The 270,776-nt window shown below is 40.1% G+C and overlaps 2 protein-coding genes across 14 annotated transcripts; one reads left to right on the forward strand and one right to left on the reverse strand.

Moving 5' to 3' along the window:
- Positions 1–889: 889 nt before the first annotated feature.
- On the forward strand, positions 890–180,975 carry NEDD4L (NEDD4 like E3 ubiquitin protein ligase). Of its 13 annotated transcripts, none has more exons than XM_055790365.1 (32): positions 890–1,302; positions 39,080–39,153; positions 77,289–77,370; positions 82,855–82,893; positions 85,705–85,758; positions 125,709–125,759; positions 129,721–129,782; positions 129,878–129,980; positions 130,890–131,056; positions 133,988–134,120; positions 135,257–135,433; positions 139,967–140,041; positions 140,547–140,606; positions 148,191–148,322; positions 148,821–148,940; positions 151,542–151,739; positions 153,082–153,159; positions 154,415–154,469; positions 154,559–154,615; positions 159,104–159,162; positions 163,579–163,644; positions 164,984–165,213; positions 166,840–166,961; positions 167,857–167,927; positions 169,903–169,998; positions 173,533–173,606; positions 176,151–176,211; positions 176,610–176,669; positions 177,198–177,305; positions 178,142–178,238; positions 178,772–178,844; positions 179,509–180,975. In XM_055790365.1, exons 1-32 carry the CDS (start codon positions 1,255–1,257, stop codon positions 179,609–179,611), a joined length of 2,985 nt encoding a protein of 994 aa, XP_055646340.1. In that variant the 5' UTR covers positions 890–1,254; the 3' UTR covers positions 179,612–180,975. The 13 variants fall into 13 exon arrangements, with proteins under 13 accessions (XP_055646340.1, XP_055646342.1, XP_055646343.1 ...); XM_055790366.1 differs by lacking the exon at positions 890–1,302 and adding an exon at positions 31,265–31,330; XM_055790367.1 differs by lacking the exon at positions 154,559–154,615 and having other exon boundaries at positions 891–1,302.
- A 40,599-nt stretch (positions 180,976–221,574) lies between these two features.
- Positions 221,575–257,899, reverse strand: ALPK2 (alpha kinase 2). Its single transcript, XM_005242896.4, has 10 exons — positions 256,517–257,899; positions 243,424–246,280; positions 240,679–240,826; positions 238,620–238,747; positions 238,485–238,520; positions 236,049–236,323; positions 235,837–235,925; positions 232,379–232,596; positions 230,458–230,506; positions 221,575–223,324 (listed from the first exon to the last, which is right to left on the reverse strand). The coding sequence occupies exons 1-10, from the start codon at positions 257,897–257,899 to the stop codon at positions 223,156–223,158; spliced, it is 5,352 nt and encodes a 1,783-aa protein (XP_005242953.3). The 3' UTR covers positions 221,575–223,155.
- Positions 257,900–270,776: the final 12,877 nt, after the last annotated feature.

A 270,776-nucleotide genomic window follows, 5' to 3' on the forward strand; every position in this document is an offset into this window, starting at 1 on the left:
GCTGCTTCTGTGCTGTGACACACACTCCTGTAAGGTGCTGCCGGCTTCCGTCAGTGTCACGGAGCCCACCTGTGCGCCAGGCCCGCTGGAGCAGCCAGGGCTGTGCAGACCCCTCTCCCAGCTGTCAAGGACGGCCTTGTTTTGGGGTGCAGTGACAGACATTTTTCCTGTGTCATTGGCTCCACGTGGCTTATTAATGCATTGTGTACTTACTTAAATGTAGTAGAAATCAATTGTTGGGCTGCAAAAGCATAAGTGGGTCTGGGAACAGCTTTCATGTGAACTACAGCTCATTAGGCTCTGCTTAAGTACAATCCTGCTGCCAAAAGATAACAGACAATAAATGCCATTTCGGGGGGGGGGGCGCGGGGCGGGGCGCTGGCTTCAGTAGCAGAAATGGGATCAGGGAGTCATTCAGAGCCGAGGTGTGACTTGGGTTTGCCCAGAAGTAACCTCGCTCCAAATGCCCAGAATATCTTGTTTCCTTAAACCCCAGGATACCGAGTGACCAAAAGCGACGGTGCATAATGGTCGGTGCTGAGGGGGGCCGCGGGCAGCCCCCGCTCCCCTCCGGCCGGCCCCAGGGGCCGCCCCGAGCCGTGTCCCCCGCCGGGCGGCGCCAGGAGCTACCCCAGCGCCCCTTTCCATTGCCCCCTGCCCCTCTCCAGGGAGCTGCGCGCCGCCGGCTGCGGGCATGGGCATGGAGCGGGGCCCGGGCTCCCGGTGCCGGTACGCCACACAGCGCGACGCCCCCCGGGCTGAGGAACGGCCCCTACGCCGGGCCGGGCCGGGCCCCGGGCCCCGCTCCCGCCGCGGCCGCTCCCGCCCGCCGGGGGGCGCCTGCTGCCGCCGCGCGGAGGGCGGGGCGGGGGAGCTGGGCCCGCCGCGCTTTGTGCAGCTCCGTGCCCTTCCTCCTCCTCCCCCGTCCCTGCGCGGCGGCCGGCGAGGGCAGGGCGGCAGCAGATCGACCTGGCCCAGCGGCCCTTCCCGCCCCCGGCTGCCGCCCCCCCCGTTGGGCCCGCCCGGCCGCTCTCCCTGCCCCGCTGAGCCGCCGCCGGGGCTTCCCGCTGCTGGGAGGCCGCGTTCCTGCGGCCGCCGCAAAGCCTCGGCCGGCGGCAGCGGCAGCGCGGGCGGGTCCCAGCACCGCCCCCGAGCGGCGGCCCGGGGCAGCGCCGCCCCCGGCCCCTTCCCGCCGGCCGCCTTCCGCCGCCCGCGGGCGAGCAGCAGCGGCGGCGGCCCCCGCGCAGCGGCTCCATGGCGACCGCGGCGGTGGAGCCGGTGTACGGGCTCTCCGAGGACGAGGTGGGTCGGGGCGGGTGGGCTCGGCCGCGGCCGGCAGCGTGCGCCCGTGTGCGCCCGCCCGTGCCGGGGTGACGGGCGCCCCTCGCCCCGCCGCCCCATCGCCATTAGCCGGGGCGGGCAGCCCCCGTCGGCCGGGCGAAGGTCGAGGGTCGGTCCGGGAGGGCGCCCGGCGGGCCCGCCCCGCCCCGGCGGCGGCCACGGGCGGCCGGGGAGACGTGGCGGCGGGTCGGGGGTGGCGTCCCGGCCCGGTGAGCGCCGGCAGCCGCCCGGGGCCCCGGCAGGTGCTGCCGCTGCCCGTGAGGGGCCGGGGGCGGCCGGAACTCCCCCGCGGCCTGGCTGCCCGGGGCGCCCGGCCGGGGGCCGGGGCCGGGCTGCGGGGGGCTCCCGGCGGGTGGCCTCCGCCGCTGGAGCCTCGCCCGGGTTGTGCCCGCCACCGGCGGCACCGCTTGCCCCAGCCGGGGGCGGCGGCGAACAAAGGGCCGGGGGGGCGGTGCCCGCGGCCGGGCCGGGGCGCAGGGGCGCGGGGCCGGGCGCCGGTGCCGCGCAGAGCCCGGTGAGCTCGGTCAGCGAGGTGGGGCCGCTGGTACCTTATCACCGGCACTTGCTGGACCCGTGTCCTCTGCGGGACCACGTACAGCGCTGGCGGGTCCAGTACGCGTAAGCGGAACAGCCTGCTTCGTCCGACGCGAATGGGAATAATTGTCGTTTGTACCCGTTTTCTTCCGTGGCCCCGGCGAGGTGCACCTTCCCCTCGGTGGGCGCTGTAACAAAGAGCCGGCAGAGGGACCGGCTGCCGTGCTGTGATTTCAGTGCATCTGGCACGTTGCTTGCCCGGGTTGTGTTTTTGCAGGACTGAATAATAACAACAATATTATGCCTGGGTTTGTGGGACTGAAGACAAGGGGCTGCCTGTCAGTTGTCTTGTGATGTAGAAGAAGCTGGCATAAAGAATCTTGTGACTGTAGATGCTGCCAGACAATTTTATTACCTGATGTGTTTGAATGGCACCAAACCTAAATGACTGTACCGTTTAATCCTAATGGGAAAGGAGGTTCTTTGGCTGCAGTGGCTGTTTTTATCAAGGGGGGGTGGCTGGTTCTGCTTTCGCTGATGTATAAAGCTATGGGAGCAGCCTGATTTCAAGTGCTCAGTGTGCATGTGAAGGCAGGGGAGAAAAGCGTCTTGCAAGAGCCTTGGGCCTTTAAGATAGCGAGTACACTACCGGCAGAGAACCTCCTTCCTGGGTTGTTTTCCTAATGGCAGTGGCCTGGGCTGCAGAAGCCCCTGAGCAGCTTGCTCCCATGCGCAGGAATGCTTCTTTCTTGCCCGACCACCCAACCCTTCAGGTAGTGTGGACCTGTCGGTGGTGGCCCTGCCTGCTGCCAGTGTGCCGCAGGGCCCGTGTGGCCTGAGGGAGCAGCTGGGCTAGTGGGGTTGCTATCCCAGCACCAGCACCCCAAGACTCTCCATTGGCCGCGGTTAACGTGCTTTCATGGATTTGATTGAGTCGGTGTGATCCACGAGGAGAAGGGAGACCTGCGAGCCATCCTTTTGTGTCCCCCATAGGTGGCCAAGAACATGATACTGGAGACTGGCTGCGGCTTTTTTTTTGTTGTGTGTGTACTCGCTGTTATCTTTTGTCCCTGCCTCCTTCCTCGACATATGCTCATACTTGCATAGAATGTTAAAGAGAAGCAAATATGCAGAGAAATCTGCTGGACGGGGAAGTGTAGCTGCTGGCCATGCTGCTCAGTGAGTGTGCCACTCTCTACCTTGGCTCCAAGGTGGAAGTGCTGTCAGGAGAGCAAGGGCAGCTGCTACTGCGGTGCATGCAGCCCCAGCTGGTGCCAGGGACCTAGCCTGCTTGGTGGTGGGCATGGCGATTCGGGTTGAAGAGGTGCCTGCCACTCATCTCCTGAGGTAAAACCAGGCTGTCTGAAAAACAACCACTGGGAAGAGCAAGGGGTTGGTCTCTCTGTGATGACCCACAATGGTCCCCATGGCACGGATGCAGTGATGGCTACTGCCACCCTACCCGTAAGGAACAATAAACCAGTTCTTTGTGTTCTGTATTGCTGTAGGTCGTGACGGTGCACAGCGCTTTGCGGAACAGAGCAGGGATCACCTAAAAATACAACAGGAGACTGCAGAGGGGTGGAAGGAAGAGGAAAGGGGAACAGGGTGAGAAGGGGCACAGCAAAGAATGCAGGCAGTATACACAGCCCAGTGGGCTGTAGTTTCAGTATGCCAGCAGCCTAAATTGCATCTGTGGTAAATGTATGGGCAAAGGAAGGCACTGAAGGAGGAGAATCTCCCTTGGGAAGGCGGCTGTGACTATGCTTCATTGAAGGTAACTCTAAAGAGCTGTTAAGAAAGGCAGGTACATTTACAGTTCTGTTGCATGCTGGCTTTCATGAATGGTACCTTCCATCAGCATCAGCTTGGACTTGAGCTGTCTTTCTGTTTTGAAAAACAAAATCTCTTGCTAGTCTTGAGAAGCCAAATCATGTATGCGGACACATTTAGGCTATTAATTTTTCTTTGTTCCTACCTAGGTTTGAAATACAGTTTGCAGTTCAGTTGTATACTGTTTATGTAGGGTTTTAAGTAGGCCTTACGGAGGACTGCCGATCCTGCTATGTTTGCTGGCTGGAAAAAGTGGTTATTTAAGCTTAAGCTAGGCTTGCTTAATGGCTTCCCATAAAAGTAGCAGTATCTCTCACAAATAATTCAACATAGGCTTAACTTCTACTTGCACAGTAGATGTATGTGTCAGTAGGCCTACTTCATGTCTTAAATTAAGCATATACTTAAGTGTTTGCAGAGTTTGTGCCTACATTAATCTCTGGAAATAGCTGTAATTTTCAGTAGATACCTTCAATATGGGCATCTGTTCTTACTTTGTTCAGATACTCTGATAGGCATTAAGACACTTGGTAGTTTAGGGAGTGACTTACTGAGTCACAGATGACAAGCCAGCCATTGCATTTAGCCACCGTCAGACTACATTTTTCTTCAGAAGTTGTTTTCATTTATGAAAAATTTTAGATTAATCTATTGGTTAAAATTAGCTGTAAATCAAGTTTGCTTCCTACAAATTTCTCACTGTGAGGGCAACTGTAGCACTGGCACAGGCTGCCCAGGGAGGTAGTGGAGTCTCCATCCTTGGAGCCATTCGGAAGCCATCTGGACATGGTCCTGGGCATGAGCTGGAGCTCGGGGTGGGCCAGCCAGCTGACCTCCAGAGCTCCTGCAAACCTCAACCATTCTGTGATTTTGTGAAATATTTACATAGGCTACTGGAAACTTAAGTGCTTTCGTGCAATCTTTAAATACCAGTATATTTAAAAACTTCCACCCTTTAGTAGCTTAACATGTTTTTGTTCCTGCATAGAGCACTCTTCTAACTGAAGCTGCATATCAGCTGTGCGTGCTTGGTTTGTGAGACTGCCTTTTGTGAAAAGCTCCTGCTGCTAAAGGTGACGGATCTGCAGTGCTGGCTGGGGAGCGGAGGGGAAGGCAGCAAAACCAGAAGCACCAGCCCAAGTGGTGTAAGCGATGTCCCCCAGCTTCTAGCATGCATTTGTTTAGGGAGTTCCCAAACCACTCAATGTGTCAGGACTAGCTGTTTTGGGGAATTATTGGATTAATCTCATAAATTCACTTTTTAGTCTTCCCCACCCCCCCCCCCCCCCGTAAGAAGGAAGGAAACAATACGTCTCTTAGAGAAGTACACCTCACATTCATTTCAGTTTGAGTTTCTTGAGAGCTATTGAATCAGTTGTGGCCCAAACAAAATGGAAGTTTCCACAAGTATTCCCTTCCCCTTTCTCAAGTGTACTTGGGTGGAAGAAAAACTTGCAGCTTCTTGTATCTCTTTTGGTTGAATAAGTAACGTGTCTTCAGAAAAAGATCCTTGAAGAAAGAGTCTCTTTTTATGTTCTAAAATACAGGCAAAAAAGAGGCTTGCGTGTGAAACTGCCTTCTCCAATTCCAGCATTCTTCTCTTTTCAAGTTCTGTTCAGCTTCCATGACTTGCAATTGAATAAACCGAAATTGCAAGCTTCCTACTGAGATGGCGTTTTGTCATGCATTAGAAATTGTCACAAAGAGCTTATGTTCATGAAAGTATCTTGATGCATGAGATATAATTCCATATGCCTTAAAATAAATAGTTCTGGATATAGTCACTGTGGCTTAACCTCTTTTTCTTATCTTGGTACCATACTGGGCAAAGCACTGTGTGTGAGAAATGAATCCTGAAGGATTTCAAGATCTCAGGAGAATGAGACATGCTTTTGGTAAATAATAACAAAAACAGTTTTTGGGTATGATGGAAATGGCACCTGCAGGTGAGGTGAATTCCTGTGAAGTGTAGGCTTAGTTATACTTTATCTACTATCAGGGTAAAGAATAAAGATAAGATTTGCCTCAGTGGCATCCTGGTGAAGCAGAGCTTGGGCTGCGAGGTGATAAGGAGTGTGGCCGCAATGCAGCAGGCAAGCTGTCTCTTTTTGTGCAAACTGTTTCAAAGCAAAGCATGTAGGAAGTTGGCTTTTGTGTCTCATGTTTATGTGTTTCCGATGGATTTGTTGCTGTGGAATGGTCTCCATTGAGGATGCCTTGGACCCTGACCTTGGACATCATGTTAATGAGGTTTGTCTGTGTGTGTTTTGGTGCTGTTCATGGGATGGGGCTGCTCAGAAGCGGTATGTTACTGCACTGCTGGATGATTAACTTGATTTATTGTTGAGGAAAAAGGCTTCAATCTTTCCTCCCCCACTTGACTTGATGACAAAGCAATGACATAGTGGAGTTTGGCGTTGGATTTCTTTACTTGGCATTTTAAGCAAACCATACATTTTTGAAATGAGCATTTTGGCGAGTTGTTGGGGGGAAGTGTCTGCATTCTAGATGGCTGGAATCACATTTAAGGTCATGTTTTCTGATATGCTGCCTCGAGAAGTGGCTTATAAGCTGTGTCCCCTCATTGCGCTGGTTCCCAGCTTGGCTCCTGGAGCAGCGAGGATGGGAAGCGTGTTGGATGAATGACCAGGGTGCTGGGCATTGCTGTGGGTGGTGTGCCAGAGAAGCAGCTCGTAGACAGTCATGGTCCTGTGTCAGGCACTGCTGAATCCCAGCTGTAAGACGGGCAGAGCAGTGTGAGGGGTCCAGCCAGCCGTGTGCTCCGGCTCAGTCTGTGGCTCCTGTGAGGCAGGAGGCTTTTAGGTAGGGAAACAACCCCTCGGGTTCCCGAGAAGGTGTGCCTTTTGTGAACAGCGCTGCGAAGGCAGGCTCTCTGAAAAGAGAGATCTGTTGTTTCTGCTCTGAATACTCCAGTTATATAAAAGCATAACTCTTTCAATGGAGTGTGAGCAGGGGCCTCCCTTGGTCGCAGCGGTGATGCAGTGTCTTAGTAATAAGCAATTCAGAATAGTAACTTTTTTATTGACTTTTTAAATGGAGAAAAAAAAACCTGAATTGGTTTTATAGATTCTGAGTGCGTTGGCTTCCCAGGGATAGCATGTAAAACTCTAAATGATGATAAAAAGTCCAGGTAAGGAAGCCTTTCAGAAATGAAAAGGCTTGCGTATCTACTTGTTGTGGCATCATAACAAAATTAATAGGCTATGGTTCTTAGTAGGTCAATAGATTTTTATAAAAGCTTGCATTTTGATTTCTATGCTTTTAATTGAGTTATCAGCTATTTTGGCCACTGTTACTGACATGAAGTAAATTCTAGTTTTAATGTAAAATTAATGTAAAGGCATTTAAGCTGGTTTGTATTAAAATGTGGGCCTGAGGGAGTGAAGAAATTTTAGTTTTATATGCTCCCCGGACAGCTGTGTCTCTCCTCACCCCTGCTCTCTTACAAAGTGAGCTGGTCATTGTGCAGTCGGGTGAGGGATGGTGGCGGGTCGTTTGGCCGCTGCTTTCCTTACTGCCCAAACACTGTCCTTGGGCCAGGACGATGAGCATCTCGTCGGGTTTTAGGATTTTCAAGATCCGTGTTGTGGGCTGGCCATCGGAGGGCACTGTGCAATGGTAAATGCGCACTCAAGGTTCTGTTTGTGCTCGGACACGGCGTTCCTGGACAGCAAACACGGACTGAGTGCCCCGCGCCTGTCGAGCAGAACCTTCCTGCCACCAGAGCAGCCTTCTCGTCTCGGGGAGTTACGTTGAATGAATCTCTGATAGGGGGATTTGTGTTCTGCTTGAAAATGTAAGCAGGCATGATAGGTGAGCTTACCTTTGAGAAGGGAATAAGGTTAATACCCAAGGAAGTTACAGGAAGAAAGAATAGGCCACTGTGGCTTCTAGGTTGGAGTCACATCCTCAGACAATGAGAGGTTCAAAGGGTTACAATATTTATCCTTTCTAAACCAAATACAGCTCATTATGCGAGATGGGCTATCTCCACAGGTGCTGTAGGATCCCAAGGCCACATCAGAGATTGTGGGACTTGGTCCTGTTATCTTTATTCATGTCATACTTGTGGGTAAGGCTGCCTGAAGCCGAAAGAAGGCATCTGCTGTGGGGGGGGCTATGTGGAGCAGCTGTATGCTTGTGTTGCAAGATCTGATGTAAATGCAGCCTGTTTGACAGCTAACTGATTTCAGCTGAATCAGGCTAAACTGAAAACCTCTTAGTCCCTGAGGATTATATGGGGCCAGGACCTCTTGCTTAAACTCTGTGGCATATAAACTGGGACTTCTCTGAGCAAGCTGGAAACCTCTAGGCCTTTTAATAGCAGTGAGGGATGGATTGTCTAACAGTTTCAGTCGATAAGAAGTCATAGATGTAATATCGATGTGCCGAAGTAGCTTGATTTAGTTAGTTTTGTAAATTTTGGTGTTGGTGAACAGAGGAAATCTCTAACTTTCATAAATTTCTTCATCTTTTGCTTTCACTGCCACTTCCTTTTAAATGTTTAATTGTATTGAATAAGAGTTTTACTGTAGCAGTAAAATAAATGCTACTAGGCAGCTCTGTCCCCTGTTAGAAGGAAATGGAGTGTAATCTTGTAAACACTGTTATTTTTGGTAAGCTGGGTAAGAATGCCGCGCAGGTTGGGTGACTTAGCCTTATGCACGCACCGGGAGGAAAGGAATGTGGTCATACTGCTGCCCTGCTCTGCTTGGCTGGGACTTGAGCTGGTGCCATTTCATTATGAAAACCTGCCAGGGGTTTTACATTCAACCGGGACTAGAACTGTAGCTTTGAGAAGTGCTTAACCTGCTGTCAGGCAGCTTTTTCCAGCATGGGGTTTTTAAACCGATGAGTTCCTAATGCTGAAGTGCTGCCTTCCCCTGCTCCCTCTGTCTCTTCCTCTCCCCTCCCATAAAGAAGGAAGAAAACCAAAACTCTAGGAAAGTTTTTTTTTTCTGCAAAGAAGCAGGAATTAGCTAGCAATTCATTTTAAAATAAGAGATATGGTCAAATAGCAGAGGCCCAGAAGCTGACTACAGTTAAAACAGTTTAAAAAAACCTCACAAACAAAACCTCAAACCGAAACAAACACCAAAACCCACCACCAAAACAACCCAGAGCTCCAACAAAACAAATCCAAAAACTTGTTTCTTGAGTATATTATGAAATGCCTGTCTGCCAGATGATGTGTTGACTGGGCAGCAAAGTCAAGGTGCGTATTTGTAATTGTTCTGGATTTCCTCCCTTCATTCTTTTAAACCCTAATGACTGCACACTGGCAGGGTGCAGATATTTGTCAGATATCTGATTTCTAGGAATTAAGAATCTTGCCTGTAATCAAAAATATCTGCAATTCTGAGAACACTTGGTGGGATATGAGGAATAATTCCATGAATGAATTGTGCTTTGCAGTTATGCTACAGTACCTTAATTTTGTGCCTGACTGCATGCATTAGTGTTGTGCCATTGGCGCTGTGCCAACTCAAGGCAGGTTTTCTTTTTTTGATGCAATTTACCTGCTGGAGAAGAGCAGAATTCTTTGGAATGGTGCACAATCATGCCACCCTTTCTCCTTTGACAGATCCTAGTTTTGAATAATCCTGGCTTGAGGATGGAAGTACGTTCATATAATCTGTGCTTTTCTCTGTGTTTTTAATTTAAAGCAGTTCAAAGTCTTACTGTTTTTTTTTTAAGCGTGGCAGGATTTTGGAGAGATGGGAGTGATGAGTGACCCTTGGTAGAATGTGTCCTGGGGTGACTTCCTTGGTGACTGTCAGTCTGGTGACTGGTGTCGTGGGGATGAGACTGGATGTGAGGCCTCGAGGGTGCCGCTCTGTGAGGCTTGGTTGGTGTCCATGTGCACCTAAGGTGGTCGCAGTCGCTCAGGCAGCACTCCGCTCTCCTGGTCCCCCACGCCTGCCGGGCGGCTTGTGGTTGTGTTCAAGGTCTTCGGAGGATGGAGCAGCATTTTATCTTCCAAGAATGAAGTGATCTGGAAGATAAACTAACAGCAAGGAAGAAGTTTTTTGGACACATTGAAGGGAGGAGAGCCAAAGGAATTTTTTGGGGGTTGTGCTTTGCTTGCAGTCATCATCTTCTATTCATCCGGTTTCTCTCTCTTCGAAGGGAGAGAGAGTATATTGCATCTCCTTCACACTGTGGAGTAACTTACATAAACTGTCATCAACTTTTGAAATAAGTCAGCAAAAGTATTTAACTTTTTAATCATTGAGAAATTACAATAGAGATGTTGCTTCACATTTTAAGTATTTTTCTCTGCTGAACACCAGCCAGGCTTCTTTTCTTCCTAGCTTTTGAGTGTGTCTGTATGAAATCTTGCTTTCTTCTGTTAAATGAAAGTGGAGGTATGTCACTCAAACATTTTTGTCTGTTTGAACGGACTTAATAATGACTATTTAAAAAAACCCCACACTTGAGGAGATGGTAAACTTCCCTGCCCTGGCTAGGAAAGCTGATTCAGGAGGACAGGGAGTGGCGAGGTGAGGAGCTGAGTGCCTGAGAAAGTGTGTGCATGGCGCTGGAGCTGCATCACTGCTGATGTTGTGTATCCTCGGGCATAGTTTTGCATCGGTGCCTGTGGGTAGCTGCTGCAGAGCTGTTAGAAAGTGGAAGAGAACTTTGTATCTCTTGGTCAGTGATACTTCTCCTCTGCCTGAGGCTGCTTGAGTGCTGTACAGTGCCATTTGTTGCAGTTTGCAGCGCTCAAAGTGCTAAGTATCTAGAACTTTTGGGGTGGTTTTCCAATTGTTTATACATTTTTTTTATTGGAATGCCAAAACTAAGTATTCTGTTAGTATTTTCAAGAAGTGTATCAGTACTATACATTGCACTGTACTAAATAGGAAACTATACTGTTTTTAGGAATACAGTTACTTACCTAAACTTGTGAAAACTTTATGAATCTCGTCAAGTTAATGAATAGTAGCATTTTCCCTATGGTTAGGAGACATTCACCAGTTGACAAAAAATGGTTGCTCTTAAGATGATATTTATTTTTTGTGTATCAAAGGAGCTAAATATAACGTCAAGTTGCTGCTAAAGTGGGGAGGGTAGATGGCTTTGCTTTTCCCTTACCCTTCCTTAGCTCCAGCTAGCTCCCTGCCATTTGTGCTGGCACTCTTCTGATATCAAGGTAAATTGATACAGGTTAGCAAAAACGGATTAAAAATAAATCACAGTTTAGGACAGGTTAGCTTTCTACTGTTCCAGTGAATTGCATTTGCCTGCTCTGCAGTCACACAGCCCTGCGTGTCTCGAATAAGCACTGAAAGCATGTGGTTTGGTGGGTGGGAGAAAGACCTTTATTTTCAGCCCTGCTATTTGTATTGTATCGGTTCCATCTGGCCGAGTCTTATCACTTAATATTTTATTCCTTGTTTCCAGTGTCCATCAAAAAAAGTTAACTCCTTGAGGTCAGGAGTTCAGTGCTAAAAGTTCATGTGCAAGTTCAGCCAGGACTGTAGGTGAGCAATGTCTGCTCCCACAGCCTTGGCTTGAGTAAGCACTTCTCGTTCCTGTTTGCTGTGCAAAGGAGCTTTGTGGTTTCATTTTCCCTTGCAGGGTAGGGTGGTCTTAATGATACTGTGGCACACCTGTGTCCTGACAGTGTCCTTAATGGTGACTCACCGGCACTAGCTGTATGAGCAGAGGTTGACTGGGTAGCACAGAGAGTAGGATGAGTCTTGTTTACTGTCTTCTCCATCGGTAGTACCTCCCTGCCTCTGAACCTCATGGCCCTCCCAATGGGAGGGCTTTCTTCTTCTATTTTGTCGTCTCCTCGGCTAGGTCTTGTGCTAGTTCTCACCCACAGTTCTGGTACTAATCCTCTTCTAGCAGTAATGTTTGGTAAGATACTGGTAGGAGACAAGTCCAAGAGTATTCTTATGAAAAACTAGATATCCCATGGGTATTAGCAGCCTGGGAGTATCGCAGGCGTTTTCTCTTCCCTCACAAGCTTCTTTCTGGTTGTGACCGTAGCTAGCTGTTAAACCAACAGAAGCCTTTGCTGTGCTGTTTCATTGTTGCTTCACTGAAGTCTTGATGAGTAAGAGCTACAACATACGTTTTATGCAGCAATTTTTTTTCAACTCATCCAAGAAATACACTCTGTTAACTTCATGTGGTGCTACCTTTGGTAAGCCCAGAATATTTTACCTGCCATGAATCTCCTTGTGCATCTGTTCCTCAGTTTGTAGTACTGTTCCACACTGGAGCAGAGAGGTTGAGGGGTCGCTTTTGAAGACCCAACTGGATGGAGTCCTGAGCCAGCTGGTCTGAAGTCAGTGCTGACCCTGTGGAGCAGGAGCTTTGACTAGAGATGTCCCTTCCAATCCAAATTGTTTGATGACACTGAAGTACTGTAATGTGAATAGTTTCTCAGAGCATGATTTTTCCACTTTTCAGAGTTTATTGTGTTCTAGATTCATGTTGTGTGGCTTGGTTTGTCCTACTGATTTGGAGGCAGCTTTGGGCTGACAGACCAATTGGTTATTCTTTTGAGTGCTTTTCTGACAGTAATAGCTGTCAAAGCCGAGCTTTAAAAAGGCACCTCATTTGCCTGGTGACCCTTTGCCCAAAGAAGCAGTGGAGACTTTTGTTTGATTTCCTGGTCTTCCTCATCTGGCTGGCTGTGTTACTTGCACAAGCAAACCACTAGAGCACTAGCAGCGTGTTGGGACTCCTGGTAGTGCTGCGTGGATGCTTGCCGATGCCACAGAAACTTGAGGGCTGGGCAGAAACAAAAGTGGTCATAACCTGGCCACTAGTAAGCTGAGCTAAAGGTCTGAAAACCAGATGTAGATGTGGGGGCCAGCAGTGTTTCAAAACAGCCTTTGGTAGAAATAGTGGGCAGTTAACTTGAATGGCTTTTTATCTTTTTTTAAGGTAACACTATATATATATTTTTGTACGAAGTAGGTTATTCTGACGGTGCTGTCCTGTTGCCTCTTTTATCCAGAAGGTACTTTCTCGTTCAGTGGTCTAATTAGCGTGATAAAGAAGCTCTTGCATTTTTCTTCCTTGATTTGAGGATTTGGTTTCATTTGTACCTGGTTCAGTTTAAGGTCCAGCTGCACCCACAAGGGTGGTGGCTGTGCTTTTCTTGAACCCCATGAAGCTGAGGAGATGGTTGCTGTGAGGACCATCTGGCAGATCTTGCTCTGCACATACTGGGCTTGCCAGCTCTGGCCAGGGCTGGGGGCTGAGGGTAGAGCTGTGCTTTGCAGAGACGTCCTGCAGCTGTACCAGTGGTCCCATGAAGTGCAACTGTGCAGTCAGGTGTTTTATTCGTGTCTGACTAGTTGCTGTTGTAGCTTAAAATGTCAAACATAAATCAGGTTAAGTAGTTACAAGCTGGGCGTGGTTTACCTATGAGGCCCAAGGGTAAGGAAAAAGCCTGTCACTCACAGAAGGGCTTGCGTTGGAAGGGACCTTAAAGACCATCCAGTCCACCCCCCTGCTGCAGGCAGGGACACCTTCTAGTAGACCAAGTTGCTTCAAGCCTCATCCAACCTCTGCCAGTGCCTCACCACCCTCACTGTAAAGGATTTCTCCCTTGCATCTAGCCTAAATCTGCCTTTTCAGTTTAAGCCATTTCCCCTTGTCCTGTCACTATATGCCCTTGTAAAAAGCTCCTCTCCAGCTTTCTTGTTGGCCCCTTTATGTACCTGAAAGGCTGCTCTAAGGTCTCCGCAAAGCCATCTCTTCTCCAGGCTGAACAACCCCAACTCTCTCAGCCAGACTTCACAGGAGAGGAGCTTCAGCCTCTGATCATTCCTGTGGCCTCCTCTGGACCAGCTCCAACAGGTCCATACCCTTCCTGTGCTGAGGACCCCCGAGCTGGACGCGTGCTGCAGCGGGGGTCTCAACAGCGTGGAGCAGAGGGGGAGAATTGCCTCCCTCACCCTGCCGGCCACACTGCTGGTGATGCAGCCCAGGACATGGTTGGGCAGCCCAGGACATGGTTGGTTTTCTGGGCTGCGAGTGGACATTGCCAGTGTTGAACTTTTCATCCACCAGCACCCCCAAGTTCTCCTCAGCCTCAGTTACCATATGCCTGCATGCTCTTACTGCAGCATGCTGGGAGAGCCCCTTTTGGAAGCTGTCAAAGCCATGGGTCCTTCATAAGCGCTAATGAGCAGCCTCGAAGTCCTCAGAGTTCAGGTGGTAAAGTTGGTAGCTAATGTGTTGTCAAGTCTTGTGGAGATGTTCTGATATTGCATGCTTACCTGAGTCACTTTTGTCCATAGAATATTGTCCAAAATTTGGGTTGGAACTGTGCATGTTTTAAAGCATTTCAGTCATGACTTCAGTCACTGTGTTTTGATGGATGATGTTGTGAAAGAAATGCCTCTGATACTTGCTTGAATTGATTTAGCAAAAATTTGCATTGTTTGCTCATCCTGCTGACACAATGAAATTTACCATTAATCCATTGTGCTATTGACATGGAGTCTGATTTTAAGTCCAGTCAGTTCAGTTCTGAACTACTCATAACTGCGTTTGTTTTTCTTCATTTCACTCCAGTGAGACAATGAGGTGTAATTTGGCGCAGGTAACTGTAACCTGTGCAAGTGTGCTCTGTGCCGTGGAGCGACCAGCGAGCTGGCTCTGCTGCTGTGGGCTGCCTGCCCTCGCTTGTCTGTGCCCAGCAGGGGTGGAGGTTTTGTTTCAAATTCCTCACACTTGCACAAGAAGCAAAGCCGTTAACCTGCGCAGCAAAGCCATGCGAGAGCACGTTTGAAGGCGAGTGGTGAAATGACTGTTGCAGACGGTAACTGGTGAGGGTTGTCACTAAGCACTGTAACCACCTTTGGTTTCTTTGCAGCTTAGGCTCTATACTTCAAATGCCAGGACTGCAGTGTTTGGAAAATGAAATTAGGGTCCTCAAACTGGTGTAACTCCGCAAGCTGGAATACAGATGCCGATAGTGTTTGATAACATGAGAGTGTACTACAGAAGCACTGTGTGTCATTGGTAGCATTGCTGTGGAAACCTGAATTTTAGCAGTGGCTTGTTTCAGTGCGTTTAACGCTCAGTATCCTGATGTTTATCGGAGAGGTGAGGCAGTGCTGCAGCTGATGTCCATCAGCCTGGAATCGCACGCCAGGGCTGGTGGATGCTGGGGCTGCCACACTGGTTCTGCTGGATGTCTGACCCGAAGTAGTTCCTATCAGGAGGTCAGATGGTCTTCAGATGTGTCCTGCAGCTGGCTTGGCTTTCCGAGGCAGCTTCTGCTAGGTTACCTCTCTGGGCTGTTGGGGAGCTGGGGTGGGCTGGAGCTGCCATGGGGACGCTGTCCCCCGAGGGCTGGGACTCTTGCCGTGTCCCTGTGGGCAGCCCAGGGCTGCGATGGAGCCAGAGCTCGCCAGAGTGCTGTGGCAGCAGCGGGGCTGCCGCTGGTAAGAACAGGCCATGGGGGGAAGAGCCAACTGTGAGGAACACACGTGTTTTTGCTGTGTTCCCTGCAAGCATGGTATCTCTGAAAATCCAGGACCTCTGTGTGAAAAAAGTCACCTGCAGCTCTTACCTGGACTTCCTGACTTTTTCTTGCTCTGGCATTCACACAACTCATGTGTTTGCCTAGCAACAGCTTTTTTCATTTTGAAACACTTTCTGGGTTTTCTTTCCTGCTGGGTATCGTGATCTTGTTTCTGCTACCTGTGAGACCAGATGGTTACACTCTTCTGCTCCAGTCACTGGGGACTGCTGTTAAATCCAGTTGTGAACAAAGGATTGAAGAATAAGTGTACCTGCTCCTTGCTGTTAAGGACTGGTGCGTGAAGATGGGTGCAGTTCTTGACCTTTGGATTTCATGTCTGATCTCTGATTGTAATCTGTGCTTTTTATGTCGTCTTAGATAAAGGTGGTATTCAGAAGGGGTTTAAGCCTTTCTCCACTGTTAAACTGGCTGTTAATATCGCGTAAGTCCTTAGTCTTATGTAGCTTAGATTGAAATAGACTTGTGGTTTTACTGACAGTAAAGAGATTTTTCTTTTTGAATAATCAAGAGTCTTCCAGTCAAAGGGACAGACATGGTTGTTGGTAAATGGAAGCAGAGAATGACCCGCACTATGCAATCACCTTAGAGTAAGTGATTTTTCATGGAGAGGTTCCACTCCCCCATATTCCATAAATGCTTTCAATACCTGAAAGGTGCATTAAAGGCAGGAGGTGTATGAGAGCACAGGGCTGGGGATATGTTGATTTATTATTATCTTTTACCATTTCCTGACCTCACTTGAATGATAACACTGTTTCCAGCACAAATCCAAACCATAGCCCATGCTAGCTACTATGAAGAAAATTAACTGTACCCCAGCCAAAATCAGCACAAGGTTTTATGGAAGACTGGATGAGGAAAGAATAGGATGGCCATATTGCTATTTGAAAGCTGAAGTGTGAGGAGATACCCCTTTACTGCTGATGGATGCAGAAATATTTAGGTATTCCCATCAGAAGATACTAGCGAATTGAGTAGTAGGCTTTGCATGTCAGTGAAGCAGTCTGCTGGGTTGGCCAGCACTCTTGAAGAATATTAAATAAAAATTACCCTTTTGCATTCAAGCAGTGACTTGGGAAAGACTACTTGTGAGATTGTTCCATTTATTTCAGCTGACTTACAATTTCATGGTAGTTCTGGCCATGCTGCTGCTCGGATGGAGTATGGTCTAGTTGGAAAATCACTGAGCTAAGAAGTTTCTTCCTCTGAGATGATAAAGATCAGACAAGACAAAGTTGTTGCAAAAGGTTGAAGGCTTAGTGATTATTCTCGCTGTCATTACTGCCTTACATCTTTGGCAACCCACCTATTGTGCTGTGACTTTTTTCTGTTTTAGTCATCTTCCCATCCCTTGGCAGTTACTCCTTGCATGGGAGGAACTTGTACTTTTCCTCCTCTTTCTGTTTTCTCCAGCCTGCTTGTTCTGTCATTCCCTGTGGCATCACTCTGTGTTCGCCAGTTTGCCTACGTATCGAAGTTTTGTGCCTTGTTGTTTTTTTTGAGGTTTTTTTTTTCCTTGCTATGAAGATGCTTAGGAATAGAGAATATACCTGCTCCATAGAGCTGTTACGTGGCAATCTGTTTCTGTAGGCCAGTGATTTTCAGATTTCCCCTGGTAGCAAAACTTCACTTGATGAAAAGGGCTATGATTTGTGCCACACAAGCTGCTATAATTTTTTTGCCCAGGGCTGGGACTGCTCCTGTTACCTCTGCAGCCTGTGCTGGAAAGCATGCCCAGATTCAGCACATATTAGGTAGTCCTGGGTGCCAGGTTGATGCCTTGAGGTAGGAATTCCTGCTGTGGACTTGCAGACCACCTCTGGAGAAAATGGCTCTGCTGTAGTTGTGATCCCTTCTTTCCCTGGATGCAACACTGGATTGAGAGTTGCAGAATTTTGAGCAAGCTCCCCTGTTCACCAAACCTTGTTTATTTTGTATTTAGCAAACCTTTCAAGCTATTTTCTTCCCCTTCTGTGTACAGTAAGAATGTGTATACTACAGCTTCCTACCAGGGAGGCCAAATGCCAGGAAGGTATTGAGCGTGAATGGTGGTGGAGAGGCCGAATGTCCTTGAGGGCAATTGCAATCAGGCTTAATTCAATATGCACAGATTGGGTCTTTCACAGAGTCCACTGCCTGAGTTTTTTTGGTTTTGCTCCTTTTTTATTTTTTCTGGTTTTGGTGTGTTAAAGCTTCCTTTTCTTGCTTATAAATTGTTGATACCTGTACAGGTTAGCTTAGGGGTCTGAAAGTCTGTTTGTTCTCTTGGGAATAGTATATTGTGCTTAAGTCACTTTCAATTTAGAAGGCGGTTCTTCCCTGGTCCCTCTGTATTGCTGTAGCATTCATCTGGGGGACTCCTGCATGAGTGAACACACAGGGTAAAACGCTGGGGTTTCTCTTGTTTCCAGTGCTCAAAGTTAATTTGTCTTCTAAAATGTTTCCTGCAAAACACAACTTCAGTTGTGTTTCTTCATGCACTTTGTAGGGGTTTGGTGAAAAAGCCAGAAGTTTGACAAAATGTTCAGGTACTTTCCCTAACTGAACTTCTTTGGCGATTGCTTGCGGGTTGTACCTGTTGTTTCCTGGAGATCTTGCAGGCAGAGAGGATGTGTTTTTACGTGAGTGCTCACCGCTCCCTGTGGAACCTGGGAGGAGAGGATAGCCCCGAAGAGTTTGTAAACAGACTCTGACTTAGCCGTGCAGTTTGTGTATGCTGGGCTGGTTCTGCCCCCTCAGTCCTCTGTCTGAACCTGTGACAATGCTGCCGCTTTGGAGATGATGCTAGTTGTCTAGGTGGTGTTCCGCTGGGTGCAGGAAGGTACCTGGATTGTATAGCACTTCTGGGAAGCTTGATGCAAAAAGGTAAAACCCCAAGCTTCGTGCTGGCCAAAGAAATCTCAGCACAGCCACCCTCATTGTTATATCGTGGTTGGTGATTTAAAGCAGTCTGGCTGAAGTCTTAGGAAACAAAATAGCTTGCCTTGGTATTGTGCACTAGCACTGCCTGGGTTTTGGAGTTCCTTTGGGCAGTGACTTAGAGCTCCTTTTAGTTAGCTTTGGACAAGTGTGGCTGAGCGGAGAGGAGAGAGAGGGATGGTTTTGTTTTGCCTTGCAGCACTGCTGGTGCCTGTCAGCTTTACTTTTATTCCTTTGCTGATCGATTTGGCACTTTTCAGTGTCATGAGTTCCTTACCAGCAGCTGTGTTTTCTGGAGATGTTACCTGATCTTCTGGGCAGATATTGCTATATTCAACATAAGCAACTGCAAATATGAAATTATGTAGAGGCCAAATAACATCACATAAAATGTCAAAGGCTGTATATTGTTTTGAAACTCCCAACATATCCAAAAGCAGTAGCCTGTTGAATAATGCAGTTCTGTGTGCATTTGGATGTTGGTGTCTCTGCAGCAGCTCCTAGCTGTTCCCCTTCCACTTTGTGCAGCCACAGTAATTGTTTAGAAGCAGAACTGGACTTTCTGTAGGTAGTCTTGTTATTTCTGGAACGGGACATTCATTTAAACCTGCCTGGAGGAAACAAAGTGTGTTCTTCAGGCTTCTGTTAATTTGTGTTACTCCAATTTCATTTCACCACTGTACTTCATTTGCTGTAATACTCATTTGTTGTCTTGGAAAAAAAAATCCAATCCTTGAGTCTCAGTGTTCCTGACTGAGGTCTCTAAAACTGAAAGACTTAATGGTGTTAAAGCACATCCTTCGCAAACAGCTCTGTTAGATCCCCATGCTGCCTCATAGGCAGGCTTCTGCTCTTCCAGGGAAAGATGTTGGTTTATGCTGCAAGACAAGGCTCAAATGATGAGCTAAGATGTTAGTGGTTGTGAAAATAGCTCGTATTTGTAATCCCAGGCTGCTGAGTTAGATACAGCTAGGAAATTAATATGAAACTCTGAATCTTGAAAACTTATACTAGTTGTTTAATTTTGGAACCACAGCCAGTTGTGGTGAAGAGATTATTGCTTCTACCTGCTTGTTACGGGCCCTGTGTCACATTGCGAACACCACAGAATATTGAGGTAGAAGCTGTTCAATTGCCTTGTAACTTGGCTAAGGAGTTTCTGTGCCCTCTGCTCCCTTCTTTTTCTGCTTCTTCCAAGAACAGGCATCTGTGTTTCTCTGGGACAAGGTCCTGCTCAGAGATGATGAATGACTGACCTTATTGCAGATCTTCTGCAATACATTGATTCTGAATGTGGCTTTTGTTCAGTGCATTGAGCCACATTCTGTATCCAGAATGCCTGGCAGAACACAAAGTCCATCCTTTGTTTTGGATAATGAGTGTTGAATATTTTAATGAGTATTTCTTAGTTCGTCAGTGTCAAGTACCATTTTGGGAACAAGTGACTGAGCTAACCTCTGAGCTTTGTCCGGCAACAATCCATTTATTTATAGGATTTCACAAATTCTTAAGTTCCCTATAAGCAGTTAATGAAAATAAAAAACCACTCAAACAAAACCCACCCAAAACCAAACAACACTTCAAACCCTCCAAAGCAAAACCCCCACCACCAACTCTGAGCTTTCTACCATCAGTATGTGTGCAGAAATAGTTAATTAATGTAAACCAAAAAAGCTCTCAGTATTTTTTTACCTTTTCTTTATTTGAGTTTCTTTTACAACATGGAAAAAAAAAAAAAGAACTTATTTCATCAAAGGGGGGAAAAAAAAAGCCTTGGGTATTAACAGCATTTCCATGGTACAGATACAGCTACCAGTGCATTCTGGCTGCCTCCAAACTGAGTGCATTGCTCACTGCTCTGCACATTGAAAATAACAGGCAATGTAAATGCTGCAAGAAGATTAGAAGACTTTGACTACTGTATAAGTGTAAAGTACAGGCTGAGCTCTTTTCAGATGTCAGGTTTTCAGTGTCTCCGAAGGTCTGGGGTCTGTCTTTGGCCTCTGGGTCTGTATCTCCATGTTTCACACTGTCCACTGGCTTGCCCCCCTGGCCAGGTAGACTGATGATCCATGCACCTCCCCTGCATCTCGCCGCATTGCCAGGGGAACCGAGGTGCAAAGCAAGGAGGGTACCCTGCCAGCATTGCCTGGCTGCACAGGGGATGGAGCTGGGGCTGTATTGCTGTTCTCCTGGATCTGTTGGGTTCTTCTCTCTCCTGCGGACAGATAGATGCTGATCAGTGGTTGGACTTAGCTGAGGGGCCCTGCAGCGTGCAGCATTGTTGTGCAGCGGCTTCTGGCTCTCCAAGGCACCTTGCAGAGAGCAGAAACATCTATCCTGGTCCGCTTTGTCTGCGTGCGTGCATTTAGTAGGAAGTAAGAGTTTGTGCTGCTACATGCAATCTGTTAGGACATCTCGTCTCAGGTGCTGCGGGCTATGCCACAGACCCTCTGCTGGAGTTGCTGCCAGATGTGGTGGGCCAAGGGGACTGAGCCCCGTGCCAGCTCTGGAAGGGATACCTGGGGACCATGTGCTCTGGCCCTGGCTCTGAGCTGGGCAGCGTCAGAGCAGGTGGAATGGGGCTGTCAGCAGCACCCACTGGGCCCTGTCCCAGTCCTTCACCACCTGATGATGTGGAAGATGTGTCCTTTCACTTAAATGGGTTTCTCTGGTTCCAGCTTGCACTGGTTACTTCTTGGCCTTCTGCCGCAGGCCTTCGGGGGTGGCGGCTGGTCCCTGCAGAGGGCTCTGGTGGGCAGCAGTTGCAGCCCCTCTGCCTTCTTTTCTCTAGGCTGAAGAAGCCCACCCACCTCCACCTCGCCTGCTGCTTTCACCCTCTCAGTACCCTCTGCCCACCAAGGTAGCTTTGACAGCAGTAAATATGTTTATTCCCCAATCCTAAAGCTGTAAGAAAAGCCCTGGCTTGCATCAGACACTCGGTGGGCTGTTAAGACAGGTGACATATGGTTTCTGCTATCCCAAAGTAACTGTAATGTAGCCTGCTTCTCTCTCTGGCAAGCGCTGATCCCTGCCACGTGTCATTGTGCCATGCAATGTGTTGCAGGACCTGGCTTGGAACAGCTGGGACTACTGGCTGCTGGCTGAGCAAGGTCCCCAGACCCAGGCATGCCCTGCTCTCTACGAATGTCAAGTGCCTTCAGAGCGATCAAGACCCATGCAGTGCATTTCCAGAACACTGCTAGACAGACGTTCTGGTTGCTCTGACTCTTCTTCTGCCACAGCTGATGCTCTGGGTTTCATGCAATGTGTGTGAGTCCTGCTTGTGGTGCAGGTGGCATGTGGTTGCTGGGTGCCTTCCCGACCTCCTGTGTTGCAACACAGACCTCTTCTGTGCAAGCTTCTCATTCTTGTTAACAGTTTTTGTAGGATTCTGTGTTTAGGAATGTTTTGTTTGACTGTGCTAATCATGGGCTTCTGCAGACTTTCTTCCTTCTCCACACTACAAAATGCATAATTTCCTTTCTATTTTGGTAAAATATGCAGTAATTAAAATAATTTTCTTTCAGGCAACACATGTATATTTATATATATATCTGAAAATACAGGTGTTTTGCATTCACCTGGTTTAGTATGATGTTTTAATTTAACTCAGTAAATCTGGAGAATACCTGATATACTCCAGTCACAGAGCACCAAAGAAATTGGTGAAGGTCTCCAAAATGCATGAATCCAGCTCCCAGTCAAATTCTGGGATTACAGCCTAAATTTCAACCTTTTTACCTTTATGAAGGCTTGCTATGAATCAGGATTCAAACAAGGTCTTTTTGTAGTAAATTATTACACCGAGCACTGAAATTGTAGAATAAGGTTTAGTGCCAGCAATGTTTGCTAGTCTTTCTAAAATTGCTTTCAGATAGGCATTTTGTATTCGTTAGCACTGCATATTGCTTTTTAACATCCTTGGTTATTTTTCTGCCACAGCTCAAACCAAGATGAATAGGAGTACATCACATTATGCCTAACAATTTACCATATTGTTAATTGAGCAGTAATTTCTATGGCACTGTTTTCTTGGTATGTTTAAAGTTACAACTGCTGAATGCATTGGGATGGATTACAGTAGATATAAGTATCCATCAGTAATTCATGATGGGAAAGCATAATTATTGATGTTGCGATCACACTTTATCTCTGGTTTGAGCAGAAGAAAAAAATGAAACTTTGTAAAAAAAACTTGGATATTTCTTTATGTTTTGCTCTTTTCCAGATTTTCAGTTTTCAAGAGCTTTTTCCCTCTTCTTGATGTAAAGTGTGTGTGGAATCAGTCAGACTTGAATATAGTGTCTGCAGTATTTTGCTTGTGCATCTCTACAAAGCCTTTTGAAAACAAGAACTTTAATTTATGCATTTCAGTGAACCAAGGTAAAGCTCACCCTGCCCTCTGCTAAAGCAGTGTTAGATCATCAGAGCAACAGATCCTAAAGGGGCAGGTATCTGTTTGCATTCTGAAAATGTGCCTGATACAGTATTTTCTGAAACTGAAGTGGTGCAGTAAGGGGCTCTCCTTTTAGAGGTATTTAATGTTTTAAGAGCCTTACTGATATTTCTAGTCCGTTAGGGTAGTTTTCCTGCTATCAAAGTTTTTTCTGGCAAAAGCTATTTAAGGAATTCCTTGTCCTGTTCCCCACATGCCCTCCAGATCGTTCTCCTTCTCCAGGTGATACCACCAGTGCTGCAGCTGTGGAACAGGGCACTGCCATTGTCTGGGTGAGAAATGAGCCTCCAGGCACAGTTTGTTGTTGGATTATCTTTTTATTGAATCTCTATTCAGTCATTAAACAGTGCAGCTGTGATAAAGCTGGCTGTTAATGGTCTAAAATCATTAAATATCTAACAAGAGTATAGACTGTGGTTACATAAACATGCTTGTGTGATCAGTTGGCAACTAATTGGGCTACTGGAATGAATACAGCCAATCCTCCCCCGTTTGATGTGGGATCTTTTGTGCATTTTGTATGCATAATCAGCCTTTCAAAATGGCAATAAGTTCAGTAGGTATTTGAGATTTACATGTCTTAAAAAAAAATAAAGCTGATGACCACCATAGTTGTGAATGTAAATCTTCTATGCATAAAACTGTAAGATACCAGTTGTTTTAGTTATCTGCAGCCACTTCCTAGGCTTTTCACTGAGGGAGTGTGAACATTAACCTGTGGCATGATAATAATCAACACTGACTTTTTTTAATCTCGGTTGTCAGTGAGAGTTTAAAGTAGGTAACTTTTGTAAAACATGCTTTAAACAAAAGATGTCTAGAATATCCTATGTGCATAGGAAGCAGTTGCTTCTCTGAAACTTAAGTATCTTGAGGTTTGGTCTATCAGAATATGTGTATAAGAAAATAGCATCTTGCATGGAATGGGAGTAGCTCTTCCTCAGAGAGTGGTAAGTGAGGGGGAAATCCTGATGACTTGCAGCAAACCACCAGTGTGGTTTAACAGCCTGTCACGTGTGCAGTGTCAGGAAAGGTGTTATCTCAGACTGTTTTCAAGGTATCATATGAAATGGTAGAAGCTTTCAAGTTGAATTTGAAAGCGTGAAGTGGCAGAGATAAAACACATGTCGATAATGAGCATAACATGAGTCAAAAAGGTGTCATTTTCTTACGATGTTTATTTTTTTTCTGCTTAGCTGCTGAATAGTCCATTCTTAACTTCTAAAATTAACTGTTGACCATCGCAGAGGCTCTTAAGGAAGGTATTTGAATATGTTGATCTGAGCTGTAGTCCCACTTTTCGAGAAACATCTGGATCTCCAGCACTGGTTATTACTCACAAATGAGTTTCTGAGGAAATGTTCTCATGTTGTGGTGTAGAGGAAGGCATTTCATCCGTTTCTGCCAGGAAATGCACACTTCTCACCAGCCGATACCCACAGCACATCTGCCTGCCACTCAGTTCTGCTGTGTGCAAAGGTTCCTTGGGGCGAGTCTGTGTGTGATCCAAGTGCCCAAGCCTGGGTAGTGTCACATGTGCAGCTGAGGACAGGGCTCCTCTGTTAGTTCGGCAGTGCTAATAGCTGGTCAGGATGAGCAGCACCAAGCAGCTGGAGGTACCTGCTCCCCTCTGCCGTGTGTCTCACCTGTCTTGTGTGTGCTTGGACACACTGCTGGCAAACTCAGATGCTGCTCTGTTTGGCAGTGCTAAGGGGGAAATGAGGCCTGTGCCCCAGCGAGGTCTCTGGGTGCTGCAGAAATACAGCAGCTCTGCTCGGTGTGCTTCTAGTAATGTTTTGGTCTACTTCAACAGGTGTGGGCTGGGTCTTGGGCTGTAGGTACCACTCCAGTTCTGGTCAAAGCTCTCCTGCTCCTGCAGTGTTTCAGATCATCAGTTAATTAAACTGACAGTGCTGTTGAATTTGGGGTGGGGTGTGTGTGCATCAGTTGTATTAGGATTGTGTGGCCTTCACAGAAATGTAGGTGAGTTCAAGTTTTATTCTGCTCATGAACATCTTCCTCCTTTCCTAGGAAATGAACAAATGCTCATCAGAAAGTGGATTTGTTTCCTCTGTGGGGGAGGAGCATCTTCTAGAGATATTCTCATACTGCTGTTCCACTGTGAAAAACTAATTCTATAAGTAATAATTATATATAAGAAAAAACCAAACAAACCCAGACAAATAAACAACAAGAAACCAAACCCCACAAACCAAACCCTACCTCTAAGCATCTAACAAAATTGTAAATGTTTCATAAGCACATCAATGATCTTCTTTTGACTGGTAAAACTACATTCCCACTTCTGAACTGTTTTTTTTTTTTTTGTTACAGTCATGTTTGTATTGCAAACAAAGTGCGTAAGTCTTAAGTCTGGTCAAATGCCAAAAAGAATTAAAATTTTGGTCATGGAAAGCAAGATAACACACACTTTGATATGGTAATTCCTTGGATTTTTGTATATATAATGATTTATTCTTGTATGCATAGGAAACTCCCGCCTCTTTACAGCTGATTATTGTTGTATACATACATGATTGCACGTAGGAGTCATTGCCTGTGTGTGTGCTGGCAGATTTGAGGCCATGCTGTTACACTGGGGCCCGTGGGCATGGAAGGGTCTGTGTGTGTGTGCTGTTGAAGTTGCTGCTGTCCAAGGAGGCTGCCACGTGCAGACTGTGCTGGGCATCGTTCCCGTCCCGTGCTGCCTCCTGAGCTATGCTCAGACACCGTTTGGGAGCATGCGTAGTGCCAGGGCAGGTGGCAGAGCCCCACTGCCTGGGAGCATCTCCTGGTGCTGTGTGGTCTGCAGGTACAGGCACGGCATTGTGTGTCTGGAGAGACGTATATGCAGACACAGATACGTATAGGTGTACCTATATATATACATATTAGACATAAAGACTTACCACCCACTGTCAGACAGTTAGTGGATGAACGTGTGCCGAACCTGGAGCAGCAGCATTGAAATCATACTTGTTCTAGTTAATCTTAGGGTCCGATGCCTTGCGGTCATGCAGTGCTACTTGGGGCATCCCCTGGCTCTGCGAGCAGAGGGTCCGTAACACTCGCTCCATCTGGCCTTATCTGAAATAGTCCTAAAATGCAGGAGGAGTTTCTGTTGCTGAGGTACATCCTGAGACAGTCGTTCTCTTGTGTAATAGCTACTTACAGAAGAAACCTGCTGAGAATTTTCTTTTTTTTTTTTCCTTGGACGTAAACACAGTGATACTTGTGAATGCTCAGACAGACCTTATTCTTACTGTGTGCTTTTCCTGGGATGGTTTGCAATACATAAATCTTCCTAAATTCATCAATCTGGTGAACTTCAGTGTGGTTTTGACTCTTGCAACAGTAGCAATAGTAGTGATGTGAGGATACTGTGTGTATTAAAATTCAGTTTAAACACTTAACAGTAGTGTTACGAGGGAGCACTGGTGCCATTCTGGGTGATGTGGAAAGCTTTTGCAAACCATGAGGAGTAACAAAGCACAGCAACAGCTACCCGGGTAAGTGTTCCTAGCAGCAGCAAGAGCTGTCCTTTTCTAGAATGGCTCTCGGTTGCCTGCAGGTACAAGTTGCCCTTTGTCCAGCAGGTTAGCTTGTATCTCCTTCAAGCCCTGCACGTCATTGCCTACAAATAAAATCTGAGCTTAATGTTTTCCTACCTGCCTGATTCTTAACCACAGCGGTTTTAAACCTGCTCTCCTACCTGCCTGATTCCTGACTACAGTTTTGAAGCTGTTTTTCTGGGAATTCTGTTTTTATCTGTTTCCTAATGATCTCCAACTTGTCATTTGTAGTATTATTGTTATTCTTTAAATTTAAAAGCACTGCCCCAGTCTAATTTGTTCTTTGTCTGCAAACTTTGAGTTGAAGGTGATACAAACTGGGAGGAGAGGTTGGTGCACTGGAGGGTTGTGCTGCTGTTCAGAGGGACCCAGACAAGCTGGAGAAACAGCTGTGCCAGCAGGAATATCGTGAAGTTCTGCAAATGAAATGCACGTGCTGCAGCTGGGCAGGAATAGCCCCATGCTGCAGGAGAGGATGGCTCCTGGCGAGCTGCAGAGCAGCTCTGTGGAGAAGGCCCTTGAGGTCCTGGAGGATGGCACATTGAGTAGGAGCCAGCAGCATGCCCGCCCGGGCTGTGTGGGGTAGTGTGTTGCCGACAAGGTGGTGGAGTCCCATCCCTGGAGATGTGCACGTGCACAGGGTATGGTGTGCAGCAGCTGTTGGGGCTGCCTGGCTGTGAGCTGTGGGGTCGGAGAAATCAGCTCGAGGTCAGTCCAGCTGCATCCCTTCTGTGATTCTCTTTGAGGTCTTACACACTGCTTACTCGTGGAGGCTTTCTGACAAATCAGTGGATTTTTATGAGAAGTGGTAGTCTGAAATACAGTTAAACCTGGATTTGTGTGGTGCTTTGCACAGGAAAGATTAAGAGGATTACGCTAAGTGTAATTCACAGGGTTTCACTTCAAAAAAGTATGAATTTTAAAGGCCTGGTGGATTTCATTATATCAAAACCTGCAACTTTAAGATATTTAATTTTGGATTTTTTTTAATAAAAGTTTAATTCTTTCAGAGGTTGGCTTAGTGAAAGATAAAAACCTAATTGTCACGCTAGAAAAGATGCTTTGAAAACAAGTCTGTTGTATCCTCCTGTGGCTTCTTACCGCAGGCCCTTAATTGGGAATTTAGATGGTTCTTCATTACTAGCCAAAATTGTTAGGCATACACTGGGGAAATTGTTTTTTTGTGTGTTTCTCTTTTGACTTGTAAGTCTTGAAGTACTGCTTTCTTCTGTGTGCTGGAAAGTAATAGATCTGTCTGCCCATTGAATGAATATCTGAAATTAAACCAGCTGGTCTTGTTCCACTCTGATTGGCAAAGCTTTTAGGAGCAGCGGGGCCAGCGTAGTGTAGTCATGCCACATGTAAAAACATTATTTCTTTATTTTATGGTAGTTCATACTGGAAGAGCTATTTTTGAATGCTAGGAAGTTAGATGTTTGTTTAAATAAAAGCTTGAGGTTTTAATGAATCGACTGAATTTCTGTATCTCCTAAGGGAAGGAAAAGAGGTTACTTCAGGTTTTCATTTATGCATTTTGTGTTTAAACTTGCAATAAACGTTCAGTTTGGATGCAGAAGATCTTGATGCTGATCTCTGGTGCAAGATCAAGGTTGGGTGTTGATTTTGTTACTATTTTCCTTTTAAAACTTAAGTCCATGTAAGAGGGTCACTTTCAGGTCACAGACTTCTGCAAATGCACCAGTAACTCCTAGTGAAAGCTTTATCTTCCTAACAGCAACGTGTAACAAATGCTTTTCCTGTTTCTTTGCTACCACCCAAGATTACATACTTCTCTTGGCTTGCCCAGAGAAAAGCAGATTGAAGTTTCCTTCATTAAGATAATTTCTTATACCATAAATCTGTGACGCATACAGGTGATTCAGCAAATGTACTGTCTTTTCTCATGCTACATTATTTTTTTCTTTCCTTTGAGATACTTGCCACAAAATGGTGCTAAGTTAAGCAGACCCGAGTGATTGTTGTGCTTCTTATGGCAAACTTGTTATGTTGCAAGCTTCTCAGGGGTAGTTCTTTGGGTAGTATTTGTAGGAGGAGTAGGTATTCAGGCCAGTGGCTGCCTATTTAGGTGGAAGAGCCAAGAAGATGGAAATCCAAGTAATCACCGAGTCTGAGCGCAGAGCAGGAGCAAGTGAAGGGGAAAGTCACTTTGGCAGAGGTCGCGACTCCTTCCCAGCCACCGTTCCGAGTGCGTGTGAGCTTGAGGCTGTCCAAGGCAGTGAGGCCAGTGGAACTAACCTGACTTCCTTCAGTTCTTGTGGTCTCTGCTGTCAGCGGGAAGGGAGGAGATGGGAACCTCTGGCAGTGTTAAAGACCAGAAAGCAAGCTGCTGGGTAAGAATATTTTTCTTGACTGGCACAGCTGGGTCTAGAAGACATCTGCATAAGACTACTGGAGAGTTTAATGAATTAGGTTATGCAGCAAACTACGTGCCAATTAGATGAATTCCTTCAGTGAGTGATATAAATAGGTCTAAGTGTTAAATAAGGAGAATAGAGTCTTGTGTAGTACAAGAAGTCCATTAATTGAAAGTTCTTTTGCATTCTCTTAGGTATTTCTAAAGACCACAGGTGGTGACCTGGTTCAACATGCTTGCTCACATTGCTCAAGTATACCTAGCTGCATGGAGTTCAACGTATTTTTATAAAAATAGGTCACAATTCACCTGGAACACGTTTTTTTTTTTAAACATGCAGTAAAAATACCTTGCAGACGCATTTTCTTGAGGTCAGTACTGTGATTTGAGCCTGTTTCTTCATAATGTGCTTTCAACGTAGGGCTGGGAGTTTTGAGTCCTGGTTGCTAACCCTGTTGCTGATATGCATGGACCTTTGAACTCTGTGTACTACTCCTGATGTGCATGTTTTTAACTCGCTCACTTCAGTTTTGTGTGCTGTTTTGTCCCCGTGTAAGAGCAGCATGGCGGTACTGTTCCTCTAAGGCAAACATGTGCCTTTCTGAAATTTTGCCTGCTGTTTTTCCTCCCAAGCTGTGTTAGTCTGGCCAAGGAAAACAGGAATATGGTACCTATTCCTAGAGGTCTGAAGTCCTAGAAGTGGGACTTGAATCATTATTGTAAAACATTTAGTATTTTTCTGTCATGTGAGATTGATTCCCACAGCTCTCCAAACTCTTCAGTTCTTCGAATGCTTACTAGTTGTTTGCTTGGTCTGTTGATGTGAATGCTCTGGTGTGCATTAGTAAGATAGCCAGTAAAATGCAATTCCATAGATTTTGTAGCATTGTGGGATAATCAGAGCCTTTTAAGCTTAGCCTAATGTGGCCTGGAGGAGCTTGGCTTCGTGTGACCACCCTGTGAGGTTAAAGCCCTTGTCTTTCCTGCCAGCCCCTCAGACTCACTGCAGAAGGAGCATGCTTGGAGCTGCTGCTGCTCCAGCTGCAGCGCAGCGAGCTGATGGATACACGCTTGCTCTAGCATTAAGGCAAGCTGGTCCTCCTGTGCTCGGGGCATCATCATGTGAGTATGAGAAGCTAGGTTTTGCTCAGCTGCAGAGCCGATTTCCTCAGAACTTGGGTTCATCTTGGATTTCACCACTGTGCTGCACAGGCAGCCCTCGCCTTGGCCTGGAGGCGTGTGCTTGGGGCAGCTGGCTGGCTCTGTGTAGCCAGGGAGATCTCTGTTGTCCAAATTACATGGTAGTCTTGCCTCCAGGAGCTTCTAGGTTTACTTGCTATGAGATCGGCTTTAGACAAAGTAATGTGTTTTGTTTTGTGGGTTTTTTGAAATACATTGCATCATGCAGCAGGGGTTGAGAATTCCGCGGAAAAGGCACAATTTGTTGTAGTGTGGGAGTTCATGAGGAGGACTGGGATCAACACTTGGAGGGAGGAAGATCTGAGCAACGTTACCAGGTTGCTTGTGTTGAAGCTACCTGAAAGGAGATTTTGATGTCCGTGCTTGAGCCAGGTAAGTAGGTGGCTGTAACCCAGCGACCTTTACTCTGACTGTTTTCCTGTGCTGAACTTCACAGAGGAGACTGGAGATGCAGTTCATACCCTTAGCACATGTTTTTGTTTTCATTGCAGAGCTGAGATTTTATCAAAGACTGTTTGCAAAATTGCCACTGACAAATTTCAAGATTATTAAGATATCACAAGAATTATACTGAGACTCAGCAGGTACTTTTGCTGTGGCCTTCAGAAGGTCACTGTGATGTCCCCAGAGGTTGAGCTGTTGGATACCCCTCCTCTCCCTGTATCTCCAGAAAGAGAACTGAGTTCTTCCTGTTCCAGCTGCCTGTGCCGTTGGGAGGTGGCACGGGTAGTGGCGTTAGTATGGTGACTGACTTCTCACTTCCGAGTAGCAGCGTGATGGCAGTGCAGGAGTGCAAGCTTTCCTCGGCTCGGTCGGTGCACGGGTGGCCAGTTTCACTCTGGGGTGATGGCAGCAGGCTGCTGGCCATGCATCCTGCTTTGGGCCTCCCTTGGAGGCTGCGTCATGTTGTTTAGTGTTGGGTAGGTGCCTGTATGTCAGAACGGGATAATCTGATCTGGTAGCACTCTGTGTAAGAGGTTGATGTGGAATAGCTTCCTAGAGTATGAGTTTTTTTCCACTCAGCCGTAATGTGGGTTGGTTTAATCCAGCAACAAATCAAAGTAAGAATCAGCATGACTCTTCTGCAATCTAACTTGGTCATCCATGTTTTCAGTTGCTAAAAGATTTAGTAGCCTAATGTTAGTCGTCTTGTCAAAAACCTTTTGCCCTTCTTTTTTTAAGTAGATGACAAATACTCTGTTTTGAAAGTGCAAAACCACACAAATGAAAGTGTGATTGATTTTTCACAGTAATAGGGAGAATGGAAGAGCAGCTTGTTTGGGTGACCATATGTTTTCACATGTCCAGCACACCAGGGGCTCTGCATGTTGTGTGTTCTTTTTAAATTCAGGATAACAAAAGTGCCAACAGTTAAAACCTTGGGTTAAAGATTTGTTGTCTTTTCCATTCTGACATGTTTTGCAAGCAGAATATTGAGTTAAAGATATGTTGTCTTTTCTATTTTGTTATGTTTTGCAAACTTTCAGGTACAATAAAAACAGAGATGAGGTACACAGCGGGTGAAACTGGATTCACAGAGTCTCTGCATGCAGGTAACTTTCCTGTATAATCTGGTTTCTCTCCTTAGAATCAGTGGAAATTTACCTTGCCGATGCCTATCTTGGTTTGAAATCAAAAATGTCTCTACACATAGAGAAAAAAAACAGCCCCACAAACCAAAACCAAACCAACACTCCCCCGCTGCTGTTCATGTTAAGCTTTCTTCAGGTGAAATCCTAGATTGCTGTCCTTTCACCTCGTTGCCTTGGTGATGGACATTTATTGCCTCCGTCAGCCAGACTTCCGCCGGGGCAGTGGCGGCCAGTGTCCCTGAACCACAGCGGTGCCCCCGAACCGTAGTGGTGCCCCCGAGCCACAGTGGTGCCTGTGGCACGCTCCTGGGGACGCGGCCCTGCCTGGGCTCTGCTGCTGAAGCAGCTGGGCAGCGCTCGGTAAGTTCGGCACTCGGTGCCGGTGCTGGGACCGTGGCGTGATGCCTGGGCGACAGCCAGGTTCGGGTGTCCCGACGTGGGGTGACAAAGGCTGGCTGGGGTTCGGTGCGACTTGGAAAATGTGAAAGGAAATTTGTCCATCTTGAGGGATTTGACTTAGAGATGGTTTTATATAGCTTTTATAAGGTAGCTGTGGAAGAACATGTTAAATGTTTAATCTTCTCTGGTTTGCATGGCATCTGTTCAAGTATTGGTTTTGCATTGATCCAAATGTTGTGCCTTTCACACTTGTCTGTTCATTTTAAAAAGCCAAGCTTCTAATTTTATACACATATTGATTGTTATTTCAGTGCTGTTCTCTTAATGCATACTCTAAACATATCATGGGATTTTCTGCCCTATAGGAAGTTGAAGTCTACAGCTCTCCTTCTTACTCCAGACCGCATATTGCTGATTTCTTTTTATGTGTATTTAGAACATAGAGATGTGCATTCCAAAACTTGTTTGGGTTGGGTTTTAGAGCATATCCATTTTGGTTTGGCTTGTGTGGACTAAGCTACCTCTCCTGTATTATTCTCTTCAGGGGCGAAGCTGAGGGATGGTGTTACATCCTCGTCAGTGGGGAAGAAGCACACAGCTCAGGGCACTGTGTGTCCACATTCTCTCCCTGTTGTTGCTGTAACTCTTCCCTAAACGTCCCAGCTCCAGGGTATTTTGTTAATCCCAGGGCAGGAGGACTTTTTAATAAGTTTTCTTTATGTGAATGCTTTAATAGGTGTTAGAAATGACTGTGCTCTTCAGAGCACCTGAAGGAAGTGCATGTGGTATTCGTTTAAAAATGATGTGAGTGATACATATAAATACACATACAAAAGTCTTGTAAGTCTGTAAATGCATCTGCATTCTCTTGCCTGTTTCCTGAGGTGACCTGGCATTTGTTCATTGTTGGTGAAGTTTATTTTTTGCTGCACAATGGGCTTTCAGCTTCATAGCTTGCTTCCACCTAAACCGGCTAAGTCTTCTAAAATGGCAGAGTGAATTACAGATGAGAAGACACAATCATTGTAAAGGTTATCCTTCAGCAAAGAAGAAAACTATGTAACCTCTGACACTTTTCAGGGAGGCAAGAATACATAAACTTGATGTTAATCATTGGACAAAGCAGAAATAAGTATGAACGTGATTAGCAGTAGAACTCAATGTTAATGCCTAACTGAGCACTTTATGGCACCCCTCCTGCAGTGGGCGAGGTAGGCTGAGGTTAGAGGGGTGAGGGCAGAAGAAGTATAGGCATAAATAATTTTGACAAGTGAGGCTTCATAAATGTTAGCATTTTACTGGTTAACTGCTAAGAGCCAGCAAAGACAGCCATCCCGATGTGCATGCACAACTTTGGATTCCTAGCAGAGCATTGCAAAATTTTTTAGTCAGAGTACTGTGAGCAGCATAGTTTTAAATTCCGAGACATGTTCTGCATTGTAGTTGAAAGAAACCGAGCGAGGGAGGAATGCAGTTTCAGGGTCATACCTCAGGCTGTGCCGGAGCTGGTGTCAGTGCTGTGGAGGAGCGTGCCCTGGCCTCTGGAGTCAGGAGCTGTCGAGTTGCTCAACTGCAGCTCTCGAGCAGACTGGGGAGTGGCAGCACATGGCATTTTAAGGAGACCCTTCCAGGCTTAGTATGCTACAGGCAAGGTTTTAAAACGACATAAAAATTCCTCTGTGGGGCAAGGTTGACTTCCTTTTCAAACAGTGTATTTCAAAAAGAAGTTTAGGCTATCTGCTTTTCAAAACAAACGGAATTCAGTGCAATACAAAAATTGCAGTTAATGTCCATCTCGTCTGGTTTGCTGTTTGTCAGTGGCTAATACCAGTTGTTTCAGGCAGTCCAGGAGTTACACAGAAGGTAGATACAGTTTAGTCTTGCCACCAGATGAGTATTTCTTTTTGATGTATTTCAACTGTGAACAGAACCAGAAGAGCACCTTTTATATATCCATGCAGCAAGATTACAAAAAGTGATTTAAAGATGGATGCAGATGATAATTTGCTGCTATTAACCACTGTCAGTGTCATAGCATTTAAATCATCTAAACACCAGTTCTCTGTGATTACTAAATAAAATTAAGAGGAAGGAATCCAGGTCAAAAGCTCCCATCCATGATGTTGGGAAAGTGGGTAGAGGAAAACAGATACTGTTGATTTCAAATATTCCCATATTCCCTTTTGCATTTTAGTGCAGATGCTGTTGGAAATGGTATGGCTATGCAGCCAGTGTAAAGGTTGCATCCTGTTGACATGGAGTGAAGCTGTGAAAATGTTCAGCGTTGAACAGTGACCTTGGAACACCAAGTATTAACTCATTTTGGGTAGGTTAGGGTGGGCCAGTGTGGACTGCGGACCATGAACTGTTTCTAGAGTGGTCTTGTGTGCTGCTGCCTCTTTCTTAGACTGTGCTGGGAACGGTGCCTCAAGCAGCAAGGGGCTTCTAAACAGCTGAAGTCTTCCAGTGAGGGTAGTGTTTCTGCCAGGTGGTTTCAGCTTTCCTGGCCTGGTCTTCCCCTTACCAAACCCCACTTGCACATTGTTGCTTCCTGATGCCTGTGATGTTGCAAGAAGGAAGATGTGGCTGCCATTGGAAAGATGGGGTGGGGTGTTGAGTGAGTGAGGGTGGGTTCTGGCTTCTTGGGTGTGCGGGGAGGGAGGCAGGGAGGGAGGAGTAGCCCAAGATTGTGTCCTGAAGCCTGGCCACCTTGCGGGGTGGTAAGCGGTTGCCCCTTCCCACTTTTTACTGACTCAAAGGGGTGTTAGGTACAGTTGCCAGAAAATGGAAGTTTGTTTGTATTGGGAAAACCACTCTATGGGGATGTGTTAGATAAGATTGATTACTCATGAAAGTCTTTCAGTCAAGATACTTAACTGCCAATAAACTCTGTTCTATTGGATTTGTGTGTATCAGGTTGTTGTCTAGACAGGTTAAGGTTGTCTTTCTGCTCAGTGGCATGTCAGTTCACATGGCGCCTAAAGCTATTTATCGGTAAAGAACTCATGATTACAGTATTGCCTTATGTCATGTTTCTTTTTTTAAGATATGCACAGGCTAGTTAAGCAAGTGCCTTTTTTAAGTCCAACAAAAAAAATAATTTTGCTGTGGTCAGGGACCTGTCTAGGATCCCTTTTCACTCTGTGTCTGATGCTCAAGGGAGAATATGTATGATGGTTCAGCTGTGCTGGTGTTGGAGGCCTTGTTGGAGGTCAGTCTGTGATCAGCACACCAAGCGAGCATGAACACTTGTGTCCCTCGCTGGGGAGCTCTGCTTCTGTGGTTTGTATGTCTAGTTTCCTGATACAAGTCTGATACAGAGCTGTGCTCATGAATGTCTCTCTTCTGACCAGCCTTGTTACCCTGCTCTGCATGTTCTTGTTCATTTACTCATTTTGCGAATTAGGACTCCCACCTTATGTCTCTCCAGGTATCCTTCAACCTCACTGTGGACCCTGTCTCACATGCATGGGACCCCAGCAGGAACCATCGTTTTGCATCACATCACTTCTTAATCCTCCCACTTTCTTTCCTTACTCCATTCTCTGCTTGTCTCTGGGGTTTTCCCTGCCTACTAAATGCAGCCAGCTCAGACTGTGCACTGGGTGCTGGTGGACATACATGTAGGTACTTAAGGTGGCACTGGGCTTGGCTCTGCTGGATTACTGTCTCAGGTCAGTAATTACTTTTCAGAGGCATCAGTCGCCCTGTGCAAAGGGTGAGTAATGAGCCCAAGCTTTATAAGAGGACTAGCTTTACTAGCAAGTAGTTTTGGTTTATAGTTAGCTATTTCTGGAGTGGTTAAGTCTTTGCCTTTCTTTATTTTTATTTAATCCAGAGGATGTGTCCAGGTGACACAGAACTCAGTGGAGACATTCTCCTGCACCCTGGAAATCTTTGTATTTGGAGTAAAAATAAAAGCCATGTCAGCATTTTCTAAGCCTAGCAGAATATTCGTGGGTGTTGTAGACTGAAGCCTTGAATTTCTGGTCTTGGTGCCACATACATCTTCGCACAGCAGTGCTGGCTTTTAAGCAACTGCGTCCATCTTCGCGTCATCTCTGGCTGTCCATTTCTTCCTCCTCCCATCTTCAGTTTCATTGGCATGTTGTTTGTGGGCTCCACTGGCTCAAGGTGCCTGGGTGCCTGGGTGCAGAAAAACCTGTGTGGGAATGGAATAAACTGGAGGGAGAGGTGTTAAAATTGGCACTTTCTACTGAAAGAAATAAACACGTCCTTAATCTCAACAAGCGTAAATGCTACTTAACTAAAGATTACCTTGCACTCAAAGCTAGAAAGGGATCCCTTTATTTGGGGTTTGGATCCTGGGTCTTCTCACTCAGAATTTTTCCATGTTGAGTGATCTTGTCTTGGCTACCCTTTGTCGTGCTTTGGGTTTAGAAGAAAAAACCAACCAAAATCCTATTTTTCTCTTCTTATACAGTCTTTTCAGAAGAGGGTGGGTGGAAACCGGTGTCAGGTAACTGATGCTCTGTTTCAGGTCTCTGGCTGTGGCTAGGCAAGCAATCCTTTACCTGATTTTTTGGTGGACGGTGAAGTGAGATTACCTCCCTATTGCTGTGAAAACTTTAACTCCTTTCTTTACCTAGACACAGCATACTTGGAGATAAATGAGGAAAGTGGGACATAAGGAGAAAGCATAAAAATATGAAATTCTTAAGTTTTTCTGCCCTTCAGTCGTGCTGTTTGCCCCCGGCACCATTCCCGGCTAAGGAGGTGGAGATTAGGCAGTACAAAATCAAGGTGTCAGCCAGGAGAGCTGGGAGCTGCTGCTGGTACCCGCTGCTACCTGTGGTGATGCTTAAACATGCTTAATTTGGGAACCCTTCATCTATATAATTTGAGGCTTTGTGTAGTCGCATGAGCTGGAATATGCTTTTATTATGCTTTTTATGCGTCTGTGTGCACATGAATGTAGCTGTGTTGTTACGCTGCTTTTGTGAGTGCTTTTAGAAAAAACGGTACAGATAAGAAAAGCTCAGTTCATTACAAGAGAATTATTTTACAGACAAGCTGCCTGAACAGCTACTCGTATGGCTCAGAGTACTATATATAAAGTATCATCTTCTGCCAAAGATTTTTCCATCATCCAAAATCACCTTGCTCCTTGTATACAATTGATGTTATCAAAGTAAGTGTCTTACTAACTGAAGGGAAAACATTGAGGGTAGGTGGGTAAGGCCTTGTTACTAATTGAGGTTCTTTTAATTATTTTTTAAAATATTATGTATGTTTCATGCATAGGAAAATTTGAACAAACATTTGCGAAAGCACTGTTTCTGTTTGGTAAAACTGAGTATTTGGCAGAGGCTGGGGGCCTACATGCAGGGAGGGAACAGCATCATATCTTCTGGTGTACTTAAAGTCTGAAGTGAAACTTCAAATATGAGACTCTTATCTATTTAGGTAGTCTGGAGCATCATCTTTTGTGTCATACAAAACCTGAATTAGGGATCCTTCCTCCTGCTCTGTGATATTTTTTTTTTCTTATTTTTTTTTTATTCAGTTCCTATGCAGAGGTAATTTTAGTGCAGAAATAAGATGCTGCTATAGCAAAATTGATGTGGGCCTTTGTAGGAGGAAATCTGAGTAGCATTGATAATACAGTAACTGTCAGAAATCCCTCCTTCTGCCCCTCTGTACTTAGTATTACAACTTCTTAACCTCCGGTTCTCCTTCAGTAAGGTCAGAATAGTCTGCGTTTCTGACTTTCCGCCCCCCCCCCCCCCCTTGCTATCCTATTTTCTCTTAATGAAAGTGTTTTCATGATCAGAATTTGCAAGTTCGTTGCCTTTTGTCTATTAAAACTGCTCTAGAGGACCAGACATGTTATATTGACATTAACAGATAGAAAAAAGTTGACACATTAAAAAAAAAAAACAAACAGAAGTACTCAATATCCACTAAGATAAGTCCATTGAATTGTTCTTTTTCATATACTGTTTTGTTCACCTTTCTGGTAAGCTTTAGGCTCCTTTTGGAAGGAGTTCTGTTTTCTTAATTAGAAACTGCTTTGGACAGTGTTAAGTGCTGCTGGAAAGAATACCAACAAACAGATTTTCTGAAAGGATTTAAATCCTCAAGCTTTTGTTTTAATGTAGCACAGTTACTATGGCAAGATGTGTGTCAGGGTGAAACTCATCCTGCAGGCAGGTTCAATGAAACTTTTGTTTTTCATTCTCTGAAGTAATCTGTTTCAGATGCCTTCTAGGGGAATGGTATTAGGCTAGTCAGGTACGGCTTTGCTTCTGGGGGGTTTCTGGCCTTCCTAGTAATCTCAAAAATCTCAGATCCAGCTAATGAATCTGTGTCTTGCTTCTAGCTATCTAAAGCAGATAGACCAGGCATAGTGCAGTCATGCCAGCATAAACCTGTGGGAAAATGTTATTGTTTTCTGAACAAGCTTCAAGGAATGGAGTCTCAAATTACCGTAATTGAATCTTCGATCTTGCAGTTGTGGAAGGCTTATCTGAGGAGAAAAAGGTGTAACTGATACAGGTGACTGCAAAACCTGTTTCTGTAGAATCCTTTCCAGATATAATTTTGGTGGCTTCTTTGTGTAGCAAAAATAAACTGGTCAAACAGGGTGGGGGAAAAAAAAAGTAAAAAATAACATTTATACCAGTGTTCCTCAGGAGCTTAACATAATGAAGTGATAAACTGAGCATTAGATTGAGTCCTAGTAATACACATCTTCAGAAATTGGAATGAGTCATTGGAAGTTGTATATACCAAGGTGGTGAGAAAGGTTTAAAGAATGTGACTTCACAGATTTATTTTTAACCTTGCATCCTTTTTTTTTAAACTGCAGACATCTCTCTGACCAAGATGCACTGGTATTTCGGGGCAGAAGTGTTATGAGTGTTTTCCCTTGTGTTTGAAGAGACAGCTTTAGAGTCTAAGCAGAATGAATTTCTGTGGAATATGGATCATTTAGGATGCAAAATGGACCTGTTCAGCAAATTGTCTTCTACTTTTATTACTATTATTGTTACATTACTATTACTATGATGTTATTACTGTTACCAGCTCTTACTCTGCTTTTATTTAACTCTTAACCACTCTGACTGGAGTTGGATGCTCTTCATGTTTGGACTTGAACTGTTCTGTAACAGAGTATAAAACGTGTATACCTCCTTCCAAGAGGTTTTTATTTTCAAAATCCTACCTAAGGAAGGCTCCTGCTGTCTAAAGCCTGAGAGTTTTTTTATTGCTTAACCTTTTGCAAACTGTTGATCTTCAAAATAATTACAGAATAAACATTAAACCTGTTTTCTTTTTTATTAACAGGAGGAGTCTCGTATCCTCAGGGTAAAGGTGGTTTCTGGCATTGATCTAGCGAAAAAAGACATCTTCGGAGCCAGGTAGGTGTTCTGCATTGACTGTTTTATGTGTTTAAACAGAATAAACTTAGCAGAGCAAAGAAACTTCATAATTGATTGTTCATAAATGTGAGAGATTCTGTTACCTGATTACAAGCAATGCAAATTATGGACTATGTGTTGGCAAGAAAGCCATTAATCACAGCGGTGGCTGTTCACACCCTCTCCCACCACTGGCAGCCGTTCCTGAGTTCACTGTCTGCCTTCGCTCTGCAAGCATGCAAGGAGCAGCTCAAAGCTCAGCAGGGTTTGGCAGTACATAAAATGACTCCCAGTTGTCTCCCTGTACGCCCTGCGTAATGCAGGAAAGACCAGGAGCCAGCAGTACACTCTCTCCTGTTTTGAGGAAGCTCTGTTTTCCCTGCTGGCTTTCAGTACTGGTCTCTCAGGTGCCAGGCATCAAAGTCTGACTTGGTAGCCAGACTGTGAATTGTCTTGGTCTCACACATATCCAGGTGCCGCTGTTGCAGTTCCTAAAGATAGGGCCTTTTTAGAGAGAAAGGCAATAAAAGCATTTTCTCCTATTCAGCCTACGCCACGGGAAGGCTAGCAGCAAGTGCTAATGTAGGAAAGAGTTCAGAGTGAACTGCACTGACTTGGTGCTCTTCTGTTAGGCTCTGGCAAGCCTAGGTTTTCTACTCCAGTTGAGCCCTGAACCACCTGAATTTTAAAGTGGGGACCTGAGAGGGAAAAGAGAAGTTTTTCTAGCACATGAGGCAGTCTTCATATGATTGCTTTCGTGTTCACCTGTGTATCAAAAGATGAGGTGTGCAGACCATAGTTTGCACTGTTCTTTGCCAAAACAGCACTTGTCAAACAAGAAAAATGGTTTTAAATGGTCTAAGGGAAAGATACAACTACAGTCACTTCGTACATTCTCAAGCCTTTGTTCTGGAAGAATAGCTTTTCTCCAAGTCTAGGCTTGCTGTGGAATGGCTTAAAGAACCAAATCGGGTAGCAACTAGGTAGAAGCTGGTCTTGAAGCCAAAATGAACTGGAAAGCATTTCCTAGCCTCCCTTTAAAGCTTAATTCAAGTTTGACGTTCTTGGTGTCTCAAGCCTAAGTGTGAGGAAATTCTTTACTTCGACTGCTCCAGTCTACTTAGAAGTTTTTTATCAGTTTGAAATTAGTGGTATCCAATTTAGTTTTTATCGAAATGACTGATTTCTTAGTGTATAAATGAGCCTCCTTGTGAATTTTCCTGTATTTCTTTAATGTTGCTTACATATTATTTATTAGCTTGCATATCTAGCTTGAAACTACATGAAAGCAGCAACAGCTTTAATTTTTTTTTGTGAAATTTGCAACAAACGTTCCTTTGGTAGCTGTGTGCAGTATACGGTAAGAAGAACCTTTTGGGTTTTCTTTCTGCAAACTTGCTGTTTTGAAGAACAGCTTTGATGCTGACCACAAGCAACAAAAGCAGCAGCCGGTACATCAGTGTAGCTGGACACGATGCTTGCTGAGGTAGATCCAGGGTGGTACTGTAACTGGTGTTGCTGGGTCGCACTATGGAATGCTGCTGCTTGCTCACAATGTTAGCATCTACCTCATAGACTCCTGCAGCTGGCATTGAGTTGCTGCAGTACTAAGGTAAGAGAGGAGCAGCAAATTCTAGAGAAGAGGTGGGACTAAAGCACGGAGAAAACAAGATTTCTGCTGCAAACACTAATGCTCGAATTGACATTTTTATGTGCAAACTTTGCTTTTTCTAGATCTTGTTTAGTTTGGCCTTCTCATACAATTACAGATTTTTGGTTTACTTGATAGATTTCATTGGCTGGATTTTATTTCTGCATTATTTCCAGAGCTTTAAACGATACAACTTCTTTTTAAAAAATCAAAGCTAGTGGCTTGAATATTGAATCTGCTCATTTAGAGGAACTTTACTATATAAATATTGAAGTGCTGTCGCAAATTCACAGTAGTAATCGGAGAGAAGTGGGAATCTTTTTAAGTGTTCACTTGATTCATTAAATAATATGTTGGAAACATCACAGCTGAATCCCCAGCACTGTAGTTATCTCCTTTGGCCGTACTTCTTATAGAACTTTTGTAAATATTTAAGATGTTGTGTTCAAAAGAACTCCTAGAAGTTGCTTAGGAATTGTTAAATTGTAAAAATACCTTTTATCTTCAAAATGCATGAAGTTAAAACTGAGTGAATTTTGAACTGACTTCTGTTGATGTGGCCCTTAAATAGTTAAGTAAATTGGTCTCAAGTCAACAGGATTTCCATAAAACCAGAGAGAGAAAAACATATTCCAAATTTATGTTTCTAACCTTGTTTTAAACAGTTCTTTAGTAAAAGTTGAGACTAACAGCATCATATATTATAAGCTTGCATTGGCAAGCTCTCAGGAAGTTTTCTTTTTTTGGCTGAAGTGCCAGTGTAATTTTTCTGTTTGTTTTAGGGACCTGGCATACCTTGCTGAGATACTAACATTTCATGCTGCTTGAATCTTAAGTATGATTTAAGTTGCTACAGATGGTGGCATTCTAATGTAGCTGTCGAGAGTGTGTTGTATGTTAACTATCCTGTTAACAGCTCTGTTGAGGATCAGTATGGAGTAGATGATTAAATTCTTATTTGGGGCAGCTGAGGAGAAACATTGAATGTTTGACCTAAGCAAGAGGATAAGGAAAATGTACAGGTGTTAGAACTGTACACAGTTCTTTACTGTGTAGTGTATGTTCAGGATCCCTAAAAAATAGTGATAACTAATCCTGTCCGTGTGTGTGTGCTTCTCTTGGCATGGATGCGGACCCCAACACTCCATTGTTTCCCTCTCCCATAAATAATTTCCATGAGATCACAAATCTCTTTCAAGTTTGTTTTTGTGATGGTGTACCTGTTAGCACGCAGCAATGGGCTGATGTCCCATGTGAAAGTAAATCATTTGAGTCTGTAAAGAAGGCGGGTGCTGGCTGCTAGGTGGTCCGTGGTAAGCAAGACCAATGTCAGCAGAAGTGGCAAAGGATGAAATAACTCAGCGGGCCATGCTGAGGACCTCCTTGATAGGTGCAGGATACCCCTTGGTGCACCCAGTAGTGCGGCTGGGGAAGGAGGGGAGGCTGACTTCTGCACTTAGCACTTCTATTGCCCTCCCTGTACTGTGAGAGGGCGTCTCACAGCAGCTGGTCTCCTCTTAAATCTTCCTCCTGCTTCCCTCATCCTGTTCTTACCTGCGGTAGTTGGAGACTCTCTTCCCCAAAACTCCCTTACCTGCTCTTGAGAGGTGGTGACACCTGAGTGTCCGCCCGGAGCCTTATGAGCCCACGGGGAGGTGGCTGGAGGCTGCAGCAGCAGGGTGGGGGCTGGATTTCCCGAGGTGCCCGTGCTGGCTGCAACGGGGACAATCTCTTCCTGTCAGCCCAGGGGACGCACGCATGGAGCAGCAGCCCAGCACTCTGCTGTGGTGGGTGTCTGCCCCTTGAACATGGAGGGTGCCAAGATGGCAGGGGAACGCCACTGTGGCTGTGCATCAGCAAGGGTGACATGAAGGAGGCACAGGAGCGAAGCTCTGGGGCAGATGAGTGGGCTCTTCTGTCTTTGGAAGTGTGCGGATTAGTATGCCCTGCTTTGAAAAATAAACTTGTGAGAACAGCAGAAAATACATCGTGATTCATGCCGGTGTAGATTTGGACAGGATTGACTTACAGGGTTGTGTGTGTGTTTACTGCTTCACAGTGAAAAGAATTTGTCTGTGCCCAGAGACACAACAGCACGGCCTGAGGTTTTTAACACACTCATGCTATCCCACAGGCAATGAAGCGTTAAGATTTCTGCGTGTTGTTCCTAGCCAGCACTTCTGGATTATGGGAAAACACGTGGGTTTTTGTCTCTTTTCAGAAATTAAATCAACTGTTGAAGAGGACAAATTCCTGATCTTTGTAACATCCTTTTTGGGAGAAAGAAGGTCAAGTGACTGCCAAATATTTTAGATAGTTACACACTTTAGAGTGAGTTAATCTAAAGTAATTTGAAAACATGTTAGAATTGCAAAGTTACAGCCCCAGCAGCTGATCTGCCTCTTCATGGGAAGAGTCATGCAGGGCTTAATACTGTGGTGGAATAGTAAGTTACCTTGGAACTGTGAAAGATTAACTACAAGGCATACATTGTGTTTTGCATCTTGTTTTTAATCAACTTCACTATTATAAAACACTGCCTGTAGGCTTGTAGAGTCTGAAAGCCATTTCGTGCCTGATTAAATTGAAGGAAGGTCTCTTACCAGTGTAGAGCACTGGAGAAACTGGTATTTTTCTACTGAAGCCTGTAACAATGAAGAAGACTCCATGCTTTTGATTTCACTTTTTTGAAGTGTTTTGGCTTATGAAATAATTTTGATAGTAGCTAATTATAGATAAGGAGAGGTGCTTGCTCTCTGTTTTCTTGCTCTCTACAACTACCTGAAAGAAGGTTGTAGCCGGAGGGTCAGTCTCTTCTCCCAAGTAACAAGCACTAGGACAAGAGGAAACAGCCCCAAATTGTACAGGGGGAGGTTTAGGCTGGGTATTAGGAAGAATCTCTTCGCTGAAAGGGCTGTCAGGCTCTGGCACAGGCTGCCCAGGGAGGCAGTGGAGTCACCAGACCTGGAGGGATTTAGAAGACATATAGATGTGCGGCTTAGGGCCATGGGTTAGTGGTGGGCTTGGCAGTGCTGGGTTAACAGCTGGACTCGATGATCTTAAAAGTCTTTTCCAACCTAAATGATTCTATATTGCTGTAAGAGTCCAGAAATTCATAGAATTCATCAATTTAGCTAGTGTTTGTATTCTTGTATGTGATTAAGTAATGCACATTATAATGTAATCAATCCTAGTTATGCAACATACTGAACAATTACTATTAGTTACTACTATTTTGTTTTTACTTATACATTAGGAATGATGCTATGACTGTCATCAGTGCTGAGGCTGCACTGTGCAAAGTCAGTGCATGCCTATGTAGTTAGTGGCTAGAGAACCTTGGAATACAACATGAAATTTCCTCTCCTGACCATCTTTACATATTAATGAAAACTAAGTAGAAGTACTTCTCCAGTGACTTGTTCTATGTGCTGAATGCAGCCTGACTCAGTGGTCAAGTTTCCGTCTTTCCCTGAAGGTATGTCCAGTGTGGACTTGGGTTTTGGATTGCTTTTTAAAAACATAAATAAAATACAGCACTTGGTATTAACCAAGTTTGGTTGATTTGGCATACTGGCGACACTTCCTATAAATACAGTTTCTGCATATACACGCAAATGCACTCACAAGTAATAAGGGTGAATGCATAAAAATGAGAAGAAATGTCTTCTGGTTATTATTGGTTGTGTGAAATAAGACACTGTGGTGTGGATGTTCTTATTTAACAGTTTGGAAAGGAAGAAAGGATTGTGTGTATCCTGTAAATGGGTGTATTTGACAGAATTAGTTGCTGCTTTTGCCTTCTAAATCATCAGGTATGTGGAGATTGTGGCTGTCTGGAGGTTGCTTTTCTGTTAAAATTAAGGATATTTTTCATTAATAGGAAGCTGTGCTTCTAATGACATGATAGCTTATTATGGGTTGTGGTTGCCTCTGGGCTTATTGCTTTTACCTGCTCTTTTCTGAAAAGCCTGCAGCCTGAAAGGTACAGCTGAAATGGGAGCCTCTTTTCTGTTTGGATTTCCTGGTCTAAGATCAGTGATTCAGCAGTAGTGTTAGTGCTAGGTCATGCAGGCTCCAGGCTCCTACAGTGTACTCCTCTTGAGAACAAGGCTGCTTGAAATGTGGCTGAATTTTTTAATTCATGTATATTCTGTTATTTTTAATAACAGAATTAATTAATTACTGTGGATTGGCAATGGAAGGAGAGCCCATGTGACTATGAATGTGTCTTGTAGGCAACAAAGATAGCAAGTGTTTACCTTTTAGCTGTTCTTTTAAGACCACTGTCACTATTTCCAGTCCACTTTGAGTTATGGTATGTCTTTGTTTAACAAATAGAAAAATTCTGGTGACAGCTATACTCCTGGAACTATCCCCCCTAGCGAGTGTGCTACCTTGGGACTGGGTTTTAGAAACAGCAAAATCAGCCCGTTCTCCTTCTCATACTGGTGTCTCTCCTTTTTCAAGTTATTAATAAGTTAGTTGAAGTGAAATGCCTCAAAAATTAACCAAACGTTTTTAAAAAATAATCTGGCTCGTGATGAACTGCCTCTTCCATGCCTCACGAGTGCGCTGTCGGAGGGAGCGGGAGCAGTCACTGCTCTGGCTGTTTCATACGGAGTCCAGCAGGGAGGGGGTTTTATCCTTGACTTATGTTTTCTTTAAAATTCACTGTATGTAAAGACAGGCAAAACTCAAACTCTCAAATTATATTTTGTGGTGGGCCCAACGAAATGGGTTGTGACATCAGACATTAGTAAAAAATTTTACCCACTGAAATGTTGCATTAGCTAGATTCATAGAAGTAATTTTTGAAGAAATGTTTCAGTAGTGCAAAATGGCATATATGCGAGAGTGAAAATACTGCCTGTCTCCTTTCTCAGTGAGTTCCTGGAGGTGGAGCAAAGCTAGAGAGCTTTGTATTGCAAACCTCTCAAATGACCAAATTCAACAAAGCCGCTTGACTAGATGACAGTTGCTCAGGTAGGATAGAGTTCGTACTGTGTTTCCTTTTCCTTTTTCTGGTTTGGGGGGGAAGTACAGAAAACAACTTTTCTGCTTCTTTACGGCTTTGAGAAATGGAATATTCAAAGCAGTACAAACCTTCCACTCTTTTAGTTTTGTGCAATGCCATTGATTAATGAAAGAGTTTAGTCTTAGTCATGCTTGCTGCCTATTTTTGCTTTGTGTGCACTGTAGCTACTTAATTGCTCATTTGCCATGCACTTCCTATGCTTCAAGTGAGCACTGGGCAGTCCAAGTTGAATTTCACTAGAACATCTTGATCTTGATGTTGCTCTTCAAAAAAAAACCAACCAACCAAAAAACCAGTCAAATAAGACTATTCTTGAGGAACTTGTCTGGGTGCTCTCAGTCAAGTCAGGCATTGGGATGAAACCATGATGAGTTCTTGTCACAACTGTCTTTACTTTTTTTAAAATGCTGAATGATTCAACACATGGTTGTTAGTTATAGTATTGCTTTGAAGGGGGGAAGTTCCCTGGCAATATGTTCTAAATGACAGCTTGATTTGCAATGAAAAAAAGAAAGTTTTTTCTACTATAGTAGAAATTAACATGTAATTTACAGAATAGGCAGAAGGGAAAGAAACCAGTTGAGAGCTTCATTAAATCTAAACCAAGCTGTACTTCGGAAAGCAAAGGAGTGGGGAAAAAAAAAAAGAGTTCAGAGACGTGACAGTAAAATACTAGATGATGAGGATGTCCTGAGGAAAGCAGCCTCTTTGACAAGGTAGCATCTGCACTTCTTTAGCAAGTGCACACAGCTTGTGCTTTACCTATTAAATTAGTATGCTTAAATAAAACCCACAAGGCAGTCAGAGCTGCCTTGGGCAGATGTTGAAATTAATTCATTCACTGTTGTATCTAAAGCATATGTGCATGCCTGCCTGGAAGGGAGGAGAAATGGACCTAGTGTAAGCAGAGGTGGCTGTTTTCCAAAAGTAATTGTTGTCAGTGGTGGTACATCCCAGTACATGCAATACATGACCTCAGTAATTGCAAGAAGCCCAGAGCTGTTTGCTTCCTTCTCCCTACTACTGTTCCGTAAGTTGCCTTGTAATTTCTTGTCTTGTTGAGCTTCTCCTGGGAGACCTGCAAGATACATGCTCAAATAATTGTATCAGGTAGTCCTGGGGCAGACCCTTCGCTGTTGTTTAGCAGTTTTCCTCAAGACAATACCAACAGTGTTGTTTAAGAAAGGTGAAGATGCTGCAGCCTGTGTATTTGCGAGCAACAAAAAGCCCAAGTTCCTGTCTGTCTGCTCCAGCGGCTTGTTCCATCCCTACACCATAGTTTGATTCTGTTGAGTTGGCATAGTTTACTCTGTTGCTTCATGTGTAGCTGCTCCTGTAGTGATTGGGTTTACACTCTGGTCTCACTGGCTTGACAGAAGGGGACAGTGGCCCACAACCTGCTTGGAGGAGCAGTGGGCGATGGCGGAGCAAGCCAGGAGCTCCTGGCATGTAACCTCAGACTAAGGTCACAGAAAGTGTTTTGGGCTCTGCTTCAAGAAAGCACTTGAAGGGACAGCAAAACAAAGGCTTGACTGAGATGTAGGGCCAGCGGATAGTAGAGGGTGATGTTATCAGAAGAGAATAAAGTCTGCTCAGAAGAAATATGTTGGATAATAGATATTTTTATTTATGAAACCTTAATGTTGATTTTGCCTCATAGAGGTGAGTGAAATGAAGGAGTATTAGGCTTCCAAGTGTGGGCGTAAAGTATATCAGTATATTCATTAAATTGGTACAATGTCTTTTAATTTTATGCTGGAGGCTTCCATGTGTCAGGTCCAGATCACTTTTGGTGGCTGGCAGCAGAGGGCACCAGAGAATTTCCTCAGCTTTCACTACAAGCTGGTACTTTGGCGGCTTTCGAGGAAATTAGGCTTTCCTGTTTTTCACCAAAATCAGAAGGGTTTTATCCGTGTATGTATACTGTGTTCTTCAGGATGCACTGGGTATATATTTCAGTGGCTGTAAATGGAGAAATACTGCTTATTTGAGTATACAGTCTTGCTATTGAGTAAGAGGACTTAGTAATAATTCCTGAGTTTTATGTCACAGTGAAAAATATTTTTTATTAGATAATTACTCAGTAGAAATGTTTCTGTGTACAGATACAAAAAACTGTAGAAGTTTCTCATTGTTTGAAATAGCAAGCACCTGTATTCAGCCACTCAGTTATTTCCACCTGCCCGCTGACTGCTATAATCTTATTAGTTCACCTGAATCTGATATTCTTAAAAGAAAAAGGGGCAAAAGGGCAAAAATCTTTGAAGGAAAACCTTTTGGTTTATATATTTGAGGCAGAACTTCTGTCTTTTCTTCTTTAACATTTTGTTTTAAAAAAATCCACTTGTCTCATAATCATATGCTACTCTGTGCGGCTGTGTAGGAGGGCAGAAACTACTGCCTTAAAAGAAGAAATGAAGGCACCTTTTGAGGGAAAACCTTGCATCATGTTACAAAATAAAACGGCTGCTCAGTCATAAACTTTCAAAGATTTGCTGAAGCCTTTCCATTAACCACTGCAGCTTACTGAGGCCAAATGTTATTTGTGACAGCACATTATCCTTAAGGTACTCAGTACCTCTCCCTGCATAGTTCAGAATGTCGTGAACAGAACTGGTAAGGTGAAATGCTGTGTGAATGTGAAGGTTCCACAGCTCTTGACACCAAACAGGATGGTAGTGCTGCTCATATGGAGGTATGGTTGGACCTTTCAGACCGTGAGCTAGTTGGGGATTCCCTCCTTCCATGCTGTTCTCCTTGATCCTGCTAACTGACCTCCCTGGGCATTTCTCTCTGAAGCATGACTGACTTGCTGAGGGCTCTGTGACTTTATTTCCCATCCTGTCCTTTTCCAAGTAAGTCTTCCCTCCGCTTTCCTGAGGTATGGAGGAGGCCCTGAGAAGCAGAGAACTGGATGCGGTTTCAACGGGAAGGCAGTGAGCAGGCCACAAGACTAGCATCATGGCTAGGAAGTGATATTGCTGCCAAACAGCTTATTTTTTGTGCATAGAGCTATGAATTCAGTATATTTCTTACAGGTGGTGAAACACAAGAATCTGTTTCTGGGCCTGTCAGTTCCCTGGCCTCGTCCCTGTCTGCGTACTCGTTTTCCCATATGCAATTAAAAATTTAGCCATGTCTGTACTGGTTACATGTGAGTCTAAATGTTGGTGTGGGTCACACCTCTCTTGTCCAATATACATGCCATGATTTTGGTTTGGTTCTTTCATGGAAGAACCTTCTGCTCAAACGCTTGGACATGAGCCCTACGCTGCCTCACATTTCTCTGTTGACAGCAGCATTACTGCCTGTGGTGCATGCCTGCATCAGTTGTGACTGTGTGTCCAGTCTGTGAAGTTTGCAGATTTCTTCAGCATAAATTAATAAATTGGAGCCCTTAATTACTTCCACATCCTGCTTTTCTTGCTTGGGTTGGTGTACATTGAATTGTTTGCTGCAGAAGGACCAGTTTTCCTACCTTGCTGCTTTGACCATGTCACGCTGCTTTCTTTGAAACTGCTGCTCTCAGTCATCTGAGGTTGTTAGCTACCATCAGCGATTGCTTCGTGAGGTCTGGCTCTCAACAACCATTAAATTTTTAAACAAGGTTTTTTGCTTACTGTACTTCAGCTGTGTTGGTCATCGTAAAACACTGTTTTGGTGGTGAATCTTGCAAATGCCTAGCTAACAGCCAAAGGGACCAGTGAATCTTGCAAATGCCTAGCTAAAAGCCAAAGGGACCAGTGCTGATATATATCCTGTCATGCTGCCTGGTGGTGTTTGCTCTTTCCTTGTATTCACCCATCTGTTTCTGTTGTATCTGATCTCATGCTTGGGCTGTGTCCCCTCTTAGGGCCATGGGCCATCTTTCTGTTCTGTATTTGTCCAGTACATGGGAGTTCTTGCACATTTAAAGAAACCACAGCGATTTTTTTTCTGCTTTTACAGAGATTACAATTGAACCAATAATGTATGTAAGTGAAAAACAAAACCAGTTTTGAGGTTTGAGCATCTCCTTGAGTGACAACAAGGTGTGGTAACTTCTCATGAATTGACAGAGACTAATCAGAGTGCTGGGAGCCCTGGGCAAACTTGTGGCAGGTGTGAGGTGGCCCAGGGTGGTTAGCTTGAGCCATGCTGGTATGCTGGCCTGGATTTCTCCAGGAGGGGACAGTGGGGGCAGCAGCAAACCCCAAATGGTGGCAAAGGTGGTGTGTGGGCCTTTGTGTTGCCCCAGACAGTACTCTGTTCCTGCAGCTTTACCTTTTGTCCCAGCTGTTTCCTTGCCCCTCTGAAGTTGTCCAAATCTTCACCTAGTTGGTAATAATAAATAGGTAAATAAAATAATAATTTGTGATTAAGAACGTGCTCCAAGTTTTATGGAAGGCAAGACCAGTGAAATAGGGAATACCAGGGCTGTGAACAGTGCTTTTTGCCCTGAGAAAACTTGGAGGAACATCTTGCACATCTTGGTAGCACAACGGTTTGGGGTTTTTTTTATTGATACAAGATGTGTGGAGATTCTGATGCTACATAACCATCTCAAACCTAATGAAGCTGCTAGAAACATTTTTCATAAACCCTAGTCCTTTCTGCAGCAGTTCAGTGGGGTGCTGAATTGGAGCAGCCAGGTGTGCATGTGTGGTCAGTACTAATGATAAGGGGCTGAGAACAGTTAATTGCTGATGAGCAGCACATGTTGGTGCATATAAGTAGCAGCTGCTGTGGTCCTGTTTGCCACTTGCTATGCCCTAATGGCGTGGGTCTGTTTTCTTGCAGAAGGGCGAGCAGGACTGCACGTTGGTTCAGGGGGGTGGTTTGGCTGAAAATGAATGTATGGTTAAAGCCGTTTGGTAGCTCCAGGAGGTGGCATATCACTTGGTTGCAGTAGGAAGGATGGGAGGACCACAGCTGCCTGACGTCAGGGACCCTCTCCATCGGCTGTGTGCGGTGACTAGTGTAGCTGTAGCTGTGGGTGAAAAGGTGAGCTGTTCCTGGTTAGTGGGAGCTGGTGTCCCTTGAGGTGTTTACTTCAAAGGGTCAATTCAAGACAGCCTGCAATGCAGGACAAATTGGTGTGTCCCCATTTGTGTGGATGCCCCTCTGTGAAGCAGCTGCCCCTGTCCTGTGCCTGCTCTGTGGTGAGGGGGAAAATACCTTCTCCCCAGCTCTGGAGGCAGGAGAGCCGGACTGAGGGGACAGCCAGCCCCCAGGCGGTGGTTTGGCTGGAGGCTGTGGCTGCAGTAAAGGCATGGATGCTGCTGAGGTGGAGATCTGTAGAAAGCTTTGGGCAGCATGAGCCATTGCAGTGTAGGCAAATGTGGAGAGAAGAAAGTAGAGGGAAATGCAGATACTTCCAAAAATAACTGCTGTAGCACTGGTGTTTTTCCCCCTGACTTCTCTGTGAGTAACTGGAGCAGGTATAACTTGGTGGTTAGTTTTTGTTCTGGTGCTTTTAATTTTTCTGCTGGCCAATATAGTTTCTGTTGCTCTAAGTGCTTCTGATGTGCATTAAAAGACAACAGATTCTACATGCATTTGTCATTGCTGGTGAACTAAAGAACTGAGTTGTTTCCCTCCTTGCTTTCCTCAGTGGAAATCCTGATGCAGGCTTAGTATTTAGAGGGGATATATTTCAGTCAAGATGAGTTTATCCAGGAAGTTCCATGTATCCCAGTTACTCTTTGTGGGCATAAAAAGCAGGATATAAATGCATCTCAGCCTGTCCTAACTTGTGAGCTCCATTTTTGAAATAATTTTAAAAATAATATCTCAAAGAGCTTGAATATGGTGGGATGCAATTCATTGTTTGATGCCTGTTTTTGCTACCCAAGAGAAAGGCAGGCATCCACCCAGCTACCTCTGCCCATGTTTTAGGAGGTAATAAATTCTGGGTCATCCTTCCAAATTAGGTCTTTTGATGCAAAGTTAACCAAGTTGCTGTAACTACTTGTTTCTCTGTTTCTGCCTTGGAAGATTCCTGGGCTGGCACCTGTGGTGTTGGGGTACAGAAGCTGGATTTAACATGCCTTCCACACAGAGGGGGATTAGGGGTGTTGAGGGTAGAGCATGTTGGATGCGGATCGGCAGGTGTACTAGAGGTGACCGTAGCAGCCCTCTTTCACAAAGACAAGAGCCCTGCTGAGGAACAGGTTCACTGCTTCAGGGGCCTGGTAGCGCCAGACTTGGTGCAGGGTCCACAAAGTGCTGTCCTGAATGAGCTTATGGACCCAGACTTCCGTTAGCCCAAGTGCATATGTTCCATTTCGTGATGTTGGTGAGCCTGCATGGTTGTTGACTGTGTGACTGTGCAGCTGCCACTCCATCTTGGTTTAAAGCCTGGTTTGTTTTTTCCCTTCCCTGGGGCAATCATGTATTATTACTCCATAAATAATGTTCCACTACTGTGGGGAGGAAGGTGATGTGCACTCTCAGCCTGAAGCTTTGTTTTGGACACTGGCTGCCAAGAAACAGCCAGTCCCTCTGTATTCTTACGGCTTTGCTATGAAATCATCATCGGGTGAGTTGGGTACAGGGTGACAGACATAACTTTTGGTTCCCTTTTTTAGTAGACTTATTAGGACTGCAAAGAGTCTGCAAGTGTACGCCTGCATGTAGCCCTTGTGACAGGGTGTAACAGTTTTACCTAAGGATGGGTGAGGCAAAATTATGAGAAAAATCCACTCTGTCTCCTTTTTTTCTTTTCCCTACTCTAGCAAAAGTAAAGCTGTGCTGGGTTTCATGTTGATTATGTTTCTACAAAGCAGCAGTTTTATCAGATTAATGCTTTTGGGGCTATAGAAAACCAAGATGCTGGTGTTCTTGTTCTGGGAAGAAAATAAAATAATGTCCTTGAACTGTTTTATGAATAGAAGGTAAATTAGAAGATATTTCAATAATACCTATCAGGAAATGTTGTGCTAAATTTTCAGCTGTGTAGCAAAAGTAAAAGACCACGGGTAGGTGACCAAGGTTTAGGTCTCCTTTTCTGTTCCTTACTCTTCCAAACAGTGAAGAGGATTGCAGGTTTGGGCTCCTTTGTAAAGAGCTTTGGAGTAGATACATGGAAGTGCTGCTCTAGAACTATTATTTTGTGAATAAATATATAAGACTCAGTTGAAAATGAACGTGAATAAATTGATGGAGAAATAGATCAATAAATATTATAATGCATTTAAACAACATTTTCTTATGTGATGGTATTGAAGTGTTGCTCTATTGTTTACAGGGTGTCAGAAGATAAAAATGTTATTCTGGTAACATTTAATATTTTTTACCTGTACTTGTATACTTTACCATAGAAAAGACTTCAATGCATAACTTCAAGCATATCTGGATTTTAATGATTTTCTTACAGTTTGAAAAATTTTAGATTTCATTTAAAAGTTTGTTTTCCCTAAGTTGTATTTTGAAGTAGAAACCCAAGACCAAGGTTGGTTTTCAGGGGCTAATTGTAGTTTGATAGTACAGAGTAATCCCAGGGTTAATGGCTGTGTCATTGAATAGGGTCCCTGAAAACAGAGGGTGCATTTCTCTTAAAGTTTCTAACAGTGAAGCTGTTTCTCAACTCTGAGGTGGAAAATTGAGCTCTCTTGACGTGAGAAGCCACTAAAGCAGGATGCGTATAGTTTGAGGTTGAATATTGACACAGACCGAGACCCCACAGTCTCTGGGCAGCCTCTTCCAGAAATGTAAAAAAAGGTATTTTTTGTTTCAGATGGAATTTCATGTGTTTTAGTTTGTGCTCATTGTGTCTTGTGCTGGCCGAGGGCACCACTGAGAAGAGTCAGGCTCCCTTCCCATCCAAGTATTTTTATACAGATGGATAATGTCCCCCTGAGACTTCTCCAGGTGAACAGTCCCAGATCTCTCTCTGTCCTTGTACGAGAGTCCCTTAATTATCTTTGTTGCCCTTTGCTGGACTTTGTCCAGTATGTTCACGTCTCTTGTGCCCTGAGGAGCCCAGCACTGGACCCCAGTACTCTAGATGTGGCCTCAGCAGCACTGAGCTGAGGAGGATTGCCTCCCTCGGCCTGATGGCAATGCGCTGCCTAATGCACCCCAGGATACCATTAGTCTTCTGTGTGGCAAAGGCACATTGCTGACTCGTGGTCAGCTTGGTATCCACCAGCACCCCCAGGTCCTTTCTGCAAGAGTTCATCAAGCATGTAGAGGCATTTCTGTAGAGACTATAAGTCTGACTGTGCTACAGCTGGCTTAGAGTGCCAAGGCTTTGTTCTCCTTTTTCTGCCTCATACTTTAGATGTTCACTTGTACCTTTTGTTGGTGCAATTGAAATGCTGTTCAGTCAGTTATTTCTTTACCCAATGCTCATTACTAACACAGCAAACTGCGACTTTTAACATGGCGTGCTGCATGTGAATGTTTTAGAAATTGATACAGATTTTATAAATTTCTACAGAGAGTAAAGATAAAATTAAGAATGGGGCTTATTCAGGATAGATATTTGAGAGATAATGTTGAGCTATGTGACTGGAGTTGGAAGACTAACCGTTTTAAAAGATCACTTTTTAATTTTAGCAGTTAGTTCTGTATCAAAGATGATGTGTAAATATTTACTGAGTAGCACACTGTAGACTGATGTGAAACTGTCCTGTGGGGAAATTGCTTATCTTAGCCCTGCCACTGTCTTCCCTGGCACCCTCCTTGCCAGAAGGAGCAGTTAGATAAGGTGGAAGGTGTGCTGGTCCATCTCATCAAAACCTCACTGCGTCGAGTAATAGCACACAAGAACAAAACTGAACTCCTCCTCTCAGTTGATTGGTGGTGTTCCTGAAGTTGTTCCATTTGGTAATCCATGTCTGCAGCCTCCCTTTGCCTTATTGGAAAGCAGCTGCCTTCTGTTTTACTGATGTAGCTGCAGAGCTTTGACAGGCAACCGCTAACCTTTGTACACACGAACTTTTCTTAAATCCATCTTAATAAATACATTCTTATGACAAATAACCGTCTTTGTAACTAAGAACTTAATCTTAGGTGATGACTCATGGCAAATTTCCTATTGTCTCTAAAACAAGGAAGAATTTTTTGGCTTGATTTATTTTTTCTTCCCGTTCTGGCATACAAAGTGTTGCTGTTGAGTATGCTTCTGTTACTAAAGGTGGCATTTCTGTTGCTAATGGTGCCTTGTGAATTCAAGATGTCACTTAGTTCATCCTGGAACTGTCGCCTTAATGCAGTTGTAGAGAACATGTGTTTTGAGTGTCATTAGTGTGATGCCAGCTGAAGAGGTTTACCTTTGCTGGCATTGCTTCTCCTTCCCCTGGTAAAGGTTATTACTCCTGCAGACCTGCCAGCCAGACTGCCACACAACCTGTTGCAGTCGGAGGGCTGGCTTTGGTGAAGCCTGCCTGCTTCTCTCAGGGTAGCTCAGGCTGCTGTTTTGGGCAGGAGCAGGCTCGTGACTGGGGACGGGAGTGGGACTGTGAGCGGGACAGGAGGTGGTGCTGCTCCAGCTGGGACATGATGGTGACTGATGCTGGGTGGGATCTCTTCAAGTCCCTGCTGGAGGGAGATGTGGTGAAAGCCATGCCTTCCCTTAGCATCCTAAAGCATAGTCCTGTTGGCTCCTCTAATGGCACAAGTTCGCTTAACTCTGTACATTTATACATGTTTTTTGGATGTGATTGCGATAGGGGTGAATACTTGGTACCTAAAATCCTGTTGTGAGATGGACAGGAAATGCATTTTTATGTCTACATTCGTGTCTTTAAGTGCTGTCTTTAGGAGGTGGATCTAAAGGGCCTGCTCCAGTCTTCTGGAATCTGATGGTTCCAGGCAACACCATGGTGAGACATGAAAATGTACCTCCAGCATTCATCTCTCCATCTGGGGAACAGCTGAGGTCTGCTGGCTCACCGCGGGCCCCTGACTGAGCTTGTGCCAGTTCATAAACTCACAGCAGGGCTCGGGCTGGGAGGGACCCTAAAGCCACCCCGGGCCATCCTCTGCCCCAGGCAGGGCCACCTCCCCCCAGCCCAGGTGGCTCCAAGCCCCAGCCTGGCCTTGGGCACTGCCGGGGACGGGGCACCCACAGCTGCCCCGGGCAGCCGGTGCCAATGTGTCATCACCCTCACAGGGAACAATTTCTTCCTAAGATCCATCTAAACCTGCCCTCTGGTTCCTGTTGGGCCATGTGCTGAGCCAGTGTTGTTCACTAACCCAGCAGAAAGTGGTCTGCCTTCTTTTTGGGTGGAAAACAGGGGAGTAGACCATTTTTATTGAGTTCAGTTGATTGAGCCACCTCATGATGTTGTCTGACAGTATCAGAGCTGATGCAAACTATAGTTCACATCCATGTGGTGTGGGGTACAGGAGCAGCTTACTGTCTGGCAGAGCGACATTAATATAGACATAGGATTGTATGGAATAACTTAAGTTCTCTTCATAAACTGCAGTTTAAGTGTGTGGGCATGCTGGGTGCTGGTGCCCCAGCACTGGCAGCAGTGCTGCGGACCCCTGCGAGGGCAGCCTGGGGCAGCCAGGGCCAGTTCTAGCCAGTTTGGCAGCTGCCCAGCGCAGGGCACAGCATCGCTGAGGGAGGTGTGTGAAAGAGAAGGCAGAACCGCTGGACCCACAGAGGAGTGAGGGGGAAAAGTGAGAGGAACAGCCCTGTGAACATCCAGGTCAGAGAAGCAGCACAGAAAATGGGGTTTTCTTTTTGGTTTGGGTTTTTTTTCCCCTTTTCAGTGTCTTGGATAGCTAATTGTAGAATGTGGAAAAATGGCCCTGTGTTTCCATGGGCATTGTGGAGACTGGATTAATACCTGTGAAACAGTCCAATACCCTGGGAATTGGAGACTGAGAAAAGTCTATGAGAAAATGAACCATTCAGTCTCTAGAATAAGGTTAAACACTGAATAAAATAAACTGGGATGAAATAAAAATTGTGGGCTCGTGTTACACACAAAGGTGCCAATGTTGCAGCTGTGGAGGCAAAAGCATGTGTGACTGTGCATTTGCAGAATCACCGTGCTGCTGCTCAAAGGTTCCGCAGGCAGTTTGGCCCTATTTTTAACTGCTTTGTAAATGTAATAACACATTTGATATAGTTTTTGTTGCATTTTCATAATAAAAGGCAGAGAGCTGTTAGAACAGAAGGTATCGGGAGCTGCAGTTTGCCGGGGTGTGTGTGGCGAGGTGCGGTAGGAGCAGCAGTGGTCTGGGGTGTCCCGCCTAGCCCAGCCCCTGGCCACCAGGCCTGGCAGCATGACTGTCACGCTTTAACACAGGGTGTTCCACTGGGGTATGAGGAAGAACTTTACTGTGAGGGTGACGGAGCACTGGGACAGTCTGCCCAGAGAGGCTGTGGAGTCTCTTTCTGTGGAGACGTTCAAAACCTGCCTGGATGCGACTGAGCAACCTGCTTTAGCAGAGGGGGTTTGGACTGGATGGTCTCCAGAGAACCCTTCCCACCCTGACAGTGCTGTGATGCTGTCAGGTGTAATGCAAGAGCAGCTAGAGACAGAATCACCTGCTTGTTTGCATAAGGAATTTCTCATTTATATTGATGGCATCGGTTACCAAATGCCCGATGCCATCAGAGCTTGTACAGCGTTCAGTTTAGGCCCTGCACCATGCTGGAAACGCAGCTTCATGCAGAGGATTGGAGTTTGCTGTCTGCTGAGGCTGAGGAGGCTGGAAAGCAATGCAAGTCTGACCTGTGGGTCTGAGAAAAGAACAATCCTAATCAAGGTGTTTCTCGGCAAGGTTATGCATATTTCCACTGGTGTGGTATTGAGTGTTGTACTCTCACTTGTTTAATAGCAATTTCTTTTTAATTAAGTAGACTTCCTGTGGCACTCACAAATGTTGGTTTCTGGGAACTTTTGGCAACTTAACAGTTGCTGTCCACCCTAGATGTAGAAGGAAAATTTAATTAGACTGCAGACTCAGAAACTATCTTGTAGACAGTAAATGCATGCTGTCTTGAAGCTGTAGCTACGTCTGCACCAGGACATTAAAAAGTATCTTTCTTAAGATCGGGGATAAGTTCTGTTCAAAAGTATAAGTCTCCTGCATTTCTGGGAGAAAGCCCTTAGGAAGGGCAGCTCAGACAGAAGTTCAGACTTACCTTGTACAATTGGGTGAAGAGTAATGTAGCATTTCTTAGAAGTAATAAATGAAATTTTGTTTCTGGGCAATAAGCACATGATACGCATCTCCTTTTCTGGTGGGTGCAGACTTTTACATAGCTGTATTGCTGCATGCTTCAGTAGCGTTAGAGTAGCTTGCCAAGGGTAGTGAGTAAGAGAGCACACTGACTCTGGAGATCACAACCTTTTTAATTTTCATGTAGCAAAGACAATAACATAATCAGATATTTCAAGGAGAAAAAATGGAATTATAGACATTTACGTAGCAGCTTGGGGTGGTGGGGGGGAAGGCTGATTGAATAGTGTTTGTGTAGGGTAACAGGTTTGGCCTTCTACCTATTAATGACTTTAAAGGTTTGTGGCCTTTAATAGTGCATGTGCCATTTAGATGTTTATGCGGCTGATGAGGATGGGGCTGGCCAGCACCCATGAAGCATACAGCTGCTTCTCATTGCCTAACCTCTAGGATGTCCTTGACTGCTACTCATTGGAAACAGTAAGAGGCCAGTTGCCTTCTATGATGTGTTTGCATAACTTGCATTTTTCATTGAATTGTTGACACAGTAGTCACTGGGGAATTTAATTCACTAAACCCAACCCTTGTTGCCAAGTTCCCCTCCTGTTGTAGAGGTCAGTGGTTCAAGTCTCTTAATGGTCGGCCTTTTGTACAGTACTTGCTCTCTTTTTTATTTGCGATAAATAGCAAGAAACTTTTCCTTCTGCTGCTTTCCTTAAAATTTAAACACAATAGAAATGTAATTTATTTCATACATTTTTAGTTTATGTCTCCATCTATGTCCTCTGTGGTTGTTGAGATTCATGATTTAAAAGATGTTATATGTTGTCAGGACATGAGCTCAAGCACAGCATGTTGCTTGTCCCTTAGGTACGTCCTAGCAATGTAGATTGTGGTGGCTGAGCTGCCTGTGCATCTTTGGACCTTGTGATTACAGATGCTGTTAGGAAGGCAGCTGGCAAATGCATCTATCCAACAGTAACCACATGACAATATATTGCACTGTGAGACATTATAGGATATGTGGTGATCTGTATCTTTTTTTCTGGTCTGGTTACTGTTTCACATTCCCACTAACACTAATGCTTTGGGGCATTTGGAAAGTGGCTTTATTCAGTAGCAAACTTCATGTTGGTTCTACCTGCAGAGAAGATGTTCTCTCTGAAAGACACAAATGAGGCTTGCCAGCAGCAGCTGTGTACTGCACTGAAGTCAGACTGGTAGAAGAGGCATCCCAGGAATAAGTGATTTTCAGTGTTAATGTTTTCTTCTTTCTTGGTGCTCTTTAACCTATGGTACTGTCTCCCAGACTGTGGGATGAGTTTGAATGGTGCTGAAAGTGGAGGGGTCACTGTGAAACCTGTTTGCTCTTGGTAAACGCTTCATATGGGAAGGGGATGAAATAGCTAGAAAAATAACCTTCCTCTCTGTCTGTGAGGGTATTATTTCTTTCCTAGTGGCACGTTACAGAGCGGGGATGACTGGATATATTTAGATGAAAGATGGTCAGCTTCTCATTTTGCACTGGAAACCTTATACTTGGCAGGCTGTCCTGAGCTAACTTTCCTTTTAAGTCTGAATTCAGGTTAATCTGAGGAGGTTGAAAGTCTGGCCCTTCACAGTGATCTCTACCAGCTAATTCAACCTGTATTAGCAAGAAAATAACGTGCTTCTCTAAGTTTCAGGTTTACCTCAGTAACTAAAGATTAACATCAGACTTCAGGCAAGAGGATTCCAAAGTTTTTGATGTAATTAGCAGATTATTCTTATTATGCACATGACCGACTCGGTCCCTTTGGAACCTGGCTAATTCCCTACACACAGTGAATTCCATGGGCTAATTGCAAGTTTCCTTAGCTTTCTGCCTTTTTTTTTTTTTTTTTTTCTTTTGTCTTTACAATCAAATATTCTGCTCCTGTCTCAGGATACGCATGGCTGCCTGCAGCAGCTGAGCACACAGGGCTCCTGTGGCCTGTGGATGGGCTAGCAGCCTTGGTGCTGAGCCAGGCTTTCTGAGGATGAGATGACAATTTACACCTGCTAAATCTGTTTGGCCAGAGTCTTGCTCATACCACTCTTTCCTTTGCTGAGCAGAAAACCTAGCAAAAATAGCTAACAGTTGTCTTCAGTTTGGTCCTGTGAAATAGCTCACTTTGTCCCATCTGACACAAAAGGGGGTGGCAACAGTGGGACTCTTTAGGGCAGAAGGTGAGACCAAAGCAGTTCTGTCTCAAAGCCTCACCAGGCCCACACATTGCATGGTGAGGACAAGTCCTGTCATCCTCTGACTTAGCTGCTCATTCCATCTTCCACCAACCAGCACAAGCATTTGTGAGGCTTTGCGGTGAGCTGGATGAAGGATCTAGTCTGGGTTTATGACAGCCTGGACTGAAGGAAGAGGAAAGCTTTGTAACCCAAGTTGATTTCCCCATCTGTTCCATCTCTGTGTTGTGAAGTGTGTGTTTGTTGACAGGAGAGAGGATAGCATAGGAACTGGGAGCGAGTGATGGGGTGGGCCAGCTTCTAGCAGCAGTGCTCAGTTAGGTCCTTTAATATGTTTCTGATGTCGTGGCCTCTCTTGTCTGTTTGTGTCAAGCTGGATAAGCCCGTTCCTGAACGAGGCCAGTGTGTGTGGTATTTGTTGGTAGGGATGCTGCCTGGAATTCCTGAATTGAACTTTTCTGATTCAAAAGTCAGGTGTCATTGAATTCCCGCTTCCCCCACGGATTTTAGAACTTGTCAAGATACTTTGGGTGTGTGAAACAGCACAAGAAGAATTCAGATCTAGGGGCTGATGTACGCAGATTCTCTGGTGGAGCATTCTTTACCTTAGCCATACAATCACAAGAAATGGCCTCAAGGAAGATGGGGGGAAAAAAGCATATGTTTACACTTCCATCTCTTTTACAAGATCAAAAGATACTTTTTTTTTTTTGAGACTTACTCAGAAAACTAAGCTTTTCTTTGTGCTCTGGGAGTTTTCCAGTACAGGAAAAATGCAAAAGGAATCTGGTTTTATTACTCCTTATTAGAACATAGCATTTTAAAGGAACAACCTAGCAAGGTGGAGACACTGTAGGTGGAGTTTAATACATAATTTTTAACTCCCTTTTTTACCCTCAGGCACTACTTTGCAGCTGTCTGTGATGTGAGTAATTATTTCTAGCAGCGCTTTGAATAAAGCCTTGCTAAATTTCTTGTGCCAGATGAGGTGTGAGCCTTTGTTTGGAAAAATAAAAAAACTAAAAGGAGAATGTGAGGCCTGTAAAAATTTCTCTGGGATTTAGTACGGAGAGGTGAGATTTTAGGATGCTTAGACACAATGGATTTTAAGTTTGGCTTTTCAATGAAGGATAAGGTAAGGTTTTCTTTTCTTCTTGAAAGCAGATATTCCTTTATTTAGCACGGTTGGTCACTTCATGCTTTGCTTTAGTCACAGTACATGAGACTTGCATGACAGTGAGAGCAAAATCTTATTTCTCTTTTAGAAAAACTCGTAATGGATTTTATATGGTACAGACATGAAGGTGAACCCCAGAAGGCTCATGCTAAAGTAAAATCCAGTGAGCAAATGCAAACTATATACTCTGAAGCATTTTTTGTAGTCAATTTCAGTATATTTCCATTGTATTTCTCCCTTCTTACAGTGGCAGGAATGGGAAATTCACCAGGGAAAATTATTATTGGGATAAAAATTATAGTGACTGTGAGAGATATTCTGCCTTATAACATTGTTTTTACTACTCTTCATAAAACTTTGTTAGAAGGGCTCATTATTACTCTAACTTTATTTAATGATGTGTATTTTGGACTTTGTTTCTGTCCTGTCTTTGAATCTAAAAATCACCAAGCAAAACATTGGGATTTTTGAAAATTATTGATCACTTTTTAAGCTCTAAGTGCATGCACACACAGAGTTGTCTCTAAGTATGTTTAAATGATTCTGTAAAACATTTTCAAGGAACTTGAACTTCAAGGAACTTCCTCTTGCCAAGTATGATCTGCTTCAGCCCTGAAGTTAATTACTGTTTGTGGGGCTCCTGTAATTTTATGGAGACTCATTGAGATGAATATTTTTGAAGACAGTATATTTTACTGATTTGAATTTAAATTTTTAAATTATGTTTTTGAAGGCATGTTGGCTGTAAAAGCATATCTGTAATAGTACATGTAGACCACGGTCTGTACCTGAGTGTCTGGTCAGAGTAAATTAGTTCATACGAAGTGCTAAGCTGCCGTGGGTAGAGCTAATTCAGACGCCTTTACACATCTAATGCTCTAACTATAGCATAGGTGCTTCTCTAGGTGCTTGTACCAAATGACATTCATGGTTGTTCACATGAAAAAGTTTTTTATAGCAAAAGTTTTGAAATACTGAGCCCTTTCTCGAGAAAGCTGTTTCAGGTAGTACCGCCGTGCCATTTTAAAAGAGCATGTCTGGAGACACATGCAGCGGCCTTCAGCCACATCCTAGCTTGGCTCTTGACTTCCCCAGCAGGTGTCTTACAGTTTGGGAGATTCTGCTTGTAAGGCACAAATCCTAGTGTGAAATGAAGGCTAAAGTTTACTTTGTTTTGAGTAGCTGGGAGGACTTTTGTGTGCGTCTTAATGGATTGTGCTAGTGCTGGAATTTTCTAATCTTAAAATATCCTGGTAAGAATAAATATTACTCGTTTTAAGGCTGGGGTAGCATAAATATGTTATTTTAAAAAAAACTAGACAAAACTGGTGAGTGAGTTCTGGCAGGTCTGTTTGTGCTGATGTCCCTTTCCCTGTACCTGTACTTTTGAATTCTCTTGTATTAATTCTGTCATGCCTGGGAGGTGGCAGGATGGTGTGTTTCTGTTGTTCCAATCAAGGAAGGGATAAGCACTGGCAAACTGCGCAGAGGTTCCCCAAATTTCAGCTCAGTAATGTAGGACAGTAGGAATTTCGAATGCATTCTGCTTATTCTCCTTCCTTCAGATTTCACAGAGGTTAAGCTGAAATACTGGAATTCTGTCTGTCCTGGTCTGTCTCAGTTCTGGCTAAGCGTGACTGGTGAAAGCCAGCGGTTGCAGTGGCTGCTCTCAGCAACAGCTGAGAGAGGCTGGCTTAGGGCCGCAGGTAGGTAGAGTGAGTGATGCTTGCTTCCTTCTTTCTGCGAAGTGATGTGAATGAATCTTGACAAGTCTCAGACTTCAGAGCTAAATAGCAGAAACAGATCAGTCTTCTGCATGTAGGTTGTTAGAACTGGACATGGAGGATTCACAGCAATGGAATAGAATATTTCAGCTGGAAGGGACCTACAATGGTCATCTAGCCCAACTGTCTGGCCCCTCCAGGGCTGACCAAAAGTTAAAGCACATTGTCAAGGGAATTGTCCAAATGCCTCTTAAACGCTGACAGGCATGGGGCATGGACCACCTCTCCGGGAAGCCTGTCCCAGGGTTTGAGCACCCTCTTGGTAAAGAAATGCTTCCTCACATCCAGTCTGAACCTCCCCATGCGCAGCTTTGAGCCATTCCCAGGCACCCTGTCCCTGGATCCCAGGGAGAAGAGCTCAGCACCTCCCTCTCCACATCCCCTCCTTGGGAAGCTGCAGAGAGCAACGAGGTTGCCCCTCAGCCTCCCTCTCTCCAAACTAGACAAGCCCAGAGTCCTCAGCCTTCCCAGTTCCATGGGAAGAAGATGACCTGAGGTCTACAAATGTACTTGACATAAATCTGAAGTTAGTAATTTTGGGGAGTGTTAAAACACATAACTCTGTATTGCTCAGGATTAGAGGGAGGCATCTGCCTCAAGGGGCTCAAGAAGGATTTTATTATATCCCCCATCACTGGTCACTAAAGAGAGGGCAGGTAGTTTTGATGGGGTGAGCAAGTGGGAAAAGCTGTTGAATGAAAATTGACCAACAGCCAAATAGACATCCCCTCAAGACCATGGAGAGAATTGAATTTGGATGTCTCTTCAAGAAGAAGCTTTCTCTGCCTTCATGTTTGAGGCTGTTAGGATTTCTTGATGCAGAATTATATGAGCTGTTGATGAGTTCCTTTCACGTATGTGGGACAGAAGTGGGAAATGGGTAACATGGAGGCAGTTTGCCTGCATTTCTTACAGAGGCAAAATTATAGTCTCACACAAGACTTACTTCCATTGAAACAGTAAGGCTATTTTGAAGTAAGAAGTTTGCCTTCGTGTGTCAGGCTTGGCATGCATGCACTTGCGTAACAAGTGATACTAAATTTTATACTTGGGGAGGTGGTTTCAGCTTTTAAAATAAAAACAGAGCAGTGTAGGGCTTAGTAGTTTCATTGTTCTTGCACATATGCCTGCACTGTCCATCCCCTTATTTTGTAGCTTAAAATAAATAAATAATACATTAGGTCATTGGCAAAAGATGTTTTGAGACTTGCTTTCAAAGCTGTTTCAAGAACATATGGCAAACAAAATTCCAGAATCAAGTGAACAAATAGGAAACTGTTCATGGGCCCCAGTTTCACAGTACCCTGAAATAGCATGATTTTCAAAGGATGCAGATCTTTTTGGTTGTTTTTTTTTTTTAATTTATTTTATTTTATTTCTTCCCCCCTCCCCCTGCCCAGGGTTTTTAAGTCATCAGTGCTTTCTGTTGTCCTCTACAAGAAGAAGAGCTGGAAGCTTGCTTTTTCAAGCTGAGGTTCAAATGAAAGATGATAATTATATATCTGCAATTGCTTGAGCTTTAAAAAAATAGGAGATACTGAGAGTTAGCAAAACCATGGCAAATGGATGGTTCTGAATGTCAGAGGGATTTCAGAAGGCCAAGAGAAGGATTTCTTAAGACCTCAGATTATTGGGTTTTTTTAATGGCTGTTGCTCTGCCAAACTCTTTGCACTAATTTGTGATTATGATGAATAACTGTTCTTATTAACATCATTTTCTTAGGATTCCAATTTATTCTGGAAAGAACTGTTAGCAGCTTCAAAGTTCTGCTAATCTGAGCAGGCATTGACATTCTTTTTAGGTTCAGGCTGATCATGTCGGGATAATGAGACTATTGTTTTTTATTATTTTGGGATTTTGTAAAGAGGAATATTTTAGATATGTGTTCAAGAAATCAACTCCCATTCATCTCCCGTCACTGGTATGATAGTGACTGGGCTCATTTTTCTCTACAAAAACCTGATTTTAAAACCCTGCTTAGTCCTTTGAATGCCTAATGATACATACTGAATATATCCGCTGACTTCTGATATTAGTGGGTCATGACATTGTCAAGTGTAAGAAATTTAAAGCATTAAAAATTGTAACCTTTTAGACTGTGAGTATAGCTGTGCCTATCTCTTTCACTGCAAATGGACTTTTTGTTCTCCTTTTTATTATGTTGCATTTTACTATGAATACACCTTAGGCTGGCTCTTTTAGTATAATTTCTGCAGCGCCCTCTGGAAAGAAGGGGCCCTATAGTGGGTAAAAGAAACTTCTGTGTACCTCACTCCCCCTCCCCACTAAATTTACATGATAAAAATGGCTTCTCTTTCATCAAGAAATACCTCCATAGATAAAGAAGGTATTATGAAATTACTCTTTGTTCTGCGAAATGTAGGTTTATTATGTTCTACTGTTATAGTTGGGTCTTCTGTCAGTGGACAGCCTCTTGGTCATGGTGACCTGGCTTGCACTGTCTATCTTTGTCAATCTGTCATCTCTCTTTGTTGGCATCCCTGGTGGTGTAATTCTTTTGTCTGAAAGCCTGCTAGTGTAAAATTGGGTACAGGGCTGGCTTTAAAGAACTGCCATCTGTACTGTCCCCAGGCTGCAGACTTACCTTTCATTTTCTGTATCCACTTTCTGTTATGACAGTAGTTCTGCTAGAACACCTGTGTAAATTTTCACGTGGATATTAACTATATAAAAAGCTTTAAATAGCTTTCTAGAATTCCATGACTTTGTGAATTTGTCATGTTGCAGGTTTCATTAAGATTGGTTTTTAACACTGGTGCTGGTGTAAAAATTCTTACAGATTAAGTTTTCTACTTTATTATTTTGCTCCATTTCTTCATTTAATTTTTTACTCTCTTCCCAAGACAAAACCAGTACTTTTTCTTAAAGGTACCTTTACAGCAAGTTTTCCAAGCCAATTGCGGAACTCACTTCAAACGTGTTATATCTATGAAATCATCTACATTAACTAAAAGGTTTGATTCTGCTCCTCCAGTGTCATGCTCTTAAACTTATCTAGTATTCAGTTTTAAAACCCGTTGCAAATCAGCAGGGATTCAAGTCAGACGGATGTTCAGAAGGAACTGTGGAATGCGTTGCTTTATTTTCAATTTATTTTTAGAGAACAATGGAAGTATTCATACATCACATGTAATTGTGGTTAGCAGGAGTGCCATATGGGGATTTTTATAATGCTTTCTTCAAGAATGAATCCGTCTGAATTATAAAAGTCAAGAAGACAATTGTTCATTTTAATCACCTGCATACGCCCCGCTGCCTTTAATCCATCAGTTTCAGGGTGAAGATACCTGGCAAGCACAACTTCAAAACTGATCTGAATCTGCTTTCTGTGGTTAAAAGTTCCCTCTAACCTACTTGGTTTGTTGTTTTTTCAAAGTACTCTCAGCAAGTGTCTCATTTATTATTGTGTCTTTTGTGATCTGGGTCATCAGCATTTCCCCTTCTTTAACACCTCTGCAAATAACTGCCTTTAGACAGGAATCTGGTACTTCCTCTTGTCTGCATGTGTATTTCATTCCAATTTGCTGGTAATTTTTCCATGATTTTTGAACAGATCAGATGCTGTATTCTGTTCTGCAAATTTTCCTCGATGTCGCTTCATGTTGTTGCCTAATAAATCTTCCTTGTCAGTACAAGTTTTACCTTTCAAAGATGCCATGTTCATCTAGAATACTTCTTTTAGGTGGGGCTTCCGAGTGCAGGTAGCCATTGCTTCCGTGCTTCTGCTGCTACTTTGATGTTTCATGTCTGTTCTCTGGGATAACTTCTATATGTTTTGTTTTGCTACTGTAGTTATAGTCTTAATTATGCACCTGTGTCTTTCATTCTTTTCCCATTCTTGGATTTCATAAGAGTCAGAAGTCAGAGCTAGTCTGTGTTATTTTGCTTTGTAACTTGTTTAGTTTTTTCCTTGTAGATGTATGATCTCTGGAACTTCTGTTGTGTTACTTAACAGGGCAGATAACATACATGTGTGGGATGAGATTTCTTAATAATCAGAGGTTAGAGACCAGCATCATTCTGCAGGTATTAACCTGTATCTCAGTATTAGGCACACGTTATTTTAACTTACTAAGACCTGGTGTGGCTGTATGTATTCATGGTATTTAAAAAAACTATTGGGATTGCAGGATATCTGGTATACTTGGCAGATGTACGGATTGGGAACAAGAGACTGTGTGTTTTACTAGTAGTAACAGTTGATTTGGTTTTGCTCGACACCCTGCTGAATTCCATCTAGTTGCATACGTGTGTGTAATCAAGCACTACCAATGCTGAGAAGTGCAGGGAGAAGAGTTTATGAAAGTTCATGCAATAACTCTGACGTAGTGCAGCCTTGAAGGATGAGTTACAAAATCCTGCCTTGGCGCCCTCTTAACTGGGCTACTACTGATGCGGTCAGTGTGGTTTTTTTCCATATTGCTGTTTTTGTTAGACACTGGGTGCAGAAAGGTGGCCGTAGTTTAAGTATCAGCTGTAACGGAGAGAGAAGCTGACCAGAACCTGTGGTTGTAGTGTTGGGGCACTGCAAGCTCCGTGGCAGTTGATGTGTTGGCTGCAGCAAGATGGTAGGGCAGGCCTTCTCTAAGGCTGTTGGCATGCAGTTTGTGATGGTTCAGTTGAAGGGGTTGCTGACCACAGCTCTCTGGCCTATCTGCCTTGCAGCAGTTGTTTCCCTGGTGTTGGTGACAGCTGAGCAGCTTGTGGTGCACCAGCTGAGCTGCTGTTTTGCAGCCGGATGTATTAGCTGAACCGAACTGCTGGTTTACCTGAATATGTTAAGAAGTAAACTTGAACTGTTTGGGAGCTGAGGTGGGAGCAGCTTAGCCAACACTGCACCAGGAGCATGCTGGGCTTCTGGAGGAGTTACGAGTTTCAGTCACTCCACCTTAATTCCCTGCAGAAGATCTCAGCAGGCTGGGCCTGGACTGGTGTGTGTAGCACAGGTGGGCTCCCCAGCAGCTGGGTGCCTGTAGCTGTGCACCCGCACAGGCAGGAGCCGCTGCCTCTGCCAAGCAGCACTATACCCAGCGGCGGTTTGACAGCAAGGTCTGACCTGGAAATGCCAACATGCATGGAATGCATGTGGTATGATGGTGAATTCTGTTCAGTGTGTCCTTACTCAGCTGCAGAAGCATCTGCTTTGTGAATATAGATGATCTTAGCAAAGATAAATCTGGGGGTTTATTGTATTAAGGATTCATTATGCAACAAAAGCTTGTGGTGGGTGTTTTGTGGTTTGTTTGGGGTTTTTTATTGTGTTGTAGTTTTGGGGGTTTTTAGGGTATATGTGTTTGTTTTCTTAAATGGAAGGCTTATTTTAATGTTCATTAAGAATCTGAGTCAGTTCTGACTTTTTCTGGTTCAACATATTCTAATGACAGGAAGAGATTTTCAAATTATTAATTACTTGGCAAGGAGTAGATTTAAAAGTTTTATGCATCAAAACATGGGGTGGGATAGTTAAAGGTAGTGGAAGGAATGCTTTCATCCTTTCCCATTTTAACTGGATACAGTAAGTACATGCTGTTAATGATTTTGTTATATAACAAGTGCAGAATTTAGAAACTTAACAAGATACATTGCTGAATATTTTCTTCCACAAGAATAGAAAAGTATTGTTTTCTAAATATTTAAAATCTTGTCCATTTTTGCCTTAATTTAATTTTTAAAAAAGGAATTAGGTGAGTCAGGATGAAAGGGCAGATTATAATTAAACTACTTTTGATCGTCTCTCATTTTCTGCAGCCTTTTGGGAAGATAAATGTTGATCCTGTAAGACTGTCTTAATGACCGTGCTCTACAAACAGAGCTCTAATTCTGCAGTCATTTCAGACAAGCGAGCTTTTCTTTCTGTGGACATACAAACCCATGCGTTTCATCTGGAGCTGCTAAATTACTGACACTTAAAAATTAGATGGTTTATATAGTTGTTGCAATCTGAACCTGATTCTAAGTAATAAGTTTCTTAAAAGCTTTACTCTGTGTTTTGTTTTATAGAATTCCAACCATAAGAAGTTTAATATTAGTCAGATATATTATAATCACTAAGAGTTTATGTAACTGCAATATAAAGAATTGCCAAACTATATTTGACTGTTGGAAACTGTCACGTTACTTCAGAAATTCGTTGAAGAACAATCAGAATGTTGCATGGTTGGCTTGCTGAAACATAGCACGGAGGAGCCAAACGTAATCAGAAGTCTGGACACTAGGGAGTAGCACCAAAAATGGAAGAAAAAGGGAGAGAAAAAAGGGTTAATGTGTGCTGGATTAAGGACTAAGTTGCAGTATGATTACTTAGACCATTCAACAGTATTTTTGTCTGATTTATTAATTAAAAAAAACAACATAGCCAATTCCTTGACTGTAGTTACACTGATAAATACTCATTTTTTAAGGTGTTCTAACTGTTCTGTATAGAACATAATCTAAATTAATGAGCTGCATACAATATGATTTGAAACTTCACATTTGGAACAAGAAGTTGTTAATTTCAACTTCAGATGAAATACAGTGGGTACTGAGATCTGTAAACTATGATCATAGGGACCAACTATGAAGTTGTTTGGATGTGTGTTTTTAAAAACTGTGGGATCGAGTGCTATTATTTTTACTTGAATTTAATGATAGGACCATCGGAAAATTCAGTCTGGACTGTGTTTATGTATTTCAGAGGCATTCTGATGTCCTGAATCTTTCATCTTAATTTCTTGTGTGTCTCTTGGTTTTTTTTTCTGGGAGTCTAGAAACGCAGGTTAGATGTGGTGGGTTGTGTTTGGTTGTGTTTGGTTTGGTTGTGTTTGTTTTTTGGCTAAATCAATGTGTGAGAGCAGGTGTTATAGTGATGGATCCATATTCTTCTGTTTTCATGACTAGAGTAGTTGAATGTTTCACTTAGATTCACTTAGGCTAAAAGAGGGACATGACATTTGCCATTACAGGCCTTCGAACATACAGTGAGCTCACTTTGTTAAAAGGCTCCTCATCTCTCATGTATGTTTTCATTATGGAGATATTTCACTATCCTTACTCTCCTGTGTCTCTGCCCAGAGATAAGTTTGAATTTCCTGAAGAAGTTTTGCAGGTAGTGCTGGAGTTCAAGAGCATGAGCCTTCATTTGTGATCAACAGAAGTTTAAAGATGGCATGGCACCAGGGTATAAGAGGAATGTTACAAAGAAACTGTAAAAACCAAAGCAAACAAAGGAACAAAATCCAGCCTTAATTATTGTAAACTGGACCATTTCTTTAACAATACTTGCCAGGAAAAGGCCTTTGAGATTACGAAGTCTAAAGTTAAAAGTGTCCGAGTGTTCCTAGCATTAAAAAAGTGATGATTTATTGTACAGTAATTGTACAGTAATGCCCCTACAGCGGCAGATCTTTAATGGCTCCTCTTCAGAAGGAGTATGCTCTTTAACATTGACACATTCTGGCTATGAGGTGTCTCATTGTTCAAGCACAATTTTGTAGTTTTTGGAAGTTTTGTTTAGCAATCTTGCTGTAAGAATCAGTCAGGAGTTTTATGGGGGGAAGTGAAATCCTTGTGGAAATGTAACATACAATTTTAGCAGTATTTTGAAAAGAGACATGGTTAGAGAAAAGTTGCAGTAAATATTTACTTTACCTTGATGCTATTTACCAACTTTGTCCAGGATAATAATGCGAAATAATGGAGAGGCTTGCTCTCTGCAGATTGCTTCTGTTACCTGGAGCTGTGGGAAAGGACGTCGGTAGTGTCTTGAGTTTTCCACTGCCTGAGTAGCCCGGGTGCTGGGATGCTATGGAGATCAGGGGGTGTAGGCACCAGGCTGCAGTGCCAGTTCTGGATCCAGTGAATTCTGCATCGTCCCTGCTGGCCAGGGCCAGTCTTTGCATAGCGGGCTTGGAGCACCTGCTTTCTTCTTCTTGGCATTTTCTCTTTTGGTGGCTTTATCAGCTGAGTTGCAACCCCATTCAAATGGTTGGAAATAGTTAGCTTTGTGCTGAAACTGATGAGTCGTCTTAAACTCTGGAGGGCTAGATACTGCAGTAGAAAGACACCTGAATCATCCAATTTTTAATTTATTTTTTTTTAAGATCCGCAGATTCAGCAACAATGTATTTTGCTATATTTCAATTTAATTTAGACACTAACTTCACTGAAATTACATGTGGTAGAACGCTATCCCCAGTGGAATTGGCTGAAACCTGTGCGCTATAACAAACTGTCTTGTTTTCCCTAAGACGTTCCTTTGAATTGATTACATTAATGTGAAAACACAGCTTTTTCCAAACAAAGATGTAGCTTGAGGATTTGACTGAAGTGGTTCCTTGAGCATTAGGCTTCTGTAATATCTCTTGAACTAAGAACTAATGTGTGTGGTGCTTGAAAATAAGTTTCAATCTATGTTTTATCTGGACATAAAACGTACCCAGATTCATGATTTTGGAAGTATGTCTTGTTTTAGCCCTTGCCATGACTTGGTGTGATTACTGTGATACTGCATCCTAATGAAGAAAAATTAAGATGATGCCCTGTAAGCTTTTGCTGGGTTGGTTTGACCTGTGTGGTGAGAGAAGCAACGCAATAGATTTGAACGATATTTCTTATTTACTGCTAATTCCAAGTGGAGAAGAAAGCTGTTAGAAATTCAGTGTTTTGTCCTGTGGCATCTGGTAGTCACGTCCTCTTATTTTCTGATGGCATGAACAGAAGTTGTGTGTGTGATGATTATTCTTGAGATAACTAAATTCTTTTAGGAAGCTTTAGCCTGGAAGCTACAATCTGTGAAGGAGATGCTCTTTGCAAATTAGTTTGGCACTCTGATCCTCAGTTCCTAGAGCCTTTCACATGAAGTTTCACAGCTGTTTGGGAAAGATCATGAGTTCAAAGCACAGGGAAAAAAAAATCTGCCGACTGTCAGATTTGTTTAGGCAGCTGCAGCTTCCAGAGTTGTGAATGAAATGCTGAATTTAGCAGTATGTAAAGCAGATAATGTGACTTAACCTTTTCTATAAGCTATCGTCAAATCACATCAGTCACAGCATCTGGATAAGAAACGTAAGTCTCAGGTCTTGTTTCTTTTCCTCTTTACTGTTTACTTATTTTCTGTTTAAGGCTTCTTTTTTAACTGCTTATTGCTATTCAAAAACCTAAAACCAAACCAACCAAACAAAAAAAACCAAACAAAAACCAAGTTGGCAGTGCATTTCACATGGCTTAAAGATGTCCTTAACGAGTGTTATTTTCTACTTATTTGCAAGGTTTAGTTTGTTGACACAGTAAGTCAGATGATAGACTTTAGAAAACATTAAGATGACATTGTGACTTAAAAAGAAATGCTTCTGTCCTTTCCCTTGATACACCTTCCCGCCTCTGCTGTGTATCCTCTCTTTCCCAGAACAGCAGATGTTAGTGCATTTGCACACTGAATGAGCCAGGATAGTGATGGGGCTGGAACGTGACCTCTCCTTTCGCCACTGCCTGCTTCCTTCAAGCTGAATGCTTGCTCTGATCTGTTCCTATGCCCAGCTCTGGGCAGAGGTGTCCTGCCACACAGAAAGGGGCAGTGCAAAGGCCAGAACCAAGTGGCCAGGGTAGAGGGGGTGTGAGACGGCTTTACTCAGAGCAGTGTCATCTTATGTTGGTTTATAGTATATGTCCAACTACGTGTTCATTTTAAGTAAATGAATGCACGTAAGTAAGCAGTGTTAAAATATCTAACCCAGTTCAAATTCAGGAGTGAGATCTTTGCTGGTACAGTTCAGTCTGTTCCATTTTTAGAGTAGGCAGAGATGTCAGTAGCCTGTTCAGTGAAGGCAAAATTTTCTTTACTGAAATCTATAATAAATTCTTCTCTTGTTTAAAAAGAAGTCTATTAAAAAGAAAATCTGTTGCCACCTTCAAGTTCTTCAATTTCTGTGGGCAGAAGATTCGTTCAGGATATTTTTAGGATTAAAAAAATCTAGTATTTCTAAGGGTTCGTGAAAACAGCATTGCCCAAGAATGGATTGATAAGTTAAAACTAGGAGGGTGTTATTCCCACCTCTTTAGCATTAAAGAGTCTTTTCTTTTAAGAACCTTCACATTTTTCAAGCGTGCATAGCTAGTAGTGTTCTGTTTAGAGGTAGGTCCACCTGTACCCTTGTGGTCTTTTTGTTACAGTTTTACATGTTACTGTCAATGTCTTGTGCGCTAAAATTGTCATCAGAATAATACTTTCTAGGCTTCAATTCCAGAAGTAACTAAGAGCGAGGTTTTACAATTAGTTTAAGCTAAGCTGAGTCCATGCTTCCACTGGAAGTGAGGTCCTGCCCTCCCCTTATCCCAGCTGTGTGTTTCTTTTCCTCCCTGTCTTCTGGAAACTTTTATATGTGAAAACTCTCACTTTGTAATTACTGTTAGTATTTTTGTAGGGTTTTTTCAGTCACATCAGCTGTCTGATCTGATTGACTAGCACTGATGCAGCAATATGTGGCCAAAGGTGGAGGAGAGGATGGGTTAACTTCAGCAGCAGCTTAGACTAGCTAAGACCAAAGGCAAAACTACATTCCTAGACATGAACTTAAGTGTCCAAGCACTGAATTAAGACTAAGGGCCAGGCCTGCAGAAAAGCTTGCACGTGAGATCCACAAACATGCCTAAATGCTTCTGTGGATTCAAATGTTAACTACCTTAGTTTCTCAGGGTTGAGCAGTGTTGGGTTTGGGTTTAAGACTTTCAGAGCCCAGTAAAGTCCTTCACCTCACGTTTTAATCCTTCTTCCATACAAACTTCTTCCTTCACATAGGTTTATGTCAGAAGGGCTCTGATTCCTCCCACACACAGCAAGCTGCAGGTTTCAATGAATATCTAGTTTCTATTGGTTCTTGTAATAGGCTTTTTTGCCAGTAAATATTAGGCAGCACAGTATGTTAAGCAATTCAAAGCAGTATCAGCATTTCTTCTTAATCACAATGATTCTTTGTTTTTTTTAAAATCTTGGTGCTTAAAGCTGAATTTAATTGCAGTTTAAGTAGATGCATTTATGTGCATCTGCTGATATAAATAATCAATCCAACATGATTTCTTCTTTATTCTTACTTAATTTTCACTTTACTGTGGTATTTTATTTTCCAAGTAAATTAAGTATCTAGTATAGTGAACACTTGACTTCTGGTTATTCTGTAGTGATAATGCCACAAAATTGTTTTTTAAATCTAAAAAGTATCAGAGAAAGGTATTTGAGAGTGTCTGAATCTCTGAACGAGTGTCTGTTATTTATCCTTCCTTCAAGAAATCATAGCCTGGAATCCAATTGACAGTGCTGCAGTCTCAAAAGAGACGCATTAGAGCAGTTTGGTGTCCTGGTTTTACTCTTCTACCCATTTCTTCTTTTCAAGCAGAGGCACTGCTCCAGTTCCACTTTCTGTTGTTATACTTGTATGAAGTTAGTCTGTTTCTGCAGAATGTTTTCCTACCAGTTGGGTCCTTTCAACACAGAATCACAGAAGGGTTTGGGTTGAAAGGGACCTCAAAGATCATCCAGTCTAACCCCTTGCCATGAGCAGGGACACCTTCCACCAGACCAGTTGCTCCAAGCCTTGTTCAGCCTGGCCTTGGACTCTGCCAGGGATGGGGCATCCACAGTTGCTCTGGGCAACCTCTGTCAGCACCTCATCAGTCTCACAGGGAACCATTTCTTCCTTATGTATAATCTAAATCTCTCCTCTTTCAGTTCAAAACCATTGTTGCCCCTTGTCCTGCCACTACAGGCCCTAGTAAAAAGTCTCTCTCTGTCTTTTTTTATAAGCCTCTGTCCTGGTTTCAGCTGGGATAGAGTTAATTTTCTTCTTGGTAGCTGGTGCAGTGCTGTGTTTTGGATTTGGTGTGAGAACAATGTTGAAGTTTTGGTTGTTGCTGGATAATGTTTATACTAGGTCAAGAACCTTTCAGTCTCTCAGACCCTGCCAGCGGAAAGGCTGGAGGGGCACAAGAAATTGGGAGGGGACACAGCCAGGACAGCTGACCCGAACCAGCCAAAGGGATATTCCGTACCATAGGATGCCGTGCTGGGTATATAAACTGGAGGGAGTGGGCCTGGGCCTGTTGATCACTGCTGAGGGACTGGCTGGGCATTGGTCAGCAGGTGGTGAGCAATTGTGGTGTGGATCACTTGTTCTCTTCTCTCCCTTCTCTCTCCTTTCCATTATTATATCTCAACCCTTGAGTGTTGCCTTCTCATCCCCCCTCCCTGATTCTCCTCCCCATCCTGCTGCGGGATGGTGGGAAGTGAGTGAGAACTGCATGGTATTTAGTTGCCAGCTATGATTAAACCATGACAGCCCTCTTTATATATTGAAAGGCCACAAGAAGGTCTGCCTGGAACCATTTCTTCTCCAGGCTGAACAACCCCAGCTGTCCCAGCGTTTCTTCACTGGAGATCTGTTGCAGCCCTTGGATCATTTTCATGGCCATGTTAGTCTATTCCATAAAAGAAGGGTTACATTTGAATGTATTACTTGCGAATACTGTGGAAACTGCACTAGCATACTTAAGGTTGCTGTAGCATACAAGGTTCCCTTCTTCAGATCTTGTGGAGTCCTTTAATATTTAGACCTCCCAACAGATGTAGCATTCTTTGACTGGTACTGGGAAGGATCTAGCAGACTGTCTCGTACTGGTGTCATGGAGCTTTCCTCCACACCACCCCTTACTGGTAGCGACTGTCTTCCTGCTGAAAGGAATTAGCACAGATTTGGACGGTAGAAATCCACAGCACAGTAACAGTGATAAGCAGCTGGAGTTAGGGTGAAAGCAGTGACCTCCTTTAGCGGAACGTGTTACATCTGAAAGGTGTCTGATGTAGAGAGCTGTATGGTCTTTGGACTATCTCTACTTCCTTCTCCCTCTGAAGAGAGGACATGGGGTTGGTAGTGGGGGGTGCGTGGGGTGTGGATCTGAGGCCAGATTTGCCTATGCTGGCGGGTTCTGGCATGGTGGGCAAGACTTTCCCTAAGTGCTGATAAACTAATGGAAAATAGCTTTAGTGGTACTCTGTAGAGCTCAAGGTAGTGGTTATAACACCCCATAGCTGCAAATTTAATGTTTGTTCTTCTTCATTGACCTTGGAAGTTGGATTTGAATGGAGGCTGAAGCATTTGTGCAAACCTTTGTGACAGTGTTTCATCTTCAGTGCCCTGGTAAATAGAAGGGCCTGGAAATGCTGAAGCAGGGTCAGTGTGCTGTATTTGGAATGGAAGGAAATGAGGAAGGAGGGAGCATCTTCTTCATTAAGATTATCAATGATGCAGGTGAGGGGCTCAGTGCCAGTGGCTGGAGTGGGGCTCTGGGTCACAGTCTGGGTGATGGCTCTTGGGGGACAGAGTATCTCCCCCCGAGTCTGTATCTCCCCCCGAGCTGATATGCGTGGGAGGGTAGATGTGGTGCTCACTAGCATACCCCAGGCTGGACCAGCCAGTGAGTAGGAGGCCCTGGGTCCAGGCAAGCGTACTAGATGGGGAGAGGGTCCATGACAGCTTTCAGGGGGCACTCAGGAGATGGATTGCCTGTGTGATGCGTGTACAAGCATCTGTTCGCAGTGAGCACCACAGTGGACCAGAGGAGGAGACCCATGGCGTGGGTAGGAAAGCCCAGGATCTAGGCAGGGGTGATGGACAGAAGGGGCACACTGGTGTCGCCGATGATAGCCATGCAGCTGGGTTTTATGGTTCAATAAAATTAGAACCACTTCTTCAAGGTAATTCCTGTTCCCTTTCTTCTCAGCCTCTAATGGTTACTTACAGTGAGCATCTTCTAAAACTCATGGCTCAGAATTTTACTTTACTCATTTTAATGGACTGCTGCTCATCTTGATGAGCTACCAAGTGGTTCTTGTCCATAGCAATGGGACAAGCTGCAAGTTAAATTATCTTTAATGCTGTGGTCAGTATTTAACTGAGCATATTCAAACACATATTTTAAAAGTTTCAGTAGTTTACTACAGTTACTAGGTTTCACTGAAAACACTTTCACTAGAGGTGTTTAGAGCTGCCATTGTTATCCAATTAAATGACACATTGATACTGAAATGATATTTGGCTGTAAAATTATATTCTCATTAATTATGACAACTTCTTTTGCAGTGACCCGTATGTGAAACTTTCCTTGTATGTAGCGGATGAGAACAGAGAACTTGCTCTTGTGCAGACCAAAACTATTAAAAAGGTATGTATATACTGGTTTTCTTTTATTACATTGTTTAGAAGTATTAAGAATACTGGAATGCAATTCTATGACAACACAACACTGAAATTGTTGCATACATGTATAGCAACTGAATAATAGGGTTTTTTGCTTGGCTTGTCAAATCTCATTACATCATTCACTGTTTCTTTTATCAAGGTCATATTTTAATGAAAGACATAGCTGAAATAAAGAACTAAGAAACTGAACTTAAATTATGGTTTATTGACTTTAAGCAAAAATGATCACTTTTTAATGTTCCCTTTCAAAATTTCCTTTTTCTTAATATTGGAATTTAAAGTAGCCAAATGACAGAAGATATGCTCTAAGAAAAGCCTGGAAATACACTGAAAATTTTTAATTTTTAAATAAAACAAAAATCAATTTTTATTTGGTTTCTAAATTTCATTCCACAAAACAAAAATTCCACCAGGGGATATTTATCATTATCAGCGCCTTAAAAATTTTAAAGGGTTTATTTTGGTTTTATCTTTTTTTTTTTTTTTTTTTTTTAACTGGTAGTGATGGCAGAGAGAAGAAAGTGATAATCCATATGAAAATAAAGGGAAAAATAACAACTTGTCACTTTTATGAAGGTATTTAGAATCAACAATGATTCAATTGAAATCAATATTGCAAAACAGAATAATGAGGAGAATTTTTTTGTTGAAAATACAAAATAGAATGATGCTGTTCTAAAATCAGAACATTAGGTGTCATGAGAAAACTGATTATGAAATCTTGGTAGTGTGGAAGATGAAAGCAGAACTTTTCACAGGACCCAGGGCATGTCTGATATTGGAAAGTAAAGTAATTTGTAAAGCATTTTCTGATTAGCCATTGGCACTTGTTTGGTAATAGCATTTTTACATTTATTGTATCATTTTAAGTGTGTTCTTGATAGCCCATCCAGCTTAGTTGTTTTTTTTCTCACATAAAATTTGTGAGAAAAAGGTTAACTTTTCAAAAAAATGAGTACCTAGTTTGTTACTATAGTAAAACTATGGACTGTCATTTTTTTGTTTCCTTAAATAATTTCAAGATTTATTGCCAATTCCATACAAGTATGTGGGAGACTTTCTTACGATATGTGTGTCTTGTTTTTGTAGTGTGCTTGTTGTTATGCTGTTTCCTGGGACATAGTTGCATAGAATCAAGTCCTGTTCTTGAAATCAAATGAATGGAAAATGCTTAGGCTTGAGAGGTCGTTTTCAGGCTGTCTATTATAATTCTGGTATAATTTTGACTAAGGTGTTCTTGCTGAAGTGTGAGACTGATTACTTTGTCTCATGGAATGGTAACATTAATGAGAAACTATTAAATCAGTACACCTGTGTCTGTGTAGTGATAAATGTTTATTTTCATCTACTCCTTATAATATAAGAATGATTGTATGTGAAGGTTTATTTTCTTGTTTAAAAACCAATTTGGACCACTGTAGTAATTTTGGATCAATAGCAGTGCGGGAGTAGACTTTACCAGCTACAAAATGGCAACTCATTTCATCTGCAGAGGACTCAGTGGCAGGCAGAGGCACTTCAACAGTTGCACCCTATGAACAACCTATTCCTTTGCTTTCGTGGGCATGTTTGCAAAATGTATGCTTCAGGATTACTGAAAAATAATGTCTTACTGGAAAATGACTGTCTAGAAAAGTCTAGTTCTTGTACTGCTTATTTATTGTCTCAAAAATAGTATGGTAGCTTCTGTTAATGGACAGATGCCTGAAGATGGGAAGGAGGTTTTCGTCTTTCACCTTTCACTTCAATGAAATGGAAGAATTTCAGTGTGAGGTAGTGTAAGTCTAGATGTTGGAAAGGACCTTTGGAGATCCTCAACTGTTCTGTAACTTTGTGACTAAAACTGAGGACAGTTGTGATAGCAGAGAGGATATGAGGCACGTCATGAAGGTGCAAGGACCCTTTGGCTTTCAGGAGAAATCCTTTGTAGCAAATCCATGGGGAGTGGAAGAGGAGACAGGAAGAGTGGCATGGATATAGGACTTTATCTCCCCCCACCCCCACCTTGCTTCTTAGGAAATAATGGTGATCACACCCAGAGTTTCAGTCAATTTCTGATTCCTCTTTTAATTATATATATTTTTTTACTTATTAAGAATAGCGTCATCCTTATTTGAAAAGGTGTTGCTGGTATAAAGGCATGAAAGTCATGGCATATTCGGCTCCTACACATTCAAAATGTAATGGCTGTAGTGCAAGAAGTTAGGAGAGATTGAAATGAGAGCATTAGGTTGAAAATAATGTCGTAATGTCAGTGCTGATCTGAAGCAATACTTACCAGCTTTGGATCCATGTGAAAGGAGAATAACAAAGCTTCTGAGGAGACCACCATGAATTATTAAAAAATAAAAGTAGTAAAGAGGTAAAATATTGTATTGAATGTATCAAGGGAGAGATGAACTCATGGATGTTAGGGCTGCCCTAGGAAGGGAGAGAAAAAGGATGATGTTTGCACAGCCACCCAACTGTAGACAGAGGGCTGAGGATGAGATGATGACAATGGATTCCTGTGATTGCATCTGCCTTTTTTCACTGTTTCTTGTAACTGTTATTTAAAGCCTGGGCTTTCTCAGTAATTTCCATAATAGTAATAACAACTCATTTATTGGAAAGTTCTGGTTAGTGATTTCTGGTTTGAATTGTTAAATTTCATCTCAAGACTTCTGCCCTCAAAGCAGTATTCTTCCTATGCAATTTGCAATCTGTTTATTTCATAAACGGCAAACATCATTAGTATATCTTCTTTTTTGAATTAAAATTATTAATGAAAAAATACCGAGCAAAATCAGTCTCAGGTGATTCTGAAAGACTGCCAGTTGACTCTTTCAGCTCTGTAACTTTTCTTTTTATATGATGGCGTCTAGCCTTTCACTAGCTTATTTTTACTTGGTTTTGTCTTCGTCAGATTAAATGGGTAACTTATGTCCTGCAGGAGTGCCTTCAAGAAGGCAGAAGGGACTGCATTTCCCCTTTTTATTTTCCTTTACATTACCTGTGCAGTTGTCTTGATACGTGTCCTACTGTACAGTGGGACCTAGCCGTATTGAAGTGCTTAGCTACAGCCAAAAGGATTAAATGCAGTTTCCTTACTCTGAAAAAATAAAGTTATCAGAAAAAAATTCAGATTCATCTGGCATGATGTAGCTGTGTTGAATTTCTGAGGCCTTTTGTTTTGATTTACTTCTCTCCACACGTTTAGTTATTCCAACTGTAAGATTTGATTAATGCCTTGTGTTTCCTTTTGGAACTGTGTTTTGAATAGCCTGCTAGAAATGCTTTCTTCTTCCTGTAGCAGAAAAAGCTGTATTTGCTGTTTGCCATCTTATGATCTTGTAAGATGCCAAGTATGTTCTTCAAATTCCTGCTGATAGGCTTCTGATTTCATATGTCAATTCTTCCAAAATTCTGGATGAATATTAACCAGTTTCCTCAATTTTACTGCGCTGAGCTCTGAAGACTTCACTTCTACATCAGTTGGGACAACTTCTATCTTCGTACCAAACCCTCTTAGTTATTCTGCCTTTCCCATATGTAATGTTAAATATAATTTCCCATATCTAAATATGCTTAGTCTCCCCATTGAGCTTCATTGCTTAGTAGCATCATTTCTTTCCATGTTCTCGTTTTATTTGGATGGTTGAAAAACCTTTGTGTTTGTTCTCATATCCTGTGGAAGATCTAACTCAGCTTGACTCTTGGCAGTTCTTTATCTGTACGATACTTGCCCTTTTTAGGATGTAGCTCTTCTTGCTGATGAGTCTTTTTGTTGTTGTTTCCCTGCTAATATCCTTTATTAATTTATTCATGTACTTATGTCTGGAGCCTTTCTTTACCAGTGTTTTTCTCCTTTGCTAGGATTCCAGTGTTAGTACTTTCTGACTTGACCTACTAATTGCCTGACTTGCAAGGTGGAGGAAATTTCTGCCAATTACCAAGGCATTTACCAAAAATGGTGCTTCCTAATACATCAAATATTTCCTGAAATTTGTATTTGTGGTTAAGCTGCATTCAAAATAAATGTGTTATTGATGGATAGTAGTGCCCTCAAATTTAGTATGAGACCATGCTTCATTTGTTAAATTACATGGAACCTCTCTTGCCAATAACAGCCACATTTGATGAATACAAGTATTTAAATTTTTTTATTACTTTTTTTTTTTCTTCTGAATATGTTTGTGTCTCTTAAGGCAAAAAAGCTGAAAGTTTCTCTGCCCTCAACCTCTATCCCTGCCCTTCACCTATACTCATTTTATTCTTTTTCTCTACCCTTTACAATAGTGTTTTATGACCTGTTTTCCTACTTTCTCATAAGATTGTTTAGGATAAGCAGGTAAAACCTTTCTGAGAGTACGACTGTTAACACCTGCATAGCTGCCTGTATAGGTTTAGAGTTTGATCTTTCTTTATGCTTTTATTTCCTTTTGTCGTCTTTTTTCCCCCTAAATTTCCTAGAACAAGGTTTTCAAATTCCATTGATAATTAGTCACATACATCTTGGCTTGAGGTTCAGCCCTAATTTGAAGCAGAAGGGAGGATGTACAGCTGTCAGCATGATGTGATCCTAGGAGTGCATGCAGACCTACAGTATGACTCCTATATTTCCATTTTGTAGAGGAATGCAGTATAGAAGGCCACTGCATCCTGGACATGATAAATCTATTGTATCTATATCAAGGAGTTAAGATTCTCCTCTGCTATAACAAAATTCTGGTGGGTGTAGAGCCAACTCATATTGTCAGCTCTTCTGGTGAATCTCTGGTATGTGAGAGAATGAGGGAATGATTTGGCGTGAAAATAAACCATTGGACATAACATACTTGCTTTTAAACCTACCCAAATTTGAATTGCCCAGATTATTGTTTGTGGTTCTGATGTCTTTTAATCAATTTATTATTTCATGCTTGATCTCCCTTCAGGTTGCAGTCTATAAACGTATCTTATTCAGACTATTAAAAAAAAGAATTAAAATCCTCTACAGGCTGAGGGAGATTAGGAAGAGTATCACCTATTCAAAGGAAATAATCTTTTCTTTTGTCTTTTTTTTTTTTCCTATTTACAGTATAATTCTGTCCTTATTTTTGTAGCCCTAAAGTTGCCCTGTGTTTAAGAAATAATTTTTTTTTAATCGGGGTTTAAATGCATCTTGAGAATTAAACGTCTTCGGGTTTTATTTCTGTAGGTTCTCAGCATTTGCCTTTTACTCATAGAACCCTATTTATACTTAACATCTATTATAGGATAATCTGACTCAAATATCCTCCCACATTTGGTTTGCTCAGTAGGGAATTTCTAAATAATTTGATGGCAGTATTTTTTTTCAAGTTTTTATGACATACTTTTTTCTTTTTTTTTCTAGAAAATTGTCACTTGCATGCACATTTTGATGATTGCAAAATGGAAAACCTAAAGAAATTTTAGTATGTAAATATGTTTATTTCTTTTACAGACACTGAATCCAAAATGGAATGAAGAATTTTATTTTAGAGTAAGTTTCCCTTTACTTGCAATATTTATTATAACATATACCGTTAATTACAGGGTATTTTATAAGGTTGGGAAGAAACTTATTTTTTATTTGTTGTTTATATATTTACATTAAAAAGACTTAGCCTGATGTTAGTGCTCTTCTGTTCCTGTAGTGATGGAATGATCAGCAGAAATTGGCATAAGATTAATTAGAAATGGACAATTTCACAATTTGAGATTTTTATTTAGAGTAAGTTATGAGCTAATTCATCTGACCAATAAGAAAAATTATTCTTACTTGAAAACATATTTTTAGCAGAGCATGTTTGCTGTGGTTTTAAAATGTTAATGCAGTAGGAAATAATCAGTTATTTCCAAGAGTTGTATGAAGTTTAAGTTATCATGGCAAAAAATAATGAAATAGAAAAGTAGAGAAGGAAGATATAAAAAAGTAATTTCTCTTGGCCTTTATGTTACTTGCCACAAGGGCAAAATATGCTTTTTTTCCCCCCATCATTCCATTTTAATCTTTCCAGTTCTTGCTTAACATTAAAGCCAAGTTATCCCTAAAACTGAGTGATTTGTATCAGAAAAAATATTTTTAAATATTCGAAAGTGGTAAAGGAGGTGTTAAAATAGTGATTATCAAAACAAACATAATATAAATGAGAAGGGTGATAACTTTATTTAGTTGCTGAAAATGTTTCCAAAGAAAAATGGCTTAGTTTTAACCCAGCTGTAGCTTTCACAAGAGAAGGGTATGTGGAATTTCAGTGTTTTTTAAAATTTAATCTTAAACAAGTGCTTGAGAAAAGATGTCATTTTAGAGTGTTAAAAACTGGTACCGTATTGAACATTTTTTACAGAGTATTAGCAATTGACTGTTTTGCTAATAGGATCTTTAGATAGATAGTTCACACCAACAGAATTGTTAATACACAGGTTTTTGAGGTTTAAGTGGAATTTACATGTTTAAACATGTACCAGATAACTTTTCTAGGTTTTTCAGCTGGGTAATACGCATCTAAAGTAATTTTATCTAGTGAAATATTTTGATTTTTATAATGTACTCAGACTTACACTTTAAGAAGTGTAAATACAGACTTACACTGAAATACAGTCTGAAAATACAGACTTACACTTTAAGAAGTTACATGGAGTTCATAGGAACTGTCTTGACACTAAATTACAACTGGACCGAAGGTTTTCTATTTTCATCACAATGGTTTTTGATGTTTGCACACCCTGTTACAGAAGTTACCATGAGATAAATTAAGCTACATGCCTGTAAAAATACAGAGGAGTCTTAAGACTGTAATTTTACTAGAAAGTCATTCCCTACTACAGGAGAATTTTCTGGTGAAGTGTTCAAATGCCTTGCCTTCAGCATAGAGCACAAACTATCCAGGGAGCTCACGATCGTGACTGTTCCACAGGAAAGGGAAGTGAAAGTAAGTTTTAGACTGTTGATCTATTTGAAGATACTTCAGGCTCTGCCAAATTTGATCCCGACTGCATAAGTGATTCTGAAATGGATGACCGCAGCACCATGAGCCCATCTTTATGAATATATTTATCTATATAAATAGATAGATATAGATATGAATACTGGTCTCATAAACATGCAGAATAGTAAGAAGGCTGTAAGGAGCAAATTCATGTATTTTAAAGTGAAATACATTTGCTCAGGATTAAGTAAGCTTGTTAGGTATATTTATGCTTACAATTTTAACTGATATTATTTGAGGTAGCCTTTTTAATAATTTACTTTTTCCAGTAAAAGAGAATACACAGAACTGCCACAATTTGTGTTGCTTAGATGACATGTATAGCCCATAGAAGATCTGTTAAAACACCTTGAAAATCCATTATTGTGGAATACTATTACTAAATTTTCTTAATTAAACAAGTTGGAAATACTAACCTGGCTTACAAAACTTTTCTGAAAAAAACTATCAAGTGGATCAAGTAACATACAATTTTTTTCTTGTTTAATAGTCACTGTTTTTGTCTTCCTGCTAGAGTTCTTTGTTTTTTCCTTTTAAATGTTGGTGGTCTTTCTGCTTAAATTTACTGCAATGTGAATAATTTTCTGGAGGTATATTTGCTGCTTTCAAGTGTCAGAGAGCCTTCTGTTGGGTTTTCCACAGGCATGTGTGATAGATAAATGATGAATGACGGACATATAGATGACTGTGAAATCCTGAAATAAATAGAGTAAAACTCTTGCTCCCTACAGTTTAGTTGAGCTTTGCTGCTGTAAAACAAAAAGAATCTGGGAGTCCTGATAGTCTTTCCAGCCTGGGACTGGTTCCCAAAACACAGAGCTTGTCACTTCAGTCAGGCCACCTTTCCTGAGACCAAGTTAGCTTTGTGGTGTGCCCAGGGCAGCTGAAGCTGCCCCATTAGCCCTTCCTGGCTGCAGCATGTGGGGCTGTGTGGGGTGTGTGGTGCATGAGGGAGAAGCAGCCTGGTTTGCCTGGGGATGTCCTCTCCAGATTCTTCTCTACGGTATGACAGCATGCTGCTCAGTGGTGTGCCACAGCCATGCCCTTTCATCTTCGGAGCTTTCTGTAGAAAGAGAAATGCAGTAACTGTCTTGCATTGAACACAGTAAATAAGAGCTTTTAATGTTAACTGCTAGGCTATTTCTAGTTGTACTGCGGTTTAGAAAGAGTGTTCTAGTGCTCCAGTTTAAATTTAAGAGTTTCATAAAACATGTTAGTCCTGTTCTGTTTGCCTTGGTTTAATCGCTGTATTAACTAGTACACATATGTTGTTATCATCAAGCTAATGAACCTAAAGTGACATTATTTTAACTTTCTTACAGGTAAACCCAACCAATCATCGTCTCCTGTTTGAAGTGTTTGATGAAAACAGATTGGTGAGTGCTTGTCTTGATTGTCTTTTACTAATCACAAGGCTCTGCATTAACACAGCTGATGAAATGTAGCACATCTGAAAGGTGTATTTCTGTCTGTTGTTTAAGTAAGTGTTCTAAGAAATGCAGATAGAAGCATAAAAAGCATCTGGGTTTGGGACTAATAGAGCATTAAACACAAAAGTAGTACTCTGTTGGGTCAGACCAAAATGTTCCTCCTTAACCCAGTATTCTGACAGTGAAATCCTCATCATATTCTTCCTTAGGCTTCTCCACTGCAAACCAATGCAGTCCCAACCTTTTTAGTCACTTACAAAGCAGCTGCTTCATCCCCTGATCATTTTAGCGTCTCTTTCCTGTACCTTTTAATACTTTGGCATCCTTTTTTGGGATGTGGTTACCAGAGCTGCACTGAACTGAGCACCCAAGGTGCAGGTGTATGAAGGTCTAAGGTAACAGCAAAATAATCCTCTCTGTTTTCAGTTCTCTGCCTCATAATGCCCAGCATACTGTCAGTGGTTTTGGTCTTGAACTTAATTTGTCTGATGCAGTAGCTCTTCTAGAGAAGTATTCCAGTATCTTACTGGTTCTTGCTTTTGTTATGATGTAGTTAAGATTTCCACGCAGACATACGTGATATAAGTGATACTGTCATTCTGAACATACTAGGTTAAATAGGCCAGTGCAGTGGCAGACTGGGTGACTGACTTGTTGGGTTCTTATCTTTCAAAAACTTAACGCCATCTCTTTGTTTATGAGATCAGGTATTAGCATTTTCTTGGCTGGGTGCAGTACAACCTCTAGTAAACTTGTTTCTTTTGTGAAGATTAGGATCAGTGTTGTGAAGATCTTTTTATTCAAAAAAACCCTCAGTATGGAAACATCTGTCTTTAAAAACAGTATATGCTTTTCCTCTGTCTTCCTATTAAATGTAGACCAAAGGAAAACATAAAAGCTGTAATCTTCCAGGGAAAAAGAGGACATAGAGCAAAATGATTATGTCCTCCTTCAGGTGGAAGTCAATCAGTAAATCTGTGGTGCTGTTTATTTAGAGTGGGCTGACTGTGAGCATATTTATTGACATAATGATTGTAACAACCACTTGCACTATTAAAACTGTCCTATACCTTTTGAACTTCAAGGAGATCATCTGTCAGTTCTTCCAAGCTTTAAGGCCCTCTTCCCCCACTAGCTGATACAAACAACACTGAAGCAGAAATACTGTAACTGTGAGGCAGAGTATGTAAGCCCAGGCTCAGGACTGCACTGATGTTACTGTGTGGCTTGCATGTGTCTTGGGGGTTTGTGTCAGCATGAAGGGCAAAGTGGAGCTCATGGAAGAGGCTTCACTGGTCCACAGAAGTGGTGGCATGCATGGGGATGGCTGTGGGTGATGGGGAAACAGAGTGGCGGTTCAGAAGAAATATCTTATGTGCAGTGACAGCTGAGAAGAGTCTTGGTATACTCATTTCAGATATATTGCTTAAGAATTTCCAAGTGACTGTATGCAGTTCTGGCCTTATATTGACACTTTTGGTACTACTTTATTGTTGAACCGTTTTCTGTTTCTTCTTGTGGTCCTGCTCCTGTAGACAGTCTGCCCTTGAGCTCATAACCTCCCTGCAAAGGTAGCTTAGGAGTTGTTGCTTTCCTTTCAGAAGGTGTTCTGATCTATTAACAAAGCAAGTACTTCGGGGGTTTTAGAGCAGTAGGTTTCCATCAAGTGATGTTAACAGAATGAGAAGACATTGAGCTGATTATTTTGGCTTTCCTGTGAAATACTTATTGTCAATACTTGCATGGTTTTATCAAAATAACTTTGTTTCTTATTCATATTCCCAATTAGCAAAGCACTTACTATCTTTGCAGTACATCCTTTCCTTCCTGTCCCCCAATCAAAATAAAGAATATACAATGCAAGCTTCATCTTTGGTGCAAAGAGAGACTGTGTCCTTGGATAGTATGTTTTCTCTGAAAAATAATATAAAATAATATTAATAACTGTGCTTCCACAAGGCAATCTACAGTACTATTGCTGTGTTGAAGCTATTCCTGTTTTTCTTTTTGGCTTATAGCCCACTTAAAACAATGGGGGATTGTGCTGGCTGCTGGCACTTCTATCGTTTAAAGCTTCCATTTGTCTTGTCATTGGTCTTTTTCTGTCTTTTGAAAACAAGCTGCTTGCAAACAGAGGTTTAAATGTCTAGACGGAGTATTGACCCTCCACGTACAAATTTTCAGAGCTGTTGACAAAATCTACACTGTTAGGTTCTCCTAGGGAACAAATGTCCATGTATTGCAACGAAGCCACACTTCATGGTAAACAGTTTCTTTTCTAGTACATGCTAGCTAACAAGTGTGAACACACTTCAAGTGTGAGTATCCTCAGACCACTGGATTTCTGCAATCTAATAGAGCTGATTTAGGATCTTTGCTTTACATTTTGGTGTATCCTGTCTGTGTGTTCTTTTTCTGAGGTGTTTGACTCTTGGAGAGCGTAACTGTATTCCATGCTGGCAATTGCACTCGTAATATTGCTAACTTTCTCACTGGAGGCTGGCCAGCAAAGGGCAGAGTTTCTGTACAGTGTTTGAGACAAATCAGTACAAAACGACATGCAACCCCGTCTCCGGTTTTCCCTTGTCTTTACTGCCTGGTAAAACTGAAAAAGAAACTTTCTTTCCTGCAATCTTGCATATTTCTGCTGTTTTTATTGTGTGAGAAATCTTTGCCATGTGTATGATTGCTTTGTTGTGATTTTTAATTATTAAAAGGGACTGTGCAGGGTAGTGCAGGTTATATTGTGTTTGTAGAGACAGTGTAAAAGTTGTGGCTTTTTAAAGGCAAGAAATTTCTTGCTTAATCATGTTATGAGCACAGTTAAAATTGAAAGCATAAGCGTGCTATATTTATTCATGTTCTGCCATGACAGCCTAATGCTGTAACAGACCAAAATGTTAAGCTTGAAGTAATTTTTCTAATTTGCATGTGGAGTTGACTTAAACTTTTAACACTAAATTTAAGTGGTTTTGTGGTAGTTAAGTTTGTGTGTGTGCTTTATATGAATGTGCCTTGTGAATATGATGTGGTTTAGATTTATAGCAGTGCCGAGTGTGTTCGCTGCCTTAGTCAGCTGTGAGAGCTCTCTCGCTGGGGCCGCTCCTCTCTGATGGAAAAGGAGCAGCTGTGAAGGTGCTGTTTCAGGCTCTTGCTGGCATAAAAAAAAAAATAAAAAAAAAGAAAACCCCCACTAGCTTACATTGGAGAGAGGGAACCAGGCCACGTGACTCCCACCATCCTACCCTATGTCACAGTGTGTAGGAGCACTGAGTGCTCTTACCCAATCATGCCTGGAATGCTGCTTGCCACTTGGGCTATTTCTGCTATCTGTCGCTATCAGGGCTGCAGTGCTAACAGTTTGGCAGATGGGACACTTTTTCTTGGAGTTTCTGTCTTTGGTTTTTAACTTCTGGCAGTGCCTGAATTGTTGCTGTTCTCCCTCTCCTTTTCTTCTCTCTGTAAAACCATGGCCCATCGGCTGCGGTTTCATTTTGGCTCTGGGAGAAGCAACACAGCCCCCGAATCAGAGATCCTCGACCGGGAGAGAGAAGATGACTTTTTCATGACATTCCACACTTTGCCAAGAAGAAACAGTCCTCACACTTTCTCCCGACACGGAGCAGATTATGGTGGTGGCAGCGATTTGCAAGAAGTGGGCTCCTTAAAAAGGAGTACATCCATGTTTATTCCCCAGCTGCTGAACAGTATTGATGCGCGTCCAATGAGAAGCTCGTCAATGCAGATCTCTCTTCAGCGCAAAGCTGCGAACGGCTGCGCAGATGAGTACGCAACCCTGGAATCTCCTGAGAAGGCACTTCCTTGTAAATTCTCAGACTTCAGGGAACTTTATGCATCCCCTGTTGAAAACCGTTCTTCTCCAAGCTGTCCAGAGGTGACTCCTGAAAATTCTCCACCCAGGCTGACGGAAGAGTTAGGGCAACAGATTAATGGGACTGTTTGCTGTCATCGTAGAATATTTTGTACTATTCCTTCCAATAACCAGAGTGAGGATGCTTCATCAGCTACCCAAGAAGGTGAGGCAAATGAAGCAGCTTCAGGTTTAAACGTAAGTGGTCTGAGGATTCAGCATCGGGCTTCAAGTGCAGACGTGCCTCAGGTTACTCTACTACCCTTTGGTACTGATGCTCAAAATAATGCTCCCACCCCTGAACCCCGGCGTTGGTCTTTGCAACATGTGCCAGATATGTCAGCAAATTCAGGGAAAAAGTTATTTGTTCTCCAGTTACAGCAACCACAGACAAGTGGTACAGGTGCAGGAGGTGAATATAACTTTGGTTTTACTGGAACCAAAGGGGACAGATTAGTCAGGTATCCTCGAATACGGCTAGAAAGGAGTACTTCCTACCCTGTCCAGCCACCAACAGAAGAAATTAGCCCCACAGCTGATGGATTGAATTCAGAACTGCATGGAAATGGCAGGAACGGGTCAGAAATGTCTAGAAGCGATTCAGTAGAGCGGATTCCTCAAGGGCAGGGATGCTTGTTTAAAATCAGACCAGATCAAAACACAAGGCAGCAGCACTTCAGAATTCTTGTCACCCGTGGTCCTGAAGAACAAAATCAGGTTGTTGGTAAAGAGGGTCACGGCACCCCTGGTCCTATAGCAGCCAGTACCGCAGTAAGTATGATGCTGAGTATGCTATGCTACTAAAGTACAGAATTGCCATGCAAAGGCTTCTAGGCTTGAGGCAACTGAAGCACTTCCATTGTTAATGCTAGAATGTTCTGCATTTCTCTGGAGCAAATCACAAATCATCTCTATTTCTAATCTAACGTAACTTTGCTCTCCATTGTGATTACATCCAGTGTAATATTTTGAGATCGTAATGTCACATGTTTCTTAAGTCATTGTTACATCAGCTGGAAAGATTTTGAAAAATCAGAACATTCAAATGACAAATTAAGTGTTCATGTTAATATAGTTGCCTGAGACCTTGCTGCATGAAGAATTCTTCATGCACACTTTTTAAAACCAAATACTTTTACACCTTCTAAGTATAATGTACACATGTGTATGTGTACCTCTGCATGATTTTAAAGTATGTATTGTAATGCAATATTAGCTAAGACTGTAGAAATCTTACAGTAATTCCAATCAAGATATTGACTTAGATTAGGTACCAAGAAGTTAGGAAAAAACCACTGCCTTTCACAGTAATTTGTGTGGTTTTGGGTTTGGGTTTTGGGTTTTTTTTTGGGGGGGGGGGGGGGTGGGCAGGGGGGGACACATTGCTGGTAATGAAAAATGTGTCCTCTGTTTTTGTGTGCCAGAAGTCCTGATCAAAGAATGCACAGGTGGCTTGGCTGAACTTAGTAAACTGTTCTGTTGTTTGTATTTGCCTTGATTTTGCTTTAAGATGACAAAATTAATCTTCTGGGTTTTCTATGTTATAATGGGAAGGTACTGATGCTTTATGTTGTAAAGCTGCTTTTTAAAAGACCAAAGTAGGAATAAAACTTAAGGGTTTAGATTAGTCATTTGCTTAAATTGCATTACTGTGCAATTTAACACTGCCCACTTGAGTTCCTAAGCTCAGTGATGCTGTATATAGAATAGTAAGCACTCTGTCTCCAGCTGTGAAAATGGATTCACTACAAGAGGTTTTGTTCTTCGTTATTTGTGTGTTCTCGTTCTCCTGCACCTTCCTTCAGTGAAAGGTAGCATAAAAGACAGCTGCTCACTGCAGCAAGGCTGTATGATGACTCTGCAGCTTTCCTATGAAAAAGCTAAGAGTCCCCCAAGTTACTCCAGCGTAACCTTCATTTTAGCTTTTCTGTAGGCATTGTGAGTAGAAAATCAGAAAGTATCCCTAAGCTTTTATTTTTAAAAAGTTTTTTTAAAAAAAATATTCCTTGACAGCACAGATTTCATTTCAGTCTTTGCAAGCTAGCAATTTTGTTAAGTAGTGTATGCTATCTTTTCTGCCAGCCTGCGAACATTTCCGCAGGAAAATTTGGAATGCAGAAACTTCACTGATTTTCTTCTTCATTTGACTTTCATTTATGCAGTACAGTGTGTTAAGTGTTTTCATACTAGAAATGGGGAAAAAACCCAGTATGTCTAATTTTCCCTTGCCTATTTGCTATCCCTTGTTCCTTTCCAGTAATAGCTGTTCATGGGGAGCCACCATAACCAATTACATAAGTAGCTATAGTATGTCCAACCTAGTACGAAAGCATCAGAGGTTTACAGATCAGTGCAGCTTGCAGAAAGATGTCTCCCAGTGTCTCTGCAGTAGTACACATTTTTTTCTGAAGGATTTACCCCCTGAAGTCACTTCTTTGAAGTTCACTGTAGTAATGATTCACATACCAAGGACATATTTCAGTGTTTCCAGAGAAGAATTATGAAATTTGTTCCTACGTGCTGTTAGTTATAGTTACCATGGGAAATCAATTTAGCCAGCCGTGAAGTATGGCAGTCAGAGATACTCAGTCCAAATGGTACTTGCATTCTTCAGTGCAAAAACTTTGAAAAAACAAAGAATTAATTGAAACTTAAAACTTCTGGGTGGTGTTTTCTCATGTTTGTAGTAAGCCCAGAAACATTGTGGGTAGAGATAATTGGCTAGGCAAGATGCCATAGGAAGTGTGGAGATTGAAATCATTTTGGTGAAAATCTTGCTTTATTTTGTCAACATATAAAACATTCTTTAGCAAGGTGTCAATTTTAATCTATCCCACAGAACTTTCTTTGGAGGACCTATGATGCTAATTAAGGATGTACCTGAAATATTTGTTCTGTTAAGCTGATGGGAAAAGTCGCTGTGTTTTATAGCTGTTAGCATTTTAAAAAAAAAATTCTAGACTCTTCCAGTTAAACAAGTTTGTGTGTATTTGATTTATATAGGGCATGGGCCTGGGGCTGTAAGCAGCAGCTGCTACAGCCTTATTTATCTTGAGTGAAAACATTCAAGCGGGCGTCTGCAGTCCTACTGCTACCAAGTGTTTATGACCTTTCAAATATCTTCAGTTTTATACTGAAGTGTTTTTCAGCAAGCAGGATGTATTTCATTACAAGTCATTATAAAATATTAAGTAAAGTATGAGCTTATGTCCAATTGTGAAAAATTTTTTTGAGAGCCTTGTTACAAATTCTTTTGACTACTATGTTATTTTATATTTAATGCAATAGCTACTGCTAAATGTGTATATATACCATGGCATATAACAAATACATTGTTTATAATTTGGGATCTGTGAGTGCATAGCTGTATTGCTGGGAAACACTTCAAAAATCTTGTGTATTGGACAACTGTTTTAGAGACTAGACAAAGGCATCTTTGTTGTGATAAAAATACAAAGTGTCATAACAAAATGTTGTAGTAGTAGTAGTACTGAGTTATGTTAAGAAACAGAAATGGCAACTCTCGACTCCATTTCTCACAAGTCAGCTTTATTTTCCTGTCTTGGAAATAATTTTAGAATAAATATTGTTGTGAAAGTACAGAGACTCTACTTAGGCTCCTAAGATATCTAATGGGTTTGGAGCACGTAAACCAAAAAGAGCAAGCTAGGATAAATGCAACTCGGCCAAAATTCTGCATTTTGCACTGCCTAGGAGACTTGAATGTGGGCACTGAGGTCCCATGCCTTGTTTGGGCTGTTGCCCTGTGGCAAACCAGCAACTGATTGCCTGAACTCTAGCTGAGACATGCTGGTAAAACTTGGTTTATCTGAAAGTGGGTGACCATGTGCAATGCACGTGATGGCTTTCGTGTGGAATCTATGGGAAGTGGTTAAAAACCTAATCCACAGAATGTGTAACTCGATGACTCGATGAAATTAAGGAACTAGAACTGCTACTTCTCTGCTGCTGCCTCTCCCAAAGGCTGTAACATCCCCTTCCCTGTCTTACTCTGCCCTTTGTTATAGGTCATTCAAAACTGCATTCTTAAGTTGATGCCCTGAATTTTGGTGGGAAAGGGATCCAGTTCCATTGTTTTAATGGGAACGCTTTCGTGGGAGACCTCTGCCTGTCATTGAGGCAGTGAACTTCAGATGGTGTCAATGGTGAGCTTTGCCTTTGATCAGGAATAATTTTCATCACCTAGAGCAGAGCCAACTACTGTTAATAAAGCTGTTTAGGGGAAAGGCAGAGTTGTTTGCTAGAACCTTTCTAGAAAACTAGTAATTAGCAACTGACAATTACATGACTGCAATGCAGATGAGGATTAATTTTATTCAGAAAACTTCTTCAGAATCATATAATAATGTATTTTAATGTATCGTTGTATTATATAGCACAAGGATGTTGACTGTTTTCTAGAGGGGATGAATGCTCCTCTTAGTTATTTTGTTCCAGTTTCAGTGATGCCTCCTCAGTGTAAAAAGGCTGCTAGTAACCCCTTCATACCTTAGTGACTTCCTCTGATTTGGAATAGATTTCTTTGAGGGCAAAACTTTGCAAAGACTAGATAGTAATCCACTCAGAAAATTACTACTGCTAGGCAAATTTATAACCTTGAACCATCTGTGAGTCAAACCTGTTTAATCATATTGGGGATTATTTATTCATGTGTTTGACCTAAGAGAAAGCAGGTCAGTGAGATTGCTGATTGATTTATAGGAACTGCTGGTGAAAATTTTCTAGTGTTTAACAGTGTTACTAAAATAGTACCTAATGTTAAATCGTATATATAGAAGATGCTCATTTCTGTTCTATCTAGGATTAGAAATGTAATCTAAAGAATTCAACACTTCCATAGACCTTCCTTACACAGTGCAGCCCTGCTACAATATTTTGACCTTAGTTGGACTGTGAATTAATGTCAGATATATAGGAGCCTATGTTCAGAAATGCACAAAAATTCTCTGTGCAGAAAAGTATATATAGTTGATCCATCAGCTGTATATATTATCAACAGTTTGTCAGAAAAGGGATGTTATTGTGACATACTATATTATATATTACCAAATAAAAGAGAAAAATGCCAATTGCCTTACAGATTGGTGTTTACTGTTACTCCATTTTTGGTCAAAAGCTCTTGACACATCATGCTTTAAGATATTCATAGTCTGTGATATGGAAGTCTTGGGATAGTTTGGGGTTTTTTTTATGGCTCAGGGAAAAAATAATCAAATGATGGAAATACAGTTTTATTCAATTTTACATTTTTGAAAAAATGTAATACATGTGAATAAAAAATAAAGATTAGTTAAGGGATGACAAGGTTGTGCTTTTTGTAGCTTGAATATTTACTTTGTAGACAGTCTCACAAATTATGTAGTTTTCAATAGCAAGTGTCCACTTCAGTGCTACTGTGCTATCTCCTTTGTATTTTTATATATCATTGCCTCATGAGTTACCACTCTCGGTATTGTGGATCACTGTTTTCTTAACTGGAGATAGTTTTCTGTGCACAGTGATATTCAATGAAGAAGCATTTCAATCCCCATTAGCTGACTAAGCCTTTCCTGTGAGAAGCAAAAGAAAGTGAAATAAATTTGATTGTTTGCAAGCCTTTGAAGATGATGTATTTATAGAGGAGCCTCCGCTGGCCACATCTTCAGGCCATGTTTTGCCATAGTGTTTACTTTCCATATCTTTTTATTTCACATTTCTAGCCTGTCTTTGATCCAGTGGGTTGAAAAAGAAGAATTTCTTAATTAGCAGTTCCATCCTGTGACCTGACTTAGCTGTAATGAACAAGTAGCAGTTGTCTATATTGCCCTGTGCTAAGCCTTAATTTGTAACATACTGCTGTATGACATACATGTTCCACTGTATGACAACTGAAAAGGGTCATGGAGGAATAACATTGTTCTGTATTTTTACCAGTGTTGTTTGCATAATGGGACATATTTTGGTTAGTATGAAATTCAGTTCTGGATTGAGTGTTCTGGTGTTTTTACTTTTGTACATAAACTGATCTGTTTGATTAAAAAAAAACCAAACAGTCCTCCAGTGTTTTTGTGCCATAGTAAACTATGTCAAAGTCTGAAAGTCTCTTTCCTGAGATGGTACTGAGACCCCAAATGGTTTAGGTATTGCTGATTGGTACAAGAAAGCTTGGTGGAAAGCTTAAAAGATGAAATGAAAAGGGCTTCCCCCCCATCCCATTCAAATAACCATTGCCAGAGTTCATTTGTTTGTTTGGTTAGTGCAGTCCACAGGGAGAGATCTTAATTTTCTCTTTCAGTGTTTCTCTTCTTACCCACTCCTGTGGTCATTCACCAGCCTGTCATTGATGCAGTATTCAGCACTTAATATAATGTCATTCATCATCTTTAACTAGCCCCCCACACTGATACTTTTTTAGGACTTGAGTTGGTATGGGAAATGGTAATGCTTTTGAACTGGAAAAGAGGTTTAATTGGTTCTCTTATAATTTTTGAACCAAGTCTAAATGTCTGAGAACTCCAAAGAATAAATAGACAAAAATGGAACAAATCCTTTTCCTAACGATCTCACTGTTTATCTCCTATCCTGTTTTCATGTGGATGACAAACGTATATTAAAACCAGCAGTGACTCTTATTAAGATCTAACACGCAGAGTGAAATGTACTTGGCATGAGAGACTTTGTCCGTCTATTCATCCATCCATGCAGGTATAGTGAGAATTACCTGTGCAAAAAGTTACAACTGGCTGCATCCACACCTGTGGTGCTGGGAGTGTGGTGTTCATGGCTGAGCTGTGCTGAACTGCTACTGCATCTTCATTTCAGAAGCATCTACTGAGTGCAGTACAGCACTCTAAATGGTACAAACCAAGAAAAGTCAAATTGTTAATAGTTTATTTGCTAACCTTCGTTATACCAGGAGCATATTCTGGAAAAATGTAGACAACATCTAAACCAAGCAAAATCTGTGTCAGAAGCAAGTATTTCTTCCCAGGTCTCTTTAAGGATCGCTGAATCAGTGCTGGAACCGAATCAGCTCACCAGAACACCGGGGCATTGCTAGGCAAACCATGTGGGGCTGTTTAAAAGGTGTGTAGATATGGCACTTAGGGACATGGTTTAGCAGTGGACTTGGCTGTGTCAGATTAATGGTCTGGAGTCTATGATCTTAAAAGGTCTTTTCTTACCTAAATGATTCTAGGGAAGTGTTCTGCCCTTTTAAAGGCTGCGTTCTCTTCCAGTGGTACCCAGGACTCATGCTGCCCACCAACTTTAATTTGTATATTTCAGTTGTCTTAAGTTTGGAGACCTACTTCAGGGATTGCTGTCTTGACTCTTGGTAGGCATTTCTAGAACATAATTTGTGTTGCCCTTAGCCAGATGTTTAAAATAGCTCAAATGAATGGTGCTATGAATTTCCTGTCTCTCTGCTTGCTATACAAGGAGTGCAGATGACTATCTGGAAAAACCTCTGTTCTGTGCAGATAAGGACTTTGTTGACATTTGCAGGTAGAGGTGATTAATTCCATCCCTCAAGTCTTTTTAGGTTTTCTGTTAAGGGCAAAATTGGTTCTCTTCCCCTCCTCTCAACAAACCTCCCTCTAGATTGCAGTGAAAGAAAGGTGTCTCCCAGACCGCGACAGACTGAGCCTAGAAACTGCCATCTTCCCATCCTTTTCTGTTCAGGGATCTGCCACACTTGGGCCCTTCCTTCATGTGTAATCTCCCCCTCCCTTTTTTGTTCTCCCCCTCCAGAAATCACCTGCCTCCCTTCTTAATTAGCCTTTCCATCAGTTTGCACATCTGTTCTTAAAAGATCTTCCCATCCTGGAAGGGGCAGACTATCGTGTTCAAACATGTGCAGAGCAGAAGCTAGTTTTACAATAAGGAAGGTACCAATGAGCAGACTGATTTTGGGTTTTTTTTCTTTTCTTTTTTTCATGTCACTGGAGAGCAAATATCACACTGTAAGTAGTTTGAATCAGGTTGCAGAATCAAGAAATCAATACGTAATTTTTAGTCAAGCTTTCAGAGTCAAGAATTGGCAGTACTATCTATACCCTGTCCTTTCACATTCTTAAAATGCCCTGGGAAACTTCTGAAGTTTATTAGAGTTCATTGTCAGGCATTTTTCTTTTTCTCCCTGAAAGCTGTATCTTTTGGTATTTCCCCGTAGAGAAAACAGAGTAAAACTTTGAGCAGAAGAGCTGGAAATGACATCTTTTTTTTTTTTTCCTTTTGTTTTTTTTTAATAGCAGTAATAAACTTTTTGATCCTGCATGGAAAAAATCTGTGCTGAGTTTCAGTACAGAGTTGTTTTTTTAAAGCTGAGTTTATAAGGCCTTCACTTCATAATGGAAATGCTGATAGTCTTAACATTGAAGGTGCCAGCCAGAACAGCTTTGGTATAGATCTAGCCACAGGAAAATTACAGAAAATAAACCAGATACAGTCTTGATCACTTTTTGTACTGTTCACCTGTTTTCCTATTTGAGCTAAGCTCTCAAGTAATGAAGAATTTAGGAATGTGCATGTTTTATGACTGTTCTTGTTCAAAAAGCTATTCCAAATCCAAATCTATCCTGTTTACTTAGTTTCCAGATTAAATCTCATTGTAAAATTTATTACTGCATACATTCATCTAAAATCTGGTGCTTTTATGTTTGGGTTTTTTTCCACCTGATAGAATGGCATTGGTAGCTTCCAGAAGTCAGCAATAATGTACAAAAAAATATATTAAAAAAATCAGCAGTCTGACCATGCAGGTTTCTGTCTCCAAAAAGAATGAATAACTAAAACCGAAAAATCTCACCTTCACTCTGTTTAAATTCTCTGGTATTATAAACCTAGCAAAATGCTGGGCCATGTCTTGCATCTGTGGGAAAAGCTGAAGGCCCAGGCACTATCATTACCAAAATACCATTGCATTTTCCAGGTCTGTCATGTTCTAACTCCTCAAGCTTTGCGGGTGGGGGGGGGTGGGGCACAAGGTGTTGGCCGTGAAAGTACAAAGAAGATTTTGCTTTTGGTTAGATGAAGTGTGCAAATAGCAGGTATACTGCACCCTATACTGTGGTGTAAACCCAGAGTTGTTTTGTCGCTTTGGTAGAAAGCTTAAATCTTCCCTTTCAGCCGAGGTTGAAAGCATAACCTCCCAGGTGACTAGCATTTCCAGGCAGTATATGTATTCTAGAAAAGAATAAGATAATATAAAATCTAAGGTGAGATTTTTATCTTCAGTAAAAAAGAGATTCAGCTATAATTTTTTATGATCTGACTGGCCTTCTTTTTGGTTATTTGTTGAAATCTTACATTCCTGATCCTACTACGTAAAGAGGTTTTTTTTTTTAATTGACAAAAAATAATATATAATCACTGTTCATAATAAATAAGGCAACAGGATGCTGCTTTCTCCGCATTAACTTTAGTATTTGACAGATTGCTGGATACACACAGAAGCAGAAAACTGGACTATGGTATTTTAAATGCTTATATTATCAAAAGCAAGCTACTTTACAGCTAAAAAGGAAGGTATTCATCAAACAGTGAATAACCTTTCAAACAAGACGTTAGGGGCTGATAATAATCTTCCTGGAGTAAGCTATAACTTTTTACCTGGAGTGAGTGTTTAAAACTGTTTACGTAATTAAAAAAAAAAAGGTTGTTTGCTTTTAAAATTATTTCTACTCCACATCCTTTAAATAAAATCCACAGCTTATCAGTATGTGGGAATAGCAATATTATTTAAGGGATTATGTTAAATCACAATTTTTTAAAGTATTTATGTTGCAAATAAAATTTAAAGCTTTATTATGAAAGCTAAAAGTTATATCCAATATATTTTGCACATATCATCCAGGATAGTAAAAAACTGCTCTTATTTAAATTTTGTGCATTTTAGCAGTAATATGTTTCTCTTTTAGTACTTGGTGTTGTAAAGACTTTAAATTACAAATATGGTAACCATTAAGTTACTTGAAATCTGCATCAGGCATGGTTTTATATTCACAGAAACATATTACCATGAGACACATATTTGCTTCAAATTCCATGAAAGTGGAACTAAACTTCATTGTTGAAAAGTTGAGCAGAATCTCTTTCAACGTACACGTACACAGTCTTGTGCTTTCTCTTCAAAGATTTGGAAGTGGAGGCTGCTGTAGTTGCTGTATTACTAACACTTAATTATTTTTAGAAATTCTATCACAGAGCACTTGCCAGCACGCTGAATTATTATGAACACAAGTGAACTATGCTTGTTGGGAAATAAGCGTGGTATATTTGGTGATACATCTTGCAGTTATGTAGCAGTGTGTTTACTCACATTCAGCTTTTAATAATTCAGTAGTCTGTAATGTGGGGTTTTAGCCCTAGACAGATTCGTAAAGTTTTTTTTTTAGTATTTGACGTTTTAAGGTATAGGTTTGCAAGAAATATTTTATAAGGCAAACTAATCAAACTACAAAGTAACTCCGAAGGATTTTGTTTATTTATTTATATAGTTTACAGTACTTGTGACATTATCATCTTTCCTGATTCACTTCCCATCTTGGGAAACAGGCTTTTGGATGTCAGGAGTGCTTTGCACTGCCGTGTGACTCAGTCTTGGCTGTGCTGTGGAGTGAGTCAGAGGAGCAGGCTTCTGTTCCCTGCAGGCTGAGATAAAACCTACCACATACAAATGAGAAACTAGCTGGGTGAAAAAGGGGTAGGAATTGCTTCCTGTAAAGAACTGATCATAACCACTGTGAACTAAAATGTTTATTGAAGATAGCAAAGGTGTCTGTGCCTGATCTTCTGGGAGGTCCAACTCACTTGTGTTTCACACACGTTGAAGATTCAGGCAACATTGTAAGATTTTGGCAGGTGGCTAAATGAATCCTGACCGGTCTGAAGTTGTTGGGAATTCCGCCATTGACTTCAGTATGATGGATGCTGCAGTCACGAACCTCCTTTTACTACTCTGTTCTTGTATTTAGCTATAGTAATTCCAAAGCTTTCAGTTTAATAGCTCCTTTAAGGTAAATGGAAGCTGCTCGGACTGGCTACGTAGTCACCACTACTTTTCACCATAGGTACAGTCCATACTTAAATGCTATGCTGCATGTTAACACATATCTGCTAGGGCGTGGGACAAAATCCCAAACTAATCAGAGTGCAGTGATTCCAGCTGAAGTCCTGGTCAAGACAGAGCAGCAAACAATTCTTTCAAACAGGATGAGGGGAGGCAGAGAGGGGAGACATGCAATTTAGGACAGATACAAGCTTTGATGAAACAATATACCTTCAAAGCATAGTATTACCTGTTTGCCACTGGGAAAGCTTGCCATCCAGCAGAGCTACCCTGTGGAATTTATTTGCTCAGTGATAAGTCTATAGGTCCTAATTTACTGCATATTTTAGTCTATTCTCTATTGAGAGTTGACTGTGCAGAAATATCTAATATCTTCAAAAGTGGTAGCAGGGTTTTCAGTTCTCAAGATTACACTTGTCAACTTCGGCAATTTTTAGCCTGAGTCACTGGAAGAATTTTAACTTTTGCATATTTTAAAGTAAAAAAATATTTGGTTTGTTCATATATTGGCAACATACTGCAGATTGTCTGCTTTGTCTCCTACTCTAGATAAAGTGTTATATCGTTCAGCTCTGTGAGGAAAAAAAGCAAATTGAGCTTCCTCTGAACATACTTCTCTGTGGGAAAGATTCAGTAATGAATGCTACCAAATGAAGGATATATGCTGAAGATGGTTGTTCATCTCAAAGGACAATCTGTACTCTTAGTAAAGGGTTTCTCCTATTTGCATAGCAACCATAAGGGAAGAAAAACTGTTTTGAGGGAGATACGCAAATCGGTCTGCATTTTCCTAGTGTAACTCAGGCTGATAACACGTTTGAAAAGGTAGGCTTGGCTGTTTCTTTGACAGTGAGGTATTTATGTACTTAATATTTGCTTGTTTTATTGATTTACATTCATAAATATGTTGAATGTTTTCTGTTCCAGAACAAATGGTATTGTGGCATTATGATTCAGTAAGCATCTCAAAGACAGACATTTTATTTTAAGACTAGTCTTCTGATTCTGAATTTTAGAGAACAAACCTGATGCCACCTCTGTGATTACTTTCACCTCTTACCTTACGTCTGCTGAATAGTCAGTCTCTATCCTTGTTTCTGACATTGTTGCCCTTTTTGCTATCCAGTCAGTTGTGTGCAGTCACATGTACAGCAGTAATAAAAAAGAACAAGTAAAACAAGGAATATTTGGAATTACAATAGAAGTAGTTTAAAGCATAATTAATTACCAGTTTGGATGTGATCCAGGGCCTAAATACACTTTTGTGAGTTGATTCTGAGCCGAAAAAAATCATCATGTATTTTATAATTCCATTCGTAATGAAAATTGTATTTCCACTTTCAAACAATTATTATTTCTTTGAAACGAGGCTGTATACTAGCAACTTCTGAAAGTTTTTAGTAATACAGGAAGTATGAAATGCAAAAAAAGTAGCTACAATTTGGTGCTTAAAGCCAAAACCAAAGGGGTTTTCAGCAATCAGTTAATCTGTGGTGACTTTATTTGAGATCTGTTACATTATTTTTATTTACTGTAGTAAAATATCGAATCTTAACTGAGCAAGTGAAATACAATTTATTTTTTTTTCTTTGCAGATGTGGGGTTTGTGGGTAATGATGTACTAGCTGAGTACGGGGAAATGTTAAAGCAGCAGTTTAGATGTGGGCAGCTGGTATTAATAGATTTGGTTTTGTCTGATGTCACTGCTTTTTAACATATTTTTGGCCTTGCAATGTCTGCTCTAATGCAAACATCTTAATGCAAACATTACTTGCTTTGCATTTAATGAGAGAACTGAAAATAAAACTCTTACAGTGGCAGTCCCCACAGTAAGCCTTGTGGTGGTTTTTATCTCGGGGAGTTAACATTATGTTGTATTGGGTTTTTGATATTTAGTTTTCTGCTAACTTAGGAGAAATAAAAAAAGGGGCATTGAGAAGGGTTTCTGTAGAGAATTTGGTTGCTCTCCCTGTATAGATTTGTAAATACTGTGGATTTGGTGCAATTAACTAACTGCTTAACTTTGCAGAGTGTATCTGTACATAAAAATGTAAAATATTTTAATTTTCCAATAAGTAGGTGTGTCTTTATCCCACAGTAGGACCGGCTATCTTTGAAATTTTTCAATCCTGCCTAGTTTTTCCTGATATTTAAAATTGGGTGTTGTTCCAATGCACATCCAATTTATTACTTTTGGGGTGTTGTGGAGTGTGATCTTACCTTAAATAGTTCCTCTCAAAGCTAAGAGCACATGGAAACAGAGAAGCCAGTTAAACTTTCTAACGGTGGGGTATACAACACGGTATGTCACAAAGTGCCATGCAGGAGAGCAATACCTTCCTTTCCTGTAGAAAACCCCAGTCTGAGAGACCTATTTGCAAAACATACTTTGTCTCTGGGAGCTTGCATATGACCTGTTCCCTGCATGTGACTTCTGAATACTTGATTCTTTTTACATCTGTTACAGTCCGCATTTGTTACCAATTTATTTGTTCTGTGACCCACTACATGCTGCCCTGACAGTTTGCTGTCAGGCAGAAGCTGGGGATCTGGGAGGTGACAAAGCGGCAGTTGCGGATGGAGAGAAGGTTCGCCGGTGAGTTTATGCTGCTCTGTTTCAGGATGCAGTTCCATGTAAATGGCCTCTCCCGTCCCCAAACTGCTGAGCTGTCTGCCTGCTTTTCAGGTTTGTTTTTGTCTTGAACAGTGAGTTACAGCAGTACTGGATTGGGCAGGTGACATCAGTTGGATTTCTTGTGTCAGATGCCAGCCAAAACAGATGCGGGAAGAAGGGAGAGAAAAGAATTTGGAGTCGTTGGTTTGCAGTGCCAGCTCCATTCTCCATGGAGCTGATGTGTGTGTTTTACTTGTTTTGTGTTCCCTTCCACAGCAAATGCAGTCTCCTTCAAGTGAGTTTCTGTGAGCTTGGAGTTGGAGAGAACTCTTTTTTGTCTTTTGTTATGTTCCTGAATGTTATGGGGATTAGCATTTCTGACCAAACATTTGCAGCAAATAATTCTGGAGTTCTGGTCTTCCTTCTTTTTTGTTAAAATCAAATTTTAAATATATAAACATCAACTCATTGTGCAGAATCTCAGGATACAAACAAAATAGATTGGTAGCCGATATTAAACAGTGTGCACAACACGAAACAAACTTTGCAAGATTTTTTCCCCATGTTCTTTATTTTTCATCTTGAGAGATTATATTGCTGGTTGCCTTACTGTGTTGCATTTTTTAACTGACTGAAATTTAAATGAACAACTACCCACCATAAAGACCTTGGAATAAATATTATTGACTGACAAGAACTAGTAACTTTCCTTTTCTTAAGTAATTAAACAAAAGTTTACATTATCCTAAGTCAAATTTTCATAACTTCTTAAACTGCATTAAAACCAAGTTATATTAGAGGGAAAAAAATCATTGACCAAATGAAACAGTTAAAATTGTTATGGTTTTGATTTCCTGTCATAAGGTGTGAGCAAGGGCAAGAATATAGATTGTTTAGAGGGATATTTTTTGTGTCAGCTTGTGAACTCTCCATGTCACTTCGGAGGAATCATCTAGTAATAGCGTAATTCATCAAACAATCCGAAGCATAAATATAACACATTCTTCCTCCGTGCAAAATGTAATCCCAGTTGAAAAGGGGCACCTCAGCTAGTTCTTGTGGGGAAGCACGGGCATGTCTGTTTCAGAACTGGAAATGTGAAGGACCAGTAAATCAATATAATCTTGGGTGTCCTTTCTGTTAGGAACAGATGTGTTATTTCTAACTTAAAATGTAGCAGGTCTCCAGGTTCTTTGTCTCAGCAGGAAAAAAAAGTGGTGTAAATGATCATTCTATTAAAGAAATTAAGACAACTAGTTAACTGTCTGCTAATCGGCATTTCAGTGGCCTCAATGTAAAAGTAGCTTTCTGTTTCTCTCTGGTCAGTGCATAATGATGTTTCCCCTCAGGGTCCTAATAAATGATAGGTATAATGCTTCCTTGTGTCAGATAAACTTGGCATTTAGAATTCTTACACTGTATTCTGTGGTTTTTTTCTTAACATTAGGAAAATCATTAAAGCAAAAATGTTATGTCAAATATTGCCAAGTCTAATGCCTTCTTGAACAGAAGTGCTACTTGGATCAGACAGTTGAAAGGACATACTTAGTACCTTTGGAAAATTTTGTCTGAATAAATGTCAGCGTGCTTTCTTTGATTCCATTACTGCTATCTCTTTACTTTGCCTCCTGATTCTTTCACAACTTTTTTTGTCAGTGTTGTCTTTTGTTTAACCTCAGTCGATGACTCTTCCATCAGCCACATACCTTAAAGTACTGCATCGTGGTCTAAGATAAACATGTTGATGGGTCCTAATGTAATAGAGTGGCATAGTTGGAGAAGGTGCTTAATGTAAGTTCTGCTCCCTTTCATCCCTGGCAGTTTATAGGCCACTCACATCATTTAGGAAGAACAGAATTTTCAAAGTACTGCTGGAGCTCTAGCATGTAATTTTAAACAAAAGCCTGATCTTGCTTGTATACTGAGGCTGACTTAAATTGCAGTTTTCTTGAATGTTGCTAATAAAGATGCACCTTCAGGTTCTCCAGACCAAGAGAATTCAGCTCTGAGGTGAAGGAGCTGTGATTCTGGTAGCTGGCTATAACCAATGCACTCTCAGTGGGAATTGTAGCTTGTATAAATGTTAGTTGTTGTTTGTCTGACCGTAGAGCCAAGTATTTTACTAAGAGTTCATAAGGGGTCAGATAAACATTTAGTGGCTTTCAAAAACTGTCTCTGGTCGTTTGAGTATGTTGTGTTATGTGGTCAAGTTACAGGGAATTTCAAAGCACTGTGGGGATTGCTGGTCTGGGATTGCTGGTCTTTCAGACTGTCTTGAACTGTTTATAGTGGCTTATGCCCAAGGGTATGGCAAGTTTAAGGAAAGTACGAAATAGTACAGATTAGTGTGTCTACTGAATGGAAAATTGGCGACTTTTATTTTGCCTTGATTCATGTTTTGTTATATTTTACTGCTACTTTGAAATTATTAGGGTAGTGCACACATTTAGGAAAACATTCAGGAAAAGTACAGTAATAAAGGAGTATTGCATCAGTGTAATGATGTGTGTGATGGATGACTAAAAATACGATCCTTTTTTTAGAGGTTTTTTGCACCATTGAAACAGTTCTTTGCTGCAAATTATTCTAATTTATATGGAGAAAGTAAATCTGACCAGAAATTGTGGAGGAAGAACTGTAGAGAGAATCAGTAGTTAGAAAACTTATGAAGTACACTGTTTTGATTGCTCACACGTGTATGCAGAATATTTATCTATCATGCCTTATGGAGTGATGCACCATTAATCCCTTTATTTTCTGACTTTTATTAAAATAGCAATTATCCTTTTGACTGATTTTAAGAGAAATTATGACTACTGGAGTTTTTTCAGCTTTGTCCATGTTCAGTTCACTAGAACTCACAATCTTAACGTTTTTCAAAGGCAACTGCATTCCAACCAGCCCTGAACCTATCATTGATTTCCCCCTGTCAAATCTTAGTATTATGGTCAAGACAACACAGGAGAAGATTGCCATCATGCTTGTCAGCTGCCGCCTTCAATAAGCAGGTGGAGGCAAAAGTTAATGTTTTAAGAGAATGTGATGTCCATTTTTAACTACTTTTGCTATCCTGTTGCTAATCTTTCAGCATGGTGGCAAGAGCTGCGTACATTTCCGCACCTTGAGCTCTTGCATCTTTTGGTTCTCAGTTGCCGCAGCTCCCCAGTATGTATTATAAGCATTGGAATAGCTTTAGAGGGTATATAAATCCCCCTGCAGTACACGAGAGCATTTATACTTTCACAATACTTGGCTTTTCTGAGGGTTATATTTCTTAATTGCTTTCTGCCAAGAAAACATGTACATAGAAAAATTGGTCATGACAGATGTATAGTGAAATCCAAAAGTCTTAAAAAAGGCTGAACTGCTGTTGATGGGGGGAAAAAACTCAAAAAAAGTAGGATGTCTCTGTGAGCAAAAGAAAAAGGTAGGATAAGTAGATTAGTGAAGAGGAAAAAAGAAGAAATGACAGTAGAGATAGTAAAAGGTAAAGGTCTGTGTCATTTGAATGGTTCATAGTGTCTGCAACACAAGGCAATATTAATGAGCTGTTTGCCATCTAATTACACTCTTTTTGATGTGCTTAATATTGTGTACCATAGCAGAGTTTCCCAAGCCTACCTCACTTGCTTACCATTATTGGCAGAAATAGTTCCTAGCTACAGTTATACTTGACTTTAGAAATCCATTTGTTAGTTTTGTGAATTACTGGTTTCTGAAGGTGAGCTGTGTGAACAGCAGTACTTCATACTGAATAATTCTGAAAGGAAGTAAAATACGTGCTTGCCAATACACAAGGAGCGTTTAAATAAAATGGGCATTTCAGTGCAGTTATTGGAGGCTTTGGTCCATCACTGTTAGAGGTCTGAGCAGATCTGAAAATCCGTTAATCCAGCTGAACCTGCATCTCTTCACTGACAGAGGGAGCTGAAGGCAGCTGCCCCTCTATGTTGAGGGTCCAAGTTAGCTAGAACAAAACTTGACCTAGGGTCTCAGTCTTTTTAGATCTTTGCCAGTCTGCACATCTGAAAGAAAAAATGCATTTCTCTGACCCTTACTTGGGCCACACTGGATCCCACAACGATGGGATCCGATACGTTCCATTTAACTGTATTTTGCAATTTTTGTGAAATTTCCTGACTGTTTAGTCATTTTCTTCACACAGTCACAGAAAAGGTTGTTGGTGTTTCCTGTGTCCCACACTGCGTTATTTATCATCATTTTTCTACAGTATAAAATTGGAATTCCAAGATCATACCCCACCTACATTACTAGTTACATGATACAAGTAGCTGTGGGTAGGTTGTGTGTCAGTTTGCAAATAGTGTGCTGTAGTTTGCCCCTGTGCATCCTCCCCAGGGTCTTCGCTCTCCCAGGGAAGAAGCAATGCTAAATATGAGTCTGAGCAAATGAAGAATTTTTGAGCCTCTGTGAAAGTTCCAAGTAATGAAGTGCAGCTGTTTGTACTTTGGAGAGCCATCAGCCTCTCTTCCTGGGAACAATCCTCCTCCTGTTGTAAACCTGGCTTTGTTTTGCTGACTTTACCAAGTTAGCCTCTCATCTAAAATTTTTCAACTTTGAAGTCATTGTTTTCTAAATTCTGTATCTTTTTATACACAAAACTACAGAATTTTAATGAAGTTTACTGTTAGATATGATGGATAGTGATTCCTTAGTGAATGCCTTCTGTGCAGTCTCAAACATACTAAAAGTATGAAAAATACTTTTGCCCCTATTCCCTGTACCAGTGGCAATACTTATTTAATTTCATAAAGACAGCAGACTTTACAGTTTTGAGGGTGAAAAGTATTGGGGCACTCGGTAAGAATTTTTAGAGCCACTAAAGTATTAATGGAAAGACTAATGGTAGGGTAATTGTATATTGCTAAGATATTTCCCCCATGTTTGATTCTTGGAACACCCAAGAATTTCAGGCACAGTTTAGTAAGCTTAGTGAGTTTAGTAAGTTCTTGGAGAGGCCTCTGAAGTCTGACTGGTATGCTCTTTGAAATTTAGTAATTTCTCAGATATTAGAAGATGCATGTGTGTTTGTGTTATATACCATTTGCTGGAGCACTGCATGTACTCTGTGTACCTCTGCTTTGTAAAACAAACATTTCTCTGCTGTTCTGAAGAGCAGCATTTTTGAAATCTGACATCAAGCAAGAGCGTTACTTTTTTCCATTATTTTCTGACTCTCTAACTCAGGTAAGGAGGCTTTCAGGACTTTGAACAGAGGGAAAGGTTTGCTGCCCTGGACCCACTGGCCAAGTTCTTCTGTATGGCAGCACAACCACCTGGTTGGTCAGCTGCAAACTTACTGAGGGTGCATTCTCTCCTATCGTCCAGGTCACTAATCAAGACGTTAAACGCTGCAAGACCCAGTACTGATGCCTGGTGTACCACTATTGACTGGCCTTCGGCGGGTAGATGGCTCAGAAATTTTGACTGCTTGCAATGCTTTCATGTCCCAGTGAAATTAAAAAGATTTGACTTCGAAAAGCAAGTTATAGCATCATGTCCTAATGCTGCTAAATATATAGATATACCTTGATTTAAAATAAAGTCATCAATCAAGCTGGGTAGACGTGCAATTACATAACTTGAATTTACTTCATGTAACTCTGTCAAGAAAAATGGGCTTCAGCAAGAGTTCTTTGAAAAACTGTCCTTATAGTGCTGTCCCTTTCCTAAATGTGACAAAACCAGTGTGAAGTAAACAGGTTAAGATTGGCTTACACTGTTACACAGGTTTTCAAATTAACTGTCAAAATGCAATACCTTTAATGCAGTCTGGTGATTGTGAACTGGTGAACTGGTCCAGACAAGGTTCTCTCTGGAAATAGATCTCCTTTGATCCGTGCTGCTCCCCTTACTGCAGCTAACTATGGGAATGCTCTTTTAGCATGATGTGCTGAAATTACCGGATACAGATTGGAGAGGTCAGGTTTTTCTATTACATCACAGAGCAGATTGTTGTGCAGAATTGTCCCACCAGCTTACAGTTCTTACTGTTCCTTCTGCATTAGTGGCTGCTTCTAATGCTGAAAGGTGGAGATACATTTGTCCTATCTATTTTCAACCATGGAAACTTAGGTTAAAAGAAAAATTATAGCTAAATGTTACTAGCAGGTTAAGCATATTCCGTAATACAGCTGTGGTTGTCCAGCAGAACCCTTTTTGGTGAATACTTTGGGTTCTGCTGTGAGAAACTTACACAGGCATTTCCTTCAGGAACAGAGAAATGTATAAACAAAACAAAAGCTGGTAGGAGTGGCTTCAAATCAATACATAAATAAGGCTGTAGGAACTTACTCTGGTAAGGATTTCAATTTTTGCCATATCTTTGTCTTCCATTTTGTAATTACAGCTGAGTTTCTGTCATCAGGAACATACAACTCTCTCAGCGTTTGGACTCCAGTGATGGCTCCTTCTGTGTGGTGATTCCCCATGCTAATTTTAATGAGGGGCCATAAACTTAGGGGTTCGCTTGTTCATTTTAATTTGTCACCAGTGTGATTTCAGCTCCTGGGATGCAAATGAAATCAGCTCTTGCACAGTATTTTGAATGTTTTGGAACTTAGTGGTGCTTGCTTGATTATCACAGTGTGAATCTGTAGTCCCATTTCATTGTCATCTTCTTGCTGTGCTTCACTCTTTTCTTGAAGAGCTTTAATGAAACTTCATAAGAAGATTATTTCATTTTTGTTCTGACATTTTTTTTCCCTGCCAAGAATTCCTTCATTTCTTATGGAACAATGGACAGAATCTGCCCTAATATATTTAATTTGTTCTAGACTTTCTACCTGTTCTTTCACTTATGCAAAACTCTGCTCCTATTTTGCGAATCCTGTCACAACTCAGGCCTCTTTTAAGGATCTCTTGGGCATCAGTTCTTTCCTGCTGAGGCTACTCCTTTACTAATTCCCCATTTGGTCTATTCAATCTCTAAGGAATAATGGATTATCATCTTGTCAGAGGCTGTTCGTAATGCAGTAATACTAATAATAGCAGGTATTCATTCCTGTTGTACGTCACAGATATACCCTTTTTAACTGTTACCCAGGAAATAGAAGTCTGTTTCCAGCACTCCTGTGTGTCATACATTTAATTATAATAGGGATCTAAATGGGAAGCCATTTTATTATAATGAATGGAATAAATCTTCAACTTGCTGTCTTCTCCCTGGCATTGTCCAGAGATTTTTTTGGATCTTACTCACCTTTCAGGAATGCATCAGATCTTGGCATAGGTGCCCAGTGTTTTTTAGTATGTTTAAATAAGCAGTGGCAACACAAGAGAAATGCTTTAGAATTTAAATCATTTATGCTCATGTACCGCAGCTTGCTTAATCCGTTTAAGTAAGGATTGAGTTGTCATGGTTGTCCTTGCTTGCTAGGAAATACTCTTTTTTCACTCGGCTCTGACAGTTTTCAAGCACTATTGCCTCATCTCTGAAATTGCAACTTGAACATGATGTCTTTTATTTCTAGTTTGAATCATGAAGGACCTCTGTCTGCATGTTACATGTTTCTGTCTTGTCAAAGACCATTCATCTTGTGCAGGCATGCAGAAGTGTATGCACTATCCTGGGAACCAGTTGTGTAGTGTCTCATCTCAATAAACTGTCCTTAATAGATTGAAATGATACCAGAGGGTTTACAGTAATTAAGTCTTAAAGGAAAATTCTTAACATGTGATTGATCTGGTTGAATGAGAATAAATTAATTCTGGTGTGCAGCGGAATTCTAGGGGGTATCATTAATACATACAGAATGATACATACGAATCTATGGGAGTCTATTAATATACCTGATGTACCCTGTTTTTTTCTTTACTGTTTCAAAGTTGTTACAAAGTATTGGAGATTGACAAACTTAAAAGAGCCAGGGTGTAGTTGGCAGGCATTGCTCACATTAATGTGTCCCCACCATGGACTTGACTTTGTGTTGAGAGAGAAAGCAGTATGGAAACTAAAATGTAACTGACACTGTTCTTGTAGAGGAGCAATAGCTAATTGTTTATTTTTATACAAAAGAATAACAGAAGATAATTGTTTAGGAAATAAACTGGTCTTCGTAGTTTGCTCTACCTTCACTTGGAGATTTGGAATAGGAAAACTTGCTACCACCAGAATTTCTTCTGGTTTATTCTGTGGTTAAATTGTATGCCTTATAGTTGAACACAAACATTGAGTAACTTTAGATTACTGTTAGGTAGTAAATTCTTTCCCCAAATCAAAATTTAATGTAAAGCCTCTATCAGCAAGAGCTATTTGTAAAAATGAATTGAAAATAGAAAATGCCAAGTAAAAAAAAAATTATACATTCAACAACAAAACTTGTTTGCAATATAAAATATTTTTTCTAAAATATTTCACTTTCTAGAAAGACTTATTGAAACATCTTTATTTTTTATAACAATCCTGAATGTTTTATGTCAGAAAAAGAAACAGTGAAAAAAACAGATCAAAAATTAAAAATCTAGCATTCAGGTATATTATTGGCTGAAATATGCTAGCTATTATTTACACTTAAAGAATCTCACAGAAGCAAGTCCATAAATCGTATATGCTATCAAGTCACCTGTTATTAGTTAGGAAGCAGACTTATTAAGTACTGTTATCCTGAATGTGATGAACAACCTGTTGAATTAGACATTAAAATAAGGAATTAGAAATTTAGGATTAAAGAATTTTACGAAACTTCAGCTACCTAGAGATTAGGCATTTTGTGATCCTTGTGATCAAGGATCCAGTTTTGTTCAGTAGAAAGACATCCCCTATTTGTTTTGGGCACCTGCCGTAGTATAGGGGTGATCCCAAGTCTTTGGGATCATAAGCTGCTTCTACAGAAACACAAAATTTGCAGTATTTATTTAGGAGTTAAATTTTCTAGCTGCATTCTTACTATACCAGGGAAATTAGTAACTTTTTGTGTGTGTATTAGACATAGCCCATTTGCAACCTGCATATGAGAAATTAGTATCCCTTAGTTTTGATCACCGTATGTGAGAGGAGTGAAAGCCACTTTTTTGTGCACTTTGTGTATCAACTTCCATACCATCATTTTTAGTCGCTCACTGCAGTTTCCATTGTCATGCCTTACGCTGCACAGCAGAGAGCCTACCTCTCATTTCTGCTTTATTCTGAGAAGAGCATGTAGTAATTTGAAGGAAGAGGAAGTGTGTGAAGCACTGGGGATGTCGGGGGATGTGATGGGCTGGCTGGCATCACCAGACATTGGTATCTGGTATGTTTTGTGCCATAGGGCAAACAATGCTTAGCATTTCCTTCAAAGTGCAGCAAGGGGGAAGGAAGCCTTTTTGTGTGTGTTCTAAGAAAGATGCAATCAAATTGTACGTACTCATGGTACTACCTAAAAAAGTTTTTAGTCAATTAAACATTTGACACTTCTGCCTTTTCTCCATCTGGCATGAAGTCAAACGATGGTGTGTTTGAAGCTTACAGGAAAGAGGAGTGCTAATAGTACCTTCATTGTGATTTGTATCTGACACAGATAAGGTAGTCAGATTTGTGAAATCTGGGCAGGATAGTAATAAGGAATCTTGGTATTTGTAGAGACTGGAAACAGACAGGGTATCTGATTTTCTGTTGAAAGAGCTCCCTCGTGAAGGCAGCATTGGTAATGAGCAAAACATTTTACAGTGCAATGCCTTTCCAAATACGAAAGCAGTTAGTAAGGACTGATGTAACTACTGCTTCATGGTGGTTGTGCTTTTAGGAACGCTAAGTTTAGATTTATAAATACTTACCTATTTTGTTGGTATTTGGAATACAATTAAAAATGCCACCTTTTACATACATACTAATAACTAATTCCAGTAGTAATAAACTATATTTAGTTCTAATGTAATGATTTCTCATCTGATAATTTTAGTGCTGACAATTCCTCCTGTTGCATTTAGTTCCCTACTTTGTCACGTCTCAAGTGCAGAAATAAGGCATGAGTCCTGTATGTGAAAAGCTTAGCCTTTACTTTAGTAACAATGCAATTTTAGTAAAGCGTGGTACAGGAATAATTTTACAAGGAAGGAAGTGTTTTTGTTACGAGTGTGGAAGGAGGGAGAGACTGCAAGTACAATTAGACAAATTAGTTAATTAGACTGGTGTATCAGACTTCCTCCTTGATTGAAACTGAAGTTTAAGGTTCTGTCATACAAATTCATGTGACTGTGTTTGAAATACACTGGAATAATGATTATTTCAATTACTGCCATAGAATTAATCTTTGAATTCATATCTCATTAAATGAGAATTTTCAGTTAAACTTTTGCGAATTCTGGGAGAATGTCTTTGTTTTCTTATATATTACTCTAAAGTGATAACCATGTTTAATTTCAGCTCAGATTTTAAGATATGACCATTCAAACCTTAATTGGTTAGAACTTTTTTGATAAATAATAGATTAGTAAAAATCTTCATGGCCAGGTTTCATAGATACATTGAAAGAGTATAATAAGTTGCCATTATTATCAAATGGAAAAATGCAATTTTAGTTATGCTCGGGAACCAGGAAGTGTTGTTGAAAATACTTTGCTTAAGAAAGGAGAGGTTATAGTGGCAACTGACAGAATTCATTTAAGTTTATATACATGAAGAGAGTTTAAGAGAGAAAAAATATTCTGAAACTTGCCAACTAAGAATTTGATTTTGGTATTCCTTTTATCAAATGATAAATGAGTATAACAGTATTATTGATGTAGCTTTTTCATGTAAATGAGTTCAAGGAGTTGATAATGCCTTAAGTGTAGAAAGACATCTTGTGATGGCTAGTTAATATGTTAAGATTTTTGTTAAGATTTTAGTAAAAAGCAGTTAAAGATAAATGTGCTTTGCTTCAGTTAATAAAATCATGTTTTGCTGATAGTCTAAAAATATATTAAAAAGTACTTTTTGAACACAAATCTTTTGGTTTTTTGGGGTCTCTTTGATTTTTAAAGCCTGCAGTAGAAAGTACAGTTCAGTGTTTTCCCTATTCAGCTGCATTACCATAAATCTAAAAGCTCTGGGAGTTAAGAGACAAATTAAGGATACTGGAGATCTAATTGTATTGGTGAGGAGAAGGGAATGTATATGTCTTAGTTTGGAATTTCTTCTGTTGTTTTCTTTAAACACATTCCCCTCCTGAGGAGGCCAAAATTATTTATTTTTACTGTGCTATCTGTAAAAGTGCTTCTAATGTGATAATGGCTTTCTGTACTGGAATAATTGCTCTTACAAAGTCAATTCTGGTCTTGTTCTTAAAGTAACAAAACCAGGACTTTGCTTCATTGTTACATCACTGTAATGTGTTTCTGTGTTTTCTAATTAATGGGGAAAGAGCTTTCTCTGTCAATGTGAAATGTGGGATTTCATGTAGTTTTATGTAAAAGCAGCAGGTATTCTCTGCTATTGGGTTGGTATTTTTCTTTCTGGTATGTGCACTCTGTTGTATTTATGTTGTGAAAATTTAGTGAGATATGTAAGTTAAAGCTTTTGGAATGTTTCCTTGGCATTTAGCAGTGATGGTACATCATATCAAGTGCAGGGCTTAAGTAATACATAAGTAAAATTTGCTTAATTCTTGCTTAATTTTGCACTTTGTATTCTAACAGTTTGGCTGCTGAATTTGCTCAGTGGGGGTAATTGCCTCTTTACAGTCTCATGTTTTTCTTTGCCAGGTTGCTTTATTTTGCCAGTTTCTTCCAGCTTGAATTGTGTCATTTGCTTTTGGCTTTTAGAAAACATCAGCTTAAAGCTTAGTTGTACTTCCCCAAAGCAGAGTGTACTTCTGCACTTTGAGGGGATGATTTACACTGACATACTGATCATTCTTTGCAACCAAGGCTGCCAGTGTTAAAATTGTCCTATAATGATAATAGCTGCTCAGCCTTGTTTGGTGATGTGACAGGGCACTTCACTGCAGTGGATTGCACTGTGTGCTTTGCTCTCTCCCCCAGCGCCAGGAGCTCCTGGTGTTAGGCTGAAAGAAAAATGAGGAGCTAAACAACAGAAAATAAAGACTTAACCCTTAAGCACCCACTGGACATGAGATCTGAGTTTATAATACAAAACATTTTATTATGTAGCTCTACAGCTTGAAGGTCTAGCATTTGCAGGCCTCCAGTACAACCCAGTCAGAGTTGATGAGTACAATGCAGAAGTGTGCACATGCATGGTTCTGCAGTCTTTTCCATGCATCTACCTCTCCATCCAGTATGTTTGTGGTGAAGTGCTGCAGGGAGAGGATGATCTCAGAATAGTTTAATATTGCATGCCCTTTGTCATCACCTGTCCCTGAAAGTGCACCCATCAGACCACTGCCTGCACAGGTGCCTATGTTGTGATCCAGGGCCACCAAATTATGTTTGTGTGAATGTCCTTCATGCAACCATTCTTGTCATGTTAGGTATTATCCACTGGTATTTCAGTGATTTGAAAAGTTTGTAAAGAGCATAGCTTTAATTTATTGAGAAAAAAATTAAATATAAGGTGTGTTCTGAACCTCATCAGACTGTTTCTGCTATGAGCCCTGCATAGTCCAGACCCTAATAATTTAGGCACATAGTTGTGTGCTGAGAGATGGTGCAGGGCATTTGTGGTCTGAGAAGAGTGTGGACTTCTGAGTATTTTACTTTCATCAGAAGCTGCAGGGATTGAAAAAATAGTAAAATTTACTATAGGGATTGTGTCAGGCAGCTCTGAATTCAAGCAGTATCTGGATTGGAATGTGGCATCTGTTTAAACAGTGCACAGTAAGAGGATGCAACAATTTGTAGGTCAGGAAGCTGAGAACATCATGATCAACTGAAAATGCCAAGGGAAGGTGGGTGGAGTGTTATTACCCAATCTGGTATTTAGCCAGGGAATCAAAACATCTCTGAAAACTGCAGTGGGGTTGTTGATTGATGATTGGTCAGGACTCACATGCACATCACAGGGAGGTGTTAACATACAGCAATACAGATTCTGTTGTATCTTCTAATTATTTTTTTTTCTTGCATCTTCCCTGTCTCTCTGTTCAGTACTTCAATTTCACCTACAAATGCTGATGAGACGTCACTCCAGTGGTTTGCAGGTTCTCAGGACGAGGTGACCAGAGTACATTTGCACACAACAAGAGAACATTCAGTGGGAACCCATTTGTGATTGTTCCCAACACACATCTGTCCTACCCCACCTACTCTGGCTTATGCCTCTGTGTTGCACTGTCCACGCTCTGCAGTTATGCCAGTGAAATTATTAGTAGGGTCACTTAGCAAACTAGATCAGGCAATTAATGTTCTGTTTTTAAAGCCAGCTTAATTTCTTGATCTAGTTCATGCAAGCACAATGGGAGGTACAAGATACTACAGTACCAAGGAGGGAACAAGCAGAAAGCATGGCATCAGGAATTACTTGATCTGCTTTTGTCACTATATGCTAATTGTAATGTAAATGGAAATTTCATTGCATGGATTGGAACTCTTACATCAGTCAATCCTTTATCTAAATTATTTCCTTATGTTTACTTAGTGAATGACTGGATGCAGCTGTTGATATATTACTTACAGTATCTTGTGAATGCCTGAGTCACACTGTTTCACAGTCATACGTCTTCATTGATACCATAACAGCACACAGGTGTTTGAGGTACTACATCTCAGGTGGTAGCTTGTAAACCACTCTTTTAGATTCATGTCACTGACATGAATTTATTGACACAGAAATAGTCTGAGTTGTGTATTTGGCATAATTACATACATATTTATGAAGCTTTGCTGCATAGCCAAAATATTTTTTTACTGCTGTTTGGACACTGTAAAATTTTCAGACACTTTCAGAAGTTTGTGCTGTGTTACTTGTGATCAGTTTTAACAACGTGGTATATTGGTCTGTTTTTAGCAACAGGAAGGTTTACAAAAGTACAAGACCCAAGGGCTATGGAGACAGTTGTTGATGGTGGAGGTGCATCTTAGGGGTCAGAAGGTGCAACAGGATTTCACGAATTTGACCTGTTGTTAAATTGCAACATTAAAGTCTTTGCTGGGAGGAGAATTGTGTATATCAGGAGTGTTTGTGTACACATATGTGGGGTTTTTTATAGTATTTTTCTGTTGATTAGGATTGTTTTGCTTTTCAAGTTCCTCTAAGACATACCAGTTGAATGATAATGTGTTAACTTGCCATCTGGCTGCTCCCATACCTTACATGGAAATATGTATGAATAATCATTATGAAAATGCAAGATGAAAATAAAAAGATAAACCAGAAAAGTATGTGTGAAAATTCAGCAGGGAAATACGTTAAAAAAAAAAACCACTAACTGGGGAATTATCTGCTAGAGATAACTGCTGAACTAGAGTATGTCAGGCAAAGTTTGAAGTAGTTCTTGAGTGTCTGGAGCTGGAAGCCTCTGCCTGAGCACAGGTCCTAGGAGAGAACTGCAGTTGCTCTTTTGCAAATGCTGGGTCTTTTGTCGATGTAATATGCCTACAGCTGGTCAGGCATGACCATACCTTCTTGCACAAACTACAGTAATTGAAAAAGAGGATTTTTTTTTCTACTTAGTAGTCACAGAATCATTGGGTGGGTGATGCTGTAAGGGACCTCTGGAGATTGTCTAGTCTACCCCCTGCTGAAATCCAAGTCAGAGTTGGTTGCTCAGGACCTTGTCCAACTGAGTTTTGTATCTGCTTGTGTCCACAGAGTATCTGCTAGAGGTAGAAAATCCACAGGGGTTTTAGGCAGCCTGTTCCCAGTATTTGATAAGTCTGACAGTAGTAAAGATTTGTCTGATGTTTAAATGGAATTTCCTGTGTTTCAGTTTCTGCCTGTTGCTGCTTGTCCTGTTGCTGGGCACTGCCAAGCCTGGCTGGATCCTCTTTACTGCCCCCAGTCAGATATTTATATTCATCGCTAAGAAGCTTAGTCCCTGTTGTCAATACCAACTGTGGCAACCAGTTGTTGACCTGCAAGATCTGCCCACTCCTGTTGCTGATCCTTTACATCATTCGTGCAACCTTTTGATGAAAGTCCACCCTGACCTGTTGTGCTTTGTTATTTTTGAACTTTTGATTTCTATTTTGGCTGGAATAAAGCTAAGCAGATTTAGGCTGCCTGTAGTAGTTACTCATGTGCACTCAGCTATTACTCAGATCTTGTCTTAGTTTGCAATGGTTACTGTAATGTCCTGGTTTATCTTATAGTGAATACTATATTTAGGCATACTTAAAGGCTAAGATTAAATAACAGGTGTACATCTGAGGTAATATTTATCTCTTACTCCAAAACTGAAATAAGCAGGTACTCCTGCAAGAACATGTCTTACAAGAAAATATAAGGGAGGAAGACTTTGATTGATGCATGCTTATCTAGAATCTCTTACTGAGTTGTGTTCCAGTCTTACTTGGAATTTTGTTTAAGAGGTACTTTATCTGTGTGACCCTCTTTCAGACAAATTAGTATGTGGGTCATTCTTTGAAGCTTATTAGAACCCTTCTTGAAGCATTGTCTTTCTGAATTTGAGATTATTTTGTAGTTTTGTTAAAACAACTAGTTGTCAATTATTAAGGGTCAATAACAGCTTAATTGTTAACTACAGACACTTTTCCTTCTGGAAAACAACAAACTTAAATGTTTGAAATTAAGATTAATAAAATGCTTTTGTCATACTTTTTCATTTTGAATATGACTCCCGCTTTGTGTCAGTACCAAGTAAAATTGAGCTGCATGTATGCCATCCTTAGTTTCAACTGTTTGTTTTGCACCTAGATGTTGATGAATGCTTTCCTTTCTATACTTTTTACTAGACTAAGGGCTTTTTAGGGTGGTGTAACTTTATCCCAGGCTTTTCTTACTGGCTTTGCAGCTTGGATATATATCAAGTTGCAGACTAATTTTTATAAGCATTTGGCTTGCAAGTGTCACCTTGTCATCTAAATCTCACATGCTGAACAGTTGTTTCACATTGTAAGTTTTTTGGCACAAGTTAGAATTTTAAAGTAGTTCTGTTGTTTTTTAAAACTTTTTAAGTCATTACCTACTTAAAACACTTAATAGTAATGAAGTGTTTTCTGGTGCCGTTGCCCTTAATGATAGCTATCTTCTAATCTTGATCTTTAATGATACCATAGGTAAAAGAGAAACTCTACTGCATAGTAGAATTATACATACATTTACTCTGTTCTAAATATGTTTTAAACTAGTATCTTTTTTTCTTCCAGCACTTATTCCTTATACTCCTTATCTTCAATTGCACATCTCTCCTCTTTTATATTACCTTGCTAAAAGGGAAAATCAGTTGCCTGAACCTTGGCTCCCAACAACAGTACCTAATTCTGAGACTTACTTCCTTTTGAAAGTGAAAAATAATTACAAGTATGCAAGTATAAAGTCCAGTGTAATGGTTCCTTAACACAAAGTCTGTGTGTGCTGTGCCTAAGAGGAAGCAATTAGTTGACTTTGAAGTTTCCTGGTGGTGTTTGGGAGATGGGATGGGAGGGAATAGAAGATGGAAGGAGAGAATGAATTATTCCATCACTTCTGGGTTTTCTGAGCTTCTGCTACTGCCTGTACTGGCTGGCTTGAGATATGCACAAGGGTTGAGTGGTTGATAGCAAAATACTTCCTCCTGTTGGCTCTCACCATGCAACTTTAGTTCTTTTTGCAATGGGTTGGCATATCTGTATGCAAACTTTTGGGGTTTGCAGTTCGATTTGTGTAAGTTTTGGGGTAGAATGGGTGGTTAGTTTTTCTGTGTTTGGGACTTCTGGGAACTTTAAGGGCCTGTGTGGAGTGATTCTTGTACTGCATTTTATTAAATTTGCTCCTGACCAACAGTTGCTCAACTTACTGAATTTTTGGTATTGTTTTTTGAGGTGAGTAATATTAGGTGATAAATTTAACTAGCAGTTTGAGTGAAACATTTAACGTTAGATTTTATTTTAATGTAGAATTGACTCATTTGAGTATTGAAGCAGGATTGTCTCCCTTTATTTTCTTTACATTGGACATTGCTTAAAACAAATGTATTGCGCTGGATGGGTGCCATGAACCTCACCAGATTAGGCATCCTTTTTCCCATTATAATTTGCTGGCTGTCAGAGGTTTTGTCTGTACTTGGGATTCAGTGATAGTGACCAGGTTTCATTGTAACCTGTGTCTGTGTTGATGTAACAGATGGGCAGAGCGACTCCAGGCATCCCGCAGCTGTGGGTGCTGCTGGGGCATTCTAAAGAGGAAGCCATATGTTGAGAGTGACTATTTCTGACAACTCCAGCTGGTCATTAAGATTTTCTCATAAACCTGAAACAATAAAACTGGCAGTAAAGTTTTTGCTGGCAGCTGCAAGCTCTCTCCAGTGAACTAACTTTTTCTTCTGTTTACTGCTTAAAAAAATTCAGTAACAGCTTATCTTCATATAAGGTTATATAATGACCTATATAAAATATAGCTTAAAAGGACACATATAAGCACCATTGCCTAGCTGACAGCTCTAAAAAATTGTTCAGCAATTTTGATTGGTAAAATCTGTTTCAGGTTGTAGGTTGACAAGCATCTGCATCCTGTGTCTTTCACGTTAGGTGTGGATTAGTCACTATCTTGAAGGGGGGAAAAAAGATCAGATCTGAGCAGGAATTAGTGTAATATGCAACTAAACAGGCAAGCTTGTGGATTGGATAGCCCTTTTTTATTTTAGTGAGAAGGAGGTTCTTGAAACAGACATTGTGTAATGAGAAATGTGAAAAATAAGGTACTGGAAATTCAATACATAATAGAGTAGGAAAAGGGTTCATGTGGCTTGTGACATGCCTTTTCTGGAAGCAGGAAGCCCCATGATGAGAATGCCTAAATGTTAGAAACGTGGAGGCCTGCAATAAATTTTTTTCATAGAAAAAAATGTCCTAAAATGCTAAGTATGAGTATACTAACTTCCCTTAAATATTTTTTCTTATAAATGTACTTGCATAGTCAAGGGTTGTCATAAAGATTCAGTTTTACAGGAACCTTAGTACTGATGAAGGATGACCATATTCATGCTAGGAGTAGCTGAGGAAGTCTTGGGTTTTTAACTGTCACTGCTGCTTACTGGCAGAGCCAGGCTAGAACTAAGGATTTTCCAGTTCTACTCTAAACTACAGACAGACAGATTTTGTTGGTTCTTTACAGCTGCTTTAAAGGCTGTAAAAAATTTACTTTTTACTCCTGAAATTCGGTCTGGGTAGAAGGGAAGACTTTTAACGTCAGTCTGGACTTTGTACAGTTCTGACAGCCCAGGTTACCATTGCCAGACTGCAAAGTATCTGGATGTACCAGATAAAATCAGTTATTCAATGGGGATGCAGCAGTTCTCATGATTTCTAGGTATGTTAAAATCAGATAAATATGTGGTATACTTACAACATGTCTACTTACAGAATCTATCAGATACCTCAGGCTTGCATGTAAGTCGCCTGTGTGTATGTCTGTTTAGAAATACCCTGAGGAAACTTTATTGTCTTGTTTCCTTATATGCCCACCATCTGCACCAGCCTACGGTGTGGTTTCCTCCCCGTCTTGGGTGCAGAGAAAGGACCCTCTTCCCCACATATATAGTGAAACTCCATCCGTTTCTGGTCACAGTTCTGCTTCTAACCAACCTGAAAATTTTCATGAGTTTGGTTTCTTTGAACTAAAAGCTGCGTGAACAGATCTAAAAACAGGTATATCTTTTCTTTCAAGTAGCCAATATTTGATTAACTGTATTGAAGCAAGAGGTGGAAGGTACTTGGTATTTGCCAATATTGAGGGAGAAATATGTTAATTCTCTTAAGAGCTACGCTTGCTGCCAGGTTTTTCCAGTAATTGCTAGGAAGAAGATTAATTGTCAAAATTCAGTAGTGAAATTCTATTAGCTATTTTTACTTAAACTTGGAAAAAATAGAGGCTCCTTGGTGCAGATATTCTTCCTGTGTTGTTCCATGGGCATATAATGCAGCAGTATGTGTCCACGCTTTGGGGATCATGGGACTTTATGCTATCTTTGAGGCAGAAACAGAATTGTTACGATGTTATAATATAAAATATGAATTTTAATATTAAACTTAATGCTCTGCTATGAGAAATGTGTGAACTTTGGCTTTGGAGCAGCAGTATGCACTTCCTGGAATTCCGTGCATAGCGTGGTTATAAATAAGCAGCAGGTTATTTGGGAATCACTAGGGCTGATATCTGGTATCATAAACAGTATCTGGGAGAAACTTTTCCCTGACAGTTGATTTTTGAAGAATGCAATTTGCTTTATTTTGAAAATTCCTATCTTATTAATGAATGCCAAGTATACATCAAGCACAGTGACCAGCTCACAAAGCAAACACATATATGCTATTTAATTACTTTAAACCTCATCTGTTGCCAAGATTTCATTCCTTTGATTATTGAATATAACATCTCCAATCAAGATTAGAATTCTTCACGTTTAGCTAAGATACTAAAATGGTAAGTGTATGATTGCCAATGTATGATTTAAGTCTGGCTTTAAGATAAAATAATTTTAAAGGGAGCTATCTTGTTATTTGTGCATGTGTCTATAGCATTGGAAACATATTTGTATTCAAATAAATAGGCTTTTAAAAGTCTTCAGAAAAGTATTCCCTTTGTTGTTGAAGCTCTTGAGAAGCTACAAGAATTAGTGTTTTCTGCTTCATTGTTATGTTTTATTAACTTATTCTTATCTGATGTAGAACATCATGGTTATAGGAGAATTTGGGGGGTGGAGTAGCTGCAAGAACAGAACCACTCCATTCATTGGCATAAATTTTAGATTTCATGTATTAAAAAGGTCTGGGTGTTACGAGCAGGTGATTTCTCATCAGAGATTTCTGTTTGATGCCCCGCACTCAGCAGAACGGGCTGGGGAAGCCTGGCTCTGTACCGGCCTGGCAGTGCCCAGTGCCCTGGGCTCAGGGACACAGCCCATGTACCCCCAGCAGCCTGCCTTTGCCATGGCAGTTCCGCTTGGGTGCAGCAGCTGGCACTGCCTGGGACGCATGTATGCACCCCCACCATGGCCTGTTCACGTTCTTCACTTCTTCCCAGGTCCCCCGGTGGGGCTCTGGCTGACCTCTGTGGCTTTGTCCCCATGACGCAGGTTATTGGCAGTTTCCTGGGTCACTGTCCTCTCTAGTCTTCCTGCACCAGTGGTAGGGCCGTGCAGCTGCTTGCAGTGCATGCCTGTTCCTCTCCTGCCTGTGCCACAGCCCTGGAGCCAGGCAGGCGCCGTTCCACTTGGCCTCCCCATGGTGAGGATCTCTGATCCCACTCTAGCCCATACCAGCCTTATCTGGTCAGTGAGAGAGGAGCAAATGCAGCCCAGGCCTCGTTTTGTCTGTGTGGTGCTTTTGGGTAGGTCTTCTCATTGACAGCTGTCCATATGGCCATGTCACTGGGTTACCTTGTGTTTGGAACAGCCTGTGCATTTTTGATTTACAAAAACATATCTGCATTTCAGGCTATTTGTTTCAGTTGGGCACATTTCAGGTCAGAATTATTGTAAGATAAAAGATTTCCTCGGTCGTGGGTGGATTGTGAAAGAAAGAATTAAGCACTGGTGGGAATTGAGAGTGTACAGCAGCATGACATGGCTGGTATCCCTCTTGTGTTCCCATCTGTGAGGACCCTGTATTCACCTCAGGAGAGCTTTTACAGCCCTGAGTGTAGGTGTTTGGTTAAGCTCCGAGGAGAGAAGAGTGGGAGATGGCTTCTCCTGGGAAGGGGCCAGAGGAACAAGCTCCCAGTGCCCCATGATGCAGCTGTCACTTCCATTGGGGTGCAGAAGCTGCCCATATCCTCTGGGGACCTGGTTGCATGAAGAAAGGCTTGGAATTACCTTCCACAGTGGCTCCCCTCAACAGAAGGTGATGCTATTAATCATAGAAATTATTAAATGCTCAAGTAGTTTTGAGGTGTCTGTAAGTGATAAGATTAACACTCAAGCGGTGCTTTAAAGTTGTAATTTACTTAAAGAAATCACAGTCCATTCAGTACGCAGATATTTCCAGCTAGATATGTTGATTGAATATGTAGAGACAATATTGTTTTGTGAGAAAATTGATGAGAGTACACATTTTCCCTCTCAAAATTTATCGTTGATTTGTCCACCTCTGCTACTATTTCATGTTTCTTTTGTTCTGCCTGTCCTTGTAAGTGGATTGTTGGAAGTGCACTGAGATACCTTGTGTGAATTTTTATGCTCTTTAAAGTGGGTAGGTATGTATGGGTGGTTAAGCCTGAGCATCTTCAGGAATCACTTGGGTATTGTAAAGATCAGTTAGGTCTTTGAACTTCCTGAAGAACTCTCTTTATCCTGTCATCTTCATAGCCGTCAAATGGATATGGAATATAGTTGGCAGAGTTATGAATAGCGGTTTAAATACCCAATAATAAAGGTATTGTTAGATGGAGACTAGGTCCTGCTGTGGCTTATCAGTGATTACCTCCGTAGGAGAAGGTGCCTTTGGCTTTTTCGCTCTGAGAGAAGGTGGTGATCAGATAGTGAAGAACACACAGGAAAGTGGTGTTTATCCCTTCTATATGGACATAACTGTGCATAAGTGAATTTCTGATGGTGCTGTGTGGCTTGAATGTTGGTATAACTGCATCCACATGCTTAACTTGAAGTGGCGTATGAATGGTTAAGTCTTCAAGTGGGAAATGCAGGATTGCTCAGAAGGCTGGTTATAAGGGTTTGTAACTGTTCCTCAGGAACTAAGCATATCGAATTAATGGAACAGCGTTCTTTAAAAAACCCAAAAAAGTTCTGAGACTTTGCTTTCTGTTTGGTAAAGTGATAAAACAAGTGTTTATTTTGGAGAAAAATGTTTGTAATTAATTCAGTTCTGTCTTCACTGTTTCGATGTTAGGTTACCCTCCCTTCCCTGTCAGAGTTTTTCCTTTAAAAAAAAAGAACAAAGGAAAAAGTCCCTGAGGTTTGACACAAACATTTCAATGACATGGTGAACTGTAATATCACTCTGCTTTTTGATGCATGACTGAATCATGGAAAGAGTAGATTATTACTTTGTGCTTTGAATTATGCATAGGTTGTCAGAGGAAACAGAATTTCATCAGTACATAACATACATACTGTGGACTAAGAAGCCATTTTGAACTGTCACAGAAAGTGCTCTGCTGAGATAGATAAATTACAACAACAAATAAGGTGCAACAATGAAGGGTTGGAAACCAGTAACTGCTAAGATAATGGTACTTGACCATCTTTATTTTTGCTTCATTGTGACTGGATTAGTGTTTATAATTTTTTTTGCTTTTCTGATGTAAAATTACTCCTTATGCTGTCTTTTTTTTTTGTATTTGACAGACTAGAGACGACTTCCTGGGTCAAGTGGATGTGCCACTTAGTCACCTTCCGGTAAGCAGTGCTTTGGTCTCATCATGCTCCTTTTTTTCATCACCAGATATGAAAAACCCTGATGTTACGTAGATTTTATTTCCATAAGTAGTCCAGTTAAATTTTCTTAAAGCAAACATTCCTAGCATAGCATTAGAGGCTTAAAAAAAAATGTTATGGACAACAAAGCCCCACTGTGCACAGGAATTGGGAGAAACAGTTCCCTTTGCAGAGACAAGGAATACAGTTGTGGTCTGTCTGTTACCTGTTAAATTCCTCAACATCCAGGAATCACTTCTTACTGGATTATTAAAATCCTGGTCTTGTCTGAGGCAGTTAATGATGACACGTGGCCAATAGGCTGGTTGTTTCTCACCTTGTTTCTCACCTTACCATTGGTGATTATTGTCCTATTAATCTTCTGGCTTCTTCCTTTTTATGATTTTGGTTGAAAAATGATTATGATATGGTTGAAACAGCTGTATTCTTTCTTAGCAAACTCAGTTTCCTACAGAACTTCTGTTAAAGCATTGAAAAAACCCCACATTTTTGGGGTCCTATTTGTCTGATTTTCTGTCCAAGTAATACGCTGCTAAGGTTGTTGGATAGTAGTTCTGTTTGGGAAAGTGGGTAGTACGTTTTGATATTGCTTCAAACTTTGTAAAGGCAACTCATGGACTGAAACCAGAGGAACTGCTGAACCAGCATGACAGGATCTTAAGAAGTTACAAAAATTCAGTTCCTGTGAAAATTCTTTATTTCATGGGTAGATTTGCTTCAGATTTAGTTTTTCAGTATTTTGTGTGGCCTTTTCTTTTTTCTTAGCAGACAAGAATCCAAAATGAACTTTGCAGAAAATGTTTGTTGTTAAAAAGCATTTCTTCTGTCTTTTGTATTCACATTGTGCTTCATCCTATGCTTCAAAGCTGAATTCAGTCACTGTCAAAAGAACTGAAGGTAGAAAGGGACAAGGCTCAGAAAGTATGAAACACTGCAGTTGGTTTTCATCTTCTTTGTAAATATTAAAAAAAGACACTTTCTACTTCACAGTTTTCTAGTAAATTCTGCATATATATGTTTGTATTTATGTGGTGATTGCTTCAGACTTGGTATAAGTGTTTTCTGATACTATATAATATCTTGAATGACTAATACTGTCTGGATTTAGTTAATATTTTTTAAACGTTGAACGAGTTAATCTTACTTCCATGAACTTGGAGAGGGGTTCTTTGTACTTGAATGGGTGACCATGGGAACGGTGGAAGCTATTGAAAATGTTTGCATCAAAATAAGGTGTCAGTTTTAGTATGACTGTTGATATTTGTGTCTTAATTTGACTTCTTTCTATTGATGGATGTTATTGTGGCAGGAAAATGGTTTTGTAATTACTTTCACAGTGATGCTTATTTTGATATGTCTATTATGGTTGATCTGCCACTGTTGTGGTTGGCTTATAAACTGTAATAGTTGAAAAATGTGATGGAACAATCAGAAATGTATTCTGATGAAAAATGACTCATTCCTTTCTCATATGAGCTTATGTCTTGTGAGCTATATTGTGTGGTATTATTTTATCCATACTTGTGTGTGTATGGATGTATTTCCATGTATCCATATGCAGAGACATTATCTAAATAGCCTGTACTTATCCATAGAAGAAGTCCTCCAGTGTTAAGCTACGTGTGTCCTGCAAACGATGTACTATGAAATATAAAATGATGAGGGACGTATTAGTGTGTGCCTATTTTGCGGAGTCAGGTAGTATTTTAAAGTTCCTTTTTAGTAAATGTTATTTTTAATAATTAAACACCATTAGCAAAATTTGAGATGGAGCTACAGAGATGTCACACACTTTCTGTGAGCTGTTTTGAGGAATGAGTAGCTTTTTGTTTTCCTTCTGTATTCTGTAGGAAGAAAACAACTCGTTTCACTGGGGGCTTACATAGAACGTGAGCATGCATATCTCTTTCTAGCTCATATTTGAGCGGAATACTAAACTTCTTCAAATTGTTTTAAAGTCATCTACTATCTTTACATAGAAAATCCAACATTTAAAAATTTCCTGGATCAGCTGCTCCACTGCTACTGAAGAACAAAATCCATTGTGCTAAAATGATGAAATTTTGCAGTCCAGAACTTTGCATTTCCTTGTAGGCTCGCTAGAAAGTGAATGTGATTCCTGTACAATATCCTTCTTCATTCTCCTTCTTTGCAGACAATTTCTTTGGCTCCAGAAGTTGCTTTTTTTCCTCCAAAAATTTTCTTTGGCAAAACCTGCAATATGTGTCTCAGAATAGTTGCTCTTTCTATAGCTGTAATGTAGCAGTCTCTCCACAGGTTGCATACTGCCTCTGGACGTGTTCTCATACTCTACTTAAGGTGTGTGTACTAATCTGATTTTCAGGGAAACATACCGTGTATCTTTATGTTCTAATCTATATTTCCTCATCCATCATTCCAGTACCTTAATAAGAGCCATTGTGGTATATTTATTAACAAATATTTGCTTTCTCATTCTAGCTGTACTACTGATTTGTTTGTCAAAATCCTTGTTTTCTTTAATACTATCTAATAGTTAACTAAAAAATTTGGTAAAAATACCCAGCTTCTTATTTTATATGTATTACAGTTGAGTGCTAAAAAGCAGTACTTTTTAATCATGTGTGCCTTGATGTCCTCTTGGTTTTGTTAAAATCTACTATCTCTGAAAATAACATGAAATCTGTCTCTCACAGATGAAGCGGACACTCAGTGCAGGAAATGCCTTGCAGGATAAGAGTTCAGTCAGTGAAAAGAAGGTCTATATGGTATTTGATACAATACCTGAAATAATGAGTTAGGATTGATTTTAAAATTCTTACTTACTGACTTTGAAATACAACAGACAACAAAGCTTTTAATGAATAATAATCTGGGAGATTATTCCGTGTTTAGGAAGGTTTAGTTAAAAAAAATGGACTGGAGAAGTATTCCTGGTTGGAGGGCTAGGACAGGGAAAGGATTTACAGATTTACTATTATTTTTTTTTTAGCGGATGGCAGACAGGCACAGTGTTCTGAGAAGCACCCACTATGTGCTCATTTTGAGAAAGTCCGGTGTGATCTAAGAAACTAGGTTTCTAGTCTTACTGTAGTGTCTGTTATAATGTGCTTGCTTTTACAGTGTAACACAGTTCATGCTTCCAATTTTGTCAGCCCAAATTGCACAATCCATACAGTACCCCAAACAATCAGCAGATCAGTGTGTACATGGATGTCCGATTCCCTTGTTTACCTCATCATTTTTAAATTCCTAGTTTTTTACCTGTAGCATTCATGCTCTCACAGACATGCAGGATGTAACTTATTTGATAAGAAATTCACATGTAATAGAAAGTTTTCAAGATTTAAGCCCTTATGAAACTTACAGTTAAGAGGAAATCAGAAGGATGTAATCTGTCAGCCTGGTAATATTACTTACGTACACCATAAAGGATTTTAAAATCTTTATTATTAATAATTTATATAATTATATACAATGTTAAATATATATTAATTTATGTAATTATGTACAGTTAATATATAGTTAATTATTTGAAAGAAGAAATTAAGACCAGCTGAGGAGTTTTATTTCATCACTTTCTAATGTGCAGAAAAAATAGTGCTTCAAAATAGATGCAACCTTTTCTGATGCAGCTGTTGGGTGACGGAATGAAGTTGGAAGGGGTTTGTTTAGTTGGTCTTGTCCACCTTTTTCTGAATTGTGAGTGTTGTACACGCTTTATATGTGAGACTTGGTTCATGCCATCACAGACATTTGCAGTGACATATCTTGAGGGCTGCTGCTGTAGCCCTGGGCTAACATCTAATGGTGGAGGTCTGCCTGCTCAGTGGTGTTAAAAGTCTCTTCTAGCATTTATACTGCATCTGGGATGTGAATGTTCTTTATATGCCTCTGTACTTGTGGGTAAGCCCTTTAATTTGTCATTTTCTTAAATGCTCAGACTGAAGACCCAGCCATGGAAAGGCCATACACATTCAAGGATTTCCTTCTCAGACCAAGAAGGTGAGAGTGAGGACCTTTGTATTTTAAAACATTTCTTACTTCAGGGTTTGTTTTTTTAAGAGTTGTTGAATGAAATGTACCTCCTTGTCTTCTAGCCACAAATCTCGTGTGAAGGGTTTCTTGAGACTGAAGATGGCTTATATGCCTAAAAATGGTGGCCAAGAGGAAGACAGCAGTGATCAACGGGATGAATCTGAGGTAAGGCTTAATGTTTGTGGAAGCATTCAAATTATTAGAGATTCAAATATAATTGTAGAAAAAGTTGTACCTTGAAAGATAAAACCCTGGTAGCAGTGTTAGTAGCAGCTTATTCTTCTCCCCCTCTCCAGTATTTTTTGTTTGGTTTAACTGTAACCTGGTGTTTTCTCAACCATTTCAAGTACTTCAAAGTGTTTCAGCTGCCACAATGAATTCCAAAATCTGTCTGACTGAGCTTTTGAGCAAGTAGAAGTGGAAGTCATGCCAAGCAGAAGATTTCAGAAGGTCTATGCAAGTAATTTGTAAACACGATGGTCTGTATTGGGTATCTCTTCTTCAGAGGCCATTTCAAAATATGTTTTATAAAATTTTTCTTTATTTTCTTGGCAGTGTTTGCTTTGCAGAGAATAAAACTCATGCAAGCAAAGCAGGTTTAAAGGCTTCTCAGCACTTTTAGCAGCCATCATCCATGTTAAGAATTAGCTGCAATTAGGGCTGTCAGAGTGAATGTCAGGCCAAGTTTGCCTTGCTAATAGTGTGCAGCAGTCATCTGTAACTTGGGAATGAGGGCTCTCATCCCAAGCCAAACATCTTTGAGTTCTAAAGTTAGCAGTTGGTTCTCTTTGGCTTCTTGACTAGAAGTCTGCATCTAGCCACCATTAGAACAAACGACCACATAAACACGTTTGGGAATCCCTGTTGTAATAGACTGATGGGTTTTTTTGTCATTGAAACGAGGTGTACACTGTAACCACAGAGATTATTCCATTTCTATATGGTTTACATTTAAGTAATTCTGAACTTCTTTCAGAGTCTGCACCTATATGGTAATATAAGCAACAGTGAAATAACTTCTCTTTAACTTGAGCTTTAAAATTCTTAAATTTTTCTTTTTAATTCATTCTTAAGCATGGATGGGATGTGGTTGATTCCAGTGACTCTGCATCTCAACGTCAGGAGGAGTTACCACCTCCTCCGCTGCCTCCTGGATGGGAAGAAAAGGTGGACAACCTGGGGCGGACTTACTATGTCAACCATAACAACAGGACTACTCAGTGGCATCGACCAAATTTAATGTAAGTAGCTCTATAGTGCAATGTTTTGTGGATGTGTGCAAAATCATCAATATGAGTAGGGTTTTTTTTTTTCAACAAACATAACCATTTTGAATTTACAAGTTCAAGGCTGGAAAAAGTCTCAAGACTTTTACAAAGCAATCGATAAGAGGCACACTGTTCCTTTCAGCAACAGATTTATCGTGATTTTGGTGCTGTGTACCTAAAAGAATATTCATGGAAACATTTTCACAGATGTGCTAGTAAATATATACTGGGAATACACACATGTATTCTGGGAAATTCTAGGAAATCTGAAGAGGTGGGAGGGAAGTCAGTGCATGTGCCTTAGAGAACTGGGAGACAGATGTGGTATTTTTCATTAAGAAATTTAACAGCAATAAATTACTTTCTTCTATAGAGACTGTTTAAAAGGTAAGGGGGGAAAAAAAGGCAACTCTATTAAGGTTAATCTGATTAGCTTTGAGGAGATCCTGATTATTATTCAGTGCATAGACTGCATTACCTATGTAGGCTGGTTGTGCTAGTGTGGAGGTCCTCTTCAATTTTATAAAGTTGTGGCAAGCTTACATTTTTAAAAATATGTATAATTTACAATGTTAAAAGTTACACTGAAATTGTATATTAGTCAAACATCTTGCTTTTATGTAGCGACTGTTCTTCCACTATTGCTTATTACAACAGTAATGGTTAATCTTTCTTGAATATTCATAATCATAGCTATATTATGCAAGTGTGTGTTGTCTTTATATAAGGCATTATTTGTTTTCTTGTCTGATGTGTTTATTCATAGCTAGAATTGAATTAATAGAATCATGGAATCATTTACATTGGAAAAAACCTTTAAGATCATTGAGTCCAACCATTAACCCAGCACTGCCAAGCCCACCACTAACCCATGGCCCTAAGTGCAGCATCTACACATCTTTTAAACACCCCCAGGGCTGGTGATTCCAGCACCCCCCTTGGCCACCCTTTCCATGACGGGATTTTTCCTAACATCCAATCTAAACTGCCCATGGCACAACTGGAGGCCGTATCCTGTTGTCCTAGTGCTTGTTACTTGGGAGAAGAGACTGACCCCCGGCTACAACCTCCTTTCAGGGGGTTGTAGAGAGCAAGAAGGTCTCCCCTCAGCCCTCTCCTCTCCAAGCTGACCCCCCCCAGCTCCCCCAGCCGCTCCCCATAGGACCTGTGCTCCAGTCCCTTGGTGTCTTTCTTGTAGCGGGAGGCCCAAAACTGCATGTGGTATTTGAGGTGCAGCCTCAGCAGTGCCTGTTTGTTCTGTATGTTTTGACCTGTTTACTATTGAACTATTTGAGCTATTTACTAAGCAATGCGTATTTTATCAAGTATGTCTCATCAATCACTATCAATATGATTGGTAATGGTCAATAAGTGTCTATAAAAAAGCAGATTTTATAAATTATTTGATTTAGAATCTGCTTGTAATCTGATTGTGCTAAATGAAGTCAAGAGTACGTGGATTCAGAAGTGTTTGACTGGGAGATACCAAAAAGTAATCATCGCTAGAAAGCATCATCATTAGATGGGTGTATAAAATGAAAGCCTTGGGGTTTGCTTTTAGCTAGGTATCATCACAGGTAGTTTGGAAAGAAATGCATAATTACTACTGATCAACTTTATGCATGGCACTAGGCTTGGTGAAGAGTGAAGATTTTAAAATGATGCTGTTTAGCCTTTAAATTCCATGGATTTATGAAACCACTATGAGCGGAAGGTCTTGTGAGGTTGAAAGTAGATCCTACTTTCAACATTACATAACCTCTCACATTTAGGCCAGTAACTCAGATACTAAGTTGGTCATCAAGGAAGGGCGTTGAATGCTTTACAGTCCATGTCTGCAGTAGGAACATGAGAGTAGTTTATTTCTCATAGTTATTTAAAATGCGCAGTGATAAAATGATTGCACAAAAAAGTTTTTGCTGAACATCACTGTCTTTCAAAGTTACGGTCCCTCATCCTGAAGGAAAGATTCAGATACAGTACTGCCTTCCAGCAGCATCTGCCTATTGAGTACTGAAGTAGAGGTTTATATCTGGCTGTGCACATTGCGGAGTCCCACCAGCCAGCCAGGTCTCCGTCCGGGGAACTCAGGTATTTTCCATTTCCACTACTGCTGGTGTGTGCTAAACTAGTGGATGTAGCCAGTTCAAAAAGTTATCCATACAGCAATAGCTTGCATTTGCTTTGGCTGTCACAGAAAGGAAAACAATAGTTGACATAAAGACAGGGACAAAGGTAAAATCTCTGGGTCAGGAATGATTCTGTTCATCACAGGAAAGGATGAGTAATGGTGGGCTAGTATATCTGAGTGTTGACTTCCATTTCTGGTCAGCTAACTTTGGTGTATAAAGAATGTTAATTCATAATAAATACATATTTGTAATATAATATATAGCACGTATATTATGTATAACATATGAATAATTCATAATAAAAAAATACATGACAAGTATAAGTTACTCCTGGGGAGATTCCAGCTGGATGCAAGAGGAAAATTTTTCACAATGAGAACAATCAACCAATGGAATAATCTCCCCAGGGGAGTGCTGGATTCCACAACACTGGACACCTCTAAGTTTGGGATGGACAGAATGCTGCTGGGCACCTTGTCTAGACTGTACTTTTGCCAAGAAAGGTTGGATGAGATGATCTTGAGGTCCATTCCAACCTGTAATTCTATGATTCTGTGACATTTGTGAAGTGCTTCCAGTTTTATTTACTTCAGATTGAGGGATTAAATAGCCGCCTATTCATGAGGCCTGACATATGCAAGAATAATGATTTTTATAATCAGAAGCATTAATGAGGTTTTCAAAGCAATGGACAAAGTAGGTATTGCAGTTTAACATTGATTATTTTCTTGTTCTTTTCTCTTTCACATGCTTTCAATTCCCCACTATCCAGTGATGTGGGATCTGATTCAGATAACAATATCAGGCAAATAAACCAAGAAGCAGCCCATAGGCGGTTCCGCTCTAGGAGACACATTAGTGAGGATTTGGAACCAGAACCTATGGAGAGTGGAGACATTCCTGAGGTATGTAAAAGTCTTGGGTTTATGAAGTTGACTGAACTTTGAGCTGATGTGTTTCTCATTTATAAGCTAATTAAAACCTACATAGGAATGTTTTTACATGGCATTTGTGGAAATTGCCTTAGTGACACAATAAAAATCCTAAACAGAGCCATACTTTCAAGGTCCCATGCCTTTATGTGTGCCTGATAATACCTGTATAGTATTAAATACTATGCAAATGCTGGGAGAAACATTTATAATTCCAAGCATTGCTTGTTACATATATATCTTGATAGAAACACTTTAAATGTTCTTCTTGGAATAACAGTGGAATAAATTGTAAAAAGAAAGCAAGCATACTGGCTGGAATTGCCATGTACTTCAGTTTTCTTTAGTGTCTTGATTTAGAAAAAAATAAGCTGCTGATTTTTTTCCCCAAATACTTGGTTTTAGTTGGAATTCTGAGATGTTATTAATTGAGGTGAGTGTTTAATTTACAGCTAGACTAAAGAAATTAAATTTTGTAGATATTTGTAGGCCTAAGTGAGAGTTTGTGCAAAGCTCTAATCCTATTCAGCTTTAAGGAATATTTTACTATGTCAATCACAGACAAAATTCTTTGTGAAAGCTGTTTTTGCCTCACTAAACGTTATTCAGACCAACAAATAGGTTGCTGAAACTGTTGTTGCACTTGTCACCTGTTAATATGTGATTTGCAGATACTAATGAGTACTTTCTATTATGCTTTTCATTGTAAAATAAAATATAATCAGTTGTTTCTTACAAAGTTTTAGAAAGAGTGCAGAATTAGTTAGTTTTGCACAAAATTTTAGATGGAACTACTTCAATGAGAGCTTTTTTTTATGCATCTTTTCATCTACGTCATTCTCTGTGTTGAATCATAAAGCTTTGTGTCACCATCAACATGAAGACTGTTTTGAAGTCAACATGAAAACTGTTTTTCCTTGTGTCTACTTCACACTGAGTAGAATGTTTGTTTGTGTGTTCTAGGGATTGGTTTATTTCATTAAATATTAAGGCTGGCTATCCTATCACACCCGTGTTTGTCACAATTAGGAGGTCACATAGAAGGCAAAAGGAAAGGAGACTCGGTCTGTCTTTATAAATCCTTAACGTAGTTTCTTCTCTTTTGTTAGCCTTGGGAAACCATTTCAGAGGAGGCAAGTGCAAGTGGAGATTCCTTAAGCTTGTCATTGCCACCTCCTCCTGCATCTCCAGTATCCCGTACCAGTCCTCAGGAGCTATCTGAGGAACTGAGCAGAAGACTTCAGGTCACTCCTGATTCCAATGGGGAACAACTCAGTTCTTTGATTGTATGTGACATGCTGCTCTTTCTATATAAACCTCTATTACTGTAATCTTCTGTTAGTTTGACAAGATCTGAATAATTGACACGGATGGGTAGTAATTGCTGGTCTCAGAAAAACCTGAGCATACAGTTAAAATTATCTTTCAAAAAATGCATCATCATTTCACCATAAAGCAAACAGCCTTGAACAACAAAATTCCTCGATTTAGATTTAATGTTTTCTTCTGTGCATTTATCTTCAGAATCTGCTGCCGTTACACCTTTAGTGAAACAAAATACGTAATACTAGAGAGTATCAAGCTAAGAATGTCTAAAGGAGAGAGGAAAAACTGCTAATGCTGTTTCAGTCATCCATTTTACAAAATGATTAAGTTCAGTATTTTAACTGTACACATTTATATTAAAGCATGTGCTTTCTTACATTAGGCTTTTAAAAACCCCTCATCAAAACTGGATCAAACACTTACAAAGGATTAGTATTGGAAGTAGGTAGTTCTGGTGAAATCCTCCACCAGTTTGTAAATGGCTGGTCTGTAAAAAATTTGTGTCTCACCACAGGAGTTTACTTGAGGTAAAACCAAAAACTGTTGTCTATGTTTGCATTATCCATTAGCTTGTCAGACTGATGATCCCACAAAAAATAAGGATAATACACCTACTTGCAAGTGGGGGAATGTCTTGCATCTCTTTGATAAAGAAAACAATTCCAGGTATTAAATAGAACATCATGCTGCAATTTATTCTTTTTAGTGTTCTTGGTATATGCCATCAAGGTACCTTTGCAACTCAAGAGATAAGAAACCATATTTACTCTTGTTCTGATTAAATAGAATCTTGGTTAGGTGCAAGCTTTTCACAAAGAGCTTATGCAACAGGTGTCTTAAAATTATTTGAATGTTATCCAGAGGTTAGTTAGAAAATTATATCTCTGATGGCTAACCATCTGCATAGAGTCTCTTGTGCTTTTGTAGATGCCTGCAGATTTTAGTAGACTGTCACTTGGAGAGGCAGGAGGTTAATCAAATTGTTTTAGTGGCAAGATCAGGGCCTACATTTTTGGTTTACACTAATACTAATAAATGAATGGTATAGCTGCAGAATTGTGTTAATTAAAATAATTCAAACTAGCTTTTTATAAGCCATTAAGTGATAGCATTTTTCTTTTCAGTGCAATAAAAATTATAATCAGACCACACTTGCAACATAAGAAATTGTCAAAGCATTTAAAATGTCCGTTATTCTGCGTTATCCAGTGTAAGTGTGGTGGGTTACTGAAAATAGCAGAAAAAAACAGACAGTGAAGTTACTCTTAAGATGCCTTGCTGAGGCACGCAGAAGTCTGCATACAGAGCCTGTGTGGGTCAGCAGTGTTGAGTGTGTAGCCCCTGCATATCTGTCAGGGCAGATCGTCTCTCTGAACCGTGCTTCCTGCAGCTCTGGCCTCTGTGGGGGCTCACTGGCCTGGTTCAGCACTTAAGTCTGAGCTGATTCCACATGAATGGATGGATGGTGCTTAACCCGGGCTAATAAATCCTCCCAGTTTGGAGGTCGGCAAGCACAGTGCAGAGACATCCCAGAGCTTCGTTTGGACTGACCCAGGTAGGCAGGAAAGGTTTGGCACTTCCAGCTGAACACACACGTTAATCAATGTGCTCTGGTATCTCCACATGACATTTCCTCTTGATCCAGATTTCTGAAGGCTTGTGAGATCAGCTTCATGACTTTGCATGGAGGAAGCATGGATCCAGGGGGTTCCCAAATCAGCCAGCTCTAAACAGGCTTTACATAAAGCTGGCTGAGATCTGCAGGTTCTGGGCTGAAACTAGAAGCCCTTACAACTGCATTCCCCCAACAGCATGCCTACTATATCCAGCCTGACTTTTGATTGTTTTACGCAGAGACTGTTCCAGTGTCTCTACATCCATACATAGTTAATCTACAACACAAATTGCCAACAGATAGTTGAGGAGTGATTGTATGTGTGTTAAAGTATTTTGTCACTCTCCTCATATCTATGTAATGTCAGAAGACACTTCAGACTTGCTGGTCAATACATGTGTCAGACAAATCCTTTCACATTAATCTTTAGTGTAACATAAAAACAAGGTGTAATTACATTTTTTTTTTTTTTTTAATATGAAACTTATAACAGAATGTGCTTTAGGACTGATGTTTTCAAGTAAGAGTTGGGAGTTTCTGATATGCCTCTCAAATAGTTTGCTTCATGGTGTTGCTTTGTTATCTTTCAGTGGTACATAAGGGTGCCCATGTGAGTGGTTATAAATAGACTAGGTCATTTACTTGTTTATTAGTGCATTCATACTTGTACCATTAATACCCAGAAAAGGGTAATGCTAGTCACTCTTTGATTAAAGATGAGGTATCAGTTATGCGAAAGAGTAAGTTTAAGAATTACCCAAGGCTTGTTTCTGTACTTGAAGCTTACAACCTCAATCAAATCACACAGAAAAGCTGTGTGAGAAAATGCATTGGAAGTGAAATGCTACTTAGATGCTGATTGATTTTATGGAATACTGTATGAATGCTGTATTTCATTGAATATTGGTCAGCCCTGAAGTGGTCAGGCAGTTGGACTAGATGATTCTTTTGGTCTCTTCCAGTCGCTTGCTTTGTACCATGATCATGAAGGATGTGTCTTGGGAGATTCAAAAATGAGAAGGCAAACAGGAGAATTAAGGCATGATTTTTTTAAAAAAGCAATACTGTAAATTTTTAAGCAAATACATTTTTAAGACTCTCATTTTAAGGTCTCACCCTTAGTATTTGATTTTGGATTTGTTTTTTAAATACCTAATTTTTGTCAGTAATGCATGCCCTCTGTGAATTGCACCATGAAGTAATGAAAGTCATGGTGGAGCGTTCACTTCCTGAAGAGCTGTGTTAAACACTACAGTTTTCATTGCAGTGTCTGGTTTTAAGAGAAGTGTCAACTGCTTGTTTTTTGTTTAAGAAACAATGCTCTTAGCTTAATTACTCAGATTTTTTTCCATCCCTCTTAAATTTTTTTGTACCAGACAAATTGGACTGCACTTACGCTCAGATTCCCCGTCACACTTAAAAAATCATGGGGGACAGAGGATTTTTAGGGTAAGAGTTGCCCTTTCTGTTTGACCTTTCCAAAGAAATTCATAGCAATTCACCTGATTCTCACAGAGTTTGAACCAGTATTCCTGGAGTTAGTATTTTGACCCAGATTAATAGTGCTGCGTTTTGCCACTGTTTTATGATAGTAGGAAAAAAACCCCACATCTCTTTTTCCTATCAGAATTTGTTCATGTTGACATTTCTGCTTTAGAAAAATGAATGAGTCCTTTTATATATATATATATATATATATATAAAAAAAAAAAATTATGTATGTGAAGTGTCACTGTCAACAGAGAAATTGTGTATACCACTACCTGGTAAAAATAGAAGTAGATACTAATTGTTTACAGGCGATTTCCTTACAAAGTGGTTTGTACTTGTAAAATATAAGTAATCTGTCTAGTAATTTAGTATATTCTAATGTCCTTTTTCTGTGTGTATTATTTATATTGTATTTATAGGTGCCCTAATGATCATTACAATACAGACTGTAGCAGTTTGGGTTTGTATGAAATTTCTGGATTAACTCCAGCCAGCAAGCCTCTGAGCACTTCTCTGCCGTTTGTTACAGTAAACTTTAGAGGTGTTCTTAATATTACTATTGAAGAGTAAGCTAAGCATCGTGTACTAATATGCAAATTTGGAAATTTATTAGTGTACCAGCAGATGATCTCAGCAAGGCTCCCACTGTGGCTGTTACCCAGTGGCAGTTCTGCAGAACTTGCTGCTTTCCCAGCCACAGGCTCAGGATATTGTAGGCACAGGAACCACATCATCATCCCCTGTGTAGGACTGGCATCCTCTCCTGTCTCTGTGCATGTGATGCATATGGGGTTAAGTGGTGCAGTAAGCCATATGTAGAGTTTTGTGACTGTAGCCTACTGATTTTCCAAGGACTGCATTGCCAGTATTCAACCAGGAGTCTTACATTTTCCTTGTACTGCTCATGTTCCCTCCAGGTTCTCTAAAATGTCTTCCAAAGATATTTGAAAATATTTTTTGCAAAAGTTCCATGGCATTTTCATGTCCCATTTATGTCTTTAGTTAAACTACCCCTTTACTGCTGATATCACAACTGTTACTTTTCCTGCATGTTTTTCCACATGGGATGGCCTATCCTCTTCTGTTAGATTAGGTCAATGCAACATTGTAACTTGGATGCTAAAGATGAGTGCAAGATGTGTATCCAAGTGCTTTCCTTTTCTCCCTTAATCTGAAATAGTCCAGGATGGAACGCAGAGAATTTATGTTTTTCATTGCTTGCCGTGTTTCTGTAGAAGTATTAAAACTAAAGAAACTGCATCATAAGTATTATTTTTTAGGGGTTTGGATTAAATGGAAGAAAAATAAAATTACTGAATAAAACACCACGTTTTAAAACACCTTAACTTAAAAGACATCTTTCTTTCTTTCTTTCTTTTTTTTCCAGCAAAGAGATCCTTCTTCAAGATTAAGATCTTGCAGCGTAACAGACACAGTTGCTGAACAGTCTCAATTATCCTTGGTAAACGAAAGCTAACTTCTATTTCTTTCTTTTTGTTTGAACATTCTGTGATTCAGAATAATATCTTTTCTTAGGTCAGTTCTAGTCAGATATAGATCAGTCATCAGTATGGGCATATGACTCGCCCAAATAGTAATGGATACCGAATTAATATCATCACGGTCAGCAGCTAAAATGAGGACATTCATGAGAGAGAAAAACATTCTGAGACTGAGAGCATAGTCACGCTAACTTTAGTTACGTAACATGGAATTTAGTTCACTACATTGTAGATATCTAGTCAGTGGAGAGAGAAAATGGTTCCCATGGTGGTTTTTTGTATAAGATTCTGACATGGTTATCAGTGATTGATGACTCAATTTTTTTGTTATTATCTTAAATGCTGTTTCCATCTAATTTCTCTCTTTTAATGAATCTGTGATTCCTTACTCCTAAAGATGTGACAGTAATCTGTTACCTTCATCACAAAATATACTTATCTGTAACATTAATTATCATTTAACAGCAGAGTGGTCCATCTAGGAGAGCTTGTTCTTCAACAGTCACAGGTGGTGAGGAACCAATGGTAATAATACTCTTTATCAAGCATTATCTCTAAATAAATGTGGGTAGATTTAGGTCTTGTACAATAAGGAACTTTTTTTCACAATCCAGCATTGTGTTGAATGAAAAACTGCCACTGAATCAATAGGGTTTGGGTCTTTTGTTGTTTCAGATTTTCTCAACTTTTCTCACTGCAGTTTCACTCAAATATGAGCATGTTTTAATGATGTGGATGTGCCACTGAGTTTTAACAAAGCTATGCGCTAAGGAAATACCGTAGGCCTCTAAAACATGAAAGATACAATACCTAATTCTTTAAAAACTGTTATTAAAAGAATCAGGGATTAAAAATACCAAATCAGTATACATGTAGCTGTATTCTTAGCTTGCGTCTATCTTCCCTTATTCTCCATTAGACTTAATTCATTTTAATTCTTAAAGTTGACCTTAATTTGAAAACTGTGGAGATACAGTGATACATCATATAGCTCTTATGGTCTTAGTGCCAGTTTTCATTTTCCAGTAGTTGTTCAGTAGTCTAAGACTGAATTTTTAGTTTGATCATCCACTAAAATTCTGGAAGTGCTTTTCTGAAAGTGTAATACAAGGAAAGTGATTTTAATTTATATTGGACTTTGTCTAAAACATCTCGTTCTTTTTTAACCTGATTAAATGTCAGTCTGAAGCAAGTTATTTGATAGAAATAATTTTAAAGTATCTATCATAAATAGCTTCTATGAATGTATGTGCTCCTAGATAATTTAATTCAGGGACAGAAATATAATTTAAACTTGATATGTTTCCTATTTATATGTTGTAATGTCAGATCTTAATTTGTGTGTTGATGCATCATTCTGTGATACTGTCTATATTTGCTGTTTTTTGAATTGTAGAATCAGAGGAGCATACTTGTATTTTGCTCCTGCAAACACCAGATTGTTTTGTGTCCTTGCAAAACTTGTTTTACCTAGTGCTTAGTAAGTCAAGCATGTGCTATATTGACCTGTAGTGTAAAGAAGGTCTTTTGTTGGCAGAGCATCTTGGTTTAATTACACTTTTTAGAGCAAAACATTAATACTGTTCTGCAAATAACTGAGTTCAGATTCACTGACTCATAATTAACACATCTAAATTATAGATGTTTTACTTAATTATATTGCAGCTTACTAATGGAACCCTACTCCCCCACTTTGTCTTGCTTCAGTGTCATTTATACTCTGAAACCCAAATCTGTAGAGAATTTAGGACTTAAATAGGCCTCATGCATTTAAATCCAAAAGTATTATCTTCAGAGGTTGCCATTCTCTTTGTCCTTCAGGCACCTAAAGTTTGTAGAGATATAGTCTCTCAATAGTAGAAGTTTCTGGGTCACTTTAGTTTTGCATTCAGAATCCCTGCAAAATCCCTTTCTGGCCCTGGACCCACAAATCGGATGTTCATAAGCCTCCATCCCTAAGGAAGCATAATGCTGCAGGCGTGCTGGGCGCGTGTCCAGGACAGTGGCACAGGGGTGGACTGCACAGAACAGCGATGCTGTGGCAGCTTAAGTGATGATGCCCCTTTATATAACTGGCTTGGTTGAGGTACTTAAAGCAAGAAGCACCAAGTTCTGTGCCTTCCTATGTGTGAGATGATGTCAGTCTTTAATGGCTCTTTCTGGGCTAGTCCCAGTACAGGACTGTCTCCTCTTGAATCTGTTTTGCCATCAGAATGAAAGACGCATTGTGCTAGCAAGGCAGTGATAGCCGTGCTTGGCTCTTTAGCCTGATGACCACTGCGTTCAGCAAGTTGAGCCCCTTCAGGAACAGCAGTTGAACCCAAGAGTGGCGTATCCTGACAAGATTGCTCTGATTGCTGCTGTTTTGAGTGCGAGTTGATGTTACTGCCTTACTACTGATACTACCCTATCTGCTTTGGAGTGTCAGAAACAGCCTGTGTTGCTTTGTGGTCTGTCTTACCGAACTTTGGGGCCTGAGGAGGCTGTTAAAGGGCATATTTATACAAACTAACATTACCTGATATTTTGTTCTCCTTGTAGGTCCAAGCCTAAGCATTTAGATAGCTCCTACGAAACTGGTATACTAAATATGATGTGTAACTGTAAAAATGTTGCATCTGCCCTAGTTAGTGTGGCGGACACTACTATATTGGTAGCAACTGTATTGGGCAGTGACACAACATGAGTAAATTTGTTACTTGAGTGTGTGTGATGAAGTAGGTGCTGATGAATGTAGATAAAGTGCGTGTTTGGGTAAATATATCTGTGCTTTTCAGAATATTTTTTTTTTTTAAGTCCCCAAGGACCTTTGTCATTCCTCTGTGAAGGGTACATGGTAAAAGTAGTCTGAGCAAAACCTAAGTTAATTCATCATGTGTCCCAGCATCTTCATTCTCATGACATTTTGTTCTTAACCATAATACTTCTTTTCCTCACACTATTTACTGAAGGCAGTTGTTACAAAGTGTTCAGGTTTTGGGTAGAAGGCTCTTATAAATCTCACAAGTTTCTGCTCAGCGTGGTAGAATATTTTTTACACTGGTATCTAACATACAGAAAGGAGATTGAAGGGCAAACTCCGTTGTGCAGATTGCAATATGGGTTGCATTAACCTACGATGTATAGTAAGGAGAAAGGCTGCTGATAGCCGAATTTATTTTGGTGGAGTGTTAAAGGAAACATCAGGTGGCATAACTTGCACATCTTTCTTCTGTTTTTGTATCCTCCCAGTCAAAGTTGATAATTTGCAGCATGCTATTACAACTTAATGGTTTGACTTTTTAATTTAAAAACTCTGAATAGTCCGCACCTTATCTTTACTCTGTACTGTAGACAATGGCCTGCATAGAGCAAATGTGAGAGCACTCATAATTTCTCCCAAACTATCAGATGCCTTGATTATCTGATTTTTAACTAAAATGTTGTGGACTGTTTTCAGACCACTTACTGAGGTCTTACTGACCACTGATTAATGGTTTGGAAACCATTAGAAAAGTCTTGGAAAAGGTAGTCTCCTGATCATTGTCTGCCAGCTCTGAGTGGAAAAATAGTGTAGTCTTTTCAGCACTTGACTGTTCAGGAAAGAAGTAAATCAGTCTCATTTGTTTCAGTGGGTATTACTTTCCTCATCTGTTTCACTCTGTTTTCTGTTTCCTATTGTAGTGTGTCAGCTTTCTGACTCATTCAGAAACTTTTTGCATTTCCTTTCTTGGTTATCTAGGCAGTTCTCCAGCTCATTCTCTCAACCATGCTCTTCTCTTAAAAAGCAAATACACACTGACTTAAGCAAGAGTTCTGGGAAGGAAAGAGGGCTTAAAAATGTGAAGCAAGACCAAGAATTGCAGTTAATTATTTTGCTGGAGCAGAGAATGTGGCATGTAGAAAAAGGATGTATCTGTAATTCCCATTGCTCTTGTGGTCTGCACAGTAACTCAAAGCATGTACAGTATATACTTTAGGAAAGAAAATACATTTTGCAGTAAGATGCAGAATACTTGCACTGAAGAATCTAGGTAGTAAAACAGGGAAAACAGTGAAACTCTTGGAATTTTAGATATTAATGAATGGTTTGCAGGTATTGAACTGGAAATGGGAATCATACTTAGCCGTCTAAGTGTTACTGATTAATTTTGCATTCATCCTATTTATCTTACGTATGTTGTAAGTGATTATAGGGTTTTCCTAAAACATCAGCCACAATGCAGTTGCTAATGAATTTTTTAAAAATTTGGCAGAAAAAAATTTCCTTTAGATTAATATCATTTTAATATAAGTAAAAATCTTTTTGTGATATTTCTCCTTTTACTGTTTCATGGCAAAAAAAAATACAGCTTCTAGTGCATCAAACTCTGAATTAATGCATCTTGCTAATTCCACTTCATTACAATTTTGTAGTTCATCGTTTTTGGCATATATGTTTCTTAAGTAGTACTTGCATATGTAATTTGATAGTGACTACTTCAGATTTAAAATAAATTGAATAAAATGCACAACCATAGGATTGAAACATGTTTGATCAGGCTACATTTAAAATATATTTTTTTTATTAAAAGTATCCTTTATTATAGATAGACATGACAGATAATAGGAAGAACGTATCCTGAATTCCCAGGAGACCAATCTCAACGTTTCTTTAAATGTTCAGGGCAGTAGTGTGGTAATGTAGGAATTACACTTTTTCATAATGTTGGATTATGAGGATTAGAAATGTTTACATTGGATATACTTAGCTTTTTTCCATGACAAGAATGGTCATCAGTGCAGTTGTCACTTTACCAGGAAGACTTCTTTCTAAAACTAGAAAGCTTAACAATTGGTTTCTAAGCTATGTGAAGGTATTTGGTAATCTTCAAGGCTGATTCTTCCCTTGATTTTATTTTAAGATCATACTAAAAAGGTTTAAAGGGTCTTCCTTGAGCATCTTTAATCTCTTACTCATGTGCATTTCTCTGTATTCCAGCATCCATTCCAGGTGTTCATTGAATTAAATTTGTATTCACCTGCTGAGAATTTAAGAGCTCAGAGCCACATATGAATGTTAATACTTTGCAGGGCTGAGTCTTCAGTCCTTCATCTTTACCAAAATCATGTGCCTGTAGAGCTGATCTCCTTCTGCCTGCACTTCAGCTACTACTGAATGAACCAGCCCTGAAAGAGAGGCTGTGTTTCAGATGGTCATCTCTGATATGGGCAAAATACTCAAGAAAACTCGCAGCAGAGGCACCTTTGCTTAATCTCAACTGTTAACACCATGACTATAGTGGTTTAACTCAGGCTCCCTAAGCATGGATGAAAAAATCTGTGTCTACCCCTGGTTAATTGGCTTACTCATTCTCTTGCTGTGAGGCTGAGACATACTACTCTATTCAGAGTTTGTTCTGGTGATCAACTCTTCCCAGCAATTATTTTATACTTTTAATAAAAATATCAGGTTCAATGCTAAAATAATACTGTCACTGTGTAGTGCTGAATTTGTATTGACTTCCAAATTTAAAGCTGTCTCAGTAAAGTGACTCCTGTTGTTAACAAAATAAGCAAGACTGCACAAAGTGACAGCAAAAGGCCTAATGTTATGCACACAACTTCAGCCTGTATGCTCTGCTTCTCCCTTACCTAGCACAGCAGCACATCATCTCCATGAGATGTCCTGAAATTGAAGAAGTGAAAATGATACACCTTCATATTTGATACATGAGAACATGTTTTCTGTGAAAGGACAGAAGGAGAGCATGACTGTAAATCAGAATTCTTTCCATTTTGGGCTTACCACCAAAAATGGGGGTTTGGGTGTTGGTTGGGTTTTGGTTTCTTTTGTGGTGTTGTTTTTTTTTAACGTAAAGAGTACTAATGTCTGAAATAAAGACATGCCTTTGTCTTCTGCAGTAGGCAGTTACCTTAAATATGTAGTCCTTTGTGAGGTGAATTGGGTTAATGAACACTGGAGTAATTTGACCTTTAGAGCGAAGGACAATTCATAGTATACATGTGTTTCTGAGCCTTCTTCCCCTGTTAGGTCCTGCAGCTGCCTGTTGTCAGACATTTGGGTTTACAGTCAGTCTTTCTTCAAACCATGTTTTTAAATGCAGCATCCTGCTTCTTTCAGGAAAAGTCTTGTAAAAAAATCTCTTTTCAAAGCAGTCTAAAGAGAGTTCATAAATCTTCTTGTAAGCAGCAGGTTGTTGGGGGTTGAAGGAGAAGCAACCAGAGCAGCATTTGGCATCTGGGACATTGATACAAGTTGTTTCTCTAGCTCAGATGTCGGTACCTTTCTTCTTAATCTGAACACTGGCATTAACTATCACACCAGCTCAAGAACTCACATTGTTGTTAGAAAATGTGATGTTCAGGTGCAACAAGCACAGTAAGTTTAGTAGTTCAAGTACAAGTTCTGCTTTTCTGTCTGCTGTGCTGCTTTGCGGTTCTACCTGTCAGCATTTAAACCTGAAAATTTTTAAGGACCAGTAAATTCATATTTTACATCTCTAAGCAAAATGCCATGCACCTTGCTACAGCCTGTTCAGGGAAAGACGTGGTAAAAGCAGACTGCTAGATGAAGGCAGTTTGGTTCATTTTTTTAGCAGTAGAAAGCTGCCTATTTCTAAAGGAATTAATGTTGTTTATTCAACATTAAAGAACTGCAAAAAATTGGTAAGACACTGCAGTTCAAGCACTGGTTTTTAATCTGTTGTGGTATGAAGACCTTTAGGGTTCATCATCCTTCAGCTATCCAAGCAGGGATTTGGAAAGAGTAAAGCAATCTCTAGTATTGTAGTCTCCTGATAATTAATGTATGAGTGTATGTTTTAATGTGATTAATCTTAATACTTAAACCAAACACTATTGAACCAAAGATCTAGACGTAGATGCTGAAAAGCACTTTGCACATGCCAGTACTTTGATGCAGTTATTAGTATGTGGGCTTCATTAAGAGAGCAAAAACACTGTTCTGCAGAGTTTAGCAGTTTGCTTCTATCTGCTGTGAATAAGAGAAAAAGCCTGTATCTCTCTCACTCTTGGTATTTCCATCAATTACTTGAGAAAAATGCCTATCCTGAGTATTTTGATTTTCTTTTTTGCTTCACTGGCAGCCAGGATACCTGTTTGTTATACAAGCAAGTGATGCCTTAAAAGGAGTCCCGAACTAGAAAGTGACTAAGCTTAAGAAGTGTGTAGAGTTTATGGCCTAAAAACTGTAACTCCATGGGCATCCTCCTCTTCTAAAATACATATTCAGATGCAGACAGCATCAGTGTTACAAATTCTCTCTAGGCTGTTTTTCTTCAAGAAGCTTTGTCGTTTGTGCTACAATGCATTTATTTATTTCTTCCCTCTGTATGTCCCAGAAAAAAAATGTCCAATTGGTTTAAGCATTGAACGTTTTCCTCACAGGAAGTATACAAGACAACATCAGCAACATGTAATAACATAACTATTGGGTTGAGTATTGACATAACTTGTTTAATGACAGTCAGTGCCTTGTCTTTCTCATGGAACTTATAGTAAAATGATCTTTTCATACTAAAGTTGGGGATCTAATTTGGGGTGTATCTTGTGTCTTCAGGACACCTAACCCTAAATACAACATGTGTAACTATAACAAAATAATTACACTTCAGTTTTTAAACCCAGAACGGTTTCTTGCAACTGATTCAAGGCAAAGTGGTAAAGAACAGGACAGAACTTGAGATATCTTGACTGGACTGCATGGTTAATGTAATTCTTACTTATCCATACTAATAAAATGGGAAAAAAACCCCACCTTTTTGAGGAAAATCATTAAAACACAAATTTCCTTTTTTATCATTATGTGTAATCTACAAATGAAAAAATTTGAGGACATATAAGCTTAGTTGTTTTGTGAACAAGATACCTGAATCTGTGCAAAAGTGAATCAAAAGGTCTGTTGTGAGAAAAAAATTAGTTGACATAAAGGAATATGAATAAGAGCTTATATTGAATTAAATCAGAAACAATATTCTTCTGTATGTTTTTTGTGTTTAAGATTGTTGTAAGTTAACAAGTTCCTTTATTTGTAAAAACAACAGACTTAAATTTAGGGGGTTTTTAGCTATTATAAAGTAACGATACAGTAATTTCTTGCTTGAACAGCCTTCAGTGGCCTATGTACATACTACACCGGGCTTACCTTCAGGCTGGGAAGAAAGAAAGGATGCAAAGGGCCGTACTTACTATGTCAATCATAACAATCGAACCACAACATGGACACGGCCCATTATGCAGGTATGAAGATTGTTATAATGCTTAATTCAGATAGCAAACACTTATCATGTATTGAGTATAATGTCAGTTGAAGCAGCTCCTCAGAACTCTGAAATTAAAAAAAAAAATCCTAAGCATTGTCATAACAACTCAGGATAATCATAAAAAATTGCAATGATTGGGATTTTTTGTTAATTCTTTTAACTATATTAAGGTACAGATTAAGTTGATTGCTACAATGGAAGGAATTCAGAGAGGTACATATGAACTATTAGAAGGAGGCAAATACATTCTTAAGATTGAATTTGAAAGTTGTGTTGATCTGTTAATAGTACCATACATTATTTGCCCCTCCAGAGGAATGAAATTAAATACTTGATCTTTATGAAAGTATATTTAACATTTCCTCATAATAATAACAATAATAATAAAAAAGAATAATTTCATCATTTAAGTGTCTACCTCTTGGATGTACTGTGTTTCTGACAATTTGCTACCTTGTGTTTTCTTCTGAAATAGCTTGCAGAAGATGGCATGGTTGGGTCATCAGCAAACAGCAGCAACCATTTAAGTGAACCCCAGATAAGACGGCCTCGTAGCCTCAGTTCGCCCACAGTAACTTTATCTGCTCCACTGGAGGTGAGAAACACTCTTACCAAGAAAAAACACTTATGTCTCACCTCTCATTCTTTGTTGTCCTTGTAACTTTCTAATTCCTTTTTAGTTATGCAACACAACTGCTTCTCCCTGTTACTGATTTTGCACTAAGATACTACCTTTTTCTTTAGCAGTTTTCTGTCTGGATCTTTAGATATATGTGTGTGTGTCTATATATGTATTCATATACACATGTATGTATGTATATGTATATAAATATACATAATATATATAATTGATATGTATATGGTGTGTGTATATATACTATATGTATATGTATATACATGATACTATGTACCAATAGTATTACTGAACTTCTATGGTCATTGAATTGCGTATTTTACATAGGATTATTTGGATTGGTCAGCTAAAACATAATCTGTGTGCGTGTCTGAAACATATGTTTTGACTGCCTTCAAGTGCCATGAGTGTATAACATCAGAAATACTTTTTTAAAGCTGAAACATTTCTTTTGATGCCAATAACTTGAAAATAATACATGCAGTTGAGTTTGGAAAATCTTTCAATTAAGATACTGATTGCCTTTTATACTTGTCTTTCAAACAAGTATTTAGTTTCTTTTAAGTATCTAAAAGTAATTCAGAATGTTGTTGAGTGATGTATGCTGCAACATGTCTGAAGAATAACTTAAGTGGCTTCTTACACAAAGACAAGATGTGTTTTACTTCTGAAAGTGTGGTTAAAACCCTTGAATCAGTTCAACATGGCTCTGTGGAGGAGAGTAAGTTCTCAAAAATTTCTTCTTTGAACTTAATGGCACTTTATTTGTCCTTCTCTCTCACCGTCTCTTTCCTATTTGTGTCCCATTTGCCAACAATCAAGTGAAGATTGTAATATTTAGTTCATTTTATGCATCGTTCTCCTTTGTTCCTTATACTGAAACGTATTCAAACTGAATGTGTTGTTAAACGAAGGTAGGATTATTGGACAGATTGTAGTGAGGTGATTGTAGTTAATTTTTTAAATAAACTATCTCTACTTACATGTAATTCAGATAAACCCTTTTACAAAGGACTATTTAAAACTACTCTTGCCAGTGTTAATTTTAAAGACCAAATTCATTACAATTTAAATAAATTTAATTAAAAGATTCTGAATCTCTTGAATTAAAAGGGCATTCATCTCCCTATTGATGCTTTAAACGGTTGAGTTGGTGGAAGTCACCAACTAAGCATCTGAAACTCGAGCTCGCTTTTAAGGGCAATAACTTATTCCACAGCTACAAAACTGGCATTCTCTTCACTTCAGACTATTCAGCTAACCAGTTTAGTGGTTAGTTTGTCCAGTGCTTAGAAACCACAAGGATTCTGAAGAGCACAAACTTGTCTTCTTATACCTACCTCTGAATTAATTAAAAAAAAAAAAAAAGCAAGGTGTAGACTTAACTAAACTTAAAATCTTAAAAGAATACAATCATGAGAAAAAAAATAGTTCAACTTCTTTTGTTTAAATAGTTGTTTTTATTGTAAAATGTTAAACTTCTTTGTGTACAAGACGTAAGGAAAGTTTTATTTAATGCAAGATATTTTAATTGCTGCTTTTGAACACTGTAATCTTAACTGCCTTTTCCATCCAAATGCAGCTCAGAACAAGCCACAAATAAGGGTAGTATAATTTTGTAAATATCCATATTGGTACCTCATTTTCTAATCTAATACTCAAAAATAGTAAGTAAATGTAGGCTATGTGAGAGAATTGCCAAAATAAGCATGCATAGATTTACTGAATGTTAATAATTAGTAAAATAAGAAGAAAACAAACTCTTATCAGCTAATGAGAGCATGTTTTTAGAAAGTAACTGAAAAGTACAAATGCAAACGAGGTTTAAACATAGTACTTAAGTCTTGTTTTCTGATTGTGTTAGTTTGTGTTTTCAAAGGTGAATAAATCTGGATCAAATTTTTCAAGCTATTTAGGCATCTAAATGTGCATTTTCCCAGTGAAATTTAAAATAAAACCCACCATCTAATGTAACTTCTGTTTTTAACCAATAGGCATCGATCAGTGAAGCAGTTTTGTAGCTGTCATTTTTATGAAGAAAATAATTTTTTAAAATTGTCCAAAAATCTGTAACTGCAGACTTCTGGTTTTTAACAAACTTTAAGTTTAGAAATTTAATTTAGGTTCATATTTAAATATGTTTTCCACTTTTCAATGCATTGAAAAGTGGAAAACATCCCCTCACATTTAGGATACTCTCTTGTTGAAGACTGAGATACATTACACCATGAAGAACAAAGTAATGCTTTTATTTTTCCTTTGTAAAATGAAATATTGACATGTACAGGGCAGCTGCAGTGAAATATGTAACCAGAAGTAAATACTGTGGACATTACCATTGTAGAGGGAAGTGATAGAACACTGTGTCCTTCACAGCAGGAAGCTCAGTATGTTACAAGGAGCGGAATTTAGCGAAGTGTGTTCTAGGAAATCAGTCCCAGGACTTATTTCTACTATTAATTACATCTGGAATGAAAAAAATGTTTGCTTTGAAATCAAGTTTTATACCTTTACAGTATTGAGTGACATTTGACAACTCTTAGTATCTTTCATTTTCTTCAGGGTATCAAGGACTCCCCTGTGCGCAGAGCAGTGAAGGACACGCTTTCCAATCCACAGTCTCCACAGCCCTCACCTTACAACTCTCCTAAACCACAACACAAAGTTGCACAAAGCTTCCTTCCTCCTGGCTGGGAGATGCGAATAGCACCCAATGGCAGGCCCTTCTTCATTGATCATAATACTAAAACTACTACATGGGTAAGACATTCTAGATAATGAATTGTAAATCAGTTCCCATCTTTTAAATGTTTCTGTCTTTGTTTTCCTGCCTATATACCCCCCATTTTATTCTGGGATTCATCTTGCTTTGAGAGGGGAATTGTCAGCCTAACTTGTCATAAAGCTGCTCTAGTAATCGTAGTGAATCCTCCATGCTGTCCTGTACAGTAGCAATAGACTTGAGTAGCTAATTTCCTGAAATGACTAGAGTGCTGCCATCACCGTGCTTGGAGAAAAGAAACTTAGTTGTTCATATCCTCTTAGATTTTGGTGCATTTATACGTGATATATCATGCAGTAGTGCTTTACATTTTGTAGTTGACCTTTTTATTCTTGAAAAATCATTGCATACAAGTAACTGCCATTTATATTCAACAAATGTGGGTTTTGGAGGCATACAGTGCAGTGGAGATTTGGATTGTAGTTCAGTTTGAGACTGTCCATAATTGTATTGTACTTCACTGTGACTAGCACTACTTTTGTATTAATATAATATGGGTTCATCTTCTTCAGTTAGCAGAATCCATTTTATTACTTGTTTTATGTCATGAGAATCTATACTTCAATAATTCTGCAATTTTGGCCAACAAATTGAAGAAATAACATTACACTAGGTAAAAAATGTCAAAGGCAAGACAGCATTTCACATCATCATTGAAATATGAGTTGCACTTCAATTCCTGAGGCGTCATTCAGATTCCCAGTGACCACTAGTTACATGACATATTTTTAATGGTGCTCCCAGCTGCATGTAGGTAAATTATGTGTGTGGAAATCTCAAGCATTTTTTTGCCTAATATTGTCTTCTGTGACCTATTTTACTTGACCTTTTTTGCCTCATTTGGACATTGATGTAATAAACCTATGCATTAATAAAAATGTAAGGAGCTCATTTTCATCCTTTTTGAGCCTTTTTGTGACAGGATGGCCTATTTCTCTTAGGTTTCTAAGAGCCAAAAATGCGTGCATGTACCTAAATGCCCCTTATGGGAGTGCATGCGTTCCAAAGAACAAGGCTGTATTTTTTGAAGCGTACTTCTGGATAATGCAGCACACTTAATGGAGTCAAAGTCTTGCATCACCCTAACTAACTCTTAACATTTAAAAAATCATTTCAGTATATGAATCCTAATAAAGTATGTGACACATCCAAATACAAAGTGTTCTATCGCTTTCATAAATCTTGGTTTAGTCTCAAAAAGTAAAAATAAAAGAATAACTGTAATGTAGGAAGATCTACTTTCCAGATAATTCTGTGTTTGACTTAGTATGTAGATCTAACTTGATCTGTTGGCTTTACAGTTCCATATTTCTGTTACAGGAGGATCCACGACTGAAGTTTCCAGTGCATTTGAGATCAAAAGCCCCTTTGAACCCTAATGATTTGGGCCCTCTTCCTGTAAGTGGTAATGTGTATGTATTTTGATATGTACGTGCTATCTTATGTCATCTAATCTATTATGGCAGTCATATATTGTATGTGGACACATATGTTGCTGACATCACTTTTCTGAAGATACTAAAGCTATGTTTATATATAGCACCAAAAAGCTTTTGTGATCTGTGAATCAGTCAGGCTCTTCGAAGCCAGCCCATAGTATTTCTGAAACAATTTTGTGTTTCTTTGCATATCTGAAGCATTGAACTTTGAAGAAATTTCTCTATGTACTTTTAGATAATTACCTGTTGCTTTAGTAAAAAATGGAGTAGATTGTTCAAAGCGAGCTGTGTCAATATACCAGCATATTCAGGCATTTAGAAATCTAAATAGATTTTGATTTTTCAATGAAACTTCTATATTCTGCAGAGAATACATTGCTTAGATAGGAGGCACTGCATGAGAGTAGCTGGAGGGCCAGTTTACAGTTGTTCTGTTAATTGCAAGAGGTAAAACATGCAGTGAAATCAGAATAGCCTGACATGTATCACTGGAAATACATAATTTACTAGTAAGAGATCTTAAACTCGGTTAAACTCCATTTTTGAGTGAGGTAAAAATGACTACAGAACTTAAGAGTTTCTCAAAAAAGATCAAAATTAAATAATTTCTCATCTATATTTTATAGAAGGCTGAAGCTTATGTACAGCATATGGGTGGAATGAGTGCTAGGCTGGACAGCATTGCATATACCAAGTGTGCCATTTATTCTTCTTTCTATACTATAATTATTTGGAAGATGAAGAAAGGGAATGGATAAAATGGGAAGAACTGAGGACTAGGTTAGATGTTCTTGTCTCACTGTAATGAGATCCTGGCTTCTATACTTACAGTAAAAATAACCCACGTGTTTCAGAAGCAGAAACTCTCAAACCTAACCAGTGATGGATAATGTATTCTTTGTGATTGTTTCCTCGTAGTAGGGGATGGGTGTAAACCCTGATGCAAGAAGCTTCCACTTCCAAGCTTTAAAAAAATACTTACTTTATCTGACATGGTCAACTGTATAAATAGCCAGTTCTTTGAATTTTCCTAGATTTTTGGCCTTAACATAATGCATCTGTGTTCATTTCATGTTTTCTACCTCACAGGTATCTATCAGGCAGGTAGATATTCACAACTATTATGTAGGTGTGGATAATGTGTTGCTTTGAGCTGTATGAGAGTGGTGGTATTTCACTTATGGTCTCTCTTTCTTTTTATTTCCCAATTCCAGCCTGGTTGGGAGGAAAGAATACATTTGGATGGAAGAACGTTTTACATAGACCATAGTAAGTAAGCACTCAGGTACTACAGCAAATAGACAAAGGGAGGTAATAAATATTGAAGTGAAAGCTTTATAATTTTACTCTTCATTTAGGAAGCCAGGTGTTGATATGTGGAGACATTGATACCAGAGACTTAGTGCCCTCATACGGTACTGTATATTCACTGAAAGCTTGCTTTTAATTGGCTCATCAAGCTTTGTCCCTCTCTGACTTGTGAAGCATTAACATTTCTTCTTTGTGGTTTCTTTTGTTCTTGTTGATATTTTGAATTTGTTGTTGTTGTTGTTGATGATCCCATGGCTTATTTGCACTTAATAAATTAAAATATACACTAGGAATAGAAAATAAGATGAGAAAAGATCATATAGCCACAACTCCACATACAGGCAGTGGAGAAATTAGCACTGACAAGTACTTTTTCCTCTCCCTTTAAGGTCTTGTGGCAGTGCTGATTCTGATCTTATTTCCTATTTACAGCATGTTAAACTGCACCCAGCCCATTAATATTATTCAGTTCTGTTAGTGAAGTTCTAGTGTAAGTGATGTTTCATTGTAGACTTGTCTTATTACAGCATCTCAGAACTACTGTGTGAGTTTTTGTTGTTGTTTGATAATGAAGCAACCCAGGAATGTTGGGTTGTTTCTTCTTCTTCCCTTGTTCTATTTTTTTTAAGACTTCAGCTGGACTTTGTAATGAGGTATTTCTACTGGTGACATAATCTTCACAAAAATGGATAACTCGCAAAACCAGTAGAAGAGGGTATTATGCTAAGCAAAACTTGGAAGAATTAAAATCTTAAATTATTACACATATTTTGACAGTATTATGTTTTTCTTTCAGTATCAGTTACACTGACTCTGATGCTTATCTGTAGTTGTATATTTGACATTATTAAATCATTATTAAAAGACTGTCTCTAAAGTAATATGCATTTTAAAATCGTATAAATAGTTTTAAATAAAAATTAGAAATAATACACTTGTCAAGCACAAAGTTATCCTCTTTCAAACATCAGTACAGAATTATTGCTCTTTATACCTTCTGTAATTGTTTTTCCCAACAGATATCTAGAAATTTAAATACGGCAGATTATTCTAAACTGCTGCCACTGAAATGTCACAGGTGAAAACTGTCATGTTTAAAACATCTTTATAATTGTTCAGCCTCCCAACCTCCTTTAAAAAGTTTTAATTTTTCAGTCTCCTGAATCTACTTAACCATGTATTAGTCTCTAAAAGTAAATGGAATTTTAAAGGTGTACATTAATTAGAATTGCCCAAATAATTTATCATTGTTAAATATATTTGCATCTGAAATCTCTCTTTAGTCCCTCTTTTGATCTGAGTGGTTTTAGTGTTTTATGTAGCAATTTTTACAAAAGTTTAGACCATTTTTTTATAATGCTGCTTGTTTCCAACAAACGCTGGTTTGGTCTCAATGTGGTGCCCCGGTGCTACAGTTAAAGGTGGACTGTAGGAGCAGAGGTGCTGGCAGTGGTATTACAGTGGATACATTGCAGCTCCATTGTGATAATGTTGTGCTAAGTATTTAGGGAATGACTGCAGACAGCATTCAGTGCTCAGTGATTTATTTGGCTTGAGCAATATCAATAGTAGTATTTGCTTTCACAGTAGTGGTAAGGATTTGACCATGATAGGTTTGTGACAGAGCCTGCTGGCCCTCACTTGTTTCATGGCTAACTTGAGAGCATACGCTGGAATCACTCACGGGTGTGATCAGCTGTGCTCACCGAAAATATGCAGCTGGGCCATCATTTTAGTCACTCTGCTAAATCGGTTAGTTAAGATGCAACAACTGTAGTCAGTTTCATTATTAGAATACAATATAAATGTTGCCAGTGTTGACAGACTGAGCTACTGATAATGTCCTGGTTCCCCAGATACGTTCTGTAATTCTTCTGCATAAGTAACCAATACTGTTGTCCTATTTTTGAAATGTTTTTCTCACCCCTGACAGAAACTGTAAAAACATTTAATGCAACCAGCACAGAGACCTCCTCTTCTGGAGCAATGCTAGCTGCTGTTAAGCATGCCATGTAAACTAGTAAAGCAAAGTACTGTTAAAATAATTAGTTATTACTTGTAGCACAGTAGCCTGAAAATATAGGATTTTTAGTTTTTAACTGTAAACAGTTCTAATTTCTGCAGCAGTCAGTTTTTTAACAAAAAATACAGCCTCTAGTTCTCTGTGATTGGTCCTTAGCTAGCTAAGTCAATGTTATTTACTATCCATGAATAAAACAGTATTCTTTACTCATTGTAGTATGCATATACTTATGCATTTCCTAGGAGCCTCATAGGAAAATACGATCTACCTGTTGGAAGGTGTCATGAAGGAAAACACAAAGGTTTTCCAACCATATTCAGAACAGTTATCAGTGGTTCACTGACAGAGGGATGGATTTATTAAGTGGGTTCCCCTCAAAGTCTGTCTTGGATCCACCATTCTTCAATATATCCATTAACAAACAGGATGAGAAATCAGACTGAGTCTGGCAAAATTGCCACTGTAGTGTGAAGTAAGATGCTGTTCAATAAGAGTTCCAAAGTGTTACTCAGAATAAGAATAATAAACAGAGTTTTCATTGATAAGGGCATGAAAAACTTCATCAACTGGACATGAGTTAACTCACCCTGTGGTGTATCAACAGGGATGTCTTATTTAAGACCTGAAATAATCCTTCTAATCTCTTCAGCACTGGTAATGATAATACTGTATCTAGCATGGGGTCCCAAACTTCTAGAAAATAGTGGACCACTTGGAAAGGGAACAGAGGAAACAGAGGAGAACAGGGAATCCTCAAAGACCCCTAGAGCCTCATCTGTGGGGAACTACAGAGTATTGTATTTGTGCAAAGACTTGAGAGATGGTAGATTTTCAAAAATGTGCTGCAAAAGGAATGAATGTTATCGATACCCACTTTGCATAAGACAGAGAATCTTGAGCTGCAATTCCAGGTAGTGGTTCACGTTAGACCTTTCTAATTGTTGGGGCATTTAAGCTCTGGAATAGCATTTATAATATGAAGTACTCTGAAAAGCAAATGAGGCAAAGATTTGTCAGTAATATCATACACTCTTAAGTTTGTAGGGCAATAAGAAAGAATTGACAAACTTGCAGTCATTTCCAGTTCTATTATCTTTGATTTCATAGAAAATTACCACCATGATTTGTGGCTGTTAGGTTCAAGTAGGTGTAAGAGATGAATTGCTATAAAACAAACTTCATTGAAGGAAATTTGACTGAACAGGTTGAAGCAAGATGAAAAGGGCATGATTTGGCATCTCACCTGTATGGCAGGCTCTGGTCTGTGGATCTCATGTGGCTTCTGGAACTATAAGTCTAACAGCCTTCCTCCGTAATTTTGATAAACACTAAATAGACTTAATGTATAAAGGGAAATAAGATAGCATTTTAATACTAAATTAACTGATAGATCAATTTTCTTGAAATGTGCATATGATATTTTTTAGTTTTCTTCAGTTAACATTCAATGAATGTCACCTTTCAAATCCCAGTCCATTCTAAAACTACCTTGGACTGCTCAATACTTACAGGGCTTTTCCAACTGTAGAGACATGGAAAATACTTGTGTTTTAATGTAAGTGGGTTTGATTCTTTGCTTTTACCTATAGTAGCCATAAAAACAATTTTCTTGAAAGATAGTGTGTTTATTCCCAAACCTAGCAATTACAAAACTTAAGATCTGGACTACTATCTTAATATACAGTTCATAACTCAAAGTATGTATGTAACAAACAGATATATTATTGTTACCCTTTCAGTGCAGGAAGTGGATGACTTAAACCTTGCTATTGCAGGTGGCATCTAGTTTGGTTTTTGGAACATTGTCTTATTGTTGCAACATCATCATTTTGTTGTGATTCTGTTGTGTTCAGAATCTTGTGAGGACCAGTTGTCTGGAGGCAGGGAGAGTTTCACCATGGTCCTGTATAACCTTACCATATCACCCTCCTGGTGCTCTTAAAAACTGTAGATGAAAAGAACTGGATTCTGTTGCATTACTGCCAAAATCTCCTTTGGTCAAAATTAAATGGTCTCCTATACCATAACTGTAATTTTGCCTCCCTAACCGTCCTTATAACCTTTTCATGAAATCAGTGTCTAGGACGTGCGTTTTTTGGGTTTTTTTTTATTAAAGAGATGTTTTTCCCTCCCAATTTAAATGCAGACTCTTTTTTTTAAAGTATTACATTTTGGCTATCTTTATGCAAAATTTCAAAAAAATAAACTTAGTCTGTATTTGACAAAGGTTTAGGGTTCCTTTACCTTTCAGGCATGATGCCTGTGTATTTCTACTATGAGTTGAAGCCAAGACCATGTTCAAATAGAACATGTCTAGTACAACAGACACTGAAATAAAAGCAGTGTAAATACACTGAATTCTCTTGTAGTTTTGCATTTTTGAATGAGTGTTTTCAACTAAACGATGTGATGGGTTTTAGATGTAGATGGGTGAATGCAGCCTTTTCTAACCCTGAAATACTAAGTTGTGGAAGTGGTAGGGAAAACAGTTGCAGGGAGAAAAAACCAACGTAAATTCACATTGTGGTAATAAGAGAAGTAATAATATAATTTCTTTTGTTATTTACAGACAATAAAATTACCCAGTGGGAAGACCCCAGACTGCAGAACCCAGCAATTACTGGTCCAGTAAGTACTGCCGTGTGGTTTTTTTCCATTAAATGCTGTGACTCACATACATGGGTACAGGCAGGAGGCATTACTGAGCAGCAGGTCATTCCTGTTCTCCAGATCAGTCAGACTCTGCCTGATGAACAGACCTGGAAGCAGGACCTCTGCCTTGCATTGCCTTTTACTGATGGACACGGGATGCTCAGGTGCCTGCTTTTGTGAGTGCAAGGGCAGCGGGAGCTGCCTTCTAGTGGCAGACTGCCAAGATGCCCCAAAACTGATGTCTTGTTCACGGCATTCAAACTGTCGTACCACTCTGTGGACCCTGTTTTGGTAGGCATAGGCTGGAGTGCACTGGGGACTCTTTCTCTTCCAGCCTGCTGCCAGTGGGCCAAAGCAGTAGTGGGCCAATTAGGAATCACTGGAGCATTTGGAAGTACAGTGTTGTGCACAGTATTCCCAGGTTGGACAATAGGTTCAAATTCAATGGGTTCGGAGGCTTTCCTAGCAGAAGCCACCTAGCCAGGGAGTTTTTCCAGTGGTGCAGTGTGGTTCCTGTCTTGCAGCCATTAGCATGTGAAGTTGACCTCTGCCTTGGAGTGTCTAGGAAACGTTTTTGATCAGTAGATATGACAGTAAATCACAGAATACCTCTGCTTCAGTGGGGAGGAAGAGAAGGGTCTTCAGAAGGATAGAGAATCTTATTTGGCCAGTTTTAATTTTTTATATTGTTGTGTTATTTCTGAGTGAAGCTCCATCCATTCAGAAGCTGTATACCGAAATGGTCTGAGTGGTGTTTCACACTCTGTAACACAAGGAAACCCATAATTTCTCATTTGTTCCACTCTCCTCTTGCAACCCAAAGCTTTCTGCAGTAAGTGGTGATGAATGTGGTTTTTCAAAGTGATCTGTTACTGACATGATCCCTGGCTGAACAATAAATTTAGTATTTCAGCATGGGTTTTGTTGTTGTATTTACCGCTTATTGCAATGATGAAATTCCAGGATAAAAGTAGTGGAGTGATATCTTTAGCATACTCTTGACATCTGGATAAATGAATTGAGGGAAAAAGTGTGATGTTAAATAAATTACATCTAATATAAGTGTAAAATATTCTTCAGGTTTTTTCTTTCTCCACACTTGCTGATACTATAAATTACTTAGTGTGGAACAAACAATATTATTAATAAATTATAGAAAACAAACAACATTAATATGCAATATTAATATACAATGTTAATAAACAGTATTTGCATCTTACCTTTTGTTCCTCCAATGTGTTAAAATACTGTGTTTCTACATAAACTATGTGATGGGCACTATATCTGCTCCAAATTGTAAGTCAGGAGATCTTGGGCGTTTCAGACTAATTTCTCTGTACTGAATCCTCTGTTGTAAGTTTTTAGGTATCGGAGAAATGTTCATATTTACCTGTTACCTGGGTCGTTACTGACAATAGAGCTTTGCTGAGCTGAGACATTGTGCTATTCATTTTTGGATTTCTGGATAATAAAAAGTTGTTTCCACTCGATACGGGCAAGCTGTGACTATGTGCATTCAAAGTGTAAAAAAGACAAAAATTGACTCTTACCAGTTTTAAGGGACATATAAGCTACTTCAAATAAACTAAGAGATTTCAGAATATCAGCTTAAAAAAATAAATATGTGCTTTTGTTTTAATATCCAGTTTTCAAAACATCAAATATATGGGGTGATTCTTTGACCTTTTCCTGCTGGTTTATGCCATTTTCTGGTATTCTGAGTGATCAGACTTCCAACCCTAAGATCTTTCCAGGTGCCAAGAATACCTTTTTATTTGGGGTAAACCCTCAGGATTTTTAAGGGTCTCAGAACACAGCAGATTAACTACTGCATGGTGTAATTCTAACTGTTCTTTTTTATTAATAAGATTAATAATAATCACTTGTTTGAAATAATTGCTTTTGGAGTGATTTACCTATTTATTGTGCACTTACTGCTTGAGGTACCAATATACAGTATGCTGTACAAATTCTTAAATGTTTATTTTTCCAGAAATGTTAAGCATAAATGAGAAAGACTACCTGGGAAAGGTAACAAGGGTCAATCATGATCCCATTAAGGAAAAACCAGTTGTGTGTGTGTTTGGGGCTTTGGTTTTTTTTTTAAAGAGAAAGCAAGATCGAATCCATTTTACAGTCATATAAGCATTAAGGATTCATCTTAATGCTTTTAAATAGTATTTTTGGTGCCATGACAAAAACAAAGAACTACTTAAATTGCATTTCACACTGCATTTAAACAATGGAAACATGTTGAAAGATTATTTAATGGCTGCAGTAAAGTCAGAGTGAAATTATTTTGGTTTTTTTAATTTTTCATGTCTCCACAAGAAAAAGACCATGCAAAAATATTTCCACCTTCCACTCTCACCTACATCCAGTCATGAATCCATTTCAAAACCAGCCTATACCTTCCCTCCCCCAAAATCCCAGTCCTCACCCAGAAACTGAACTTGAAGCAAAGCTTTCCAATTTGTGATTCAGCCTTCAGGGTCCTGTGGAAATTGAGATCATTCCTTTGCTTCCAAGAAATGACCCGTCACTTGTTTAGCTAGTTGGTTTACTAGGTCTAGCCTTTCATCTTGAAGGAACAGTAGAGCAGAGGAAAGTGAGGATGTAGTTGGAAAATATGAAGGAGTCCAGGAAGCCTTCCCCCTCCGCCCCCCCAGCTCTTCCCAAACCCTGTTTAAAGTAATATTGTGTATGGTGTCAAACCCCAGGGAATTAAGGATCCTTAATTCTCAAAAAATTAATTGTCAAAAAAATTGCAGAGAATTAAGGAATCTCACTTAAATACTTAGCAGTTATTTGTTAGAGCCAGACTGGTACCTGTCATAGTATCATTTTTCCGGCCTGTTCCTGTACATTAGTTTAATTCACAACTGTTTTACGGCCATTTCATCTGAAGGCTGAATAACTTAGGTTGCAGTCATCGGCCAGGCGATCGGGAGCATGGATGGCTCTTATCTGTACTCCTGCTTGATGGCTGATGCACTTCAATGCTTTTGTGTCTGGTAGTACTTGGTACCGTCAGAGGCTTGGTCTCTTTGGGTGTTTGTGCACATACCCTATCTGGTGCAAAATCAAAGGAGTCTGATGGCAACCAGTCAGTAGCAGAAAAGAATATTGACGCCTTACTGACTACTGTGATGGTCAGCAGCTGGGTGGCTTATGGATTAACACCAAGCATGGCAATCTTCTAGCTTAGCGTCAAATCCTTGCTTACCTATCCAGTATGTTAGCAGGAAAGAGAAGTGCAGGGTTCAAATAGAAATGTCCTTCAAAACCCTGAATGACAGAGGTTGTGAGAACCTTTGTCGAACCTTGAGTTGTCCGTGCGTGGAATTGTCCTGAGAGGCCTTTTGGGTATCTGGAAATCCATGTAAATATTACAGAGACCTGTGGCATTTGTTAAGGGCTGTTTACATATGCCAGAAACCAATTTCCAGCTCTGCAGAATAATGTAATTCTACCAACCTCTACTGTGTCATCTTTTTTTTTTTTTTTTTTTGAACTTCTAAAATTGTTCTGTTATGTTGCTGTTACTTAAAAATGTGATCTAACTCACAGGCAGTTGCATTGAGTGAGTATTCAGATAAATATTACACAGTGACTTGTACTTGATTCAAAAGAACGTTAATTTGTTTATGAAATGCTTTCAGTTTCTGGATTAAAGTCATTATGAAAATGTGTATTTTCATTATAAGTTATTTACAAAATAGTTTTGATATAGTTTGATAACTGTTAAGAATTAATTTCATTCATGTTGGGCTGAAAAGATAATTTCTACCCATGGACATTCCCCTGCCTAGTCAACTCTGCTGTGTAGTTACATTGTTCCCTGTGCTTTTTGGAAGGCAAATGCTGTTCGTTGTTAATGTCATAACTTTACTGGAGCCCCTTAACTTGTTCTTAGGTTCATTTTTGAAAATTCTTTTAATTTTGTGTTGTTTTGAGTAGCACCGAACATGTTTAGCAGCTGTGCAAATCTATATTCTGTGGTAACACTAGTGATTTTTAAGTCAGTTATCATATGGCATGCTCATTATTTCCTAATAAGACACATGGATGGCAGCAACACATTTCAAATTTTTTGTCTGTGTTAAAAATTGCTTTTGCTCTTTTCTGTTCCTAAAAGCAGAAAAAAAATCAAATGAGGGTAAGTAGAGGACCAGAAGAACTGGGTCGAAAGTTTTCATACCTTTTAAGTTACACACTGAGAAATGAGGAAATTTTGGCTGCTGTACTTCATGAGTGGTGAGCTTTAGATGAACCTATGGCATACATATGTAGATAGCATGTCTTTAAGTTTCTTTTTGGTTTAAATAATACTGGAATATCAAACTGCTGAACAGCTGGAATAATCTGTATTTATGATTCTTTCTCTGATAGGCAGTTCCGTATTCCAGGGAGTTCAAACAGAAATATGACTATTTCCGGAAGAAGTTAAAGAAACCAGTGAGTAGAAACGTGCTGCTTCATGTTGGAATCAATTACACTATGTCTGGGAGAAACACTACTATTCCAAGCATAGATGCAGAATGGGGTTGTATCTTGCTCTAACGTACTTGCCCATTTTTCTTGATTGTGCTACGACTGAAGAGGTTAAGTAGGAACCAAACAAATTAAGAGAAGTTTGAATTTGATGAATTTCTCAACAAAAACATTTACAGATCTTTAAGACTTACATTTTTCTACTTGAACGCAAAATGAGAATGATGAAGGCAGCAAGGAGGTAGCAGTGATTCACCCGTTCTCATTGCAACCGAGACTAATTGGTATGTTAGTTTACAAATAGGCTTGAGAATTTATATTTCTCCTTCATCTGCGACAGTGGACTTTGAAAGGCAGAGCTGGAACAAGCTGGCAGAGCCCACAGTTGTGCTGGATCTGGCACAAGCTTCTAGTGTTCTTGTTGTGTGAAAAAAAGTATTTTCATTAACATCTTTAATGTAAGAGAGTGTTTAGTATTGGCTTGCATGTGATACTAACTCATAATTTAACAGTAAATAGCCTTAGCAACACCAATTATCGTTTGAAGGGGGACTTGCCACTGTCTTTACCTGTTTATTGATAGCTTCTTGACTTCTCGCCTTGAGTTTGGCCAGTGATTGTATACAATAAGCACTTCAGTTGTCAGGAAAAAAAAGCAAACCTTCCGAAACAGTTGTTTTAAGTCAGTTTTATCAGGAAAACTATACCTGGCTGTGTGTGTCATGTTTTTGTGTTCATCCAGTTGTTGTCTTAAAAATTCTTAATTTGTTTCAGTTCTGTCTTTTCTGAATTTAGCTCCCTGGGCTAAATCATAATGGGTGTTGGCTCCCTCCTGTTTAAACAGAGCTTCTGAAACATTTTGGTGGCCTGATTCTCATTTGTTTACATCTTTGCAGTTTGCTTCTGTTGTCTGTATGCGACCAGATGTGTTCTTGTGAAACTGTTCCAGCCTTTATAGATACCTGAGTAAAGTGGTTGCATAAATCCTGTGCACTTGTTTCTATTTTAAGCTAAAATGCCCTTAAAATAGAGCATAGTCACATCATTAGCACTTTCTTTGGTTTGTTTGTTTTCTTTCGTTGTTTTGTCAAATATCATAGAAACCTCAGAACCACCACTACACCAGAGCTTACCTAGTTCACCATATACTATCAACCTAGTAGACTTGGAGAGCACTGGAAAACAAAAATAAGGGGAAACTTTCTACATCATATGATTTATCTGTCATTACCACTGGTCAACAATTTGCTTGAAGACTTACTTATTGAGACTAACAAGTATAATATAATCTTCTTTCACGTAGGCTGATATACCGAACAGATTTGAAATGAAACTACACAGAAATAATATTTTTGAGGAGTCCTACAGAAGAATCATGTCTGTGAAGAGACCTGATGTACTAAAAGCCAGGCTCTGGATTGAATTTGAGTCAGAAAAAGGACTTGACTATGGAGGGGTGGCCAGAGAATGGTTTTTTCTCTTGTCCAAGGAGATGTTTAACCCTTATTATGGTCTCTTTGAATATTCAGCCACGTAAGTGTCCATTAAAATGCTTCCATTCATAAGGGGATATATGTTAGATTTTGCATGAGAGCAAAGTTACACTGGAAAGTAGTTAGATCATCCTTCGTGGTGCATCACTATGCACACTTACAGTCAAATCTCTCTGTTCTGTATTATCGTTTCTTCCTTGCTTTTCAGACAAACTTTCAGCTTGTCATTGAAATCTCATAAACCATTTTCATTATTAAGACAGTATTCGATGTTGCCCTGCTTGCAGCAAAACTGCCATTTTTGAGGCTGGTAATAGTGGAAAGAGCAATGTCAGATGAAAGACTTTTTATGCTCTCCCATTACATTGTGAAACACCTGCTGTCCAGAATTACAGTGCTCCTTCATAATTAGCTCATAAAACAGCTTCTCATTTACATTTCAGCAGTCACACAACAGTGGCTTTACATAAGTTTAAATTTGTATTTGTCCAGTTTTAAAATCTTTGAGCAATCCATTAGTTTAAATGAGAGAGCAAGTCTTTTTCTTACAGTATATTTGTTGTAATATGCTGTATGTAGTTCCACATTGTCTACTTAGCTACACTGAGGATGGATTTCTTAATTGCAGGCAGTAGTTGTGATGGTTTTATGTCAGTATCTTCTGAAATAACTGTTGAATAGATTGTAAAGCAGATGAACAAAGACTGCATAATGAGAGTTTTATCACATATGTGTCTCAGAGAAGACACATTCTGCCATTGAAGGGAAACACAACACTGACTAGTACAGAATGTCTGTGATAATAGAGTTTGCTGGATAAAAATTTGTTTTGAAATATTTCCACTTATGGGATATAGGTCACTGTAGGTATTTAAAATAGAATGTTATTTCATTTTACGTTCAGAAGGTAAAAATTTTAAGAAATATATTAAAAAAAGTCTACTTAAAACCCCTGTATCTTTCTTCACAGATTAAGAACATGCAGCAAATTAAAAATACTACCTTTACACTAATGTCTTATTGTGACACACACATTCACACAAGTCTTAATGTTCTATTACCCAGTTAAAAGCTCTTAGACCTTTGACAACTGTTTTCAATATCCTGGTGGTTAAGCGTATTTCAGAGACATTCTCTAGTGTGTGCAGTTTAAGGTGCTAGTAAGAAAATATGCTTTATCCTAGGACAGTCAGACCATGGGCCTATACTTAATTCCTCTTCAGTACATTCAGATATTTCAAGAACTAAAAGCAACTACTGCAAAAAAGAATCCTAAAATTGTAAGCCCTGAAATTTGGCTGGAAAGAGTGAATAATCAAACCTGGCAGAAGAGATAGCTTAGGTGAAATTCTCATTCCACTGAAGCTGGTGGCGGAATTTTACTGTTTTTCAATGACACTAGGCTTTTATCCTTCAAACAGGTTAGCACAGCCCTTACACTTGCCACAGGTGGAATCCTGTTGATCATAACATGACAGTTTGACTTAGGTCAGCCTACCCACAAACTGCGAGATACTTCTGTTGAGGAACACATGGAGAAATTACGTTGTACACTTGCAAAAATGAACAGGAAATGGCCCTAGGCTCAAATTATTTATTATTATATCTGATTGGCAGGTTATTTAAAGACTTGGTTACTTAGATTTTTTTTCTTTCCTCAAAAAAGGGACAACTATACACTTCAGATTAATCCTAATTCAGGTCTTTGTAACGAAGATCATCTGTCATATTTCACATTTATTGGTCGGGTCGCTGGTCTGGCAGTATATCATGGGAAGCTATTGGATGGTGAGTTATTACAGTTATTACTCTATGGCTGTGCTACTGTTGCTGGATTTTTATGAAATGAAATGCATCAATAATTCATATGCTTTAGAGGGTTTGTATTTCTGGAGACAAAGTCTGGGAGAAAGTAATGGAACTGGAACTGTTGGAAATTGCATTCCTGATGTGAATGGTGATTCAGGAATTATAGTGCCTTTCTTAACAAATATGTTTCATATGACATTTTGCTCCTTTCTCCACTCATGTTAAAACTACAGAATCAGCATTGCTAAATAATCACTATTTCTAAAGGAAAATGCTAAATTTATATCAGCCATTTCCATGCAAATCTGCAGCCAAAGCAGTTGTGTGGGTGTCAATTGCAGCGTATTTTGATCTGTGAAATTGTTACTGAATGATTTAATGAGAACATGTGATTTCTGCTGAACTGAAATCCCACAATAACTAAGCAAGCCAACATTATAAACTGACCAAATCTTATTTAGCAGTGGTGCATCACATTAGAAGAAGCAGCTCACTGTCCTGTTTTCACTGTCTGACATTTTTTAAATGGTGATTTTAGATGGCTTAGAGTACCTTGAGCTCCATTTTGTGTCTCTCTGCCATTAATGTTATGGTGTCTAATGGCATAATTATTGTAATTGAAAAATTGGACTTTATGTGCCTAGATAAAAAATGAGCCTGCTGTGTTAACTTGAGCAGTTACAGCACTGTTACTTTCAGGAGGTTTCTTCCTTGCTGGCACACTAGGAAATACCATCACACATTGTCCTTCAGCAGCCATATCTTTATGGAGGGTGAAAATGCACAACAGTGGAGGTAACATCTCCCCCCTCTCTGCCCCCCCCCCCTCTGCCCCCCCCCCCCTCTGCCCCCCCCTCTCTGCCCCCCCCCTCAGGCTTCTTCATCAGACCTTTTTACAAGATGATGCTGGGGAAACCAATAACTCTGAAAGACATGGAGTCAGTGGTAAGATAATACTTAAATTGTATCAGCATTAGCAATTACATGGGGTTTTCCTCCAGGGAAATTTTTGAGCTATCAATTCCAGTAAACCGCATAGTGGAAAACACAAGATCATAGTTGCAGTAACTTTAGAAAGGTGTGTACATACTTCTGAAGTAGAACAAATTTTCCCGGCTAGAATGTGGTTTCAGTACCAGTGTACTAACAGAGGCAAGAGGGACAAGGGAGAAAAGGTGTGAATAGGCCAATAAGAAACGCAACAGAAAATGTCTTCATTATACTCACAGATTTTCCACTGGGTCAGCTTTCTCCGTGTTAAAAGGAGTACCACCACCAAGCCCTTCAGCCACCTTGTCATGCTGTGGAGCAAGAAGAGGGAGGGTGCAAGGGCTTAGTTCTGGCCTGATGACACGGGAAGTTGCCCACAGTGCTGGAAGGAGGAAGGGCTGCTGAATGATAAAACAATTTTCTCTGAAATACACCTAATGAATGCAGCACAGCTTATGCCGTAATACCTATTTCGGTTTTGTTCCCTGCACTTTCACACCTTCAGCATTAATTGCAATCAAGTACTTCTGTGTTTGGCACTCCCTGGGAGAAAAGTTAATAATGTCTTAATTTTGTATTGTGAAATTAAGAACAACAGTGAATAGGATGCCACAGATGCCAAGTTTAGGTGTGTAGCATACCGGTTTTGAAATACAGTACATTGCAGGTGTGTACAATGGCTAGATACAAGTGGTTTACATTCCATTAGCAGGATGATACTTGGTTTTGTCTTTCTAACCTTTTGAGGTCTTTGCAGTTTTTCCACTGCTGTGGACTTTGGAGAACCTTGGAGCTTTTTTTTCCCCTTCCTAAAGCGTTCCTCTGTTACGCAGAGTAGTTTATCTGGGTAAGATTGCTGCAGGTTGCCTCTGCAGGGGCGGGGCTGGCTGTGAGCCTGGCCACTCGCATCCTGTGCTGCACTAAGACGGTCTCCAACAGCAGAGGCAGCTGACGCTCAAGCCCAGCACAGAGGGAAGATTAAAGATGAGATGGCTTGAGCTCAGCTACAAGCTAAAACCAACCTCATGAGAGACGTACGTAGAAGGCTCTTAAAAGGAAGTTCAGGGTAGTGTATTCCTCCAGTAGTTGGGAAACCTTTTCCTTTTAGCTCTGCAATATCTGTGCTTGCTCTTGTCAAGTGTGCTCTGTGTAAGAGTAACATGCAGTTTATTCTTTCTTATGTTGTAGAGTTTTACAGATTTTCAGTTACTGACATAAATGCTAGTTCAACTGCTTAATGTCTCCTCCAGCTCCCACTGTATCATAGTCACCAGATTTTGGCAGGTCATTCTTCTCATGGAGCGTACATGAGTAAATAATGTTTTAACTTTATTATTAAATCAAGTATTTTTTTTGCACTCTTGCTTGGAAATACTTAATGATAGCTATACATTTTGTTTCTGTCTTTTTTTTTTCTTGGGTCAGTCTTTAATTATGAAGCTGATATTACATGATGAAGATACAAACCTTTCAGGAAACTAGAGTGGTCTTTTGTTCAGCAAAATTTAATGCTTTCTGTAACAACAATGAAGCCAGTTATGGTGTTATACATTACTGATGTAATGAAGTGCCATATAAATTGTGTCAACTAGAATGTACAGTTTTACCAAAGTATTTTCTACCCAATTAATGTCACACCACTATACATGTTTACCTAATAGATATGCAGTCAATTTATTGTGTTATATAATAATGCAATTACAAGTCAATTAAGAAAAGTTACATGAATCTGAAAATACAGCATCTAAGAAAAATAGATATGAATAAAGTAATCCATCTTGCCTTGCTTTACAGTAGCTGTGCAAATAAATGAGTTCTCATCTTCCCAGTCCCTTTGGATTTCTAATTTCAGATGTTTTTATTTGTTCAGTTTGAAGTTAAGCTATATATTTAATGTTTATATTTTCAAACTTTGTTGAATCTGCTGTAGGACAGTGAATACTACAACTCTTTGAAGTGGATCCTGGAAAACGACCCTACAGAGTTGGATCTCATGTTTTGTATAGATGAGGAAAACTTCGGACAGGTGTGTAAAGGTTATCCCAATAGTCCGTCTTGCCTTCTTATTTTTGGTTATTGCCAGAAAGTAATGAAATACTGAGCAGTATCTCATGGTTGTGAACTTGATCAGGGCTACTGAATGTTAGTGATCAGTACAGGCAGACTATGAATATTGATCTCTCTTTCTTCCTGAACTGTGTTAAAACTGGGGCTGCCAAAGAAGGAAAATATGTGCTTGTCAGTGAGCAGTGACATCTTTGTGAAAGGCAGTATGTGAAGCTGGGTTGAATACTTGCAATGAGGAGTAATAACAGTGTTACACAGTCATCTTCAAAAACAGTCTCAGCCTGGGACTGTTTTGGCTGTTATAGGTTGAAGATGTTCTCAAAGGACAAAGTAAGTGGTAGAATGCTAATCAGTGAAGTGCTTTGTTTATAGTGTCTTTCATATAATGCAGGCAGATGACACCACCAAAAGAAAGCATGCCTATTTTCAGAAGTTGCACAATCTGTGGATAACTTTCTCCGTTACAAGTGAAAAATGTTAGTTACATTTTTAACAATTTGAGAATTAAGTAGGTGGGAGTAAAATTCATCAGCTGAAGTTGTACCTCATTTTATCGGTAGAAGCTGTAACAACAGCTTATAGTACACTTTGCGATACAGCCTGTCTTTACAGAGAATCCTATTAAAACAAACCTCAGGGATCTGTGTCAGCTTCTTCATGGAGAAAACTTGCGTGCAGATAAATGTCTTGTACATAAGTATACGTGTTAAATTTTATTTGAGGACTTAAAGACAAATGAGTTTATTTACCTGAGCTTGGAACTTCCTTGCCTATCATGACTGGGTTTTTTTAATTTGTTTACAAGCTATGGATCTGAACCATTGTGTAATGCATGCACAAATGTAGTGACTAAAACATACTGGTTTTGTACAATATTGGGACTTAAAAATACCTACCTGTATCTCTTTAATTTGGTTCTAGGCTTTCATGACCTTTCTTAGTGTTTCCACTTCATTTAACTCTTAGACCTAGGTATCTTGGCTCCAGGCACCACTGGTATTGTGGACCACAGTGCCTTTTTAAAAAGCTGACTTCCAAATTTCAACACACATACACACAGAGTGTACTGTCAGGAACATTCTGATAGACTTCTCAGTGCTCATTACTTTTTTCCTGAAGCAACATAAGGTTATCAGTTACACGGAAAACTAGGGAGAACATTAAAGCCACAGGATTAAAGGTTTTTGTAATACACTGGGTGGTTTGTTGGTAATTTTCGTTATCTTCTGTTCTGTAATGATTTAGCTTCAAGTTATTCATAGCCTTCCACTGCCAGCTTTCACTTCTGCTGGCAGAAGTTTGTTCTCTGACTCAAAGCGTAAATAACTTACTTGGAGATACTTTCTGCTCTTCTCCGAACTCTGTAATACCTCTAATAGCTAATTCTGGCATTGCCAGCAAGCTTGCGTTTTGTTTACTTTACGATAGATGCATCTGATTCCAGAAGAAAATAATAGTGTTTCCGTCACACTACCAGTGAGATGCAAAATAAGCAGGACAGATGTTACTGAAGACAAGCCTGAGTAGGCTCAGTAGTACAAGGATATGCTATAGTGAGGAGGAATTTCTCTAGCTAGAGACTGTAACATCTCCTCAGTCCAAATGCACACAAGACTCTCTCCAGCAGTTCAGAAGTGCCAGCAAATACTGACTGCATTGGCTGTTTCTGCCGGTGCCACACTAGCTGTTGCCAGCACTCTGGGGACTGCTCAAAGTCAAGGGACCCCAACTCACTGTTGGGAATCGTTTTGCCTCATCTACAGTTAAACTACTGGAGCTGTATAGAAGTGCACTTGGGAACCTGAGCAGGAGATGGTACCGCTTCCACCAGGACATTGTGTCTGTGCCAGGGAAATGTTTGCATTGCTATAAGCTTCTGTATTTATTTATACTTCATTTATCACCAAAACCTTTTCTGGAGCTAAAGAATCACAAGAAACCTTTCATAAATCTTACCTTCTTAATACCCTTCCTTACTTAATAACCAAAAATACGGTTTCGGTAGTTTTCACAAGTCTGAGAAATACACAGGAGACATTTTCAACGTCTGAAGGATGGAGAGTGATCTTCAAAAAGCAGAGCAAGAAAAGGTCTGTATTTCTCATAAGTTCTTAGGGGCTCTGGAATACTGATTTCATTTCTTAAAGAGAAGGTATCTTTGGGTGGGCAGGAAGAAACAGGTACCAAGAAGCCTTCTGTTTGTGCTCTCATGTCTGGGATATTCCTGACTTTATCCTATTTAAATTTAGCAGTATAGCAAGCCTTTTCTTTACTAGTTCTGCACTGTCTGGAATAAACTAAGGTTTCAGAGGTGTGTAGGTTCCCTATTAATTAGTTATCCGTAATAGTATAGTCATCTTTTTGTTTCTGTACAATAATAGGTACATTTATTCAAACAGACGTATTGTACTGTTTTTCTCCTTGTTGAAGCATTTGGTGTTAATCCAGTCCTGAAAAGAGCTATCCAGTGTCCTCCTTTCACAGCTCTGTTTATTTGCTAATGAATTTACTGTCTTATTCAACCACATCATCTGATTTAATTATTAAAGATTAATAACAGCTTTAAGAAAAGGCTTGGTTGAGCGTGGGTGCGCAGAGTCACCTCTTGGTTGCTTCCACTGGAACCACACTCTTGAGCTGATGAAGCAAGTTGACAGGAGCAATGTAATGAGTTACAAGCAGCGAAGTACTTGACTTCCCTTCTCTCCTGCCCAGACGGGACACGCTCACAAGCACATGTGCTTTACAGGGAGGTAACCCAGGCAGTGTGCAAACACCAGCGGCTGCAGTCAGGAAAATGCTGCTTTGTAGCTGCAGCTCTGGAGCGTAGGGTTTGGCAGCAATTTTGTGTTCAGCACTAACTGCTAAAAGCCACCAACTCTTAGCTTTCGTGGTACCTACCCAGCATTAATTCTGTGCGTTCCTGCTGATAAATCACTTTCTTCACAAATAACTAACGTTATTTGGACTTGCTGTAGTTTCTTGTGAACTGTAAATGAATTTGGTTTTTTCAATCTTACACTCCATGGTGACACTGTTCTTACGAAATCTGTGCTTAACCATTTCTGTAATCTGTTTTTATACTTTACTTTTTTGACCCTTTTATGAGCAGTTTCTCTGTGGATTCCCCACCCCCGCAAACACCCAAGCATTCTGAAAAATCAGAACACGTTTTTCTACCCTTGTTACAAGGGAACATGTTTTCTTTACCCAAATGAACCAGCTGTTTGGGACTAAGAGTTTGCTTTGGAATTATTTGCTCACTTGCTAATGAATATGATCAAAAATTCATATTTACAAGTGATCATATAATAATTTGTTCCTAATGATGCCATCTTTAAATGTGGAATGTTTTGATGTCTCATTAGCTTTTACAGCGTGATAATTTTCTGATACTACTTGTAAAATGCTGCTCAGGGAGAGCAAATTTTGTGAGAAATATGTCCTGAAATAATGTCGTGTTGTGGTTTGTTTTATTTCTTTCAAAATCCAGACATACCAAGTCGACCTGAAGCCAAATGGGTCAGAAATCATGGTAACGAATGAAAACAAAAGGGAATACATTGAGTATGTATACATTTATGCAATTTATCCTGAGTGTAAGAAAGCACAGTTGTACTTGTCTTATAATCTACCCCACTGCAATTACTGTGGTTGGTACTATGCTAGATCATCAGAGATCCTTTTAAAAGAAGATTGTATCGTTAACATTGTTTATACCCTGATCCTCAGCAAGTTTGAATTTTAACCTTTATAGTGCTGTGAATTACACTGATCGGGGCAGTCTGTGGCATAGTAGGGAACCTATTTTCTCCATAGGTAGGCACGAGGAACATTCAAGGAGGGATGGGATTCCTCTGAATGAGAAGTATCTGCATCTGAATTACTCAGAAGAAATGGCCTCTCTTGGATGCAGTATACTTTGTAATTTTATTTTCATTTTAAAGTAGACATACCAATTTTGCCCACTTTCAAGCCTGCCTCTGTCTGTTGCCTTAGTGCCTGGGGCAACTAGCTTTGCTTTGCAGATCTCCAGAGTAGCGATGAATTTCTGCCCTAGGATTTGCAGGGTTTCCCAATTAACTACTAGGTCGCAGAATACAAATGAGTGCAGATTGAACACTAAACTGGATCTAGAACAAAGAATGAAAATAGGGTGTCTGTATAATTTATCAAGTTTGTATTTGCTTGCCGTCATGGTCTTCATTCAGGGAAGAACCTGGGAAGCCTGTAAATGTTTAAGCGTTCCTCTAAGAGGAGAACTTTGTAGTTGTTTGTTAATCTCATTTGCAGTGCTATGCTACAGTGATTTGGCTGTAATGGTGGAACAATAAGAGATTTTTACTTTTATGGGGTTTTTTTTTTGCATTACTTCGTGTGTAATATATTTGCACCATCAGCTCTTTATTTTTTCAGGTGCATCTTTTTCAGGTTTGAGATGCAAAATATTAGACATTACAAACTTTATTTTAATCTCTGTCATAGTGCAGAAATTAAAAGCACTTTGTAAGTATGCAGGCCAGAATTCAGAACTGAGTGAGGTTTACATCTGGATAATTGTTTCATGGCTGGTCGCACTGTTTTTGTAACTTTAGAGTCAAGACTTATATGCTCTCATTTCGAGGTGATTAATGCAACTTAAAATGTTTCAAATATTTTTCCCTTTAATTCCATTACAATAGAACTATTCTGGTTGTACTTTAAAAACAAAACAAAAAGCCAGCAACAACACCTCCCCTGCCCCCAAACGGCAGGTGTAGTCACAAATGGGAGTTTATTTTTGCCTCTGTGTCTTTACATAACATTCAAGCCATGCATTCACATGCATATGTAGTGCTTATGGGATATCAGGTAGATCATGAAGAACCATTGTCTAATAGAAGACCTGGTGGTTGGTTTGCATTATTTTATAATGAAATACTTACTGCAGAAAAGAAGGAAAATAGATAAACTGTCTGAATTTAAGCATCATGAGAAAATCACACTAGGAATTTTCTAGTAATCATCAAATGTGTAGTATCTGGTGCTGTAACACTTCCTTTGAAAATTCAGTTTATTTAACGCTGGCCAATATAACGGCAAAATAGAGTAAAGTAAATTGACTGCTTGGGTTTCCTGAAACCCCACCTAGGAAATGTGCTTCTGCAGAGCCTGGCTCAGAGCGTGCCCTCCAGCGCAGCCATCACCCCGTCACCCTTCTCTGCTGCTTACACAGACCAGATCCATCATTGCAGTGTTGATATCAAGAGCTGGCCAGATCTTTAAATTACGTTCAACATTAAGGTTTCTAAGTTTTTCTGCCTACCAGAATGTAAAATAATAAATTTAGCTCCTACTTGCTGGCATTTTTAATTAGTGCCTCTTCAAAGGTGAGAAAATATTATAATTGCTATATTTATGCAAATTAGGAGTGAAACATGCTTCAGTAGGAAAGGCATTGGATTTCTAAAGCATTATTTTTTTCCTTTGATAGTACAGGTCTTATCTGTTTATTTATAGGTAGGCTGGTTTATGTGACTACATCTGTTCTCAAATTTTGTGGACTTCATTGGGAATTGTTAATTACTCAGAGCTCTGGAAGAACAAATGGCTAGTCATTTAAGTACCTAAAGCTAACAGTAAATACATCATCCAGAGTCTGGATTACAGCCTCATTTAGAAAGAAATAAAAGCAAGGTGCAGAATTTGTAGGCTGTTTCAATCCAAGGCAAGCTTTTTTGCCATGTTCATCCTTGAGTTAATCTCTGTAAGAACAAAAAGGTTAATATCAGATGACATGACAGTGTCACATTAAAAATTGTTGGTGACGTTGAAAAGTTTTAGCTAGAAAACATGGGAAGTATATATGTAGGGTCTGTGCTGCACACTAATGTGAAAATACTTATGCAGTAACTTGTTTGTAGGCACTGGGGTTTTTGCAGCAATTCCATCAGTCACACAAAATAAATTTGAACAGTTAATAAGTTATTCAATTTCCTTAATATCAGAGTGTGTCTGGGAGATGGACGAAGCTGTGAGAAACTGAAACTACTAGGGTTACTAACATCTCTGAATGTTTAGTTTGCAGTCTTCTAATGAGTGTGCTTATGTGGTTTTGTTTATCTGCTACAGCCTGGTCATCCAGTGGAGGTTTGTGAACAGAGTTCAGAAACAAATGAATGCGTTTTTGGAGGTAAGGTTCTTTAGCTGCCTTTTTGTCCCAGAAAATATTTTTATTTTTTATGCAGACTTTTTGCACTTCAGTCAGTGTCTGTGTAAGGGAGTGGGGAGCTTTGCATAACCACAAGAGTTCTGGAATACTTAGGTTTTAGGAATTTACAGTTTTACCTTGTAGTAAAATAGATAATCTTTCCCTTATAAGGTTATTCTCTTTAAAGCTTAAATTATTTGAGCTTGAAGTAATTTAGCGATTGATTTTTTTAAATTAGGGACTTGTACTTCAGGTAACTGAGTCTTTCATTCTCAAAACCGTTCTCCTGTCATTTACTTTGGTTCCCTGAAGCCAAAGATCCTGTTAGATAAAAACTTAATTTTATGTGGTATGCGAACTTTAACTTTGCTTTCTTTCAGGGATTCACAGAACTTCTTCCTATTGATCTGATTAAAATTTTTGACGAAAACGAACTAGAGGTGAGTTTGTTTTATTGCTGATCTGTTGTCTCTGGACAGTCATGTTCACCACAGAAGGATGTGTTATGTTCTAGGCTGATCAGTCATCACTTAAAAAAGGTGAATTTGCAGACAAAGGTGCTTTGCCTGTAGTAGGACATGAGATTTTTCTCTCTGATGAATAAATCTCTTGTTCACATAAATTATGCGAAACAGTGAGGTGGTTGAGTAGGTAAGTAGCTTACCGAATTAATGCCATTGTGCCTATACCAGTCATATTTTTAGCAAAATAACATAAAAGGTGCTGTCACATGATGCATACATACATTGTAGTGTGTGGTATTTCTCCAGTAAAATGAAATGTTTTTGAGAATTCTCCTAAAGAGAAGCTCAAAGTCTCCTTTATGTTTGCATTTACATTTGCACAGCTTAGCTGTTCACAAGGTCAGACGACAGAGGGAAAGCATAACCCTGTTTTTCTGATGAAGTGCACACAATAACCCAATGCCATCTTCAATTAATGCCATAACAATTTACTTCCCTGTGCAGTTACTGATGTGTGGCCTTGGTGATGTTGATGTTAATGACTGGAGGCAACATACGATCTACAAAAATGGTTACTGCCCAAATCATCCCGTTATCCAGTGGTTTTGGAAGGTAAGATTGTTTTACCACATCTGGCTTCTCTGACTATTCCTAAAAGTGAAAGTTTCTGTACTGTTTTGTGGAGTCAGTTAGGGAATCTTTTTTTCTTCATGCAAACTACTGAAAAATACATTTGTGCATGTTGGAAATGACAACTGTGGTGCTCAAGAGAGACTGTACTAGAAATAGACCCAAGACACGAGGTTGAATCTTTGGTTTTAGGTGAGGGGCCTTGCACTATTTGTGAAGTAAAATAGTTTTATGAAAAGCATGTCTGTATGTCCCCAGAAAAACTACTAAAATGCTTCTTCCCATAATAGCTGTAGATTTTCCAAAGGGGGACGTCTTTTTCTTAAAAATACAGGAGTCTCGCAGCTTTGTGTATGCACTTCAAACTTTGCTTCCAGGTTTCTTACATCATCTCCGTGGCCACAGCTGGTCTACATGAGGAGCAGTACTTGTAGCCATCCAGGCTTGACTGGGAGGTCCTGCTGTAGCACAGTGCTGACCTTGTTCTCTGTGAGCCTTTTGCATCAGTCTCATCTCCAGGGCATGTTTGCGGTGGCAGTGCTCCCTTGTGCCTCTGCCTCGGGGCAGGTCCTGCAGCAGAACCAATCCAGAGCTGCTGGGAGCTGCCAGGGCAGTGTCACACTGCTGTGGCCCAGTGACAGCTGGGAAGGGATGCTCCCTAGTTCACCAGGGAAAACCTGCTGCGTGACCTGTATCACGTCTTTCAGAGTTACATGCCTATTACAGCCTAATACAAATAGATCCTTTACTCAGTTTTTAACAGTGACCTCTACGGCTGTGGCACTGAAAAGACAGTGACTCTGTGTGTTTGTCAACAGGCCGTTTTACTGATGGATGCTGAAAAACGGATTCGATTGCTGCAGTTTGTTACTGGGACATCACGCGTGCCTATGAATGGATTTGCTGAACTTTATGGTGAGCCTCCTTCCAGCTGCTTGCAGGTTATACTCACCACTGGCACAGCCACACAGCTTCTGTGTGTTCATTTAACCTGGGCACAACTGAAATGTAGCCGCAGCCAGCCTTTGGCAGACTGATGCACACAGGGGTTTGTACACTGTGGCTGCTGTGCAGATGCTCTCCTTAGCTCCCAGAGGAGAAGTTTAGGCTGACAACAGGAGTAATAATCATGGTAAGAAGAGCAGAACACATGTTTAGCCAAGCACTTTGATTATTAAATGTTAATGTCTGAACTTCTTTTGCTTTACACATACTCTACACAAAGGTGGTTAGATAAACAGAACAAGCTAACTAGCTGGGCCTGGAAATAACCACATTCCTGTTTGCTTTAATGTAGTTTTAATTAAGGGAGTTTGTACCAGGGGCGTAGTGCCAGTTGAAAAATCTAGCCTACAGTTTATGCAAATATTTAATGTTAAAAATAATAGTTAGGTGGTCTCTGTAGTGTCAAACAACTTACATTTCATATGATTCTTATTTTCAACCAGGTTCAAATGGTCCTCAGCTGTTTACAATAGAGCAATGGGGAAGTCCTGATAAACTGCCCAGAGCTCACACATGGTAAGTCATAAAGTCATAAAATCCCTAACTTTTTATAATTACTGCCAAGAAAGGGGGGGAACTGATGACCATGCTTCTCTCTAACAGACTTTAGCTTTGGATCACTATTCTGTAAAACACAAAACAAACGCCACAACAACAAACCAAAACACATTCCAAAATCAACCCATTCTCTTTACATTTCAGTTATCTGTTAGGTTTTGCAGGACCTTTTCACAACTTCCTTTCAGATGTTTCTTCTTTTGCCCCAGAGAGCAGAGTCTGTCCCATCACTTCCAAACACCTTTGCTGAGTCTTGGGAAAGCAGCCTTTGGCAAAGATGAAAAATTTTCAATCACCTAAATGGGATGGTGGGTTCTGTTGGCTTTTTTCCTTTCTCGAGTGTTTTTTAGCAAATTCCCACTTCCAGCTCTTAAAGGAAAGCAGGCACACAGTTACTTCTGAAAGCTAACTTTGGTCTGGGCAGGGGTGGTTTCACATGCTGCATGTGGGGAACATGAGCAGTAGTGGGGCTTGTCAAGGACATGGTGGAGGTTGCCCACATTTGGACAATACAACGCATTCTCTGTTAAGGCCCTCAAAGTATTTCACCTTTTCTCTTTCAGTAAAATCATATGCATTTTTCAATGGACTATTAAACAATTCTTCTCTTTCTAAATTTCAGCTTTAATCGCCTAGACTTACCTCTTTATGAATCTTTTGAAGATTTGAGAGAGAAGCTCCTCATGGCAGTTGAAAATGCTCAAGGATTTGAAGGAGTGGATTAAACATTGACCTTTTTCCCCCCCTTCAAGCAAGTTCTGCTTGGACTTTTGCATTGGCCTGATGGACTCCGAGTGACTATGGCAGAGCAGTTGCACAGCGTTGGTTCATGGAGCAAATCTCTTGAGGGTGCAGTTGCCAGAATACAGAAGTTTGAACTGTCATCTGTGGGTGGCTTTTCTGACATTTCCACAGCAGGTTATCAGCTGCATAACATGAACTGATCACATTTCAGCAGGACTTACTCTATTTATGTTATGCCTCTGTAGGCAAAGCCCTTAATAAATATTTTACATAATTTCTAATGACAATGAATGGAATTAATCATTTTACAGGTATAGTATGACAACTCATGTTTACTTTTTAATTGATTTAGAAATTTTCAGATTTTATTTCATTACAATTAAATATCATATACTTGGAGAAAGGAGCATTTTTCTTAATTTCATACCAGACTTGATGCCAGTGTCATTTTTTCAAAGCACATTTTAAGCCTTGTGTTCCCAAACCATTAAGGAAGTAGGAGACAGCTGTGTTGGAAACTTTCTCTACATGGGCTATATATTGAGAGCAACTCTTTTCATTGAGCACATAAATATTTTTCTGTATCCAGAAGTACAGACTGGATGTTGCATTTTTGTATAAATATTAGAATAGTTACAATTCAAGGGAGAATCATAACATACATAGCATGCCAAATCTCATGTTCAGTAAAGAAATTGCCTCATTACTGGTAATACTTACATGTACTATAAAGCATTTTGGGGTAGGGTTGGCATTAATCGTTTTAGGAGAATATGCTTAACCCTGTCATTATCTTTGTATAGTGATTCTTTTATTATCCTTTATTCTACTGTTTGCAACTGAGGCATTTTGAATGAAACCTGGCACTATGTGATTTGGCACTATGGAAAACAGATCTGTTTTGTCGCCTATTTGTATGCATTTGCTAATGATATCTAAATAACAATGTTTTTTTTGTTTGTTTCTATACTGCACCAACTCTAAAGGCACTTTATGTAACACACGGAAGTAAGTCATATCTGTTTTTTTATCATAAACATTAAGGTGATCATATTCCTTCTCACTGCACGTCTTTCTGGTGCAATATCTATCCATTGTGAATTTGGCTGCTGATGATGTATAAAAAAAACAAACAAACAAAACCACCAGATGTAGAGCTGAGCCTGCAGACATGTTCCTCAGCAATTGTTTTTGTGATTTATTTTTTACTTAATCACAAAGATTTATTTAATATACACTGCTATCTAATCAATTTTGTTACCTATGACATGTTGCATGCTTAAACTATAATGTCTGAGTTGCATCTCTTCTTGTGACGGATTAAAAGTGAAAGATTTGTATTTGATCCACTGAAGTTAAATGGTTACAGCACTACTACAGTAAGTCTGAAGGTACAGCTTCAGCAATTTAACATTCAGTTTTCTAAGTTTTGCCCATGTACTTACCTATAGAAAGGCTGTTTCCCCAAGAACCCATTTAATGCTTACAAAGCAGGGTGATGCCACATGCCAAAACGGTCTCACCCCATTGCCAACAGCTTGCATAGCTCTGCCCTTACCCTCAAGCACAAGTGCAGTCCGCAGCTGAGAACCAGCAGCTGTAACACAGCAATACTTCACCTGGAAAGGCTACTGGAAAGAAGCCTGAACACTAATAACATTCAGCAAATGGTTGTGTGCTAGCAAAAAGTCTGACAAGCTAACAGATGCATGAGGAATGTTATTTTCTTATTTGAACACAGGTTAAGATTCATTTTCTATTAAATATGTTTCCTGACTTTCCCTTCTGATCTGTTACGTTTGATGAGCAAGCTTGGCCATGAGGAAGCAGACTGCATGTGAGACAGAGGGATGCTGTTCTGATGATTTTGGCTGTGGCCAAGAGTGTGGGGCAGGTGGGGAGAACAAGGTAACTCCAGGTATTTCCACCAAGCTCCTGTATCTTAACATGAGCTCCCTTAAGGGAAGCGTCATACTCCAGAATTTGTTTTCTTTCTGCCTTAACCTGGAGGATTTCTGGTGTGGTTGGAGGCTCTGTTCATATCTGGTGCCATCTGTCAGAACATCTGTCTGCTCTCTGCTGCACTCTTAACATAAAGCCATAGTGCTGCTACTGAGAGCCTAAGCTAGGTTCCCAACTTTCCATCTAGGAGCTCCAGCTGAAGGAATCTTTCCAGGAAAAAAGGTAGCTAAACGTTATTTACTTTACTTAAAACATCTAAAGCACAAAACTACTACCACTCCAGTGGGACTCGTACCAGAGCATTGTGCCTTTCTTAACACCGTACACTGTCATATACTGACAACTTAGCCCATTCACCACAAAACGGCCCAAAGGTATTTTAAAAGGTTCTATTCAGCTATAGTTTTTTGGTTAATAAATGCTAACCATAAAGATGGTAGCTAAACCATTACTTGTTTGCTCTTAAGAAGCCTTAAGGGAAACAATTCATTAAAAAATTTAGTCACAAGACAGAGCACAGGGTCTGCAGCTGTCACTGCCTGTTCACATGAAGGTATATAGATCTGTGCTTGTAAGGCTGCAGCTAACATACACCATGCTGATACCATTAACTCCCACTTGCATGCCTAGCTGCTGGAAAACGCTGCTTTTTCTCTTTCAGTCCATAAGTAACAAAAAAACCCCAAAACCTCTGTTACCACAAGATTTATCTTTTCTCTCACCCCGACCCCTTTCTGAATTCCAAGCAAAAGGAGCACAAGTGCCATCCTAGCCTGACATGTGCTGATGAATCAGCAGCAGCTACCACCTGTCCTGCACCCCAAGGGATGCACCACAGTTGGCATGTGCTCAGCCCTGGCTGTCATGACCACAGCGTTCAGCAGTAATCTGTTCCTGATGCCTTGGGTGAGGCACTCTACGTGACCCTACCACACCAGGAATTGTGAAATACTTTTGTGATACTTGTGAAATAGGGAGCCAGAGAGGGGAAGCTAGATAGTTAAGATCACACTACAAAAAGTTAAAGATAAGTGATCATACTCATGTGATTACAAGGGCTGATTATCAGTACATGTAGAAGAAAAAAAAAAAGTAGATTACCAGATCGGACTTCTTAAAATGAACATTGATTTTCTTATCTTCTTAAATAAAAACTTTTGTCTGTAAAATTACAACAAAGAAAAACGCCTGCAGTCCTCACCCATCTGTTATGATGACACACTAAGTAACATGTATTTTAGCCATATTCCCGTTCTGTACTCATCGGGACTGTCACAGCACACCTGTTAGATACAGTCACTATCAGTGCAAACCGCATGCAGTTGTATGTCAGTCCATGCACACCACTAATGAGCTGTTTGTCCACATTTATCCTCCATTTACACACTGGGGTTTTTTTCCCTTTCCATATTATTTTCACGTAGACCTTGCTTTTTTTTGTCCCCTTAGTTTTTAGCGTGCAGCTGTAAAAATACACACACTATACATCAACGTACAATAGTACGTGTGTTGCATTTTTTATACTTTAATCCATTCTATCAGATTTAGAGAGGCTGGTGAGCCATCCATCTCCATAGCAGGTGTTACAACCATGCAATAGTGTACAGGTTATGATTCTCAAAACCCAAAGGGAAAACTCCAGAAAAAGTTGTTTCTACATTTTGTGTTTGTGAACATAAATTTTAAATCAAATTTAAAACTGGGATTATATTTCCAAACACACAAAAGCATCAGACGCTCCAGATTAAAAAAAAAAAAACACACAGCATGAATTTAAAATCGCTTTATATTAGAAGGCTATTCAAAATTATGCTAAACTACCTTACAATTTATTTTTAAAGTACTAATTATAAATAATGCTCATTTTCACAACTAATACAGCTATAAACTGTGGTTGGATTCAATATACTGTAGGGAAGGATTTGTTTATGGACAAAAGTAATTTTTTCCATTTATTGTCTGAGGAGCAGTGAAAGAAATTGTAGTTTGTTTTCCTGACAGCAAAAGCTCAGCGTGACAAAATGAAGTAGTTGTAATGAAGTGATGCAACTTAATTAAATATTTAATAAAGAATTATGGAAGGTACAGCATTTTATACTCCAAATATATTTTTGGTCTAACTGAAGCTTTGTTTTATTTTGTTAAAAAAAAACCCTGCAGTCAGGTCACAGTTTGCAGGAGGAATTTCACAACCTGAGACGTGGTTTGGGGAGCCTGTGTGCACTCATATCTGTACCCAATTTATTTTTTAGTGATTAAACACACAACCCACATATTTCAGCCTCTGTAAAAGTGGCTCCCAAATTTTCCCCCATGACTCTCCCTTGTTCATGGAACAGGAATGTGTGTAATGTTTTCAGCTGAATAAGAACGTAGCCCTGAGTGAAGTTTACAGTGGATGGTAGTCAGTGGTGCACCACCACCTTCAGAAGGCACCATTCAAGATAAATTTTGTCTGTAAGGATTTGAACAATTAATACAAGCTTAGTGATTATGCAGTGTTCTCTGAAGAAGTGTCATTAGGTAAACTACAAAAATTGCACCTCGTCCAACTTCTTAATGATATTCCTGTGTTCCATCATCATTCCTAATACAAGAACTGCAATATTCCAGCGACCACACAAAGCAGCATGCTTACAAACCTTTCCTGTCTAAACCATATCCAAAATAAGTATGAATGTCCTATCATTTTTATTGCGTATTTTCTGTTTACAGCAGAATTTTCAGCAGCCCACAATAACATTACTACAAACTAAATACCCTGCTTGCAAAAAACTCGACAAGGTTTGGTTTAACAATCCGTGTCTAGGTGGTGTTAAGTTTTTCAGTGTTGCAATTCTGATGATGCAGTACTAAGAACAAGGACTTACTAACAGCAGTGGAACTAATGTTGCCTTTTCTGTTAATCAGTGTGAATGCCAAACTTGGAAAAACCCACAAATCAAAACAAAACAAACAAAAACCCACCCACACAAAAAATCCCAAACCTACCCAAATTAAAAAAAAAAAAAAAAAAACACAAACCAAAACCAAACCACACCCCAAAAGCCACCACAAGTCATATTTCAGACTGAGCAGTTCACTTTAGGAATATAGTATGTTCCGCCTCCTCAGCTAACATAAGTGCTTAAGAGAGTTGCAGATGGACTGTATTACCTGTTAGTCTTAAATATAGATTCAGTATGTAACATTGTAACCTGACTTCTGAGCCTACATAAAACAGCCTACCTGCAACCTTGATCTGACTCGCACTAACAGACATCATGTAGCATACTCCCGCAGCTACCCTCGGCCACAGTTTGCTGAAGAAAGGAAAAAAGGAAGAGGGAGAGAGGAGGAAAAAAAAAAAAGAAAAAAAAAAGGCACACCACCACCCTCACACACACAGAGCAGGCAGTCCTCTTAAGTGGGGATCCAGGAACAGGAGGAGGAACCAGGGCAGCCAAGGTGACTAGGCAAAAAAGAACTGTCTTTATGCAACCCAGGAATGCCACCTGCCATCAGAAATCCTGCTCAGCTTCTCCACAGATGGGAATACCCATCACAAGGAGCTCACTAATGATGCCATATGACCTCTTAAAGGACACCAAACCCCTAGTGACTCAGCTTTGCAACAGTTATTTTGTGCATGTGTGTGCTGTTGTGGTACATGTCAACTTGCAATTGCAGCATCACTTACTCCACCACCTTAATGCACCAGTCTCTTTACTGTTCAGCTGTATCAACAACACAGAGTGGCAACTAATTTATTTTGTATAAACTTTATTTGTGCCTATCTGTATTCTCCTCCCCTGGGCACCCACCGGTTTCTGAAAGGACAGCCCATTTCCTCCCCTTTGTTCAAGCTTCCACCTCTTCCCGAGCTACAGCAGCCAGGTGACATGTTTCAAAGTTAATCTTATCAGCTAATATTGCATCCTCCCACTTGCTGAAACTAACTCCTTTACATGTACTCCTTTACATGAGTAAACATCCTTTTACCGTAAAGTGGCAAACTGCGTAATGCTGAAACACAGGATTAACCAGCACTCTTTACAAAACCACCTTGACATACATATCTCTGATACATATTGTGTATTAATGTTTTGGCATAGTTGCATCCAGTAGATTTCAAGAAAACAAAAAAACACCGCAAAAACCAAACACAGCAATTCCATTTGTGTTTCCAATTGGAAATGAAAAATGAATTGTGGCAAGGTAGTGTTCTAAGTGGTTCAAGAATGTGCAGACCCTTACTATATGCCATTTGTATATGGGTAGGAAGGTTTTGTTGCCTTTGAAAAACAAGCAAACAAACAAACCCTACACCAAACCCATTCAGTACCTTCACATCCCGAATCCATGCCTATCAGCAATGCTCAGCAGCCACCCGAAGGAGACGCTGCAGTAACTGCATTAGCCGTGAACACTGGTGCATATTGCCAGTCCTGAACCTGGGTTGCTTCCTACCCTGATATTTTCTACTCCTGTCAAGGGAAAAATCCTATGCTATACAAACCAATTCCTTGCCTTTTTTTAAGCTTGCTCTCATTAATAAGAACAACCATACCTGATCAAATTAAAGGTCCAGCTGGACAAGTATCTGATTTGCAGATTCTGCCAAAACAGCTTAGGAGTGGGGCAAATACTAGTGCTTACACCAAATGCATTTTCAAACATGAGTGTATAGTAGGTCCTCGAGCTGCACATCAGTGGTGATGGCTTCTTTTTCTTTGCATACAAATAGCCATATAATTTACTTGTGGGGTTTTTTAAATAATAGGTTCTGGTGTCATGGGAAACTCCAGTATTTATAGCTCCTTCAGCACAGCATCTGTGATCATACTGAGTGTGAAGGAGTTTCTCCCTCTGCTTTGAGCCCAACACCTCTTATCTGATACACGTTCATCCTTGTATTCCTTAGACACCTCTACCCTGCTTGCTATCTCTGTGTATATAGTCCAGAGGCCCCTGGTTTCCTTCACTGGCCTCAGCTTCCAACCCAGAATACTGTCAGGGCAACACTTCCTACAGACTCAGGTGGATGCCAGCCCAGGCTCTTAACGCTCCCCAGTGCCTCACCCAGCGCCTCTCAAGTCAAGGTTGCCTGTAGGCCCATGGCATGAAAGCCTGATGTGAACAGCCTCTGGAGCTGGATCCCCTCACATGGAAACTGGTCCTACAGTGCTCCAGGACCCAACCAAGGGGAGATAAAACCGACAAGAAGTACAGTCACATTTACATCACTGGCAACAACCTGAACAGCAAGTCCGTAAAACCTGCAGGCTGGCAAAGAATTTCTCCTAATGTTTGGAATTGCCTTCTGCAGTACTGGTGCAAAACACCCTCCACAGTGTAGCTGCAGGGGGGCAGAAAAAGGACACAGGAGTGCCAAAGACAGCATCAGGAACCCACTTGCCACTATGGCATTAAGTCTTTATAGCACAGCTTGGTTACATCCACCCTGCAGAACAGTGGTGTGCATAGACCTTGCAACTAGTGTACACTAATGCCCAGAAATTCATTATGTACATTATAACATTAATTAGTTAGCGATAACACAGTAGAGCAACCCCACCACAGGGGGTGGCTTTTGAAGTCCCTTCCAACCCAAACCCTTCTGTGATTCTGTGGTTCTATGACTTGAATATGGCAAGCTTGATCTTACGGAGTGCTGAATGCACTCACTCTCCGCTAACAAAAAATTTAGTTGTAATGCACATTTACACAGCAGAGTAAGCAATAATCACTGCCTCAAACTAGTGCAAGTGACTCAGGTAGCACGTGCAAAGATTTGAATATAACCTTTGTACTCTGGTTTCCAGTATTTCACCATGCAGTCTTGCCAGCTTAAGCTAGCACAGATGTGACTCTACAAGTTATAACCACAACTTCATTTTGGCTGCCTATGTGCAGAAACAGGAATGACAAACCTGAGGCTTCTGCTTGTTCTGCTGATTTGGACTAACTACTTGCTCCATTTTGTCACTGTTTCAGGCTCAGTACGTACTGCTATGTTTGTGGGTATGTACACATCTCTGTGCCACAGAGATTTTCTGTATGGGCTTCAGAGCTTTCCTCCAAGTTGTGGAGCTGTGGTAGACTCAATTTTTATTCTACAGACCTCTATCACTAGTGGATTAGCTAGAGGACATGACCTCCCCATGAAATCAGTTTTTAAACAAAAAGTAAACTTTGAACCTTGGACTAAAAAGTTAAAGGATAACAGAGACAGACACTAGATCAATACTTGGCAAATATTAGTTGCATGCAGTAGACAGATGCTTCTCTGCTGTAGCCCTAAAAATGTCAGTATACTGATGCAGAAAATCTTTAGTTTTAAGGGTTTCTTTACACAGGACAGAGTTTGAAGCAGCTAGAGGTTAATATTTTGTACGATCTAGGAAATTCTGCTCCATCTGGAGTTCAGGGACTTGAAGGCTACTTGTTCCCACAATGGACAAAGTCTTTCCGTACCATCCCAGTAATTTCCTTCACTCCAGTACTTCACTTCTGTGAACAACAGCTTTTAAGAAAAAAGTATTACAGTTCTACTTCCTAGTCAAGCATGCAGATGGCTCACTGCCTCTGATTATTTAATAATGAAGATAAATTGTGATTACACGTTATCTCCATGTCTTGTTACAACATGCACATCTTGGACTCACATTTCCCAATTGTGCCCCTAGGTTTGGGTGTAGATGTGTGTGCAGAATTAAAAAAAAAAGAAAAAATAGGAGCATGCAGTCCAAATTATGAATTCTTTTTTCCCCCCCTTTTATAAAGGACTTTGTTATTTGACAGCAAGGCAGGAAACATCTTGTCTCTCTGTCTTTTATTTGTAACAACAGTACCAACCCCAATACAGGAGTTTGCAGATCATTCAATACTCAGGAAGAATGAATACCCAAGACAGAAAGGTAGGTAGTGCTACATTACAAGGAAGCAGCCCTAGACAAATCAAAGTGTTCCTCAGAAACAACCTAGATTTAACAAATGCTCTCCCCGCCTACAAGTGAGCAGTGGCACTGTACCAGAAGAATACAAACCAGAACAGTTTAAGTGCAGGTGCAAAGGTTCTATGATTATCTGCTGTTAACAGCTACAATTCGGTGGCATACTGACATAGAAAACAACTGGTAAGAACACTAACAAGATAAAACCACACTATCTTTAGAATTTTGGAGTCTGAATTCTCAGAAAAATGGAGATGCTGATGTACTGATTGTTAAGAAAACCTTTTATGATGAACTGCCACCAGCATTGTAGTTCTTTCAGTCACTTTTAGAACACAGAGAAATTAATCAGGACCTGAGCACAAAGAGACCAATACTAAAGGGAGTCAGTATCAGTTCTTCCAAACCAGAAATCTGAACCCGAATTTGAATCTCCCCCAGTGTGGAATCCTGGAAGCAAGACTTTGCTTCACCTCCAACTTAGATGGAAAAAAAGAAATATGAAAAAATACCCCCTGCTTCCCAAGGAGACCCCTTAGAATTTTTAACAGCAGCTTTTGTGTCTTAGCTTCTCTCAGGTCTTGAATGCAGAAGCCAGAAAACTCAGAGCAGATCCAGTTCCCAAATATCTGGCATCTCATGCATTCACAGAGCACATCAAATCCCTGAAATATGTTTTGCTGATACATAATAAATATGTTTTGATATTTTTACCATAAGCATTATAGATTTGAGAAGTATACCTTCATCATCTCAATTACTGCTTCTTAACTACAAAGTTCTTATTTGTTGCATGGCAAACAGTCTTCCAACAGCATCAGTACAAGTAACTTTTTTCTTCCTGGTGATAAAAGCATAATTTTTCACCCCCAGTGACTGCATGAAGCAGTAAGCACAGAGCCAGGCTTGGCTCAGAGCAATACTGATGGGAACGTTCCTCCCAATTTCATTCCAAAGATCTATTTTCTTAACACTACCTTACACAGCTTTCACTTAGCTCTACAAGAAAAGGGACGAAGAAACATCCACTCCTGAACTTCTTTTATTTCTCATTCACAAATTCTGAACATACCGCATCTCTTACTCTCAGTCCTTTGTTCGCATGATAAGCGACTATCAAAACCAAGTCTATCACTAATACCTAAACTCACACGAAAAGAAACAATGGACAGAAGCAATTCAAAGCACTTCAGAGGCATTCATATCCACCAGTTCTGGAAGTGACAGTTTCTTACATTTTGTATTGAATGACAGTTCAATCTACGGCAATTTCTATGACAATATTTCCAGCATCTGTCCATCATGCATTTTTTTCCCAGATAAAGAAACCAGGCATCATAAGACATTATTAGGGTGTGAGGAGTGATGGAAAAACTTGTCAGACTGCTAGTATAAATAGCAGTCCACATCAAGCTGCTAGGGAAACAAACACAATCTTCAGGGGAGTCAGAGGTGTTTCTACACCTACTGCGTGCACAAGGAAGGGTTACCTGAGAAAATCCAGAACATGTTAAGACTTAACAATATCTAACATCAACAGAAGACCAGCATGAGTGGCATTTAACAGAGGGAACTTTAAGTTAATCTGCAGAAAGAACTGTCATCAGGTTTTCCTGTTGAACAGTTACTAATAAAAAAAAACACCACCTTTTCTTTCCTTTTTTTTTTTTTGCCTCTAGGGCTGATGCATATATACACATATATATACACTCATATCACCTTTTATCTTGCCACTGGCATCTGTTTAAAAACCTTTGTTTGAGCACATATATCCATATCCCAAAGGACAGGAGTCCAATGACCAGTCAGTCAGTTCATCTGGTCACCTACCAAGTAGCTTGTTTGTTCTTGGCTATCAGTTTCTATTGGCAGACCAAAAAAGGGGGTGGGAGGGTAACAATGCACAAGAAATTCAAGCCAATGATTCAGCAAAGTGAAATGTGAATTATATTCTAAAACACATTGAAAAGCCCACTATAGATCCTCAAGAAACTCCTAGAGACAAAACTGACAACTACTGCCTCCATTTTATTTTCTCTCCTATAGCTTGACATTTGGTTATATGAAGACTTCCCTTTTTACCCCGTAAGCTTCAGTTCTTTAAGAAACTGTTAGATCTCTTGCAAATGCAAAAAACCCCATATCAAGCCAACTTGCCCTTCTCCGAATGCCATGGCATCCTTCAGATTCAGGATGCATGATTTTCTCCACACAAAAGCATTTCAGCTCTTTCCCAGCATCATACTTATTTTGTTGTTGGTTTTGCACTAACTTCCATACCTCATTATAGTCTGTTAGACATGACGTAAGCTAGGTACATAAATCCATTCACAAGGTACAGCTAACAACGGAAAAAGTCTAAGTCTGAACGGTCACACCACCAGTTTTAATAGGCTAATCAAAGGAACTTGTTAAAATGGTCACACATAGAACACAAGGCCCTCTGGATTGAAAAAAAATCTGTCCTTAAAACAGCTGAATTAAAGATACAGAAAGAATGTTGATTTTTATTAAAAATTAAGGACTTAATCCAATACCCATCACTTGCAATTTGCACCACTTCACAGGTGCTGGATCAGAGAACTTGACTAAGCAATACACAGGACCCTTCACCAGTCTGTGCTGCTTCCTCCTGTTCCCAGGCTCCCAAACATAGTATTGGAAAGCTGGATTTAAAAAGAAAAACACAACCAACCAACAACCACAAAACTCCCAAAACATCATGCAAATAAAAAGTATAATAATTTTAAATAACAATTAAAAAGCCACATTTTTAAATTCAAAATGCAGTATTCATGCCAGCTTTCAAGAATTAGACAAAAATGCAGTTACAAATTAAGTAGAAGCTTTTTTAGATGTGAAATATTTTGTAAAATTATTCATTTCAGGAAAATTTCATTTGAAGAAAACCTCACTCTTTGGGGCAAAGGTGATTCAGTCAGTTCTAGTAAACTGGCGGTTGACACTGCCTGGCTTAAGAGCTAACTATATCGCATGCTGCTTCTGACAGATAAAGTTACTCATCTTTATACTGTTCAACAAAATCCTTCAATTCATACAATAATTCTGATGCAATAGTACATATGGGTGAAACCCAGACCCTATGGAAATCATCAGGAATTATTCTGCCAGTGGTGCTGTCACAGGGTTTTCCTCAGAACATTCACAAATTTCTATAGCAACCTAGGCCACAACAACCAGTTACAATTCTCTTCACACCCCACATGCTCTGCTGTGATACAGCCAGATCCTGTCTCTGATGCATTAGGACCAGGAGCCTCTGGCCAGTCCCTCAGAGTCTCTGGCATTTCCCCATTGCACTTCCTGACTCCTTCTGCAGTACCCGGTACTCTGTTAAATCTGTCACTCCCAAAGAATCACCGTAAACCACAGCAGTGCCAATGGGTTTGAGAAAAAGGCATGGACAGCCCAAGACATTTCCCCCCACTGCCTTCAAATTTTACAAATAACAGATCATGCAAGTTTTAAAGTCCTTGCAGTCTGTCCTGGAGATAAGACATGCTGTCCTCGGGACTATTTTGCTACTGTGGGCACATAACATAGTCTGAGATAGATCTGAGAAAAGTTGCAAGAGTAGAATTTTTCCCTCTCAATGTCTTTTAAGACATTAACGGCGAAAATACAAATTACTCGCTTCTCTGTCAGTATTCCTCAGATTTTGAAATAGGCCTTAAAGTAACTCCAGAAAATTGAGTGTGTGATATCCCAATTACTACTTCTGATCTTCCTTTTAATCAGTTTTTACTAATAATTATGCCATTTGACATTTCCTCTTCTATGGCCACTAGAAAGCAGTATCACTACCCGTATTATGGTGGTGCTAAGGCACCTCCTAAACAAGTAAAATCAAGGAAAAAACCCAATGCTGATAGTTACTTCAACTATTTTTCACCTGCTTCTGCTTTGATGACATGACCTTGCTCTTTGTAAACTTCCTCAAGCCCAAGTATAAACTTTTACTCTTCTCAAAGCCTCTGTGGCCAAGCCTCACGTTATCCACTCTCATCCCCACACAGAAACATCAGTTCTATCTACCATTTAGAAAGGGAACCATCACCTGCTAGTTCAGTTTTTAATTAAATGCTTTCATTCTTTCACAACAGATAGTTGATTTTTGAGAGTACTCATTTATTAGCAGCCTTCAAAATCCTCTGTATTGTCTCCTTCATGAAGCTACAAAAATAAACCCACACAGAATAAATAAAAAAACTCACAAAACAAACCAAATCCCACAACACACACTAGCAGCCTATCTGCTTTGGTATTTAAAAGAATGCAAAAATCTTCTTGTTTCCTCATGTTTCTTCATCAAGTTTTCATTCACCTTTTTACTAAAACTGTAAACACCTTATGGAAGAAACAGCCATTTTCACCGCATGCTCTTCAGACATTCTGGTTGTTCAATCAGCAAGCAGAACAGTAGCCATTGCTACCCGCCCACAACACTGACAGTCTTGCGGAACACAGCACACAGTTCCTGATCACCTGGGCCTTTTAGCCACTGTCCATTACTTCTTGCAGACTTCCAGAATAGAGGTCTCTGTGTTTGCTATGTTCTGTAGCAAGTATTTCTTGAACTTGAGCAAGTTGCTCTTTGACAACACAGCTCACCTGAAATGCTTTGACATATGAAAGCTTAAAGAAAGAACTGACGTGTAGGTCCAAAAATAGTCAGTTTCCTAGGGAGTATTTCAGATCAAAGAGCAGTTGTTTTATCTGATGTTATTTTGTTCGGTAGCTGGTAGTTACATAGCTGACCTACAGGATCACATCTGTTCAAGCTGGGAACATGTTGCTCAGAGTTTGTGCAGTTGCTGTCTGAGGTGGATTTAAATATCCAGCTGGATATAGCCCTAACCAGCTTAGTCTGACCTTACAGCTAACCATTTTGAGCAGGAGGTTGAACTAGGGACTTTCCGACAGCTCTTCCAACCTGAATTATCATAGGACCATACAATCTTACTGAGCAGCTAATGCTCAGTAGTCCTACCAGCTCATAGTGATGCTATCTTCTCATTGCTTCAATAGGAAGTAGTCAGACATGGTTAGAAAAGAGATAATTAACCCCACTTGGATTTTTCAGTGCCATTCTAGACATAGCTTGTTTTCTCAAGATTACATTATCACACAAATTCAACACAGACCACCCCATTTTTTCTTACTTTCACTTAACACACATTAGAATACAGAACCAAGGTAGCTTGTGCACATACCTCTTAGAAAAGAGTATTTAAGCTGGAAGGGACCTACAACGGTCATCTAGCCCAACTGCCTGGCCCCTCCAGGGCTGACCAAAAGTTAAAGCACATTGTCAAGGGAATTGTCCAAATGCCTCTTAAACGCTGACAGGCATGGGGCATGGACCACCTCTCCAGGAAGCCTGTCCCAGGGTTCAAGCACCCTCTTGGTAAAGAAATGCTTCCTCACATCCAGTCTGAACCTCCCCATGCGCAGCTTTGAGCCATTCCCAGGCACCCTGTCCCTGGATCCCAGGGAGAAGAGCTCAGCACCTCCCTCTCCACATCCCCTCCTTGGGAAGCTGCAGAGAGCAACGAGGTTGCCCCTCAGCCTCCCTCTCTCTCCAAACCAGAGAAGCCCAGAGTCCTCAGCTGCTCCTCCCAGGACATGCCTTCCAGCCCTTCACCAGCTTTGCCCTTCTCTGGGGGCATCAGAGTACCTGAACATCCTTCCTGAAATTGTGGGGCCCAGAACTGCGCACAGTGCTCAAGGTGAGGCCACATCAATGCTACAGAATTGCCCCTCTTGACCTGCTGGTTCTGCTGTGTTTGATGCACCCCAAGATACAGTTTGCCCTCATCGTTGGCTCATATTGAGCCTGCCATCATCCAGCACCCCCAGGTCCCTTTCTGCAGGACTCCTCTCCCCATTTATATTTGTGTCCAGCATTACTCTGTCCTAGGTACAGAATCTGGCATTTGTACTTGTTCAATTTCATGCCATTGATGATTGCTCAGTGCTCCAGTCTATCTAGATCCCTCTGCAAGGCCTCTTGTCCCTTGAGTCAACAGAACCTCCCAGTTTAGTATTATCAGAAAACTTGCTAAGGGTACATTCAATTGCATCCAAATCACTGAAAAAATGCTGAACAGCACTCCATCCAGAATTGAGCCCTGAGAAATGCCACTAGCAAACCATGGCTCTCTAATTTTCCTGCAAAGCCTGGCCTAGCTTCCAGAGATCATCCAAGAGGATTCCCTGTTCAGCCAAATTGGTTTTCTGCCCCAATTCCTTTACTTTTGTCACAATGGGATTGCCTGATCCTATTCAAGTATCTAAAGTAAAAAAAAAAAAAAAAAAAGGGGGGGTGGGGTGGGTGTGAGTGGGTGTGTCTTAAAAAAGCTGGTTCTTAAAAACTGACCAACACTCATTGACCCCCCTGAGCCCTCAAAAGTAGTTTCTCAAGGGACGCTAATAACTAGCTCCCTGGGAGCTTAAACTTCGTTCTCTTGAAATCCAGGGTAGCAACTCTGCTGACCATTTTTCTCATTACAACAAAAACTTTAAAGTCTTCCATTTTATGATCACTGTGGCCAAGACAGCCTCCTACCATCACAACTCCCATGAGTCCTACCCCATTCACAAAGAACAATGTAGAGGGGCACCTTTCCTAGCTGCCTCACTGAGTACTTGTGATGAGAAACAATCTTCAACAAACTTCAGGAATTTCCCAGACCTGCTTGTCACAGCAGTATGGTACTAGCGTCTGGTCAAGTTGCTCACCAACCCTAAATTAAAATGGGACTTGATGTTCCACTAGCATTTAAGAATTGTGAAACAAACTGAATCTTGCTCCACAAGCCACTTCGTCTCATGAATTGCCCCAGAGTGTTTGTTCGTTTACCTGAAGTTGGAACAGACCACTGGCTTACTGCTTATAGAAGGCTGATAAGAATGATTAATATTTAACATTCTCAAGTTCACATAAGTGAAATAGCTCCAACAAGATACTCAGGAGAATATTGCACCTTAATTCATCAGTCACACTGGAAACACACATGCATTTTCTCCACCAGAAGGCATATTTCACAACACTAAAACGCATGTTCCTCTCTCCATCAGTGACCACGCAGTCTTAGAGCATACCTCAGTCTAGCACACCATCCGTCTGCCAAGATGAGCAGTCGCAGTTACAATCCCTTTTATCCCAGAGGCACCAAAGAACAGCACTGTGCTTGTAAAACCTTAACAGCCTCAAACAGCTGTAAGAGAACAGGCTTCCAGCCACCCAACCTGTTGACAGGCATTGAAACCACAATGAATTTTTCTGGAGAACAGATCTTGCCAAATGCCACCCTGAGAAATGAAGCCCTATCACAAGGGTAAACAACAGTACAGACTGACAAGTCCTAGAGAAATAACACCCACAGTAGTAATCAAGTCTAAGAGAAGGCTTGCACTTGATACATTTCAGACAGAGTAATCTTTAACAAAGCCAGACTCCACGGAAATGGTCTGTTCTGGCCCCAGAGCAGCTCAGGCAATCTGTGACTTTGGCAGAGCAGATACAAGCGCCACCTTTGTACAGTGCCATTCTGACCACATGATGCTAAAGGCAGCTGCATAACACAGACAGTAGGATAACATTCTAATGTAAGTTGGAAAAACATCAGTTAATACCTGGAGGAGATAAGCCACTTTCTACTGGGCATAAAGATTAAGCTTAATTTGTATACATGGTATTTTGTTTTTTCCAGTGATAATAAACTTCCACAGAAGAAAAACAAGTTTCCAGGAGTATTCTAGGAACAGCAGGTGAGTTCTAAATTTCATTTCACAGAGAATTTATCCTGCAAGCATAAAATTAATTTTTAAAAAAATGGTAAGCAGAAAGAGCAATTTCTGAAACTCTGAATAAGACATGAAAGTATATAGTGTTGAAATGATTGCAAATTGCACACTTTAAAAGGCTTCACTTGGACATCAAAATAACCAATTTTTACTTATCTTTATATGAACTCAAGCCTATCTTCTATTTAATAAAAATTAATTCACTGAGATCACCAAAACAAGAATTGCATGTGTTGACTTCACTTCCAATACAAACAGAAAAATAACAAGTGTTATTTTAGTGCCACTAGAAAGGTTTAGCTTTTAAAAATGAAAAAAATAATAATAAAGAAAATTCAGGCTTCAGCTGAAGACAACTCCTCTGGGACTAAATCTGTATTTTAGAGTTCATGTGACAGAGAAAATCATAGTTTAGATACATGGTTTTAGTTCCGAGAAACAACAGCAAGATGATAGCAATGATTCAGCAAAAGAGGGGTATCATAGCGCATTATGGGGACTATGCAGTGGCTATGAAATATAATCCCTATATGAGCTACTATAGACTAATACAGCAGATACCTTGGTCAAAAAAAAAAAAGTTACTGAAACATCTCAGCAGTGCCTCCAAATAAAAAAGTTTGAGACATAAATTAGGCATTTGTTGCAAGCCAAAGAGAATTTTCCTCCCTCCTCCCCCATTCTGGTCTTTTTTCCCCTTTTAAGAAAAAGCTCACATCTTTCACAAGTGGATCTTCATGTCTCCATCTTTTAAAAAAAAAAGAAAAAGAAAAAGAAAAAGAAAATTAGTTTGACCAGCAAATCAGTTCCTTTTTCAAGCACTAATACCAACACAATGAGATATTAAGTGAAGCACAGGAAAAAGAAAGTCCTAACTTCATTTTTCTTTAAACTGTATTCTGTGCACAACATTGTATAACCTGGAGAACTAGTGAGATCACAGCAATAGATTTAAAGCTCTGGTGATCTGAATTGGTATGTGATTACATAGGCAGCTAATTTCTACTATTTGCATCCAGCTCCTAGCAGCTTTAAAAAAGGTGTTTTTCTTAAAGAGCTCATGCATTTGACCACTTATCTCCCCTCACCACCCAATGCAGCCATGAGAAACTCTTCCCTTTTACACTGAGCTTAAGCTTCTTTGGAAAACAAGCCCACATATCAATGGTGTATTATAAGAATACACACAAGGAACTACAAATATACATTATGGAATGTTCTTCTATCAATGCATATGCTAGCATAAACATCAAATGGGTATTTAGTATGGTCTTGGCACAGACAAGTGATTTGGGATAAGTCACTTAAAGAATCACCACCAATGGTATGAGTAAAAATGTTTTACTAGGAATTTGTGGGAGTGCAACTTCAAAGTTCAATGGCAAGGTTCATTCTATTACTTACGCATAGATAAATCACACAAGAATCAAAGTAAAATTAAGCTGGAATGATTTACACAGAGAATAAAAATTAAAAAAGGTAAAGGGAGACCCTCCCATTTAGTCACAAGGTTCAGAATGGACCCCCTTGCTTTCTAAACTCTTAATAGAGTTTATGTGCAGCCAGATCCAATCCTAGTCTCAGACATGGTCAATGGTTTATGTCTAAAGGATATAAGGAATAGTCACAGTTTAAGGCTGATCATAAAATTTTAGAGCAATTAATCATCAACTAATTTCTCATTTACAAATCAAATCAAATAGGATTTATTTAAATTATAGAAGTGCCTTAATTAGAGATTCAAAATGGTAATACTTATACTATACTTTTTATGAAGTTATTAAATCAGTACACACACAGAGAGATACAAAGAAATAGAAGTATAGAGATAGATGTACAAAGGCATACGTGTTAAAGTTCCCCTCCAGTCAGTGAAATACTTATGTTAGATGCCTTCACATTATTCAGTGGGCAAAGGGTTGAACCTCGAGAAGCAGGAAAATCAGCCCAGGCCCTGTCTCAGCTTTCAGCAATGGTCCCCCTAGTATTGCAATTTGGGAGTTCGCAAGCTCCTAGAGGCATCCTACTCTGAGGGAGATGCTGTTCACAGCCCACAGCAGTGCAGGAAAGCTCAAAGGGTCTCGCTTATGACTGCTGTTTATAGGTTTGGAGGTGACTGGCTTTAGTCCCCTATGCTGGCTGCAATCAGAGTTGGTAATTAATGGAATTTTTCTGAAAATTCCATTGACAGTAGTATTGTACCACTTGGAGTCATAATAAAGAGTGTTCTCCAGCTTGTTAGGGATCTCATGGACCAAATAAGGAACCCTCCAAGGCTAGCAGGTGGAGGTGGTGTGCAGATAAGGGTTGGTTTTGGTACAGCCAATGCAGTTTCCCACCTCAGCCACACAAGAGCTGCTTGTATGTCAAGGGACACTTAACCACCCAACTCATTACACAGAGGCTAAGGCCTAACAGGGATTCCCAAGATCATAAAGCAGCCCAGGGGAGGGGGCAAGGTGCACCACCACAGGCCTAGACCTTCTAAATTGCTGGGCCATGAACACTTCAGCCTAGTCCATCAGCACCATCTTTGGGATCACCTCAGCAAAATATTTTGGGGAGCTCTGTGCCACACTACTTACTTCATAGACTGCAAACTCACCCTTTTCCAAGGGCTGGTTTTGAAAAGGCCCTGTTATGCTGTCCTGAATGACCTCACCTAGAACACCCCCCTCCCACTCAGAACACAAAACCCACAGAAGTGGCAGGGACTCAGACACTATCACACTTGCTCAAGGCCAAAACCCAAGGCCACCTCTGATTCCATGAACTACACCCATCTTTTATTGTACCCTCAGGATAGCAAAATTGGGCTTGGGGGGCAGGGCAGGGGAACAGGTTTTCTGGAAATTTACTCCTCATCCAGCTCATGCCCCATAGAAGTCCATTCTACAAAAAGCATCCTCCACCCCACCCCAGGAACAACACCTCCTACTTTAATTCCCGAGTACTGGAACCTCAGTCATCCCATTACAACCAAAGATTAGAAGTCTACTTACTTGTCAGTTGTAACCTTACTTGCTCCAGCTGAGTCAGTGTAGAAGAGCAGTCTCAAGAACTCCAAAGCCATTACTGTCTAGTAAATTTAATATCCAGTGCAATAGGTAAGCTTCTCCAATTTAGCTAAAACTATTCTGAAGACCCAACCACACCAAGTCTCACTTCACAGACTGAAAATCCTCTAGAATAGTCCCTGGAGCCAGCCTCACACCTGACCTTAATGAAGACTGACTGATTTCCTGTTTGGCTAAACACCTGTATAACTCTCAGCACTGTTGCTACAGCCTGTAAGGCAGATTAATAATTCCTCTTTCAATATTTTTGTTCAATAATGATGCAATTCTCAGTGCTAGGCTGGGAATTGCTACAACTTCACTTTATCTTGAGCTCACGATCAGTATTTCGCTCACCTGTTGTTTCTATACACAAGTTATCTGCACCACATGAACTCTCGTAGTCATCACTAGCCAGTTAACAAATGCTACAGCCATTCAGGTTTACAGCTGCAAACCAGCTTCTGCTTTCCATAGCATTCTCTAGTTAACAATTTAACAAATTAAATTTTATTTTTGAAAGGAGAGAGTTCATCAACTCTTTTACAGGACCAGCTGCCATCCTTTTCTCCCTGCTTTTGTCCTCTCTCTTTTCACTGTAGAAACCTGTTTTAACACACAAATAGAACTTATGATGCCCTGATGCTCAGCACCTGCATTAATCTAAGCAAAAAAGACGAGATGCACCTGAGAAGCCTATAACCAGCCCTACAGACACATTCTATTGGCATCTATTACAGCCATTACCCGTAGAGCCGGACTAGAAAAAGAAACAGTAAATTCATTTTCTCCGAGGTCTTGAAATCAGGAATTTGTGAAAAACATTTCAGCAGTTACTGCATCCAGGACTGGAATAGCGATGTGAAATTCAATTTTGTGCTGCATAGGATAGTAAATAAGTTAGCAAACTATCTGATTAGACTAAGTATGGTATCTGTGTAAAGTTTACATTTAGCAAGTGTTACTGCAATGTCACATAAAACACTTGATAACTAATTTTTTGTCACCACTCTTGTCTCCAAAACATTGATATTATAGCAACACTATCTTTCTGTTTAACTGGGGGAATAGGTGCAGAGAAATACAGAAAAGAAAAATAAAAACCCTACCAAAATGTATTTAAGTAGCTTTATCTTGGCTAATTCTCAGCTTTTACTTAATGCACTTTCAGTGCATAGGCCAGCTGTAGAGAGCTCTTTTTCCAGTCAGCATCTGGCAAGAGCCAAGTCAAACTGGTTATAATCCTATGTTGACATGTTAAAAACATTGTCTTCTAAATTCTTCAAGAGGCCAAACCGATTTTTACATCTGCATTTTTATCAAAAGAGCTAAAAATAATAAAGCTCGTGGACGTCTGTACTGAATCCCTTTTCATTGTGTAAGCTGAAAGGTTTCACCTGAAGCACAAGGGGAGGAGGGGGAAAAGCACATTGCAACTACTTGCACCTAGAATGAACTTCACCAATGACTGAGGAGTTTAAATAGATAATGATTAATTACAGCTGGCTACAGCAAGCAAGAGGCACTGAGCACGCTTACCACCCTACTTCCCACACTCTTCACCACAGCCTTCCCACTAACTGCCTCAGTGCTGGCTGCAGGTGTCGAACGCATGGCAGCAAAGCTGCATCCCACAGGCAGCCTGGCGTTCCCTTCCAGAAAGGCACATTCTGGCTTCGGCCAGGCTGGCGGGGACGGTGCTGCCCATCCACCTCCCCACAGCACTGACCCCTCCTGTCAGGACCGGCTTCTCCTCAGTGGCGCCCTGCCCCTTTCAGAAGGTTCTGGCGGCCCTGCCTGGCCCGCCCCCTGCTGCTGGGCACCGCCCACCTGCCGAGCCAGAGGCGGGAGGGGAGGCGGGGGGCCCCGCCCCGCCGGCGCCTGGGCTCTGCGGCCCCCTGAGGTGGTTACACCGGTGGTTAAAGTGGTTCAGGCAGCTAGAAGCTCCTCGGGATCTGAGAAGAGGGCTTAAACAGCTTTTTCACTTGCAAACATAAAAAATTAATAAAGTTGCTTATCCTTGCTGCACCAGAGACTCTCGTGCTGTGCTCTGTCTGCTCGAGTTGGTGTGCAGCTGGCATGGCGTTTAAAGCAAAGGTGGCGGATGCTCCCCTCACATCCCTCTCAGTGCATCCATCGCATTGTGGCTACTGGGGAGTAAATCCTGCAGGGAGAGCTCTGGGCACCTTCTGCTGAGTGCAGAGCTGCCACACAGATCATGATACTTGAATGCATAGGAGCAGAAGTTAGTAAGTTATTAATTAATTAAGACCAGAGGAGGTAGCAAATGCTGAGTGGGGTTTTTTTGTCTCTTCTGAGGCAGGTGGCACAACTCATTGCTGAGCAAAGTTTGATTTACTGTGGCAATTACGAGACAATAATACATAATGGAGGTATGTAGACTCCAAAATGCTTTAGGGCAACAGTCTCAAAATGACTAGCCCTTATTTACTGTTCCAGTATTAAGCTGTCTGTATCACACGTGTGTGACATGTCAACACCTAATGTGGTATGGAGAGACTGAAGTCACAGACAAGAAAGAAGTTGTGATACACATCTCTCTAGTCAGAGACTCATTGGCATACCGGCTGAATTCTGTGCATTTAATGGATGCCAGACAACAAAAAAAAATCACTATACAGCAGCATATTAATTGCCTCAAATTCAGAAAAATACTGTATATACTGGTGCCACTCAGCACTTGCAGCCGGCAGTATGTGGAGAGGGAGGCCTGTTGACTTCCTAGTAAAACATAGGAAGGAAGGGAAGTTATAAAATTCTTACGTTCTTTGTAAATGTCCATTACCAAGTAGTTTGCTTTGCTGTGGCTTGTGATTCGTAAGATTAATGCTTTGCCTGAAGTGTGTAGGCTGCAGCAGCAGTTGACAGGAAGAAGGAAGTTCTGTGCCTTTGAGAACTGCCAATGGCCAGTCAGTTCCTCTGGCTAATGGAAGCAGCATGGCTGCCCTGGGCAAAAGGCTGGGCGGTAGGGAGCCAAGGAGCAGCAGCTGCAGAGGGAGTAGCTTTCCTGGGGAGTGGGGAGTCCCCACTAGGAAGAGGTAAGTAAACATAAAGTTATACCTGCTAGCCATATGCTTACACCAAAATTGCTTAATTCTCTCCACAGCTATTTTCATGGACGGTACATTGTCAGTCAGACTTTACACCCTTAATGTGAAGATAATAACCTGAATTCTTTGTCAGGTCTGTCAGATGGTGAATTGTTACAGGGAATGCCAGGATGATCAAGAACTGTTGTAATTAGTTTGATGATTGGGAAACTCAAATAAATTCCGTTTACTGAGCCCAAATAGAAATCAGAAGAGATCATGGTTTCCAGGTTAAATACCTTTGCTCTACTTTATACTGCTCCAGGTTAATTTTTCTCTATCTAGTAGTTAGGATGACCAGAATAGGCAATCTTTAACCACTAGCCATTGACTTACAAGGGTCACATTTTCTCTTCTGTAATCTAAGTTATCCTAGCACTGCATATGCCTCACCTTTGTCTATTATACTATGGTATTAGCTCTGGTAAATGCGCTTCCCTGAATGTTTGTGAAGGTTGATGCCCCTTGAATACTGTAGAAATCTGGGATAAACAGATAAATACCAGCTTTGCGCACTTTGAGCCCAAGAATTCCTGTAGCAAGTTCCTCTCAAAAATTATATTGGTCATACCCTAAATTGATGCATGTCAGCATAGATTCACGAAATCACAGAATCACTGAAAGTAATAGGTCACAGGATACATTCCGTTACATGTTGGATATGTGTCAGTTTTCTCCATAAAAGGATCCAGCCTAAGTCTTTGACCCAGATTTGTCTGAATGTTTCAAATCAAGTAAGCCCGCAGCTGGTGGACTGTAACAGGATTTATCCACAGGCAAAATAAGTAACTCTGAATCAGTTTAAGAGTATTAATCTTACGCTTATTAAAGATAGAGCTGGAGTAAAGCCTATAGATACAACTCAAGTTTGCGTATATAAATGGCCATCAGTGCAACAGTTCTGAGGCTGGAACCTAGGGAAGGAAAATCATTAAATATCAGGATTCTAGAGGACTGCAGAAGTGGCGTGTCCCTGGAGTCGTACCTCAGTAGTTCCTTTTTAAACCTCTGTATCTTACAGCATCAGATTTCTCAGACTGGAATCTTTTGCTCTAACTCCCTCCTCAGCTGAGGGTCTAGTTTCCCATCTCCCTCAAAACTGCAACTGAATTTAACCTGAGGTTTGTGATAAATTAGCTCTGGGTAATGTGAGGTCTTAGGCCATCCAAATGGGGAAGAGAAAACTCTTCCTAATCCACTCACTTCTCCCCACTTACTCTACATGTGCACCATGATCCTTCTCTATGTTATGTTTCTTTTCATATATTCAATTTCTGATTTCAAGTGTACAGAAAAAGAAAAAAAAAATGAGAACAGATTCAGGTGAGCCTCTTTCAGGCCATGTAAATGAACCCTGATTTGAAAGTCATCAGTCTGAACTGAATGGTGAAATTGACTTTTGAAATCTACTTTAAATAAACTGTGTTTTTTAAGCCCTTTCAAACAGGCTTTTTAAATGAGTTTTGTTGGACATGTAATGTATTCATGATCAAAACTAACCAGCTGCAAAGAGTGTTTATTCCTCCAAAGGGATTTATACCACTCACAAACACTTGTAGGCCTGTATCATTTTGAAACAGAGTAAAGTAATTCTCCTAATAAATTAATAAGATCTTTGTGCAGAGAATAGTTAAGCCCTTTTTTTGCCAAAATTGTTGCTCTTAATTTAAGAATTTAATAATTACGGTTTTGCAGAGCCAAATCATAGCTTCTTACTGTTTGTTAAATCTTCCCAGTGTTAAGAAGTTCCTTAACATAGCCTGATTTTTGCCCCTGTGGTAAGTTATTATTCCTTCAGTTTTGGAGTTGTTCTTTCCCTTTTCCACACAGAAATCCATTCCTCAGATTTCTGTTTCACTCTTTGTATCCTCCACATTTTATATAAGAAAAATAGTAGGAAAGAACACTCATACAAATCAAATGTTGTCCTTTGTATAGTGGCACCTTAGTCAACAGGAGCTATGTACAGAAGGTGAAATCACAGAATCACAGACTAATTTAGGTTGGAAGGGACCTTTGGAAGTCACAGGACCCAGTCCTCTGCTCTGAGCAGTGTCAGCTTCAAAGGTAGATAATTTTGCTTGGGGTCATATCTACATATATTCAAGGGAAGAATTTGGCCCTCAGATGAATGTGCAACGTTTATTGCATTATTTGTCCTTATGTCACCTTTAGTAACATTTAAACAAACCAGTCCTTTTTTTTTTAGGCATTTCCAAATAATTTGGCATTTAATTTCAAAGAATTGGACCCAAACCAGTCTTCAACAGTAATAAATGTTGCAATGCTGTTTCAGACTCTCACCAGTGGCTCCATGTGTAGTGGGCAGTACTTAATTTATAATTGCAGATCACCATTTTGAGGAAAACAGCTTTTTTCCAGAAACACAACCCCAGAAATACCAAGTGGTGTTTCCTCTGTGATTAAAAGTAGCACATTTTAGTCTTTCTCTGCTTTTTTGGACATGTGGCATTCTATGTTGTTGGTTTTTTTTAATTTGAGGTCTTTTGCCCTCTTTTTATGATTAAGCAAATTGCAAGATACCTTCTGTAGACTTAAAATGCACATCCATATTTTCAGAATGGCATATGGAGTTTGCACCCAGGATTCTGGTATACTTGTACAGGTAATTTTTAAGTAAGTATTTTCCCCAAACCTTGTTCTACTAATATGGGCAGACTATGAACTAGTAGTAGTAGTAGTAACTGTCATCTTTATACTGTGTGCACATACACATCCCAGATGAGACACTTTTCATCAAAATCCAGCCGTATCAACACCAATTGAAAAGCAGTCCCTGCTTCAGGAGGGTTTTCTAAATAGGTTGAGGGTAGAAGGTAACACAGGTTAAGAGCACCATTGGAAAGCCCTAACCACCGGGACTCTAACCAAAGAAAACAGCTGTAACTGGGGGTATATTCTTCCTAATATTAAAGGAAGTCTATTAGTAGTAGCAATCACGGCACAATTGGGCCCCACTGTGCAATATGTCTGCATACACTAAAAATATTCAGACATGTAATGCTATCCTGGTCTTTCAGAAGTCAGTGGAAATGTTTCTTTTGACTTTGATAGATCCTGGTTTTGTCTGACATGTAGTGATCAGGCAGACAGTGATTCATTCCAGAATTTCCCCAGTCATCTTCCTGTTAAGGTCTTTATAAGCATAATAAATGAGAATGTATCAGTGCATCCACATGGCTGCATAGCCAGCTGAGATTGACACGTAGCCATGGTCTCCCTTCTTGTACAGCACCTGAAGTCAGGTAGCACAGACTACTGGCACTTTTAACCTAAAAGCAAGTGACTAGGATTGTGTTGTTACAAAACCTTTAATTTCACTATGTTTCTCCAATACCCTGTTACACAACACAGAATCTGAAAGTTAAAACTCATTCATGTGCTCTTTTTCTTATCCTATCTCATTTAATTCCCTGCTTCCTTATTAAATGTCACCTGTTAGCATTATTAATTTTTGCTTTTTGCTAATTAAAGTCTTTAACAGAACTGGAAAGGGTACAGTGGAGGGGTTGGATCATCTACATTAGGCAAGTAACATTGCTTTTTCAACTAAGGTTATAAAAATGTGTCTTTAAATCCCTGAGAATTATAAATTCTGGAGGATTTTCATAAGGGGAAAAAACTACTATTGAACTGTATATGCAGTGATAAGACTGCTAAGAACCTATAAACGCAGCTTCATTATTGCTGTTTCATGGAAAGCACAGTTCAGCACCTTCTTTTATTCATGACTGCTGTCATTTTTATCTGTATTACTGGTGCATTTGAGACTGGAGATACACTGTGATTAGAAAACAGCATTTCAGGAAACAGTAGGTGATAGTTCTTGCCATGCAGTCCAAATACATGACAACCTAAAGGAGAAAAGACATGCCATAAACTCGTAAAGATGAGGGTGTTCTAGTGACTTTGTAGTTCATGGGTTTTTTTCCATTACACAGTATTGTATTATGTGTTTGAATCTATTATGTGCAGGACCCTTCCCACAAAAGGGGAGCTCTGATTCTTGGAGGTCATCTGTACTGGACTGGCCTATTTCATCTCCCCTGGCAGTGGTGAGGGAAGTCCTTAGATTAACAAGGACAGAAGCTGCATTTGTGTTCTATCGAAGGTCTAGTTACACTAAAACTGAAAAACAAGGAGAGTGCAAGACATATTTTTTTCCAGATTTGATTTCATGGTGGTTTTCTACTGCTGGATAGACACATCCATACAGCCAAAACCAGTAAACTGACCTGGTTCCTCACTTTTCTGAAACGTTACATTAAGAACTTTGCTTTTCCAAAAAAAAAAAAAAAAAAATTACTGTTAATTAAGACCATTACAAAATATTTATATTCTAATGGAATAGAAGCACAGTAATGGAAGTAAGCAATGAAATACTATTTACTTAACTATCAGGAAGGTTATCGTACTGAAGGTGTGACTTCAATTTGTGTTCAGAGAAGTCTCAAATTCAAATCCCTTACTAGCCTTCACAAAAAATATTAAATTTATCATGCCCTAAATTTGGGGTTTATGCAACAGTCTAGTTGTTGATTTTCTGGATGAGGTTCTCAAACATGTGTGTAGTTCCTGGTTTTGCTATTGGTGTTCAGAAAGGCTTAACTGAAGTCTTCCTTTTTCCCCCTTCTCATAGTTGTGCTGGAAAGTAAAACCTGTTAAAAATGTGACAGGATCTTTGAGAATTCTGAAATTTCCTGAGCAGAAAATACTGCTAAAAAAACTAAAAAATGAAAAAAAGATTAGTAAGACCCAGCAGTGAACAGTAAGATTAGCACTGTGATCTGAGGAACTGATGAAATCAGTCTTGCTGGAAGAAGTAAGCAATTAATATGAAGACTCATCTCAGGGTTAAGCAGAACAGGCAGCTGAAAAAAAACCCTATATTTTTACATTACTCTCTACCCACATACGCTTTCTCTGAAGGGACAGAGAAAATTGAGATTCCAGAGCTTTTTTTCCATTCCTTAGTCTGTTTGACTAAAGGTGACTGGCTCTGTGCAGTGAGGGCCATCTCCCTCCCCCAGATCAATATTGTAATATGACTTATCAGAAAGAGAATGAATTGTTTACTTTAAAACCCCAGGATCCCATAAAGGGTGAGGGAAAGTTGTCCACTGGAAACAGAGGCTTTCAACAGCTGACCACTGCTGGGCACTCGTCAAAGCAATACAAGACCTCCAAAGATCCGAATACAGTGATATTCAGCAAAATGTCATGCAAGAGAATCTCAGTTCTGACAAGTCCTAACAACACACCAGAGGATCATTTGGCAGCTGTGTCAGATGGTAAGTGCTTTCCTGTGCTTGATTCATGTGAGGAAAAGGAAATGCTAAAATGTATTAACAAAAATAAAATAGTGCAGGTGAATTTTGAATAATACACATTTCAGCATACCAAAATATCCACCAATGCCTGTCGCCTGCCTGTATAATTTAACAGAATTGAATGTCTTGTACATAGTGACCTCTGTCTGCACTTTTTTAAAGACATAAGGCTTTTATTACTGTCAATGGGCAAGCCACCCTAAATTGTTTATTGTTTAAAAAAAAAAGGGGGGGGTGCGGCAGGAGGTGGCAAAGCTGAGGGTAAGTCTGGTTAGACTTCATTGGGGTTACTGGAATGCTTCCAAGTCCAGATACACAAAAAGGACAGGTTCTGTGATCCATCAAGATACTTCTGAAAAACCCTCTTGGTTGTCACAATGATCTTCTGAACCAGAACATTCCAGTAATATTCTTTATACAAATGTCTAGCAGAAGAGAAGTAAAAAATGGATATATTTTTCCCTGATGTTTACACTTTGCTTTCTCCCTGTACTGACATGTAACTTTCCCATTGTTTCCATTACAGTATTAAAAATTAGTGGCCATTTATTTCTCTTTCTTTCATTACCTTTTGTCTGGAAATACTCCTGTTTAATTGCTGGAAGCTTCCATGTAGTTGTGGAACTATAGAACTACCTGCTTGCAGCTGCATCATTTGCCTGCCTATATACTGTCATATACATCTTACAGGAAAGTCTACAGGCACTTCTGCCAGGACGCTACTGCTCTTTGCACTATACCTGCCAGTGTTTGTCAGATTTTTGCTCAGAGAGCTTAATTAGAGTAGGATCTTGCCTGACTCTTCTTCCCTGCTGCAGAGAGAAAGCTGAGTAAAATGTGCATGGGGAAAGGTAAGGGGAAAAAACCCTAATATTGTGATGAATTGGAAAGCAATGTACAGCACATGTTCCTTTGGCATTCATTTCTCATTTTCAGCAAGTATAGAATAGGCACTTTTATTAAAAATAGCCTCATGGACCTCAGGTCTACAGCTGCAAACTGCATCCTGTCTAAGCAAAGTATGTTCAGGATGTGACTGTGTACTTGCTATCATTATTTCAAAAGACTCAGCGCCACTTTGATGCACAGGGTGTGCTGCAGCTACTTTCCTTCCTTGAGAGATGTCTCCTTCATAGCTGTAATTGCACAGTGGCCTGACCTATGGATCTGCAAATCTGCCTGGCAGTTCTGTGTATGTGTTCAAGTGCACAACTCCTTCCCTCTGCAGCACGTGCAGACTCAAAACACAGACAAAATAAGTGAAAGTTGAAAAGCACTCGGAAAAGTTTCAGCCCTGCCCAAGCACCTACAGGTTTGCTTCCTTGACAAGGATGGGAATGAAAGAGCAGTAGTAATAATCATGTTTGAAATACAGAACAGTCTGACCTGGTAACCAGTCAGTGAAGGTTCATTTGTCTGCTATTTACCAGCCAAGGGCCACTCAGGACTCAGCTGAGCTACTGCCAGTTCATACTTCCACTGAGGTTTGATTAGATGTACTTGCAAATCTGTAGCTAAATTGGTCCAGAGCCTTAATGAGTCTGCAGTGACTGATCAACACTGGTTGAATTAGATTACATTTAAGAAAAAGATCCAGAAAATACACAAAGTTGGATCAAAAGGTAAGGATTGGAGAGGAAATACCTGTTATGCTGTGCAGGTATGCTGGTGCTTCAGGTGTATTCAGTACATGTAGGCAGCCAGCTCGTTTGTGTGCATTAATGTCTCCACTCTCCTAGCACTTCAATTTTTGGTGCTGTGGAATAGAATGAGCTAAATTTCCCTACCCGATAGTCTGCATATAAACATCTGTATTTGGGAGCCCTACGCCCTTACCTGTAATAATTTCCTGTTACAGCTCCTTCCACTGTCTGCAGTTGCCCTCAACCTGCACCTCATCTGGAGAGCAGATTCTTCCCTGGATCATTTCCTTCAGAGAGCCATGTTCTACTCCCCCCAAGCTCCAGTGCTTCAGCTGACCTAGTGGTAGCTGCCTATACACAGTCTCTTACTTTGGGGCACTCAGAGCTGCTGCACATCTCACAAATTGCAGCACGCCCTGACTCAAGCCAGGGACTGCCTCTCCTACTCACAAAAGCTGGTATTTCAGATGGCAACCACTTGGTCTCAAAAAGTACAGAAAGGTGACTTTCCTCCATAGTTGTACCACATTCAGCATACATACCTGATACATTTAGATTTCACAAACAGCTGATGATAGAGATTTGTGGTGCTCACTCTTGTTTCTCAGCTTGAATGCATGATGGGAGTGCTGACAGCAGACTGAGAATAAAGCAGAGGCAGTAAGGCTATTAATGTGTGGCAGTGACACATCACCAGGGCAGTGAATTAGGGAAGATACAAAATGAGATTGACAGGAAGGCTAAACCCATAAGAGGAGCTCTCTGAAAGTCTACCTTTTTGAATGCTTTAACTTGCTTAATAGTCTTTGCTAAAATGCAACCAGATCCAGAAGACTATTGGAGAGTCTAGTTTTATTACATATGGGTAGCAAATGCTCCCGAATATGTAAAAATGGGAGCTCATTTACTCAGCTTAAAAAAAAAATAAATGAGAGGGATAGTTGAAAAGTGTTATAGCAAGACATTCCATTCTCATCTCTTGGCACAAAAAGACAAATCTGTCCCCTCCCATGAAGCTTCTAACCAGTCCATACAGCATTCTTTTTAAAGTCAGAAAGTTCAAGTTTTCAGTAGCTACAAAAAACATTTCAGTACTCAGCATATATAAAATCTACCCCAAATCAGGCAAAATGGAACATTAATGTTTAACATACTTTGCTCTCCTTGAAAGATTTTTACCAGTTCCATGGGAGTAAAGGAACTTCATACTGTGGTCTGTCTCATGTTCTTTTCCTTTTTATTTTTTTTCTTTCTTCAAGTTAGACAACTTCATTACCGTTATCTATTAGTTACTAATATTATTTTGCCATTCCTATTAATGAGCATTCACAAGCTGGCTTGCACTTTCACAAAGCTACATTCTACCTGCACAGGTCAGTGTTCTTCCAGTTAATATCCAATAGATCTTTCATAGATGATCACACTAGTTGACAGTCTTCATAGACTGAGGAAAACCCAGACACACGGAAGAGTAAGAGACAAAGGCTACTACTGTTCACCCAAGCACCCAAGGTTTCTAACTTCCTTTGTTCCCTGTGCTCCCCTTTCTCTGTTTGCTCTGCTTCTCTGCAGCATTTAAATGCGAAGATGGCACATAACTGAATTTCCATGGTTTTGCAAATCACTGTGCTCTTAGTCCACTCCTGATGAACAGGATGTTCTACAGATTTTTTATACTCACTGAGGATGTGCAGAAATGTTATTATACTTGCAGACTAAACACAGAAACATGCTCTATCCTATTAAACTGAAAAAACTGTCCTGGGAAGAAATGAAACACCAGAATGACATATGTTAGTTAAAGTGCTTAATTCACTGTCAGATAGGTGTTGACATGTGATAGAAGAACTTGCATTGAATAAAACAGGTGAAGTGGGACTACGGGTACAGACCAACTTGCTGTAAGCGGGCTAGCTCTAGAATGTTGGTAAAAACAAGTATATGGAAAACAAATACAATATTTAGCATCATTATTCCTCAGATCTAAGACAGCTCTATAAAAGTCAGGCTGAGCCGTCTCTAATAAGAGAAAGACACCAGTCCTTGCAGAAAATGAATCATCCCTCCCTTCATAAATTTGTCCCTTAGGACAGGAACCGATTACTTTCTCAAGGTGCCTGCCCATCTTCTTTGCCTACTTAGCTTTAGATTACTACAGCTAGCTGCAACAAAATATTCACCTCAAAGAAATTCAGAATTCAAAATCCCACTTCCTGATGAGAATCCTGATTTACCATGTATAAATATGCACAAACATGGTCTTTTCTCTGTGTTTTGCAGATCTTTGAAGCCCCCATGCTGAAGTCTGGAATGTGTGTATATTAATTGTTCCATGAACTAATGATCTACTACTACCAGAGCTGTGGAGTGTGACAATGGTGTTTGTGTCCAGTCTATCAAACGCCATTATCACACTAAATAGCTATGAGTAGACAAGACATCAAATCAGAAAAATATGTGAGCTGTAGCAATACATTTTCCTACTGTGCTGAGCAATAAATAACCTTTTTACATGTATGTCCGGATGACTGCTCTGTCTTTTGTAAGCAAAAGCACCATAATATGTGGGAAATACATAGTCCACTACAAATGATTCCAGATTCCCATTGCAAAGCATGAGTCATCTTAAGGAATCATCATTATAATGTCATCATTAGGAATGTGGATTTCATTGGAATCAATGGGGTTGTGATTACCTCTGAAAAACAAGGCCAGCTTGGGGTTTTCTTTTTCCCGTTGAATTGATCAGGACAATAGAATACTGAAGCCAATTAACTGATGTAGTGAAACTCTGACTCTTATTTTGGCACCAAATTAAAATAGACATTTGGAACATTAATTGACTGAGATGTCATGACATTTTTCAGTTGGAACACTTTCCAAAATTCTGATAAAAAGCTGTTACCTCTAACTTGAAACATCATTTATTCAGGTTTCAACTGCATTTGGCTTTGCTCCCTTTCATGTCACACCTGTATGTATGATTTGAGCATCACACTCAAGTCCATTGTTTTATATTCTAAACCTACTACTGTTTTGGGAATGGTCACAATTTCCTCATAGAAATTCTTCTGAAAACTACTGTAAAAAACAGGAATCACCTGTAGGAACTTTCAAAGGGCTTAATGAAAGCCATGCACCAACACTGCACTAAGAAGCCTAAATCCCATTGAATAATCCAGGATTTAGGCTTACAGAATGTTGCACTCCAATTTGCAATGAGAGTGGTAACCTTAATATTCACCAGCATGTTCCAAACTCCACCTTTCCTCTGACTTCTAGTGCTAAGTAACCAGTCATGCATAATGAATAGAAAGCTTCCTCTGGCTGTGACATGTAGTGTGCTGCTGGAAGAAAGCATACACAAATATGTGAAATTTATCATGTGTAGATTATATAAACTGATTTTGTTACACAGTGTCTCCCACATCTTCAGTGAATTAATTACTTAATTTTATTCTCTAAACCTTGTTTTCTTCCATGAGTTATTGCCATGGAACAGTCATTAGCAATGTTCACTGCTGCAAATTAATGGAAGAACTACAGTGTTGTATATTAAAATTGAGTTCCAGTCTAGATATTTTAAACAGAATTCTCAGTACTTCAAATTATAATAACACAACAGGTCTTCACAGAGGAAGCCAGAATCAGTTTCCTAAACCTTGTATGTATCCTAATCACTCTTTGCATTCACAATTTCCTCTTGCAACCATCTGCTCTGAAAACCTGCACTGTCCTTCTGTGCAGGTATCTGATACAGCAATAAAAGGTGACTGAATAGAGTAATCCAGTAGCCTTGTGATAAATTAGTGCAGAATAGCTTTTGTGAGAGGAAGAAGATAAAGCTCACTACCTAGAAAAAGTTCCCTCTTCCAACCCTGCTGCCCCAAATAAACATCAGGCACAGTAAGAGAGAAGGGGAAGGAGCAGGGGCAATGGTAGAGGAGGCAGAGGAGAGGTGGAAGTGCAACAGTGGACACATGAGCGCTGGGACAAAGCAAGTGGTATTGGGAGGTGAGACCTTGAGCATGGCACCAGCTATGCAGCCAGTCATTCACCTGTTCAATTCATCTCCTTTTTCTCAAACCCCTTTCTCTAACTGGGAGGGTAGAGGAGACCACCACCTGTGCTCCTGATCCCTTTAACATTGTTCCAAGGGACACAAAGTTTCTTTTGAGAGACTTGTGCCAGATGCTTATCCACCGCTTTACCACTTCCCTGACCTCATCCTTCCAGCAGTATTACACCCATTTGCCTCTTCTTCCCTGATCCAGTTTTGCCTTCAGGAACAATAAATCTTAATGTTGGCTAGTAGATAAAGCATGAACAGATGGACAGAAACATCCTGATGTTATTCCTCCCTTCTGATGTTTCCTACATTTTATAGGAAGCTCATTCAAACACCTTTCTGTAGCACCAGTACCAGCTTTTTGGTCTGTGCCACGAAGGCTTTCTGCTGGGTCCTGATGACAAGCCCATCCCTGTTATGTCAGTCAATATGGACCTGTCACATCACCGAATTACATCTGTGATACACTGTGCCGCCATGTACATGGCACAAATGTATCCATAGCAAACAAGCAGCTCTCATCATCTGATCCCGTGGGCACCCATACCACAAGACCAAATGCATATCTGCTGTGTGTTTGGGGGAAAGTGAATATGGTCCATGTAGTGACCTTTTAGCTGCATAAAAAGAAAAAGGCTGCAGGTTCTTGTGAAAAGGGTGAAAAGGGAAGGCTGAGGGCTGGGCTGCCCCATAGCATAAGGTTGAGCCCTATTCTTTGTCTGAAAGGAGCAAATAAATGAATTGGAAAGAATGAGGTAGTGGGCCAGATCCAAAACATCTGGCACAGACTGGGCATCTGTAAGACCACTAAGGATAAACACTAACAAGGGACATTGTTCTTCCACCATTGCAAAATAAGCAGCCTCAGTCACCCATAAACACAGCCAGAATCCAGCAGCAATAGAAAGGCCCCCAAAGCCAATATTCTCCTGCTGTCCAAGACTCAGTAAATCACAGTAATTTCACACCCACAATATTTTATGGCAGACTCACAGTGAAATCAGCACAGCTGCAGAGAATTATGGCTTATTTTTCAAAAGGTCTTTGCTGAGAATGAGCTTCTAGCTGAAGGAATCTTTCTGCAGGTGAGTTGTGGGGCAGGGGTGGGCAAAAGTGCTGGAACTCTTTTCTCTGGCTTTGCAGGAGGAAAGCAAAAGTAACCTTGACTGCAAGGACCTCTGTGGAATGTTTTTGGAGCAGCCACTTTTCTTCTCAGCCTTTGATTAAGAGAGACATTGAGTCCCTTCTCTCCCTCACCACGCCCACAGTGCTTTCTGGGGAGCCTGTACCAGTCATGCTTGCCCTTCTCCCGATCACTGGCACTGTGTTTTTTCTTATTTGAAGAACATCTTATGCTGTTTCTCTCCTCCCACTCACTAAGATTCATGTGCTGCTTGCTTGAGTACAATATCCGTATTGTACCAACAGAAAGAGCTGGAGATCAGGTCTGGCATTTTGGACTAGCTCTACAATTTGCAATGTCGTCACAGCTTTTTCCATCCACATCATTCACTCTTTTAGAGATGTGAACCACGAATCACCATTGCTGGTACTCCAGTGGTGGAATGGCAGTACAGGCTCCCCAACTTCTACTGGTAATGTCACTAAAGCAAAATCCATTTAAAATATTTAGTAAAACTTCCATGTGGGCAAACAGTTCCTAAACTTCCCCTGGTGCTCTGTGGCAGGATGGCAGTGTAGATTAATTCTCTCTATATATTACTTTTTTACTGCTGTGCTCTTAAAATTCAAAAATGAAAGTTATTTACTGAAGCTTATATTGCAGAGCAACATGACCTTTAAAACTCCCACACAAGTATTAGATACACTGAAGTTTCTTGAAGAGAAATGGAGCTGCATCCCTGCAGTTCACTGTAAGGATAAGTGATGTTAAGCTGTGGGAGTTAAACTAAAAAGCTCCTCCAATAAGAACTGCATACAATTTTCTCTTGCTATGTGGTATAATTAATGGATTGGGAAACACACTGCCTGTTTTCTAATGGGGTTCTCCATCTTACATCTCCTTGAAGTGGATAAATATTCAAGGCACAGCATTCAAAATACATCAGCTGCCTTCTGAAGCTGCACCCTCTGGAGACCTGGGGCTGAGCAATTTGTAAAGCAGGTGTATGCATAAGAACTGGGAATATGTATCATGGCGCTGCAATGATCTACTCATCCAAGGCTAGTCAGTCACAGGTTCAAATCCTAAAACTCAGAAGTCTGGCTTTTTTAATTTGGAAACTTGAAATGAAGACTAATCTAACTTCTGAGGCAAGCATCTATCTTCCTGCACAGATTAAAAAATGCTGCAGACATTTTGGTTAAGTTTCTCAATTTTCCAGTTCTAGAGACAATCCTGCACTCCAGACACACCTCCTCATATTTCAGGACCAGGCTGACCGTTTTCTATACCCACTGACTTTCTCCTTGTGGGTGAGATTGTTATTTAAGACCTAAAGCTGGAACCACAGTCTACAGCTGATTCCCAGCAACTGTGTACTGGTTTTCAAAACTGCAAGCTGTCTTCTTGAATCTGTGGAGGACTGATGTACTCTGATTCATTTACTGCTACTATTGAACACTTGCAAGTTCAGTTTGTCATTTTCAAATCTACTGAAGGTTCTGTTTCAAAAGGGACTGAGGATGCCAGCTTCCACTAAGCTAGCAGTTCTAAGGGTTACAGACAATTTTTTGAAAAAAGGTAAACTCAAGAGTTATGTGTCTAATATTTTGTGAGTATGGACTTATACACTGAAATGACTTAGGTCTTTTTGAAAAAACATTACCACTGGAACTCATATGTTTTTTAAAGCACTTAAAAACTGTGAAAGAGTAGACACAATTATCAGTTTATATATAGGGACACATACATCTAAAAATCCAATACCTATAGGCTATTCATGGGATTATTACTTTTGAACAAGAAGAAACATCCTGTAGAAGCTTTATTGATTCAGTTCTTGAGTGTTTTATCATTGCTAGTCTGTGTAATAGAATTTAAATCACAAAGCATTAGTGCTTCAGCCTAAATTACAATGGTGCCCTACGAAAAGCATAACTTCTTAAAATTGCTGTCAGGACACAGTGCAATTCATTCATTTTGTGTGTGCTTAATAATATTTATTAATACGATAACACAACTGCTAGCAGCAAGAATTAATCTCTAAGTGCTCCTTCAAGAAAGGGGTTCCAGTTTCTGCTTTGCTGATGTGTCTGCTGAGATTAGAATACATATTTATTTGACTTGTTCACAAAGACATGCTTTGGTTCCCTTACATAAAAGGCAAAAGCAGACTTTGGCTCAGATTAAAACACTGTCTGTAAAACAGGTAGCTTTTTCTCTCATTCATCTCAGTGCACCATTAAATCTAGAGCCCAGTGAGAATAGTGTTTACCCTACTGATAATTATTATTTCACTGCTTATGGTTTTGCAGACATCCAGCTGATGCATATTGGTAACACATCCAGCAAGGAAAACCATAGTTCTACCAGGTGAATCTTTCTTCTGCCATTGAAGTCAATCAACAAAAATAGTACCAAACTTTCTTTCTACCAGTCTGACTTCTTGGTCATACCTTTGTATGAAGTTGAGTTTAGATTCACTCAGCTTTCATTTTTTTTCAGATAACCAGGAAATACTTCCTGATACAGTGTATATACGTATTTTCTGTAACAGCAAGACTAAGGTGGGTGAAGTGGCTAGTTATTGGTCTACAAAGAATAGCAATTATTAGCAAAATATTTTTTTTACAATTATGACATGAAAATTTAGACATGGGCAGACAAACAGTCTGTTAATCAGCATTTCCCATCAGTTTCTGTCATGCACACTGGAGCTCTCTCTCTGTCACTATCAGACTATATAAATTTTAAATTCTTTCTGTAATGACTCAGAAACATCAGTAAGGAATTGTGGATGTTTTTGAGAGGGACCTGCATAGACATGATATTCCTCCCACAGGGTTCCTGCATGTCAAACAAGACAGACAGAGGGGCAGAACAGACAGCTCAGCAAGTGTAAAAGAGAATGGGGCAACAAGGAAACAAATGAAAGGCAAAGACTCGATTCTTTACTTCCCTTAGATATGCCAAAGAGCAATCATCTGAGTACCACAACCGAGCAAGGTTAAAATTTGTCAAGATGGTTTTAACCTGAGGTAATCAGTCAAGCATTTTCTACTTTTGATAGCTATTAATGTATAATTATTTCAATGTAATTGCACATGTAGCTGAAATCAAGGGCAGTGACTGAATTTTAACAGGATCATGTGACATTATTATAATTGAAGCTTTTGTTCTATTACAGAAAAATGACTGCTTTAAACCAGTGTATTTCCAGGGTTTCCTATTATCATCAGTTAGACTTTCTACTGACAGAAATTCAGGGATTGTGACTCACACAGTGTTGTAATATATCAGCAATGTAATATGTCTATTAACAAACAAAATATGTTCAATAAAATCCTGAGCAGTGGATGCATTTTATCTGGGTCTATGTCTATTAAATCCAAATATGATGGCTTGTTATGTTATAATGCTCCAGGTACACATTTACCCTGTGAGATCAATAAGAAAATTAAAATTAGCTTTTGAGTACAGATCTCAAGTCTAGTTGAAAAATGAATGAAGAATTTAAAATCCCTCAAAACAGGGTTGAAAGGGACCTTAAAAGATTATCTAATTCCAACCCCCTGCCATGGGCAGGGACACCTTCCACCAGACCAGGTGGCTCCAAGGCCTGTCCAGCCTGACCTTGGGCACTGCCAGGGATGGGGCACCCACAGCTGCTCTGGGCAACCTCTGCCAGCTCCTCATCACCCTCACAGTGAAGAATTTCTTCCTACTATCTAATTTAAATGTACCCTCTTTTTGTTTAAAACCATTTCCCCTTGTCCTATCACTACATGCCCCTGTAAAAAGTCCCTCTCCAGCTTTCTTGTAGGCCTCCATTTAGGTACTGAAAGGTCTTCATGGAGCCATCTCTTCTCCATGCTGAACAACGCCAACTCTTTCAGCCTGTCTTCATAAGAGAGGTGCTCCAGCCTCTGATCATCTCCGTGGCCTCCTCTGGACTCACTCCAACAGGACCATGTCCTTCATATGTTACGGGCCCCAGAGCCAAACACAGTACTGCAGGTGGGGGTCTCACCAGGGCAGAGTAGAATCACTTCCCTCAGCCTGCTGGTCACGCTTCTTTTGATGCAGTCCAGGATATAGTTGGCATATATGATGAATAGTGGCTTAGCAACTTCATCCACCAGTTCCCTCCGGACCCATGGATGCGTCTCATGAGGTCCCATGGACTTGTGCACCTTTGGCTTCGTTAGATAGTCACAAACCTGATCTCTTACAGTAGGCAGTTCTTTGTTCTTCTAGTCCCTGTCTTCACCTTCTGTGACTTGGGTGGTGTGGCTGGAACATTTGCCAGTAGAGACTGAGGCAAAAAAGTCATTAGTTACCTCAGCCTTCTCCATATCCTGGGTAACCAGATCTACTGTTTCCTTCCAGAGAGGGACCACACTTTCCCTAGTCTTCCTTTTACCACCTATAAAAGCTTTTCTTGTTGCATTTGATGTCCCTGGCCAGGTTTAATTCTATCAGGACTTTAGCTTTGCTAAGCTGATCCCTGGCTGCTCGGACAATTTCTCTGTACTCCTTCCGGCTACTCCTCTCTGCTTCCACCCTCTGTAGGCTTCTTTTTTGTGTTTGGCTTTGTCCAGGAGCTCCTTCTTCACCCATCCAGGCCTCCTTTTTGTGTTTGGCTTTGTCCGGAACTCCTTCTTCATCCATGCAGGCCTCCTGGTGTTTTTGCCCAACTTCCTCGGTTGGGACACATGTCTCCTGAGCTTAGAGGAGGTGATCCTTGCATATTAACAATCTTTCTTGGGTCCCTCTTCCCTCCAGGGCTTTATCCCATGGTACTCTACCAAGCAGATCCCTGAAGAGGCCAAAATCTGCTCCCCTGAAGTCCAGGGTAGTGAGCTTGCTGTGTGCCCTCCTTGCTGCCCTAAGGACCTTGAACTCCAGTTCTTAATTAATGCTCCATCAGTGAGCTTGGAGGACAGTTCCCCACAGAGGAAGATTTATTTATGCTCATTGCCAGAGGACAAGAACATCATCATATTTTCTTTAGAGGGCAAAACAGGGCACAGAGCCTTTCATTGTATTGTGTTCCATGGACACATGGGGCATAAACATCCTCATTCAGATCTATGGTTTCTGCTGTGCTTATTTTGGCCAACAGGTGTAAACTACTTTTTCTCCAGGTTTTTGATTAATGAATAAAGAATGAAGTTATGACTCGATTCTGCAAACTGCAGGGATGGAATATGGTCACAGATGGGTGCTCTGCTTCGAGAATCAATCTGAGCTTAGTCCCTTGCATCATCCAGACCTCCATCTTTCCAGACAAGGATAATATTCATTGTCAACAGTACCGAACACACTAGGTTAATGGAGTAAGGTGATGTTTTTACACAGGCATGAAATATCAACAAAACTAATTCCCAGGAGTTGTGGGGGTGGGGGACCATTGGTTTCCCAATGCCCTGTCTCTTAGAGATGAGAAATACCAGGAAGCAGAACATTTAACAGGGGAAATGGGAGCAAATTTCCTTCCCAAACATGCTACACGCCACTATCAAGAAACCTGGTATTTCTTGAACAACCAGAAACCGTCTACTTCAAAAAGCTAGGGAACCACTTTTCAGGTCCCACATGACAGACAGACAGGAGTACCTTACGTAAAGTAAAGGTGGCCTGCAAACATACACACATGCAGCATCTACATCAGGAAATAACCCCCAAGTGAGTCTTCTCTAGTTTTAGTGGTTTTTGATTTAGAGGGAATTTAAGTGCAATAGCTACACCAGACCTCACTTTTTTTATGCAGGCTTCTTACACCATCCCTTGGCTTTGATGAGCAAGCAGGCTCATAAATGGGGTGTGTTACATTGTCCAGCCCACTGCTGACATCCATGGCTACAGAAGAACTGGAAAGACCTGTGGTAAACTGTCCTTCCCATATTGGCACTCTCCATTGATGGAAAGCTGTCAGGAGCAGAGCTGTTGTTGAGACCATCTCCCACACCACAGAAGGGGAAAGGACTACTGAGCTAAGCCCACTGACACACAGTGTTGGCCTAACAGTCTCCCAGGCTGGGTGGCCAGCTTCATGCTGACTGCCTGGCACTGATGTTCATGCCTCTGACTGACACAACAGTTCCAGCTGCAATGTGACAGAATGCCCAATATGCCCCATTCCTAACACCTCTTCCCCACCAAAGCTAGCCAGAAGTGCAAGAAGCAATAAGCATCAGCAGAGTACAGAATCTAGACTCAAATAAATGATGCAGTGATGATTGTCAAGTGGTAGTGGAAACTAGCTTACTGCCATCCCCATTGTGAGGTGTGCTGTCTGGCCATGCATGGTGTCTTGTTCTCTCACACGCAACAACTTCCTTTTGGCTGAGCAAGAGATGTGGGTAAACTCAGACTGACCCTGGTTTGAACAATTGAGACACCAGAACAGTGGGACTTCCCCGGGGAAACCTCCTCCCTACAGCACAGCCAGTATCAGCAAGACCATCTGCTTCATCTGTGCCATATCTCCCTCTGCCTGCTTTTTTTGATAACTCCTTCAAAACTTCTGCTCTGTATACTTTTCTGCTTCCATTCTCTCATGATGCTTCAGATTCTCTGCAGCACCATGGCATTGTTGTTCACCTTTATTTTAAAATGAATGGCTTCCCATCCTCAGTACACTGTGTTTTGACCCAGATTTCAGTCACACTCAAAGTTTTCACCTTTCTTTGGCATTTTCTGATTAAAAACTCATCTTTCAAGTAGTCTTTCATACATTTAATTTTACTTGGACTACAATATCATCCTAATTTATGCAATATTATTTTGTAGTTAGCCTCCTCCACCTAAGTTAGCAGGAAACTATTAAAAACTCAAATGTTTCTGAGCAAGTCCGGAGAACTTCATCCCATGTAACAGCAGGAATTTAAAATGCAGATGTCTGTCTAACATTGCTTCCTTTTCCCTCAATGGAGAGACATAGGCTGTTTTTTGGCAAGTTAATCTAACCTATTTCTAAATGTTTGTTTTTCAGATGACCTGCACTTTGCTCTAAATTCCATTGAGAAGACCTCCATTAGCTGTAAAGGGAGCCCAGGATGACAAGCCTATATGTTACATCAGCATTGCAGTCAGTTGAGTTTCTGTCCCTAATGTCAGCTAGTCCCCAACAGTTTATCTCTTATTTGGCACCCACTGCTTATCAATACAAAGCAGAACCTAGTCTGAGATCACTTTTATCTTCCTTAGCACTGAGGGGACTCTTCCACACAGGTACTGGTTTCTGGTTACCTATTATTTAGTAATCACACAGGGGTAAGAAATCAACAATTTTCAGTGTCTGTATGCTGTGTTAGGCACTGCAGGTTGGGTTTTCAACTACCATCTCCAGTAAACTTGTTGCAGCCCTCTGACATGCCTAGTTCCCTTCTCGGGCTGCAAATTTCCACATAAGCTACACTTAAGTTTAATAGAGCACAGTATCTTTTTTCAATTTTTGCACTGCCTAGCCATTTTGGATAAATCAGGACTCCAGTAGACAGGTACTGGCGCAGGGCACCTGTCATGTTCCTTAAAAAAAACAAAGCTATGCTACACAGACAAGTCATTGTACTTATTCTAGTTGAAATTGCTCCAATGTACTGAAATACACTCTGTATGTAATGGCTTATTTCAGATGATAGCTGTTTGGCAACATGCAGACTCCAAACCTTTATACTGCAATAGGATTGGTGCAAGCACAACAGTACCATGCCATGGGGTTAACTGTAGATTCAAGGAAGCTTGTATGGAAAGCAAGGAAAGCAAGAATCACACAAGTTGCCCATCTTTAAGCTGATGGCATCCTTTTGTGAAGACCTTAAAAGATGCTAGCTAATTTTGTGGAGAGCAGAAGGCAGATATGTCCAATCATGAATGGTCTTGTCCTGTATTAAAAGACATGTAAGTGGGAGAAAAAAAATACAAGAATAGGATTATAGTAGGATCACAATATGCAAAAATCTGGGAAAGAAAACAACTTTTCTATAGCAGCTTGAGCAAGAACACTGCAAAATTTTTAGTAAGTGGCATCTTAAATATATTGATGTTTACATAGCAGCTGAACCCACAGGGTCACAGGCACAGAAACATAGAAGGGATGATGTTCTCCAGTGACCTGTGGGGTACTCAGTGTCCATGACTCAAAATCTGCAGATACCGGTTCATAGAAGGGTTGTCTTCAAAACCTTGTCCTGCTGTTAAATCTCAGGTACCAGGACCATAGAATCAGCTCCTTTTTTTTGTTGCTGACATCAGCATCAGGATGACTTCAAAATAATGTCATAAGGCAAAAGACTAAAATTATCTTCCCACCAGATCGCTGGTGCCTATCACTACTACATGTCCTTGAGAGTTTCCACAAGATGAACAGTGCAACTCAGTACTCCGAAGAAATGAAGTCTCTAGGTTCTCTTGCCTTCTTGGGCACTGTTTTCTTTACAGTTTATGAGTTTGGTGGATTTTTGCTTTTAATGGATGTTGCTTTCTTCTGTTTTTGATGAGTGGTTTGGAGAGATTTCAGCCCCAGCATCTCACAGTACTTATTGCACTGGTGGAGGGCTCTGAACTGCTCAATGAAGGAAACTGAGCAGTTGCCTTTAAAACCTTTGTATCTGTAGCAACAAAGAAAAAAAAAAGCCAAATGCAATTTCAAGATTCATTGTCAGCATAGGGAGGCAGAGTATGACTGTTGACTCCTAAGCAATTTGAAAACGTTAGGCAAGTCTCTTCCATCCATGCTGTTTTGAGAAGCACTAACTGTCACAGAAAATCAAACTGAGCCATTCAGAACTCTAGGAAACCAGGTAGTAAGTAGTGATAGAAGAGGGAAAAGGGTTAAAGAGGCATAGTTCTGTGGTATGTGTCCTGGCTACTATTTTTCATTTCATTTAGTTGGGAATATAATTGTCTGCTGGCTCATTTTGTCTCAGAAATACATGAACTAAATCCACTCTACTTCATTCTCTATAAACAGTTCTTTTGACTACCATGAAGAGTCAAGGTTGCCACATGAGGTGTTGTCAGAACTAGAAGGGGGTTTCATCCAAACACGTACAGAGAAGCAAACTTCTGTGCTACACTCCTCCCTCCCTCAGGCTTACAACATCTCAAGAAGCCAAGCCTCTTGGGGAAGAAGATGTAAGGAGCATTCCTGAGGAAGACAGTCTCACCCAGCCTTCACAGCTCCCAAGCCACCACCATATCTCCCACTGCGACCTCTCCCTTCTTCAAGTGGGCTAGCAAAGCCAGGGAATAGGCAGAGCATGTACATCCCTCTTCTCACCATGCCACTGGTTGCTGACATTCCTTCTGGTGCCTGCTTTTTAAGCTGCAACAGCTTTTTTCAAAAGCTGCACCTGCTTTTTAAAGGGGTAATTTTTGGTCAGATTACTAGGATGGAAGAGTGAGAAGAAAGGCCAGGGTGCTCCTCTCCTTTTTCGGTAACCTTGATAAGTACATGTTCTACCTTATTCTCTTGGTTCACGGGACATACAATGTCCTCAGATGTGAACTGTGAGTTATCACTGCATGAAAAACAAACAAGAGTTAGCAGTGAAATTAACACGCATTCGTTGCACAGCATTCCAGGGAACATCTTTCCTCATGCAGATTGCACAGTGCTAAAGAAATCACTTGCTCTGAGAAGGTGAAACTCAATTCTAACAGATAAGCATCTTTATTGGAACATGGTTTGCCAGATTTTCTTCTACAAAAGAATGGTGCCAGTGGTGAAAATATAATAAAATCCTTGCAACAAAAGGGGAAAATATCTGCCCCCATTTATATCTAACTGTCCTATTTTGCATCTCTAGTGTTCCTCTACAGAGAAGAAATAGAAAAGTTGAAACCTCAAGCTGACTGCTTTCCTAGCATCAGTAATTCCACCCTAGGAGAAAGAAATCTCTTTGGTAGATAATGCGAATCTGAAAGTTTCTCTAGTATATCTAAAAGGTAATATTTATTGCTTATTCGGGCACATACCAAAATGGTAACATATATTGTTAGTCCTCCTTACAGCCAAAAAAAGTAATCTATACATTTTGCTGCTGCTTTTAAACACTGTCATAATTGCCTACCCATGGAGGATGGATCCCAAATGATTTCAGGCAAGCTATTGCAGCCATGACAATGAAGTTCTGCATATAAGTACAAGGTGAACAGCAGACCTTAGTCTTCCAAGGAATGAAATTATTGCTGTTGGTTAACTCAATAAGGAAAACTATTTTGGAGTTCAACTTTTACATCATAAGTATTTAGCAGTCCTTCTCATACCAATATTTTATTTTCAGATTCTTCTTTGAAGTCGGAGTTTTTGAATGTTAATTATGTATTTCAAGGAAATAAATCTCCAAAGGCATTTTATTGTTATTCGTCATGTGAGGCTGTTCATACCAGACAAGGTTACCGTCTAAGTTAAACAGGTAATAAACCTGCCCTGGTCTAGAGAAACCACTCAGCTAGCTTGCTATAAACAGCCAGATGAACCTCAAAGGGTTAAGATTATTTTTTTCCTCTTCTTTCCAAGTAAGTTATGTGCCCCTTTACCCAAAGGAAGTTTAAGAGGAGTGCCATTGTTACTTCAGGACTATACCCTGAAGCTCAGTAAGATAACGAACTGTTCTCTCACTCCTTTGGAGAAACAATAGACCTGAGATTTTACACTTGAGCTCCTTTACCAGAGCCAATGGATGTATGCTCCAGACACATTGGCAGAACATGTTCCACAAGCAAACATGCCTGTCCTCAGCAAGAAATTCTCTATATCAAGCATTGATCCTGACTTCAGAAACTAGTTAAAGCAGAGAACTGCACTGCCAGGAAAGAGCATTAACTTATACTGAAATATTTTTATTAATTTATCATGACTATTCACTTAACCATTGGAACTTCCCAGTGAGTGCCGGTGGCAGCAACAGCTGTTTTTACAGCACTTTCCACCGTCATGGTGCATCACTGCTGCAGCAGTGTGTGTAACACAGGTGCAGCTGCTGATGTCTGAGGAGATAGGCACAGACAGCCTTGAAGTAGCATCTGCTTACTCTGGTGTCTGAACTCCATTTCTGCTGCAACACTGATTGAGAGGCTTCTTTTCTGCTGCACATTGGGCGAGTGTGTTCTGGCAGAAATATTAATGATAAGTAACCTCTAGGGCTATCAATTAGGTGAGAAGTTTCACTGCACTGAATGCTGACTATTTTAATTCATGGCTGCAAAATGACCGCACACTCTTTCTCTTGCTCTCATTCTCTTTTTCTCCCTAGGTAGCCACTTTGTTGCAGCTAAAGAAAATTTCTTCATGTCTTTTTCTCATGCTATAGAAGTCTGATAATACTCATTTCTTTATGGAAATAACCTTGGAATGAAAAAGTTGAATAAAAAAATCCACTTTTCTCGTGAAGTAAATAAAAGTCTGTCTAAATGGCTCTCCTATCTGTATTTGGTATTTGTCACTTACTGTATGTCTTTGAAGGAACATCTGAACAAAGAGCAGAAACAGTAGCATTTGCTTAGATGATACTATGAGTAAAAGCCACTTTAAGGGAATAATTGAATGCTCTGCTAACTGTAGCTTTAGAATTCACCAAATGCCAGATATGTTTGCGGTAAAAATAAGAGCATAAATTTCTTGTGAACAGGAGACAGAACATTTATATTGAAAACATGATTTATTTCTAGAACATTTATATTGAAAACATGATTTATTTCTATTTTACTAGCTTTGTTCCTAAATCAAGACACCTTTCCCTTCACTTAAAATAATAGGTTTGCATTTGATCTTGTGGCTGCAGATGTGGCCTAGGTGACCCTCCTTGTCCACTTTGGAAGTTGAAAGGCATGAATGAGCCTAGTTTGGGTCTGCACTGTGCAGACAGCCCCAGGTCTTATAGCAGGCCATAGGAAAACTAATCTACAGATGTGAGACCAAAATTTTGCATCAGAGTTCTCCCAGCTGTTTGCTGTTTGTTCATCACTGCTTCCACAGAGCTCCCCTTGTGTGCTTCCAGACTGCATCATTTGTTCTGGACAGACCTAATGACCACAGCTCTGGTGTAATTTGGCAGGACATCTGAGCTTAATTCAAACCATTTGGTGTTATAGCTGCTGGTATGTGTAACTGAGGGAAGGTCTCCATTATGATTGGTTTCTAAATTTTACAGTCCGTATCACTCCTATATGTTTTGTGTTCAGTAATACCAAACTATTAACCATTCCAAGCCTTGAAAAATATAAACTGTTTATTTTGCACAGCATGCACTACTAATTCACTGACTAGATAACTGATAAATAAAGCCCAGACAGAATTCTATCTGCCAAACATGACAGCTAGGACTTGGCCCAAACCAATCTTCCTTAAATCTGAAGGGGGAATGCTGCATTTGTCCCGAGCCCTAAACTCCCCGATGCCTCTTGATGCCATGTTGAGTAAGACTAGATTTCTCAGTGCCCTGAAACCAGACAGACTTTCAGCTCCACGTTTGGCAAACAGCACTCCTGTTCACCACCAGGACCGTGGGTCACAGTGTTTCTGATTCTTTCATCTTTGTGTTTACCATTCTTGTATAAATACCTGGGCACTTGTGCACCGCTTCTAAACTGGCTCACTGTTTGCACTTAGAAGCGAGTTACTGTGTTGCATTCTTTCTGTTTATGCTCCCCAAAGAATCTACTAAATAGCTTATTTAAAGGATTGATTGCCTGACTGATGCGCCCCAGTGGCTACAGTAAAAATACTTTCCAGGCTTTTCGGTTTCTAGTTCACCTTCGCCCTCTACTGACATAAATTGCTCTAGTGCAGCTACTTCGGTGCATTGAATAAAAGACCCTTTGCTTCGGGTTCGTTCGGTTTCCAATTCACTGGTAAAATAGACATAAAAAGGATAAAAGATCAAATTACTTTGAAGATTGTTAGTTGTTGAAAACATCAATCCCTGCACAGCTTCTACAGGAAGGAGGGGAAAGATTAAGACAAAGGATACATAAATGCTCATCCAGAAACGGTAGCTCAGACTTGGAATATGAGTCGGGACCCCCAAAAAATCATTAACAGCAACAAGCCATGCTGAATATAGGTACCAGTTTTTAATATATGCTGTTTATTGTACTTGGTTTACAAGAAACACTGGAGGATAAATAACGGTCATGAATAATTCATGACAGTTGCTATATTGGCTTTTGCAAATTCATCCATAACAGTTTCACTATGACATTAGATTATTTGAAAGCTTGACTATACTATGAGCATGGCAGGGGTGGGGGAGATGGATTTTTTTTCCCCATTTTTTTCCTCCCCTGATCACAAGTTTAATCTTAGAGTGAAATTAGTATTGTATTTAATGTACATTCCATCCAGGAACAATATGAATGTTCTCCCGTTCATCAAGGATCACAGGATTTACCAAGGATATTTTTGGTTTGCCTTGATATGATCGGCCCAGGCTTAGAAGAATTGGAGGCAGAGGAGCTGTCTGTGACTAGTGTGTGTGTGTGACTAGTAAGATCATTACCTCTGCAAAGAGTGGTTGAAGAAACTGGTAATTTCTATAAGCAATTACACCAAAAAATCAGCTTTCTATCTGCCCTAACAATACAGTTAAAACCATATCATCATACTATATGTTTTATTTAAGTAGGACTATGTATGTTCTCCCCAATATGCGAGATAGACAATCTCTCATGAGCATGGCTGCACACTACCAAAAGTAGCAATAGCCAGTAATATAGACAAATTCTGTGTAGTTTTTTGTTTTCCCCACCCAGGCTCATGGAATTAAAAATCAAACTGTTAACACTAATGCAGAGGTGTCCTTTCTGGGAAAGAAGCATGGAAGAAAAGTACAGAACCAAGAAGTTGTCTTGTAGCAATATCATTAGCCCAATGACACACAAAGTGATACTCAACATTTTAAAGAGATTGTTCATGAAGAGAAATTATATTCCTTTATATAACTGAGGTGATTCTTACTACAGCTTGTGTTGTATATTCATTTTCTCACTTCACCATCCTCTTCCCTATTCCAACGTGTTTTTACAAGTGTAATTTGCCATAGTAAGCTGGACAACAGCATCATTAAAGCTTTACTATAAAGCTTCTGATTCCAGTGAACAGTATTGCCTAAATAAAATTTTTATGACTCCTTTGTTTTATAACAGGATGATGTAACTTCATTTCAACCGATTTCATTTTGGATCCACAGCTAAAAAAGTAAATCAACGTAAGTTTTGAATGGATGCCAGCCTGCATCTAATTAGGATTTTCCCAGAACTTTCTGGGGTCAATTTTTTAATAATTTAAAAGATACTGTGAGGTTTTCTTCCTGTACCATGGGTATATAGACAAGCTCCAGTTTAGTATAAAGACTAAATACATGTGATTGGCTCTGCTTTTTCCTGTCAGTTTTGCAAAGGAAAATATTAGTTTAAAGCATTGTTCACAGGCATTTACACCCATTCCCTTTCCAGCAGCCAGCTGATCTGAATGACTGCCTATACCCACTATTCCTATCCATGGCTCTTTTGGCCTGTGGAATAACTAGAAGCTTTAACAGAAACTTAAGAGAAATGGAAGAAAGTTAGAACACTAAAGGCCTATATCTTTAACAGACATGCTTAAGACTCCCCAAAAGACCTGAAGCCATTGCAAAGCTATTAGGAAACAGGCTTCTTTAAATATTATGAACAGATCTTTTGTTATAGTTCAGAATTACTGCTTTTGAGAAAGAAGGGAAAGAGATACCATCAAATCCCTTAACACATTTCCTTTTCTGTCAGCTGTGGCCTATACAAAGCTGAATAGACATCTTCCCTCCACCCATGCAGCTGACAAGAACACCCAGCTCAAGAAATGCTTAAGGTTGCTGCCTGCTATAGGAGGAAAAACTGACTCATAGAGTTCTAAACTGACAGAAGAGTCTTTATAAAAGCTTGTGGCATAAATGCATATTCTAAAGCTTTGGCACTTTTGCTGGCTGCAAGAGGGATTTCAGCTGTGTTCTCTCATGCAGCCCCTGCACCATCCCTTTAAATTCTTTGCAAAAAGGGCAATAAAGACTTTGGCCCATTCCAGGGCATCTCACTCCCTAGTTCCCACAGTACTGTGGTAGATACTATCTCTTCTTCCAAGGGAAGAGTACGAGGGGAGAAGGGTCACCTCTGATACTGGTAGCAGGATCTAGTAGTAGGGCTAGATAGGTATAAGCACTTGTATTTGCAGTTGCTGGGGCAGGTACTAGTAAGTTCAAGCCCAGATGGAGCTCTGCCTTCAACAGCATGCTGTGTTTGAGATACTTCCTCCGTGGTCAGAAGCTCTGGACAGCACAAACACCAGGTTTTTCACTGTAGCTCAGGCTGTAGCCAGTGTTGGCCCTGCATTTTCAGCCCTACCTTCCTCCAGCTAATATACCACCAAGTAAAATGCCTTACTTGTTTGTAAGTCCCCAGACACCTTGATTTCACTCATGAGATGCCCTTTGAATAAGCCTGTTTAAGGGAGGCATGAAGGAAAAGCAAAACCCAATCTACAGCGTAGCCCCATCCTTTTAGAACAAAATAAATGTGTTTTCCTTATAGGTGAGTTCCCATAAATATGAACAAAAAGAATTTAAAAGAGCCAGATGAGGATTATTTTCTTCCAAAGTCAAAGCAAGAATAAACTTCCAGTGCACCCTCCCCCAACATATTTACACTGTGAAGATTGATGTGTAAAGCAAAATCTATTGAGGCTATTGAGAAATATTTTTTCACTCACCCTTTGGCCAGTGTTGCTATGCCAACGTCAGTTAACTTCATTCCTACACCTACAAGGCACCAAGGAAACAGAGCTTATGTTACACTAGAATTTCTAGGAATATCTTCAGATTCAAAAACATCTTATATAGAGGCATTAAATATCAGTTATTGACTCCTGGTTTTAATTTTAATTATTTGTCACCATTTTTAAAAATAATTTTAAAGTATTTTAACAAATATGATGTTTGTGCATTGTACAATTTCTAGAAGTCAGTCTCATACTAGTGGTTTACAGGTAGCAAGGTGATAGAAAGAGCATAGCTTGTTTACTGTGCTTGACAGTCAGTGGTGGGGAAGGAGCGGTTACACTTTGAGGACGGCATTTTAAGAAACATACCAAATCTTTGCTTATGCATCTGCCCTGAGATGTGTATATTTATGGGTTTTGTGGTTTTGATGCTTTGCAAACCTGGACTGCAATGTTTATCAGCAGGAATTGTATATTTGCTTTGCTAATCAAATACCTATAAGTCAGTCAACGTTATTTTTACTTACTGGGCGAGAGATCCAAAATCCCTTTCTCATTCAGTACTTCCAAAAACTTGGGGGTTTTAACCTGTCCCTTTGCTGACTTGTTTATAGGCAAAATCCAGCCCCGCAGGGTGGGATTTTTTCTGTACAGGAAAATGATGGTCTTAAGTCCTTTTTCCTTAGAAAATAATACTCTCAGAAATCTCAATTAGTATGCCTGAAAAATGCAGCCCAGATACTCAAATGAGAACATGATCAGAGAGGAAGGATGTTTCTCTTCAACAGCAGCAGGTATATTGTCCTTTGTAGCAGCAGTCATTATAGAGGCTCAGATACCGTTTCTGCCATTGTGCTTCCCTCGGGCTAGGATTTTGTTCTTTCTTCTCCCTTTAAGTTACTTTGAGGGTCTTGTTTAGATGTCTTGTTGCTAATTTGCCTTCTCTTGTTAAAAAATATGGAATATTTCCTAAGATGCCACTTTTTTGTTTTGTTTTCTTTAACAATGGTCTGTCTTTCCCTGTTTCAAATACATCTGTGTATACTGTGTTGGGTACAGGCACAGCATTTCAAGCAGACCAGAGGAGTCACACCCACAAGAGCATAAGGGGAGCATTTAGTAAATGCAAGGAGGACATTTTTTCCCCATTATTCTTTATTTTGAAGGAACATGTTTCTTCAAATCTAGCCAGGATCTGAATGTGGAGCATTATACTGTTGAGAGATTGCAGATAAGTATTTAGATACAAGAAAGAGTGAAAGATGAGGCTGTTATTAACAACTGAAGTCTTTCATTCTCATGACATTTCCTTAACCTCTGGGATGTGAGACAATAAGCCAGATTTGATTCATGTTGAGTGTCCTGATTTACTAAAGGGATATGTAGAAGAACAACTCTCTCATTAAGAGTGTAAGATTTGTTTTTTCTTTTATAAACTGTCTTCTTAGAAGAACATAAGCTAGGTAAACATTTCCTTTCTCTGCTGATTAGATAAACATCATAATACTGCATAGGTTAATACATGTTAGCCCCTGCTGCCACAGTAGGCAAGTGATTAACGTCTTTCTGTTCCCTAGCATAGTGCACACCACACACAAATAAACAGAGTGCACTTAAAAGAGGCTAGAAAATCAACCTAACTCTCTCTCCTGTCTTTCACTCTGATCTGCGTAAGATGCTGTATTAAAACAGACACTGGGCCATGGTACTGTCCACATCTGGAGAAGACTTTGCCCGTTACAAGGTTATGGAAGGAGCACATTCAACATTGCCAATAGGACACAGAAAGCCAAGAATAACATAGCTCAGAAACAAGTCTCTGGAAGTTCCACAGGTATGAGGATTGACTGTGAGTGGTCACCAGCCTGTATCATGGGAATGCCATTTTATTGCCCCTACTCAGACAACTCACCTTGCAGGTCAGTGACAAGCAAGCTCCCACTGGTTTTTTCATACACCCAGTGCTGGAAGGTGCAACACTTCTGGCCAGCCTCTGAGTCTCTTCTCAGGAAATTTACTTCCTTGCCATCCCTGACAGAGTATTTCACAAACTCCCCAACCAGCTCCTCCTCCACTGTCGCATAGGGGATGTTATTAGCAGGGCGATGAACAAGAAAAATAGGAATGATCCTGAAATCAAGGGATAAAAAACAGTAAAATCCAGCCAGTTCTGTCAATGAAGGACTAAGAAACAGGCAAAGTGGCCAGTGATCTCAGAGCATGAATGAACAAGATCTATGAATTAACCAAGTCTAAACAATGCCAGGAGACATCTGGATAAGATTGGGATCTTCTAGGCAGCTCTAGAACATAATCACATTATCCTTTATGTGCTCATTTCTTTGTATTATTTATTCAGGTGTAAACTTTTTCAAAGCATGCTTTCTGATGTTGTCCTATTACATCCCAAAACCCAAACTGCATAATAAAGAGTGCTTGCGTATCTTGGAATATCACTGCTTCAACTGCTCAGGCTGACTGATTCAGTCTTGGTGAGGTGTTAGGCCTGCAAATTTGATCCTCTCCAGAAGGAGCTTTGCCCAAGACCACTCTAAGTGGAGGATTTCTCAGACTAGACTTCTAAAACCTGACACATCCAAAATTAGAAAACACTTTTGATAATGAAAATACAAAGCAACTACTTTACCAAAAAGTAAGAGGAAACAAGAAAGTGTCTGGAAAGATATCAGATTCTCAAGACAAGTTGGCTCAAGTGAAAATCTAGAATCTGAAGATTCTTGGACTTTGGCAGAGTCTGGATCCAGGTCAGAAAAGTTCAGCTATTTCTGTATGAAGTTTTCAGGAAATTGCAAACTTGAAAAAATTTGTCTTATTTTATTAATTTAGAAATTGAGCTAGTTTAGCCAGAAAGCCTTACAAATTTTTGTAGGAAACCAGGCTAGGTCAACTTACGTCTAAAGATGCACTATGCCAAAACCTCATGTCCAATATCAAGTAAAATTAGAGTCTCATGGTCTCCCCAGAAAGAAAGACTGAATGTGAAGTGATAACGACAATGGTCTGGAAGTATCTGTCTCACTAGCAACATGAACTTCTTGGTTACCAAAGTTCCTGCTGTCTGGAAAGCAGTGTTCTACCCCATAGGCAGTCTTCTTCTATTTGTTCTTACACTGGAAAAGCTCAGCATACTTGTTAGACAGCACTCTGATACTACAATGTAAGTGTTCAAAATTAAGACCTTAGAGTAAGCAAATAAGTGACATTAGTGTATATTAGAGTGGAATTTAATACTGCTGTGAGATAAAGTCATTTTGGAAAGCCATTCAGCTTCAGCTGATAAAAGAATATAACTCTATTTCACCAGCTAGCTCACAAGAGCTCCTAGCTGGTACATGTCTTTCCTAGGGAAATTACTATCACCACAGAACAGATTTCTGGTTACTTGCTTTCTTATAAACAATCTTATCTCTTAGAGTAACACTGCCCAAGGGGTGGTATAGTTGCTTCCAGACATACTTGTACTGGATTCTGGAAATGGCAGAATTGTGAATGTACGCATGTGCTCTATACACACTGAAAGGAAGTATCTAGAAGAATTAGTCATGAGACAGAAAACCACACCTAACCAGAGCACTTCTGTATTAGTCGTCCAGTCCTAGTCTACAATTAAGCTTTATTGACAGTGTTAATTTATTTGTTGTTGTGATATTTTACCCATATTGTTACAGCACATGCAGTTAAAGTGGTACAAATGGCCTTTACACAGTAGTTATTCTCTTTCTAAGGAACAATCACTGCAACTGTAGGCACTTGTCTAGTTCTAACCTACTCACTAAAGGTATGATATCAGCTTAACTTGACCAGTATCATTAAAGTGACCAGCTTTTGTTAGTACATATGGCTCCATAGTTTCATATTACTGCACATTGAAAGGAAAATAAATGGGTCACTGGTTAATAGACATGTTAGTACTACACCATTGTAGAAGCACCATAAGTAACCTCAAGACCACAGAATATCTCTCGCTCGGTCTCCTCTGCCCTTTTATAAATGTCTAGCTGCCAGGCCACTGACTATTATAGGGCAGTGCTCTCTATCATTACCTCAGCTTTCTGTTATGGTCAAACGTGTGCAGACAGGCTAAGGCTGTAGTTTTAAAGCTAACTGGAAAATGTGTATGACCTCTCATGCTCTCTTTAGTTCATAAAATGTTGCAAGGAATATACCTTCTTTTAAATTCAAGTTTGGACTGACAAGGGATGGCTATAAGAAAGGAATTCAGCCTTAAAATTTTGAAATTAAAAAGCAGACCAAAGCATACGCACATCATCTCTTTTTCCTCTTATCTGATGTCTTCTGGCCAACTGTTTAGAATAAAGCACCAAATCTGAACCTTCCATGTGCCTGTGATTTGCACCAGACTTGTAGTTTGCATAGGCTACATGGTCTCTCTCTTGTGTCAAAAACTAGAGGTTATATCCTGTGCCTAGAGAAACTTCTCAAACACAAATTTTATCAAGAGCAGTAGAAAAGAAGCTGCTTGCACAAATATTTTCCCTAAAAGATTTCATTGCCATTGTTCCAGAGGCTGTGCTTTAAGTGGTCCTTTTCTTCAGGGAATCAGTGCAACTGAGCAGATCTTGTGTTATCTAAACAGAGATGGAGATTTAGCCTCCTGTCAAGCATTTAGGTCTTATCCTTGAAGCAAGGCAGATGGAATGTCAACCATTCACTGCAAATTCAACTCTCTGCAGTAGCCTGACACTGGAATAGCAAATTCTTTGAAAAAGATCCGTTACCAAATCTTTAAGGTGCCACTTTCCAGCCTCAGAGGCAGAGATGAACACTTATTGAACTATGGCCTGATGTACGCATATTCAAGAAAAGGAAAACTGCTGAGATTAAGTAACCCAATCTTTGTGAAAACCTAGAATCAGAGTTGGGCTTTCTGGCATAAGACTCTCTATACATTAAAAACTTGCCAAAGGAGTGACTTCATACCATCTTCAGAATGATCATGATTTCTCTCAAGATTTCATTTTTAATGGAAAGTCGGAAGACCTGACTAATCCCACACTGCTGTTGCTAAATGATACTAGTATTATCACCTACTGGTGTTACTTCACCAACATTAATATTTTCCTCTAAATTTATATCAAAAACATGGGTTTTACCTGCTATTTACTGTCTTTACACTTTATTAGCCTTCTCTAATGGAAATGGAATCTCTCTCACCATCTCGATACCTAGTATTATTTAGGACACAACTCCAGCTGTAACACTGTTCTCACAATTCCTCTTTTTCTTCTAGCAGTCAGTGAGCAGCTGTGGCACAGGAAAAAATATATATATATATACATGTATATGTATATTTTTAAAAAAATTATATATATATATATGTACACTCACTCTGGTACTTCCCCAAAGCCTTCCAAGGGTTCAGCTTCAGCCGCATATATCTTCGCATACTCCCTTGCAGTATTTTGGACATAGCATTCCTATATTACAAACAAATATGCCTATGGAATATTACTCAAAACACTTAACAGATCATCTGTTTGAATATTTGCAAGACAGCTTTTCCCCACAATTCTTGCTTACAAAGGACAGGGGAAACTTACCTGCAGTGCTAGTTTGTAATTCTTTTGAACTAGGTCATCCTTACTCTTGGTCCCATATGTGATAGCATTGTGCACTTTGAGAACACAGGCGTGGCCAGGACTGAACACTGGCACGAGGCCTTGCATCACTTTACTTCGGAAGGCTTTCCGGTGCATTCCTTCACCAAAGTGAAGCTCTTCTGTAGCTATTATTCCATGCAGATTCCCACCAAAATAGCTGTCACTGATGAAATCTTCTCTAAACATGAGCTGCATGAATTCAATTTCTTCCACACCTGAAACACAATGCCGCTTTGTTCTGCACAACCTTCTGCAGTCACAGGGAAAGGGGTGCCATGGGGGAACGCATGCATCTCCCCATAGAGTATTAAAGAAAATGCTCAATAGAAACAGAATAAAAGGCCTAACTTGTGTTAACATGGGGTTGGGACCCTGCTTCTCTAAATGTAGCTTGCTGCCTCTACTGCCTGAAGCCAGCATGGAGAAAGGTGGCAGTTCAGGTTCATAAGGAGAGAATACAGAGTGTAGCAAACACAAAATAGAGGCAAAGATCACAAAAGCTGGTTTTAAACATATTAGGGGAGTTGTAAACTGGAGCTTCAAATGAATGTGAGGTCAAGCTGACTGAGAACTGAAGAGGCATTGAGGGAATACAGAGATCCTGGTAACTCTGCTTTTTTGGGAAGACACAGACAGTAATAAAGCTAATGTTCAGCAATGTACATAGATATGAATTTAAAAGTAGAAGACAGATCTTTGCCCCATGTGCCCAGAGCACATTCTTCTGAAGCTAGCCTGTCTTTTCAGAAAAGCCAGAAGTTTCTGGTATAACCAGTGCTTGTTTCAGCTTTCAGCTTTGAATCATTTCAAGGAAAGATTCTGCCAACATGTTCATAGAAGCACTCAGCTGAAAGAGGTCTCAGTCCTTATCCAATATGACCATGATGGAAACATGCCTTTCCTAGTACCAACCACATGCGCTACACAGCTCCAGTGCTGCAGACTGGCACGTTAAAGTGTTTCTTTTCAATCTGGCAAGCACAAGCTTAAAAACAGGTTTATTAGCAAAGGTAGAATAAAATAACAAGATTTTTTTCTTCATAAGCGATTTTGAATAAGAAGCACATTTCTGTAAATGACTGTGTCACTTTCAATCAAAAAGCAAATACATCCATTTTAGTGATCATTATATTCAGGAGAAATTTGTACAATATTCATCTTATCCCCCCACCTGTGGATTTTGAAATTACCAGTAGCATAAGAATGTGTTCTTAAGTTTGCTACAGCTGAAATCAAGCAGCATTATGGATTTCACCCTTTTAAATGATCACTGGAATACAAATGGAAGAAAAAAATATATAAGGGGGGGAAAAGTGGTTAAGGTTAAGAACTGAGAGAAACTAAAAAATTCTAACTGCACCTCACATCTCTCAGCACTACATTTCAAGGAATATCAGTGAAAAAGATAAAGAGGAGAAAAAAGGTGTTGACTACACAGCCATGAAGTCCTTGCCGCTCCTCTTTATAGTTATTTCTGGTTTAGATTCTGCACACTATTGCCTCTCTTTGAAGCACAGAGGAAACAGTGCACATATAAAACTAGAATTAGAAGGCTCCTTAACTCCACCTAAAATTCTCCATTGATCAAAAGCTATACAGTGCTGTTACATGAAGTTTCCTGCTTTTATTTTAACAAGGAAGTAAATGCTTAATTTTATTCTTCTAAAAAAAGAAAGAAAAATCAATTGGCCAAATGAAGTACTTGATTAGTACAGTGTGTTCAGAAATGATAAACCAATTTGAATTGTACTGTCTATCTTTAGCTGCAGCAGAGCAAGACATACACTGAGTGTGATTAAACACAAGTTAACATATGGGGAAAGCATTCCAAAACTTCATGCCTGTCTTTCTCTTGGAGTAAAGTTACATAGCAGGTGACTTGCGAAGACCATGTGTTCAAACACCAACGGCAAGTATTTCTGCCAAAAGAGCTTTCAGTACTCCGTGTGTGTCTATGTCTCTGTATAACACATGCCATGTTATTTCTCTGTTTACTGTATGTGAAGTACTAGTGCACCAAACTAACAAGAAGTTACAGAGTTAAGTTCAGATCAACAGTTTGTCACAGCAGGTACTCCTTGATTCTGCACAAACCATTCCATCCTACATGAAGGTTTAACCTACAAAACTCCCATGGACTAAAGTGAATTTTATCTTTGATGGTACAGCAAAGGTGACTGCAAAAGGGGAAAGACAGCTAGCAAAAACACAATACTGATGACTTCAGTGGATTCCCATAGTTTCCCATGGGATAACATGTCAAAATGTCTCAGTCTAGTTATATTTTTTCATTCTTTGTTCTATTTGGAAACCAGAAGAAACAAAGATGGTTCCTTCCAATTGTGAGCACACATTCAAGCAGATGTGTGCACTTACCTTCACAATTCTGAAAACCTGAGAGATGTTCCAACACTACAAGGAAACAAAGAAACAGTTGTTATATTTTTTAAAATTCTTAATGGAAAATGCCATTGTCATTATTATTAATCAAAATTATAAACTGGGATTTACCTTCAGAAGTCAGATTAAACTCAGCAGTCACCTTTCCATATAGATTATTCAAGCAGCAATAATACATTCCCTGGTCTTTGTTACTGGCTTTAGCTATTGCCAAAGAGACAGGAGAGTTATCCTGGGCACTGAAACAGAATATGTTAATTTTACACATCAATACTTTTTAAAGATATTTCCTGATTATTCCACATATGTCTCCTCCTGTCTCTGGAATTTCAGTCCCTCACTGCAAAGACTGATTCAAATATGATGCAAGTAGAAAAAATATTTTATCTCACCCTACTTAGAAGCATTCAGCCTCTATTATGTGTTTCACAATAGATGATCCTATGACATTCTGAGAGAAAAGTACCTCAATCAGAGTAAAAAATAATCAAATCACACCAAAAGGCATTCTAACATTTCTAGCAATATCACGGCCAAATTATATAAAGTATGAACATACAAAAGCCCAAAATGTTGCATGCTGTTCCTCAGTATTGACTCCTCACTCAGCTTTCTCTGTTCCTTTGCTTTTTTTCAAGCTAGATACTTGTTCTTTGATGTCTGTGTATGCAAATCCACAAATGGATCAAAGGCAGACATTATTAACAGGGGCGCAATGATATGTGAATGCTACAGTCCTTGCAGACCCAAGCTGGCTCTGGAAGCAATAAAACCACATGGAAACAGTACTACCTGTTTATAATGTTTCAAATATATTTTTGAAACATTATAAACAGATTTTAAGAGCTATGTGATAAGAATGTCACTACTGCTACAGAAGAAAATAACTCATTTCATAAAAATGGACTTTTAAGAAAAAAACTGGAAAAGATCCTGATAAAGGCCTTAAGAAGCTTTTATCTCCACCCATCTCATTGCACTGCCTCTGGTCACTCAGAGTCAGGTTAATTGCCTGGGTTAAGGGGAGAGATCATTCTTCCTTAAATACAACTCCCGTTGTTGAATCCAATCAGCTTCAAGTTCCATTTGATACAAATATGAAGTTCAAAGTAGAATCATAAATGTTTTGGGCTGGAAGGGACCTTCAAAGGTCATCAAGTCCAACACCTTCCATGAGACCAGGTTGCTCCAAGACTCATCCAACCTGGCCTTGAACACTGCTGGGAATGGGGCACCCACAGCTTCTCTGGGCAGCCTGTGCCAGTCTCACCATCCTCATTGTAAAACATTTCTTCTTTAATTTCATTCCTGCCCTCTTTTGTCCCTTGTCCTATCACTACAGGTCCTGGTATAAACTCTCTCTCCAGCTTTCTTATAAGCCCCCTTTATGTACTGAAAAGGCCACTATAAGGTCTACCTGGAGCCTTCTCTTCTCCAGGCTGAACAACCCCAACTTTCCCAGCCTTTCTTCACTGGTGAGGTGTTCCAGCCCTTGGATCACTCTTGTGGCCTCCTCTGCTCTAATAGGTCCATGTCTTTCTTGTACTGGGGACCTCAGAATCAAATTAAGTGCTCCAGGTAGGGTCTCACCAGAGCAAAGGAGGAGAATTTCCCTTGACCTACTGGCCACACTTCTTCTGATGCAGTCCAGGATACAATTGGCTTTCTGGGCTTCAAGTGCACATTGCCAGCTCATATCCCATTTTTTTGCCCATCGGTATCACAAGTCCTTCTCTGCAGGGCTGCTCTCAATCTATTCATCCCCCAGTTTCTATTGATACTGCAGAATAATCACATCAAGCTCTACATTGCACGTTAGTTCTTTCAGCAATTCACTTGCACCATACAAGGACAGAGCTTCCCAAATATTAACCAAGTGCATTTATGTTGTTTAGCTGGGTGCTGAGTTTCAAATTTTATTTGATATTTTATAGTACTTGAAAGTTGGATGAGTCTGGTTATGATCAGGCCGAGAGGAATTACTGGTGATAGAATGCAAACTATGACCAACATTAATGCACTGTGTGAAAATAAGCTACTTAATTACACTGTTAAACTTAATTTTTGCACCTATCATACTAATCCTCTTAACAAACACAAAAGTGAATCACTGGCATATTTTCCCCAAAGCTATTCAGAAACTACCAGTCCTTCAGAAACAGTCACTTACCTTCTCTGCAGTCGAGCTAGTAACTTGGAATCTTTAGTCCATGTAATGGTGGAGTCACCATGAATGTCACCAAATTGACAGCATAGCTTAATATTTCCAGAGCAGTCAGGGAACAACTCTGCTTGGATTTTCTTCAGCAGCTTGGGAGCTTGAAAGAGAAGAGCCACAGTTTAGGATTAGAAGATAATAATAATGGTTTTGGCATTTTAAAGGAATCCCAGACTGATTTTCAGCTGTTAAGAATATGAATCTGACAACACTGGTAAATAATTATGATTTCTTCTGGTGCAGAAGCCAGGGCTTTAAAATACAGAGGTTTTAGAAGACTGATTCAGTGCCCCACACACTCAAGGGCAATGTTTTCAATGCAAAGACATTTTGGATTTATGGAATAGGACCCAAGGGAAGTTCTAGCCTAAAAAGGCATCAACATAAAATAATTTCTTAACCAATACACATTCTCTGTGACTAAAGGTCCAGGCGGTTTTATTAGTAAAAAAAACCACCACGAATGTAGAGCATACCATACGGTTACATAATGAGAATCCACATTAACCGATACTTGTAACTAGTAGATTTTTTTAAATGATCACAGCCTTTGAGAGAAAACGCTTTAAGTCCCAGGAGATGCTCAGTCTCCAAGGTGTTCTCAGAACATACCTAACACACACTGTCAAGATGAGACGCTGCAAGATACAGTGATGGCACCATTTCCTTAAAAACACAGCTGGTTAGATATTAACGTTGTGGTTAGGTATTTGCATTTGGTAATGTCAGTGGCCTTTGCATCCCTCTTCAGTTTCACAAGGATTAATTTCCCACCTCTAAAGAAAGTCCCTACCTTTCCAGCCATAGGGCACAGTTCTTTTGCTAAACATTGACCATCGTGCAGAACAAATCCAAGAATCACTCAGGTTACAGAGAGAGAGCACTGTGCCCAGCTTGGGGAAGGTCCTGATGACTTGGTTCTCTGCTAAGACTTCTTTACTGGTTCACAGAACTCTCCAGTGTCTTTGCACATGGGCATGGCATGAGCAGAAGGGTGGAGGGTACTTGGAAAGAAAGGGAACATATACTTAGGGAAAGGTTTTGGGATCGTGACACATCCCTGCAACTCAAGTGAGACATCCCTGCTAGATGTAAGGGATGTAAATGCAAGATGTTATGTTCCTACTGTGTTAATTCTGAGCTGCTGCACTCTGAATGAACTGGCCTGACACATGTGTTTGTGGATCCCATTCCTGCAGTCTAACTTTCCCCATCTAATGCCAAAGGAATGCTGGATCCAGCTCGAAGGGTCAGGCACCTGGAATTCACTGCTATGTTTAACTTGTAGTTACTTAAGTCCTTAGGCCTAAGAATCTTGCTGAATCAGGGCTAAAATGAAGCAGACAGTATGTGACAGAACTGTAAATAGAACTAATGGCTCCATATTCCCTGCTGTAACCACAAAGTTGTTCCTCCTGCAGCTGAAAATAATACAAAAGAGAACACTGAGTATATCAGACTAACCATACCAACCTTCCCATAATGCTGGGCAAAGGTCCACACAATTCTGTTTGTTCTCTGAACAAACACACATTCATTTCAGTCTAGACTGAAGCAGATCAAGAAGGAGGTTAAGAAAATTCGGTCTTATCTGATGCAAGCCTGACTGTTTAAAACATAGCCTCAGGTATATGGAAAAAGATCAGGCATTTCTCAGTAATTGCAGTTTGCTTGCTCTGTTTTGAAGGAATGTGTCTCTCCTCCCACACATTTGGTTCTCTGGCAAAGGACACATCTTTGAACAAAGAAAAGTTTGGGGTTTTTTTAAATGTGATTGGAAAAGTAGAACTCTCACCAGACTGCACTGTAATTTGAATCTCTGAAGAACTTCATAATTGTGTAGCTTACCTTTAGTCACTGCTCAGTCTTGCTCTGATCTATTAAAATATTTTATGATGCGAACATGAAACGTAGTGTCAAAAGATAAAAATAAGATCTTGGTCCTTGCAAAGTATCCATAGAAACCACCAATACCTCATCTGTCTAGCTGTTACACTATTGCTACTCCTGTCTGCATTTTGTTGTGCCTGTTAGCAACCGCCTAGAGACTCTGACAAGTAACCTGATTCTCATTTCAATTATGTTTTCTGTGTCAGTTTAATATTGTTAATTTCATCAGTGTCATTTATAACCAACAGTGGTGAAAAGGAATGCAGAATCAGTCATCAGATAGGACTGCAAAACATAATGTTTATCAGTAGTACCCTACTAAAAACAGTAATACTTTGCAAGTAATAAAAGCATTTGGTAACCAAGACAGGGTAATTGCATTTGGGAGCCACAGTGCAGAAGCATAACTGGGAACACAGCCTTGTGGGAATGTAATAAAATACAAGTACTGAGCTTGCAGTTGCTGTATTGCGTGTAGTTATGTGGTTCCATTATGCTATACATCCCTGAAAAGTTACTCAAAAAGACCAATGAAGAAGTAACTATTTCAAACAGGTTAAAAAGTTCATAAATTTAATATATTTTCTAGCTAGGAAAAGGATGTTAGGGAGGGTTCAGCTCTGTGGCATGAGCACAGCAGTAGTTACTAAGTTCACAGAACTAGAAATTAAAATCCGTGAGAGCAGGACACCTTTAGCTGACACAATTTAGATAAAAGTAGGCTTGCAGTGTGTTTAACGAATTTGAATTTTGTAGTGTAGCCAGAAGGATGGGAAAGGACAGAAATGAAAATCAGTTTTGTCTTACCTTTGCTATCCTTTTTCAAAATTATTTTCCTTTGCTCTTTTCTATCTTCTTTATGAATCATGCCTGCCTCACTCTTCAAAGACTTCTCAACACAGCTAGGATCCTTGCTGACATTTCCTCTCTCCTCCAGTCGAGGTTTTTTTGACAGGGTTGCTGGTGGCAATTTCTTCTTAGCTCCAGCAGATGAAGGCCCACTCTTTGCTTTGTCTTGTTTATATTTGATGGGCTCAGTCTCAGCAACAGCTGGTGATGTCTGGTAGGATTTTGACCCTTCCTGATTTCTTAGCCTTTCCTCATTGACTGGGAACGGATCATATGGGGTTGACACTAAGGAGAATGGCTGAGTTCTGCTGCATGATGGTTGTTCTTGAAAATACTGGTTGTTCCCTGAATCACCTGGTGGCAAATTAACTAAACCAGTTACTACACTCTCTGATGTCATGACTTCTTTATCATACTCCATAGACTTAATTGAATTATCAACCTCAGTTAACTTGCTGGAAGAGATCAAGTCAGGACAGGACTGCTTAGTGCTAATATTCATAAACTGTCTCTGAGCCTTAGAGCTAGCTAAATTGTGCAAAGGACCTTCATCTGGGTTATATCCAATAGCTCTTTGAATCGCTTTTTTATTTTCACACAAGACTGCTTCCTTCTTGTTTTCTTCAGGTACTCTATGGAGCTGATCCTTCAATGCTTTGCAGAAAGTTTCTAGCCTACTCAAATTTTCATCTACTTTGACAGCAGTTTGTGTGGATTCAGTTTTTACCTGACTTCCTATGCCAAGACATCCCATTGCTGATATACTGGTAAGATGGCTCTCTGACTGGCTTACAGGTGTGAAGAATGGTAATGTTTCTTTTACAGTCCCTTGTTGGATATCTAACTGATCACTGGTATCTCTATAATCTTCATTCGCTATGCTGTGATACTCTTTTTGAGTTTTTCTAGGCAGCAGGGTACTAACTGATGTTACACTTCCAGATGCATATGCCTGATTTTTTGAAGAATCTGTTTTTAACTCTTCATCAGACTTGAAGGTGCTGTCAACAAAAAATACACCTTGTTCTGATGTATTATTAGGGGAAAGTGCAGCCTGACTCTCTGAAACATGACTAACTCCTGAGTCACAGGAAGTTCCAGCCCTTTGTTCATCACCCATGCAAATCTCTCTCTGTTCTCCTGTTTGACAAGGTTCGTATCTGGGCACTTCTACATAAAAATCTCTTAAAAATGGATCCCCAGAGGAGGGAGTGAATGCCAGTTCTTGTTTTTCTATTTCTGTCAGCTGGTCTATATTTTGGGGTAGATTTTTACGTGTTATGGTTTCAGGAGTCTTAATTAAAGTGGGCAATTGCATTACATAACCATATTTCTGTGCATTAGAAACAACTTGAAAATCTTGACAGTCCTTATTGTTTGAAAGATGATAGCTGTCATAATTAGCATCATTTTGCACATCCAAGTCTGAGTGATCTTTTTCTTGTAAATTCTTTTCATAATTTTTATGTATGGTGTTAACAGAAGAGTGTTCTCCATGTGTAAACTGACCAGTATTTTCACTGGGGAAAATGTCTTTCTTTTCTGGGAAATAAGCCAATGCTTTTCTTGCTGGATAACAGTCTCTAAAATGACACCCTTTACCCGTTACAGACTCATTTATCAAGGATGTATCGTGCTCAGTATGAAGCAATTGTCCAATTGTCCCACACGACTTCTCTGACATGTAAGATGGGTTTTCTTTTTCACATGCTAAATTAACACTCTGAACATTTTTTAATCTTTGAAGAGAATCTGCATCACAAATTCGGGAAGCATTATTAATGGTAAGCTTTCCTTCCCAAGCGACAGTCATTTGAATGGATCCATTACTGTCAGTTAATGTTTGATTTGGCTTCTGCTCCAAGCACTCCTCTGTATTTATGATACTATTTGCTGAAACACAAATGGATGGTGTTTCCATTTTATTTCCAGTGCTAGAATCTAGACATATACCATCTGTTTCTACCACTTGTGCAAGACAAATGTTTCCTATGGATGCACTGTTACATGCTTCATCTGTTTTAAGTAAGATATTAGAAACATTGCACTCTTCTTTCTCTGTTCTTTGTCTACTAGCTGGTTGCGTAATAGGTTCCTCCTCTAATATAAAATTTATTGGCAAAGGGTGATCAGAACCAGTCTCCTGTACAAAGTCCAGTTCTGTGACTTTGTTATCTGTTGGCCTAATTTCTAAACTTGTGATGCCCCGGTTTTCAAATGGGATTTGATAATCTGACTCTTCTTCATGAAGAAGCTTCCACAGCTTGTCATGCACTGCAGACATATCATCATCTTCTCTGCACCCAGGTTCTCCAGATTCCACGACTGGCTTGGGATTAGCTTCATACAGAGATTCATCACATGACAGACTGCAGAGAAGATCTGTGTCGTTGCTACTGTGTGAGTCAAAATTACACTTTTGGTCTCCCTTCCTTGGCTCATCACATAGCTTTGCAGAAAAAAGAACAGCACATAAACATTTTTGTTTATCAGGAACAGAGTCTGTATCCCATAATGGCAAAGGTGAAATGTCATTCTTTGATTTGTTGCCATTACTAATAATATTAATTCTTTGCTCACTGAAGACTTGTTGGTGACAATTTACTTTCTTATCACAAGAAGCATGGTGTTGAGAACAGGTCTGTAAATTTGCACTCTTTGCTTGTAATGTCTTTTCAGTACAGAGCATTTCTGAAGCTGGATACATGGTTCCTGCACTCTCATAAATCATGAAGTTGCTTTCCTTTTCTATTTCAGGCTCCATAGTTAGTCTCTCACAATTCTGCGTGAAGATTTCAAGATCAGCACCTTGGTTCTACAAAGAAGAAAAAAAGAGAAATGTAGTTAGAATTGCTGCTTGACACAAGCCTGAAATAGAGTCCTGGCTTGAAATATACCTATTTATTAATTAATTTATTTATTTATCTATCTATTTATTTATTTATTAGTAATGTTTGTCAACAGCCAAGTTTCTGACTAGTAGCTATGAACCTAACAGACTGAAATCATACTCCTGGGTCTTAACAGCCTTGAACCCTGACAATTTTCAGATCTGAACCAAATGCTGAGTTTAATCAAGAAAAGATCAATGACTGATATAGTCCAGCTAGATAAAAAACGATAAATAAAACAAACCAAACTACAATAAACCAGTCGTATCTATGCCTTTTACTAACAGTTGGAGTGTCCCAGCATACTTATTACATAATCCAAACAGATTAATTTCTGGAACTACCCAGACTGGTTTTTTGGGAACTTGCATTCCCCTTTGCTTTCATCATGGGCATTGTTATTTTAGGTTTCACAAAGATGCTTCCTTAATATGCATCAGTCTTGAAAAGTTTCAGAGAATGCACCCCCTGTCTGCCATGCTATGTACTTTAGAACAAGGCTCCGACCAAAAACTGAACATCTGAGTCAGTTTTAAGCTATCTTCAAAATTTGTCTTTAGTCATCTCTGACCCCTTGAGGTGACAAGTCCTCCTTCAAAAGGGAGCGCCAAATATCATTTCAGCTCTTGCTTCTGTCCAAGAGGTAATGAATTCTCATTATAAGGCATGTTCAGCCCTCCTCTAGCAATGAGACATGCACTGCAACTTTAGGAGTACTGCTGGGAAAACTGGGGCAGAAAATAAAAATCCATATTGTTCCCACATCTTCTTTACTCTTCTGTATCAAAATATTCCACATTGTCACTTTATGTAGAAACAATCCATTCCTCAGTTAAACTAAGCCAAACTGAACTTAAATATGCAAGGAGTGTAGACCTTATTAAAGAGAACAACTGGCTGCTGTTTGGTCTTGCAGGGGATGAAGAAAGTGCTGCCATCTGCGTGGCATACTAAGTCTGTTAAATTGTTAACTGTTCCCCTTAGAACTGAGCATTCACTCTTAAGTGCTTTTTCCACAGTTCCTGCCAAGCTTTTGTTCTCCAGGCTTTCCTCTAGCTCTCTTCAGCACTAAATCAATTCCTTGGAGTTAGTGAGTGTATTTCACCCATAGCAAATCATAGATGGAGAAGCCTACAATTTTTTACTGGACAAAAATACAATGTTTCATAACTGAATTATGCTTTATGCTTTTGGTTACTGTCTATTTGCCAGAACAATCTGTAAAAGTAGAGAGCAATTTATCCACCAACCTTTGAAAAAAAAAATTAATTTCAAATAGCCATTTACAGGATATAACAACATGGCCTCATGAATTAGTTTGTACATTTGACCATGTACCTTTCTAGTGGCTGGAGCTTTGCACCTACTCCCAGAGGAAATGATGAAATGCTAAAAAAAAATCAGACTGAGTTTAAAACACACCAATATTTGTAGACATTTTTTCATTTTTTAGGTGTTACCCAGCCACAGACTCCACTCATAACTGGTTTGGGTTGGTTTCTTGCCTCATGAGTCCCAGTTCCATCCATAGTTATTTGTTACCTTGCAATGATGTGCTAGATGGCTGAAATTAATAACTAGGATACATAATAAGCAAGTCCTCTGGGTTACAGCAGAGCTATAAATGTGTAATGAGTGCCAGTAGACACATAATTCAGAGAAGATTCTGAAAAGAAGCAAGTGTTGTTACTCAGTGAAGGACATGTAATGAAGGATTTCCCATGAGCTGCTGTGTGCTCAGGTAGAAGCAGGGGCTGCTCAGACACTAGGTTCTTAGTTTCTGTAAGCTCATGGTAAAAGGATTACTGGCTGTAGTAAACATTGCTTTCCTTTGCTGCAAAAGCCACCCACTTCAGCTGCAATTCCTTTCATCCATTCTGTTTCTCCATTCAGCTTGAATAGGATGTGGAGTTAACTACATGCTGTGGACAATGAGGAAGGAAGAGATACAGAAATTTTTTGTCAATTACTTTAACTGCTGTTCCCGCCCCAAGCACCAAGCAGTTGCCACCAGACTGCCTTCAAAATTCCTTGGACAGTGCACACTGTTCCTGAGCCTAGGAACTTCAGCTCCACAACTGCAGTCCCCTCTGATTCCCAATTCCTTGGTTTCCTCTCAGTTCTGCTCTGCAGAAGATGCCATTCTCTAGGTCTTTCAGTTTAGACTTCTTTCAAGTCAAGGAAGATATGATCCTGGATGTGTCTCTACAGTCAGTTCCAGTTCTCCTTTCAGTCGGTTCTGAAGATTTGGTCTGAGCCTAGTGCTCCTTCTGCCACTTCCACTTCCCCCTCAAACCTCCCTGGAAACCAGTTTATTCTTCTATTCCTTATAGCCACAGCAGCCTCAATCACAGGTTTTAATAAAACCCATGGAATTCTTGCTAAGTATTTTAGACATATGATTCATCAGTCCCTACCAGCTGTTGGTATGAAACTGAAAACAGACAGTTCTCTCATGCCCACCGGAAAGTGGGGCTATTATTTCAAGAAGCCTTTTATCTATGTAATCTGTGTGTCTGTCCATGTTGGCATCTGTCTGTCTCAAGTATTTATAGACATGCAGCACTGTAGAGTCTAGACACACATTTTGATGGGTGGAAAATAAACACAATGACAAAAGAGGTCTTCTAATGAAGTGCCTTGCCTTGCATTTGACAAAAGTAGGTCTGAAAGCAGAATGCAATTTAAAGCCTCATAGTGGCACATTTATTGTTTTTTTAAAATTTATATTTAACAGAGATATGTGCTCCTAGGGTATATGGTAATCAGCTCCATATTAATTTTGTTTGAAAGCACTTCTATCCAAATCCTTTGAACATGTTTTAGGAAACCTTGCTGGCTTTAACTCTGGTATTTTCTTAGATTAGATTTATTTCAGCTAACACAGTCCTAGAACTATTCATCTTGATTTGATTTTTTGTTCTCTGCTCTCACAGAAGATTTCTGGGGTTTAATGCCATACATTTTAACAATTGCTTCAATTACTGTACAATCTGTTCAACTACAGGATGACAAAGGAATGGTAACAAACTAGAGAATTTAATTATATGAATGCAGTAGAACAAGCCATTTTAATTTGTGCATGTGTAACAAACTGCCTGGTTGGGACAACAGAAAGATGAAATCACAGTTCTATATTTAAATTCATACGCAAAATACACAGTCCACATATTTTCATTATAAAGACGTGGTTACTGTGAATAAAGGAGGGATAAGTAGGTAAGTCAATTACATCATAGCTATGTAAAAGGAAGCTGGAAGCAGCCACTTCAAAACCAGAGCTTTCTTTTTAATCTATTGTAAAATCATGATGTAAGGAGGTCCCTGCCTTGTTTTTTTTCTCTGCTAACATGACCCGTTGTGTTCCACAGCCTGACAGGAACAGTTAAATGAAAAGCAAAGGACTATAGGGAGTAAGTGAGCATTTTTACCACCTCTGAGTTATGGAAAGAAATGGGGGAGAATATGGGGAAAAGAAGAAGAAATTTTAACAGATTCTACTTCTTCACAGCAATCTGATATCAGGAACATCTTCATCTTACAGCCTCTGTGGAGATCTAGAAGACACAGATGACCAAACCGATGATGTACAGACCTGCAGAACGTTCTATGTGAAGTAAGCTTCCCCCAGAATGTTTTGAGTCACCTCTTTAAGTCACCAGGAACTAAGGAGCAGCATCATATCTGTGGCCTCAAATGTTACAGTAAAACTCATCTGTCCCTTCAGCCCGTTCATTTTCTGAGCTGAGTTCATTTTCAGACCTGGAGGTCTTCCATTCAATCCATTATATCATCCAACTTAGTGGCCAACACATTACATTTCTTTACCTTTTCTATTAATGGTTTTACTGCCATACTATGCTTGTAGAGCGCTGAATAACTATGCATGCTATGCGTAAGTTTAAATCAGGACTAGATCAAAAACATAATTTTCTGAAAACAAGGCTCTGGCTCTGAAAGCCATTGACTCTTGTAGCAATAAAGAGACATCCACTTATGTTATCTAGTTGCCTTGCATCCTACCTCTTCATTTTGTATTTGCTCTCAGTGTCCCATATTCACTCTTGGGTTTATGAGTTGCAGCAGACACCACCCTTTGTGGTGGGAATGACAGCTTCTTTAAGTTAAAAAGAGATCCTTTCTGGATCTGACTGGCTCTTAAGCTTCGCAGGCTGTGTGCTGTTCAATGATTGGCTTTAAGTAACACTGAATTAACAAGCAATAGCAAATACTTGGAGAGCATTCTAAGAAATGTCGTTTAGATTGGCTGTGCTTCAGCACATGTAACAGCATCAACAGGATGCAGTCCTACAGATACTCTGGTTCCAGACTTGTGCCTGGGTTGAAACTGACTCAAAATCAAAGATGGCAGTTACTTCTTATGTAAAGTAGATTTCAATCTGGTACAGCCCATAGTTGTGGTTGGTTTTCATTTTTAGCTTGTTTTATGGTTTTTAAGAGAAAGTAATTCAGCCTGTGGAAGGTGATGAATTGATACTTCAGGATCCACATTCACAAAACAGGAAAAACAGCACAGGAAGCCTGAACAGGAAGAATTATTGTTGCTGTTCAGTGGGATGTTCAGGTAATTACCTCCATCAGTCATTGCTGAGGTTGTCTAATAAAGCCATCTGCAAAGAGGCCAAACGATATCGGATACTAAGGAGATGGGGCAATTCAAGAACCTGAACAAAATACCGTATCTGTAACTGTTTTGTTAAATAAATATTTGATTCTTAAGGAGAATTTTCAACCTATGGGGCATGGGAATATAGCACCTGCGCAACCTGTGTTATTTAATTTCATTACTGATATGGAAAAAGGAGGAGTCAGCACACTTGTGAAAACTGCATATGCTAGCTTCTGGAACAGCATAAAGGAACTCAAAGATTACATACACCCAGGTAGCCCAGGAGTACTCCCAGTTCCTGGGACCCAGTGTGCCCTGCAGCCATGTTCCTGGTCCCATGGACAAGGTCTGAGCTCTTGCTGGTCCCTTTTTGACCCTGGTTTACATTCAAAGAAGGAAGCCAGAAAAGCCATTGTATCTCAAGAGGTGATCCATATGCAACCTCATCTACACACAAACCCAAAAAATTGTGACTTTGAGCAGGAAATAAAACAATTAGGTTTGGAAAAAAGCAACATAATGCGCTTGGCAATAAAATGCGTACATGCCAAGGGGAAAAATATCAGGGGTAAACTACACTGCTGACAAAGACATATAGATCATACAGGGAAAAAATTAAACATGGCAGGTAACAATAAGGTCAGTGGAGGCTGCGGCATGATACAGGAGCAGAGCTACAATTTCCTGTCGTGGTGTTTCTTGCATGTCACAACAAATCACATTCAGAGACTTATTAAAAGAATAAATGATACAATTCCAGGCAAAGTATTTTGATAGAGTGACTGCTAAACATAAACACCCGTACAAGTGCTTTGATTTGGAATTAAGGCAAAACTAAAAAATACACTTCTGCTCTGCAGAAACTCTATGTTGTCAGCTAGAGTCAATAGTGATATTGCCACTATCTTATCAGTGTTTCTTGATAACAAAACTGACAGGCAGATCATCATTATCTCCTAAATAAATATACAAAGCTGGGATCTTCAGACTATGACAAAACATTAAAGAAAGCCAAATACATTAAGTTGCGATGAAGTGAAGAACAGAAAGCCAGCTAAAACACCTTACTGTGTGATAAAAAGGTATGAGTGAAGTTGGACTTAAAATGACCCCTTTCCATGTGATACTTTTAAAGCACCTCAAAGCCTCACAAGAACCTTGGAAGTATAATGTTAGCTGCTGTTATCTGCTCCCTTCCCATATCTGAGAAATGGACCATCTTCACCCAATGTAAACTGAGTGACAAACTGTCACATTCATGTGCAAAGAAACTCAGTAGGCATGAGTTAAGGCTCTTGTAGTTCCCCATCCCCTGCAACACGTAGGGCTAATTTATACATCAGTCTCTCACCTGATCACCTGAACCATTTCTGTTAATGAAAGCAAGAAGTTCACCTCTGAAATGAGATGATTCATTTTACCTACCATTTTCTCACTGTCTTTTAAGAAGAAATAGTTTAGCAAGGTAATTTTCCCCTGTAAATGGAGTCTCCATGTTACGTTTATACCCTTCTGTTTGTACAAATGGAGTATAACAAACCACTCCTAGAATATGGACAGTAAGTGTATCACTGACTCTGGGATCAGAGCAGGTTTTTTGTGTGTGTCTCCCTGAAAAGGCTGGAGCCAATTATAACACAGGTGACAAAACATGATGTTATCTGCCAGCCCTAGGGTGAATCCTATTGAATAAGCAGGGTTGCTATCACAACCTAGTTACTCAGACTAGGACTCTTTTGTTTGGTTGGATACAGAGCTCCTGTCCCTTGCCACACTGCTCAGGCTCAGACCCTTCCTTGGGAAGGTTCAGCTCCCATCTCAGCCAGACTCAAGAGCAAAAGTCTCAGACAAGACCACCTTTTCAAGTGGATCTAACAACCATTCAAGCCTATTAGAAAGGATGAGGTATAGCCTCTCAAACCCACCTGTTGGACGTGTGGGACGTAATATGAATATAATATTCAGAAACAAAGCATGTTAACCACCTGATGAAGAGTTACTCTGCACCCAAGGGCTACTGAAGTATTTTATACAGAGTGCAAAACTTTTCCATGAAGTGAAAAGCCTTGAGAGAGACCTAATTTCTACACATTCAGAGTTGGAAGAGATTTGGATCCCAGCTTCCACTGCCACAGGAAACATTTAGGCAAACTGTTTTTTCAGAATTCCAGCAGAGAACTGTGAGTGGTGTCAAGCTGCACCAAGAGGGAGTAAGAATAAGTCTCATAAAAAATTATAACTGACTAGCTTTTGAACTCATAAAACAAGAAAACCTTCCTTTGTTTCCAGCAACTATTCCCTTAAATGTGACAAGAGGCAGTTTAAAAACATTTGAATGAAAAATGAAAGAACTAGAAGCTGATTGAAAATGATGTGTCAGGCATGCACAGTAGTTCTTAGTCATTACTGTTTTGGAACAGAAGTCCTCACCCAGTTTGTACTCAAAGCCAGCCATTAAACCAGTTTCCACCCGAATGCTGTTTATTGGCCTATGTAAAACCATTTTCTGGGTTTCAGTCCAGCTCCTCATGGGCAGAGTTAATCTGTAACAACTGTTCTGACATCCTTCCAAACAGTTTTCTTTCAGTTTTCCTTTGTTGTGTAACACAGCTGCTTCCTCCCCTCTTACCTTTCCACCCTTTTCCTACATCTTCCTGCACATTGTTCCTAGCAAACACCCTCCCCTTCATGACAGTGTTGGAGTGCAGTGCACACAACTCACACCTGCGTTTCTGCACTAACTTCAGAGCAGGGAGCTCTAAACTTGAGTGCCCCAGCAACAAAACACCCTAAATGACAGTTATCCCTTACACGAGGGACCTTAGGGACATCACACACAACAGCAGATAGCTACCATCTTAATGCACTGAACAAGGCCAATAGCCCAACAGATGAACAGCTTCATGGGCCTATGCAGCCCTTGTAATTTTGACTATCCTGGAATCTAAAAAGGGAGAGGTATTATATGGTTCAGAAAATACTTCTTGTGCACAACCACATTACCTGACTACCTGGAATTTCTGTGTCAGTTCTCCTTCTCTCCTTTTTGTAAAATAAAATTTGAAATCATCTAGAAGTGATGCACATTTGTGTCAAGAAGGTCAAACCAAGTATCTCTCAAATTTTATGAGAGCAGGCTGTTCTGACATGAGCAAAAACAAAATAATGGCAGAATGAACAGCAGTTCTAATCAGTAGGGGGGAAAATGTTCTAGAAATATATAAACACCACACGCCATTCTTCCTGGGCTATCAGCATAAACACTGGGTATTTTGCTTATGCCCTGGAATCTCTCTGAATGTGCCAGTTCCAGCAGGACTTCACCAGCATTGCTGGCATTCAGCAGGCCATAGACATGGGCTCTGTAATTCTGAAGTGACACCAGTACCTTGCACTGAGGGTGCTGGCTGGACACTATGAATGGCCTGCAGACTTTAAGACTCCTGGCTCTCTGTAGAGTATGTAATATCATACAGCCAGCCCAGTTGGCTTTTAGGACCTATTATTAATTGAGCTGCTTTGAAGCATTAAAATAAATCATTAAACAAAGAATTTCACCTGTGGCTAGACTGTGAAGTCATGAGAGGAGTCAGGAGCTTCCCACCTTGGTAATCTAACCAAAGGGAAGTCACCAGAAGAGCAGTTGCTGCACAACACAGAGTGCAAAGGTTGTTCCTGTTAGAGGCAACTTGGCACTAAGGGGAAGTGTAAATCTTTGGGTAATTAGTGCTGTGGTTCTGTGGGTGCTATGTACCTCTCAGCAGAGCTGATTCACCATAGGTAGAGGGAAAATACAAAGCAATTCAAAAGCGGTCAGATGTGGGTTTTGCTACAAGTCCTTCACCTTGCTCCTGGCAGAGCTGGTCTCCAGCTAATACACAGTGCACTTTTACGTAAACCTGTGCACATCAATAGGAGGTTGATTCTTTCTTAGGTTATACAAGCAGATTACTGAGGAGCTTCTGGCTTACTATACAGGAGCTGTGAGAAGCTGTCCACATTTTCCTTGTGCTATAGAGAGTTGTTTCCAGCTGGGATGCTTTTGCTTAGCTCATTTTCCAGACTACATAATTTTGAAGCTACACCTAAATTTCACCTTCATTCATGCATGTTTAAAACCAGGGATTTGGTTTGTGCTCACCTCTAGCCCTTCTGTGTACATCAATACTTCTTTCCTACTTGATTTTTATCTAATGTAAAGTTTTGGTCATGAACACACAAATGGAAGAAATACCTACTGACTGCAAGTAGCAAGAGGCTAACTAGCCAATATGAAATCTGGCCATGGCACTTACAGTGACATAACAGCAGCTCTCTGTTAATAGGCTTCTGGGATTTAAATTATTGTACTGCACTTGGAAAAAAAAATGAAACAATACCTCTTGGAAACCATGGCATTACATACTGTCAAGAAATTCTCAGTAGGTTAATTTCAATAGGGGGGTATTTCCCATCATAAGAACATCATATGCTGCTAAAACATCATTGGAATTTTATGTCTCATAAAACCAAAGAATCCTATGAATGTTTTTCAAGCAGAACTCAGTGATTTTTAACTGCTTAAGATACCCCAACAGTGAAACTAAAGTCAGTCTACTCCCCAGTACTGGGAGACATTTTGGCCTAGATAATACAGATGAAAAAATGCATATGGAACTGAAAAAAGCTTGTGTTTAAAGCTTTGTCAGAAATGGGCTTTTTCTGTGCAATTAGCTACACACCTTCAAATCAATAAAGTCAGTGATAATAAGATTATACATTATTTAATACTCATACATATGTATTTATATACATTGAGTTTTTAATACGTGAAATAAAAAGTACAATCTAATTCTCCCACTTACGAAAACTGGTGGACCATCATATTGATCTATACAACTATATTGATTTCCCCAGTTTCCTACCAACAACAAAAAACACGCAAGTACCTGGAGAGCAACACTTTAAGGTTTTTATTTTTAACTGGTTTATACATTTCAAATGGAATATCTAATTCTTCCTTTGTTTTATTTTAAAAAAGCAAAGCTTCATCCACCTCTGTAATATGAATTCTCTGCATTAAATTCCCCTCCTTGTAATAAATTCAGAGCAAACCCTTGTTGATTGTTTTAGATTTCCAGCACCTAAGCTGGTGACAATTTTGTTCTTTGAATATAAACTGAAAAGAAAGTAAATCAAAACATTCTCTGCTCACAATAGGTATTTGAGAAACTTTCTGGGTTGAAAGAAACATTATTTTGATAAGACCTGTGCAATAGCCTTCATATCGGATTTCCCTATCCAGCTGTCCACAGTCCCATTAGTGACTCTTACTATTATCAGTCTCACTCTATAATTAGAACAGCTCATGGTTTATTTGGGCCTTTTTCAAAACCAGATTTCCTTCCCAGCCGTAGCTGTCATTCAGAAGTGAGTGAATAGGAACTTTCAGAGTAATTTAAATTTTACATTATTTTATGACAAACAGGAATAAAATGCATTTAAAACAGAAGAGCAGCTCTTTCTATCAAATTATAAACACTTTACTTACCCTTGGAGAGACATTTTCATTTGGCATCTGATTTTGCTGAGACAGGCCCGAAGTCCTTTTCCTTTCCCAATGATAGTCTTTATCTGCCTCTTCTGTATCACACAAACCAGCCTCCATTTGCAAGCTTTCTGTCTCCTCAGGGACTTGTGTTGCAATGACACCTTCCTGACTGGGAAACAGAGCACTGGATTCCTTAACCTCTGCAGCAGTCTGAAAAGATTGTCCTATATTACTTACATATCTGCAAAGCTCTTTAGGGTTTAACAACTTTAAAAGGTTTCTTCTTAGACTTTCTGTTAAAGTACAGACAGGATGCCTCGCATTTTCCTCTGGCAAATTTCTTCCCCGCTCCTCTAGAAGCAATGAGCTTTCACCCAGCAAGTCTTCATCTGTACCATTTTCTGTCATCGTCCCTGAAGCCTGATGTGTCAAAGAAGCATCTATGCTACTAGTAGAGGAGTCTGTCATGGCATGTATATTATCCTTGTTCTTTGATTTATCACTTGAGAAACCTGCAGCTGAGTGGCCACTTCGATTATTTTCTTCTTCAGTTCTGGGATGGTCATTTTCAATGGCCGCAGATGCAACAGGCACTTTATATTTTTCTTTGTCTTTCAAATTGGTATTTTTATCTCGGTGGTGTCCAACAGTGAGAGTCATCTCTGTCTGCAAAGTTGACTGGCCGTACATAGAGGGGTCTCTCCTTACATTTACTCCTTTGAATTTTGAGTGATGACCACAGAAGCCAATGGTGGTATCCATAGGCGTAGTGTTATCTGATACTTGGAACAGACAAGGCATTTCACTGAGGAAGTAAGCACACCCATCACAATCCTTACTCAGTTTTAAATCATCTTCATCATCACTTTCTAATAAAAACTGTAATTTCTTTTTCCAGATTTCATTTTCATGCACTGTTAGCACATCTGAACATTCAAAATACTCTAGGTCATCATCACAAAATTCATCGCTTACACTTGGAATTTTCTCTGCATAACTCTCCAGAATAGCGGAAGAATTTTCAGAATCATCTTTTACAAAACAATTGTGATTTACCATGGAAGTATCTGCCTGCTCACTGAACAGGGTATTCATGGTTAGAGGTCTATCATGCCCTGTCTTTTTATATACCTGGACATCTGCCAGAGACTGAGCAGATACAGAGTCTTCCGTGTTAAGGCAACAGTTGTCTGTGTGATAAGTGATTACATTTGTAGGGTGGGCATGCACTTGTCTGCTGCAGTACTCCTCTGCTTTTCCAGTGGTGACACTGACCACACTGTTAAAATCAATTAAGTCATCACTATTCTTTGATAAATCCCTTAGGCAGGAAATGTTTTCCTGCGTTTTAAATACGTATTTTACATCCATGTTGTCTTTCATGTTAGGCAAATGTGGAATTTCTCAAATGGGGACAATACTTATGCTTCGCTGAGCTTTTCAAGCAGTAAACCCCTTGCTTTTGAAGAGTCAGAGTATGGTGAAATCAACATGAGGTCACTCATAAGGTAATTCTTGTGTGGTGCAAAACGTTTCTTGTTCTGCTCATTTTACCCTGAAGTCTCCCACATTGTCATTTAGGTCAACAACAAATTCTGAGGAAGTTTGTGGTTTTGTATCTTGTTCCAGTTCAGCAAAAGTTGAACAGTAGGTCATTCTAGCTGTCAAGCTGTTTCCAGGTAGCGTTCAATAACATGTAGATCTTGCTTTGTGCACCTGCATATAAAAGAAACCCAAAGTTTAACATTACTTCTAAAAGGGGTATGTGTATTTTCTAAAAGCTGGTCTATTGACACATAGTTGCAAGCATTCTAAAGAAAAAGAAAATGTTATTTAAAAATCAAGTTCAAACATTAAAGCAGTAACTATAACTCGGCTATCTATACAATGACACTTCATGGCAACACATTGTAACTATCCAGAGTTATTTGTGCTAGGAAAACAAATTCTTAGGCATGACCGCACATACATGGAGCAGCATTAAATAGGCTCTAGCATCTGACATTTTATCATTTCTAAATGCAAACAGTAATCTGCAGACAACATAAATTTTCACATGTGCATGACTTCTACAGGTACTAAGTACCTGCTATTTTGGTAGTCACATTGGTGCAACAGTAGGCTATTCATTGAATTGGCATCATGGGGACATAAATTCCAAAATCTGCTTGTAGAAATACCTGGAACAACAAGTCTCGTTAGATTTTATAGGGCTAATTTTGTTTAAAGCAATCCATTGTATTTTGCCTTAATGATGTTTGTAATCTCTGTGATAAGAGAACAATGAAACGAGGCTGGTTAGCTTCAACTTCCTGTTCATATTGAGTCTTACTTTCAAACAGCTGTTCAGTAGCAAAATGGTGTGGCAAAGCAGAACTTACTTAAAAACAAAGTGAAATACACCAAAAGGCTGCAATTAGTGGAATCCAAAGAAATATGGGATCATCCCTTTCTTCTTGTAAAAAAAATCTAATTTCCCAAGCATTCTCAAAGCTTAGCATTTCACCTACTTGAGATGTTTTTGTATATTACTAGAGGCACTCTGGGTCATTCTTCACCACAGGGTACCCACACTAATCACAGTAGCACACCTCCACCATCCAGGGATCCACTATCAGGAAATGTAGTGTAGGAGAACTGAGTTTCCAGTAAATTTATCTCATGAAGGATGCCAGACTAAAAGCTCTGAAAAACAGTGACCTATTTTTATTCACAGAACTGGTGTGACATGAAGAACAGGAAAAACTTTCTTGCCATCTTGCTAATGTGATGAAGCAGTTGAAAGACATCTCTATTCATTCTCCTTTTCCTTCCCTCTGCTTCTCCCATTATGACCTTTTTAGCTGATGTCTCTCTCCTGGCTGCAAGATGACCAGCCACTGGCACCCTCGCACAGTAACCTTTTCCAATGCCCTTTCCAGCATTCTGTAGCACTCTATCTGCTCACTGCAGGGCCACTCATTGGACCTGTCAGCACCCAGCTTCATGTCACAGTCCACTGCAGACACTGATCAAAGTAATTTAGTAAGAAAATATGTGGGAGCTAGATTAGAGCTTAATGGCTAAATAGCAAGGGGCTTGCATGGCTTGCTTGGAATCTGCCTCTCATGTAAAGAACACAAAGCAGGCAGGTATATTTTTGTTTCCTTGGGGTAAACCATGCCACAGACCCTTTCCAGAGAGCTACCTGGGAAGTGAAAAGCAGGAAGAGAAGGTGGTTAGCAGAAGAGTACTAGAAAGGACAACAACGTCAGGTTGTGTAACAATTAGACTCCATGCACACAAAGGAGGGCAGACAAAAAACAGCAGATGAGGTAACCAGAGTAGCACCCTCTCCCAGCATAAAACAGGTATGTGCACTATACACCTGTGTCGATGTGCCTACTGAGCATACGTGCTCAGCCTCACTTGTTGGACTTGTGGGCATGGAGTTGCAGCAGCCTTGCTGTAAGGCTGCTGGCTTCAGCACCTCCTAACAGGCAGCCTGGGTCAGCATAGGCATCTGGAGTGCATGAGGAGAGGGAGAAAGTTCAGTATTTTTTATATGAGAAGTAAGAAGGGGGAGTGGGAGGAGGTAGTGAAAAGGCAGTAGGAAGGCAACATACTTTGTCAGTTTAGTCTTGGAACAAATTGGGAATGGTCCAGCATACAAGGAAGTGGAGGCCAACAGGAAAGGATGGTTTGAAGACCAAGTCTGATGTGCTACAAAGGTCAGAGTCAGCTCAGAGGTGTAGCCAGGAAGTTGCCAGAAGACACAAGATGACTGCTGTGGTTTAACCCTAGCCAGAAACTAAGGAACACACAGCCACCCACTCACTCACTCACTCCTCACCCCCTCCCCCAGAGGGATGGGGAGAGAATAGGAAGGGAATGTAAAACAAAGGTTGAGATAAGAACAATTTAATAATTAAAATAAGAGGAAAAAAACCAAAACAATAAGAACAATAACAATTATAATGAAAAGCAGGGAAAAGGGGAAAGGAGTAAAATCCAAAGGGAAGGGAGAGAAAAGTGATCCACACAACTGCTCACCACCTGCTGACCGATGCCCAGCCAGTCCCTCAGCAGTGATCAACAGGCCCAGGCCCACTCCCCCCAGTTTATATACCCAGCACGGCATCCTATAGTACGGAATATCCCTTTGGCTGGTTCAGGTCAGCTGTCCTGGCTATGTCCCCTCCCAATTTCTTGTGCCCCTCCAGCCTTCTTGCTGGCAAGGTCTGAGAGACTGAAAGGTCCTTGACTTAGTATAAACATTATCCAGCAACAACTAAAACTTCAACATTGTTCTCACACCAAATCCAAAACACAGCACTGCACCAGCTACCAAGAAGAAAATTATCCCAGCTGAAACCAGGACAATGACAAAACATCTCTACAGTAATGCATGCCAGTTTGGTCACAGTGGCTTCACTAGAGATGCTTTGCAGCATGAAACTAAAGAGGGCAAAATATGTACTGCTATATGCAGCGTTGTTGATGTACGGAAGGTTTCAGGTCACTTTTTAGTAGAGCCTGTAGCAATAGGACAAGGGGTAATGGTTTTAAACTAAAAGGAGGGAAATTTAGACTAGATATAAGGAAGACATTTTTTACAATGAAGTTGGTGAAACACTGGCACAGGTTGCCCAGAGAGGTGGTAGATGCCCCATCCCTGGAAACATTCAAGGTCAGGTTGGATGGGGCTCTGAGCAACCTGATCTAGTTGAAGATGTCCCTGCTCATGACGTGGAGATTAAACTAGATGGCCTTTAAAGGTTTCTGCCAACCCAAACCATTCTATGATCATCCACAGAGGATGTACAGGACAGGAAGATGGTGTGCAGGCTTCCTCCAACTACCATTTTTGAGCCTGAGCAGCAGCCTAGTTCAAAATCCATCATAATCTGGGCTTCACTGCTGAAGAGAACAAGAGGAGGATAATTAGTGCATATTGTAGTTGTTTTAAATAATATTGACACCTGTCAACTGGTCCAATACTCTACACTTGTTTCATGCAAGCCTTTGAACTACAATCTAGACCACGCATGCAACAAAAGTTGGGAGAAAAAAGGCATTATCTTCAACCTTTCAGATCTCTGATCGCATTTTGATTTCCACTTCAACTCTAAGAAACATAAATATTTAACAGGGGGGGAAAAAAGGAACTGCAGAGATTAATCTTTTCCTCATCCATTTTATTACAGTGCCATGGAATTAGCCCCCAGGATTCACCTATCTCCTCTTAAATATGTATTTGCCTGATGTTCCCTGCTGCATTCTTTCAAATCTGCTTTCATCTTTGCTTTTCAGAGGACCAGATGCCTCTTTACTCTGTTTTGGAGGGTATAAGTTATTTTAAAAGCATGGTAATTTTCCCAGCTGAAAAGAGCCTTGGCAACATTTTTTTATGCAGATTGACTCATGAATACTCTTTACTAAAGCAATTGTGCAATACAATTATTATCTTAGTTCGGATGCGTTTTGACATTGACGGGAAAAGAGCTGTCAGATTTCTCAATGTGAAAATTAGATTAGATTGCTGTGCATTCTGTTAGATCCAACAATGGAAATTAAAGAAAAATAATGTTCCATGAGGAAAACTGCAATAAATGCTGGTTTTCCACCCAAGATAAAGAGACATTATTTTTTTTAAAATTGGGGAGAAAATAGAAGATATTACATACAACCATAATTACAATTATTGACTTTAGACAGAAATTAGAAAGGGAACACTTAGTATAATAACCTCTCAGCTCCTTAAGAAAACTTGCGACAGAATATACATAATGAAATTCACTGAGGAAAGATGAAGGGGACCATCATGATAATTTACCATCAGCTACTGACTAGTAACTTGAAAACAAGCTAATTCCTAATAAACTGGGTTTTGAACATTTGGTGAAAAGAAGGCAAGACAAGAAAACATTTAAATGTATGAGGGTGTTCTGACTGCTAGTCTTAAGTCTTGCTCTGGAAACTAAGGCTGCTACTTGTTGAATCAGATACTAGCTAATGAAGCAGAGCCATGTAGGAGAAATCAACACCTGTACCAGGTAATGGTAAGAAATATGCCTATTTTGGTTCTCTGATGATCTGTAAATGTATTTTCCATCTCTACTGATCAGAACCATGGCAACTGTTTGGGAATTTTTATGGTACCCCTTGAGACAAATTAAACACACGTTCGTGCTTAAATAAAAGAAAAAGAAAATTAATGAACAATGCATTAGGCAGAGTCCAACCACCATAAGTTCTACAAGGCATCTGCAAAGATCATCAGGCACCGATCCCTGACGTATGAGCCAACACCAGCACCCATCCAGTGAGCAAGGCCAGGCAGTGGGTCCATCCCCCAGCCCAGCTGCCCACAGGTGCCGCTGAGCACTCACATTGCAGGGTGGCTAAAAGGCAACCCTGGGGCTGTTTCTTATCTTACCAACAAGAGAAATTTAACCCCCTTACAGGGAGTAATTCCGGTCTCTGGCATTCCTGCTTCCAGTGAGCTTAACCCCTTCTGCAGTTGGGCTTTCTTGCCCTTTATGACAGATCATTCCTCAGTCACGAATTATCACTGCTGAGCAGCTATAATTTGAATTTCCCCTTCACTATCCCTGGACATGTTGGCTTCCCCTTTCCTGTTGCAGCACAAACTAGTAGGCTGCAACAAGGCTTCTACCCTCAGTCAGATTCTACTGTCCGTGCTGTTTCTCCTTCCTCCAGAGGTTAGACCACACCACTCCCCCTCCATCCAACTCCCTCTCCCACACTCCTCAGGGCTATTTAACCACTTAGCAGAACAAGCTACAGCTGCACATCGTCCATGTCAATCAACCCACTGCCTCTGAGACAAGGCCACAGCTGCATCCATCAATGCCAATCAACCCACTGCCTTCATTCCTCTACACTTTCCCCTTCCTCCACCCGTCCTTAGGTCTGTCTCCACTCCCACAAAGAAAACTGCAGGCATATCACTGCGGTCTGATGTTGCCTAAGTTCAATGCCCTATGAACTAAGGATAAGGGAAAACAAAGCTGCCAGCAGCATGAAAATGGTAACCTGGGAACTGTGGCTGGATATGATTCAGAAGAAATACGGAATTGATGAAAACCTGGAAGAGTCAGATTAACAAGGCAGCAATAGGCAGCAAAGACATGTGTAGATGCTTCACCAAAATCCTTTTATAGCAGGAAATAATCAAAGTGCTCATGAAAAGCAATGAGTTTCAAATAATGTTATGCAAAAGAATGGCTGGAAAAAGCATCAAAATAGCTAAAATAATCACTCAACATTTCTGTAAGGAAAATATATAATAAAACAAATTCAAATAAATTTTCAGGAAAAAAATGCTTTTTTATTTAAAATTCATACTTTGTCTTAATTCCATACTGACTCTGAAAAACTTATTAATAGTGATTTAAAGAATCAGTCACCAATATTCGAGTGAGCAGAGGTTATCTTTATTCAGCAGTGCTGGGTGCATGGGGAATCGCTCCACCAAAGTCATGCACACCAAGGGAACATTTCAGCCTCCTCTTTACACAAGTCACTCATGTCTATTCATTAACTTTCCAGGAACTCATTAACATATCTTGCACCTGGACAATTAGAACATTCCCATTCAAGGACATAGTATATCTTCAAGTTAACAACATTAACATATCTTGTGCCTGGACAATTCGCACACTCCCTATGTCACCCATTCAAGGATTTAGTACATCCTCAAGTCAACAATAAGGGTCTCCTCAGATAAACATGAGCACACCCTTTTTAAATAAATCATACATGGCCCATTATTCATAGTGAAAAAAATTGTCTGAAGTTCCAATTCTAAATAAAAATTTTGATTGTTCAAAGTTATTTTCATTGAAATGCCAATTTTCCCCAATTTGAGACTTACTGTTAATATTAAAAATGTTTAATATTTGATCATTTATTCCAACTGAGACCAAAATGTTTTTGAAAAATCATACTTTAATATGGAAGGAACAATGTTTAAATGAGTTTAATTTTTAGTAATAGCCATTTTGCACATGGTTTTGGACTCAAAACCTCTTCTAATGATTTCAGAAGGAACTGTGGGCTTAATTCAAAAGTCAGAAAAAATTTTTTTCACTGACAATATCTACAAATTTGACGAGACTTAAAAAGTGGCCATTCATTTTCCTCTATTGCATCCCTTTTTTCCCCCACTTTATTTCATTATAACCAAAATTAAAATCTTCCTTTGTAACCATTTTACATTCAAAGAAGTTATTTCTAGAGAAAGCTGATGTATTTTGCAAGTCAGTCTGGGAGGGAATTTGTCTTTCTGTGGGGTTCATGTCCTCTAGAGTCAGTAGAAAAAATTCCCTTTACTACATCTCTGAAGTTTTTTCTCCTCTTATTTGCTATCCATCATGTAATCTGGGTTCTCTGTACCATCCTGTTCAGCCCACACCCTTACTCAATAGGATTTACTCCTATCTTTCACATGCACTTGCTCCTCCCTGCCTTTCACAGGACCTATCAGTCCATACCCATGTATTGTCTCTCTCCTTATCACTACCACACAAGCCTTTTGGGTCAGGGACCACTCTATGTATTCACATGCTGTCTGGCACAATGGGCATCTGATCTATGCCTAAACCTTGTATAGTACTGCAGTACAATTAATGTACATAAACGTGCTTTAACAACCAAAGTATTGTCTAGGTATGCTAAAAGCTCCACATCAGTGCATAAATACCCCTGTATGGCTGTATGGTTCTGCAAATGATCCACTTTACACCCACTTCAGCCCCAAAGGAGTGGGAAGAATCTGCATTAGCCCACGCTAAGGGTTATCTTAGCTAAACACACATGGGGAAGGAAACTGATAACCCCCCTACGTTTCATATTAAGAATTATCCTTCCATCAAGTAGTATTTTGGTCTCTTTATACCAGGTTGACACTGGGTCTGGGATACCTGAAAACACAAGAAAAATGGATAGTTACATAAATAATGTGTGTAACAGCCTTAGATGACACAGGCCATGTCTTCAGTAACTTATCTGCCACTGTCCGCACTTGCAGGGCCACACAAAATCTGGCAGATCTCTTTTGCTTCAAGGGTCAACTTTCACTGAACTTCTACACACAAACCTACATACAAAAAGCACACTCTTACTCCTTTGTACATATGTGTATATGAGGAGGATGAGGAAGCATACATAATACAGTCTCCTCATCTATTCTTTTAATGCTTCTCCAGCAGATTGATCTTGCTTAGCAAGTCAGTAGAGTATTTCCTTAGGTGCTTTATTGTTTATGCTAAGATAATTGGTCTGAGACAACAAACTCCTCAAACACCAGCAGTCTCCTACTATCACCTCCACCCACAGGCCAAACTTTGGAATTTGGATTTGCCCTTTTGAAAAACAATTATTATCCCCTAGACTATCCTACTAAACTTTAGATTTATCAATAGCTCCTTCTCCACTTGCCTGGGCATACTACACACATTTTCATACACCCCTTTATAGCAATGTTACAGTGGCAGGTAGCTCAACAACAAAGAAAGCTAGTGGATATAAGTAGACTTTATTTAAAATAAACATGCAAACTCTCCAAAACAAAACACTAATAACCACAAAACCTTTCTTTACAATGAATGGAAATGGTCACATACAACGCAGATCCAACCAGAAAGCTAGATGGTACAGACAACAGGATATTATACATATTATATTGATTAAAGGGACAGAAAGCAGCAAAACCAGAACAGAAACAACAACCAGAAAGGAATGTCCATTAACCACACAATCCCAAGAAAAATATAAAAGGGGCAGTGTCTAAAAGTGGGACTAGGTGGAACTTCCCAGGACCTGGGTCTATATCCATGCCTTGGCCTCACACCAGCATCATGTCGGAATGAGTGCTGCATACACACTATTCCTCCCTTACCCTGTATTTGGCACAGACAGCAAACAAGCATGTGGGATATCACGGAGTCCTGCCACAGCCTGGCCACGTTCTCACTCTGAATGATCAGGTACTGAGGAATGCAAAGGCAATTTATTTTAGAAATAAACAGGAAAGTTTGGGGTGAAGTGCTGACCACAAGACTTGTATATGTAATTATTGATTCCTACAGTGCTCAGGGAAACAGGACTTCATATGTATTTCTGTCAATAAATATGACTGTACTGTTTAAAATTAGGCATGAAAAGCCATATACCACAGACGGAAAGTCACAGTGATTCCTAGTATATGTATATGAGGACTGAAAGAAAAACATTTACTCCAATAGCTTGCATAGCAAATAACTTGAAATAGCAAATGTAGCTTAGAATTAAATACTACTGCTAACAAAGCTTGCGTTTTTATGACCCTGACTTTTGGTTTGCAGAGATACAAAGACATAATAGGCCATTCACTCAAATAACCTTCCAGATCCTTTTCGGAATGACCAGCTATGGCACCATATGTATATACACATCTTGTCATCCAGTCATCTGTGAAATCTTAGTGTCCTGCTTAAACGCAATTATGTCCTAAGATTAATGCTAATTCCCTTTCCATTCTCCCTGGAAATATTTCTCAAATACATCTTAATTTTCTTACAGAGAGTTTGCATATGGTTTATATAGCTGCAATGCTCCTCTAAGAAATCAATAGCCGTAATTCCATCCATGCCCCATTCCCAGCCTGCCAATTGTTTTGCATTTGGAAATAGACACATTTTTTCACTTCCTTATCCAGGGCATCTTTCAACAGAGATTTTTTATTTTGTAGCAAATTCCGTAAGTTTAGCATTTTTCTTCTTCTAATACAAAACAAAATGTAGACTTTTCCAGTTATGTAATAACCACAGATATTGTACACCAATTCAGGTTTCTTAGATAAGGTATTCCATTCCCTGTATAGAAATACATACAATATATTTATATTATTGGAAACATATAACTTTTTTTTTTTCCAAAAATGTTGCCATGCATGTTTTGCCATATTTAAATGCTTGCTTTCATGTTCTTTTTTTTAAACTTCTCCTGTAACAGAAATTAAAACTTTTATTAAAAGTTTTCCTTTAAAAGTTTCATCAATATTGGTGTGTTTCTGTGAATCTTTTTTTCTTGCATGCATCCATAAGTACTGATGCAATCAAATTCCACACAAAATTTCTGATCTGCTTTTCTCCACCCCTAGCCTACACAACCTTGCAAAGTGTTTGCCACAGACAACCATAAAAACATTTTCCAAAAGTGTTGTGATCATGCCTACATTCTCAAATGTTGCTACCTTGTAAAAGTTGAAATTTCCAAGACAACAGAAACTGGAATTCTACAATTAGATTCTAATTTTGTGAACTCTACTCACAACAGGGCTATAGTAAGTATACAGAAGTTTGCTTACTATAGAACCTAACATTTGATGGAGTAAGAGTAATGAGAACCCATGCACACAAGGATTTACAATGAGTACATTTTCTATTTGTTTCTGTATCTCACAGTACTTCTGCCAAATTTATTTCTGTCTGGAATCCCTAACTCTGGAACACAAACAAAAACCATAACCATATTATTCTTCTATAAATCCTTCAAGACACTGCAGTCAAATCAAACATTGAAAGCAGCATATTTGTCAAAGAGCATGCAATGTCAGAAATCAAACTAGCAAAACACTGTATTACCTAAACCAATTACCATATATCTATTGTATTAACAAGGTTTGGATAAGCAAAACATCAGTGAAGTTTTGGCTGTTCAAAAAGCAGATATCTGGAAAATATGTCCTTGCAAAATATACTGTAATATATTTATTTCTTCAAATTCCAACATTTGAGGCTTTTTGACTTTACTATTAGCATACTACCCATTGTAAACAGCACCACAGCATAAAGAAAACACCACAGCTATAGTTCATTGGCTAACTGTAAGAAGAATAAATGACTGGCTCTGCATCTCTCTAAAAAAGACCTTAACACAGAGTAATTAAAATAAGTAATCACAGCACAACTCTTAACACTAATCCATCTTAATCTATTTTTAACACTAGGTGAAGCATCTGACACTGCCAGATAATCATCTGTCTGAGAATCATCTACATGCTACCAAGTGACCAGACTTTTTCTCAGGAATGGAGGAAATTTTTACCTAATGAGTATTAGGCTATGCAATATATATTCGGAAAAAAAAAATGTATTATGGGATACCTAGTATCACTTGGATATTGTTTAGAGAGGAAAGCTTGCTTTTGTACCATTTTTGCAATTTTGTTTCTCTTCCTGAAACTCAGTGGAAATAGTACCAGAGTATAATTTCAGAAACATTTAGCAGAATTCTAAATACAACATTTAAAAAAACCCCAGTCTCCTAAGATGAGCAGAAATTGCTATACTTTAGCAGAAGCAAATTACAAATCATATTTCCTGTTCAGTAACGGTATAAATCACTATAATCAGGTAGTGCATTAAAAATAAAGTAACTTGTTCTTCATTTATTTATCTTTTACAATACACATTCTATTTGCACACAGGAGAAAAAAGTAGACAAGTAATTTTAGAAGTATAAACCATTTGACCTCACAAACCATAAACATACACTTACCCTTAAGTGCACTTTCTTTAAGTTCTAGAAGTGGGCCAAGCCTACGGTTTGATTCTGTGTTACAAGACAAGAGACGTTTAATTTATGCATGTTGTTTCAGAGCTGAGAAGCTAGCTGGAAGCTTCAGTGCTGTTTTGCTAGTGTGACCTTACTATAGTGAGTCTGATCACAGAACAGTTTGACTTTTAAGAGAGACTATTTCATTACACACAGCAGATGGCTCTTCCTGGGAAAACCTCAGCCAGAGCAAGAGTTGGCAGTGATGAGAGGGTACATCCTACTTCCATAGAAGTCCAGGGGAATTTCCTCATGATCTTAAGAAAGAGGAAGTGTTGGCCTCAGCTTTTGATATTAAAGCACTGGCTTCTTTTTTTAAAGCACATGCCCAAGTGTGCTTAAGTGCTTTGCTAGGCACATTGGGAATTTCTTAATTGCTTGAAGTTAAGCACACAAAAGTTCTGCTGAACATGAGAAAATCTGCAATCCCTAACAAGTAGGTTGAGGAAACCAAAGGTAGATAGTGAACTTTCAACAATCAAACTACATAAAACCTCACCTAATGATTCACATTCCTTAAAGGCAAATAAGTGAACCCTGAAGTAAGAAAGTATTCCCACTCCTGTTACCCAAAAAGCTAAGTCTCACACAGGAGGAACTTGAATGAAATGCACAAACCACCCTGAGCTCAAGTGATTTTGAAAAGACTGAAAAGCAAGTTTTGTGCCAAGTTTTTTTCTTAAGCATTCTGCTGAAAGCACAGCTAAAACTAGTTCTGAGCTACTACTGTGCTAAATATTTCTTGCTCTCAGTGTTATCTAGACCCAGATAGGAAACTCGTGTGTTCAGCAATAAATATAGCACCTACAACCACCCTCACTGAGGAATAACAGCAGGGCTATCTATGCCTTATATAATGGCCTAATAGCTAAAATAATCCCCAAAGAAATGAGAAACCAGTATTTAAGACCATATTCAACCTGAGGTAATTCAACTGTGTAATATTCTAGGAAGACCCAACAAGCACAGACCACAGGTTGAGGTGGGTGAAAGACACCTGCCTGATTTTCTAGCAGTTAAATTATACACAGCTGTGGGTAGCTACCTATCAGCAGAAAGTCAAATTTACTGTCTCACTTGTATCCATTTTGCCACCCAGGCTGGTTTTCCACCTAAATTAAGAGAAATAAACTATTGGTTAACACCACAGCAAAAAGCCATTCAATGCAATTTCTTCAAGTGAAGTCTAACTAAATGGCTTGGGTTTCAGATTCCAAGCTACACAGAAGTCAGGAGAGATACGGTACTGTTACCTGCTCTGTAGACATAAAGCCTGTTTTGACTAGTGCAATACAACCCACAAGACAACAGACCCTACAGCAACACTTACAAGTTTGGTCTCAATGCTGTGTGGCTGCAGCCAGCTGACTTCCAGCTTGCTCACTTGTGAAGGCAAAACAGCTTGCAGTCACATAACAAAACCCACCTTAATTACAGGCAGCCATATTTCAATGCTTGATCACTCGTTTAAAGTGTTAGTCAAATTACGTTCTAAGGCACTCTCAGTCAACTTTGAGCAAGCTGTAACTCCAGAGAGATGAGGATTGTCCTTAGATAATGGCTACACTTATCTGATCGTTAGCAGCGATGGAAACATCTCTCCTCAGGAGTCTCTTCCCAAGCAGTCCTGCCTCTCCCTGGCTAAAAGGTGGGAAAG

Source organism: Falco peregrinus, chromosome Z (genome assembly GCF_023634155.1).
Source record: "Falco peregrinus isolate bFalPer1 chromosome Z, bFalPer1.pri, whole genome shotgun sequence".
In the NCBI taxonomy this organism is placed as follows: Eukaryota; Metazoa; Chordata; class Aves; order Falconiformes; family Falconidae; genus Falco; species Falco peregrinus.

Coding starts and splice junctions, on each gene's coding strand:
- NEDD4L (XM_055790357.1), top strand. CDS start 89,282: ATGGCCCATCGGCTGCGGTTTCATTTTGGCTCTGGGAGAAGCAACACA. Junction 151,740..153,081: donor ATACTAAAACTACTACATGG/GTAAGACATTCT, acceptor TTTCTGTTACAG/GAGGATCCACGACTGAAGTT. Junction 153,160..154,414: donor ATGATTTGGGCCCTCTTCCT/GTAAGTGGTAAT, acceptor TCCCAATTCCAG/CCTGGTTGGGAGGAAAGAAT.
- ALPK2 (XM_005242896.4), bottom strand. CDS start 257,899: ATGAAAGACAACATGGATGTAAAATACGTATTTAAAACGCAGGAAAAC. Junction 232,597..235,836: donor GGCTTTGGGGAAGTACCAGA/GTGAGTGTACAT, acceptor CCTTGATTTCAG/GATCATTCCTATTTTTCTTG. Junction 230,507..232,378: donor GCTTGTCACTGACCTGCAAG/GTGAGTTGTCTG, acceptor GGTGCCTTGTAG/GTGTAGGAATGAAGTTAACT.